The sequence below is a fragment of the Notamacropus eugenii genome, chromosome 1 (genome assembly GCF_028372415.1).
Source record: "Notamacropus eugenii isolate mMacEug1 chromosome 1, mMacEug1.pri_v2, whole genome shotgun sequence".
Taxonomy (NCBI): Eukaryota; Metazoa; Chordata; class Mammalia; order Diprotodontia; family Macropodidae; genus Notamacropus; species Notamacropus eugenii.
This window is the reverse complement of record NC_092872.1, coordinates 515,114,838-515,403,195: the sequence shown is the minus strand read 5'-3', so window position 1 is coordinate 515,403,195 and position 288,358 is coordinate 515,114,838. Positions and strand designations below refer to the sequence as shown.

The 288,358-nt window shown below is 39.6% G+C and overlaps 1 protein-coding gene, 2 long non-coding RNA genes and 1 other non-coding gene across 10 annotated transcripts; 1 reads left to right on the top strand and 3 right to left on the bottom strand.

Moving 5' to 3' along the window:
• Positions 1-34,438: 34,438 nt before the first annotated feature.
• LOC140521749 (U6 spliceosomal RNA) lies at positions 34,439-34,544 on the bottom strand. Its single transcript, XR_011973051.1, has one exon. It is a non-coding gene; the product is annotated as a U6 spliceosomal RNA (small nuclear RNA).
• A 27,647-nt stretch (positions 34,545-62,191) lies between these two features.
• On the bottom strand, positions 62,192-252,432 carry NFATC2 (nuclear factor of activated T cells 2). 7 transcript variants are annotated; one of them, XM_072633543.1, is made up of 11 exons: positions 237,067-238,228; positions 218,608-219,610; positions 216,496-216,667; positions 169,200-169,402; positions 167,988-168,160; positions 152,578-152,718; positions 124,113-124,168; positions 123,407-123,533; positions 121,138-121,833; positions 81,847-81,934; positions 62,192-67,822 (listed from the first exon to the last, which is right to left on the bottom strand). In XM_072633543.1, the coding sequence occupies exons 1-10, from the start codon at positions 237,194-237,196 to the stop codon at positions 81,891-81,893; spliced, it is 2,745 nt and encodes a 914-aa protein (XP_072489644.1). In that variant the 5' UTR covers positions 237,197-238,228; the 3' UTR covers positions 62,192-67,822; positions 81,847-81,890. The 7 variants fall into 7 exon arrangements, with proteins under 7 accessions (XP_072489644.1, XP_072489647.1, XP_072489648.1 ...); XM_072633546.1 differs by lacking the exons at positions 81,847-81,934; positions 237,067-238,228 and adding an exon at positions 252,011-252,432; XM_072633547.1 differs by lacking the exons at positions 81,847-81,934; positions 237,067-238,228 and adding an exon at positions 252,011-252,432 and having other exon boundaries at positions 218,608-219,120.
• LOC140519974 (uncharacterized) lies at positions 158,619-167,014 on the top strand. Its single transcript, XR_011972345.1, has 3 exons — positions 158,619-158,724; positions 159,086-159,173; positions 164,057-167,014. It is a non-coding gene; the product is annotated as an uncharacterized lncRNA (long non-coding RNA).
• Positions 252,433-262,086: 9,654 nt separating the features above from the next.
• On the bottom strand, positions 262,087-277,025 carry LOC140527218 (uncharacterized). The gene is made up of 4 exons (XR_011974722.1): positions 276,940-277,025; positions 264,963-265,036; positions 264,336-264,438; positions 262,087-262,188 (listed from the first exon to the last, which is right to left on the bottom strand). It is a non-coding gene; the product is annotated as an uncharacterized lncRNA (long non-coding RNA).
• Positions 277,026-288,358: the final 11,333 nt, after the last annotated feature.

The following is a 288,358-nucleotide window of genomic DNA, read 5'->3' as shown; positions in this document are numbered from 1 at the left end:
TGGGGAGTCAGGATCTTGGGTTCTAGTCCTGGGATGTATGACCTTAGGCCAGAGGACTTAGACTGGGGGATCTCAGTAGTCCTTCTTCCTCTAACATGGTACTCAAACTTTTTTTTTTTGCTCATAGAACAGCATTTTTGCTGTGAAGAATTGGAGCACATTGAAGGTTGACGTTGGCTACCAGCCAGGTGTCACAAGCACAACCAGTTTCCCTTTAATAAAAGTGATCATTTTTGTTGAGTTCCATGAGTCAAAGGTCTAGTATGTTTAAAACATTAATTAGCTGTATTAGTATATAATGAACAAATTTTGTTTTTTTTTAGGAATATCATGCTTTCCATACTACAAATGCTGCTCAAGTCAAATTTATATTAAACAAAACTATTTGTGAATTTTCTTTTATCTGTCATAACATAACATCCTAAATTTTATAGTTTTATCTTTGGGAGCAACTCTTCTAAGGTCCTTTTTAGCACTAGCATTCTGCATTCTAAGATCTTTTCTAGTGCCACTATTCTGTGTTGTAAGGTAATAGACTTTAAAGTGGAGGGCCAACCATTCAGAGAACGGAAATGTTTCTCACGTTCCCTCCTTCCCTAATAGCTAGTCATGACATCTGTTTCCAGCACAACCACACCTACCCTTCACCTACCCCCTCCACCCCAACCCTCTACAAGCTCCTAATTTTCCCCCTTCTAGGCTAGGCTTCTGTCTCTCAGGACAGTTATAACCTGAATCTAACTCAGTCTTCCACAGCAGCAGCTGAGAAAGTTGAGAAGGGTTGGGGAAACCCACTTCTCTTCCAGCATACTCAACAGGAAAAACAATTCTTAATAGGGATGCCTGATCAAAAAAAAATGGATATTCCTATTCTAAGAGAACTTCCATTTAAATATGTGAATTCCTTGAAGTCCAGGACTGTTTAACTTCAGTGTTTTGTTTTTTTTAATCTCCAGCGCTTAACATAGTGTTTCACACTATAAATACTTAATAAATATTTGTTGAATTGAATTGAGAGGAATCAAATCTGTATGAGTACGATGAGTATTCATCTGTAAAATGAGCGTTGTGTGTGATATATCATGTCTAAAGTGCATTCCAACTCTGTCTGATTCCTTATCTGTAGAATGGAGAGGGGAGGTTTGGACTAGATGATGTCTAAGGATCAAAATCCCTGATTCCTAGCTTCCCTGGCTTCCTTCAATTCTCAGCCAAAATCCCACCTTCTGCAAGAAACTTTTCTTGATCCCCCTAAACGACAATTGCCTTCCCTCTGAGATTCTTCCCAATTTATCCTGCATATATCCTGTTTGTCCAGAGTTGTTTGCATGTTTTCTCCTCCATTAAACTGTGAGTTCTTCAAGAACAGAGACTTTTTTGCCCTTCTTTGTATCTCCGGTGCTTAGCACATAGTAGGTGCTTTATAAATCCTTTTTTTTTTTTTTTTTTTATCGTGACTTGAAAGGGTCCTTCCTATATCTCCGAGATGCTGGGATTCCGTGACCGAGTAGACATCTGGAGGGTGGAGTTCCCCATCTCCAGGGCACAGATTGTGTTCCAGGGTAGGGGTGTCTTCTTCTAGAGACGCTGTCTGGGAGAAATCCTTTTCTCATTATGGCAGTTGATGGAGTGTGGTTAGGTGCCCCACCCCCTCCTGCTGCACTGCCAATCAGCTTTCTCCCTGAGTTTCCTCTCCATTCTGTTTTCTTTGGCTGGGACACTTTCTCCCTCTGGCTGGGAGCAATTAGTGACCAGAGCCTTTCTCTAGATGGGAGCTCCAGTCTTTTGGCCACATGTGTCAGATGGTACCAGCTCTGCAATGATTTTTTAAAATGAGCGTGCCAACAGCAGGCAGCTGCTGCGTGAGCAGAAATTTGTGCTTTTCACATCTGTGCTTAATTTTAAATCAAGATTTCACTGAGGGTGGGGGGAATAGGGAGTCAACCACGCTACAGCACTTTATTTTTCTTCAAAGAACACGTTTGCTTGAGAAACAAGTTGTTACTCCAGTTAGATAAATAACTCTGAGGCCCCCAACTCAGCTTTATAAAACAGTTTGGGAGATGTTGAGGAACTGGTAAATGTATCTCATCTTGCTCAACTTCTCATGAATTATCTTTCACCTGGGCACATCTGGACTGGGAGTATAACTTCTACTCTTCCTGTGAGTGTCCTGACACTTAGGAGGTAGAAGTAGCTCAATGTGGCAGACTTCTGGCTTCCCTCAGCCTGTTGTATGCATGCTATATGAGAAAGAGCACCAGACTGGTATCACAATCATGGACTATTACAGAATAGATTGTATCTAGTCCACCTATTTTGCAAAGAAGGAAACTGAGTCCCAGGATGAAGTGACTTTTTCAGGGCTATGTGGTCAATGGAAGTTGGATATATGTGTTTTGAGACCATGTCCAAGTAGAACAGCTGGGCTATGTCCAATTAGCCTGATCTATATCTGTCCACTGGACCCAGATGGTTGCAGAGGAGAAAGTGAGGTTAGTGACTCTGCACAGCCCTCACTCACTTAAATCCAATTCACTTGCATGTCATGGCATCACCTTCTTGATGTCATGGTCCTCTTTGAGAATGAAGGACAAACCACAACCACAACCAAGTACAGCCTACCACCTCTTGTCAACTGCTATCTGTTCCGGTCCCTATCCTGCCACTAACTTTTTGAGTTTGACCCTAGAGAGTATGTAAGCCGCTTTCTTTTGTATGGTTTTTTCACAAATGGACCAGATACCACCACAAGTCTGGACCAGAAATTGCTTCTCTGACCTTCCTCTTCCTCTCACCTCCAAATCACTTCTAAGTGACTGGGGAGGTGGGCTCTGACTCCCCTCCTACACATACTAGTCACTAGATAGTCTTCAAAGCTCTTTTTACCTCTCCCATTTGGTTGTCTCTTCAGTGCTTCTAATAGTGAGCATTTCTGCACAAGCAAAGTGACATAGTTTAGGAGGCAGAAGGTCTTTGACTGCCCCTGGAAACATTGTTCTTGGGCAGCTGCCTCCTTGGTTTAGATTCTAGACTCGCTCTGGACTTATTGCTCAATTTTGGAGGGAGCATTGCTTATGTGATTGGATCTTATCGGAGTAAGGGCTGGAAAAGGAAGAACAGCTTATAGGCTAAGGTCACAGGGGTGCTGAGAGAATATATTGTTAGAAGTATGGATAGACAGGAGCAGGCAGAATAAAAGAATTTAATTTCTGATTTAGAGGCTTGGGGGATGGAGGAGGAATCCAAAGGATACTGGGAAGTATTACTGAGAAATCACAATAGTGTAACATTCAGTTATGTTCAAATTTCCAAGCTTAAAACTTTTTGTTTTTTACTTCTGAGAAATCCTTCACAACCTTTGGAATTTAGACAGGTACAGGCATGCTCCCTATTGCATAGAGGAGAAGCTGAGGCACAGGGGTGAACTGTCTTTCCCTGAGTCACGTAGCAGATTAACAGCTAACACAAATGACAGAGGGAGAGTGGTCAGTGACTAGTGAAAGTAGGTCAACGCTCAGCACAGTTGTGAGGACAGTGGCATTTTATTCTTAGGATCATAGATTCTGAACTGGAAGTGATCTAAGAGTTTGCCTAATCCAACCCATTCATTTGGAAGATGAGGAAACTGAGACTCAGAGATACCAGGTGACTTCTTCAAGGTTACACAAAGAGGAAGAGGCAGGGCCAGGACTCAAAACTTGGGCCCTCTGACTACATCCCACACCTTCTCTACTACACTGTGTTGCCTCAATGATCTGATTTAATATGGTTTCTCAGTAAATATCCAATAATACTTGGTTTTTCCTTCACTGCTTCTTGAAATGATATTGCATGTAATCTTTCCCGAACATACTTATTCTAAATATGTCATATCTTCCCACTTAGTAAAGATTAAGGTGATCAGTATGTGCAGACTCACTAATGTGGTTTCGGAGCTTTTTTGGTATCCTCATTATGGTGATTGATTTCTATCATTTACACTTTCTTAGAAAAGGGGTGATAGTCTGGGTTGATGTCTGTTCTTTTTTAAATTTCCCTTTTTTGTCATGTCAGTAGCTAGTTTAGACAGAACAGGCTATAATTGTTTAATTGCATGTCATCTCGTTTTTTGTTCTTTTTTCAAATTTGGTATTGATTTTTATCTTTGCTCTGACAAATTGAGGTCCACAGATAGCTGGTTCAGAAATGACTCCCAAATCAGCAATTTGTTACTTTCTGTCTTAAAATATAATCAGTTTCATTTTTTGTAATGTTATTTGACAGTTGTCAAGCTTAGCACTTCCTAATAATTCTCCTTTTGAAAAACATTCATGATATGTTGGCAGAGTTTTCTGTGTAGTTTATAAGCCTTTGACCTCCTTTGTTTCTTGCTATTCAAATGTTTCCTCACATACTTTTTCCCTGTTCTCCTGTATATAGTTGTTTTTGTTCAGTTGCTTCTAACCCACTGTGTCCCCTTTGGGGATTTTCTTGATAGAGATACTGGAGTAGTTTGCTGTTTCCTTCTCCAGCTCATTTTACAATTGAGAAAAGTGAGGCAAACAGGGTTAAGTGATTTATCCAGGGTCATATAGCTAGTAAGTATCTGAGGTTGGATTTGAACTCAGGTTTTCTGACTCCATGCTTAGTGCTCTATCCATTACACCATCTGCCCTTGTCTTCCTCTATTGTCACCTTTAAGTGGAAACCACTCAGTATTAAAGTATGTGCTGACATAATCTGAAAGTTTGTATCAAGTTCTTTTTTTTTTTTTGAAGGCAGTCGAGGTTGAGTGACTTGCCCAGGGTCATTCAGCTAGTTAGTGTCTGAGGCCAAATTTCAAGTCAGGTCCTCCTGATTTCCTCTATTCACTTTGTCACCTAGCTGTCACTGTAGCAAAGTTTTTGTGCAATTCTACACCTCCTCAATCTCTACCACATGGGATGTAACTGTTTTCATGGTAGCCATTAAACATTTATCATAAACTCTTCATATAAGATGATGAACAATCTCATAAAAAGATGTTTCTTGTTGGATGAATGATAAAACCTACTCTATGAACTCCTTTGTTTGTTTCTCCAAAGATGCCCTATAAACCATTAATTCATTTATTTGCAACTTGCTCTTATCTTCTGTTTTCAATTATATTAAGAATGGATATGATGTAATTCTCCCTGTAGCCCATCTACTCACTGATCATGGGATAGCAATCTCACATTTTATGAGGAGTTGTATTTCAGAAAGATTTACATGAACTGATACTGAGTAAAGTGAGCAGAACCAGGAGAACATTATACACCGTAACAGCCACAGTGTACAGCGATCACCTTTGACAGACTTAGCTCTTCTCAGCAATGCAATCCTCTAAGACAATTCTGAAAGACTCAAGATAGGAAATGCCATCCACATCCAGAGAAAGAACTATGGAGTCCGAGTGCAGACCAAAGCAGACTATTTTCACTTTTGTGGTTGTTATTTTTGTGCCTTTTCCCTTTTTTTTTGTTTCTTCTTTCACAACATGACTAATGTGAAAGTATGTTTACATGATTGCACATGTATAACCTAGATCAGACTGCTTACCATCTTGGGGAGGGGTATTTAAGGAGTATGGAAGGGAGGGAATGAGAAAAATTTGAAACTCAAAATCTTATAAAAAAAAGAATGTTGAAAATTATCTATATGTGTAATTAGAAAAAATGAAATACTATTTACAAAAAAAAATTTCACATTTTAGCACTAACAGCTATTGCAAACTCACGGATTTAGAATTGGAAGGAATTTTAGAGGACGTTTAATCTAATCTCTTCATTACACATGAGGCTACTGAGGCACAGGAAAAGTTGGTGACTTGCTCAAGGTCTCATAGCCAGCCCTCTATGCACTATCCCATAATGCATGTCTTAAACACTGGATAGTTTTTAGAACCCTTTGTATCTTGTCTACATCAACCAATCAACAAGCATTTACTGACTAGACATTGTACTAGGCTCTGGGAATATAAAGACAAAAATGAAATATTATCTGCCCTCAAAGAACTTATACTCTATCAGGGGATCTAACACACACACACACACACACACACACACACACACACGTGTGTGTGTCCTCCCTCCCCAAATTGAACTTTATTTTGTATTTGTTAAATATGTAACATATATAACAAATACGAGTAAAATAAATACACTTTGATATATTAACAAATATAATATATAATTTGCCATTATATATTATGTAATATAAGTGCAAAGTAAGTGAATATATATTAATATATGACACATGCAAAATACATACAAATTAATTTGGGGAGGGAGGACCCAAATAGCTGGAGGGACTCAGAAAAGAACTTCACATAAAAGGTTTGACTTCAGTTTGGCTTTAAAGGAGCCAAGGGATTTTAGAAGATGCAGTTTTGTCAAGAGTGCAGTCCCGGCATGGGGGACAGCCATTGCTGAAGCATGGACGTAGGAGGTGGAATGCTATGTGCAAAGAAAATCAAGGAGTTCAGCTTGTCTGGATGATAGAGTGTAGAAATAGAGGTCATGTGTGAGAGGTCTGGAAGGGTCAGTCAGAACCAAGTTGTGAAGGGTTTTAAATTTTATCCCAGAGATGAGAGGGAGTCACTGCAGTTTACTGAGAAGGGAAGTAACATGGTGAGGCTGGAGCTTTAGAAAAATCGCATTGGCAGCTGTGAGAAGGAAGGATTAGAATCATAAGAGATTAAAGCAGGGAGGCCAGTTAGGAGACTTTAGCAATTGTCCAGGCAACAGAATGCTGATGATTGTCTCAATGAGGGCAAAGGCCATGTGGCTAGAGATAAGCGAAGAGATGAAAAAGTTGTTGTGAAGATAGAAACTTTTGGCAACTAAATGGATATGTGGAGTGAAAGAGAATGAGTCATCAAGGAAAAAGCTGAGTTTGACATGACATTATGGTGTGACCAAAGTGGAAGGGGCTGCCCAGGATTAAATGTCATTTTGCATTTCTCTTTGTTCATGGGTTTCCATGGCCAAAGGGTGAACATTCATGTATTTGGAGATACTACAGCTTTGGATCTTAAATTCATATGGGCAATATGCTGGCTTTAAGCAATTTGTTTGATAAATGTGTGGTCCACATTGTACTCCCAAGCTATGCCAGGGAAGTATGAGCTGTGACATGTCCTACAGGGCTAAAAGGGCTTCCAGTATGAGCCAAATGATGGGTGTCTATGTGAGAGGTCTAATCTCTCAGCTTGGGCTGGGGGGGGGGGGGGCGCTCATCACCAAAGGACCATTATACTATATGCTTAGGTTGCCATAGCAACTAAGGATGACTATCTGCTGAGATGTGAAGGTGTGGGGAGTATGCCCACACAAAGGTCCCAAGCTTCTGAATTTTTACTCTTTCTAGTCCCTCCATCATACTCACCCTCAGTCAAAACCTGTTTTCTACAGGGGATCTAATAACAGTCATTTATCATCATTAGTCAGGGGTTAACCATTTGTTGGGAATGCTTTTGGAGAAAGCATCTATGAGGTAAATTGTTTGAAGTGGATAACTAGTTTCAGTCAATTTATCATTAAAATAAGCTTTTACATCAGGAGTTCCTAACATGGGGCCCATGGAACATTTCCTCCTTCCTTCTTTTCTTTTCTTTTTTTCTTTCTTTTCTTTTCTTGAGCATCTATGTCAAGATGTGTCCATGAACTTGGAAGGGGAAAAATCATAACTTTATTTCAATATCATTGGTTTCTTTTATAATCCTATGTATTTTATTTTATGCATTTAAAAACATTATTCTAACAAGTGGCCCATAGGCTTCATCACACTGCCAGAAGGGTCCATGAACCAAAGAAAGATTATGAATCTTTTATGCCTCAGTATTGCATAGATTAGAGAACCAGCTTCAGTCAGGAAGAAGAGGGTTCAGTCCATCTCTGACGTACACTGGCTTTGTGAGCCTGGCAATTCCCTTACCATCTCACTGCTCCTGGCAACTAAAAATTCAAGATACAGGACAATTGCTGATCTATCTGCATTGGTACAGGGGAGTTTTCCCCCACGTGTCCCCCAAGTCAGTGAAGCCACAGGTCAGTTCCTCTCCTTCTTTGAAAGAATGACTTTATGTCATAGTGTTCCCCAAGCACATTTGTGTTTGAGGCCTGATCTCTTATCTTTCCTGTGTGATGAAAGGCTTTTCCAACAATAAATATATTTCATGCTTCTGTGATTGTTGTAGAAGTTATTTGAGGGGAAAGAGCCCTTTTTGAAGGCTATGAATTAGACAGAAGGGTACAGTAGAAGGAATATTGATTCTGGAGTTAGAGGCTCTGGATTCAAATCTCACCTTTGATGATTTTTACCAGTGTGACTTTGGGGCAAGTCACTTAATCTCCTTGGATCTCAGTTTCCTCATCTGTTAAATAAAAAGCTTCTGAGGTCCCTTCTACCTCTAGAGTTACAATTTACTTTCATGTGACCAGAGGAGTTATCTGAGGACAGGTTTTATTGAGAGACACAAGGATAATTTCCCTTTGTGTAGTTGAAATGGGGGAATTGGGTGTAGTATTTGAGGGCCACTGGAAAATGAATTTTGGGATCTTTGGTGGGGGGAGATTTTTTGGAGTAGTTGCTGAAATATTTGAGAACAGGTAAGAGGTATTTCAAAAGTGATTAAAGGTGTATATTTGAAAGGTGGTTGGGGAAGATATTTAAGTGTGGTTTGGGTAAGTAGTTGAGGGTCATTAGGAAAGACTTGAAGGCAGATAGGGTAGTTATTTGGGGATAGTATCAGAAGACATTTTTAGCAGGTAAGATGTATTTTTTAAATCAGTTGACTGAACTATTTGGGGAGCAGTAGGAGAGAGATTTTGAGGGCAGATGAGGGTGGCATTTTGGGAGAGATATTTAGCGGAGAAAAGGGCCTTTCCAGCATCCATGAAATTGCACATCTAGGTAATTTCCTACTTTGCCCAAGCCTAAGTCTGGTCCAGTAGTTGAAGGTAGATTGAACCACAGCTCTGTGCCTTGATCACCCCTTGTAGGTCTAACAGAATCTTCAGCTCTCCTTTGAGTAGCGATGAGACACACGGAAAGGCCAGAGACTTCAGTCATTCCACACCTGCCAGAAATTACTCCTGCTCAACATAGATGGACAGCCTATTCCAGAGAACAGGGGCCTACTCCCTCAAGCCAACATTAGTGCCAGGTAAGCATGGGAATGAAATGGAACAAAGAGAAGTCAACAGGGTCCAGGGGCCTAAGAGGCCATTAGATGGGTGGGAGTGCCAATCCTGGGACTCTTTCCAGTTTCTGGGTTCCCAGATCCTTCTACATTTCATGGAAAAGCCCAGAGCCAGCATAATTTGTTTGCACTCAATTTGGTTAATCAAGGAACTAAGCTCACCCTCTGTAACTTGTGTTTTATCCAAATATTTCCTTTGGATCACAGTTTGGACTCAGAGGTGAATTTGAGTGAAAGAGAGAGGTGGCTTTGAACATTATCCACTCAGTCATTTTGTAGGTATGTGAGTATGAAAAAGCACATATTTTCTGCCCCTTAAAAAAATCAGACCCTCTCCCTTCCTTCCTTTTATTTTTAAATTTTCAATACAGGTTTTAAATGACTGGAGGCCTTTTTACTCAGACTTTCCAGAATGCTCCTGTATGTAACATGAGCATCAGGCTCTCTGCTAATCTTTGGGAGCAATGTTTATTACCTACTGTGAGGCTATGGTGAATTTTGAGTTTTTCCTTAAAAAGTAATTGGAAAACCAGCCTGCAGTCAGTGAGGGAGTCCTTCTAAAAGGCAAGATCCAATCCAGGTGGCACCCACATTCTCTGGTGCTTCCTTTTCTCCCAGGAATTCATTCATATTTCCCCAAGAGACCTATTCTGTAAGGCAGAGGGAATTCTACCATGTTTTCTGAATCTGGTTCAAATGCTTGGCTAGAGAGATGGAGAAGGGCCATAGGGAAATTAGAATGGGGAGGAACAGGAAAGTTCCCCATGTTGGCTAATCATTGTGTAGTAGGAGAAAGTAGTCTTGAATTCAGAAGACCTGGATTCTTGTTCTATAAGCAAATATTTTAACATTTAGAGCTGGGAGAAAAATTGGAACTCATTCCATCCGTATTGTTCCTTTTACATAAGAAAGAAATGAGGTTCATAGAGCAAAGGGATTTATTCAATGTAACAGAGGCAGGTAGTGAGTGACAACTAGGATTTGAGCGCCGGTCCTCTGATTCTACTCTCTTTCTGTTCTGCCATCCTGCCTTCCTAACCTTATTATCCCTTAGTTCATCTGTAAAATGAGAAAAATAAATAGCTTAGTGCAGCTGAAAGGATCTGGATTCAAAGTAAATACAAAGTAATTTGAGGGGGGAGGAGTTATTTGAAAAAAAACTCTTAACAACTTGGACAAGGAAGGGGTCAGGAAAGGCCTTGTGTAGGGATAGCTCCAGAACTAAAAGAATAAATGATTTCAAGTGGCCAAAGTTTGGAGGAAGAACACTTGAGGCATGATAGACATGGGAGACTAAATGTCATATGTAGGTCTATCATTGAGAAATCCATTTCTAGGCCCAAAAGAATGGGGGTTTGTGTCTGTTCCTTTCCTGCAAAGTGACTGTTTTGCTCTGGGCATGTATGCCTGGACACATGTTAGCGTTAGATTTAGTCCTGGGAGAGTCTAGACTCTTGTGGAGTTAGGTTCCTTTCCCTTTCCTTTTCTCCCCCCCAAAACAAAACAAAACCAGCCCAGGATAAATTGTTTAAAACTTAGAGTTTGAGTCTCATGTCTAGGTATTGCGAGCTAGTGGCAAAAATAGGGGAAGTATAAGTTAACTCCCCCACAACACCAGCTGGGACTGTTGGGAAACAAGGAACCAATGGTATGGTCCTGGGGCCCCAGGCAGATAGATCTGGGACCTATCTGTGTGCCATTTGGAAAAGAAAAACATAAAAACAGGTTTTTAGGACATTGGCAAGGAGCTGCTGAAATCCCAGGAAACTTCCTTGCCCACTGCTTTTGTTATCTCTTTGCCAAGAGCAAATACCTTATATCATTCTATACTTTATATTTTAACTGCCTTAAGAACTCCTACCTGGGAATATTGGAGTATATTTTTGGTGAAAGACTATTTATTTGAACCCTTGGGCTCTGAGTACCATGAAGTAACACCATGAAGGGGACATTAGGTCTTCCCAAAGTAAGGAGTGAAAAAGAGACTCAATGCACAATATGAATCAGGTATGGGATAGATATTTTATTCCTATGCACAAATAAAAGGCTAAAATACAAAAGACTCTAACAGGCATTTATTGATTTAAACTAAACTAACTACTAAGTACTATTCTATCTGGTCAGGGGGTTGGTACTTAAAACCAGCTAAACATGAAGCAGTTTGTGGGACTGCTGATGAAGCATTTGATATTCCACCTTGACTCTTCAAAATCCATATCTTCTGGCAAATCAGTCCAGGGGCTTGGGCTCTTCCTCTTGTCAGTGGTTTACTTCTTTGATTTTAAGCTTCCCTCAGTGCTAGTCTACTCCACTCACTGGACCTGGGACCTTGAGCATTTCAAACTCATAAGGAGGTGAACATGGAGAAGAATGTTTAATCTTCTACTCAGGAAAGGAAACACAAAGTGGAAAAGGAAGCTGGGGAATCACTCAAAGTTCACTTAGTTGAGTTCATCCTGTACTTCTGAGGCTCATTTTTCCACAGCTCCCCCCAGACTCCCATTATGGGGAATATAGCTTCCCACACAAGAGCGTTGAAGGAAGAGAGCAAGTCAGAAATTATCTCTTCTTGTAACTGATATCAGCTGTCATGGGGCAGTGAGAGAATGAAGAGGTCACTCAGAACTTGCTGTATTATGCCAAAATGCCAGATCCTTTCAGCATTGGGTTACCACATAGCCAGAAGCAGCCAAGGAGTTCATAATTTCCAGTATACCCAAATGCTGATTCACATGTATGTTCAGTTGGAAGCAGGCATTCTGGGAAGCAGGCAGGTTGCCTTACAACCCATCAGTCAATCAAGGATTTATTGAGCAGCTGCTATTTGACAGGCACTATGCTAATGGTAAGGGTAGAAATACAAAGAGTGTAACGATCCTTATTTGCAAAGAGCTTATATTCTGAGAGAGAGAGAAAGACCAAGAGAGAGACAAAGACAGAGAGATAGAAGCAGAAAGAGACAGAGAGAGACAGAAGAAGGGAGAGAGAGAGAGAGAGAGAGAGAGAGAGAGAGAGAGAGAGAGAGAGAGAGAGAGAGAGAGAGAGAGAGAGAGAGAGACTTTGTAACAGGTAGACTAGAGCTCCAGAACCTTAGACAACCCTACACAAATCTATCTCGCATAATTAAATACAAGGGAGTTTGAGAGGGAAGACAATAGAAGTTGGGAGCAATCAGAAATGATTTCATGTAGATGTTGCATCATAAAGAAAGAAAAGGACTCTAGGAGGTGATGGTAAGGTGGAAGTGCATTCCTAGCATGTGGGATGGACAGTACAGGGCACAGAGACAGAAGATGGAGTGTTGTGTATGGACAAATGGAGACAAGGCCATTTTGACTGAATCACAGAGTATGAGATAGGAAGTAATGTCTAATAAGGATGGAAAGATAGGTTGGGATCAGATTGTGTGGGGCTTTAAAAACTAAATAAAGGAGTTTATATTTTATCCTAGAATCAATAAGAAACCATAAGAGTCGTTAAGGAGGGCAATAACATGGTCAGGTTTGCATTTACGGCAAAGTACTTTGGCACTAGTTATATAGAATGGACTGTAGGCATGAGATATTTGAGACAGAGAGACCAATCAGAAGGCTGCTGTAGTAATCTAGGTGAGTGGTGATGAGCATCTGAACTAAGTCAGTAGCTATGTGACTAGAGAGAAGAGTTTGGAGACAAGGAATGTAATGAATTTATAAATGGCAAGATTTGACAAGTCACTGGATGTGTGAGGTAAGGATAGTGACAAGGTTTTTAACCCTGGGAGACTGGAAGGATACCATTGCCTTCAACAGAAATAGGGAAATTGGAAGAAGGGAATGTTTTAGGGAAAATATAATGAGTTCAGTTTTAGATATGTGAAGTTAAAGATGTCTCTGAGACTTTCAATTTAAAATGTCAAATAAATAGGAAATTAGTGAAACAGGATTGGAACTCAGAGGAGAGGCCAGAAACTGGATATAGAGATATGAAGTCTTCTACATAGTAATTATAGTTAAACCCATGGAATTGATGAGGTTACCAAAAGAGATCCTATAGCAAGGATTCTTTTTCCTTTAGTAGATTATTTTTAACATTCCTTTTTTGAAAATTTTGAGTTCTAAATCATTTCCCTCCCTCCAGTCCTTCCCTCATCAAATATGATATCAATTATACATGTAAAATCATGTAAAACATTTCTATATTAGCCATATCACAAAAAAGCAAGAAAAATAAAGTGAAAAAACGATTACTTCAATTTGCACTTAGAGTTCGTCAGTTCTTTCTTTGGAGGTGGATAGTACTCTTCATCATGAGTCTTTCAGAATTGTCTTGGATCATTGCATTGATCAGAGCAGCCAAGTCTTTCACAGTTGATCATTGTTACAGTATTTCCATTACCATATACAACATAGAGCAAAGTATTCTTAACCAGGGATTTATGGATAAATTTCAGAGTTGGTGAATTTGTATGAAAAAAAAAATCTTCATTTTCACTAACTTTTGGTTTCCTTTGTAATGCTAACTATTTTAATTTATGCAGTTAAAAACATTGTTCTACTGCCAAATAGGGTCCATGACACAAAAAAGATCAAGAACGCTGGATGTAGAGAAAAAGAGAAGTGAGTCTAAGAGGGAACCTCAAGAGTACAATGTGGATGATGAGCCAGACAGTTTGACTGGAATAATCCGTCTGGCAGTGAATGAGGGGGAGTAATAGGAAATCACCCTAGAGGGGCAGGGTACATTCAGACGTTGAAAAACTTTAAATCCCCACCAAAAAAAATAAAAGGATTTTGCTTTTTCATCCTAGAAGCAATAGGGAGCTGCTGAAGCATCTTAAGCAGGGGCGTGAAAGTATAAGAATCATATTTTAAGAATATCAACCTGTATGGAATATGGTAGAGATTGGAAGGGTAGAGATGGTAGAAACTGAGGAGGATGGAGATTGGAATCAGGAAGCCCCACAGGAGGAATGAGGGTGAACTTCTTGGAAGGGGTGACATTTGAATTTACCTTTAAAAGTTGGGTGGATATTTAGCAAGTTGGGAGATAGGAAAGAAGGAGGGCCCTTGACTCAGGCCAGTAGCCATCTTGGAATGCTGCCCAAAGCACAAGGTTAGGCCATTTCACCCTATGCAAGCATGATACAATGGAAAGGCTATGAGACTAGGACTCAGCACTCCTGGACTTGGATCCTGGCTCTGCCACTAACACACAGTGTGACTTGACACAAATCTCTTGTCTCTGGACCCCAGTTTCCTCTTTTGTGGATCAATAAGGGTATAGATCAGTAGAACCTATGGTCAATTTGAGAAATTCTCTTATCAATCTGAGGACATTTACAGAGCATGGGACATTGTTTGGAGACAAATAATAGAAACTAAATGAGTACCAACAGGTTGGCTACCACAGTCTATGTTCCTATGTTCTCTGAGAACCTCTTCTTTGCCTTTTTTTCAAGGGTGCACCAGGAAGAGAGGTTTCTCCTGCCATCACCCCGGCAGTCATGGTGACTCAAAGAGAAGAACATGGCAGTGGTTGTTGTTGTTCAGTCATGTCTGACTCTTCCTGACCCCATTTGGGGCTTTCTTGGCAAAGATACTGGAGTGGTTTGTCATTTCCTTCTCCAGCTCATTTTACAGATGAGGAAACTGAGGTAAACAGGATTAAATGACATGCCCAGGGTCAAACAACTAGTAAGTTTCTGAGGCCAGATGTGAACTCAGGTCTCTCTGACTCCAGACCCCTGTGTTCTATCCACTGAGCCACCTAGCTACCCTAGCAGTTTAGGAGAATTCAAGAATGCTTTTCTTAATGTAACAGGGATGTGAGAACTAAGACACTATTCAGTTCTCAAATCCCTGTTACATTAAACCTCCTAGAGCAATTTTGAATTGCCTAGGGCCTAGGCAGTAGGATCGCTTAATCCAGCCTTCTAGATAGAGAAGGGAACTTTCTTTCTCTTTGCTCATTATCTTCAATTTATCTTGTCTCTAGCTTGTTTATACATAGTTGTGTGTGGGTCTCTCCCTCCCACCCTCAATTAGACAGTGAGCTCCTTGAGAACAGGGACTGTTTTTTACCTTTCTTTACATCTCTAGCACATAACATGGAGCAGGCACACAGTAGGCAGTAATAAATGTTGACTTGTTGACTTTTCCTGAGTACCACTAGCTTTGGGGGTTGCTTTATGCATATCCCCAAGTAAAAAAAATTCCTGACTTTGAGTGTTTAGACGCCAAATCTGCTAGAGAAAGAAGATTTCCTGATACAACTTGCTGCTTGGAGAAAAAAAGAGAACTGTTCAGAAAAAAGAGAACTTGATAACATCCTGCCTCTAGAGATAAAGGGAGAGAGGATTCCAACGTGGGCCTTTTAGCTCTGGGTACGGCATTTTTTTCTATTGCCTCAGTGAGGAAACATCATCGTCTCTAATAACTGAAGAAGACAAAATCAGGGCTAGTCCCACGTACACACTGAATAGGCTATGCCCAATAAGTGCAATGGAAGAAAGCCCCATCCATAGCCTTCTACTCGCCCCTGTACCACTTAAAGAGGCAAAGACTTTGAGATCCTTGGATAGGCAAGTCCAAGGAGCAACAGTTTGCTTGTACAGAGATTGGTAAAGAAAGATCCAGTCAGTGTTGGAAGAAATAGAACATTTGGTTCTCTGAGTACATTTGCTATAGGATTTAGAGCTGGAAGAAAACTTGGAGACCATGTAGTCCCTCTGACTAATTTCACAGATGAGGAAATTGATCCTTTTAGAGGTCAAGTGACCAGTCCAAGGTCAAACAATAAATATCAAAGCGAATCCTGGCCTCCTGATCTAATCCAGGGCTCTTTCCACTACTCTGAGTCAATCTTCACTCTTGGCTTTGATGCCCAGACTGTAGACATAGCAGGATACACCACCCACCCTGGAATCCCCTTCTATTATCCCCTTCTTGGCTTATAGAAAAAGCTCATCTCAAGTCTTAATGGTTTTCATGTGTTCAGACACTCCCCCCCCCCCACCCCCAATCTGACTCACAGGCCACTGTGCAAACATATAACCTGTGATTTTGTTTTTTTTGTTGTGGAATCAGAGACGCCTTTGACATCTATCTGCCAGAGAGGTTAGGTTTTTTGGTTTTTTTTTTTTAAAGAAAAAGAGCAGAGTATCTGTTTACCTCATATTCTGTTGAATAGGGCCTTATGTTTTACTTCCCTTAACACAATGGAACTCTGTTCTCTTAGCTAAGCCTTAGCTAACTTGACTTCTAGACTTCTCCAATGCATCACATTATCATGGGGGAGATGTGGGGGGGAGGATGGGAAGAAGATCCCACTTAGGAACACAATTTCGAATTTGTGGTCATGGTGGGGGCAGGTACAACCAACTGTAAAGCCCAGGAAGAAAATGCAGGCCCTGTGATCCAAATGTGGGGTAAAGATGGCATTCAGTATGGAAGCCCCTGTTTCATAGGCTTGGCCAGTGTTCAGGACCCTTGGTCAGTGGTGGTGTGGACTATGGTAAGAATCACAATGACTGTCAGCATTCAAGAAAAGGACCTCTGGAAAGCATGGAGGTTGGTTTAGCTAACTTGGCAACATCCTGCATCTATCTAGAGATGAGGAGAGAGAAATTCAAACCTAGGTCTTTTAACTCCAAATTAAAACTCCAAGGTTTAACTCCATTTTTTTCCTAGTGTCTCAGTAAGGCAGAATCATCGACCATCATTGTTGACATTAACTAGAGAAGATGAAATCAGAGCTAATCCCATGTACATACTGAATAGGTTATACTCATTCAGTGGGACAGGAGACAGTCCCACATAGAGCCTCCTCACTAGCCTATCATAGTGCCCCAAAGTTCTACCAGTAGGGCTAGTCTCAATAACACAGATTTAACCAATCAAACAATAAAGCATTTATTAAGCATCCACTAAATACCAGGTAACTAGGTGGCACAGTGAATAGAGTGCTGGTCCTGGAGTCAACAACAGCTGAGTTCAAATCAGATACTAGCTATGTGACCCTGGGCAAGTCACTTAACCCTGTTTGCCTCAGTTTCCTCATCTGTAAAATAAGCTGGAGAAGGAAATGAATACTACTCCAGTATCTTTGTCAAGAAAACTTCTAATAGGGTCAGAAAGAGTTGGACACTCTGAAATGACTGGACAACAACAGCAAATGACAAGCACTGAAGATACAATACAAAAAAAAAATTAAACAATGCCTACTCTCAAAGACTTTGCATTTTATCAGGAGAGCAAAAATATAGGTAAGTATTTGCAGAATAAATACAGAACAAACATAAGAGAGGAAGGGTACCAGCAATTGAAGGGGGGGGGGGTCATCAAAAATTGTCATCAAAATCCAGTGACAAGACAAAAGTCAGGATGACTGGTCTAAGTGCTCCACAGCGTCTGCTTCAGCCGCTTTCATGCCCGTTGGAACAAATTGTTCTCATCTGCCCATTCTGCCAGGGGAAGTCTTCACATGCTTAAGCAGACATTGCCCTAACTCTCCAACTGGCTTGTGGCCTGTCAGTTACCCTCAGCCTGGCTTAGCCCCATCTGCTGAGAAGGTTTACCCCAAGGTGTGGCCACTGCACTTGCTACAGCTTCTTGGAGCCACACGTGAGAGCTGGTGACTTGTGTTAAGGTGGATGAACAGCCCTGAAAGGAGCTAAGTAGGCCCTCACACCAGAGATGCTAGTCCTCTCTAACACCCCAGACACCCCTTCTCCATTGTAAGTGTAATGGAAAGATCTCTGGATTTAGAGTTCTAATTCCATCTCTGCTACTTGCCTGTGTGACCTGTGGATAATTGATTAAATTTATGATCTCATAAATGGCCCTAATAGTGGAACTTTGGGGCAATGTTATAAGCTTATGAGGAGGATATTAACAATTTCTCTGGTCCCCAGTTTCCTTATCTGGAAAATGACAGGGTTAAAATAGATGTGTTCTAAGGTTCTTTCCAGCTCTAAATCTATGATACTGCCACTTTTCTAATCTGGGCCTCAGTTTCCACCAAAACAAGATGGTTGTACTGGATTGACTCTGAGCTCCCTTCTAACTCTCAATTAGAGTCTCCAAGAACTTGCCCTAGACAGCTTCCTCTCACATGCATCATCTGGTATTTGCTAAACCCTAGCTTTTTCTTGAAGACACCATAGTGCTCTTAGCTACCTCTCCAAGGCTGCTCCTGCTGTTATATCCCAACACACAGAGCCAGGAGGAAGAATCGGCATGTGCCTTGCTCTCCACTGCCACCTTTAGACCTCCCACTACCATCATCACTCACCAAACTCTTCTCTAAAATTCACACTTGTCTAGACCTTCTTTATCACCTACAAGTTTCCAGGTCTTATTCTCAACAAGACAGTTCAGCACCTGGCTCACACTCTTCTGCCCCAGCTTCTGCCTGCTTCAAACATCCTGTTCCTCCAGTTCCCCAGCCCCCTCACCTCCCACTACCTCTCTCTAATCTGCCTCAACCACATGGAGGATGCTCATATTTTAGAACTCCCTCCTGTACTTCATCCTTCCCCCTCTCCCAACTCTACTGAATTTGCCCTAGATTTCAGAATTCCTAGGTCTTTGAGTGAAAGATTCAACAGTAATGGAGCATTAGGAGGCATTGATTCTGCCTTGAAATTAGCAAAATGTCACCAGAGATGTGGCTGCCATTGAGGGAGCAGGTCCTGGAATATTAAGGGAGGAGAGGAACATGAAATTGGCCTTACTTTTGTATCTACAGAGAGTTTGGGCTATTTGAACACTAAGATTTAGACCCACCCAGTAATCCCTTAAGGTTTTTGAAGAAAGGTGGTGCTGTTAATAACAGAAGAAGGGCCTCTGACACTGATGAGGCTTTGTGTTAGGCAAGGAAATGGTGTATATCTCTGGGTTTTCCCTACCCCAGCCAGTCATTTCACCTCTTGTGGTAGCATTTATACCTCCTCCAGTGCAGGAGGGTGGAGGGGAGTGAGTGTATGTGTCAATTTTCCAGTAAGGACTGAGTCTATGATGACTAAGTTATTCCGAGAAAGCCTAGGACTACATCTCTATTAAGTGTATCACAGAGTATCTTCCCCCTGAGGGTGTTTTAGAGAATCCCTGGCATAACACATCACTCTATTTAGAGATGATGAGACCCTCATTGTAAGTTGTCTCCTTCAAGTCTACCAAAAATTACTGCCAATTGGTGAGGGAAACAGTAATTCTTTTGGATAAGACACAGAGATGTGGACTGGACAAACTGTATTTAGGTACTTAGAAGTGATTGTCTGGACCCAACGTGTATCCATTGATGATATGATGTTATCTTGGGAGAAATCCCCGCTGGTGAGCTCCAGGGACCTATACTTGACCCTGTGTTTGACATTTTTATCCATGATTTGAACAAAGGCACAGATGGCATGCCTAGCAAATTTTCAGATAATTCAAAGCAAAGATATAACACATTAAATGAGAGAATTAGGATTTCTTTTTTAAAAAAAGGTCTTGACAGGCTTGCAAGCTAGGTCAAATCTAATACAATGAAATTTAAAGGGGAAAACTATATAGTTCCTCATGGGTTCACATAAATTCAAGATTTCTTAGCTAGATAGAGGTTCTGAAATTCTGTGAGTTTTCATGGACTACAAGCTTCAGGTGACAACAAAGTGATATGGCAGCCAAAAAACCTAATACAATCTTAGATTGTGTTAAGAAGCATTGAATATTATCTACAGCTGAGGATGCAAGAGTTCTCCTAGACTCTTTCCTATACAGACCACATCCACAATATTGTTCTCCATCCTGGAGACTAAATGTTAGGAAGGATTTTGAAAAGTTGGTGGACATTCAGAGCACAATGACTAGGTGAGTGAGAGGACTGGGAAACGTGCCATAGGTGAAGAAGGGGAAAAAATTTGAGATGTTAAGTCTGAAGAAAACCTTGACCTGACAGCTGCCTTCAACTATCTGAAGGGCTGTTATAGAAGAACCATGTTCTGGTTGACCTCAGAGGACATATCCAGTAGCAATGGATGGAAGTTGCTAAGAAGTAGATTTAGTCTTTATGCAAGAAAACATTTCCTAACAATTAGAGCAGTCCAGAAGTATAATAGGCTATGAGAAGTAGTGAGGTCCTGTTACATGAGGTATTCAGGTATAGGCTGGATGGTTACTGTCACATTCAGATATGGGATGTACTATATGGTTTCCTGATGTCCCTTGTGGTTCTGAGATTTTTTGAGGTAACAATCTGAGAATCAAGTCCTTGTCTGGCCTTTTTCATAGCAGTTGTAGACATTATATCCTTTTACTGCTCTTGCAGGACCCTCTTCTTGTCCTGATATGTCCCATTGTCTGGAAGATGAGGAAGGAAAGGACTCATCCCTCAGTCTCCAGAATCTCTTGCATTGACTGACTGAGCTATCAACAAACCACGGGTTAACCAAGGTTGAAATATCAAATCAATCAGCCAATAGCCACTATGATGAAAATTATTAGATACTTCATATGGCACACCCTTGCTTGATGTGTCCTCTAATAATAATTCTCATTTATTGAACACTTTAGGGTTTACACATATTTTTATTTTTGTGAGAATTCTATGATTTAGATAAGAAAATTATCTTCATGTCACAAAAAAGGAAATGGAGGCTCAAGAGATAAAGTGACCTATCCAAAGTCATAGAGCTAGTGTCAAAGCTGGGATATGAACCTAGGTCCCTTGTGCTCACATCCAGCACTCAGACACCATTGTCCCTTAACATAATTCTTTCCCATAACTCTCTATCACTATGTCTGCTTGCATCTGGGAATTAGGAGGAGGAGGAGGAGGAGGAGGAGGAGGAGGAGGAGGAGGAGGAGGAGGAGGAGGAGGAGGAGGAGAAGAAGAAGGAGAAGAAGAAGAAGAAGAAGAAGAAGAAGAAGAAGAAGAAGAAGAAGAAGAAGAAGAAGAAGAAGAAGAAGAAACCGCCTCCTGGTCTCTGTTCTGCCCATGACATACTGTGTGACTGGACTAGTCCCTTCCTCTCTTTCGGCCTCAGCTTCCCCATCTGTAATATGAAAGGATTGGACTGGATGATTTATACCCCACCTCCAACTTTAATACCTTTGCTTCTATGTGTCTAGATTAGCCACTGAAACCATGAAAAATAGGATCTTTTGGAGATCTTTTTAGAGATCTTTTGGGGATCTTGGAGAGGAAAGTCAAAGAGTTTGTAAATATTAACCAACAAACAGTATACTATGTACTATGGGACCCCCTGGGTGAAGGGGAGGCACTTCTGTTACATAGAGAGAAGTTTCATCTATTTCAAAGTGTTGTCAAGGTCTGGCCTTAGTAGCACATAGGCCAAATTAAATGTTGTCTGTGCCCTTGAGGGTCCTTTCAGAATGCCCCCTCATCCCTCTGGAGGTATCTGAAAAGGAGAATAGGTCTTGTGCACTTGCTTTCTGATGTTCTGGGGCTCAGTGTGAGAGGTAGCATTTCTAGTTATAAGCAACGGTTATTTCTGGGGAAAACTTTAAATGTTCATTGGCCAGGAATCTAGAGATCGTGGAATGTGGGAAAAACGTCTGAGCCGTGTCTTGGGATACAGGTGGCCTCTGACACATCCTGGACTGTTGCTGCTTCCTGAGGACTCTCCTTTCCCTCCTCCTCCCTTCCTTCCCCCACTTCCTCCTCCTTCCCATCTCCCCTCCCTTTTTCCTTTCCCCTGCCCCCACCCTTGGTTGCCTTCCAGCACCTCTATGCAGGCTCAATCAATCAATCAATAAGCAAACATTTATTAAGTGTTTATGGTATGCCAAACATTGCAGATACAAAGACAAAGAATGAAACAATCCCTATTCCTGAAGAACTTACTTCCTAATGGGGAAGAGAATAAAGACACATACTAAATATATTCGGAATAAATATAAAGAAACTAAAAACAAATACAAGGTAGTTTCATGCAAGGTATTTAGGGAGTGAGAGCATTAGCAATTGAGATTAGGAAAGATTTATGGGATTATAGGAGCCAAAATTGGAACAACTTCAGTGTAAGAGAAATTCAAAGGGGAAGGAATCTTAGTCCATCCATCTTGTTGCTTATTGGGAGTTCTGGAGGAAGCAGGTTGAAGTTTGGGGTTCAGATCTTGAGGTTGTTTTGTGTTCTAACTGATACTGAGATTTCAATTATTTGTGATATTTTTTACCCTCATTAGCTTGAAAACGTTACTCAATAAAGTGGGGGTTTATATCACATTAACCTGGTCTCAGATATTTACTAGCTGTGTGAATCTGGGCAAGTTACTTAACCCTCTTTGCCTCAGTTTCCTCATCTGTAAAATGAGCTGGAGAAGGAAATGACAAACCACTAAAGTATCTTTGCCCAGAAAACCCCAAATGGGGTCATGAAGTCAGAAACTCAACAACAACAATCATCTTATTTGTGTGACCTCAGGCAAGTTACATCTCCTTTCTGGGCCTCACCTTTGTCAATTCTATAATGAGGGCATAGGATTAGTTGATCTTTAAGGACCTTTCCAGCTCCCAATGATACTTATTTTCCTATTGGTGAGGACTTTTATATGACACTGGATATACACATAAGTATACTATACTTTCATAGATATAGATATGTATAAGATAGTGCCTCCTCTTGGGGGATCTAACCAGCTAACATACACACTCTCACACACATACACAGAATATTAAGTCCTAGCTATCTGGCATTCTATGCTGTGTCTGTGTAGGGAGTAAAAAGTCCTGCAGGAACTCAGAGCAGAAGACATCCCTATGGACTACAGGGCTCAGGAAGGCCTTTCTGGAGGAGGTGATATTGAAGGATGGTTAGAATAGGAATTGGAATGGCAGAAAGGGGTAGGACATTGTAGATGTGTCTGTGAAGGCAGATTTCAAGGTCATATAGCATGAAGAAGCAAATAAGAGTGGGGTTCTAGAATAGTAAGATTTAGAGCGGAAAGTGACCTTGGAACTCATTGAGTCCAACCCCCTAATTTCAAAGAGGAGGAACCTGAAGATTCAGACATCAAGTGACTTGTTCAAAATCACATAGTTGGAGAGATTGTGGGGGGATTGAGTGAGTGATAGTACACTCCCTACCCCCACTGGAAGCAGAGAACTACCTTGACAAAGAGCTCAAAAGTCAAGTAAATGGCTGAGGACATGAGCAAAAACTGGAAAAAGAATCAGACTATAGAATCTTACTTTAGTGACAAGGAAGACCAAAACATACAAACAGAAGAAAACAAAGTCAAAGTTCCTCCATCCAAAGCCTCCAAGAAAAATATGAATTGGTCTCAGACCATGGAAGGGCTCAAAAAGGATTTTGAAAATCAAGTAAGAGAAGTAGAGCAAAAATTGGGAAGAAAAATGAGAGTGATGCAAGAAAATCATGAAAAATGAATCAACTGCTTGCTCAAGGAGACCCAAAAAAATGCTGAAGAAAACGACACTTTAAAAAACAGACTAACCCAAATGGCAAAAGAGATCCAAAAAGCCAATGAGGAAAAGAATGCTCTAAAAAGTAGAATTGGCCAGATAGAAAAAGAGATCCAAAAACTCACTGAAGAAAATAATTCCTTAAGGAATAGTATGGAGCAGATGAAAGCTAATGACTTTAGGAAAAATCAAGACATTATATAAAAAAACCTAAAGGAACTAAAAAATAGCAGACAACGTGAAATATCTCATTGGAAAAATAACTGATCTGGAAAATAGATCCAGGAGATATAATTTTAAAATTATGGGAGTACCTGAAAGGCATGATTGACATCATCTTTCATGAAATTATCAAGGAAAACTGCCCTGATATTCTAGAACTAGAGGGTAAAAGAAATATTGAAAGAATCCACCAATAACCTCCTGAAAGAGATCCAAAAAGAAAAACTCCTAGGAATATTGTAGCCAAATTCCAGAGTTCCCAGGCCAAGGAGAAAATATTCCATGCCGTCAGGAAAAAAAAACAATTCAAGTATTGTGGAAATACAGTCAGGATAACACAGGATCTAGCAGTTTCTACCTTAAAGGATAGAAGGACTTGGAATATGATATTCCAGAAGTCAAAGGAGCTAGGATTAAAACCAAGAATCACCTACCCAGCAAAACTGAGTATAATACTTCAGGGGGAAAAATGGTCATTCAATGAAATAGAGGACTTTCAAGCATTCTTGATGAAAAGATCAGAGCTGAATAGAAAATTTGACTTTCAAACACAAGAATGAATAAAAGCATGAAAAGGTAAACAGGAAAGAGAATCATAAGGGACTTGCTAAAGTTGAACTTTTTACATTCCTACATGGAAAGGTAATATTTGTAACTCTTGAGACTTTTCTCAGTATTTGGGTAGTTGGAGGGATTATACACACATATAGACAGAGGGCACAGGGCGAGTTGAATAGGAAGGGATAATATCTAAAAAATAATATTAAGCGATGAGAGAGAAATATATTGGGAGGAGAAAGGGAGAAATGGAACAAGCAAATTATCTCTCATAAAAGAGGCAAAAAAAAGATTTTTCAATGGAGGGGAAAAAGGGGGAGGTGAGAGGGAAAAAGTGAAGTTTACTCTCATAACATTTGGCTTAAGGAGGGAATAACAGCACACTCAATTTGGTATGAACATCTATCTTACACTACAGGAAAGTAGAGGAGATGGGGATAAATGGGGTGTGGGAGGGATGATAGAAGGGAGGGCAAGTAGGGGGAGTAAATAAAAATAAACACTTCTGGGGAGGGACAAGGTCAAAAGAGGGAATAGAATGGGGGGGCAAGATAGGATGAAGGGAAATATAGGTAGTCTTGCACAACATGACTATTATGGAAGTCTTTTTCATAACTACATATATATAAAGTGCATTGAATTGCTTGCCTTCTCAGTGGGGATGGGTGGGGAGGGAGGAAGGGAGAAAAGTTGGAACTCAAAGTTTTAAAAATTGTTTTTACATGCAACTGGGAAATAAGAAGCATAGGTAATGGGGTATATAAATCTATCTTGCCTACAAGAAAAGAGAGAAGATGGGGATAAGGGAAGGGAGGAATGTGATAGAAGGGAGGGCAGATTGGGGGAAGGGGTAATCAGAACACACTGTCTTGGGGTGGTGGGAGGGGAGATATAGGGACAAAATTTGGAATTCAAAATCTTGTGGAAATGAATGTTGAAAACTAAAAATAAATAAATAAATAATTTAAAAAAAAATTTCCCTAGTTGCAAGTGAATATTGGACCCAGATTTGTACCTGGGTCTTCTGACTCTGCAACTATTACTCTTTTCGTTGTATTATATTGTGTGCATGTTTGTGTGTGTTTATGTGTATATATATATATATACATATATATGTATGTATATATGTGTGCACATACACACACACACACTCATATATATATATATATATATATATATATATATATATATATATATATGTCAGTGAATAAATCTGTCTTGCTGGAGCTGGGGATTGTCCTGGAAAATTTGGGCACATAAAGTTGGAAAGGTAAGCTGAGGTTAGTTTACAGAGGGCCTTGAATGCCAGGATAAGGAATTTGGATTTATCCTAATGGCAGCAAGTAGCTGTTAGTTTTTTGATAAGTGACCTTACATATTGAAGATCTTCCCCATCTGCTTTTGAGGAGGTGAAGGTGGAGGAGGAGAGAAGATGTACATGACCTTGGCAATGGTGAAAATTCCCCAGTGAGGGGCTTGTATAGATCTAGCTCTTAAAGTCTCCTCTTCCATCTTTCTCTTTCCACCTCTCCACATTTCAGGCTTTCCCTCTCCTTGGTCATATCAGGCCACCAAGAGAAACAAAAGGGGATCTTGTTGGGCCCCAGACCATCTACTCTTCTCCTTCCCAAGCTCCTCCCTAAGGCTTGTGCTGGTTACTAAAACAGATCCTGATCCTCCATTTCATTCATAAATCCCCTTTGCCCTCTGGGTTGAGGAGCCAAACAGTCCAGTTGCTAGGAAGCCAAGCAGCATCCACTGCCTCAGGGTCCCAAGGTTGGTTCCCAGGGGAAGGCACAACTCTTGGCTCTGAGGATGTGTGAGTTCCTGCAGTTTCCTGTGCATTTCTGCTTCATGAGTGTCCCCAGCTGTGGGAGCAGCCGCACAAGTTCTGTGCCAAAGGCCCTGACTCATGCCTATTCCTTGCCCTCCCCAGGACAATGCCACTGCCTGTAAACAACATGCCCCAGTCAGGGGTTGCTAACAGAGTGCTTGACAAAAGAAGGCTCACCAACAGGACAGATTACTCTTCAGGAAGCTCTTTATGACAGATGAAGGTCATTCAGGAAATTAAAAATGGTATCTGTACATAAAATAACTGCTAACATTTTGTTATTATTCAGTATTATTCAGGCTTCATGACTCCATTTGGAGTTTTCTGGGCAAAGATACTGAAGTAGTTTGCCATTTCCTTCTCCAACTCATTTTACAGAGGAGGAAACTGAGGTAAACAGGGGTAATTGACTTGCCCAAGGTCACAGCCTAGTAAAGGTCTGAGGCCAGATTTGAACTCAGGTCTTCCTGGCTCTAGGTACAGCACTCTATCCAGTGTGAAACCTAGCTGCCCTCAAAGCTAGGTTTATTTATAGTGCTTTAAGATTTGTAAAACACTCTGTAGACCTTATGTCATTTGATCCTCACCAGAACCCTTTCACAAGGCCTCTCTAGGCCCCAGTTTCCCCAAATGTAGAAGAGGGAGTTGGACTAGATCTTTTAGTTCCCTTCAGGCCTACCACAACGATCTTGTGCATGATCAGTCAGTTGGTCAAGAAACATTTAAGTGCCTTCTGTGTGCCAGGCACCATATTAAGTTCTAGTCTACAAAGAAAGGCAAAACAAAGCTCAGTCCATGTTCTTAAGGAGCTCATAGTTTAAGGGGAGAAACAATATGCAAACTATGTACAAACACAATATGTACAAGACAAAGTAGAGAAAATCAGCAGAGAGAAGGCCCTCCCTTTATAGGGGATCAAGAACTTGTAGAATATAGGATTTTGGCTGGGACCTGAAGGACATTAGGAAAGCCAGGAAACAGATTTAAGAAGGAAGAGAGTTGCAGGCATAGGGGATAACCAGTGAAAATCCCAAGCTGGGAGGTGGACTATGTAGTTAGAGAAGGAAGGGAACCAGGGTCACTATATCTCAGAAGACACTTTGGGATGGGGTGTAAGAAGACTGGAAATGTAGGAAAGGATCAGGTTATGCAGGACTTTAGAAGCCAAGCAGAGGAAGTTATATTTGATCCTGGAAGTAATAGGGAGCCACTGGAGTTTATTAAGTAGTTGAGTAACATGATTGGAACTGTGCTTTTGGAAAATCATTATTGTGGATGAATGGACAATGGATAGGGATGGAAGGACTTGAGGCAGGCAGACCCACCAGCAGGCAATAGTCCAGGTATGAGGTAATGAGGCTTGTATCATGTTGATGGCAGTATCAGAGGAGAGAAGAAGGCATATATGAGAAATGTTATGAAGGTAAAATAACCAGGCATCGGCAAAAGACTGGATGGGGAGTGGGGAGAATGGGACAGAATGAGTTGAGGATGACACCCCAGCTTGAGGTCACTAGCTGGTGCAGTGGACAGAGAGCTGGACTTGGAGTCAGGAAGTTTTATTATCGTTGATCAGTTGTTTTCAGTGGTGTCCAATACTTTTATGACCCATTTGGGAGGATGCTTTCTTGGCAAAGATACTGGAGTGATTTGCCATTTCCTTCTCTAGTTCATGGTACAGATGAGGAAACTGAAGCAAACATGGTTAAATGAATTGCCCAGGGTCACAGAGCTAATATCTGAGGCCAGATTTAAACTCAGGCCTTCCTGACTTCAATACCAGTGTTCTATCCACTGAAGCACTTAGGAGTGGCAAACAGAGTTAAGTGAATGTTAGATCTGAACTCAGGAAGATAAGTCTTCCTGACCCCAGGGCCAATGCTCTATCCACTGTACCACCTTCAAATTAGGAGATCTGGCTTCATATCCCAGCTGGACTTTTGCAAGTTATGTGACCCTATTTCTGAGCCTCAATTTCCTCCTCAGTAAAATGGGAGTGAGAAACTAAGTGACATTGTTAATAAAGTCATGTTGATCTGGGTTGATGTCTTCTTGTCTCCAAGCAGTGTGACCATGGACAAGCCATTTAACTTCTCGAGCTCTAGGCAACTCTTAAATACTACCAGTTAGAGATCAAGTGCATACTTGAATGAGTGGGAGGAATTTCCACACTGGGAATTCTCAATACCAAGGGTAGCATAAATTTGGACCAGAAAAGGGAAGATGATAGAGTACTACTTATCTCATGAGACTGTTCTGAGGAAAGTGCCCAATCAGATTTTTTAATAAAATTTTATTTTTCCCCGTTACATGTTAAAACATTTTTTTTTACATTTCTTTTTATTTTTAAGTTTTAAGTTCCAAATTCTACCAATCAGCTTTTCAGTGTTATAGAAATATGAGTCATTATTACTCTATGTTTTATTTTAACCTGTATTGTGGTGATCTTATCACTCATTTCATCTCTCCTGCTGCCTACCCCAACTGGGCTTTTCCAGGCAGGGACGATTTCTAGTTTTACCTTTGTATCCTTAGTACGTTACTCATAGTAACCACAAGTCACATTTATATAACATTTTGAGTTTTATAAACCATTTTCTTTGTGATAACTCTCTGAGGTGGCTACTGTAAATACTGTAACCCCTCCCCTCCGTTTTAGAACTGAAGAAATGGAGTCTCTGAATTCAAAAGCAACACAGAAGGTGCTTAATAACCATTTATGAAAATTGTTGACTCTGGGAACATCACACAAAGAAATTCTGAGTTATCCAGGATATTGTCTTCTTTAAACCACTAGAGGGCAGTAGAGCCAGATGATGTAATAATGACCGTTGGGGAGAGACAAATCCAAGCTTTGGGATTTCTCTAACTGTTTGATGGAAAACGCTGTGGTATAATATAGCAAGGAAGCACAGAAAAATAACTCTAAGAGTCACAGAGATTAAAAAAAAAATTTTTGTTTTCCTTTTATACAACCTTTCCATCCCCAAACTGGGGTGGGGGGGAGCAGGGATCAGCTTCTGGGGCAGTGGGAGAGGGGAGCATTTTGGTCCTTGACTTAGCAGCCTCTGAGACCCAACAATAGCAGAAAAATGGAGTCTTTCCATTGTAAAGGGGGCCTCCGTCTCAGGCCAGGAAGACACAGCATGGCTAGGATTCATTGGCATCCTTTATCAAATCTAGAAGCCCACTTCCCCAATCCCCAACACTCATATTGAGGACCACCAGCATTGATCATTTCCAAAGGACAAGGAGGACACATTTCCTTTGACCTGAATATCATCTACCCAAACTTTTAGCCAGAACCAGAATTAGGATTAGGACCATGCTCCAGATTCTAACATCTGGTGGGACAATTCCTCTTCCGGAGGACATACTTCCTGTCTTATCCTGCCCAATGCCACTCAGTCAACTCCCAAGCCTGCTTGCTTGCCTGGCTCTAGATTGCAAGCTCCCAACATCCCATGGTCATGTAGACCCCTTCCTAGGTTATTCTCCCACCAGAGGGAAAGTTAAGAGATTTGAGAAGGGAGGGAGGTTACACTCTTCTTGTATGAGATTCCTTCCCACTATAGGGGAAATGCCTGGAATTAATGTAGCATCATTCTTTCTGCCAACTACCAGTACTTCACCTCTTTCTCCCCAGTAAACTCAGACCTAGTCATCCAGTCACTACACAGTTGTAGCACCTGGCTTCAAATCCTAGTTCCATCCTCTGTTCTGCTAGGTGGCACAGTAAACAGAGCACTGAGTCTGTAGTCAGGAAGACTTTATCTTTCTGAGTTCAAATCTGATCTCAGACACTTACTAGCTGTGTGACCCTGGGAAATTCACTTCAACCTATTTGTCTCAGTTTTCTCAACTGTAAAATGAGCTGGAGAAGGAAATGGCAAGCCACTATGGTATCTTTGTCAAAAAAACCTCAAACGGAGTCACAAAAAGTTGGACACAACCGAAAAACAAATGACCAACCAAATCTTCTGTTTGACCTTAAAATAAGTAGGCATTTGATAAATGATGTTCAACTGATCTATTTGTTGATTTGATCGATGTTGTCATTCTGTTCTTTCTTGTGGAAAATATAGAAATGCGTGCATCAGACCATAATACACTCAGATCATTGCTAGTAGAATGGCTTAGGCTTTCATCTTGGCAAAAAGTCTCCTGTGGAGGGCTGGGAATCTGTGCTTTGCTCTGTATTGTTTACCATTATTATCAGAGGTTCAGATAAAGTCTTTAATGAGATATTAATCAAATTTACAGATGACACAAAGCTAGAAAGAGGTAATAATGCACTAGATGACAGGATGTAAAAATATCTCCTGACAATCCAAAGCATTGAGCTGAATCTAATAAGATAAAATCAACAGATAAACATAAGTAAAGTCCAACACTTAGATTCAAAATAAATCAACTTCATAAATACAGGATGGGAGATGCATGATTAAACAGTTTTCAGAAGAAAAAACTGGTGAGCTGCAAGCTCTGTCTGTCAACAATGTCATGTAGCAGCTCCAAAAGCCAATATAACAATAGCCAAAGTATATGTCACCTACTCTGGGCCAAGGTCTGTGCTAAGCACATTTCCAAATATTAACTCATTTTACCAAGATGCCTCATAACAACTCTGGGAGCTAGATACTGTTATTATTCCTATTTTACAAATAAGGAAACTGAAGCAAACAGAGTTTTGTGTTTTTTTAAGTGACTTGTTCAGGGCCATACAGCTAATAAGTATCTGATGCTAGGTTTCAACTCAGCTCTTCCTTACTCCAGGCCCAGTGCTTTATCCACTATGCCACCTGGCTCATATGCTCATGAGCTAAATTGAAGTTTTTAAGAATAAGAAAGTGTCATCTCTCTGGATTCTGCTCTCCTCAGACCATGTCTAGAATATTGTATTCAGGTCTGGGTACCCCACTTAAGAAGGACATTAGTAAGCTGCAGAATGTTGAGAGCATGGCAAAAAGGATGGGAAATAGGTCTTGAGTTCACGTCATATGAGGAATGGTTGAAGAAATTGATGGGGTGGTGGTAGTGTTTAGGCCAAATATGAGAAAATTGGAGGGAAAGGCATATATATGAACTGCCTTCAAATATCTGAAAGGCGGAACATATGGAATAGGAATGAGGCTTATTCTGGCCCCAGAAGGCAAAATCAAGAATAACAGACAGATTTGGGATTGAGGCAAATTTAGTTTTGAGATCAGGAAAACCCTCCTAGTACTCAGAGTTGTACAAAAGTATGGTGGGTTGTTTTGGGAAGTGGTGGCTTCCCCCTCATTGGCAGCCTTTAAACAGAGGCTGGATGACCACATCACTCAGATTCTGGTAAGGATCATTTTTCAAGTATGAATTGGACTTAATGGTCACTGAAGTGCTTTTTGATCCTAAAATTTTAATTCTGTGATCCTGCAAATACCCAATGGGCCTAAAACAGATATCAGTCTGGGTCCAAAATGGCAGAAGAGATTAGGGCAAGGTGAGTTTCTGTCACATACAGACTTCTTTGTTGTTCTGGATCCCCCTGGCCCATTGGCCCCTAGGAAAATGACCAACCCTGACTAGGAGAAGTAGCAGGATACAATAGAAAGACAATTTGATTACATCAGAAGATCTCAGTTCTAACCTTGGTTCTGCCACAAAATCAGACAAGATACTTCCAAACTGTGGACTTTGATTTCCCTCTGTATAATACAAGAGAGTCAAGGCTAGGTGGTTTTTAAGAGCCCTTCTAGCCCAGACATTCTAAGTTCTGTGTTCTAAGGGTCCTGCTAGCTCCAACATTTTATGTTCTATGGCAGCAATTCTGAAACTTTCACTATTAAGACTCCTATACACTTTTAAAAATTGACTATCTCCCTCCCCAAGAGCTTTAGTTTATGTGGGTTATATCTATCAATATTTACTGTATTAGAAATTATAATATCTTATTATTATTATGAAAATAGTTTTGACCTGACAGACCTACTGTAAAAGGGTCTTGTGGAACTCCAGGCATCCCTGGACCACACATTGAGAACTTCTGTTCTAAAAGTCTTTTTTGCTAAAACTGATATTCTGTGCCTTCCACCCTCAGCACTTCACTTCTCTCAGGCCTATCTGGCAGCACAGGCCACAATCCCCAAACCTCATAGCCAATCCCCAAACCAGTTATTGGACTCTGAAGCCCCTGTCTGGCTCAGCTATATCTCTGTGGCCTTGGTACAGCTTTCCTGATAAATTATGGGGATTATCTGTTGCATTATATTGGCCATCTTGGGGAATAATGGATCCACTTTAATTTCCTTCAGCTGAGTCTCTGCAAGCCTGAAGTCATCATTTCTGGCAGAGGAGAAAAGCAGACAATTTGTTGTGTCTTTGTTTCATTCAAATGATCTGGATGATGATTCACTAACTTTTTTTTTTCTTTCTAAACCGGGGCCACGTCTGGGAGTCATTTTTGATTAGGAATTGACCTCAGAAATATGTTCACATCATTTTGAAAACATCTTTCTAACACCACAGAAATATTTCCAGATCAAGAAATTACATCAATCAGCTCTTTAAATGGAGGAAGGCCTGGGTCCAGCCCCTCTTAATTTTAGTGCCTTCCCTCGGTTAATTATTTCCTCTTTATCCTGTATGTAATTTGCTTTGTGTATAATTGTTTGTATGAGGAAAGGGACTGTGCTTTGCCACTTTTTGTATCCCCAGTGCTTAACACAGTGCCCGACACATAATAAGTGTTTATTAATTAACTGATTGATGCATGCTCTCCCTGATTATTGAAATATGTTTCCCACTTTTCCAAGGCTACATGGGGCCAAGAATTCAACTGTATCAACTCAAGATCCTAAAAATAATTCGAAAGATATTTCATAAGTATCACAGATAGACCATTCTTTTCACATGTGGACTGCACCAAAGTTTAATTTCGGTCTGAAGCACGTTGTGCCTATGGGTTAGCATATACATGAAATCAGAGCTCCTAAGCCCCCCACTAATTAATGTCTAATTTTACTAGCCAAGAAGAGAACACATTAGTTTTAGGAAAGAAGGAAGTAGGCAAAGAAAGCAACAAGCATTTATTAAGCACCTACGATGTGCCAGTTATGGTGCCAAGTGCTTCACCAATACTAGCTCGTTTGATATTCACAAAAACCCTGCAAAGTAAGTGCTATTAGCATTTTCATTTTACAGATGAAGAAATTGAGGCACATAGATAAGTAACTGGCCAAGGATCACATATCAATTAAGTGTGTGAAGCTGGATTTGAACTCAGTTCTTACCACCTAGCTGTTGCTAAAAAAAAAAAAATAAAAAATAATTAAAAGGTTGAACAAGATAAGTACAATACTTCCTACTCCCTCCCCCCACCCCATATAAATGATGGTCCCTTCTCCCACAGGTTACCCTAGCAACCTTGAAGGACAGAACTCACAGCCAAGGCTTGTGTGGAGGGGACACATGATGGAGGCACGATTTTGTCTGCAACAATTCACAGCTCCAGAGCTGGAGAGCTGGCAGTGTCCTCTGGTGATATCATCAGGCAGGATGCTTTCTCCATTGACCCATGTTCTCTGTTGCTGCTGCTGCTGCTGCTGCAGCCGCCACCTTCTGATGAGCTGGGTGCTCTGGGGTGCTCCTGCTGCCCTATTCCTTCATTCCCTGGCCTTTGGCTCTAATTCATTCAACAATCCTTTATTCATGAATCCCTGTATGCCAGGCCCTGTGCTAAGCACTGGGGACAGGAAATTAAACAGTCCCAGACTTCAGGAACTGACGTTCTTCTGGGGAGTAAGGAGGACAGGAGTAACAGGTGAGCATTTTGATAAAGATATAATATATGAGAGACACCACTCAGACTCAGGGGGAGGGATCTGACAGCTCTTCAGTATGATAGCCAGACTGACTTCTGGAGGCCTGCTGAGAGAGCCAAGGCCTTGGGGCATAGAATGTCATGGCACCTGGCAGAGGAATCTTAGCAATCTACTCCAGGGAGCTGAAGTCCACAGACCTCCCTGGGACCTATCAACAGAATTCAGGGCTCCACAGATGGGGGGAAATATTACATCTTTAAGTTTATGTTAACAATAATGTTATTTATTAATTTATGTTAGCAATTATGTTATTGCTTTTCTTCATATTTTTATATTTATAATTTATATTTAAAATATCTTTTTATATTTAAAATATATATATTTATATCAATTTTATTTGTTTTCAAAAATAGGGAACAATTTATGAATTTGCATGTCATCCTTGTGCAGGGGCCAGGTAATCTTCTCTGCATCATTCCAATTTTAGTATATGTGCTGCCAAAGCAAGCGCTAAAATACATAGCACTAAAATATATATTTTATGTATTTCCTTTGTATTTTAATTTATGCATTTAAAATCATTCTAAGAAGAGGATAATAAGTCTTCACTGGACTACCAAAAGGATTTATGGGGGGAAAAAAGAGGGATCTAGTCCAATCCCTCATTTTACAGAGGAGGAAACTGAGGACCAGAGAGTTCAAAGTCACTTCATTACATAGAGTTTAGGGCTGAAAGGGAATTGAATAATCATACAGACATCCCTCACTCCCTTATAGTACAGACCAGGAAACCCAAGCCCAGAGAGGTTAAAGAGCCACTCTCAAGGTTGCAACACATCTTCTGATGCATTACTAGAGAATACTGAAATGGCACTAAAGAGTTAGTTTCAATTAAACATTGATTAAATGCCTACTGTGGGCAAGGCTCTATCCATAGCCTTGGGAACTCAAAGACAAAAAAGAATAATCTTTCATTTTAAGACATTGCCATTTTATTGCAGCTGAGGATGTGGCAGGTACACAGATAAGTGCATATAAAATGGGGGCGGGGGAAGAGAGAGAGAGAGAGAGAGAGAGGCAGACAGAAATAGAGACAAACACACACACACACACACAGACCTCTAACAATTGAAGGGTAGAGGGAATAAGAATTAAAAAAGGTTTCATATAGGAGATAGCATCTGGACCAGTTGAATTTCAGATTCTCCCAGAGTACTATACCTTCTAACAAAGAATAATTAAAAATAAAAGTGGAGGGGAGAATAGTTGAGTAAAACTAACCAATATATGGAGGTAAATGAGCAGTATACAGCATTCCACACCAAGAATACCTAATCTCTTGAAAGATGGCGGAGGGAGGGTGCCTGACTGATTTCCTTTGGGGCCAAGGGGGATCATCATCATTTCACCAAACTGTTTCAACTATTTATTCTTCTTTTTCTTTATTCTTCCATTGTCATTGTCATTAGGTCTATTATCCTTCTCACCCCACTTTGCTTCAGTTCCTATGTCTTCCAATACTTCTCTGTATCTATCATATTCATCTTCTGTATACTAAAGTAATATTCCATCACATTCATGGACTACAACTTGTTTTTCCCACTCCCCAGTTGATGAGCATCTACTTTGTTTCCCATTTTCTAGGAAAAAAAGTGCTGCTAGGAATAAATTGGTGTACATGAGAGTCTTTTTTTTTTAATCATTGACATCTTTGGTGTATGTGACAGGCAGTGGAATCTCTGGCTCAAAGAACAATGAATATTTTTAGGTCTTTAACATAATTCCAGATTTTCCCCAGAATGGATGGGCCAGTTTACAGTTCCACTACCAGTGAAAAAGTGTGCCTGTCTTTTTACAGCTCCAATATTTACTCTTCTCATCTTTGTCATCTTTGCCAGTTGGCTAGGGGTGAAATGAAAACTCGGGAGTCTTTAAATTGTATTTCTTTCATTACTAGTGATTTGAGGCAATGTTTCATATCACTGGTGACCATTTGTAAGTCTTCTTCTAGGAACTGTTTATTCATATTATTTGCTCTTATACACAGATTTTTTTTCTACTACGTTGCACTATTTTTGTTCTAGGTTCCTTCCACTGTACCATACTGCTCTATCCTGATTTTCATGCTGAATTGTGAGCAAGAAGTAGCAAAGGAGAAAGGAAATGAGAACAAATATTTATGAAGCACCTACTATCTGCTTTATTTAGATACCTCTTAGGTATCTGAAAACCCTTGTGAACCATCAGGTTGTTTATTTGCTTAATTTGGGTATACACCCCTTACCATATATTCATATACTAATAACATCTATTCAGTTTAACTGTATGAAAGTGGCCAAGGTCTTCCAGTGTGTCCTGAGTCATCTCCAATCTGGTCACTGGATTCAGATGGCTCTGGAGAAGTGAGGCTGGTGACCTGCACAGCCCTCCCTCACTCAAAACAAAGTCAAGTGCAAGTCACGTCATCATTTCCCTGATGGCAACAAAGGACGAACACAGCAACAACAGCAATGAATGGATAAACAACACAAGAGTAAAAGAGTAAAATGGAAATAAGAAAATACTCTTTACTTGCATTAAAATTTGTTCCTACAGTTAATAATAGCTAACATTTATGTAAGTGCTTACTATGTGTCAGGCACTTTGCTAAATGCTTTACAGATATTGTCTCATTGGATCCTCTGGGAAAGTAGATGCTACTATTATGTGCTAGTCACTGCGCTAAGTACCTTACAAATAGCTTATTTGATCCTCACAACAACCATGTGAAACACAGGCTATAATTATACCCATTTTACAGATGAAGAAACTGAGGTTGGAGGAGCTAAGTGACTTATCTGGAGTCACAGCCAGTAAGTGTCTGAGGCTGGGTTTGAACTCAGGTCTTTCTAACTCCAGGCCCAGAGCTGTGTGCACCATGGCACCACCTAACAGCCTGCAGCCAAATAGATGTCCTTCTTCTTTCCTCCCTCCCTGACACCTTTCTGAGCCCTTCACACATGGGTGATGAACAAATCCTACACATCCGGCTCTGTGAGGGATTTGTTTGTAAATCAGGGTAGATTTTTTTAAAAAATTAATATTATGTTTTAAGCCCAAATCAAACCTTTCCTCATACATAGGCAGACCCTACCTGGCAATTTCTGTGGTTGGGCTTTTTTTTTTAATTGGAAAGCCAATAAATATCAACAATGTACGAAGAAGAAAGGAAAAATTTTCCCTTTATGATACTGTAGTCATTGTATAACTTTTTCTCCTAGTTAGGACCACTTCACTCTTCATCAGTTCATACAAGTCTTCCCAAGTTTCTCTGAATCTGTCCCTTTCATCATTTCTCATTCCACAAAAGGATTCTATTTCATTTATATGCCATATTTTAGTCAGCCATTCCCCAACTGATGAGTGCCTACTTTGTTACTACATCTTTGCTACAACAAAAAGTATTGCTATAAATACTGTACTCATGGACCCTTTCCCTCTACCTTTGATCTCTTTTGGTATATGCCTAGTAGCAATATTTCTGGATCATAGAGAGAGCACAGTTTAATGACTTTGGGAGTATAGTTCCAAACTATGTTATATTCACAGCACCAGTAACAGCACGTTCATGTGCCAGCTTTCCCACAGGCCCTCCAACAATGATCATTTTCCTTTTTTGTCATCTCTGCCAATCTGATGTGTGTGAGGAGGAACTTTAGAATTGTTTAATGTGCTTCTCTCTTATTATTAGTGATGTAGAGTATTTTTTTCCCTTGTGGTTGTTGATAGTTTGCATTTTTTTTTTTTGAGAACTGCAGCTCAGGGTTTTAGTGTAGGAGCCAAGATGAAAAAGTTCATTGTTATATTTCCCTAACACTTTATTGGTGATTACCACATCTGGCAGAAACTCTTCATCTACCCCATTATAAAACTGAAAGGTATTTGGCAAGGTAATCAAAGTAGTCCAGTTTCCAGCATGTGCATTTGTAACACCACTAATAGTCTAGAGGCATAAAATTAAGGGGATGCTTTCTGCATTATTAAAGTCTGATAACAGTGACTGCCACAATTAACATGGCAACAAGATGGTGGAAAGGGCAAAGAAGCTGCTGTTTACTCCCTGTAACCTTGAGCAAATCATATAACCTCTGTGGGCTGCTCTAGGGTGAGATGTACCAGAAAATACTTGGGGAGGGCTTTGAAGTGCAAGGACAAGTCAGATGTTGAAGTAAGGTTTTTGTAGAGACTGCACAAGATTATGGTAGAGAAAAAGCACAATTTGGTGATTATCGAAATGGAAGTTTTTGGAAAAAAAGGTTAGGACCCTATTTTTTTCCTCTGCAATGTCCCTGTAGAAAACATTAAACTTAAGGAATGAATTAGATTTCCTCTAGAATTCCCTTTTGGTTTTGTTTTTCTAGGATTTTGCACTGTCCCTAGAGAAAGGTAGGATGGCTAGAAATAATGAATTCTTCTGGAAAGATGAAGACAAGAACTTGCCCCTTTTAGAAAGTATTGTGACTGATAGAGAACTGTTGAGTCTGTCACACAGGAAGAAACAGTGAAATCCAGGAGGCCATAGTGAGAGGGAAGATGGGGCTGATTTATAATGCAGCCAGCAATGAAAGCAGAGCATGAAAGGAGAAATTAGATCCAGGCATGGAAAACTTAAACTGAGCCAGGATATCACAGAATAGTCGAATGTTCAAGCTGGAAGGGACATTAGAGGTCACCTATTTAAAATGCTAATGTACAGGAAAAAGCCCATTGGCAGAGTAGGCAGCCTATATGGTCTAATTTCAGCGGCCCGGAAAAACCCTTCTTTCCCCTAAATGTATCCTCAGAAAATTCACCAATGCTTAAAATTCTGCCATTTACTGTCTCATTCCTTTGGCCAAACCATTTATACTCTGCTAAAATGAACATTGTTTGGTGAAAGACAGAATATACAATCAATCAATAAGCATTTATCAAATACTTACTATGTGCACTGGCTAGAGATACAAAGATAAAAATGAAATACTCCCTACTACCCTCAAGAAGCTTCCATCCTGGGAGGGTGGAGTGAAACTCTGATATATAGAAGTCTAGGTGCATGCAAAAGCACACAAAACATGTACATGGAAATGGGGTGGGGGCAGAGGGTGAGCAAAGACCTCACACGGAAGGTGATGGCTGGGCTGAGTCTTAAAGGAAACCAGAGATTCCAAGTGGAAAAGTTGAGGAAGGAGGACAGTCCAGGCATTGGGGATAGGTAACACAAAGACACAGAGACAAAAGATGGGAGGAACAATCAGAAAGCCATGGAGACAGGTTGTGAAGAGCTTTAAATGCCAAGCAGAGCAGTTTATATTTGATTGGGGAGGTGACATATGTCAGACCTGAGTTTCCAGAAAATCACTTCGACAACTCTCTGGAGGAAGAAATGAAGTTTGATTTACAGAATCACAGGTTCTCAGTTAGAAGGCCATTCGATCCAACCCATAATGCAGCAAGAATTTCTGTACAACATACCTGACATGACATCCATCCTTTAGCCTCTGCCTGAAGGTCTCTGGGGTAGTCCATTTTACTTTTGGATAGCTATGATTTAGTCAAAAATATTTATTAAGCACCTCCTATGTGTCCAGCACTGTGCCAAGGACTGGGGATGCAAAGGCAAAAGACAATGCCTGTCTCCAAGGAGCTCACTGTCTAGTGAGGAAATTATAACTAACCAATTATATACAAAATAAGGTATATACAGGATAAATGGGGGATTATTGAGAGAGGAAAGGCACAAGCATTAAAGGAGACTGGGAAGGGCTTCCTATAGAAGGGGTTTTTTCTGGAACTTGAAGGAAGCCAGAAAGTAGAGATGAGGCAAGAGAGGGTTCCAGGCATGAGTAAGAAATAATGCACATGAGCAACATGTACTGTTTGGGGTGGAGGGGAACAGGGAAATTGCCTTCTTAAAAAGTATAACCCTTTGGGGGAGAAATCCAGAGGAAAGCCTCTTAAATAAACAAAGATCATGTTGCCATTCAAGAAATTTTTTAAATTTTATTTTAAATACTTTAAGACTTGTTCCCTAACCCAGGATCAAACTGTAGGAGGCCCCCACCTTGATCCTCTATCCCCACCCCAAAATTTATCTGAGTAGATAGTAGCCCCATGAGTGAAGGAGAAGGGGAGGGAATGATTGCCACCACCCTCACTCCTGGGCCATCTCTCCATCAACCTCTTCAAACTTGTCTTCATATAGAAAAGTGAGAAGATCTGACAGGTAACCAACTCTAGGCTATGTACAGGGGCTCTGTGGGGGCCAGCTGCTCTCAGCTACCTTCCCCGCTAGTCCGCCAGGAGGGAAGCAGTGGGAGGAGGGGGCCTTATTCCTCCTTTACTGGAGGGAGGCTCAATGTACAGAACTAACCACCCTCCCCACACAACTTCCTGCCAACCACACCACTGTGCCTGGGGCCAGCTCAGGGCTGTCAGTCTCCTGAACTGGAGGCATCACAGGCCTTTCCTTTAAGATAGGCCCAAATCTTCTTCTTCTGTGTAACTTCCACCCACTACTACTAGTTCTGTCTTCCAAAGCTCTGTGCAAAAATGCTTAATACCTTTTCCAAGTCACAATTCTTTAAATACTTGAAGACAGCTACCATTCTCACCTCCACCCCTTAGAATTGGCTTCCCTGGGCTAAACACTGACTGTCTCTTCATCCAGTGCTCAGACTGCAAGATCTTGAGACCCTGAACTTACCTTTGGAGCTCTCTCCCACTTTTCAAAGCCCTTCCTAAAATATGGTGCCCCAAAGGGGACACAGCCCAGGAAATGTGGTCTGGCTAGGTCAGAGTATTCCCATTCCCTTTGTGCTGAACACTATATTCTTTTCAAAGACCACAGAGGCTCTTTTTGTCATTTCCAGCTGGTGGTTCAGTGGAGAAAGCACTAGACTGGGAGTCAGGAAAACCTGAGTTCAAGTCTAGACTCAGACAAGTACCCTGGGCAAGTCACTTAACCTCTCTCAGTCTTAGTTTCCTCATCTGCAAAATTGGGATAATAATAGTACCTACCTCCCAGGTCATTGTGAGTATGAATGAGATAGTACATGTAAAACATAGCTTTAAAATTATACCAGTCTAGTTTGGCTACCATGCAACCATATCAGTCATTTCTTATCAGTCCAGTAACAAAGGGCTTCTTCACCATTTTTGGGTGTCCTAGCCTCCCTTGACTGTCTGATGAAGCTTTATGGAGCCTTTTCAGAATAATGTTGTCAAACGCATAAAATCAAATGCATAGGATTACAAAGGAAACCAAAGGTTAGTCAAGATAAAGATGTGATTTTTTTCCCCATTCACTGACCTTTCCCCCACAACCACCAAAATCTGGTTTGTGGTCACCAGGTTAAGAACCCCTGCTCCATCAGACTCTCTCTCTAGTTTCCAAACATGTTTGGTAAGTGAAGAGAAAGCACAGTCATTGGGCATCCCAGGGCAGGGCACGAAGTGGGCCATCAGAAAGTTCAGTAATTCTGTGAGAGGTCAGTCATACCAAAGTCTATCTTTCATTATAACTTTTTTGAGGAGAAACATCTGAATCAGGGGAAATTATAGGGGTGATACGGAAAGGTCAATGTGACCTCTGTAAGAGACAGCTCAGACATTGGCTCTCTCTTTATTTTGGAAAAACACAAATTGGGTTCTTTTAAAAATGAAGCTCAGATTCTGCTCTCACGTTAGGGTTCTGCTTTTTTTTTTTTTTTTTTGACCATGCTTTCACCCCAGTGCAGTAACAGCAAGGAAAAGATAGTGCTATGAGATCTCTAAAATTTCTCAGATCACTTCCGCTTTATCTACAAATAACCTAAGGGTCTTTTTCCATTTGCTCAGTCTCTTCCTCTACTTAGCCCAGATTTTATAATCTGCTTTTAGGCTTCTGTAAATAAAGCAGCCTCAGACCCTTAATGACTATGTCGTTGTTCACTCAATCTCTCTCAGCTTCAGATTCCCAATCTGTGAAATGGGGATAATAATAGCACCTACCTCACAGGGCTATTATGAAGAGCAAATCAAATAATATATGTCAAGTGCTTTGAAAACCTTAAAGCACCTTAGAAATGCTAGCTATGATGATCATGAACAGCCTAGAATTTTCCTCCGGTTGTCTTGGTGCTAAGACAGCAATCACTGACTGGTGGAGCCGTGCCAAGGCAAGTCTGGGACCAGGAGAGAGGCTGGTTCTTCCTGACCCCACTCACCAGCCCGGGGAGCAGAGAAGCACCCGCAGCAAAGGGCAGTTCCTCAGGCTCTGTGCCTGCAGAGAGCAGCCTCATTCTACCCAGGCCAGCTGATCTTGAACAACTTTCACGAGGAGGGAGAGGGAAGTAAAGCCTTCATTTCCCCATAAAACACTGAACATATGTGCTGCTCATAGAGACTTCTTTCTAGACATGCTTCACTTTGGGCTCAGGGGTGTTATCTTTCCACTTTAGGAAGCCTGGGTTAGAGTGCCATCTCTCAGGAGGAAATTGCATCTTGTATTCACTCATTAACATTTGGGGGATCCAGAAAAGCACATGTAGAGGCTGCACCCAAATCAGGGTGGGTTTCATTTTCTTCTTCAGTTGCTTGCACACTTCCCCTTTGGGGATGATGCCAAGAGCTTATCTTCTCTAGCTGGGCCAGAAGAGGAGGGCTGATGTGGAGCTGTTGAGAAATTCATACACATAGAAAAACATCTGTTTCAACATTGCCTTGCCAGATGTTTCAGACTCAATGGTGAGGTTTCTCTGGCTTCTCTTCCACTCCCAGCATTCTCGTTGCTCTCTTTCTCAGGGAAGAGTCTGCACTTCTGACTTGGTTTGAATCAAAGTGGAAGACAGTCTCTGTATTTGTCATGGCCTAGGCCCTTACTGGCACCAAAGATCTCTGAGAATTCACAGGCTGAATATCTAGTTTCTATATGATAGCAGTTATACCTCAGAGCTATTTACAGGAATAGAGTACCAATGTGGTCTCAGAACTTGTCTGAGGAAGGCGCAGTAATATGAAGGAGAAGGCTCCTCCCTTCCCCTTGTCCATCAATGCCTCTGATTGGTCAACTTGCCAATCAATATCAGGTCAATCAGGGTACCATTGAAAAATGGCTGACCACTAAGCCAGGACATCTTCCTGCTGTGCCTCTATAAAATCCTAGAGTCTTTTATCCCCTCTGCAAATAGTCTAAGGGTATTCAAGGAGAACCAGCACCTCTGGCGTAAGGGCTTGATGAGTCCTTTGCAGGACCATTCATCCAGCTTTGGTATCTATCTGGCACTCAACACTCACTTGTGAGTCCATGAAGCTGTAGCATGTGAAGTAGCCACACCTTGTAGAATCTTCTATGCAGATAGGCTGAACCCAATTGAGGGGAACTACCTCAAACTCATTGGTGAGTTAGGGGGATGTCTACCCCTAAACATGTGAAGACTTCCCCCAACAGAATGGGCAGATGAAAACTTTGGTGAGATATCATAGACACCAAGATCCCAGGCTATAGCCAGTCATCCAGACTTTTTTCTGGATTTTGATGACCCTGGAAGACAGAGTGAGATTCATGACTGTGCAACTCTGCCTCACTTAAATCCAATTCATGCAGGAGTCAAGACATTACCCCGTGATTTCATTGGTCCTATTTGAAAACAAAGGACAAACAACAACTCTAGCCCCTTAATATGACCCATCACTAGGGCACGGAATTTAATATAAAGCAAGTGTGAGTTGGAATCAACCTAAAAGTTTTATCTCTGGTAACTCCAAGAGTACTGGATTATAAAATGCTTTCATTTTTACCAGTTGCATCATGTAGATCTCAGGAGTAGCCTTATAGTAAGCTATTCCTATAGAGTGCAGCACTCTATGCAGCCTGGCAAATAGCATAAGAAGACTCCTGTCTACCCCTCAGCCTCAAGGAGATGACTCTGGTTGGAGACAGTAGCCTGGTATTATTGTGGTTTCATGATATATCATGGTAGAACCTTCTCAAAGAATTCAAAGTCAGACCACCTCTAATCCAAGTATAGGCATTTGTTGAGATTGATGCCTCTCATGAAGTGGGCTAAGTTCCAAGAAGAACCAACAACTTCAGAGAAAGCAAGATGGACTTTTATAGGGTAAAGATGCAATTATATAACAGAAATTATGAATATTAAAAAGGCAGGAAGGGTTTGTCAAGGGATTAGGTAATAGGGGCAGCATTCCAGCCACAGTGGAGCTGTGCACACGATTATCCACAATGCATACTGAAAAACCCATTGTGGGGGATATGTATGTATGATAGTGATATTATAATAAACCTCTTTATATCATAGGTTCACTCTAGGTCAATTCTTTATTATTACTGCACAGGTGCCTACTTAGGGAAAGTCCCTTCTATTGTTTTGGGGTCCACATACTACTTGGGCATCCTGGTGGTGCTGCTTTCTGATTGGCTGAGTATTGTGGTCCTGTCTGAGACTAGATGAATGTGATTGTGGTTGAGTGCATGGACACACCTTCTGTTTCTATGGGAAATATGAGGAATGGGCCTGGGGGCAGTGGCTAGCTTGAGGCAGTGGCTGAGATCCCATCACATGGACACACCTGTTGTTCTGGTGAGGAAATTAGGATATCGAATGGGGAGCAGTGAGTGGTTAGGTGGGGGCAATTGGCCTGCAGTTCAGCGGGGCCTATAAGAAAGTTAGAATATTGGGGGTGAGAGTAGCTTTATTAGGATTCATCAGTGTGATAGGAAGAAGAGTGAATTTGGAGTTAGTTTATTATGTCATCTTGGACAAGTTACTTCAATAACATAGTTCATAGAGTCATTAAATGTCAGAACTAAAAGGGATCTTAGGGAGCATATAGCTCAACCTTATACACATGATTTAATGGAGGAAACTGAGTCGAGTCAAGTCAAGAGAGGGAAAGTGAGTTGACCAAAGTCCCATCAAAAAATTAGTGATAGTCAGTTACTGCACCCCAGTCAGGGAATCACAGGATAATTTGATCATAGTATTTGAAACTGGAATATATTAGGGGAGGCACTGTGCTAGGTACCCAGGATGCAATGATAAAAATGAATTCTCAGAGAACTTGTAGTCTATCAAGAAAGACACACACATAGAAAAGGATCCTAGACATCATCGGGTCTAGCTCCCTTAGAAATGAGGAAATGGAGACATAAAGAGGCTAAATGGCTCACCTGCAGTCTCCAAGGTAATAAATAGCATAATTAAGATATGAATCCAAATATAACTGCATATCTAGAATTAGAAGGGACTTAGCCCAACCCCCTCATTTTACAGAGGAGGAAAGTAAGGAGCATGCTGTAGATGAGAGAGGAAGGAAGTTTCAGGGAGTAGGACTTGAACCCAAGTGGTCTAACTCCAGAGCCAGAGACTCTTGGCACTGTACTGTGCTGCCTCCTTGACTTTCCACCCAGAGTTCATTGCACTATGCAAAATGCAAAGTGATGACTTTGCTGCGTACTTAGGCAAAACATCAAGCTGTCAGATGTAGCCCAGTCACTGGAGGATCACCATTCAGACATGAGGTTTGGAGGAAAGAGAATGGAGAGGAGTTTCCTAAGGCCCCCATCTGGGGCAGTCAGTGTGGGTATGTGGAATTAACTGCATCTGCATGTGAGCTGAATCCAAAGCATCTAGTGAGTGATTTATCCCTCTTGCCACCTGATCTGCATGTTCTTGCCAATGAGTGGCTACTGGGATAATTAATTGTGAAAGAAAGTAGGGAGAACCTTTGTTTTTCCTTTGGAAATTGGCTTGTAACCTTCAGTAAGTAATTTTTCTTCTTCCTTAACACCTTCTCAATGGAAGCAAGTTGGTAGTTTTCAAGTTAATCATGTTCAGAAAAAGAAAAATATTTGCCCAAATCTAAAAGTCTTCAAGTTGCTATAAAAAGTTTTGAATGATTTTCTGGGCTGTGGAAAATATAATACCTTTTTACTTATACTTAGAAAAAGCATGAGGTCAGGACCCAAGAGAGCTTACATCTAATCCTGGTTCTGCTACTAATAGTCTGCCATGGACAAGTCCCTTCCTCTATCTGGGTCTTGATTTCTTTCTCTGAGAATGAGGGAATTGAACTAAATAGTCTCTAGGGTCTTTTTTAGCTCCAACCACCATAGGTTTTCAGAGCTATCCAGAGCCCTAGAGATGATCTAGTTCAGCTCCCTTATTTTATAGATGAGTAAAGTGAAGCCCAGGAGAGTTTAAGAGACTCACCCAAGGTCACACATTAAGTCAGTGACTGGGTCTGAATTCAAATTTACATCTTATAACCCCAAATTAAGTGTTATTTCCTCTAAATCATGTTATCTCTTTGATTCTATGATTCTTATTAGGTATCCTTCATAGCTACAGACTATAAATGAGGACTGTTGCCAGAATTTCATACCAATAGGAGCCCAGAAATAGTGGAAATGTTTAAAAATAGAGAGAGAAGGCTACTTTTCTGTATCTATGAATGTCCCTGGCTGGCCAAGCTATCTATCAGAATCTAGCTGACCCAAAAACTAGTAAAAAGGATTGCTAGATGGTCCACTGTGTATTAACAGGGTAGCCAGCCAGCAAGAAAGGATCCAGGAATAATAAAGGATGCTTGGTTGCATATTCCCTTCAAGAATCCCCTCCTATTCAACAAAGGAAGGACAGGCATCTGAGGGTGCAAAGTATCACCTGAGGCTTCAGAAATGCCTCATCCAAATGCTTTTTGGATCAGATTGACGGCAGAAATGCAAGAGACAAAAGATACATTTGAACACTTGTTCAGTGCCTGCTAAGGCCCTGGGAACTGTAGGTGACTGTTGCCTTTAAGGAACTTTTGATCCAAGTATAAGAAATAGAAACATTTCAGAACAGCATATAAAAAGTCACAGTTTGACCAATTCAAAATGAAGGCAAGAACGTTCAGGGAATTATCTCTGACTCAGTTTCCTTAATTGTGTTTTTCCCTGTGCCATCAATTCTGGGTGAGTCTATCAAAATTGCACAGATTTGGCAATTGCCAAGGAAAATAGTCAGGTCTAAGAGAGACAGCTTGGAACGGTGAGAAGCATGCTGGATTTGGAGCTCGAGATCTGGGTTCAAATCCTGATTCTGTCCCTTCCTTCCTCTTGGTGTGACTTTGGACAAGCCATTTCATCTCTCAGGGACTTAGTTCCTCATTTGTAATACCAGGGGATTGGACAAGATCTCTAAGGGTCCCTCTCAGTTCAAAATCTGGGATCCTATAAGGTTAGCCCTAAAAAGACAAGAGCACTTGAGCGGAAAAAATTTCAGAAGAAACTGGAGGTCATGACCAACTGTTCAAGCTCTGTATGAGAACATTTGCCCCCACAGTAAGGTGTGAAGGCAAATTTACATAATTATGTTTGCCTACCTGCATTCTGTTGTGCGCCCATTACTGAGTTACTTCAGACTGAATGCACATCTGGTTTCTGCTAGCCTCTTCTTGGCTCCCACGATTCTTGACTGACTCAGCTTCACCTTCACACCTGGCTTCTGGCCATGGTTTCCTTGCCCTTGCAGTTCCATACTTTACCTGTGGTTCCATCCCCTGCCCTCAAGAGAAGGAGGGGTCAGTCAGCACCACAGGCCCTGTTCACTTACAAGCCTGAGGACTTGTAAGGTTAGAGTCTCAACTGGTCTAAGGCCCTGGGAACTGTAGGTGACTGTTGCCTTTAAGGAACTTTTGATCCAAGTATAAGAAATAGAAACATTTCAGAACAGCATATAAGGCCCTGGGAACAACTGGTCTAAGTGCTTTACTGATAGCTCATTTTATCCTCACAACAACCCTGAGAAATAGGTGTTATTATTGTCCCCATTTTAGAATAGAGGAAATAAAGCAGAAGTGGATTAGGTGACTTGCCCACACAGCTGAATTTTAACTTAGGTCTTCCTGGTTCAGATCCAGCCTTACATAGTTTCTGGGTGTACGATCCTGGGCAAGTCACTTAACCCTGTTTGCCTCAGTTTCCCCATCTATAAAATGAGCTGGAGAAGGACAACAAAAGGACACCAGGCCCAGCATTTTCCAGGCTTTTGCTGGCCAAGCACTTAACAAACCTCTGCTTTCTTTCTTAAGAGCATGAAGGAGAAAGAGAGAAAATGATCACTGGTTCATTTTCTTTCTTTCTTAAGAGCATGAAGGAGAAAGAGAGAAAATGATCACTGGTTCATTTTTATTTTTCTGCCAAAGATAGAGAATAAACTCTTTTTCTTTCTTAGAAACAACAGAAACCGCAAATGAGTGACCCTGATGTAATCTCATCATTGTCTACCACTCTTTTTGCCTTGGGCAATAAATGTCAGTCACTAGAGTAAAAATTTATACAAGGGCACATAAGACATACTAAATTATCAGCATATTGGGTTGGTAACGTTCCACAAGCCCAGGGGTCAGCATGAAGGAAAGATTCTGATCATTTTTCCTCTACCCCAACTATTCAATTCCTATGCATCTATCAAGATCTAGCTTAAATGCCTCTCCCTCCATGGTCTTCTTTGATACACTCCCATCCACCCCCCACACACACATGTGGCCTAAATAGAAAATAACGTCTCCCTTTTCTAAACTTCCATAGTCCTTTGCTTCTGACCTTTTCCATAACACTTTACATTTACCTTACATAATATGACATACAGATATAGATATGTTACACATACAGACATACATATATGTATGTGTGTTTATATATGTGTATACATACACACACACACATTTTTTTTCTTTTGCATTTTTGTCTCCCTTCTCCAACTAGGTTGTAAACTCTCTAAAGTCAAGCATGGTGTCATATTCAGCTCCATATCCCCCAAGTAGTGTCTAATTGTTCAGTGATGGTTTGTAGAATAAATGAAGATAGACATTCCATGTCCAGAGGGACCATGGCAGAACTGGTGGAAGGGTACAGAAAATGGGATAGAGACATGCTGAAAACAAACTTGTTTCTACTTCACAATTTCACCCCAGCCCAGCCCTGGCTGTGTTACTGGGCACTGTCTGCCTCCTGAGAAGCCAGCTCTGTGTCTGCCACCAGCCTCAGACTGGTGGTGTGTCACTGAGGTTGCCCACAGAAATGACAGAATGCACTGAGGTTTCGAGAATAAAGCCAAGGTTAGCTCTTTTCGCCAACCACACACTCTTTTGTTCCTTTTCTGTGGACAGGCCTGGTACTCTAGCCCCACTCATTTGGGTGGGAAGGGACTTAGTCATGACAGATGCCATGCTTGTGACCTAGATACTGCTGCTTGGGTGCTGCCCAGGAGCAGCTGGACCAGGCCCCCAGAATGAATCCATGCCATTCCCAAGGCCCTCAGGTACTCACTCCTCTCTGAGACTAGTCTAAAGGGGACAAGTCTAGAAGTCATCACTTTGAAGGTGATAATTGTGGCAATAGCTAGGGGGGGCTGCTGAGTCAAGTAAAGATAAAGTATGATAGAAGGTAGTGTGTGACACAGCAAAAGAGAAATCCCAATAAAGTGCTCTAGGAAAGTTGAGAAAAGTGAGAGAGATCACTTTCACTTGAGTGTCAGAAATATTGGTGAATACATGAGTGAATTCAGAAGTTTGAACCAAATAGCTTTCATCTTCTTAAAGATGGCGGTTATCTCCTGGAGAACTAGGTGGAATGTCTGGAAAAGATAAGACTGACTGGGTGCTGGATAAGAGTAGGTATGGACTCATTCCTTTGTGTATTCTAAGTTCCTGGAGGGTAGGAACCATGCCTTTTATTATTCACCTTTCCCACCTGTCATAACGCAAATGTTGGCTGATATTTCTTCAAATAGGATGAACCTCATGAACTAACTTGGTGCTGTAAGAACAGAGCTCTGACCAACTCTGAAATTCAGGCTTCATTCTTATTAAGGAAAATTAACTGACTCCACTCCCAATAGCAACTATATTCTTGTTTTCTGTCCTGAAATACTTTCTCTGAGCTTGGCAAGGCAGGAAGCGATAACCTCTTGCACAATGAATTGCTATTATTACATTATAATAACAATTGTTAACACTTACATAGTACTTCAAGTTTTGCAAAGCTCCTTACAAATATTATCTAATTTGATCCTCACAACAACCCTGAGAGGAAGGTGCTATTACTGATGTCTCCATTTTATAGAAAAAGAAATTGAGGCTGAGAGAGACATGATTTGCCCAGGGTCACACATCTAGTAAGTGTTTGAGGCCAGATTTGAACTCAGGTTTTCCTGACTCCAAGTCCAACACTCTATCCACTTCATCACTATAAAAGCTGACATTTATATAACGCTTTAGGTTTTCAAAGTACTTTATACATTATACTCATTGGATCCTTGCAACAATGCTATGAATAGTACTATAGGTCTTCTAATCTCCTATTTACAGGTGTGGAAACTGAACCTCAGAAAAGGTTAACTGAACCACTTGTGGTTCATACACAGTTAAGTAAGTGCTGGAGGCAGAATTTGAACCCAGTATTGAGTTAGAAGACAGCAGAGAAGGAGTAACAACACTCTTGTTCTCTCTTTACCTCCAAATCTAATTTCATCTGAATCCAATGGTCACTTTCTGAAAACTGGGAAACTACCTTAATAATCAAGTATCACTACTCTGGCAGTGGCAGACACAGACCCTGCTTTGGTTTGGGGTTCTATGGAGCTCTTTAAACACTGAATATCCCATTGCTTCATTTATTCATCCATTCATCAGGTCAGTTACGTTATAATAGGACACACTCAGGGAAAAACCTTCGGAAGAAATTCTCATGTTAAATACTTGAATTATAAAACGAGAACAAAAGATTGCCAAATATGCATGTATTTCTATGTTTCAAAAATACATACAAATGAATGTCAAGGGGATGGGTTTGACACTGGAAAGAACAAAGGGAAGAATTACTCTCCTGGAAAAACCATCATTATTTTCTCATTTGTCAGATAGAAAGTAACCTAATGACTCCACCACATATTGGAAAACAGAAATATGGTTTTTTTTCTACTTCTGCATTTATTTTTTTTTTTTACCAGACCAGTAAATGTCTAATTAATTATTTATTTGTTATTTATTAATTATTTATTTGTTTATTTTTTTACAGGACCTCAATGTGGAGAGCTCCCAGGAAGGAAACTCAGTTTGCCAATGTAGATTGACAACCTCTCTACAATTTATACTTAGATGGCTACCTATGGCACTGAAAAGTTAAGTGACTTGCCCAAGGTCACACACCCATTATGTGTCAGAGATGGGAATCAAACCTAGATCTTCCTGAATCTACGTCAGGTTCTTTTCCCACTACATCGTATTGTACCTCTACTGTCCCTTATTATGTGCCATGTTGAATTGAAGTTATTTATCAGATCTTTCTTCTAGACCATAACCTCCATGAGTTTAGGGCCTGTGCTTTATTTATTTAACCTTTGCAGTTTTGTCAGGACCCAGCACTGAGCTCTGTACTCATTTTATTGAATGGATCAATGAATGAATATACAAATGCAGCCATTTCTGAACCACCTACCTCTTTACTTGGAAATGCCAAGGGACTAGTCCAGGAGTGGGGAACCTTGGGCTGCACCCAAAGACGTAGAAGGCCACAAGTGGCCTGAGGTCGCAGGTTTGTAATGTTAATTAGAACTTCCCTGCCCATTAATAGGCCTCAAGTTTCTTTTGTTAATTTCTATTGAGGCACTGGGTCAGAGGGTCCTGCCCTCCAGCTCTGAAAAGTATATAAATACTCTGAGGTGAGATTTTACTTTTGGGCTTACTCATTGGAAGTGTTTGGCCAGATGAGACTCTGGGGAGCTACTAAGGAGCCCCCAGGCTTTGAAAACCCAGATGTTGGTGCTTCTCTCTCTAGTAACTATGTACGTATGTAATGGTCAGACAGCTGGATCCATCTGTTGATCTGTGATGTATGTATTACTTACAGTCAGACAGTTGGAAGCCCTGTCTATTGATTATTATTTCTTTGTATTTTCTCTGAAGTTCAGGGTGCTGATTTTTTTCCCTTGAGCTAAGTAAATTATATATGTACTTGATTAAAGTGATTGTTGACCTCTCAAAAGTTGCTTTCCTTTTAGAAAAGCATATATAAGAACCTGTACAGCAGGCCCTCCTGTGTAGGTCAGGGCAGTTGATGTCACAAGATTCCCCATGCCTGGACCATGCCTTAGCTGGGTTATCATAACACCTGATGCAGACAGAGAAATACAAAGCAACACCTCTCTGCCTAGATCAGATGTAGCTGTTTGCTATGTGTTCTTTGGTTTTTAGAACTTGGGGTCTGCTTTGGAATCACAGTCTGAATTGCAGAGCTCTCTACTAGAGAAGACAACCTGGATAAAGGAAGTGAGCTAATTCATCTGCAGCATATGAATGTTAAAGCTAGAACCTGGATTGACAGTAGGCATAGCTGGGGGAGGACCAGATGGAAAGAAGGCAGAGCCAAAATGTAATCATTATGGGTAGAATTATTCTCACACAATATAAGGTAGCTAAGGGCTGTACAGGGGATGACTCTGCTTCTGCACAGACTCCTCAGTTTGCCAAACAGAATGCTGGAGGGAGACATCTGAATCTCTCTTTACAGCTTTTGGCTCATAAAATCGCAGACACTCCCTGTCTACCTGTCTCCAGAGAGCAATACAGTAATTGAAGAGAGTGTTTTATAGGAAAGAGGACCAGGATGGATGCTGAAATGCAAAAAGGCAAATGACAGCCAGGTTTCTTCTAGATTCTTCTGAGAAATGGCCCATGCACTTCCATGGGCCAGCAAAGAAGGGGACCTGGTTCACTAGAAGAGATAGAGACCTTGTATAGAAGCACTGGATTTGAAGTCAGGAAAAAAAACAAAGATCAGTTTTATAGATTAGTCAGTCTTCCTTCTATTATTTCTCCAATAAAGTCTTTCTCTATGGCACTCATCTTTTGTCTCTTTGAAATTTGCAAATATGTGTGTTAGATGATACAATTTAGTCTCATTTTGCTATTTGTTCGACAGATGTTTATTAAGTATCCTACTATGCCTCAGGCATTGTGATGGGTTCTTGGGATACAAAGGCAAAAGTAAATCAACAGTCCCTGACCTCAAGGAGATTCAACATATGCACAGATAAGTATTTGCAAAGTAAATGTGTGTGTGTATGTGTGTGTGTGTGTGTGTGTGTGTGTGTGTGTGTGTGTGTGTGAGAGAGAGAGAGAGAGAGAGAGAGAGAGAGAGAGAGAGAGAGAATGAGAGAGAGAGAGAGAGAATAAGAGAGTGTGAGAGAGAAAGGGGGAGAGAGAGAGAGAGAGAGAGAGAAAGAGAGAGAGAGAGAGAGAGAGAGAGAGAGAAAGAGAGAGAGAGAGGAGAGGATACAAGAATATGAAAGATTTGTGTTGGTGCATAGAGAATAGCTAGTGGGCCAATTTAACTGGGATGAAGAGGACATTGACCATTTATGAAGTATAGAATAGGGACTTCTTTTTTCCTGAATACTATTTACTCCAGTGTGATATATGGTAACATTTAGGATAAGAGTCTTGAACCTTAATCCAGTTCCCTCAGCTTACAGATGAGGACACTGGAGCCCAAAGAGTAGAAGTGACTTGCCTAGGGTCACATGGGAGTTTTTAGCAGAGCTGAACTAGACTAGACTAGAACTAGAACTAGAATTCAGCTTTCCCTCATGGTTCTTACAGAGCACTGCTGCCTTCAAGGTCAGTACAGCCTTCTGTAGTTCTTAGTATTGAGATCTGCCCAGCAGACAAGTTTAATCTAACCATTGGTCTACAGCTTTAAGCACTTGGTCACTGCTGAGAAACTTCTTCATGTATGACTTGTGAAACGCACTCAGTTTATCATATCCTTCTCACGTTACCAACAACAGAATTAGCTTTGAAGTCTGAGATCTTCAAGAACTAAAATTTGAGTACCTGGTCCATGATTTTAGTTTTAACCCTGTGCCCTCCAGCTCCTTAATCCTATGTTGTTCTCCAAGTCCCTATTCTGGTTTCCTTTCAGTCTTGACCTCATGGGCAGCCATTTCAATCATATCCTTAAATCACTTACCTCTCTTGATATTCTTCCATCCTGCCCTGCTAATCTTCAGCTCTATTTAACTCTTGACATCAGGGTTTTCTTTTTCCTTTTCCCTGTTTCAAGCCATTGAACAGTGCTGAACGGAGTCATGCCATTGCTTTAATTGGTCTCTCAATGATATACTGTATATCTTTTGTCCACCTCCCATTTCCAATCACTTCCCCCATGATGATTTTCCTTTTTATTTCTTTCTTTTTAGTTTTCAACATTCATTTTTATAAGATTTTGAGTTCTAAATTTTTCCCCCTTCTTCCTTCCCCTCTCCCGGAGACAGCATGCAATCTGATATAGGCTATGCATATGCAATCATATTGAACATATTTCCACATTAGTCATGTTGTGAAAGAAGAATCAGAACAAAAAGGAAAAGAACACAAGAAAGAAAAAAAAAGAGAAAACAGTATGCTTTGATCTATATTCAGACTCCATGGTTCTTTCTCTGGACCTGAATAGCATTTTCCATCATGAGTCTTTTGGAATTGTCTTAGATCATTGCATTGCTGAGAAGAGCTAAGTCTGTCAAAGTTAGTCATCGCAAAATGTTGCTGTTAGTGTACAATGTTGTCCTGGTTCTGCCCATTTCCCTCAGCATCAGCTCATGGAACTCTTTCCAGATTTTTCTGAAATCCACCTGTTCATCATTTCTTATGGAACAATAGTATTCCATTACATTCATATATTGCAACTTCTTCAGTCATTCCCCAATTGATGGGCATCCCTTTGATTTCCAATTCTTGGACACCACAAAAAGTGAAGTATATGTGGTTATTTCCCCATTTCTATGATCTCTTTAGGATACAGACCTAGAAGTGGTATTGCTGTATCAAAGGGCATGCACAGTTTTACAGCCCTTTGGGCATAGTTCCAAATTGCTCTCCAGAATGATTGGGTCAATTCACAACTCCACCAACAATGCTAGTGTTCCAATTTTCCCACATCTTCTCTAGTATTTGTCATTTTCGTGTTTTGTCATGTAAGTCAATCTGATAGATGTGATGTAGTACCTAAGAGTTGTTTGAATTTGCATTTCTCTAATCAATAGATAGCTTTAATTTCTTCATCTGTAAACTGCCTGTTCATACCCTTGGCCACTTATCAATTGGAGAATGACTTGTATTCTTATAAATTTGACTTAGTTCTCTATATATTTGGAAATGAGGCCTTTATCAGAGACACTGGCTGTAAAAATTATTTCCCAGCTTTCTGCTTCCTTTTTCCCTTGTTTGTACAAAGCTTTTTTAGTTTAATGAAATCAAAATTATACATTTTGCATTTCATAATGTTATCTATCTCTTGTTTGGTCATAAATTCTTTTTATCTTTATAGATCTCACAGGTAAGTTACTCCTTGCTCTCCTAATTTGTTTATAGTATCACCCTTTATGTCTAAATCATGTGCCCATTTTGACTTTACCTTTGTATATGCTGTAAGGTGTTGGTTTGTGTCTAGTTTCTGCCATATTATTTTCTAGTTTTCCCAGCAGTTTTTGTCAAATAATGTGTTCTTATCCCAGAAGCTGGAGTCTTTGGGTTTATAAAAAAGCAGATTACTATAGTCATTGACTGCTGTGTCTTTTGTACCTAACCTATTCCACTGATCCACCATTCCATTTCTTAGCTTTGATGATTCCTGCTTTAGAGTATAGTTTTAGTTCTGGTAAGGCTTGGCCACCTTCCCTTGAATTCCTTTTCATGAATTCCTTTGATATTCTCGACCTTTTGTTCTTCCAGATGAATTTTGTTATTAGTTTTTCTAGTTCTATAAAATAATTTTTGGTAGTTTGATTGGTATGGCACTGAATAAATAAATTTAGGTAGAACTGTCATTTTTATTATATTAGCTCAGCCTACCCATGAGCAACTAACATATTTTTTAATTGTTTAGACGTGGTTATTTTTCAAGTCCTCTCTCTCCTCAGGCCTCTAACTTAACCTTCAGTCCCCATACTTCAACCTATTCCTGCTTTACTGAAGAGACTGACACCAGCCACCACAAACTCCCTCATCTCTCATCTGCATCTCAAAACCTCTTGTTTTCTGTCCCATCTTTTCTTTCATGCTCTTTTTCTTCCTGTCTATCTCAAAAGATGAGTGGAGGAAAGGGCTCTTTTTTTTTTGTCAAAACTTGTCCATATACGTTGACACAGTCTCCTCTCAATTTCTCTGGGGACTTACTCCATCCATTATGTATTCTCCACCCCTGTTTTACTCTTACTGTATTGGCTCCTCTTCTTCCTACAGACATGCTTGGGTCAGGGGAGGAGCCAAGATGGCAGAGTAGAAAGACACACATATGCTAGCTCCAAAACCTACAGCCTATAAAATACCTGTAAAGAAGAACTCCCAACAAATTCTGGAGCAGCAGAAGCCACAGAACAATGGAGTGGAGGAGATTTCTGTTCCAGAGAGCCCTGAAAAACCAATGCAAAAGGTCCATTGAGCACCGGACCAGGAGCAAAGCCCAGCCCTGCCTCAGCCATGTGGCACCAGGAGGAGCAGATCCCAGCAGGCTTCAGGAACAGAATCTCCAGTGGCTGAGCAGGCCCCTCCACCCACAGGTGCTGAAGGTTGGTGAGAGGGTCTCTTTGGCTGGTCGAGAGGGGTTGTGGGGTGTCCCCATAACTCAGGCCCCCTCGGGAGGCAGCAGCAGACGCAGCAGCAGACAAGGGCTCCCAAAGCAGGCAGGAGCTTGGATCCATTATTGAAGGTCTCCACATAAACCCCCTGAGGGAACTGAGCCCCAAGTGGCAGCCCTGACCCAACCTGAGCACCTAAACATAATCTCACACTGAATAGCAGCCCTGCCCCCACCCAAAGCCCTGAGGCTGGGAAGCAGAATTTGAATCTCAGACCCCAAGCGCTGGCTGGGTGGATCTGGAGGCGAGGTGGGGGTGGAGAGGAAACTCAGAAGTCAAGTCATTGTCTGGGAAAATGTTCAGAAAAGGGAAAAAAAATAAGACCATAGAAGCCTACTTTCTTGGTGAACAGATATCTCCTCCCTTCCTTTCTGATGAGGAAGAACAATGCTTACCATCAGGGAAAGACACAGAAGTCAAGGCTTCTGTACCCCAAACATCCAGAATAAATATTCCATGGGCTCAGGCCATGGAAGAGCTCAAAAAGGATTTTGAAAATCAAGTTAGAGAGGTGGAGGAAAAACTGGGAAGAGAAATGAGAGAGATGCAAGAAAAGCATCAAAAGCAGGTCAACACCTTGCTAAAGGAGACACAAAAAAATGCTGAAGAAAATAACACCTTGAAAAATAGGCTAACTCAATTGGCAAAAGAGGGTCAAAAAGCCAATGAGGAGAAGAATGCTTTAAAAAGCAGACATTCTTGGGTCTCCACTAACTTAAAAAACATCTTTCACTTTATCCTGTTTCCCTCTCAAGTTATCATCTTCTATTTCTTCTCTCCTTCACCAGCAAGCTTCTATAATGAATAGGCTGTATCCCTTGCCTCCTTACCAAGTAGTCACATCCCAATCCCCTGTAAGATGATTTGTTCCTACCACTTATTTTGATCCCTAATGGGCTGTAGGTGCTTAATAGGTGCTTATTGAATTGTTGGATCATGAAAGAACTTCGGACAAAGGTAAGGGTATAGATGAGGTGGAGTGGGTTACAGATGACAGACATTGTCTAGAAGTTGTCCATCCTCTTCATTGAACAAATAACATTGGATCAGTTTCTAGATATAGGTAGTGAATTCCATTAAGAAGGAAAAGATGAAGACAGAAGTTCGGCTAAAGGCTTGCTTATGGGGCTCATTCAAGACATCAAATTACATTTTAATTTCACTGTGAAGGACAGTTTTCCACAAAAGGTAATACAGTTAAAGAACAATGCTACAGCAGTTTACTTTTCAATTATCAACTGTATTCAGATGATTTCCAGATCAATATACCTTGCCCTCAACATCTCTCTCCTAAACTCGAAGAACCATCTGCTGGAAACCTTCATTTTATTGTTATTAGTTTTCTTCTAAAACAGCACTCATTCTATTTCCTCTCAAACCCAGACTTCTTCCTAACTTCTCTGTTTCCAGAGAAGACATCACCACCGTTATAGTCAATCCAGAGTCAAAACTTTGGAATCATTCTAGCTTTTTCTTCTCTCTTGCCCCTCCATATCCAATCAATTGTAGTTTCTCCCACCATGATATCATTTTCATCTATGATGCAAGACTAGTATGCAGCAGAAAGACTAGGGCTAAATGCATAGGTCTGGGAATCATCTGTATGGAGAGAATAGTTAAATTGACTTCTATACAAACCTGGATTCCCCCAAAATATTAGTTGACAGGTTGTTAGCAAAAAGTAGGGATGTGTCCTTTAACTGATAAATAGTGCAATACTAATGGTAACGTGTATTTGATCAGAATTTTGTCTTTCATTGCTGACTTTATTTGCACTATAGCATAACTGATGTTATATTGGGTATATTGGATATTTATGGGTATATTGATATTTAGGACCTATTCACTTTTCATTACTTGAAACAAGTCTTTCCATATTCATCTGAATCCTTCATATTTATCTTTTCTTACAAGAACAAAAATATTCCATTACATGAACATATCACAGTTTTCTCATCTGTTTTCCCAGTGTTTTTTATATCTAGAATCACATGATCACAAATAATACTGATCTGAATATTTTTATATCTTTTATATTTTTTCTTATTCTTAACCTCCTGGATATAGTCCCAGTAAATATAATCTCCAGGTTAAAGAAGAAACAATTCCCTGAATTTTCTTGCCTAATTCCAAATTGTTTTCCAGAATGATTGAACCAACCACAGTGAATCCATGTGCCTACCTTGTCCTCATCCCTCTAACAGTGAGTTTTCTCATTTTTCATAATTTGGTGAGTGTAGAGTGATACTCACTTTGTTCTCATTTGCATTTTTCTTTGAGCAGAATAACTTTTAAAAATGTATTATTTTATTTTCCCCCAATTACATGTAAAAACAATTTTAACATGCTTTTTTTTTTTCAAATTCTGAGTTTCAAATTCTCTCCTTCCATCCTCTCCCCTCCTCATCGAGCAGGTAAGCAATCTGACATATTTTCTACATATGTAGTCATGTAAAACATATTTCCATGTAAGCCATGCTGCAAAAGAAAACATAAACCAAAAAAGCCAAGAAAAATAAAGAAAGTAAAGAAAAAGCATATTTCAATCTGCTTTCAGATTCTATCAGTTCTTTCTCTGGAGATGGACAGCACTTTTCATCATAAGTCCTTCAAAACTATCTTGGATCACTGTATTACTGAGAATAGCTAAGCTATTCACAGTTGATCATCATACAATATTGCTCTTACTGAGTGCAATGTTCTCCTGGTTTGAGCAGAATAACTCTTAAGGATGTTAGAACTTTGCAAGATCTAATCAAACTAGCCTGTAGGGGTAAAAGATAATTTTTTAAATGTTGGGATTTGATAATTAATATTAAGATTTGACATGGATACTAGGATTTGGCAAAAGAGAGTTTGATAAATGAACATGTTACACACCTTTTTTCTGGTGAAATAATTCAACTGTTTACACATAAATATTGAAGTATCATGTGATACAGTGGCAAGAGGTCTGAAATTGGCCTCGGAAGTCCTGGGTTTGAGTCTTAGCTCTGCTTCTCTTCTTTCTGGACTCATTTTTTTTCACCTGTGAAGCAGGGATAATACTAATTGCATTTCCTCCCTCATAGGATAAAATCACATAAAGTATTTAAAGTTATTTGTGACTGAAATGTACTATATAGATGTAAACTGTTATAACAGTGACATTATTATTATGGGCTTGATTTCTGAGAAAGCATCACATTTTAAGGATTAAAATTGGCTGCCACCACCTGCTACAAATGACTTTCTTTAAAGGGATTCTCATTGTAATGAGGATTCAGAATGCTCTCCAGTTTCCATCAGTACCTTCAATTGATTTTTGACTCCAAGGAACATGATACCTTGTCTGGGATAAGTTAATCACTTGAAATTTCATCACCGTGTATAGTTTTTGATGCTCAGCATCTTCTCTATTCCCTCAGTTCCCTCTTCTCCCCTGTGGCTGGAAGTCTGGAGTGTGAAGCAGTAAAATCCCTCCCCAAAATCTTTTCCTTTTAGAAGTCTTTGAACTTTTGGAACCTTCCAGGTAACTCCATTTTCCATTAGCAGCTCAGCTTGGTTTCAACTCCATAGAATATCATCCCCTCTCTTCCAACTCCTTTTACCTTTTACCTCACTCCCCCAACCCCTTTCCCTTTTCAGGTTCCTTTTGTGTATTGTTTTACCTCATTAGATTTTAAGCACCATGAGGGCAGGGACTGTCTTCCTTTCATATTTGTATCCTCTGCACTTAACATAGTGTCTAACGTAGTAGGTATCTATGAAATACTTAATGAATTTAATTGAATTTAACAAATGTTTATTAAGTATCTCCTAGGTCTAATGAAAGGCAGTGTTGCCTAACAGATAGAGGACAAGGAAGACCTGAATTCAAGTCCTACCTCCAAGGCATACTAGCTATTTGACTTGACAGGTCACTTAAAGTTTCCTTGACCCAGGCAGCTTCCTAAAATGGATTTCCTCATCTAAACTCTTGGAGGTAGCATCTATTCAGGGAGTTCCCTACTTTGAGGAAATCATAGATCTGAACCAAAATACTAAGTGCAATGCCTAATGGTAAACAGAGGTTACATGTAGACACAGTGTGGCAACAGTTTTGATTGATTTATATCTTTTTATCTTTAAAGATTTTCTCATCTTGTGCCTCTTGTGACCAAAATGGCAGAGATTTGTGATTTTGGATAAATCGCTACCCACTCTAAGCCTTAGTTTCCCCCTCTAACAAGTGGTGGGATTGAGTCACGTCATCTCCGAAGTCCTTTCCAGCTCTATAATTTAATGATTTCTGAAGGGCTGAGGGGTGCTGTGTAGCAATGGAAGACACATTTTCTCCATTCAAAGTTGACTGACCTTTGTGAGTAGGAGTGGGGAGGTTGTGACTCCAAATGATGATCTCAGTTCCATACTTTACAACTTGAGCTAACTAGTCCAAATGTTATAGAAGAAAGTTCAAGGTCAACGACAGATCATCAGATCATAGGATTAGGATAAAGACACTTCAGAAGTCACATTGTCCAACACTCAGATTTTGTAGAGAAGGAAACTGAAGCTAAGCTTAAGAGACTTGACAAAATTCTGAAAGGGAGTGAATAGTAGAGTTGGGATTTGAACCCAGGCTCTACAGCTATAAATCCAATTCACTTTTCACTTTGCCATTCTGCCTTAATGTTGACAGCTGTTTGAAAACAGCAATTCAGTCAGACAAAAAGGATGTCGTGTGGCGTTGGATTTAAGGACTGATGGATGGAGATTAGAGAGGGACACAATACTTGGATACAATAATAAGGAAAAAATACCAAACAGAGCTTTTCAACAATGGAATGTCTACCTTGGAGCTAGGGAAACAGTGGCTGAACCTGGAGTCGGAAAGACCCAAGATCAAATCTGATCTCAGACTCTTACTAGCTGTATGATCCTGGGCAAGTCACTTAAGTGCTTTAGTGCTCTCATCTGTAAAATGGAGATAATAATAGTACATTTCTTTAGTGCTTTGCAAGTCTTAAAGCACTATGTAAGTGTTTATTGTTTATTATTAGTGAGTTCCTGTCACTTCTAGAAATATTCATTCAAGTAGGGGCTAAAAGACTACCTGTATAGGATTCATGTTTTGTACAGGGGTCAGACTAGATGCCTTCTTTAAAATTCTGTTTTAGACTGAAGTCACTCAGTTTCACCGTGACGTTCTGGAGAGGCAGCAGGCAATGTTAACCTAGAGCAGTACAGAAACTCGCAAGAGTTCAATAAAGTTACCCCAAAGATTGAAAAATGTAAACTAAGTCTAGCTTGAGCTAGAATTTGTTCTAACTCTTTACAATAAGACTGCCAAATTTTAGGATAGGGGTAAACATATGAAAACATCATTGGCCACTTCTTTGCCAGTACCAGCCTGATATCAACTCAGAGGTCAATGTCCCCTTCTGAGTCAGGCTGTAGGAGAAAAAGAGAGCAAGAAAAATGCACGGACAACTCACAATTGCAGTTATCTTTTGTTTTATTGCCAAACTATCACAATACAAGCTATATAAAAATATTTTACAGATAGCAAAAATAAACTACATTATATTGGAGGTTTAAAAATGTTTTGCATAGGAATGTGGCAGATTGGAACCCCTTTGAAAAGTTAGCATTTTCCAAACCTTAGCCTTTCTTTGGTACTCCAAAAAGGCACTGCTTTAGAGAACTACTAGAAGATCACTGCTAAATGAATCCACAGAGGCTGTTACTTGGCAGGTCCAAAATGGGAATGTTTTACCCATGAGTAAAGTTGTGGTAGAAGAAGGCTGCTATGTAGACCACAGAGTGAGAACCCCCCCGGACAACAGCTCTGATATTAAAATTCAGATCGGTAGCTTGTGAACGCAGACATATCACTATACCATCCATGGTGGCCAGCCCTGCTATGCAAATAGGATCATTCTGGTTGAGCCCAAACCACTTAAATAGCTGGGTTGGATTTTCCCAGTTGTTGCTGTGTCTGGCCAAGAAAGGAAAGGGGTGGTCAAGCCCTGGGGAAACCTCAGATGTCCTCAGGAGTATCTCAATAGCCTCTTGGACCTGCTTCCACAACCAGCCAGTAGCTTTGTTTTTTCATTTTCTGTAAGGTTGGTTAGGCACAACTGGCTTGGGGCGGGGTGGGGGGGGGAATGGGGAGAGTACACAAGCAAAGTTTATACTGCCACTTAAGTAAAGTCTGATGATTATAGCAAACTTAAGTCTCCCATGATATAGAAGAGAAAAACGGCTTTTGAGATTCACCATTAAAACTGGGGTCATAGAATATCAACAACTTAACTATGTTTTAGACCATTTGCATGTGATAATATTCTGTGAAGTTGACAAATTTGGGTCTGTGGCACATTGAAAGCCTGTAATGGAACCAGAAATGTATGAGTTTGAGTTTCTGTCTTTTTTACTAGCTAAAAATGGCCACAAACAAGAATCTTTTAGTATCAGGGAAGGTTTGTCAATTCAAGGAAGTTACAGGGTACCCCTTAAATTTGAATTGAATAAAGAAATTTTAATGATTCCCTTTCAAAGCACTTATAAAGTGCTTTTCAATTTGAAATAAAGATAAATTCAGCCTCACCCCAGTTCTACAAAGCAGATTAATTATTATTAATGCCAAAACTCAACAGTTCCTGAACTGCCCCATGCTTCAGCCTCGATAAATGCTTTGCAAAATGTAGGTCGCCAAGACCAATATAAATTATCCCGTCCCTTACAGGGGACTAACACAGTTAGTCCTTCTAAGTTACATCTACACCAGGAAGGCTTTGGACATCCCAGTGGTCTCTTTTAATTGTCTGCACCAGCAGCTCAAGTTTAGCCAATCCCTTGTCTCATTCCAGTTAAGTCATTTTTAACTCTTTCTGAAATCCATTACGAAAATGGAAGCATTAAGTCTACACCCTACCCCAGGTCATATTGTTTTGGAAGGGTGTTCCCCCCAAATGTAGACACTTTGTAAATACAGTTTTCTCTACCACCAGAGAAGAGTATAAAAATATTCAGCCTTCAGTTGTGACACAGTCTTCCTGAAACTGGAAGCCAAACTCTGAACAGCTGAGGTCATGATGACATCTTCATCCCAGGCTGAGTTTAGTATCACTTGTAAGAACAAAATAGCTGCTGTCCAATGTATTCTACTTTCTGTGAAAATGCTCTCTTCCAGAAGAGAGAGGGGTGGTGACTGAAAAATCAGGCTTTGAATATTTGGAATATTTATCCAATAATCAAAATTATTTCTCATAGGAAAAAATTCACCAACAACTATGTAGAAAAAATAAGACACTTGATAAATCTCCAACCATTTATAAATATTTCTAACCTAAAAGGGGTGTAATATTGGGGGAAAGGGGTGGATAAAGGCACAGGAACTTTAAAAAAAATACAGATAACAAAATAAAAATTTAATAACATGCTGGCTAATTTTGAGAATTTAGATATATTATCAAGCAGCAGCATTTTTATATAATACAGAATAATAGTGCTATCTTTAGAAATATCCCACATTCAGAAAAATGGTACATTTCTATCAGAAGAATGGAAGTCGTTACATATTTACAAAGTCTGATAAAGCGAGTGCAAACCCTGACTTGACTACATTCTTTCTATCCACATGCAATAGACACCTTCCATTCCTGTTCTTCAGCTCCTATAGTCCTGTCCATTCTGAGAAGTTAAACTGCTTCTTTCTGTACTGAAAATATTTCATAAACAATTATTCCCTTGGCAAACTTTCCTCCTCTCATTTGTATCTGACACAACTTTCCTGATAACTGTCAGCTCCTATTCCACTTTTTTTTCTGCCTGTTTATGTTTTAAGACCAATGGTTTTGTTTCCGGTAGCTAAGTATTTGGTACAATTGTTTATGGAAGCCCACCCTGCAATCTGTGGCTAAGTTTACGTTGGAGAAAAGAAAGAATAATTTTTAAAAAACAAAGAAAGAGAAAGAATGGCAAGAATCTTTGGTTACCCCAAAGCCCTACTTTGTAAGCATGGTACATGATTGATGGAAAATGCATTAGTCTTATTCACCCTGTGGACAATGAAGTTGAGAGATTCTGCTACAATGACAGGAAGGCACTTTGGTAAAACATTCAGATAACTGAGGAAAGAGAGAATTCCCTCCTGTGCAAATGTGGCTGTTGTCCAGATAAAGTGAGAAGAGATTACTCACCAAATGCTATTAACTCTTCCAGGGTGAGCCTCCTATTTCTACAGAGAGATTTCTTTGGGTATTAATGTTATCATGAGAAACACCGAGTGGCAAAAACATGAATCATTTAATCTAACTGGAAGCACTTTAGCATTGCTATATTTCTTAATGCTTTATTTGGTTTAAAAGAAAAAGGAAATTATGCATTCATCTTGGGATCCCCACTGTTGCTGGGGGGAAATATAAATATTGATTGTATGGTTATATATAAGCAAAGCTTTATATTAGGTAAGACTGACTCTAAAGGATTGTGTGAATTAACCCCTCTAGTAAGAGACCTGTATAGAGAAATTATTCATTTATAAAATATGGAAGGGAAATAAGTCCAATCAATGCCTGTTCTCAGAAACTCAGGAGATTAACTTTGGGTTTTACAAATGGAAATATCATGCTTGGAAAAGCAATGGTGAGATTGAGCCTCTGTGATTCTCTGTCATCACTGAGCTCTCCTCTGGGTCTCTGTCATGGCAAACTGGTCTAAGAAACCAGCTTCCAGACTATTTTTGAAGAGTACTGAAGAGTTCTCATACTCGATAATCTCCTTTGGAAGCCCCCTTAGAGGTCATATGGTCCAATCCTGTGCCTGAGGCTTTATTTCCCTCTGCTATTTGGTCTAACATCGGGGCAACGATGTCAATCTTACTTCTGAAAAGAACTGATTGGCTGTGGCAGCGTTACATGAACAATTTTTGCGTCCTTCTTAGAGGCAAGCAGTATTGATGAAAAACAGAGCCTTCCAAGCACTTATTATTGTGGGCTCTGATTCGTTCTTTACAAAAACTGCATGATCTAGGGATGCTATTTACATGGCACCATTGTTACTGCACATTCAGTTGCAATAAACAGTTCTTTTTTTAAAAAAATTGCTTTTCATTACAAAGAAAATTCAAGCCAAAGAATTTTAATTTGACTGAGTTTTCTCCCACAAGAAGACTTCCCAGTTAAGCAGTGAATGCAGCTATTTCTTTACAGCTGATGTTTCTAGCTCAAGAGTATCTTAAAATGAGTTCAGGTCCAAACACCACTAAACTTAATATGAACAGAATTTGGGGTTTTTCTTTAATTGCTCATATTGTTAGAATCATAACCTATTAGTGTGAGATCACTGACTCCAATCCCCTCATGGTACAGATAAGGAAACTGAGGTCCAGAAAGGGGGAGGGACAAAAATCACACAAGTTAGTGGGTAAGTGGGAGCTCAAGGTCAGGCCTCCACCCCCAGCCAGTCTCCCCACAACTGTTCGTGTTGCCTCCACTGACTGACGCTTCTCTGAACCAGGTATTGTCTAAAGTCATTTGTTTCAGGTTCACATGAAAGAATAGTCAGTTTATAGATTGCAAGCTCTCTGAAGCCGAGGCTCTGGCTTTTCCACAGAAGTATACCAGTTCATCTGTTTATTACTAAAGTATCATAATGGAGGGAGACAAACTAACTTGTAGAGTCTATACCATTTGGATTTCTTAGGACTATGAATACACTACCTAACTCCAAAGACCTAAAAGTAAGGGAAAACTGATGTGTGTGGGAAGTGTTTTGGTTTTCTCCTTGAGAACAGACAAGAGTCACCCCTCTCTGGCTCTGAATTTGGAGTCATGTGGCACTATCAGTTCTGCCTTGTAATTTAGAAAGCTTAGCTATTTCATACCTCACAGAAAAAGCTTTTAACCTCTGGACAAAACAAAACAACAAAAAACTAAACCTATAAAAGCACTTAAGAATATGGATTGTCTTATTTAATATCTTAATTAACAAAATACTTTTTTCTTTTCTTTGCCATTGACCCATGTTGTCTTGTCCCATCCACAGGACTCTATATTCATTGCACATGCTTGAGATTTTTACTACTTTGTGGAAAAGCAATCTCACTGATAAAATGAAGAGCAAGCACTTGAAAGTCAATAAGGTGTAAAACTGCAGGTGAGAGAGAAATATTATGCGTAGCCTACTTATTTCAGTTAACATTCTCCTGTATATTAAAACTATATGTTAGCACCAGACTTCATGCATGGGTTACTGATCAGGCAGCCAAGGAAATTCAATCTCTAATTTCTTGTTGGCTTGAGAAGCATAGGAAAAAAAAGTAATGAACATTTACAAACGGCACACCTTGAAACCAAGAATGTCCAATGGAGGCCTTCATGTGGGCCAGCCGGTTTCACTCCAGAATGAGAAAATGAAAAATAAACTTTGGACAGGCCCCAATGACAGCAGGAAATAGAGCAACCCTACAAAAGAAGAGTCAAATTCCGTCTTCTCCATTTTCCCCCAGTGCACTTTGGGTTCTTCAGGCTGTGGTGCTGGAAACTTTAACCATTTTCCTTTGGGTTGGGTGTTCTCAGCACTCCTTTCCTTCAAAAGGCACAGGAGCTCTGTCCTAGAAAAATGAATGGAAGTGCTGAGGTTTAATTTTGCATCAAAGTGCATGCTGTCTCCATTTTCCCTTCTCCTCCTCCCTCCCGCTCTCTGTCCCGGCTAATGTCGCTTGCTTCATTGGAGACTTCCAGTAAGGTGTTTTCAATATTCTTTTCATTCCTTTTTTTTTCAGCAGGCAACACAGTATGTGGTGGATACATGATTAAGGTCAAACAAAATGATCTTTGGGGGTTGGGGGGGAAAGGAAGACTGTCCCTTCTGATGTTTACAGAGAAAGGTGGCGAGCTCCTTAATCAAGAAAGTCAGCTTTATGCCAATACATTGTTCGTCATGTTGAATCCAGGCCTTGAGATGAATAGTAAAGGAAACAGAAGGTGGTAGGTAGGGGCAGTAGAAGGGTCCAAGAGGCCAGTTACGGAAGCATTCAATAAATGTTGTCTTGCTAATCACTTCTTCTACGTCTGATTTTTGGCAGGAAATCCAGAAAATTCCTTCCTGATAATTTCATTAACTACAAAATAAGAGAGAGAGAAAGAGAGAGTAGGGGGGAATGAGAGGATACAGATACAATGGATCAGGTTACTTTCTATAATTTAAAACAGTACTTTGAAGTTTCTGCATTTTTTTAAAAATGTTTTTCCCCATTAAAGTTACACATTTGACATCGTTTCAACATAGAACATCCTCCTGGTACAGTGGCACTTCTTGTCTGATAATGTTAATAAGTGCCTTGATTATGTCATTAGTGCGCTAATGTAAATACTAACAATGATGCCAAATGTTCTTTGCAGAACTTAAGTCACTCTGACCACATGGCATCCTTTAAATAAGCTACAGTTTCCTCTGGTTATATCTCTCCCTCTATCTTTCTCTGAACACATATTTTTACTTTCTCTACAAGACACCAAATTGCCATTCCCACATAAAAATACTAAATAAGGTAGGCAGTCAACGTTTTGTTGTTAAGTCATTTTTACTCATGTCTGACTATTCATAACTCCATTTGGGGTTTTCTTGGCAAAGATACTGGAGTGGTTTGCCATTTCCTTCTTCAGTTCATTTTACAGATGAGTAACCAAGGCAAACAGGGTTAAGTGACTTGCCCAGGGTCACACAGCTATTAAGTATCTGAAGTCAGATCTGAACTCTGGAAGAGGAGTCTTACCAGCTCCAAGCCCAGTGCCCACTTCACCACCTAGCTTCTCCAGTCAACATTTGTTAAGTGCTGTGTTGAGCACAGGGGATATTAAAAAAAGAAAGGCAAAAGACAATCTCTGCCCTCAAGGAGCTCACAATCTAATGGGTAGCCAATTCCAAGATGATTATGGCAGATAATGATAGGACAATTTAGTGAGTTAAAGTAAGTTTTGATTCTATTTTAAAGGGAGGTATTTAAACAGCTCAATGACCCAGGACAGTTCCAAAGGACTCATGATGAAAAATTCTATCCACTCTAGAGAAAGAACAGATGGAGTCTGAATGCAGATTGAAGCATGCTATTTTTCATTTGTGCGTGTGTGCGCGCGCGCGCGTGTTTGTGCTTGGTCTGTGTCTTCTTTTACAACATGACTAATATGGAAATATGTGCTGCATGATTGCACAGGTATAACTTATATCAAATTGTTTTCCATCTGTAGGAGGAAGGTGGGATGGAGAGAATTTGGAAAGCAGTGTAAAAAACAAACATTAAAAATTGTTTTTACATGTAATTGGGAAAAAATAAAATATTACTTAAGAAAACAAATTGTTTGCCATCTCAGGGAGGGGGAAGAGGAGAGAGGGAGAGAATTTGGAACTCAAAATTTTAAAAAACAAATGTTAAAAATTGTTTTTACATGCAATTTGAAAAAAATAAAAGGGAGGTATTTAAACAGCTGGGACAAAATAGAACTCTCACACAGACTGAGACTAAAAGAAAGATCCTTTACAATAAAGATACCATGGCATTCATAACTCAGGCACTCAATATATCTCTTAATGAAGAAGATGAGTGATTTTCTCTGGACAGGATGATATCACAAGCCAAGGTGAGGTGATGCTTTTGAGAGTTAAAAGTTCCCTGAAAGTTTGCCAGGTCCCTGCAGAGGTGAGTACTGTGATTTTAGGATTTCATTTACACCAGATAAGCTACTGATGGATGTCAGGAGCCCTCTATAGAATAACTGTAGCATCCAAGGGTGTAGAAACCAAAGAGACCTCAAGGATCATCAAGCACAATCCCATCTTGTTGAGGAACCTGCTTATCATCACACAGGTAGTAAGTGATCCAGGTAGAACGTGAGGTCAGGTCTTCTGACTTCAAATCAAAATCACTACTACTAGTGATTTTCTACTACTACTTTCTACTATTACTCCACGAAGAATGGGGGCATGGACTAGAAGACAGTCAGACCACTTAGAAAATTCAGCATATAGAAACTCAATGGGAAAGTTTCTTTCAAGCACTACAATATATTTCATTACAAGAGCTGAATGATGTAATGGAAAAACCAGTGGCTTAGGAGTCAGACACCTGCATTCCAGTACCAGCTCCTACCACTTACCAGCTTTAAGATCTCTCTGTGTCTCAACTTCTTCATCTGTAAAATGTGGGTGATAATCCTCAAAGCACCTATGTCATAGACTTCTCAAGAGGGCAATATCTCCATAAGTACAGCACTCCATATAAGTTAGCTATCATGATTATGTTTGCTAGAAGGTGAATCGGACCATATTGGACCATGATATTTTTGTTTAGCCTTTGGTCCATCACAAATTTCCTTGAAATGGATTTTATTATCCCTATACACATATAAATATACTTTAGAATTGATATGTGTGTGTACATATTGGTATGGAAGATACATTCCAAATCAACAGACTAACTCAACGTAGACCCCAAAACAAGAAAATATCCACTTGAGAGAAGAGCATCTTCAATTTGCATAGGGTCATAGATCTAAAGCTGCAAGTGACCTCAGAGGCAATCTACTCTAGCTCTGTCATTTTACAGATGAAGAAACTGAGTTTTGTGGCAATAGTTTTCCTCTAGGACTCGGATCTGAGTATAAAAGTGGAATATGAAGCTGCTGCAATTATTAAATTGGATTGTAAGCTTCTTGAAGGCAGAGACAACACTTTGGTTATCTGTGTATCTCCCCTCAACCTTAGCTGAGGACCCTGCACATCAAATAATCCCTCTAAGAGTTGAAGAGAAGAAACATATTGTTGTTCGGTTGTGTCTGACTCTTTGTGACCCCACTTTGGGGTTTTCTTGGCAGAGATACTGGAGTGGTTTGCCATTTCTTTCCCTAGCTCATTTTACAGATAAGGAACTGAGATAAACAGGGTTAAGTGACTTGCTCAGAGTCACACAGCTAACAAGTATCTGAGTCCAGATTTGAACTCAGGAAGATAAGTCTTCCTGCTTCTAAACTCAGTGCTCTATCTACTGAGCCAGAGCTAACTGACCCTTAGGGAGAAACAAGAGGCAAAATTTTGGAGTTTTGTTTTATGTTGACCCCAGAAGATATTTTTACATTGGTCTGGCACATAAAAAAAATTCCTAGTGTTTTCACACCTATAATTTTAAATTTTCTTAGTGTTTTCACATCTATAATCTCATCTGAGTCTCAGAACAACCTATAGGATAGGTAGTACAAGTGCCTTTGTCCCCATCTAACAGAAGAAGACAGTAAGGCTGAGATTAAGATTTCAAAACTAGTGTGACTTATATAAAGACTTCTCCCTGGAGTGCAGAGATAGGGATGGAACAGTTCTTCATTAAGTGTTTTACAGAAGTGCCTGTCAGGTATGTGATCAAAGACAAAGTCTCCCCTTTGCTACACTTGGCCTCAGCTAGGACAGTAGAGGATGTCTGGTTAGGGCCCTGAAGTCACCATCTAAAGTAGATAAAGGCCAAAGAAGGAAGCATCAGCCCACAGTTCCTTCTTTGTGTGTCTTGCCATCTACTGACAAGCTGGCTAAAATCATTCCAGATCAGAAGGCTGAGGATTTATTATTTTTATTGTTTCTTAAAGGGAGATATAGTGAAAGCAAACTGCCAGGAGTAGGTGAGATTTATCCTGTTCCATGTGAAGTCCTTTTAAGCCAGGATTGTGAAGGGCTTCCTGTTTTCTCAACCCAGGAAATGAGCAGAGTAGATCATTAATGGAAACTTTTCACAGCCTTAAATTTCTAAAAATAGCAGAGGTAAAAAAAAAAGAAGTGGGCATTAATAATGTAGAAAAGGGTCACTTCCATCTGAAAAACAAATGGGCAGTAGCTGTGACAGACAAGATGAGGTGAGGAGTTTAAGTCTTTGGAAAATCTTGCAAAAACACAGTGCCTTCTCCTTTATTTAAGCCCACCTACCTCAAATGAGATGAAAACTGGCCTGCTGTTTGAAAGATATATATTGTATATACACTGGCTCCCGTTAACAAAACTTTTCAAGACCAGAGAGACAGTGCAGTGGAATGAAAAGAACACAGGTTTTGGAATCAGAAGATATAGGCTCAAATGTCAGTTATGCTTCCTAATAAGAGGAAGGGGCAGCTAAGTGGCACAGTGGATAGAGCACTGGGTCTGGAGTCAGGAAAATCTGAGTTCAAATCCGGCCTCAGACACTTACTAGCTATGTGACTCTGGGCAAGTCACTTAACCCTGTTTGCCCAAGTTTCCTCATCTGTAAAATAACAACTGGAGAAGGAAATGGCAAACCACTTCTGTATCTTTTCCAAGAAAACCCCCAGACGGGTCAGGAAGAGTCAGACATGACTGAATAACAACAAAAGCCATTATGTTCTTGGATTATGATCTCTTTCTCTTCTGAGTCTCAGTTTCCTACTTAGAAAAATAATGAAGTTGCAGTAGATAATTTCTAAGGCCCCTTCTCAATCCAGATTCTATGATCACAAGGAGAAACATTTGATTAAAATGTTAAGTTTCTTCAAGTCAGGGGTTGTTTTACTTTTTTTCTATATATCCTCAGTACCTAGAACTGTGTCTGACAGCTAGTAGACATGTAATAAATGCTTACTGATTGAAGGCAGTTTGAGTTCTTTTGGATTTTCTTACTGTTTTCGTTGGTTGGTTGGTTGGCTGGTTCAGGGAAGAGTATGGGAAGCAACCTCTTAATTAATTTTGATATGCCACCCTGAATTCAAATATTTCCAACAACTCTGAGCTGCAATGCAGATGTTTAATATAAATCCAATGGCAAATTCTAATCCATGTGACTTTATTCTGGGAGATTTAGTTTTCGTCAACCCTTGGTCTTTAGTCCCAACCCCTCTTGTTGCCAAGGATGAAGAAAAAATGTTTCTTGAATCATTAGGAGTGAATAAAACTAATTAATCAGGAAATTCATAAAATTTATCATTATAAACAAGTTTATAACTTAGAAAGCATTCACTATCTGCCAGGCTCTAGGCTAGATATAAGGAATGTAAAAAATATTTGTAGTATTTGTAAGTACCAAACTATCAAGCAGACCCAAGGACCCAAATCACTCATTGCTGTCTGAGCAATAAATGACATTTGCGGCAAGGTGCCTATCGACTCCTGCCATGCTGTAGACTGTACGAGGCCAGCTCTGACAAGGTGGCTGCAAGTACAGCCTCTCAGTTGAAGATTGAAGCCCAGAGTATCATAACTTAAGAGGAGACGTTGCCTGCCAGCCCAGATGCTTTACATCAGCAGAGAATTCTATGACTCATGCTCCTGCAGTACTCCATCTGTACAACTACAAGCACTTAGGGCCTAATTTACATTTGGGGTGATGTGTGTCAGTCCCATGTCCTGTACTTAGCTGGGAGTTCCTTGAGGACAGGAACCCTGGCTTAATTATCTTTGTTTTTTCCCCTCAGCCTCTAGCACAGAATTTTATACCTAGAGCTTGCTCCACAACTATTTGTTGAATGAATGGGAGAGATGTGAACTTTTGGAACCCTCTGCTTGGGTCCCTTTCACAAGGGAAATGCTTCAGAATTTAGAGTTGAATGGAACCTCAGAAGTCATCTGATACAATCCCCTCATTTAATAAATGAGGAAATAGACAGAGACCCAGAGAAGAAAAAAGCAACACATTTTGGAAACAACAGATTTAAACCCAGATCCTCTGACCTCACACGTAATGCTCTTGGCTTCTTCATTTTTCCTTTGGCTCCTCTGGATCCTCTCAGCTAAGGATCAATATTTCTACAATAGGTTAGAATTTGTTTTGTTTTGATTATACCAGCTTGTAAGAGGGGGTTTGGTTTTCTTTTTTTCTCAATGGGGCAAGGACAGGAAAAAATGGATTTTCATTTACTAAAAAAAAAATTAATTTGGAAAAGCAAAATATTTTTGCAAAAAAGATTGGGGGCTTCTTGGAGCATTAACAGAGCACTGTATCCATCATTCCCTATGGCCCAAGAAAAGTATCAGCAAATATCTATAACATTTAATATTGCAGCATCCAATTTCTGAAGATCCTCCACAAAGAGGTGAAAAGAATCCCCAAAACCACCTATTCTAATTCCTACCAGAGGAAGAACCCTCTGTTCAGTATTCCTGACACATGGTCATCTAGCCTTTGCTTGTAGTAACAGGGCTGAGGTTTGATACTTTGATTTGAAATGCAAGGCTTTTTGTCATACTTAGCTGTATTGAATTAACATCTATTTTGTGAGTGCCCACTAGGGGCAAAGCTTTCCAAGGTTTGGAAAACTTATGACCTCTGAAGATAGTCTATTCTACTTTGGGTCAGCTCTAATCTAAAAGATTTTATCTAATTTCATATCTATTCCCACCTACAATACACAAAGCAGGCAAAATTCAAGGATTACTAATGCCATATTAGGACATAAGACCTGAAAGTAGAAACTAGTGATTACCAAACTAGTGTTCTTGTTCCTAGGCATCTTGGTCCTTTTCTACAGCACTACTGTGGAGTGCTTGGGGCTCTAGGGTTCATGTAAAAGGTGGAGTTTCAGTAAGGTGACCTTTTGAATACAGTAGCTTTGGGGCTTTAGAAAGAAGACTGGACCCAAGAATCCGAAAAACTGATGTGGCTGTGATATTCCCAAGCTGTGTTACTGTAGACAAGTCACTTAGCCTCTCTCAACTTCCATTTCCTCAGCTGGAAAATAATAATAGCAACTGGCATTTTAAGGTTTGCAAAGCACTTTACATATGTTATCTCATTTGAAACAGAATTAGGGTTCTTATTATAATGGTGATGCTTTCTATGAGGGTTTTGGGGGTTTGCGTTTTATGGGAGTGATTTTGCTGGGAGTCAGAAAGACAAAGAAAAGTGTACATAGCTCTGGATGAGAACCAGGCTTTATTCCTCTAATTTGTGCATGCTGTTTTAAAAAAACTTTTTCTCTCCCAGTTTGAATATAGGTGTATGACCATAATATAAGAAGGTTCATCACAATAATAAATATAGCGAAACTGCTTAAAGTTGTTTTAAAAACTCTTTATGCTATAATTCTAATAACTCCCATTTCTATGTGCTTTAAGGGTTTTAATGCACTTTCCTCACAACTATTTCTCAGTATTATTAGCTCGACTCTATAGATGAAGAAACTGAAATGACTTTACCAGAATTAATAAGTGTCAGAGCCAGGATTTGAACTTAGGTTGGTCTGAGTCTGTCTCTGCTTCTTTCTGCTAAACTGAACTGGCTCCTCTTTAGAGCTTATATTCCCCACTGTGTGCAAAGAAGGATATATGTTTTGTGACAGCCTAGGAAGAATACACATTTTTTTGCTGCAGCAATTTCCTATCTAGCCTCAGTGTAATGGAAGTCTGGAGGTGAATCGATGAAGCCAGGAGGGTTTGCTCAAAGTAGGCACTGAAAATATAAGCGCTTGTTCAGAACCAGGACAATGCTGAACACAGTAACAGCAATGCTGTGAGGATGATCAACTGTGAAAGACCGCACTATTCTGATCAAGACAATGATTCAAGACAATGAAAGATGCTATCCACCTCCAGAGAGAGAACTGATAAACTCTGAGTAACGATTGAATTATACTTTTTTACTTTATTTTTCTTGTCTTTCTTTCATAACATAGCTAACATAGAAATATGTTTTGCATGACTTCACCTATATAATTAATATATTGCTCAACTTCTCAATGACTGGGGAGGGGGAGAGAATTTGGAAGTTAAAACTTTTAAAAATTAATACCATAAGTAGATACATCAATCAATCAATCAAATACTTTTTAAAACAAATAATTGCTCATTGAACTGAGGCTAAGTGTGACTAAGACATTGGACTTAAGTCAAAGGACCCAAATTCAAATCTTGACTCTGTCACTAAGTACTTCTATAGCTTTAGACAAGTTATTTTCCCTCTCCGGGCCTCAGTTTTTTCCCTCTAAAAGGAAGGGTGGGACTAGATGGGGCTAAGTCCTAAATTCTATGATCTTATGATCAGTCTCTTTAAAGAAAAAAAAAGAGGAGGGAAATTTATGAGTTTTTTCTTGCTCATAGTAGATGCTTAATAAATGCTTGTTGCTGGATTGATAAATTTATTTCAAAAATGTCCTGATCCATAATGCTATGTTCTTACCAACTTATACATAACATTTCTCCTCATAAGTCCATAGCCAACCTGTATAAGGGATGAGCTGAAATTATCTCAACCTTGCTCAAGAGAGTCAATTTTTAATTTTCAGTATGAGCATTTACACTTTGAAAATTGGCAAATGCTACAAATCAGGGCTTAATTTATTGCTTTTCTGAGTATTTAGACTTAAGAAAGTGATGGCAAAAGTGTTAATAATGAAGATTACACTTTTAAAAATATATAATATATACATATTTTTTCCAGGGAGCCAATGTTATCCATTTACCAGCACATCCTTCCCAAAGGGCAGGAGAAGGGAAGTTGTGTTCCTCTTTGGAATTCACCCTCCTGGATATCTGCCTCTTACTTCATTTTATTACATTTTTAGTTCTGCTTTTTCAAATTAAGGGGCATGGGAACTTCAGATTTTCATGGCTGAGTCAGAAACTTGGACTTGCTCTGGAGAGCTGTCCATTCTGGGCCCAGCACATGGTATTATTTTCTCAAGCAAATTTTGCAAGCCCCTAAGGATAAACGAATTTTGGAGAGGGATCAAAGAAGATGGGAACCCTTAGTCACAAAGACCAAGGATAAGTACACCCAGTGAAAGGAATAGGTGTATACCCAGAGCTTCCTGGATGTGACACCCTAAGAACATGACCAAAGTTAAGCAGTTTTTCTAAGTTACTTATAAGACTTAATGGTGAAAGTCCTACTGCCTCATTTTACAGATGAAGTAATCAAGGCCTTTCAACTATAATTCTTCCTTGTTAAAGAGCTAATGAACCCACTGTGGAAAGAATGAAATTAGCCTAGTAAGGATAAGAAATTAGTTGACAATGAAGAATACAGAATTCACCCTGGAGTCTAGTTCAATAAATCTGAATTGCACAAACATTTGTTTAGTGCTTACAATGTAGAGAGCACTAGGTTAGATGCCAAAGCCAGTAAAGAGTTATAGAAAAACTAAATCCTGCCCTCATGAAGCTCCTTATCCAGTGGAAAGCTACAACATATACAAAAATAGCTATTACAAAATAATACAGAATAAGCATGCAGTGGTCTGTGTGATGTCTGAGGCAGGAGTAGGGCAGGAGAGGTGGAAAGTCATTATCAACTTGAGTGATCTGAGAAGGCTGCATGGAAGAAATGAATGGGCACTTAATTTGGCCTTTAAAGATTGGGTTCAACAAGTAGTAGTGAATGCGTGGGAAAGACTTTCTAGCAATAAGGAGATAGCGTGAGCAGAGGCCCAAAGATGGAAGATTCAGGGCATGTCAGAGAAGAAAGGAAGGTCCAGGTCTCCTGACTCGCTGGACTTCGACATTCCAGGAAGAGGCTTCCACTCTTACAAGTTCCTCCTCTAATCAGTGTGTCCCTTCTCAGAACCTCCATTTGAGGAATCGTTCAAACCAGTCTTGCCTGCTCCATTTTATGGATTGTCCTTCCCATTAAGATCAAGAAGTATCTTTATTTTTGCTTATATTTGTATTCAAAGTGCTTAGCACATAGTAAATGAGCATTTAAATGAATTTTTCATCTTTCTAAGGTACTAAAGTATAGAAAAAGTACTAGGCACCTCTCTGAAATGTTTGGAACAATAGGGCAATACTAAATTGTTGAGAGCCTTGAATGTCAGGCTAGAAACAACTTTATTTGTTAGACATTCAGGGAACAACCAAAGGGTTTTGGTCAAAGGAGATCTATAAGCAGATCTACACATAAGAAAGATTCTGCCAGTGATAAGAAGGATGCAAGGAAGGAGAGAGTGGCAAGACCTACCAGCACACTTTTAAAATAATCCAGCGAACAACAAATAAGGGCCTGGACTAGGGGAGCAGCCTGCAGAGTTTGGGCCACATTGGCTTTGAGCAGAGGAGATAAGTGAGGCAAAGTGAAAATTTCTCCAGTTAAATTTTGTTCCCTGACCAGGCCCCATTCTGTGACTCATCACTCTTTAAATGTCAGAGACAAGAGTACCACTGAGAGGCAGTAAAGTGGGAGGAGGGAACCTAGTTGAGAAGGGTTGAATAAAAATCTCAAAATAAAGAAATGGGGTTTTGGCTGAGAATGAAGGTATCTGGGGTATTTGTTCCTAGGAAAGCATTACCAAGCCTTTCGGTCACCAAAAGCTGTTCTTCCTGTCATTTTAATCTAGCTTAGATTGAGATCAACACTCTGTAGACAGAACCACCCTCAACCACAGTTAGGGGTACCAGAATCTCTCCTCTGCCCAGCCCCGAAGAATAAAGAAAAGGACAACTCAAGGATAATATGGATCACCTGAGAAGTAGATAACAACTTTAGAAGATTCTTTTATATTTCACATTAAAAAACACTTAAAAATAACAGTCCTAAACCATGATGACCATCTGAAACTGTACTGATCTGAAGAGATGACATTTTTCCCTTATGTCTTATGTAAAACCTAAATGTGGCTGCTAAACTCATGCTCTGAGAACAATTCCTGTAACATTTTCCTACCCAGATCATCCAATCATTCTCTACTCCCCTGACCCCAACATCCCTAACACTGGAGAGGACCCTTACAGAGGGAAAGATGGTGGGAGATTCCCAAGAGTCCCCATGTCCAGCATATGCCACTCCCATCTCAGCAGCGGCACCCAGGAGCTCAGTGAAACTCAATAAAGAAGTGGGAAGGGGAGGGAAACTGATCTAGGTGAAGCCCAGAGAGTTTGTAAGCCTAGCATTTGAGTAAAAGTCTGACTTAGAAGCGGGGTAGAGAAAGGGGATCAGAGGACAAACAGAAGTGACTAGGTCTTATTTACCTCCTCCTCATTTTCCTAGGTATGTTTCCCTACCTTGGATGGTGTCTTACATTTGTTAAAAAAAAAAAAAAAAAAAAAAAAAAAAAAAAGCTTTTTTATTTTCTTTCAGGGGAAAAATATTTCTACCAGATATATCTGCTAAAAAAAATAAATAAATGTGACTATTGTGTGCATTGTTTTTCAGCATATACCATCCTTTTATTTTTCTTTCAAAAAGATTTTATTTCAGGGGTGGAGCCTTCATTCAGGGGTGATCTAGAATTAGATCAATAGTATATATGACAAAAATTTCCAATCAGATGAGATCAAGATACTTGGTAATCAAAAACCACCAGGAAACTTACCATCTACTTGGTAACACTGGTCTTGAGATAGGGGACTGCAGAACTGTTAGATGAAGAAAAACACTATGCCAATGCCACTACCTCTAAAAAACATTATTCAAGGATTATAGCATTAGGACAGGTGTGAGAAGTATTCATGGGGCTAGAGTCAAGCTTCCAGATTTCTGTATATCTACTTTCTCACACAGGGTGGGGAACCTCAGATCTGGAACGGCCTCATAGACTACCTAGTCTCATGAATAGGAAGACTTTTTCTAACATCCCTGACAAGTAGACATCTACCCTCTCTTTGAAGAGCTCTAGGGATGAGGAATTCACTAGCTGTCCCTCACCTCCAGCACCTCCCTGAGGTAAGACTTTCTATTTATCTGTAAGCATTTTCTAGCTCTTAGAAAAACAAAGTCCTGACTAGGCCATTCCCCTGTTTCCTAGGCCTACAGCCCCTTAAGTAAAACTACCTCTGCTTGGCACTGAAGCCCTCCACAATCAGCCTCCAAACTATCTCTCTAGACCAATTACACATGAGTCACCTTTACACACTATCTCCCAGTCAAAGTGGCCTATGTGAAGCTCCCCATGTACCTCATTCTCTCTTCCACCCCAGTCCCTTTGTAAGGGCTTTCTATCCGGTATGGGAATACCTTCCCCTCTTCACCTCTGCTTCTTAGAATCCCCAACTTCTTTCAAGGTTCAACTTAAAGGCAGGCTTCCTGATTCCCTCTGTAGTTACCGTGCATTAATTTTGTATTTAGTTATTTATGCACATGTTCCTTTCCCTCCTTGAGCTCCTTATGGAGAAGGACCATTTCTTTTGTCCAATCCAACTATGCTGGTCTATTTGCTATTTCTCCAACATGACATCTCCCATCTCTGTGCCTTTGCACTGGCTGTTGTTGATGCCTGGAATGCTGTCTTTTCTCTGCCTCTTAGTTTCCTTGATTTCCTTCAAGACTCAGTTCAAATCCCACAGAAGAACGTACCCAGTTCTTCCAGCTGTTATACATATGAAATCTCCATCACTGGATTGTAAACTCCCTAGAGTAAAAGGACTGTTTTTGCCTTTATCTGTATCCCCAATGCTCAGCATAGTGCCAGCACACAGTAAGTATTTAATAAATTCTTTTTTACTTTTTTCTTTAGGAGGCAATCAGAATTAAGTGACTTGCCCAGGGTCACACAGCTGGTAAGTGTCTGAGACTGGATTTGAACTCAGATCCTCCTGGCTGGAGGCCCAATGCTCTATCCACTGTGTCACCAATTCTCCTTATTGACCTGCTCTTTATCTCAGCTAGCACAGTGCCCAATATATAGTAAGGACTTAGTAAATACTGGCTGAATTTAATTGAATTAAATTGAATATGGCTTGCATATCAATTCAGGCCCCAAGGAAGGAAAGGTCAACTCTGAATCACTTTTATACAGGGGTTTCCATTCAACAGGAACTTTCATGTGCACACTGAGGAAAAGCTCTTGTGAAAAACATCCTGGGAAGTTCTGAATAAGAGATATCATCCGAGGATTATGAGATAGAGAGCTCTAAGAAACTTTAGAGATCAGTTGTCCCATTCCATCATTTTACAGATGAAAGAATTGAGGGCCCGAAATGGGAAAGGATTTGCCTCAAGTCACACAAGTAGTAAGAAGTGGAGTGAGATTTGGTACCCAAGTCTTCAGACATCCAATTCAGTTTTCTTTTCACTACAGAAAAGGTAGCTTGAAATATACAGCCAACTTTCAATTATTCATGTTTATGCAAGGCTAATCCTAAAGCCTTTCTTATTTGGCTTTGGGATGCATGATATGATTTTTCCCTGGCAGTCTGAGCCTTCTAATTGTACTTGGCTCAGAATAATACTGAAAGGAAGATGCATTTGCTCAGGGCATGGACCAAGGCTCACAGGAGCCCGGTATGTAGTTGAGATGGGGGAAGAATTGCAGCAAGCCATCCTAGAGTCAAAATTTAGCTCCAAGACAATGGACCAGGTGGAAAACACATAGGAGAAACCATGGATAATTAAGAGTAGCCTTTACATCAAAATAAATAGAAGACAATTTCATTTCAGGGTGAGATTTTACAACCTCCTAAAACTTAGGTTTCACAAGTATGTGTCCAAATAAGAGAGGTGGTATGCCAGCAAATACTATCCCCATCTGGCAAATTAAAAAAAACCACCAGAAACTCCTGAGTGAAGAGCTTTATAAAAGAATACCGTAGAGGAAGCCCTTTTACTGCAAGAAGGTTAGCATGGAGACACCAGTTTTCTGAGTTGAAGGGGGTACATATATGGAAATAAGGCTCTCAACAGATCCCCACAATGAATCATCTAAATAGAGCTATTAGCATCACCTGAACAGAAAAATGGCAAAGATTGTTTAGGGGCAGCCCTGGTTTCAGTGAAGCCCAGTTTCCTTTTCTTACCTGGCCAAGAGACCTACTCATCTGCAGGTTTTTCCCACAGGCAGAAATCCCACTGACAGCCTTGGCACTTCCTTGACTGAACACAGGGGACACTGGTAAAATGCATGCAAATAGAGGCAGGCCCTCAGCCACAAGCTTCCAATGACAAGAAAACGTTTATCTGCATTTGCAAAACAAACATGTGCTTGGGTTCTCTTGTTCCATGACAGTAAATCGGTCATGGTAAATGGCGAGGGGTGCCATTTAAAGAAGCATGCAATTCCAATATCAAATCCCGCCACAGTGTTTGTCTATAAATTATATCCCTGGAGATGAAAGGGAAATAGTAATAATACAATGTCTTTAATCCATGGGAACATATGGCATGAGGGCCTTTTGGAGAAAAAAAAAGGTTAAGAAAACACACAGCTGGAGAAAAAGGCAGAAAATGTTGGTTACCTTTAACTTTGAATTCTCGTATCAAAGATCACAGTCATTCTGTTTCATATTATGTTTTGTATCCAGCTAAGGTGTGTATCTATCAGCTCTGAAAAAGATTTGCAAAACCATTTTTGAGAAAAAAATCACCTTTGATCTCTGTTACTTTTGCAACTCATGCCACATTTTGTAAGTCTAATTGGCATCTCTTTATCCAAGCCATAAAGTTTTGCCCAGGCCTGGAATTTCACTGGCATAGTATCCCAGCACAGTGCCTGGAGTAAGTGCTGAATAACTATTTACAGACTGACTGATTGTAGGAGACTCCTTGGGTTAGAATTAGCCTCTCCTAATGCAGATCAGTGACCATTCTGCAACTTGAGTCTTCCAGAGTTGTACGGGACACTGATATTAAGTGACTAGTCCATACGTAGTATACGTCAGAGGTAGAACTTCAGCTCCACAGCAGCACTCTATCTACTAGGCCATGCTGTCTCTCAGGCTCTTACAGATCACAGACAAAACTGAACCACTGGTCATTTTGAAAGCCCAGACTCAGTACCATGTTTGCCCCCTTCCCCTTTTTTACTAGATACATAGAACATGAAAGCAACAAGTAAGATAAGAGAGTTGCTTTTGAAAACAATTCACAAAAGGTAGACATTTTGGAGTGTTGATATGATCAGGAATATGGCTTTATAGAATCTGGTCAAATAGGGCAGCACTGTCTTTGTAGAACTGTGATTTCATGCAATCCTAAACCTCTAAATATGCAAAGGACTTTTGGCCAAGTCCTCACTTGATAGACTGGGCTTATGGAGGCTCAGAGTAGCACTCAATTTATTCTGTCTCATTCTAAGCTTCCCAGCATCAGTACCTTAAAGATACATTATGATATTTGATTCACATCGATAGAAATATAACATGCATGTGGGGGCCCGCTTACATTTAATTATTCTTGAGAATTCTATGAAGATATTATACATATGGGCCCAGTTTCCTCCTTTATACTGATATAACCACTAAAGTCATGCAAATTCTTAAGACTCGGCATATTTCCTTCCTGTTTTTCACAGATAATATGAACAAGCTCAAAGTTAATATTTTTCAATATCATAGCAATATGAGAGTAAAGAGAAAATTTTTAAAAAGTAATAAAAGGAGTTTCCTGATTTAATATCTTTCAAATTTGTACCTCATTTTTTATTGTAATTTTAGTCATTACAACATATACACATCTTTTCAAAGTTTGGCTCAGAAAGGTGTATTTTAATCATATCTTTGAATATATGGTTTAGAGACACTGTCACAATTTGATTTCTTTGCATATGTGACCCAAATATTGTTTGTACTAATTACTGTTGGTGCAGTCATGTGAATCAGAAATTTATTTCAAGGACAGAAGGAGTACCTAATACACTGGTGCCTGAAACACTGGTACTTGCCTTTAAAAAAATCCTCAAGGGGCATGTTTTGTGTTATAGATGAGACCAACTTAAAATGAGATCTATCTTTCCAATTATTTCTGCAACTGCATCCTTTTGTATGGACTCTCCAATGTGTACTATTTCTTGTGCTAAGGCATGTGTATGGAAAAACTAGTGAGTGCTGCTTATTTATCTCAAAAAAGATGGGGTTGAAGTAGGTGACATCAAAGATCGGTGGTACAATGGAATGAATGCTAGTTTTGGAGTCGAAGGATCTGAGTTTGACTCTAGATGGGCCCATCAGTATAATCTTTGGTAAGTCACTTAATGCCTCCGAATCTCAGTTTTCTCACATGTGAAAAAGAGAAATTCATCTAGATGGCCACTAAGGTTCCTTCCAGTTCAAAGTCAATGATACTATGATGTCTGCCTGCTTTAAACAGAAAAATCAGAACGCAGGCTAAATGACCTCCATGATCCCTCCTAGCTCCATATCTACAACCCTATGATCTCAAAATGAGTAGTGGTACTCTGTCTCCTGTTCGTAGCATACATAAATGCAATACATCTGCAAGACAGTCTTCAGTGTCCTTGTAGCCCATGACCTAGTACAGAACCTTTCATATAATAGGTGTCCAATAAATATTTGTTGACTTGAAAGAATTCATTAAGCAAAAATCCCATTGAACATTTAAGGATGTGGCTTCATTTGATTTATCCCACATAACTATAATCAAATTCTTTAGAAAATTTTACAAGAATGTTAACTACCCATCAGAGGATGTGCCCAGTCACTACAGAGAGGGGAAAACTAGTGAGGGAGCAGTTTAGCTACCCCCAGACCCCAAAGGAAAACCTACTGTTTGTTATCAGACTACTCATGCTTATAATCACCAGAACTACTCTGCTAAGGTAAGGCCTACGGTCAACGGAAAAGAGCTAAAATGGGGAGGGCCCTTCCAGTTCGGATGCTCTAATATTTTAAGTTCTCTGACATTCTATATTCCAAGGTCCCTCTCAAGTCTAACATTCTGTGTTCTTTGACATTCTACATTCTAAGGTCCCTCCCAGCTCAGATATTCTATTTTCTAAGGACACTCAAAACTTAGACATTCCATGTTCTAAGATCTCTCCTAACTCCAACATTCTATGCTCTATCTAAGGCTACTTCATCTCTGACATTCTATGATTCCTAAAGGTCAGGAGAGTGTTTATGGCTCCTCATGAACATTTAGGGGTGCATGGTAAGCCAAAACCCTTGCTTTCTCTTTGCCGTTTTTCAGAAATGCAAAGTCCACGAGTTCAACAAAAATGCTGGGATGGTCCTTTTCCCACAGTGTGATGGAGCAATTTCACTGGCAATAAAGGATGGGTTAAGGGAGATCCCCAGTGCCCACTTCTTTTCTGTCTCATCCTTCTCTTAGGCAATCATGTACAGGATTAAAGACATGTTTGATTCCATATAAATTGTCAAGTGGAAAAAAGTGAAAGGAAATCAATTTATTAAAAGATCTCTTGTCATGCCAAAAGAAACGAGAGCCATTTGATTCTGAAATGACAGCAGTGCATTTCAGAATTCAATTTAATTGAACACTTACAAAGCACTTTCTATATACAGGGCACTGTGCTAGATGTTAGACACGCCAAGACAGAAAATAGTCCCTGTCCTCGAGGAGCTTACATTCTACTGGGATATACGACATGAACAGCAGAGATAAACATAAGGAGATTTGAGAAGAGGGAGGGCATGAACTTCTGAAGGGAGAGGGGGAGACCAGATCAAAGAGACTTCACAGAGGAAAGACTAGAGCAGGCAGGCAGATCTGGAAAGTCTTTCCAAGCTTGATCAATACGGTAGAATGGTTCAGAAAGCAAACATTCAAGGCAATGTATTATTAGCCTGCTTTGAGTAGGTGCAGAAGCATCACTATGGCAGAGGGTGTCTCGCAGACATTTGCTATTCCTTGAATAAGACACAGCCCTTCTGAACTCTGGGCATTTTCTCTGCTAGTTCCTTGTGCCTGGGCCTCTCTCCCTCATTATCTCTGCCTTTCTGCTTCCGTGGCTTCCGTCACGTCTCAGCTAATCTGTCACCTTCTACAGGAAGCCTTCCTGGTCCCCCTTAATTTCAGAACCTTCCCTCTACCTTCTGGAGAACAGCGGCTATCATTTTCCATCTTTGTATCCCCCACACAGCCTTGTTTTGTAGTGAAAACTTAATAAATATTGGCTGAATTGAATTGAATTGAACCAGAAGGGACCTAAGAAGTCCTTAAGTCTAGGTCCTATATTTTAATCTTCTAATCATCATTTCTACCATGGCTGATGTGGTCTGCTGCCATATCAGGAGATGTCTCTCCCCCTCCCCCTTTCAGGAACTTGAGGAAAAAAAGAAAAATTACCATTTGTGCAAAGCGTTGTATTTTTGAGTACAACTTCCTGTTCAGTTATTGGGTTTGGGTACTTTATCATTGATCTCTCATCAGGAGATTCTATGATAGTCACACACACAAACACACACATACACACACACACAAAAAAAAAACAGTGAGCAAAAGGGAGAGCTTAGATCCACTGGCAAATAGCAAAGAGTTCTGTAGTGGGGAAAAAGAGCTTTTGAAAACCGTCTCAGAGAAATACAGGAAAACACAGATGGATGGCTCGCCACTGAAAAGGGATTTCTTTCATTCTAGATTTGCTGTGATACCCAACATGTGATGACATTTGATGTAAGCTAAGAGAAATACTTTGTGGATGTTATTCTTAGTTTCATTTTTTATTATTTTACTTTGACCAAGAAGATACCAAGGATGGTTCTAGACCAACGATCTCAAACCCTCAATTGGACTACAACAAGTCATTCTACCCTCCCACTCCCAAGTATATTAATTGGATATTTCTCCTAAAGAATATATGATCAGCTTGTCAAATCTTCAGCTTGAAGAGAAACAAAGAGAAATTTAGGTAGCAGTAGTACAATGAGATGAGTGCTCTAAACTTAAAACAAATATACAATTTGAATTTGGGACCACTGATCTCTACAAAATTTGGAACCAGACCTATGATTTCATTAGTACAGGAAACTCTGGGATAAGAACACTATCTTCCAGGGATCCTGATCTGCAACTTAAGAGTATTAGGAAGTTGTTGGGGGCACTGAATGACTTGCCCTGGATCATGCAGCCAGTATGTAACACAAAGAGGATTTGAACTCAAATTTTCCTGGCTGTAAGTTTAGTTCTATGGTGCTACTCATAAAAACTCACTCTTAATAAAAATCTATAAAGCACAACTTGCTGTAGCAGAGGAAACTGAATTTATTTCACATAAAATGAAGAGCAATGTTATTTCCCTAAATATTGAAATAAGAAATAAGTACCTATTATCAGACTAAATGGATTTTTTTTAAGAGGAGAGACAGAATTAACTGTGTCTGCCCACTCTGAAATCAATCCCAAAGTAGGTTCAGTAGAAACCAAATGATTAAGAGCTGAAAAAACTGGGATATCAAAACATAATGGAATATCATTTTGCTTTAAGAAATGGCAAAAGGTACAGTTTCAGAGAGACCTAGCAAGACTTTTATGAACTGATGCAGAACGAGGTGAGCAGAAGCAGGAGAAAAAATGCTACAACAACAACACTGTAAAAACGAACAACTTTGAATGACTTAAGAACTTTGATCAAAGCAATGACCAACCCACAATTCAGGAGCAACAATGATGAAATGTGCTCCAATCTCCTGGCAAAGAGGTAGTGGACGCAAGACTCTGAATGAGACATAGATTTGGACTTATACAATGCGGTAACAGGTTTTTCCTAACTATGTGTTTTTATCACAAAGGTTTTGTTGTTGTTTTCTTTCTTTTTCAATTGGAGGAGATGAAAGTGAGAGAAAATAGGCTCTGTTTATAAATGAAAAATTTTTTTTTAAATGATTTACAGTGACATAGCCAAAATGGCAAAGAAAAGGCAGGGACTCACCTGAACTCTCCCCAAAGTCCCTCTGAACACCTTTAAATAATGCCATAAAACCATTCCTGGATCAACAGAACCCACAAAAGGATGCAGTGAAATAGTTTTCAGCCAAAGACAACTTAGAAGGTTGGCAGGAAAAGTCTGTTACATCTGGGTGAAAATGTAACACAGTCCAGCGCAGGCTGCGTCAGAACAAATCGGGCCGCGGCAAACCAGGAGCAGGGTATTGGAGCCAATGAATCAGCAGGAGTGTCTGCTTCCATAGCTCTGAAGATGATAAGGGGGTTGAACAAATTATCAGAAGAATACAGAGGTCACTTTGCTGGCACTTGAGGCAGTAATCTGTTACTTTGGCCATGGGCAGATCTGGGTCTCAGTCCTGGCTCTTTTTCCCAGGGCAAGAAAGAGCACTAGCACACCACAGCTTATGGCATCAGTAAAGCAGGGATCCTCGTCACAATAGAGTGCTTGTGATCACTCACAGACCAGAGCAAAGGTCAGGAGAATAGTAAACACGCCTCTTTTCAGATCACACTACCTTGGAAGAATTGAAAACTTACAGGTCCCCAGATGTATCTCTGAAAACAGCTGCACAAAACTCCTGAAGCTTGGGACAGTGTACCCTCCACCCTGGAAGCACAGCCCCACTTTAACAAAAAGTTAAAAGTCAAGAAATAGACTGGAAAATAAGCAAGCAACAGAAAAAAAATTCTGACATAGAAAGTTACAGGTGACAAGAAAAATTAAAACATACACTCAGAAAAAGCTAACACAGGCAAAACTCCAACATCCAAAGTGTCTAAGAAAAATATGAATTGATTTCAGGTCATGGAAGAGCTCAAAAAGGATTTTAAAAATCAAATAAGAGAGGTAGAAGAAAAATTGGGAAGAAAAATGAGAACGATGCAAGAAAATTATGAAAAGAAGCCAGCAGCTTGGTAAAAGGGGCACAAAATGTACTAATGAAAATAATGCCTTAAAAAACAAAACAAGCCAAATGGTAAAAGAGGAACAAAAAGTCAATGAGGAGAAGAGTACCTTGAAAAATAGAATTAGTCAAATGGGAAAAGAGGTAGAAAAGCTCACTGAAGAAAATTCCTCAAAAATTATAATTGAGTAAGTAGAAACTAATGACTATAAGAAATCAAGAAACAATAAAACAAAGCCAAAAGAATGAAATGTCTCATTGAAAACAACTGACTTGCAAAATAGATCCAGGAGAGATAATTTGAAAGTTATTGGAAAGCCATGATAAAGAAAAAAAGGTGCCTTGATATCATCTTTTAAGAAATTGTCAAGGAAAACTGCCCTGATATTCTAGAACCAGAGGGGAAAACAGAAATTGAAAGAATCCACCAATCACCTCCTGATCCAAAAGTGAAAACTCCCACAAATATTATAGTAAAATTCCAGAGCTACTGGATCAAGGAGAGAATATTGCAAGTAGCCAGAAAGAAACAATGCAATTATCATGAAGCCACATTTAGCAGCTTCTATATTAAAGGATCAGAGGATTTGGAATACAACATTCCAAAGGGCAAAGGAGTTAGGATTATAACCAAGAATCACCTACCCAAAAAAACTGAGTATAATCTGTCAGGGGGAAAAATGGACATCCGATGAAATGGAAGACTTTCAAGCATTCTTGATGAAAAGACCAGAGCTGAATTGAAAAACTGACCTTTAAATACAAGATTCAAGAGAAGCATAAAAAGGTAAACAGGAAAGGGAAGTCATTAGGCACTTAATAAGGTTAAACTATTTACACCTACTTGGGAAGATGATACCTGAAACTAAAAAACTTTCTCATTATTAGGGCAATTAGTAGTATATACAGATAGAGGATGCAGGTGTATTTTGAATATGAAGGGATGATATCTAAAAAAAAAAATTAAGGGTGAGAAAGAGGAATGCACTGGGAGAATGGGAGAGGGAGTAGAATGGAGTAAATTATTTCACATAAAAGAAGCAAGAAAAAGCTTTTATAGTAGAGAGGAAAATGGGGGGGAGGTGTTGAGGGAGAGTGAGTGAACCTAACTCTTCTCAGAATTGGCTCAAAGAGGGAATAATATACACACTAAATTGAGTATAGAAATCTATCTAGCCTACAGGAAAGCAGGAGAGGGGTGATGGAAGGAAAGGAAGACTGGGGGGAGGTGGTAGTCAGAAGCAAAACACTTTTGAGGAGGGACAGAATGAAAGGGGAGAGCAAAGAGAATAAATTACAAGGGAGAAATAGAATGGAGGGAAAATACATTTAGTGATCATAACTATGAAAAAATTTTTGAAGAAAGTTTCTCTGATAAAAGCCTCATTTCTCAAATATCTAGAGAACTGAGTCAAATTTATATAAATAGAAGATATTCCCCAATTGATGAGTGACCAAGAGATATGAACAGTTTTCAGATGAAGTAATCAAAGCTATCAAAACCATATGAAAAAATGCTTTAAATCGCTATTGACTGGAGGAATTCAAACAATACTGAGGTACTACCTCATTCCTATTAGACTAGCTAATAGGACAGAAAAGAAAAATTATAAATGTTGAAGGGGATGTGGGAAAAAATGAGACTTAATGAATTGTTGGTGGAGTACTGAACAGATTCAACCACTCTTTAGACCAGTTTGGAGCTATGAGCAAAGGGCTATACAACTGTACATACCCTTTGATTTAACAACACCACTACTAGGTGTGCATCCAAAAATAGATTATATTTTTCTGAAAGGGAGGCACTTAGAAAAATCAAACTTGACACTGCCTCTGTTCTTACAATTTTTTTCTGAAATAGACACTCCAGAATATGTGCTATAAACTACTGAACCACAAGAGGTCAAGCATAGAAGAGAAAATGGCCCCTGCACAGGACCATCAGGTTCCTAGCGGTTCCTAAAAAGCAGCAGTAAGTGACAGTGTTATTGGCATAGCATCATTTGCCAATGTTTTCTGTCTAAAGAGCAAGAATTCTACTTTGTTTTTAATACTACTCTTATTTCCTACTAGGGTGCTAGATCAGGGATTGGCTTGCTGGTTTGTGTCACATGACAAAGAACTGAGGCAAGTATGCTGAAAGTCTTTAGAGTAACAATTATGAGATCAGTGTATGATTCACTAATAGGTACCAATGTCCTATTACCCCTTACCAAGGGAAAGAGCTAAACAACCACAGTTACTGCAAATATAAAGTGATCACTGTGTGTGACTGCATGTCCCGAATTTCTTGACAAATCTATAGGATAAAGAGCATTATACACAGCTATGCAGGCCCAGACACAGGGAAAAACAGTAGATGGCACTGTGGGAGAATGCACTGGGCTTAGAGTCAAGAAGACCTAGATTGGAATCCTGACTCAGACATTTACTGTGCCTGTTTCCTCATTTGTTAAAAGGGGGTGGAATTAGACTTTATGGTTTTTAAGCTTCCTTCTAGGTCTATATCTATGACTCCTATGTTTCAGAGCATATTGGAGCAGAAAGAGTGCTGGACTTTGAAGTCAAAAGACTGGGACATAAGTCCTGGCTCTGAGGTTTTATAACTTTGTGAGGCTGGGTAGCTACAACCTCTCTGAAACTTAATTTTGTTATCTGTGAAATGGGAAAAATAATACTTGTATTGGGTTAGCATCATAGATTTAGAGTGAGAAAGACCCTGAGAGGTGATCAAATATAGCATCTTCATCTTTCATTTGAGGAACCTGAAGTTCAATGTTGAAGTGACTTGTCCAAGGTCACACAGATAGTATCTGAGACCAAATTTGAACTCAAATCCTCTTTCTTCAAATTCAGTGAAGGAACTAAGTGATATAGAAGGCAGAGCACTGTGCTTAGGGTCAGGAAAACCCAAGTTCAAACCTGACCTCAGACATTTCCTAGTCATGTGACCCTAGGTAAGTTACTTAACCACCGTCTGCCTCTGTTTCCCCAACTGTAAAATGGGACTAATAATAACATCTACTTTCCAGAGTCGTTGTGAGGATCAAAAAATTGAATGAAATAATATTTGTTAAGTGTTCAGCACAGTGGTCTGGTACATAGTAGGTACTTAATAAACACTTCCTTCATTTCTAAAATACAATAACTGTTGCCACCAAGATTTGTTTTGAGGTGAAAGAATGCTTCAAAAAGTACTATCTAAATGTGATTTTTTATTATATTTTAAATTGTTTAATGTTGATACTCATAAAAATTATTATAGAGGACTCAGGAATATGACAGATCAAGTTGCATAGCAGTACTGGACGAAAAAGACTGAGTCCATGTACTTCTGAAGCATCAGGAGAGTTATCATAAAGGCAGCACTTTGTCCTGAGATAAAGGGCTTGGAAAATGACTTAAATCTAATATTTCATACTTTGAGTTATTCCAATTGGGCGCAGTTAGATTCTATGGCAGCTCAGCTCACCCTCTCCTAACTATCACGCAGCGAGCAAGACACTGGAGACCACAAGGTCTCGAAATAGCAGCAGCAGGCAGGAAAGCATTCTAAACAAACCACAGCTCTCTCCTTCATCATTCTACAGCTTCATCACAGCCTGGCTTACACCCCCTGCCAAAAGGCAATGGTAGTCACCAGACAGGAACTGCGCAATAAGTTTTTAACAAAATGGAAATAAAAAACAAAAACAACAAAACAAAATCAACAACATTTGCTACTAGAACAAATCCAGACTTTGGGAAGAGACAGAGTAGTATGATATAATGGTTCAAAATCAGTCCAAGAAATCCATAATCCCTTTTCCACCTTTTCTAAATTCTATAATCAGAATAGGTCACTTAGAATAACCCTTGCAATTTAAACACTTACAAGTGTAATTTAGCTCTTGATTAAACACTTTCTTTTATTGTTCTCTAATTGTTTCATGGGCAGCTAGGTGGTTCAGAGGATAGTGTGTCAGTGCCATCTAGTCCAATCTCCTCATTTTTCAGAGAAGAAAATGGAAGCCCAGAGAGTTTAAGGGACTTGCTCAATCAAGGTCATATAGGTAGTAAGTGGCAGAGGCAGGATTTTTAACCCAACTCCTATGGGTCTAAAGTTAGGACGTTTTCCATATCCCACTGCTGCCCCTGAATAAAAGTTAGGTACTCAATAACTGTCAAAGTAAAGGTACCCAAAGTACCAATACCAACATCATTCAGCAAGAGATCCTGTCTTCCTTTGTTCCCAACATTCCTCTATATATAGTCTTGCAAGTGAGTCTCATGGACCTAGAGGGTCCTCACTTGGAGGCCTTCCTTATCACGGATGACACAGGCCCTATGCAAAAAGTACCCCCTTCGCAGAGTCAGCCTAACTGTACTATGAGAAACATGCACCTGCAGGGTGTATGATTACTCTGTAAGACAGATCCTTCATCTAGAAGCTTGTACTTGAAGGTTCTTAGACAGGTAACAACAAGAGTCTGGCTCTAGCCTGACAGGAATGGGTGGAGATAACAGGAGGACCCAGATCTGTAATGTCAATCCTTCAAAGTCAGAGCAAATGATGTATGCTCTCTTACTAAATTTCTTGAGTTTGTTCCATGGACCCATCCCTTTTACTTTATTTTATTATAGCTCATAGGGGCCCAGGAAGATTTGCCAAAATTGGAAAACAGACAATCCTAAAAGACATAGTGCCTCTAAGCCACTAGATGATGCATCCCCAAAGCCTCCACTCCTAACTACTGCCTTTATAAAACACCACCTTAAGAGCAATCTAGTGCTTTAAAAACTTTTACCCAAGTACTCTCCCTTCAATCACTGCCTTTGATACTCACAACCACCTTTAGAGGTAGGTAAGGTAAACGCGTATCTTTGACAGATGGAGTTGCAGAGAGTAAGTAACTCACCTGGAAAATGAAGAGTTAGAATAGATCTCTAACATGCCCTCTGGTTTTAGCTCCTCTAGCCTCTACCTTTCCAAAATCAGACAAATAAGACAGCCAGAACCATTAACTTCAGGTCTCCTGTCTCCCAGGCCTGGCATCTTTTTCATAAACTCCTTATTGTTCCTTAAACATATCACTGAGGTGTATGGATAAAAATGACTAACACATCATCGAATCCATCCTAAGTTTCTTCCTCATCCCATTGAAAAGATCTTTATGCTGTTTTCAGATTTAAAAGCCTGTCCAGGGATCTGGGTACAAACCAAAAATGAAATTTAATTGAAAACCAAATCTAGTTGATTCAGAGAAAAAAATATTTAGCCACTCAGAAACAGGGGGACGAGGAAAGGTAACAACACACTACCCCTCCCTTTTTGCTGTTACTGATTCTTCTTACAACAACATGCTCATTCCCACCTCCACACCTTGGCTCAGATAGTTTCCTGGGCTAGTAACAACACCACAAAGATGATGCCTTTTATCTAGTGTTTTAAAGTTTGCAAAACACTTTGCATAACATTATCTTATTAGAGCTCAGAATATCTTGAATGGCCCTTCCTATTTTCTTCTTTTAAAAAAAATCCAAAATTAATATATCTTTCAAAGTCCAATATATATGATCATAGACTGAGAGATAAAGGACCATGAAGTCCAATCCCTTCTTTTTGCAGATGAGGAAACTGAGGCAGACACGATCGCTATATTGACCTCTAGTAGTTTAATCTGTTGCTGTTATCGTTTAGTCATGTCCAACTCTTCATGACCCCATTTGGGATTTTCTTGGCAAAGATACTGGAATGGTTTTCCATTTCCTTCTCCAGCTCATTTTACAGATGAGGAAACTGAGGCAAACAAGCGTCCAGGGTCATACAGTTACTAAGTGTTTGAGGCCAGTTTCAAACTCAGGAAAATGAGTCTTTCTACCTACAGGCTCTATCCACTGTACCATCTAGCTGCTCTACACACAACAATTAGCTGTCATTTAATCTATATGGCAACTTGTGATGTCCAACAAGACTGAACTCCTTGTAAAACAACATGACTTAATTCAAATCCAGTCTCAGACACTTACGATCTAGTACCCTGGGCAAGTCACTTATCCCTGTTTGCTGAGAGAGAGAGAGAGACAGAGACAGAGACAGAGACAGAGATCATGTCTTACTCTTCTCAGCCTCTCCCTATCACCCTCCGTTTCATACTTCTTTAACTAAATTACACTATATTAAGAATGAACATCCTGTCCACTTCTTTCAACAAAACACTTTCACTGGTATTTATATCTTTTTAGAATTGATTAGGCAGGGGCTGAGGTTTGTCATGTACAGTTAAAATCAACCTCTCACCTCCTTCTCCACCTCCTCATCAGGGCCCCTTGTAGCTGCTGCATTGATTGAACTCAGGCTCTTGAATCTTAGGACATTTCACTGAAACTCTATGAACAGCTAAAGACCTCAGGAAACCAGCCCAGGGCCTGGGCCTCCACAGAGCTAAGAACTCCCCAGCCCTCTTATCAGCAAGTTGTCTGAGGTTACGAGAAAAATTACGGGGCAACATCACAAACAGTCAACAACTTTCAAAATGAGTAAGCATCACTGGTTCTGAAATTTTGATTTTAAGTAAGAGGCAAAGGTGATAATCAGTTAGAAGAAGAGTTTCTGTAAAACAAAGATAACTACTCACCAAGAATAAAAAAAACCTCAACATGGAGAGATTTCAAAGATGTTCTGTCTCCAAAGGCACCTTCAAAAATAATTTAATTCAATTCCTACAGAGGAACATCATGCTGTTTTTCTCTGATCCTTAAATCTAAGCTCTGTTTTCTTCCTCTCAGGCTGATCCTCTTCTATGAGACTTGATACTGCATTCTGTCACAAACTGCTTTTGCAAGGAAGTTTTGATGTTACAGTGTAGATGGCACTGTTTTAACATTGGTGCAGGACATGGTCATGCTGAGTACTCCTGGCACCAATAAGGGTCATGTCGTTCTTATTGATTTAAATAACTGTTACTAGAATGTGAATGGGAAGCAGTACAGCATAGTTAGTTAATCGAGAGCCAGTCTCAGAGGCAGAGAGACCCGCCTGGCTCAAATGCTAGCTGTGTGATCCTGGGTAAATCACTGAGCCTCCCAGGGTTCTAAGTAACTCTCCAAAGACTAACTTGCAGACAAGGTGCTGCACCACATTCATAGAGGAAGTTCTTCACTAGAAGTTTCCTGCGCTGGTGATATTGCCGGTCCCATATCTAACCCCATTCTATTTAAATAAGATACACCACTTTCCTCATTCGGTGACTTTAACCTAAAGTTCTGACCAATCAAGTAAGACTTTGGACTAAACAAGTACCTTCTCTCCATGAAAGCAGATGGGACATCTCAGGGAATTTGCCCAGGCACAGAAGGAGTCCAGTGCCTTAGTGTGAGCATTTAGTATGAGAACAGGAGGAGGGGACTAGCCCAAGGGAGCTGAGAATGCTTTCGTTTTAGGCTTTTCAGAGTGTTACCGATACAAGCATTATATAGATTAAAATATGGCAGGCAGATTTAAAAGATGGATCGATGGTTGTAACACCTAGACCAGTTCAAATGGGTTTGTTTAGTCTTGTTAGGTTTTGGGAAACAGAGGGTAAGAGCTAAGAAGAATAAGAAAAAGTTGAGGCAATTAGAGGGTCCATATCATATGTCGTTTCAAACCAATGCTAGGAAACATATACTTTGCATCATTATAACACCTAAAACAAAAACAGAGACCCCTCAGCTTTTCTACAAGGCATGGGTTATAGGCACAAACTTTGGGGTTTTCTCAAGGATTTGAGGTTATAGCTGGTATTATTCCCTGTCAGAGGCTTATTGTAGAAAATAATATACAGTTATAATGCATATTAAATGATATATAAACTAACATGCATGTATTATATGTGCATGTATGTAGAATAATATGTGAACATATATTTATTGTTACAACACATATATAATATATTCATATATTATTAATATATGTGTGCATATGCATGTTTACCCATGTGTTTATATGTACATATACACATGTTGTTGCTCAGTCACATCTGACTCTTCATGACCCCATGGACACCAGTACTGCCCATGGGTTTTCTTGGCAACACTACTGGAGTGGTTTGCCATTTCCTTCTCCAGTGGGTTAAGGCAAACAGAGGTTAAGTGACTTATCAGGGATCACATGCCTATTAAGTATCTGAGGGCACATTTGAACTCAGGTCTTCCTGAATGTAGGCCCAGTGGTCTATCCACTGAGCTGCCTAGCTGCATACACACGTATGTATGTATGTATGTATATATGTATAACCCCAGATGACTCAAAATGAGTTGATGTTCACAACAGGCCTTAGGAGCCATAGTTCTCATTTCTAGTGATCTGATTTCAGCTTAGGGAGATTTCCTGACTCCAAGCCCAGCACTCTATCCACTACATCATCTAGCTACCGCTGTGGTGGATGTTACAGAGGTGGACAAGTAAGGGCCAGAGAGATTGTGATTTGTTTACAGTCATACTATTAGTAACCGTTGCAAATGGGTTTTAAACCTGAGTCCTTTCTGACTCTGAGTTCTAAATTTTTCCCATCATTGTTCAGGAGATTGAGTGCTGGATTCAAATGAGCTGAGTTCAAATCCTATGTCTGACACATACTAGCTAGAAGATCTTGAACTAATTACTTAAACTCTCTGAGCCTCAGTTTCCTCATCTGTTAAATGGGAATAATAATAGCTGCAGTACATAAGGTAAGTTGTTGTGAGGTTCAAATGAGATAATGAATCTGAAGCAAATGGCAACCTTTAAAGTGCCATATAAATACCTATTATTATACCATGCTCCCTCTTGACCTGGTAACAACTTAAAAATTGGGTATCCAACAAGCTGTCATAATTCCACACTTGTCTAGCCTAGAAAGCTATTTAAACCTTCATAATCTTAGAAGGTGTTAAGAGAAAGAACTCTCTATTAACCCTGATGGTGGGTGCTGATGGAGGACTAAGAATTTCAAGAAGAGAAAGGCCCTATTATGACTTAATAGTAATATTCTCAAGCTTTGCAAATGGTCCTTTTGTCGCAATCACTTGAGGTAAGTTGTTGGGCAGACAGACTATTGGGAGTTGCTGACTAGTAGCTAAGTAGGTCACAGCCTTAAGGTTGTTGCTACTTCTCAAACAGCAATCTCTCTTCCTTTCATCACTCTCTATTGCAATTCATCCTACATACAGATTTCCAAGTTAAACTTCCTACTACACAAGTTTGATCTTGTCTCTTCCCTGCTAAATAGCATTTGATAACTCTCCACTATCTGCCAAATGAAGGCCAAGCCTTCTTAGCCTGGTATCTCTAGTTCTCCACAGTCTGGTCCATCACTATCCATTAAGGTAGGATGTAAGGTTCTTGAAGAACAACTTTAGTTTCCAACTATTCCTCTCCATAGTCTCCATCCCTAGTAAGTCCTTTGTGGTTTCCCCAATATACTCCATACTTACCCACTACTGTGCCTTGTCTCACACTGTTTTCTGAAAGCCCAGCTCTGCCTGTCGAAATTTTATCCAACCTTTGAGGTTCAACTCAAATGCCATGGCCTCCATGAAACCTTACCTGATTCTCCTAGTCAGATGTAATTTCTCCCATCTCTGAACTCTCTTTACACTTTGGTTTTACCTCTATCCCTCATTTATGTTTACATATTGTATGGGTTTATCTATCAATGTGTCTTATCTTCCCTACTTCCTTTGAATGAAGAGTGATTCATATTTATCTTTGCATCCACCCAGAAACTAGCACCATGCTTGGGTGTTTGTTGAATGAAGAAATAATTTCATCCTTTTGCATGTTCTCAAGGTGGCCAGTGAGATGTGGTTAGACTCTCAGATTTAAAAGGGACCTCAGAGGTCATCTGGCTCAAGTTACTCTGAGGATTGATCATATGGAATGTCTAGGGGCTGATATAGGCATAATAATAACATATTTATAGAGTATATTTATTTCCTACTGAGCATTTTCAGAGGACATGTTGGACAAGATGCTCACTGAGATCCCTTTATGACTCTAAAATTCTTGGGATCATCTCTCTAGAGCAGGAAGGAACCTTTGAGGTCACCTAATCTAACTACATTTTATTTTTATTTTTTGGAGGCAATTGGGGTTACATGAGTTGCCCAGGGTCACGCAGCTAGTGAATGTCAAGTGAATGAGCCAGATTTGAACTCAGGTCCTCCTGACTCCAGAGCTGGCGCTCTATCTGCTGCACCATCTAGCTGCCCCCCAACTACTTCATTTTACAAGGAAGGAAACTAAGGCCCAGAAAGGTTAAGATATTTGCGTGAGGTAAAAAAAATACAGGACCAAGATTTGAACTCAGATTCTGTGACCATAAGCAAAGAACTCAGTGGCCTTCTGGAAATCTGTTTATAAACCACTTACAATAAAAGGGCTCTTTTGAAACAGACTTTAAGTGCCTGGGGTCACACTTTAAATGGTATCAGAACCAGGGTACAGAAGGTCTCTCCTAACTATTAAGTCTAATCTTCTTGGCACTGCATCCTTTCACACTGGAAATTTTCTCCAGCTCTTGTAGGTGCAAGCAGCAGATGCTCTGGTTGTCAAGCCTACTGGAAACCATAGAGATTTCTCCAATCCAAGCTCTGCCAACTCCTACATCTTTTTCTTCCTTTTCTGGCCTGGCCCCTAAACACTCCTCCACAACTTACCATTTATCCCAGATGAGGGCTAGGGAAAGGAGATGGGCAAATAACCAGAAGTGAGGGAATGGTCCCTCATAGTTATGAATCTTGGGGGTTGGGTTTGGTGGCAACAGGGAGTTCCCAATTAAGAAAGATAGCTATTAGAAATCCACCTCTGAATGCTTACTTGATCCTTGGCCACATGTGCTTTACTATATTTCATTTTCTGCAAAGCATATCTTCATAGTCCACAAATAAGAAATCATGAGGGCTGAAGATTGCCATTAATGATGAATATACAGTGCCTGATCAGGAGGGACTTGGCCAGATACAAAGCGGAAGGATCATTTGTCATGGAACCAACACAGATTTAAAGAAGGGAGTCTTTGTATCTAAATAATTATTCTCTTGTATAAGATCATATACTTAGACCTACAAAGGCTCTTAAAGGTCATCTAATCCAAAGTTCCTCATTTTACAGATGAGGGGACGGAGGCCCACAGCATTTAAATGTTGTCCAAGTCACATCGGTAGGGACAGGGGTGAGAATTTAATTGAACTTAAGTCCTCTACTCTTTCCATGACACCACACTTTGCTGTATTCAATAGGTCCAAAAGCAGAAATAAGGAAATTAACAAGAATTTTTTCTCCATTGGGCAAATAGCTCCATTCTGTACTCAAAATACTGATTGACTAGTGCTTTAGGTCCTCTATTGATGGCAGTTCCTAAAAGCACACCTATACAATGGCAATTTCAACTAGTATGTGTCAGTCATGGTAGATCCTTCCCAGAGCCGTATATGAGCTCAGACATGGAAGAGTGGATCTTTGCATGTTTTCAATACCCCTAGCCACCTTTCTGGGTATGGTGAGCTCAATTGCTTCAAAGGGAGTGCTAATGAGATGGCAGGTTCAATTCTCCCAAGAGGCTCAAAGTTTGCTTTGTCCTCCATTCTAGTATGTGGGTGTATGTATGGGTGCTCCAGCAAACACAATGAAGAACTTTTAGTAAATTCATGAATCTGGGCTTCCTCTAGAATTTTACTGTAAAGATAGCTTTAAAAAAAGCTTAAGAAAGCCCTGTGATGCGTGGTCACATTAATTACAGGTGCCAGCATCTAAAACTTTGACTAAACATTACTTTACAATCAGGAAGTGAATAGGTCTGAAATTATGATAAACCTATACAAGATTAATGAAAGGTTAATGCATGTATTTGAAAAGGCAGCTTAATGTTGTGGACATTACACTGGTCTTGGAATCAGGAAGACCTGAGTTTGTATGCCAGATCAGTCAAATGACCTCAAATCATTCATTGTCATTAAAACCCATCTCTTTAAGAACAATATCTTTTCATTAATACTCTATAGCTACGAATCAAGGAATATCACAAGTTCAGAAGAATCATAATCAATGGAAGAACACATGGTGAATCTAAAGAGATTGCAGCCTGATACCAAAGAAAACGCAGAGTGCAAATAATGGAAGCTAAGACTACGAAGGTGTGCTAGTGTGATATTGTGGTGAGTCTTGTCTGCTTGGAATGAAGGTTTCAGAGTTTATTCTGGAGTCGATAAGGATTCATGGAAGGTTTTTGAAAGGGGGGATGGCATAACCAGAGTTAGGCGTTAGGAAGGTTAATCTGGCAGGGAGTTTTAGGGTAGATTGGAAGTGAGTGAAGATTGGAGGCCAGGAAAACAGTATGGAGACAAATAAAATCTTTCAGCTAAGAGGTAATAAGGGCTTTAACTGAGATAGCATTTATGGGAAAAGACTGAACAGAGTGTGGTCATCGCACAAGGGTTGTTAAACTGTTTGAGTGTCATGGACAGTCTGGTGAGGCCTACTAAATAATGTTTTCAAATGCATGAAAACAAAATGTATAGGATTGTAAAGGTAATCAATTGTTTTGAAATAAAGTTGTGATTTTTTTCTCCATCTACATTCAGAGACCCTTTGAAATTTATCTATGGATCCTTGGCTCTAGAATCTAGACAGCATGGCAACTGATTGGATATGGAAGAAGAAGAAGGAATCAGAATTGACTTTAAAGGTTGGAAGAAGAGTGAGATCATTCCCAGAAATAAGCAAGTATGGAGAATGTGACTGCAATGTTTAAGAGGCAATATGGCATATCAGATAGCATATTAGACTTGGAATAATGAAGACTTGGGTTCAGATCCTACCTCAAATGCTACCTCTGTAACTGTGGACAAGTCACTTAATATCTCTGTGCCTCAGTTTCCTCATATGTAAAATAAAGGAGTTGGTCGAAGTTGATGGCCTCTCACTCTAAATCTATGATTCCTCCATTGAAGGAATATATGATTCCTCACACTCCCACATTCCTCTTTAGGCCTGGTCAAGAGTCACCCAAAAATTTAACCTTATTGAGGTTCATCCTATACAGACTTGGTAAAGACTCCTAGTACAGTGGGGCTAGTGAAGCAAGGGGCTTGACATTCAGTGGAAAAAGAGCATGGCCTTAGGTCATTTCCGTGTCGATTAAGGGCAAAGTAAGATGCAAATTGGCACTTACTAATACTGAGTCAATTATCATATAAATTCATAGAGCACAGCTCCTGACAGAACATGAAACCAGTGATTAAGGGGAACTGAGTTCCCCTTTCCCCTAAAAGGAGTAGGAGGGTAGCAAGAGGTAAAGGAGAGGTTCACATGCCAAACTCTTCTGGGCATGAATTTCTTAACACACAAGAAGCTTGAAAAGCAGGGAGTTGGTTTCTGTTTTCCATCCCCAGAAACAGCAAAGCCTGTTACCAAAGCTGAAATCTGGCTGTCCTATGGGTTAGCGGAGAAGGGAAGGAGAGCTGGTTGCAGAGTCCAGAGCCTGAAAACACCACTCTTATTTATAGAGGGAAACCCAGCCTGTCAGGCCAGATGGATTCCTGGGCTAATCCCTTCATGCTTCATGCTTTCCACCAGCCTGGGCCACTGAGAAATGCTATCTTTAGGAGGAGGGGTGTGTTTGGAAGGGAACAGCTGGAAAGAGGAGGACATTTGTGCCAGGTTGGCTATATTGCTAGGATGGAAAAAAGAGGAGGTTGCTCTTGGGTCCCCCTGAAAAATTAGAGTGTCCTGGTCCAAAGCAAGCCTGGGCCAAGCATAGCAAACAACAACAACAATGAAAAAAAGGAGAGAGATGGCTTTTCCCAGCTCCCCGGGCAGTCACATTCAGCTCTGCTCAGCTGTGCTGTGCTGTGCTCTGCTCCACAAATGGATTTCACAATGGTTTCCATAGAACTTGCCTTTGCTATCATAACAAAGTGGATGGAGAGAGTCAAACACAGGGGCAAGCACTGGTTTCTGAAGGCAAGAAAATAAATTTTCTAGTTGATCCACCGGCCAGCACATTTTTGACTGGATGCCATTGATGGGGACTCCCCAAACAATGGGAGCATCTGCCTTTGGATAAATGCTACAGATCTGTAACATCTTCCAAATAAAATCAAGCAAATAATAGTCAAGTGCCTACTGTGAATAAAAAAAAAAGTAGAAGGCATGGTCCCTGCCCTCTGGAAGCTTAGCTGTGAAAAGGAGATACTCAATAAGACAAGGAAGTATATAATGAACACCAAGTCAGTGGTAAAACTAAGTTTAATTGAGATTCAAACTAGGGAGAGGGCAGGCTAGGGTGGTCAGGGAAAGTTTCTTGGGGGAACAGAGATTGGTGGTTGGACTTAGAAAGATAAGATTTTAATACTTGGGCCAAACATTCAGCCTGAGATCATAGCATGGAAAAGATTGCTAAGTCATGCCTGCATTATATATAACATATACATACCTGGCCCTGCAGAAAGTGTTGAAGAATCATAGGACCACAGGTCTAGAGTTGAAAAGGCTCTCAGAGGCCATCTAGTCTAAATTCCTACTTAAAAGATAAGGAAACTGAGACCCAAGGAGGTTAAGGAGGTCAAAATGATAGGGAAAACAAACTTTGGGCAAGAGCCTGGTAAAACAACTGAAGGAGTGCATGTGTGTGTGTGTGTGTGTGTGTGTGTGTGTGTGTGTGTGGGTGTGTGTGGGTGTGTGTGGGTGTGTGTGGGTGTGTGTGTACGTGTGGGTGTGTGTGAAAAATACTCACCAAATGGCTCTCTTCAAAACCCCATCCTATTTACAAGCCACCATCTTGATGATTTGATATGATAATTATACCTAAAAGCTAAAGTTTTTAACCTGGCTTTAGAGTCCTTTCTCTGAATATAGAGAAGGATTTTTAGAGAGTAAAAAAAAAATGCTCTGGAGACTCTGGCAAAAGTAGAGTATAACCAACTCAGCAGGAGTTTAAATTAAAGTAAAAAAATTTAACTCAAGGACTGGAAGCATCGTTCTGACACATGAAAAAAAGAAGAAAACTCTCCAGAGTAGAAAGTGAGACAGGCCAGAATTGCAGTCAGACTGCCTTAAATTTAATTCACATCCAAAAATGTCTGTAGATGTGCAAGACCAGGCTGAAAATTGGTCTGCAACAGGTATTCAACAAAGATCTTTGTTGTTCCTCCGTTCTAGTCAGAATGGACCACTAACCAAACAGACTAGTCCGGGGGGGAAGGGAAAACCTGTGGCCTTCAGGCCACATGTGGCCTCTTGGTCCTCAAATGCAGCCCTTTGACTGAATCCAAACTTCACAGAACAAATCCCCTTAATAAAGGATTTGTTCTGTAAAACTTGGACTCAGTCAAAAGGCTGCACTCAAGGACTTAGAAGGCCACATGTGACCTCGAGGCTGCAGGTTCCCCACCCCTGGAGTCTCTCCCAAAGGTGTGTCACTCCCTTATTTATAACCTAGAACCCATTCTATTGCAAAAAGAAAGTTGGAACAAGGCAGCTTCAGTCCTTTTTAATTTCTATGCACACAGAAATGCACACACATAAGGTACCACTCTGGTTCAGAGTTAAGAGTGGTACCTTAGACCTTGTCTTTACACAGTAAAATCAGTAAGAGCTGGTGGAGATTAAGACATAATCTACACAGTTTGCTCCAAACACAGATTCCTAAAAAGTCAGAAATAAAAGGGATCTAAGAGTTTACTGGTCTAAATTTCATGCTTTACAGAAAAGGAAATTATTCTGGAGAGGAAGAGACTTTTCAAAGGTCACATAGTGAGCTAAGTGGATTAGACCCAAGTCTCAGAAGAGATTCAGTGACTTGTCCAAAGTCATCTATGTAGTGAGTGGCAGAGTCAGGATTTGATCCCAGGTTCTCTGATTCGGGGACCTTCCCATGTTGTCTCTCCTTTTATGGGAAGCCTGGTAAATGGAAGTGATTTGCCATGATTACACAGGTAACCAATAAGTAGCAGCACAGTGGAGATCTGAACCCTGGTCTTCTGACACTGTAACCAAATCTCTGTAATCTGTGGATGAACGGGACTAATTTCACAGAAGTTCATCATTAGAAAGTTGATTACCAGGTGAAAAAACACTTTTGGATCTAACAGTTCTCAAAAATCATTTCCTAAAGCATGAAGAAGTTGACAATGAAATCACAAAAATTTTGAAATATGGAAGAAATGTTATTATGATATGTACTTTGTACACAGTAGGCATTCAGTAAATGTTTGTGAATGAATGAACCAAACATGAAGAATGAATGAATGTGACTGATCTGGTGGCAGAGTGAGTTAATGCATAGACTAGGCAACTGGAACCACCTGGAAAGTTCAGCCATGGGAGACTGAAATGACTGCTTTTGCTCTACTTCTAAACAGGCAGAGAATATCTTCACATTCTCTCTTTCTCTCACTCTCTCTCTCCCCTCCCTGTCTCTGTCTGTCTCCCTCCCTTTCTCTGTCTGCAGGGGAGTTAGACTTCCTCAGCTCTTTCAAACAACATGAGTCACTTGGGGATGCCAGGGCCAAAACACCAGTGACTTTCCTACTCTTTTACTTGCCTGATGTTTGAATCAATTCATTCATGATGAGGAATGGAGTTCTTTTTGATTTCAGAGGACAGGCACAGGGCACCAAGAAGAAAAGTTCTAAGGAGTAATTACAAATCCTTCTCAAGGTTATATTGCTTCCTTCTCTAAAATTCTCTGATTCTCTAAGTTGGAAGGGATCTCATACAGCACCTAGGCCCATCTATATTTGATCAGAATCCCCTCTAGACTATCCCTGACAAGTGGTCATCTATGCAAAGCCCTTTAGTAGTGGCTACCCCTCAATCTCCCAATGCAGACTGCTTCACTTTGGGACAGGGCTAAACTATTATTAGAATGTTTTTTCTTACAAAAAATCAAAGTCTACCTTCCCACAACTTCAAACCATTGCTATGGATTCTGTCCTCTTCGGTCCTCCAAGCAAAATAAACCTAATCTTTCTATGATATGATAGCTCTTCAAATATCTGAAGACACCTGTCATGTTCACCTTTAGATTTCTGTCCTCCAGTCTAAACATTCCCTTCTCCTTTAACCAATTCTTGTAAGTCTACTGGTCCTTCACCATACTAGTCATCTTCCTCTGAATTAGCTCCAATTTCTCAATGTCCTTCTTGAGTTTAGAGCTGAAAGGGGCCTTAGAGGTCATCTACTCCCACTCCTTCATTTTATAGATGAAGAAACTGAGGTCCAGAGAACTGCTGATTTGCCCAAGGTCAAATGGGTAATAGGTTACAGGACTGGGATTTAAATCCAGGTCATCTGATTCTAAATCAGCTGTAGCACCAAGGACTGAACACTCTCTCCTTCTACTTCTAGTAGCTTTAGGCATTGAGAAGTGATGGAGGAGGCTAGAGTCAAGACCATAGGCTAAGAGGTAATATTTTTGCTTTTGCCCCTCTACCACTTCCTCCACAAAAACCTAGAAAACACATCAGACTGATTCATGATTGAGAAAGTCAAGAAAAAGTCACAGTATATCATTTTTCCAGCCCAGTAAAGCCTAAAAAGATTGACATAGCAGTCTGTGAACCTTGAGGTAGGGGATAGCCAGGAGCATAGCACAGTACAGGAGGTTGTGAGACAGCAGCGTCAACAGCCTTTAGGAGTTCTTTAGGGTCCAAGGATGATAAGGACACTGAACACTGGGGCAGGAAGAGATCCCGTGGGGCCCCTGTACTATCCCTGGAAGCAAGAACTGATGCCATCTGACAGCTCTGACTAACAGTCCCAGTTCCAACCAGGTCACAGTTCCAGGGTAAGGAGTAGTCAAAAGGGAGTAAGGACCCTACCTCTGCAAGGAGCAAGGAACAAGTTGCAGAAACATATCTGTGTGGCTCTGAGCTCAAAAGCAGAGGGAAGATTCTAACTAACTGATAGCCCCACACATAAGTCTGCAGTGAAATAAACCAGGGAAGAAGAACAAAACCAAGGAGGAGTCAGAACAGTTAAAGAAATAAAAAAGAACAAAAACGATTTTTAAGTCAAAGTGACAGATGAACAAATTGGGAAAAGAAATGAGAGTTATGCAAGGAAATTATGAAAAGAGAATTAACAGCTAAATTAAGGAAGTGCAAAAAATACTGAACAAAATAACTCCTTAGTTGATTTGAACCAGAAGAACCTTCTCTAGAGACTGAACAGTTACTGGCACTAGGCTATGGAAACTCAACCACATACAAGCCAATGGACTCAAACCTGAGTCAGGAGCTTGCAGAGTACAGACCAGGAGGACAGTAAACAGACCTCTCCCAGGATCACACTACTTTGGAAGCACTGAAAATGTACAGGCCCCCCAGAAAGAGCTGTGAAAACAGCAGGACAAAAAATCCTCTGGCAAACATCCCCCCCCCAAAAAAAGTCAGCCCAGCCTAACACTAACCTAAAGTCCAAAATCAACTAGTAGCCTGGAAAAATAAGCAAACTAAGAAGTAAATCAAATACAAAGCTACTATGGTGACATGAAAGTTCAAGGAAGACACAAACACAGAAGAAAATAACTTGAAAACATCTACATGCAAAGCCTCAAAGAAAAATGCAGACTGGACATGAGCCCAACGAGAGTTCTTGTAAGAGTTAAAGAAATAAAAAAGAATGAAAACAATTTTAAAATCAAATAAAAGTGACCAAGGAAATATTGAGGAAAGAAATGAGAGCTATGCAAGAAAATTACCAAAAGAGAATTAACAGCTAAATTAAAGAAGCACAAAAAATGCTCCTTAACAACTCCTTTAAAATTAGAATTGGCCAAATGGTAAAAGAGGTACAAAACCTCACTGAAGAAAATAACTCCTCAAAAATTAGATTTGACCAAATGGAAGCTAATAACTCCATGGGACTTTGAGAGATGATGGAAGAAGTGGGAGAGGAGCTCCAAGGATACTTTAGCTTAGAGTATTTGTACCTGTACCACTTCTCAGAAACAACATAAACGTACATTATGCTCCAGTATTGGATGCAACTAGCTGATCCCAGAGGTCCCCTTGAGACTTGAGATTTTACTTCTGCAATTCTGTAAATGAGATTACTCATCACTAGATGACCCCTTCCAGTGCCCAAATAGCACCTTTGCTAAAAAATGTTTAAAATTTTAATTTTTTTAAATGACCAGATTCATCTCTGTCTTTTATGGTTCTTTTATTGATCTAATTTTATTTAGTTTTCACTACCCAAGAGGCTTTGAACTTGCATCCCCAAAATGTCTGCTTTTATCTCCTATAAATTGGCAACTAAACACACCTACACACATTCTTACCCTTGATATCCTGTGCCCTGCCCTTTTGGGAGTGCAGGTGTGAGGAAACAAGTCTGACAAGAGGGTGGGGAGGGGGTGCAAAAACAAGGGTGCAAATGGTGAAACAAAGAGTCTCTTCCTGGCTTGCTCTGAGCCAACAAGGGTGCCAACCACACTCTGAGGGAGAGGCCACTTTTCTCTAGCATCAGGAACAACCACAGCTATACTTGATGGTGCATTGCTTTTGCCCTGGTTAAGCAAATGAGTTGTTAGAAGTCTAAATAGACTCAAAGCATTTGTAGAATGAAACTTGATCACTGGTTTTGACAATTCCAGGCTATAAATAATAGACTTGTTTTTAGAGTTTGTGCTCATAGAATGGTAGGCCATCCAAATTGGAAGGGCCTTTCGCATGTAGACCACAGAATGGAAGGGAGTTAAGAAATGAGAATGTCAGAGCTAAACATGGAATGTTTGAGCTGGGAAGTTTCTTAGAATACAGAGTTCCAGAGCTGGAAGAGACCTTAGAACAAACAATGTCAAAGCTGGAGGAGGAGATAAGGAAAGGAAGGAAGGAAGAGGGATGGAAGGAAAAGGAATGGAACAGCCTCTTCTGAGACACATTTTACACATTTATTGTGTACAACACCATAAGGTATCATTTATTATATTGACAAAATTCCTTAATTAACTTCTGCTTCAATCAAGACTAGCATAAGCAGATCCCTTGAGTCACTGGGAGGACAGAAGAGAATCACAGGATGATAGTTCACAGGATTTAGAACTGGGAGGGATGTTAGATCTAGAAACTATCTAGTCCAATCACCTCATTTTCCAGATGGAAAAAACAAGACCCAGAGACTTGCCCACAGTCACAGAGAATACAGAATTCCAGAGCTGGAATGTTTTACGTTAGCAGTTGTTTGCACGTTGTCATCTCCATTAGAATATGAGTTCCTTGAGGGAAGGGACCTCAAATTTACCTTTCTATCTCCAGCCTTGGCACAATGCCTGATACATACAGCACAAAAATATCCTCTCTAAGGTCTGTTTTAGAACTAATCTTAGAATCTCATAACCTATAAGATCAAAAAGGGCACTGGTGAACTTTGAATTAATTGGTTTTAAACACCCATCAAATGAAAGAGTCACTATTCACCTCCAGGTTGTGATGGTAAGCAATTCATTACAAGTAATAAGATACAATGAAAAGAAAAATACATAGATTTAGGAGATTTAAGTTCTAGACCTACTTTTGGCCCTGATTTTAGGAAAGTCACATACTCTGTGGACCTGTTTCCTCATTTACAAAATGAAGGGGCCAGGCTGCACGTTCTCTAAAACCCCTTCCAGCTCTGACGTCCTATGATTTTCTAAGATCTATGAACTAACTGGGGAATAACCTTTGAAAATTATCACCCCCATTGCTAATTTGTGTAATGGAACAGAACATTCGTCCATCCTAAAATTAACAAGCGTGCCCTTTTGACTTTCTCTGGCTGCTGGAAGTAATAGGCTTCAGATGAAACCCATTTTCTGGTCTGCAAACTCCCTAGAACTCCAGTCCAAGTATGCTACAAGAGACAATACTGTCATAAAGTCAACTTCCCAGGCTTCAATTCCTGTCCTAAATGGCCAAGGATAGTGTCATATTGGTTGATCTGTTGAGACTGACTTCATGATGGCTAAAGCAAGCTACAGATGTCACCCAAGTCCTTGAAAGCAACAAGGTTTGCTGCTGGGGACATCATTCCTTATCTTCCAGAAGTTCCATTTACTGACTACTGAGCTTCTTAAAAAGCAGAAGAGACCCAAATCCCTCCACATTTTATTCACATTCTCAACTTCAGCACATCTAGGGTTAATTTTTAAAATGTTGAAGAGATGGCAACAATGCTATGAATAGTAGTAACTGAGGAAACCTTGCTATTTCTTACTAAACTCCATCTCCTGACTTCGTGTTTTTCTGCCCCCCTCGCCTGTAATATTCTCCCTCCCCACCTCTACCTACTGGCTTTCCAGACTTCTGTCTAGACTCAGTTCAAATCCCTCTTTCTTCAGGATGCCTTTCCCAGTCCCTCTGAGGTTACCTTCCATTCACTCCCTAGACAGACAGATAGACAGACAGACAGACAGACAGATAGACAGACAGACAGACAGACAGATAGACAGACAGACAGACAGACAGACAGATAGATAGACAGAGAGACAGACAGATAGACAGATAGACAGACAGATAGAGACAGACATATCTCTATCTTCTGTGTCCACAGTTGTTGGCATGATATCACCCCCACCAGAAGATGAGCTCCTTGAGGGAAGCGGCCTCAGATCTGCCTTTCTTTCTATGCCCAGTCCTTGGGATGACGCCTGACACATAAGAAACACCTGATAAATATTTGTTGCTAATGTGTTGAAATGGTTCCATCATCACCCAAGAAAATTCTAAAAGATTCCCCCCTTCTAACCCCACAAGCAGACGGAAATATAAAATGTACCAGCGGGAAGATGGGCAGAATGGAAGTGAATAGGAGTAAACTACATTAATTTTGAAGACATCAAGATATCAAAAATTCTACTTTTACGGAATGTGGTAGAACAAAAGTTATTCCATAAAAATACATTTCCCAGCAAAACAAAAATTGATCATTTATATTAAGGAGGTTTATTGGGGGGGGTGACAGTGGTCAGGCAGAGAGAGAGTGATTTATATTACGGTAAAAATTTTGGTTAATTAAACCCCTAGCTGACCCTGACTGTGAAATAAGTGGGAATGCCTTCTACAATTTCCCCAAAGGCTAGATTATGAAGGATCTGCCTAAAATAAAACAAAATAAACCATTCAGATGGGCCCCAAGGTCAGGACAGATCCAGTTCAATCTCCATACTTTCTACTCCTACATTTATACAATGATATATTAGATTTAATGATTTCCAAGTTCTTTTCCAGTTCTAATGAACAGGATAATCATAAACCATAAAATAATATATGTGCCGCTAGGTGGCACACTGAATAACGTGCTGAACCAGGAGTCAGGAACCTGAGCTCAAATCCAGCTTCAGACACTTACTAGCTATGTGACCCTGGACAAGTCACTTATATCTGTTTGCCTGAGTTTCCTCATCTGTAAAATGAGTTGGAGAAGGAAATGGCAAGCTATTCCAGCACCTTTACCAAGAAAATTCCAAATGGGGTCATGAAGAGTCAGACATGACTGAAAAACTACTGAATGACAACAAAATATGATAAGAAGTGTGGCACATGACGTAGGGTGCTGGAGTTGTACCCAGGGAGAACTGAGTTCAAATCCCACCTCAGATACTTACCAGCTCTATGATCCTGGGTAAGTCAATTCACTTGTGTGCCTCAGTTTCATCATCTGTTAAATGAGAGGGCTGGACTTGAGGACCTCTAAAGGTTCTTTCCAGCCCTAAATCAATGATCCTATGATATTCGGTACATAGAATTAAAGTAGAGAAATGCAACAAACATCTTTAAGTAGCACTAACAAAATATTAAACCCTAGAATGTTATACATCTGGGGCCCTGGCTTAGGCTGCCTTCCTCACAGCTGGCACTCATCTCTCATGATAACAGGCCATTAAGGCAGAGTTAATTTTTACTATTTATTTAATGGGACATTCACTCCAGAGCTGCAAGCCCATTCTAATTCAGAGACAAAAATTCCCCCCAAAAAGCCAAAGTCAATAAAAAAAGACCCATCTTGGCAAACATCTCTCAGGCCTGAGTCGCTAATGATGTACCCTCTAGCCTTCTGGGTAGGGGCCGTCTGCTCTCCTCATTTCAGACCCTGGCTCTGGAATGTGAAGAGGGTGGCGTCAGTGCTTTGCCAGTCTGGAAGTAGGCTTTGTGGTTGGTTTTGCATGTACAATCCCAAATCACATCAGTACGTTCCTCCAGCAGCAACTGGTTTTCAGAATTTCAGAACTTGTTTGGTTTGTTTTTGTTTTGTTTTGTCAAGAACCATCTGGAAGGTGGCTCCTTAAATACTGGGAAGGGGAAGGGTGAGAAAGCTTACCGACGCAACACCAAATAGCAACACCAGATCATAGATTTAGAACTAAAAAGGACGTTGAGGGACAACAAAATCCAATCTCCTCAATTTGCAGATGATAGAGAAGCTGAATGATTCACCCAGGGTCTTACTGGTAGCATATGAGGGAAGATTTGAACTCAAGTCCAGTATTCTGGGAATTCTAGTCCCTCAAAGCAATGTTTCAGGAAGGGCTTCTTTAGTTTTTGTTCACTATGATTAGACACCTTCTAGAGAAGCCTCATGTCTTGCCCACAGTCACCCAGGTGTAGAGTTAGGTGAGAGATCAGCTTTCCTGGTTCCCAGATCCAAGATCACGGGTGGATGAAGAGGGATATGGTAAAACAGAAATGGAGGAGGGGGTGCAAAGAGAAGGAAATGGAATGTGTCTACCAAGCTTCTCAGAGTTCTTCATGTGCAAAAGCTATATGGATAATTATACTACCTGAGTAAGATAAGATTTTATGGAGCCTTGGAAGTCCTTTCTGACACTCTAAATGTCCCTTGTTTTTTGTGACCTTGGGATGTTAAATAAACAAAACATGAAATTCTTCATAATCATATAAAAGTACTGATAATTTACATTAATAGAGTGTTTTAGGGTTTACAAAAAACTTTTCTTATAACCCCATACTGATTTAACAATTTATTTCTATAGCATTTTACAGCTTACAGGTAGATAGCACAAGTATTATTAGCCCCAATTTCACAGATAAGGAAAATGACCCACAGAGGAGTAGAATGACTTGTCCACAGTCATATGGTCATATACATCATGGAGCTGGCATAGGAACCTAAGTTTTTCGATTATAAGTTCAGTGCTTTTTCCACCAGACTTGAAAGGCAGAGTAGCATAATGGAAAGAAAATTGGACTTGGGGGCAGAATTCTTCACTTTGAGTTCTGATTCTAATCATTGGTAGCTATGTGACTTTGAGGAAGTCACTTTACCTCTCTGGGGGCTGTTTCCCCATCAATAAAATGGGCATATGAATACTTATACTACCTATCCCATGAGGTACTAGGACTACAGTGATCTATGTGGAAATAAAAGCTATTATCATCCATATTATTTTATAGCACTACGTTTCTGAGGATTATTGCAGCTCTCACACTATGATTCTGGGTCCCCAAAGCTTTGCAGGAACTTCTTGAGTGATGGTTCCATCTGAAAATTGCCTCCTCACCCCTCACCTTTCCTGCCCTAGTTCCTCCCCTGCTTGTCCTTCCAACTCAAGAGAGCTCTGACTGAGTGGTCTCCTGGGATGCTTGTGGCAGTCTTGGCCCACGGGCTCCTCTCAGCGGATGGCAAGCTCTCTGTGGACTTCGCATGACTTTCTGAACAGGAAGTGCTTTGTAACAAACTTGCCCATGGGCACTGTACTGACCCAATTAGAGATTCCCAACTTGGCGAACAAAGAGGTGCCAGTGAAATGATGCTTTTTAATAACTGCATTCATTTCCCTCTTTCCTCCACTCAAGAGAGTGGGATCCTCTGTGTATTTTGTCCATTTCAGGATATTCATCATTGGAAGCCCTCTGTCTATTGAACACTTGTGATAGGATCATTTTGATAAATGCCAGCTACCAGGATAACAATGATTGTGTGCAATTAGTTGGTGTGCTTCACCAGGGGAGCACACCCCATCTGACAAATAATAATTATGTCTCAGAACAGTCCTTTGAGTCAGGCGCGGCAGCCCTTCTGCAGATAAACATCCCGAGGCACTCAGGGACTCTGAGAAGGGGACATAGAGATCCATCACAGGATGGCAGAATGGGACTTTGGGCTAGTATCCCATGTCTTTGAGCTCCCATTTCTCCATCTGTAAAATGGTGATAACTATACATGCACCACTTACTTCACAAAAGCTCTTCAATTATTTATTAAGTACCTATTGTATATCAAACTGAGAGAATATAAATAAATATAACATATAAATATATATATACAAATACAAGTAAAAGCACTTACTAAACTATGATACTAAACTAAAATGAGCAAAACTTCCTTAGCTCTTCTACTCTCTCTAAAAGATGCACTGATATGATGGAAGGATGCATGATTTAATGAAAAAGGTTCTGGATTTATCAACAGCAGATTTGAATTTGTGTCCTAACTTTACCATTTGTTAGCAAAGTAACTTTAAGAGAAGTTACTTGGGTTTTTCTGAACTTGATTTTTTTCAGCTGTAAAATTGGTATGATATTTGTGCTGCCAAAATCACAAGGGCATTGTCAGGATCGAATGAGAAAATGGATGTAAAATAATAGACAAATCTCAGCTATAGTTATTATTCTGGAAAATAAATAGAGACTGGGATAAGAGTGTTGTCTCCACAAGAACAGTATAGAAATATGCCCTCTTTTTTTTTTTTTACAGTATTCAAAGTTAATATTTCAATTGCAGGCTACTAATATTCGTGTAATGTTTCATAGTTTAGAAAGTTCTTTCATTTATATCTTCTCACAGTAATTAACCCAAAGCTGCATAGTTAAATATGGAGTTAAGACTCAGACCCAGAGCTTTTTAATCCCTATTTGGGCTCCTATGAGCAGCTAGCAGGTGCAGTGGATAGAGAATCAGCCCCACAGTCAGGAAGACTCATCTTCCTGAGTTCAAATCTGGTCTCAGACACTTCCTAACTGGTTGACCCTAGACAAGTAACTTAACCCTGTTTGTCTCAGTTTCCTCATCTGTAAAATGAGCTAGAGAAGGAAATGGCAAACCCCTCCAGGATCTTTGTCAAGAAAACCCCAAATGGGGTCCTGAAGAGTCAGACATGACTAAAAAAGAAGACTGAACTGAATGGGCTTCTTCTACCTTATTTCTCTCTCTCTACATCATATTTAATACAGTTCCTTACATATTATTGCTAATCAAATATAAGCTAGCGAGAGGTTTAAAATAGAAAATAAACTGGTTTGTTAATAAAAGATTTGCTTCCATTTTCCTCTGGGAACAAGAATACAGAATCCAAACTATTGGTCTCCAATTGATCAGTGAGCCTATGAAAACCAGTTTTAGATATGCCCAGCATATTCCATTTATCTGTGTGCTTTCATGTAACTAAATGTCAGAGCTGGAAGGGAGCTTAGAGTTCATTTGCTGAAAACTGCTCACTTCATATTTCAGGAAACTGAGGGTCAGAGATTTGCCCAAGGTCATATAACTAATGACAGACTTGGAACTACTCCACTCTCTCAGTTCTTAGACTAGTGTTTTTCACCTGCACCATACCTGCTTCCTTTGAAAATACATATTCTTATCAAATGTCATAAAAGAACTACCTTATCAGGCCTGCGAAGGTAGGAACATCCTCTTCTTTGAGTCTTCTGCCTCATCCCACACCTTTTAAGATCATATGTGATAGAAGGTCAGAGCTGGAAAGAACCTCAGAACTGAGACTCAGACCAGGGAAGAAATTTAGAGATCACCTAACCCAACCTGCATTTTTTAGTGACATGCTGTTAAATTAGAGTAAAAAAAAAAAAAAAGACAAATCAGTATCCAGGGAATTCAGGAGAAAGCATTTCAGTAGACCTGAAAAGGTATATGACCTTTCCTAAGCATCTGGAATCACAGACTTATAAGAGAATCTGAGCTGTCAGGGACCTCACAAATCAGCCAGTTCCATGCAGGTGAACAAATGCAATCTGGTGCCATTTACTCATTAAAGGATACAGGGACAAGTCTGTTGGTAAATGAGAGAAGAATCTCATTTTACTCTACATTCAGGGGAATGTAATGGTTTGGATAAATAAGGAATGTTGTTGAAACTCCATGTGTATATATGTGTATGTGTGTGTGTGTGTGTGTGTGTGAGAGAGAGAGAGAGAGAGAGAGAGAAAGAGAGAGAGAGAGTCATAGTGTCTACCCCTCTATGTCTTTACTTCTTAGTTTTACAATCTGAAACAATCTCTTCTTATTGTTATCGCTTAGACTAGAGGATCATAGGGTTGTGGAGCTGGAACTGGAATTGACTTTGAGGAGACCATCTAATTTTACAAACTTTACTAAGACACAGGAGAGTTAAGAGACCTTCCTGAAGTCACACTGATTTTAAGGGTCAAGGCAAGATTGGAACCCAGATCCTGGGGGAGCTCAGTTTTTCCACTTTGGAGGATGTAGGTAGGAGTCAAAGGGTTAGGTAGGGATTGATGCTGCTTACTTGGCAGCTATGAGAATAAGCCACTAGAAACAAAAAAGAAAGACTTTTTAAAAAAAATAGCCTTTTCAAGAGAATGCCCCTCTTTTCAGGAAGGTCTCCAAAGGGATCACAGGCTAAAGCTTTACAGGGATTTGTATGTTCATTATCAAAGTTTGTCTCACTCTGAGGGAACCCAAAGCACATACTTTCATCAAATCTGTTCTAGAGGCTTGTGACTCCATCTTCTATGTATTCTGCATATGGTTTTCATGACTTTAGAGTATGTAGGAAATAAGCCTCAGCATCTCTAAGAGGCAGCATCATGTAGAAGTACTGGATTGGAAGTCAGGGGACCTGGGTTCCCATCCTAGTTCTACCACTTACTATACATGTGGCCTCAGCTTCTCTCATCCTCAATTTTGTCATCTATGTACTTGAGGAGTTGGCTTGGATGATTTTTAAGATTTCTATTAGTTCTAAATCCTATTATCCATGTTGGTGAGAATCAAGAAAATTAGAAATAAGTGATCAAGGAATAGATCTACTAAGATCATGGAATAAAACAGACTTTTAGAACTGCAAAAGCCTTTGAGATCATCTACTCCTACCTATCCCTCCCCATGTTATAGATATGGAAACTGAAGCCCCAGGAGGCTAATGATTTGCCCAGGGTCACACAAAGAGTCTGTAACAGGGTAGGTATTCAAACTCAGGTCTTCTGACTGCCAAATCCTATAGTCTTTACACCATACCAGGATGCCTAATTTGGATACCAGCTAGAGGACTATATTCAGCTGGTGAAGAGAGGAAAATTGGTATTTGTGCTGATGAAGAAACTGATTCTCATCAGTGACGCCGCAATCCACCCCAGCTCAGTAACTACTTCTGGGAATTACTCATGTGTCCCAAGTGTAGTAAAAGCCTTAAGAAGAAAAAAGATACAGGTTAAGATGAGAAAGAAAACAGGGGACCACAAGCATAAAAGACCATGGAACTCTTGCTCTTCAGAAGACTCATTTAATTGGCAAAATGACTAATTTTTGCTTTTGCAAAAATTAAAATTTTGCTTATAGCACAATTGAAATATTTGTTCTATCAGAATTCAGGTAACCTAAATGAAATTCCAAGAATGAGAAGACTACAGAAAGTAGTGAAGACTAAGAGGAGGGTGTTGAAAAGACCCATGATGTAGGATAAGACGCCGTGGCAAGGGAAAAGGCGACCTTGTGGTGGATGTATAAAGGAAGCAGCGTGCTCAATCAAGTAAACAGAAGGATGAGAAGAAGGCAGGTAACTATAAAAATACTCATTACACACAGACTGCAACTTTAAAACTGGCAGGGACCTTGCAGATTAATCTCATTTTGAAGATGATCAGTTTCAGTGATGGCAGGCCACATTTCACAAATTATAGCAATCCTGTGGGGTGGATAGCAGGGATTTTAGAGATAAGAAATTGAGACACAAAGGAGCGAAATGCCTTGCTCAGGGATTACAAAGCTAGTAAATGGTGGAGCCCAAACTTGAACAAAGGACTTCTCCTTCTAATTCCATGGTTCCTTCCATTGTACAATACTGGTATGGAAGGGGGGGAGGAAGGAAGGGAGGAAGGGAGGAAGGAAGGGAGGGAGGAAGGAAGGAAGGAAGGAAGGAAAGGAGGGAGGGAAGGAGGAAGAGAGGGAGGGAGGGAGAAATGAAAGGAGGGAGAGATAGTCATATTTCCAAAGCAGCTCCAAATCCATAGGAACACTTACTGAATGATCCTGGGCCAGTAGGTCAGTTCACTTCTCTGTTCCTCCCACGTTTCCTCCTCTACAAAATGAGGATCCCATTCTTTGAGCTTCCTTACTCACAGAGTTGTGGTGAGGATCCAGTGAGATAGAAGAATATTCTAAGTGCTTTAAAATTTCAAGTGCTACATGAAAGTGAGCTATCATAATTTATATTTTTACAAAAGAGCAGGTGAATCTTCTTCACCAATAACTCTTATTTTCACATGGGAATTATTTCCCCCAGACACACATGTAGAAAGATGAATTAAAAAATACTTAGGGGGAGGCTGGCTGCAAAAATGCTAAGATAAATGAAAAATATACAAGCACTGAATTTTACCACTCCTGTATAAACATGAGGATTATGCAAAAGGAAAAGAGAGTATAAATGGGTTTTTCCAAAGGCAAAATCCCCACTGAATTTTAATGTCAAATGGAAGCAACCCATTTCTGAATTTTAAATTTATATAGAGAGAAAATAGTTCAAAAGACCTGAAGTTTTCCCTCATGTCTCCCAGAAAAGGATTAGAAAAACCCCAATCACTATTTCAATTTTCATGCACAAAAATGAAATAAAAATGAATGTCAAAAAAGAAACTGAACCCACATTAGGTTATGCCAGCCATGCAGATTGTGAACATTTTCCATGGATGTGTAGGATGGAATGCATCTGTTACGATTATCTTAATATCCCACAGACTTAGAGCCAAATTTTCACCCACATCTTCACAGGTGCAAAAGCTGTGGGTGCATTTTTTGGCCCCAGATTTGGAATAACATGCCCACACTTGTCCCTCTCCAAGAAGACTGGCCTTCCATGCTATGTTCAACCCACAAACAGCAGCAGAATAGTTGATTTTTAATGGAGCCACTGGCTTGAAGTTGCTTTCCAGTTCTCTTTCCATCTGGCTCCAGTCTGTACTGTCCCAGTCAGAGCCAAAGCCTAAGGACAACTGTTGGCAGGGCCAATGGGTTCTTACTGTAGAGATCTCAAAAGATCTAGATTCAGAATTAGAAGGAACCTTAGAGATCATCTTCTCTATTTCTCTCACTTTATAGAAAAGCAAACTGAGAGCCAGGAGGATGAAGTGATCTGCCCAGGGTCACCAAATAGATCATAGAGGGGGAATTCAAATCCAGGTTCTCTAATTCCAAATCCAGTGTTCTTTCTACTCCACCATATTTTCCTCTAAGTTAACAGTGTTAACACATTTGACTTTTAAAATTATTTCTTTCTAAATAATCACCTTTTAAAATTAAGATGAATCCATGATTTGTCCAGTTATTCAAGTCTTTTCCCCTTCCCCCCCCCACCAGAAAGATGTCTTTGGTTTTATAGGTCTCTAAGAACGACTCAGCACTTGAGTTCTCACCCTAAAATTTAAAGTTGCATCATTCAGATATCTTCAAGCATTTCTAAAGTTTATAGATATGGTTGAACAGAATGAAAGGATCTGGAGATGGGACAGAAGGGACCCTAGAGATCACATTGTTCAACCCCATCATTTAGGTGATTAACATGTTTGGCTGCTGTGATAGTGATGATCATTTGGAACAAGGGAATGAACCTCTTAGGCACTGTCCAAGGTAACTGTTTGTTTGTTTTAACATGAGATAAGAAAATGGGACTGGCCAATTCAATCCTTACTCTAAAGTCAAATTCAACCTAAAAAGGAGTAGATTTGTTAGAAGCAGGGGTGGGTGAATCTCCCACCAGTTATCCATTAATCTCACAAAATCAAAACAGTGGAAGGGAGTTTAGAAGTCTCTTAGTCCAACCCCTATCTGAGCAAAAATCTCTCTAGCATCTCCAATAAGTGTTCACCGAGTGGATCTTTAAAATCTCTAGTGAGAGGGAACTCTCTACCTTCCTGAGGAAACTCTTTCAATGTTTAGATAGCTTAAAATATTAGAAAGCTTTTCCTTAAATCAAGCCAAAATCTGCCTCTCTGCATCTTCTACCCACTGTTCTTAGTTCTGCCCTTTGAGACAAAGCAAACCAAGTCTATTCTGTCTTCCCTGTGACAGCCTCTCAAATATTTGAAGAAAACTGCCACATCTCCACCCTACAAACAGAGAGATTCAAATGAAAATCTCTTCATTTGTAGGTGGATTTATAAATCATGTCATTTAGAACACAAATCCCTAGATACTTGGAGAGAAATATATATTGTTACTTCAGTGACAAACATCATTTATAAAGTCCCACGGGAAATGAGGTATGCCTCATAAATGACTTTCCTGGAAAACTGACCCTTCAGAGGGTAAAATACATAATTTCCTCTTTGATTTATGATCATTATAGATTTTGAATACTATGCAGTTCTTTACAACAGTGATGCCATCAGGAGTTATTGAGAGTTGATTGATCTGGCACTAAATAAAGCCAGACTGCAGGAATTTTTGAGTTATTGTCTCTGTTGTTTCTTCTTTTAATATAATTGTCTTGTATCTTCCCTTGCTATTAATTGTCACTCCTTGTGACTTTAACATGTCAGGCTATAGAGGGCTTCTCTCTCCCTTTCTAATCTTCTGTCAGCTGATAACCAAGCTTGATAGAACTGTGTGAAAAATCAGTGTAAACAGGCTGTGAATCAGAGCCTAAAATGCTTTCCTATGAATAAGTAGATGAGAATTCTATCTTCTATTTTAGCTTCTTGGAAGTTTTGTTTGCTGCCTTCCTAGTTCTCAGGTGTGTTCCAGAGAGTTAAATTGTAAGAATAATTAATGGCTGATAATGGCAAAAATTTCCTTTCCCAAAATATATTTTCCAGTGAGTAATAAATTATGCCACGTCCTGACCCCCCTTCCCTTCTCTTTCCATCTTTGGGCCTCCCTGTACTCCACTAACTAGAAGCAAATTTTGGATCATATCCGAGCTCTATCCATATCCCCTGGTGCTAGTTATAGGGCAAAGAGTGACATAGCTGTCTCTTCACAAAAATAACCCATTGGCTACTTTGCTAATGAGCCAAGCCACCTACAAATAAGGGGAGAGGATTTCAAATCAAGCTCCCCTGCAGCCTTTCCTTGGGCCCAACAACCATATCTATTGGGTTCCCAACAAAGGAAATCCATTGTTTCTAACTCATCAATGTACTACTGTTCAACCAGGACATCTGCAAAGCTTGGCCTGCAGTACAACCCTCTGCCCCCTCCCCATACACACACACACACACACACACACACACACACACACACACACACACACACACACACACACACACTATGTCCTGATCTATATAAAATGTTCAATGAGCTTTTTTCTTATTTTTCCACCCCTAAGATATCCAAGGGAGTGTTATAAAGTATTATTTTTTCTCCCTACAAGAATAGAAGGGAGTTGGAAAGTCTTCTCTCTTGTTTCTCCACTTTCAACCTCAGCTTGGCAAATAAGAGAGAAAATGCTAGCAATTTAAACCAACCCTGCTCCAAATCACAGGGGTGGGGGTAGGGAGGGAGAAAAGTCACTATTAGGATTTAAGAGGTTGTCTTTTTTTTTTTGAGCTTACAAAACCAGTGGCTGCCCAGCAAATGCATTATTGATAAAGTGGTTTTTACAAATATATATGCATATAGAATCAATGAACCACAGGGCTGGAAGGGGCATCAGAGATCATGTAATTTACAACCCAGAGGGGGACAGGGACTTGTCCAAGGTCATACATTCTTTCTTGCTCTTTTTCTAGAGGATATAGGAGTTTTTGTGAAGGCAATGATAAAAACAAGCATCTTACCATCATCCAAATAGGCCTGGTCCAAGTTCTGTTCCTGCTTAATAGTCACTCCTGCTGGTAATACCTCCTTTTGGTCATTAACTGGCGGTCCATTTTTAGCAGGTCGTTGACTTGTAGCATTCTGTTGTTGAATTACTGTAGGATAGGAGCTTGGACTTATCCTCTGTGCTTGGCTGACTTGGGGTGGATTGGGTCGGGCAGCACTGGACGTAAAATTTTCACAGCACATGATATGTTGGAATTCTTGGTGGGTTCCACACCTCACCTGCTGATTGGTTGGAGAATAGTGAATCACTGGAGAAGACTGCTGATTGGTTGGAGAGTGGTGGAGCAGAGCCGAATTCTGGCCTGGAGAGCCAGCATGCATGAGCACTGATCGGTGTGCATCTGAAATGGAGATGGATGAGGCCATCAAAGTGGGCTGCTGGTAGCCCAGGAGGCTGGGGCTCAAGCTCTTGCTCCTCTGGTATATTACTGCTGTGGAATTCTGTTGTTGGTACCGAGAGTCGGGAGAAGATAAACCTGAGCGGAACTGTTGGCACGATGCCATCGTAGCCACAAGACAGGAAGGGGACTCAGTGACCATTGTGTGCTGTGAATAGTAAGGCTGTGTTACTGTTCCCAAGGCACTGTGCACTGTATTGCAGATTAAAGCAGGATCATATTCATCAATAGGTTCTGTTTTGATGGATGGAACTAGAATAAAGCATGTACAGTACATTATTCTTAATGAGCAGCTGAAAAACAATGGAAGATCTTCCTTGCTCTAATGAGAAACCTAGAATAATTCACTCCTCTTCCATTTCATACCTTTCACCAGGTTAAATGGATCAATGAATAGAATGGACATTTCTTTAAGAAATAGGTATTTAAAATCAAGGACATGCTGAAGACTCAGGAGAGACAAAAACTAAAATAAACTTTGAAAAACTGAATCCGTTTTTTAAAAAAATAGTGAGTCACCTAAAATAAAAAAGTTCAAAATTGACAGCTCCATTTCTTTGCCCACTGTTATACTGGGCTTTGGCCCTGGTCATGATCAGACACTCCAAGGCCAAAGACTATGTTGAAGGATATTTTCACCACAAATTTTATGTTATAAAAGTGCTATAAAATGTAATTGAAAAACCATTCTTTCTGCCTGTGAAGGACAGGATTCAAAATGAGGCTTTCACACGATTCTATGTTGTATTTAAGCTTCAATGATTTAACCACCAACATTTACAGTTTATTACATCAGCTCTAATGCCTCCAGTGTTCTGGAGCAGACACGTTTTAATAAGGGCTGGATCGGCTACATTAGGCAGAATGAGAGCCAGTGCAAACCCACAACCATCACTTAAATAAAACCAAATTGGGGGTAGGGAAGCCAGAGACAGCTCCAAGACTTTCTTTCTTGCTTTCAGGGGCCTATAAGCTCCTGGGTTTGGCTTGGGACAGGAAATTACACATTTTGATGATATTCTCTCATTCTGTTTCCCATCCTGGGAATGTGGCAAAGTCTGGATCACCCTTTGGGAAGATTGTGACCTACTTTCCCAAGTTAAAAAAAAAAAATCACTCTAAGCCTTCTGATTTACCTTGGTCATAAGTAGAATTGGAAGAAGGAGATACACATTGAATAAGTCAATATAAAAAACAATAAGTGCAACAAAACAGTATTGTACAGAGGGAAATGAAATTCAAAGGGTATCCAGGGAAAATTAAGGTTTTTTCTGTTATTATCCTATTATATTTACTATCTTTCTCTTATCAATAAGTAAGCAGGTTTTATTTGGGATTTTAGTCTTAATTTTGTTCATTTGTTTTGTTTTTATTTGTTGAAACTATTATAAAATTTATAATTTTAAAATTATTTTTAAATTTTAAATCTAAATTAAAATGATTTTATATTTAAATTAGAATACTTAAATTATTTTTAAATTTAAATTAAAATTTTTTTATATAAAAGGAAAGAAATTCTACCCTAGTCAGCACCATGGTAACATACTGATTAAAAATAGCTTATGTTGGTCTTTCACCAAGTGTCTTTACACAATCATAACCTGTTCCCAGATTACATACCTCATGAAGTTCTCATTTGTCTAAGCTCATATGTCTGTTCCACACAGATACATGATTTTTAGCTTCCAATGATACCATGGCTCAGACATCAATTGTTCGCTAAGTCAGCAAACTTAGGAACCATCTTTTAAGAGGAATGGACAGATCTAGACATAAAGCATCCCCCTTCCTTCCCTTAATGACTGCTCCCAAGGGGCAGAAATACCTGGATGGTAAGTAAAATGTTGAGGTTGGCTTCTTTTTCTTTTCCCATTGATGACATAGAAGTTCACCTTCACAGGTGTGCGGATATGCTTGTTCCGATACTCAGGTATTTCAACAAAAAGCATACTCTGAAAGAATAAAGCTGCTATTAATTAAGATGAAGCATGAGCTACATTTCCTACCTCAATGTTGCAATCAATCACAAGGAAATCCCTTGTCATTCCATGTAACAGGGGTCTCTTTCTGACAGGTAGTCCAGGGGATGGATACGTTCCAGACAAATCAACAAACATTTATTAACAGCTTACTATCTGCCAGGAATTGTCCTTAGCCCTAATGATACAAAAAAAGGCAAAAATGATCCCAGCCTTCAAGAAGTTCACGTTCTACTGGAGAGAAACAATTTAGAAACTGTGGCCAAACAAGAGATATGCAAGATAAATTGGGTGATCTTAGAAGGAAGACTGAAGACTTCATAGGCAAAAAATCTATTCATAGGCAATTCAGTTTTTCAATATTAACAGTCTCCATTACCAATAGGGCATATTTATCATTAATTATCGGCTACAAGGAAGGGCTTCCAATTAAGAATATCAAATTCTGTTAAAGTAGATATCACCATTTTAAATTCATATACTCTCTGCCCTCACTGGTTAGTTTGATGCAATATCCTATGATCTATAAAATATTGTCATTTGCACACTTACAGGCTGACTCTTATCTTTATCCACTGTGGCTTCCATCTCCCAAATTTGTTGGCCATCTGGAGAAAAAATCAATATTGAAAGGTTTGAAGCCATTATTAGAAAGTTAAGACTTAACATAATAATTTAGTAACACTGTCCTAAAAGCAGTGCTTTCAGGCCATCATGAACAGTAGAAATAACAACTGTAGAAGTTTCTATACCCCAAACAGGATATGATGATTTGATTTTAGCTTCTTTCCACTGCCAGAATATACTGAGAGATCAAGTGAAATGTTTTAAGATCACAACATAAAACCAATGGTTTAAACATTTCCTAAATCTCAGGTTAGGTATTTGTTGTGGGACATGAGACACATCAGAATAGAACCTGAATGGCTTTTCGATTTCAATTAAAAATAGACTCTACACTGACATACGTCTTGTCTCTTGCTCTTCATAACGACTCCATGAATCAGGGAAAACTATATATCTTTTAGAGAGAAGCTACCTGAGGCTCAAAATCCCACAGTCACAGCTGTTTAATGATGAAAGTGAGACTTGGACCCATGTCTTCTCCAGAAGTCAACGGTTTCCACTGAAAACAAACAGTATTTTTTTTCCACTCATGAACAAAATATAAGGACAAATAAGGCATCCGAGTAGCAAACAATGGACTTTCCTTGCCTGATACCTCTAATGTCCACTTAGAAATATAATTTGGTTTTCTTTTGGGTGGAATTTGCTATACAACTGAATACAAGGACGCTTTTCTGCCTGATTTCAAGATGCTTATTGAGTCTCCAGAGTCTGAGAAGGTAAGTGTAGACCAACCCTCAAGGCACAGGAAAAAACAAACCATCCCTAGGTGAACAGGAAATATAAAACAAGTGTTAGCTGTATTCTGCTTTGGGGCCCCATCAGAAACTAAAGCTATTAACATGACAGTAGCAGAAAACAATACTCTTGTATGCGATATGACTGGAGCCCATAGTGTTTGTGGCAATGCTTATATTGGAGGTAAGTAATTAAAGAGCCCCAGGTAAAAGTGGCTTTGAAAGCTTTCTCAGCATTAGAACTGCAAAGATCTGAAGCTCTTCCCTTCTTCTCTTCTACCCCTTTTCCCCTGGTTTATTAAAGAAATATTTAAAATGCAACATGGTATAGTAAATAGAGAGCACACTACAGAGTCAAAATACATGACTTAAGGTCCCATCTCTGACACGTACTGACTGTGTGACCCAGAATAACTCACTTAGCCTATCAGTGTCCCCAGGCAATTCTCTTAAGATTATAAATTACAGAACAGGTGGCAATCCAAACTGGTAGAGGGAGTTTTTTCATCCGGGAGTTCCCTATACTAATGAAATCACATGTGCAATCTCATTAAAGGAATATATGGAAAAGTTCTCCATTAAAGCTATACTACTGATGCTTTATCATGTCGTAGATATTACTCTGAATTCTAAGTTGATAGAACCCAAGCATTGGCAGGTTCTACTAATCTGGAAAAGATTCTGGTATAGCACTGATAGATAATTGGTTGTCTACTGTCTAACGATCAGTTTAAGTACAGAGAAAGTGAATTATTTTTCTTTTTCTCCTAATGGCTATTACAACGTTTAGCTTATAGTGGGAACTAGTACAGTGGATAGAGATCTTTGCCTGGAGTCAGGAAGATTCCTCTTCCTGAGTTCAAATCTGGCCTCAAAGACTTATTAGCTGTGTGACCCTGGGCAAGTCTCTTAACCCTGTGTGCCTCAGATTCCTCATCTGTAAAATGAGCTAGAGAAGGAAATGGCAAACCACTCCTGTATCACTGCCAAGAAAACCCCAAATGGGGTCACAAAGAGTCAAACATTACTGGAAAATGACTAAAAAGAACTTAATAAATATCTGTTGAGTGAATTAATGAATGCTTAAACAAGTGACAGGACAGTCATCTAAAATTTCCTACATGTCCGTCCTCCCTCAATCCCACAACAGAACCCTACTAATTAAACACCTACTTTTGAGTTTGTATGGCATCGTGCTGAGTTTGTACAGAAACAGCCAGGCATGTGAGAAACTTTTCATCTCAGGCCAAACTGTCCTGTTGATATGACATTTCATAAATGGAAACAATTTATGCAGTGAAGAGGAAGAGTACACAGGGACCCTCTATCTATGTCAGGGGCAAATATACTTTAGGAAGTTTCAAACTGACAGTGATGAGAAATGAAGGTCTATTCTGCTGTAAATCCTAAAGTGTATTCTTATTGGCTGACTTTGACCCTTCTTATAGAAGCAATGCAGAATAGTGGCTAGAGGGCCAACCTTCAAGACAGGAAGATCTGCATACAAATCGTACCTCTGATACAAACTAGTTATGTAACCACTTAATCTCTCAGTGCCCCCAGGAAATTCTCTAATACTGTAACTTACAGACAAATTGTCCATCTGCATTAGCGCAGGGAAGAGGAAAGGAAGGAAATAAGCATTTAGTAAGTGCCGATTTGTTCCAGGAGCTGTGTTAAGTATTTTACAAGTATTACCTCATTTAATCCTCACAACAATCCTGAGAGGGAGTTGCTATTATTATCCCCATGTTACAGTTAAGAAAAATGAGGCAAAGTTAAATGGCTTGCGCAGGGACACAGAGTTAATAAGTATCTGAGGTTGGAGTTGGACTCAGGTCTTCCTGACCCCAGACCTTCCAGCACTCCAGAGAGTGCTCTATCTATTCTGCCACCTCGCTGCCTCCAGAGAGAATTTTCACCCTGGGAATTTAGTGCAAAGATGAAATCACAATTAAGGATCAATACCCCTTATACACATATGCACAGAGTCAAACTCACAGTTATCAAAACAGAAAATACTGGCTAAACGAACTGGCAAAATGAACTACTCTACTGGCTAAATGAACATTTTAGTAGCCCAACTATAGGACAGAGTGAGTTCTTTGCCTTTTCTCTCTCTTTTATGAAAAGTTTTGGAAGGTTCTTAGTCTCCAAATGTGTGTGTGTGTGTGTGTGTGTGTGTATGCGTGTGTGTGTGTGTGTGTGTGTGTGTGTGTGTGTGTGTAGTTTTTTAAGTCCTACTCAGATGTCTCATTGTAATATGGCAGTGACCCTGGTCTTACTGGATGGGAAAGTATCAAATATGATTCTCATAATAGTCTACATGTCTGAAGACAGGACAGGCTCATTAGCAGGATGGCCTCCTACTGATGAACTTTTTGGCCACAGCAGTTCATAAAAGCCATCTACTAAGGGGTGTAGCTCATTCTAGGGTTAATGGAGTATCCACAGTAATGAAATTACAGATCTTGTGAAGTAACAAAGTAAGAAAGGAGATGAACCCATCATTTTTGGACTCCTAATATTCTTCCCTAGATATTCTGAATTTAGGTAATATCAGACTCCAAGTGCTATCAAGCACAACAAAACATATTATGGTTATTGCGAAAGCTTGTCACAGGACTTGGGAATATGAATGAATAAGATATACCCTTCATTTGGCTAGGGCAGCTTCTTCAGAGTTGCCATTCCTGTCTTTAAAGGTCCATAAACTTAGCATATGTAAGCTGGGGGTGGCATGTACTTGGATGTGAACATAAGTGACGTTCTGAGGCTGAATCAAATTTCACACTAAATATGAAATTAAGCTATGTATATATGACTGATGAGAGTCATCTTGGGAAACTATCCTTCCTCATCTCCACCCAGTTCTATGGACTAATCTTAACACCTCTGAGGCTCATGGAAAGCTGCCCATTTTCTCCACTTTCATTTCTAAGCTCGCTGTATTTCTCAATCAGTTCTTCCTTAAAGCAAGAGAAAGGTAATTAGGTGTTTTCATTTCAAAGGCTATTACTTCACCTCCTATTAGACTATGGACTACAGCCAAGTAGACAAACAGATAAGAATTGTATAAACAAATAGTCTTATTAAGTCCATTAGATAATAGAATCATAAAAAAATAAATAAAATATTTGAATAGGCAATCATTTTTAAAGAATAAATTAATGGATAAATGTATATCCTATATCTAAGTTGCTAGGTATAGGATAGAAGCCCTGGCTTGGCAGTAATTGATATGAAAAAGAACTGGGAGGATAAGTTGACTATAAGTCCTAAAATGAGTCAACAATGCAACTAAACAGCTTTAAAAGTCACAGACAAAACCTAACTCAGTTCCACGCTGTACTAGAAGTCTAACGTTCAGCTCATGTACCACCTGTGGTACTGTGGCTGCCATGAAGCCTGTGGCCATGATTCCCTTAGTTGTCAATACTTTCTCTGTCTTCAAATTACCTTGCATTTACTGATCAGTTTCCATGATGTATTCCCCTACTGGAATTGTTAAATGTCTTGAGAGCAGAGAGTGGCTTTGAATCTCCCACATTTACCAAAATGCCTCACATATGGGAAGTACTTAATATATACTATTGAACTAAATAGAAAAGAAGTCATGGTTATTTCATCCTCTGCATTGGGTAGATCATAGTTGGAATATTGTGCTCTCTTCTAAGCCATACATTTGACAAGGGACAAAGGCAAAGTAGAGAATTATTCAGGGAATAGTAATATGGTGAAGGAGGTGGAAACCATGTCACATGAAGAAAGACAATTCAGGGAGGGAACTGGTTGCTGCCTTTAAATATTCGTAGGACAATTACATAAAAGATAAAGAAGATTCATTAGCAACATGGGACTCCAAATTGTACTATGACCAATGGGTGGGATGTATTTGGAAGCAATATAAGAAATAGATTTTTAGCAATTAGAAGACCCAACAAAAGAGTGGGCTGCCTGTAATGAGTCTCATCATCCGGGTTTTGTGAGCAAAGATTGGATGACCACCTATTAGGGATTCTATATAAAAGATTGCTGAACTATGTGGGAGGACACACTGTCAAAGGTGTCAGATTCACAGCTTAGGGTCAAAAAAGACCTTCAAAATTCGCAAGAGCGGTCCAAACTAGATTAAAATGTAATTAATTGGGAAATGTTTAGCAAAAATAAATAAAAAAACAATACTACATAGATAGATTTGGGGGTTTGTAGGACAATATGTGGACAGCTGGGATCATTTCTGTTTGAGTTTGATAGCACTAGACTAGATATGCAGAAAGGTCCAATTCAATCCTAAGAACTAGAAAGTCACATTGGCAGGTATTTAATAGAGTTGACAGTTCATGACTGTAGGTGGGTTGAGCCTCATCATCCAAAGCCAAGTCACCTCCTCTCCATGATGTTGTGCCACCAAAAAAAAATCCATTTAACTGGGTTCCCCTCAATGTCAGAACTGCTAGTAACATTCAGCATCACCTTTTTATTTTCACCATTGCTGCCCTGGAATTACCACTTGCCTATGGTTAAGGATATGATTTATTTCCCTTACTCCTTAACAGCATATCTTTTGGTCAAGGGGGTCAATCTTCCCTGATAAATTGACAGAGGATTCAAGTGCCTAGGAAGCAAGAGCAGAAACGGGAGCAGGCAGTGATTAGATTTTGCAATGTTTCTGCTGGATTTACCAGTTAGCCCTAACATCCCAAAGGACCAGTCAGGGTTGTGAATGAACAGAGGGGATTCCAGGACTTTAATAAGGAGCATTTACTTTGGCCCCTTCATTGAGTGGCTGCAGGTTAGACCTAGTCCCCTATAAACACACTCACTTTAAAAGATTCAGTCCTAATGAAAACAGCTTTTCTTCCTTCCAAGTCTCTCATCCTCCCTGCCCCCTCTGAATGGCATTGGGTTCTGGCCAGAGAAAACAAGTGCCTCTAAAGGTTGGAAAGCAGTAGTCACTTCAGGGACCTCTTTGTAGCCAGTCACTGCAGCAAGGAAATCGCAAGCTAACTTTTGCAAGCTGCTCGAGGATAGCCAATAGATTTTGAGAATGTTGAGGGGAAGAGGGTTGGTTAGAAGGAAGGAGAACTGACCCACCCATCCAGTGTGTTAAGGAGAAGTTGCCACTTAGGTCAATATCCTCTGCAGTCTTTATCTACTTTCTGTAGATCTACTTTATCTACTTCTGCTCCCAATCCTGAAATTTCTTCTAAGGCCTAGGCCCTAGGACATCTACATTCTCCATTTGGAAAAAACTTCTGCATCATCCAAGCTATCCTAATACACTCCTTTCTTCTCTATTCCTCTTAACTGCTCTCCCTGCCACAGGCTACTCTGATTAACTTGAAATGAGGAAGAAATGACCTTTCCTCAATGTATGTATGTCAATGTACATACTGACCACCCATTCAGTGAATGGTATCATGTGTTAGCAAATACTAGGAACTGGAAGTCATTACTCTCTCCCCAGTCAAGTCACATACACACACACACACATATACATATATATACACACATATATGTATACATGTATGTATGTATGTATGTATGTATGTATGTATATGGGGGTATATACATACTTGGGGCAGCTAGCTGGATAGAGTGAGACACTTGGAGTCAGGAAGACTTATCTTCCTGAGTTCAAATCCATCCTAACACAACTTACTGTGTGACCCTGAGCAAGCCACTTAATCATATTTGCCTCAGTTTCTTCATCTATAAAATGAGCTGGAGAAGGAAATGGCAAACCACTCCAATATGTTTTCCAAGAAAACCCCCAATTGGGGTCACAGAGAGTCGGACATGACTGAAAAATGACTAAACAAAAACAAAAATATACATACTTGAGTATGTGTGTGTTTATCATATATATGTAATATATATGTAAAACAGCATATATAATATACATATATATGTAAAACATAGCATACCAACCACATGGGGACCACAAAACTCTTGATTACAGTCCAACTCAGATTAAAAATGTAATTTGGGAAATATTTAACAAAATAAATAAAAATACAATTAACTACAATTTTAAAATACAATAAACCAAGATAATGCTGATTTGTGGCTTTCTAAGTCAAGAGGTAGCCCACAGGGATCCTCATGTGTTGCTTAGCAGTCCCTGGTTCTGTCTGGGTTTGATACTTCTATCATAGTAGATAGAAAAATGTTCATATTACAGAGAAGTTGCTGACCTGCTAGGTTTCCTCATCTGGGAATTCCCTCCAACAATGAAATCCCAGGTCCATTTTGTCTCTGTCCCTATAGACTTCTACCCTTTGAGAACTGGGGATATGGTTGATGCAGGTCACATCCCAACCTCTCCATGACTTAAGAGACAGCCTTCACAAATTGCCAAAAAAATAGCTGAAAAAATCATCGCTTGATGGACAATTTAGTGTTGACCAATGTAGTAGTCTTTGGCTGTACTGGCTAGCTGGTCCAGACAGCAGGCTTATCTTTGTCTATCACTGGGTCTACACCTGAAGCCTTTCCAGTTTCATCCTGGGATGCTCCAGTTATGTGAATTCTGTTGTATCATCTTGAAAAACCTAGAATTATTTCTATGCTATGATCAGGTAATGGAAGCAGGACTAGGAGATGATGGCTATGAGTATAAGTTTATTTTGATTCATTATTTAATGATGATGTATAAAATTAAATTATTTTTAAATATATGTATAGATGTAAAGGACTTGTGATTCCATCAGCACAAGTAACTCCTGGTAAAAGAAATCCCTCCATCAAAACAAGTCATAGATCATTTATGACTTAGTAAGCAAGTCTAGGAAGCTTCCTAAAAGACTTTGCATTTAGTTGACTTGCTGAGCACCCCACAGCTATTAAATGTCAGAGCCAATATCTGAACCCAGACCTTCCTCACTCCAAGCCCAGTATTATCTCCACTATGCCAGACTACATCCATAGAAATATGTACATATATATGTATACATATACATATGTATACGTAGTTATTAAGTACTTTGTTATCACTTTTAAACAGATAAGGAAACTGAGGCAGGCAGTAGTAAAGTGACTTATGTAAAGTAATTCAGCTAGTAAATATCTGAGGCTAGATCTGAACTCTGTTCTTCCTGAATCTAGAGCCAGCATTCCATCTACAGTGCCACCTTGCTGCTTTGCATCTCTAAAACTGGGCACGGTGCCTTGGCCTAGGCAGGTCTTTAATAAATGCTTGTTGAATTCTTTCTGTGTGAACCTTGAATTGCTTCTCTACATTGTTGTTAAAATAGCAGTTTAACCTGGACAGAAATTCAAAGATGACAAGGTGCTTGTCCATTACCCATAAAACCCAACAGACAAAGACTCCAAAATGTCACCATGGAGACTCAAGGATCCCATTGTGAGTCACTATGCAAACCTCATGCACAGAGCTATAGCTGACCTGAAATATCAATGTCTGACCTATTCCCAGAAATAATAAATGGACTCAAAGTCAGTCGATAACCATAGACATCACAAAACATCAAACTATGTTTGAAGGCTGGAGACATGGGGCTGTTTGAAAAGGAAAGAAGGAGACTTCCCCGGGTCAAAAAATAAAAGAACTACTCAATAGCTTTTCTGTGGTGGTTGATCCCATGAGTAGCCTGGTGCCTGGAACAAGGCAATATTTTCTTCCAAATACTCATCACCAACCTGACTTCTGATCTTTGAACACCCAAATCCTATTAAATGCAAACACTCTGGAGCTCAGGAAATAACCTTATGCTTAAATACCAGGGAGTGGGCTCCATCAGCTTCAGTCACCACAAGACTTTCTGGGCTGCCAACATCCAATACTAATTTTACTCCATCAGTGTTTACTTGTTTTTAACCCCTAACTATGGATGTCTCAACTGTTCTCCGACAGCTGAGCCAAGAGTAAATGCTATTTAAATTAAAAAAACGGAACAGTGAAAGAAAAAAAAAATCTTTGTGTTTGTGGTGTGTGTGTGTGTGTGTGTGTGTGTGTGTGTGTGTGTGAAGAAGCTAGCTTGTATATAATATCCCAAGAAAATGCCATACAGAAGCCACTTCTGGGCCTTCACCAGAGGCAAGGAGATGAAAGTAATCTGCTCTCTGCCCTTTTCTGTCTTTATTTTGCAGGCTAAAATGTCAGATCTCCCATCACTGCTAATCAGGCCCTTTTCTGGATGGAAATGTAGAGTTTTGGGGTTTTTTTAATCAGCAAAGATGTCAGAATTTTGATCCCTCCCATAAAACTGCACAGGGGGTCCCTTTTTTGTCTCAAAAACGAAAAATCCCAAAAGCTTATTGTAATTAGATATGAATGTATGCTCTTGGGCAGGGAGGCAGCTGTCATACAACGGGAAATGCCCTAGCTTTGGTAGTCAGAAAGCCTGAATTTACAAGATCCTGGTTCCACTGCCATTATAATTGCTGTGTGGCCTTATAGGTAAGTCATTTCCCTCTCTAAGCCACCATTTCCTCAACTGCAAAATAGAAACGATAATGTACCCAACCCAATAAAACCTGCCCTATCTCACAAGTTTATTCTATCGATCCAAATATCTAAGTGAGATATTATGCATAATGCACTTTTAAAAAATTGATGAAAATTGATTAATAAGCACTTATTAAGTGCCTACTATGTGCCAGGCATGGTGCTAGGGATACAGGGACAAAAATTAACCAGTCCCTGCTGTCAAAAGGGAAACATTCTATTGGGGGAAACATACATAAAAATGCCAAGTATTCTTATTACTGATTTACAAGCTGAAAAATCTGGATTAGTATCAGGTCATCTTCCTCTGTCTTTCACAAAACCCGTTTTCACTAAAGGCCACAAAAGTGGCTAATGGTTTTCCCCCGAGAAATGCATGCCATGAAAGAAGATGAGGCTAATTTAAGGTCTGTCCACAGTTACAACTTACTTAATATTCTTTTCGCAAATAAACAAAAGTTGTAACAAAAAATGAAACCAGAAAACAGCTTTCTCAGTTTCAGGCAACATGTGAAGTTGACTAAATGGATAAATAAACTGACTGTGTCTTTCATGGATGGGTCATGAGATCGGTACACATCATGAGAAGCTGATCCTCCCTTCTTGTTATGACGAACATCCAAATCTTGTTTGGATACAGCTGGACTAAATGACCTGTGAGCCATCTAGCTCTGGAGATTCTGTATGATCCATTTCAACCCTTTCCATCCTTCTCATTCTCTTATAGGGCTGATAGCCCTTCTGCATACCCCACGTTGTTCAAAAGTTTTCAAGAGGATTTAATGAAAAGAAAACACAAATCAAGTCTTTGGAATAGAAGTAACCCCAAACATGTCCAACTGTTGAATTCCTAAGAAAGACTGTTGATGAGTAAGCCTTTGGGACAGGGGAGAGGAGAAATTCATTCCCATTAAGCTTACTAAAGGAAAAATAGGAAATTTTCATCATCTGTAAAATTAAGCATTAACACCCCCCACATACACACACATACACACATCACACTGAAACCACCCACATGCACATGTGATTTTCAACACTTCTGGTACTGCCTTAGCCAACAATAATTTACAGCCCCTGCTGCTGACTCAGAGGTGAAAACCCTATACATATGAACGTGGCTGCCTAGTTAGGAAAGATTCAATTCCTAATCCTCTTTAAGCTCTTGAGGTGACCAGGGTTTGGTGGCAATGTCCAGGAAGGTGTTTAAAAAAAAATACTTCCTATGATTATGGCCAGTTTTGAGACTCTTTAACATTTGTACATTAGTCTGGGGCTACTGCCTAGTGATGGGATCTCTCACTGTTCCTACACAGTTTTGGAAAACTGCCCACCAGGCTGCCACTGCAGCTGGACCCATTCCTTTTCTGAATAGACATTCTCAGTATTTTTGGTTTCTTTTAAATTTCTAAAGCTATCTGAAGCCTCTTCTATTCACTGAGGCCACTGCCCTCTCAGCAAACACCAGCATGCACAATCCTAAATTTAAGAGTTTCCTTTCTGCAACTCAAAAGACACCCAAAGAGCACATGACAGTCAGCATATGATGGGATAGTCTCAGAGAAGCACCCCTGTGGCCTCACTCTCACTGCTTCCTGACATGCTACAATGAAGGGTCCAAACTGAGAACACGACTCCAGGAGATGCATTCTGACATTTAAAAGCAAACATTTATTTGAGCTATATGGTACAGAGGATAGAATGCCAGCTCTGGAGTCAGGAAGACTCATCTCCTTAAGTTCAAATCTGACCACAGACCCTTATGAGCTGTGTCACCCTGGGCAAGTCACTTAACTCTATTTGCCTCGGTTTACTCTTCTACAAAAAAGAGATGGCAAAGGAAATGGCAAACCATGCCAGTATCTTTGCCAAGAAAACCTCAAAAGGGGTCACAAAGAGTCAGACATGACTAACTGACTAAACAATAACAAATTTATGAAAACAATTTCAGACTATGGAGCAAATTTCCTTTTCCTCTCCTAATTTCCCCATCAGTGCTCTACCCATGTCCCCTGAAATTTCTTTGCATTTTCTTAGTTTATATTTTATATTTGTTTATTTGTGTACATGTCATTTCCTCCAGTAGACTATAAGCTCCTTGAGGGCAGGTTTGGTTTCACTTTTATTTTGTCATTGTAACATAGCATCTAGTGTTCAGCTAGCCCTTAAATGCTTGCTTAATTGAACCGAATTGAAACCGTGCTTTGGTGAACAAATACACTATTATTTACAATGGATATTAAGAACATCCCTTAGCTAATAATGGGTATTAATGATACCCATTATTTCATGGGAAAATTTATTGCCCAAACTTAGACCTTTACATGAAGGGGAAAGGTAGGGTTAGTATATTAGAGGGTTGTGGGCAGAGGAAAAAGGAATACCTTTACAAAGTTCTTGGCAAAGGGGGACAAAGTTTAAACTTTTGCTCCTAAATTTTTATACCTTCCCAGATGAGAAGAAAAAATCAGATTCATTATTGTCAATAAATCAAAATACTGTTTATGTGTCCAGCACTATACTAGGTACTATAGAGAATATAGGGGAAAAATTTTTTAAAGTCCTGTCTTCTAAGACTCTACTAACTAGTTTCAGAGAAATGATTGGCACATATAGAATTATTTAAGAACGAGACAAGGTAATATAGAATTAAAAGCTAAAGATGCATAGAAATTCCAAGAATGAAGAAATCAGTGTGCTAAGATAGTTTTGGAAAACATTTTGGAGAAAGTGGGACTTGAGGTGGGACTTGAAAGAGAGACAAGTTTTGGAATAATAAAGATAAGTTGAGGAAGCATATTTAGGCAGGGGCATGTGTATGAATAAGGACAATGTAAAAAATAAACAAGGTTTCTGAGATCAAAAACCCCTCCTCCCTGCCCCCTCTCCACAAAAAAAAAAAAACAAAACAGCCTGAAGGGAGGAAAGGTTTGGAATTCACAGTGGGAACTGACCTGGGAGGGTCTAGAATGCCATGCTGAAAAACTTAGACTTGATGTGATATATTAAGGTCATTATTCCATATAGTTACATGGTAAGGTTGAAATTTTGAAAATGAAATTTTCAAATTCAGTTGAAATTTTATCAGCTTCATTGGATAATAAATATAGGATAGGAAAAGATCATAAGAACATAGGGTCATACATACATGACTGTTAGGGACTTTGCTGATCAACCATCTCATTTTATAAATGAGGAAACTGAGGACCAGAGAAATTAAGTTATCTGTTCATGGCCACCTAAGCAATAAATGGCTGAGTCGGGATCTGAACCTAGGTCCTCTAAATGCGGTCCAGTCCTCTTTATACCATACAACAATACTTCCTTGTGAATAAGGGGGAATGGAAGGTGTTCAGTAAACTATCCAATATCACACAACAAAGTACAATCTAAGACTAAACTTGGAACTTCAAGCTGAATTTCAAGCTTTTAAAACCCCACAACCAAGTCAGAACTTTCCTAAAAACAGAGCTCAGTGACTAAGGGAATGCCTGATGGATTCTTATCAGAAAATTCTCTGCCAGAAAGCAGCTATCTAAGGGGAATGGGATTGGGGCTTTGAGACACTGCTTGTAAACACATCTTGATTGATTGTGAACACGACTTATTTTCAAGTGTTGCCTGCTCGTTGAAATAAGCTGGTATTTCTTTATAGGCTACATCCCCCAGACTAATACCATTGATTTGGCATCTCTCCATAAGCCTGCCAAGAACTTAATAGGCCCAATGAGACTGTATGGCATTCTACTGCTCTGGGCTAAGATTAAATAGAGGGCTTTGGTCTCTAGAGCAGATGTTCTGACAGACTTCCCCAGTGCTAACTTAACATGGAAAATTAAGCCAACATGCAAAAAGGCCCTTCCAAGCCTTACTCATAGGAGAAAAGACATGAGCCAAATTCTCTGGGCAAATGGCTTAGTTCTGAAGCAAGTACTCTTTAAGCAATGACCGTAATGCTGAACTTGTCTTAACAGTGTTTAGTTTTAACGTTTTTACTGGCCTAATTCAACAGGATGATCCGTCAGTGGGGAACAGGAAGTGGAAGCTCGAGGGGCTATCAGGCCCGCAAGTTGGTCTGCCACTATCATAAGTTGCCAGTTCAGTTGACTTAATAGTGTCTCCTCACAAGTAACTCTTCACTGCAGAGAGAAGCATGCAGGAAGCACTTTACTCTCTCACTTCAGGGATACAGCGTCAATCAGTAAGCCCTGATGAGAGATCTGATTGTGTCAGCACTTACTGCTGAAAGGAGTAAATTTTCAGAAGAATGAAACCCTATCCCCTCCCTATTCAAGCGGTGATCATACCACCAAACTGGAGGCAGACTTGGAGGAAATCAAAGTGTCATTTTGTATTAGGAAGCCAAGCATGATCTTCTACAGCAACTTGTAAGTACTTTAGAAAAAAATTATCCAAATAAAGGTTTTGTTGAATTAGTTGCTGTCTCTATGTTAATCATGAGCCTGTGCTCATTACATCAAGATTGCTAACTGGCAGAAAAAATTGGCTTTCACAGCTGGCTTAGTTGGAATATTTGGCTTCAGAGGAATCAGATGTGTCTATGTCTGGGGTCCCCTTAGTTTTTTAGATTCTCCAGGGATAGAAATGTCAAGGTTCTCAAAATGATTTACCTGTATCTTGAGAAGTAAGTTTACCGAATTAAAGGAATAGGAAAATTCATGGCTGAAAGACAGCTGCCTTTTCAAATAGACATAAAGTCTGAGATTACTGTGGATTTTCTATGCCACTTTAGCTGAATTATTTTCTCCTTGAAGTTTTATGTGGAAAAGAACAACTACACATGCAAAAGAAGATAACTGAAGTCATTTGGTTCTAGCTCTGTCACCAACTAATTGTGAGACTTTGGACAGTTCCCTGCTCTTCTCTGGTCCATAGTTTCCTCCTATTTAAAGTGAAATCTTGAGCTAAATGACTTCTAAGGTCACTTTCAGCTCTAATGTTCTAAATTGGCTGAGAAGGAAAGCTCAAAGACATGAATGTGAAGCAGGCAAAAGGACTTCATATACACTCCAAAGAGCTAGCTAAACTATCACTGTCCAATTCTCATGAATAAATCTTACATATATTCATGTTTCAAGGATTCATGATTTCCCTGGTATGGGCTATCCCTCTATTGACAATGGCCATACCTCTCTGCCTTATTAGATGGTCCTCATCAATTCTAGTAGTATAAGCAACCTAGAAATGATTGTTGATATGATTTAGCTAAGCTGATCCTCATATGAAAAATACAGTCCTGTCCCTATACAAAATCTTGCCAGTTTTTACTGTCATAACCTTACAGAATTCAAGGTCGCCGCCATCGCCCAGTGAGGCATCAGTTCAAGTAGAAAAAGTAGGAGATTTTTTAATTTCCACAGAACAAGTTTCTATTGTGTCCTTTAAAACACAACATAGGCAACTAAGAGAACCAGCCACACTGTGAATATTCAATAATGGAGGGACATTAAGGGTAAGGAAGAAAAAAAAGGCAGAAGAAGTATATGCGAAATGCATGAACTAAACCTTATTTTAGACAGATTTCAAAGCCTGACCTCCATTCAACCTTTAGATTGATAACTTCATATGCTTAGACTATGTCTAGACCCAGAAATGGTCAAGAAGTAAGAAAGTAGAGAGAAGGATTTAAAAAAATACATGATAACTACCTTAAAGTATTTTTTGGATCATAGATCTAGAGCTGAAAAAGACATTAGAAGCCATCTAATTCATTTTACAGATGAGGGGACTAAGGTCCAATAAAGTTACGGATGGCTTGCCCTGGGTCATAGAGATAATAAGTCTCAATGACAGGATTTGAACCCAAGTCCTATGGTTCTACAACCATTGTTCTTTTCCACTACACCATTAATTTAAAACTTGTTCTATATGGCCCCAGAGAACAGAGCCAAGAGCAGCAGCCAGAAGTTGAAAAGAGGTAAAGTTGGTTTTGATGACCAGAAAAATATCTGAACCATTGAAACTATTCAAAATTGGAATAAGCTGCCTCAGGACATGATGGGTTCCTCCCAAATTGGAGGTCTTCAAGGAGAGGACACACAACCACTTGTTGTATGGAGATTCCTTTTCAGATGAGTTGAACTAGATGTTTGTTGAGGTCTCTTCCACCTCTCCAATTCTATGATTCTCTGATAACCCACTGCCTGATTAGTTAATTTTGTATAACAGAAAAACAACAAAAACATATATATTTGGAAATAAGTTTAAGACTAAGTTATACTCCCATGGAACCAGAAAATCATAGACATTAGAGCTAGTCCAACCTCCTTACTTCATAGATGAGGAAAGTGAGGTTAATTACATGGTCTTAAGTGACACATCAATCTATTGGTTCAGCTTCAAAACAGAATTCAAGTCATTGAGTATAATCAAGATGCCTCTTTGAAAGGCTCTTCTAAAACCTTCAGAGAGGTTAATGTTTAGATGAATTCAGCACAGTCTCCCCCCCAAACTGGGCAATTTTTGACATAAGGATATTGGAATAGAGTCTTGCTTAAAAGACTTGGATCTGAAATATGGGCTCTCTTTTTGATACAGTCTTTTAGTCACTTTCAATCATGCCTGAATGGCAGGCTGGAAGCCAGCACTTTCATTTCACTGAGGACTTGAGTCACCAAGGTCAAAGTTCTTGGAGGTAAAAGGCCAGTAGATTAGTCACACATCCAGCCCAACCCCAAATCTGACATTTTACAAAGGGATGAAACAAATTTATATGATCACATATGGATCCTATTGACAAAGAGGACTCCATCTTGGTTGAAAGGAAACAAACACAGTAGTGGAGTAGTGAAATGGGAGGGAGTGGATTGTTATTCTAACAGAGTTCCAACTTACCCAGCATGCCAACTCATGGAAAAATACTTAATTTAGAAAAGAAAAAAGTATATGTATTTGTGTTTATTAAACAAAGGCTCCACTCAAAATAAAACCTTTGGGAACCTCCAAGTAATAAAATGACTCACATCAGGATGCTATGACTAAGTGGGAGGATAGGGAATTCCACTACCCACGCCAGACTCAGAAATGATCAATTTGCTTTCAGCAGGTGATGGGAGCCTCTGCCTTTTGTTTGTTCCAAGAAAATCTATCTTTTTTTTTTAAATGCTCTTTAAACAATTAAGTTTCAAAGCTGAATAATCAAGAACAGACTAGCTTCCACCATGAGCCCCAAAGTCAGCAGCAAGCCAGTGGGTCTTGGCTGGTGAGGGCTGCCTGTGTTAATGAGGATTTACCAGCTGTAAAATTCCAAAACCTTGTGTCATACGAGGAAACCTTCCAAAACACTGGATTCCACCCTGTCTCAGTGAGTCTTGAAGAGCTATGGCAACTCGGTTTCCGCAACCACATCACTTTTATTTTTGTGTCCCTAGATTTTTTCCTGTTTTGCAATGTTTTGCTGGGATCCCCCAAGTTAGCTTGAGGTTTAAGTGTACCATGTCCAGCCACCAACTAAAGTTCAAGAACACTGTGGACACTACATCTTGAACCCCAGATGAAAATTTGCACATGTAATTTTTTTTGCTTATCTTTTCATTATCTGGTAAGATTAAGTAATTATACCTGTTTGTATCAACCTTCAGCGGTGGAATTTGAACCTAGGCCCCTGGATCTACAGCCAGTGATCTTTTCACTCTACTATTAATTAAACTTACTCTGTTTGGCCCCAGAGGGGCTATTTTGCTTTGGTTCTGTTTTCTTGTAGGAAAAGGATGAGATTTAAAATGCAGAAGTAAAACAGTAAGTAAGATGTCATTCATCTCAGAGAGATCAGAGAGACTGCAGCCTTCTTGAAATTGAAATCACCATCTCACCCAGCTCTTGGTTTCCCCCATTCTCAAACCTGATACTTTGCCTGAATTTGAAGTGCCAGCTCTATTTTAGTTCCCAAGTATAAAAAGGACCCTTCACTTGGTGGTACAGATTACAAAACATGAGGGGATAAGATTAGCTCAAAAGGTTGTCACCTTGACAATGCAAGAACCAGATGGGATTCCCCTCCTAGGAAAACTTGATCAGCTCCACTACACCCCACCCCCACCCCCACTTTTCAGTGGCCAAACTGTCTTTGGATAAGGGGGTGGGAATGAATGCTGGAAAAAAGCAGCAAGGGGGAAATTTGCCCTGCAGAAGATGGATCAAATATAGGATGCTTGTCTCTAAAGCCAAAGGAGCAGACAGCCTATGAAAACTCATTCAAATCCTTCCAGCTTCAGAAGTGATAAGTGACTAGCTACCCCACCCTGGACTGTCCCCATGGTATTATCCAGGTTCAGGAAAATTGGAGAGCCCCTTGGTTTTAGATTGTTATCTACCCAGGAATACAATGAATCATTAGTCCCTAAGTGTTCTCTTTAGATAGATATGTTAGAACATGGAAACCTACCCCAAGAGACCCCTGTGACACACCATGCAGTAAACTTTTCTATGTCATCCAAAGCTCCACTGAAACCCTCTTTCCATATCTCCTCATGACATGAAGGTGATCCTAGATTTTCAAAGGCTGTGCCAGTAGAATGTAAACTCCAGTGAGTCCTTTCCGACAGACAGAGCTCTACATATGAACTTAGTAGGACTAATATATGACCAGTCAGCAAGTGATGAGTTTGTTTTTAACCATTGTGACTCATTTAAGACTGCTTACTAAAGTCCAGAGGAACTCAGAATAACTGTCTTTCTTTTTTTTAAGGATGGAATTAATACCATCAAAAAATAGCTTAGATCTGATAGCAAAGGAAATAGTGGCTTAAAAGCCTCAAAAGGTAAGTGGTCAAAGGATATAAATAAATAGTTGTCAAAAGAAGAATTGTCAACTACAAAGTACCACATGAAAATATGCTTCATAGTCCTAATGTTAAAAGAAACAAAATTAAAACCCTTTTTATACTTAATTGCAGCTTTCACATTGACTAAGATGATAAAAAATAGGAATAGACAATGTTAGAAGAACAATTCACTACTGATGAAATTTTGACAAGGTTCAAACATTCGGAATATAAATTGGGAATTATGAAAGTGACTAAACTATCCAACCTCTTTGGTCAAGTAAGCCTTGTTACCTAGGGCCTCGGGGGAGCCAGGTTAAATATAGAGCACAATATTAATCCTTGCACTTTGTGTGGTAGCAATGAAGGGGCAACAAATTGGGTACCTACTGACTAGGGAATAAAAAAGTATGGCATGTTAATGGAATTGAATATAGTAGAAAATGATGGACATGAGGAATTTAAAAGAACTGGAAAGATTTGTGTGAACTAATGCAGAGCCAAAAAAAAAAAAAGCAAATCTGAAAGAACCATCTTTACTATGATTCCAATGATGCAAATGAAAATAGCATTTTAAAAAAGTTGAAGTCTGAGAAAATGAAGAACCAGTGAAGGGTCCAGAGAATAGATAAGAAAACATCCCTCCCTCCTCTTGGCAGAGAAGCAGGGATTGCCAGGATAAAATGCTGTATGTATTGTCAGATTAAGTCACTGAAATTGATGTTTTCTTAGGGAGGCAAATGTTATTATTCTCCTCATTCTACAGATGGGGAAACTGGACAAACACAAGGTAAATGACTTGCCCAGGGTCACACATCTAGTAAGTGTCTCAGACATTCTATCTACTGCACCAACTAACTTGCATCTGAAAAAAGACAAAAAGGGTTTCAGAACCATGACAATAATTGTTTATACCTATAGTCACTTTAGCGCTTTCGGCACAACAACCTGCGAGGTGAGTAGGACAAGAAGTACTGTTACAGATATTTTAAATATGCAGAAAGTAAGGCTCCATGAGGTAAAAGACTCACCAGCAGACTCACTACATGACTAGTGGTAGGCAAAAAGGGAGAGAGAAGCCAGTTCTCCTGACCAGCACTCTTTCCACTCAGTCTAAAGGCCTTAGGTTTGAGACCCTCCCAGGTTAAAGGATCCTAAACTTGAGCTCAGTAAAGTCTTTCTTCCCTTTCCCTATTCCTTTTCAATGGTTTTTTACTTCAGTGATGCCCATAATACTTAATACCAATGAGACTGATATAAGTAGATATCCATTTCCACTATGCAAAGAAGATCAACGCACTTCATAACATTTTTCATATCAGTGATTTCACAGCATTGAAATACACTGAGTCTGTAAACAGTGTTGGAAGTAGAAACAGAAGTGGAACCATCTTTCTTCATCTCATCTATATTTGTCTTTGAGTCCCACGTATCACATGCCAGACCCATTTCTATGTTGCTGGTATTATTATTGTTGTAGGAAATGATGGAGATGAGGGGGCAGTTAGGTGGCTCAGTGGATAGAGCACAGTCCTGGAATCAGAAAGATCTGAGTTCAAATCCAGCCTCAGACACTTAGTAGCTGTGTGACCTTGGGCCAGTCACTTAACACTCATTGCCTTTAAAAAAAAGAAAAGAAAATTATGATGATGACAGTAGGTGGCACCAAGTAATGGATGGAGATCTGGGCTCGGAGCCAAGAAGATCCATGTTCAAGTCCTTTCTCTAGAACAACTGGCTGCATGACCCCAGAGAAGTCCTTTAATTTCACTGTGCCTCAGTTTCCTCATCTGTAAAATGAGAGGGTTGAACTTTATGGCCTCTAAATCTCTCCTCATATGTGCAAGGGGAATGCTAAAAGCACCTACTTCACAGGGTTACTGGGAGGATCAAATAAGTTAACATGTAAAGGATTTTGCAAACTGTAAATATTATATAAATGTTAATTAGTATTATCTTTACAATGCTATGAAATAGGTTCTATAAATATCTCCATTTTATAGATGAGGAAACTGAGGCTAAGAAAAATTAAATAATGTGCCCAACTTCATATAATTGCTAAATGTTCAAGGTAAGATTCAGGCTCAAGTCTTCATGACCTGAGCAGTAGCTACCACAACTAGGCAAGAGTGGCACAAACCACATTTTACAAAATATTCATGTTCAATGAAAGTAGCCTTATTACAGACTAAGAGATACACCAATTCTTGAAATGGTGGCATTTCAGGAAAAAAACACCCCAGTATATTTTGGCTTGTAAATGAGGCATCATTAATAAGAAAGGCATGCTAGCTTTTGACGTGCACTATCTTGTTTTGTGAATTATGTTCTGAAGATTGTCTTAATGATATGAGTATAGATACACTATGAGTTCCATTTGGTTGCTGTGTTAGCGGTCAGGAAAAGGAAGAACTCAAAGCCACAACCTCACAAGATATCATCACCTTCAAGCAACTGTAGTAATTCTGGCATGAGATGATGAGACCTGCACCATGATGATGGTAGTGAGAAGGGACAGAAGGGCAAACCTAAAAACTAACTGAATCACGGGCTTCCGAGCTGGAAAGAAGCTTGGAGATCATCAGGCTGATTCCTTCATTTTACTGACAAAGATTTCTAGAGAAGACAAGTGACTTGCCCAGATTCACACAGGTAGTAACTGGCAGAGCCAAGACTGGATCTAGGTCTTTTGCTCCAAATCCAGTCCTCTCCCAACTACACCATGCTGACCTTTCAAGTCCCTATCCTTTTCAAATATCTAAAGGGTAGAAAAGGTAGTGGACATTCAGTTTGGGCCAAGAAGGTAGAACTCAGATCAACAACAACAACAAAAACCCCCCAAATACTGGAAGACAAACTTTGGCTTAACGTAAGGGAGAAATTCTTCATCCACCCTACTCCACGCATGCCCCATTCCAGCTCTACCCCACCTTGTCATTTTGACCTCTAAAATTCCAAAATGAATTCCAAAACTTCGCTTCATTCTTGACGAGTTTCTCTTATTCTCATTCTGTCTACTAGCTCTCAACAGAGACTTAGCTTCCCCAGCTGATACTACATCCCTAATAGTTCTCTCCAGCATGGGATGTTCTTTCTCTCACATCCTTCAACACATTAGTCCTAGGCAGGGAGTTGGAATACTCCCTCCAGACTCTCCCTTTGCCTTCACCATTCAACATCCTCTTCTTTGAAGTTCACTTGATGAAAATTTTTTTATTCATACAGATCATAGGGATTGTTCCTCTCTATTCCCAAAGAATTAAGCACTTGTCTCATTTTCTTCCTCTCCTCTCAAATTAGTACCCTTATATCAGAGGATTTCTATATTCATTGCTCTTTCAAGCATCCTAACCTCTTACTGCATCTTCTCCTCAAATCCTACGATTTACTCCTCCACCTCACCTCAGTCATACACAAGGATGGTTACACCCTTGATCTTAATGTTATTCACAAATGTTCCTCTTCTTTCATCAAGAATTCTGACTTTCCATTGTCTGACCTCCTACCATTAATCTCTCTCCATGCTGTGCCCTTCCCAACTGTATTTTTTATTTTCATCCTGATCTCCAATCCCTCAAACCCTTTAGTGTTTTCTCAAGTCATTACCCCTACTCTGACTTCATTTTCCTTCATTCACCTACTTTCAAATTCCTTACTCCCTTTCCCTGTCACTATTCATCCCTTGCCAAGAGCCTGAATTACTTCCACCTTCTACTTACATTCGTATTCACATGCTGCTGAATGAAAATGAAAGATATACTAGTTGGGTAGCCTACAAATGTATGTTATCTCACATCCACTAGACCCTCACTGCATCAAGGCATTTCCTCCCTTGACTCCCTACTGTAACTATTTCAAACCTCTTCTCTCCTTAAGCTTTTCCATGTTCAACTCCCATTTACTCTGTCAACTAAGGACCTCACCTATTACTTTATTAAGAAAATAAAAAGCTCCCTCTTCTACCCTTCTCATCTTACAACCCTTTGATCCATCATCCTTCACTCTCTCCTCACTTCCACCAGCCTCTGATAACGAGATGGTCCTTCTCCTTGCCCTTGATCCTATCTCTCTCTTCTCTGCTAGCTCAATCCATCCCCTTTAAATCTTCAGTTTTTCCCTATCTACTTGTTCCCTCCTTAGCAGCTTTAAACATACTAAAGCCTCCCCCTACTTAAAAGATCTTTACTAGATCCTGCCATCCCCTCAAACTATTATATCATATCTCTTCTTCCTTTCTCAGTCAAACTCCTAGAAAAAAAGTTGTCTCCTCTTGTTGCCTCTGCTTCCTCTCTTCTCACTCCTCAGTCCTTTGCACACTGGGTTCACACCTTATCTGCCAAATGAAATTTCTCTTAGTTGCCAAATCTTATGGTATTTTTTCTGTCCTCAGCCTTCTTAGCCCCTGCTCCATTTGACACGATTGCCTTTTTCCCCATTACTGGCCACTGTCCTCTCTGTGACAGTTGTGATTTTTGTGATAGTTGTATCTCCTTGTTTTCCTCCTGACTTTTCTGACAATTTCTTGGATTCATTTGCTGACTCATCATCCAGATCATGCCTCGTAAATTGAGTGTTGCCCCAAAATTTTGTCCCAATCTTCTTCTCTATATATACTCCAAATCTTAGTAACTTCATCTGTTCCTACAGGTTGAATTATTATTTCAATGAAGATAACTCACAGACATATTTATTAGGTAAGACATGGTCTCTGCCTTCCTGGAAACTTTTATCCTTTAAGGTAATGAGGCATAAATACAGAAGACTATAATACAAGATATTACATGATCAGCAGCAGAGCAGAGTGAAGCAGAACCAAGTGCCATGCTAATTATGAAAGAGAAGATCATTATCAACCTGGGCAATCAGGAAAGATTTCATGAAGGGAGAGCATAAAAATAAATGGGGATTCTATAAACAAAGAGGGCTGGAGAGGACATCCCAGGTAAAGGAAACTGAAGGAGCAAAGGCACAAAGGCCAGAAAGCATCCTCAGAAACCAGAGTAGCCTAGGATGGCTGAAGCATAGAGTGCACAAAGAGGAATAATATGACTTACTGCTAGAACACAGGATGGTACCAGATTATGGAAGGCCTTGAACGCCAGGCAAAGGACCATGAGCTTTACTTGGCAGGCAATAATGAGCCACTAAAAATCTTTGGGAAGAAGGGCAGCATGATTAGATCTACACATAAGGAAGATGATGCTGGCAGCCGCACAAAGGAGGGATTAAAGTTGGGAGGAGAGGAGAGGAAGAGCTGTTTTAGTGACAATTCAATGATTGTAACTGAGTCCTCAGCCCAGTCTCCGAGGTTGGCACTCACTCACTATACTGCCTTTGCCTCTGAAAGTTCCAGCTCACTGCAGTGGGAACATGGAAAGGATTAAGGGTGCTGTTAAACAGAAGAAAATCAATAGAAGCCTCTGGGGTGAGGTTGGCTGCTTATGCTGTTGCTGCCTCTGTACTGACTGCTGCTCCACAGTGGATTTGATATTGTCAGTTTTTAAAGGTTGGAATGCTGCCTTAGTGGAAAGGGGAGTGGCCTAATTCTTTTATGTGGCAGTTGCTCCAACACATACATATTGGTTGTTCATGTTGTGCGTGCTGGCTTTGTTAGGCATGTGTCACTGAGCCAATTCCCTGCATTCCCTTTAGAGCCCAATGGTAACTAGTCTAGATTTCCAGAAATGGCTCGAGCCTCATCCCGGGATATTAGTGTTGCTTGAAGCCCAGAACTAAGGTTTTCAATCTTTCTAGCTGCAATGACATCAGGATTCTGTTTGGAAAGCTATCCCAGAGTCAGTTATTGATTTAATGGTTTTAGAATCAACAAGACAGGTCTTGGGATGGACCCAGGCTCATCTGCAATTGTAGCAGCTGCGAGGGTCATGAGGCACATTGACTGTAACACATTAGCCTCAATACTAACTGTATCAGGTAAAAATTAGAAATATCTTTTAAAGCTAAGAAAAGCAAAGCACAGAAAACCTAATAGATGACTGAGAAAAGATTCCTGAAGTCCTACACCAGATCCCATCCCCTAAATCAGTCAATTAGCCTTTATTAAGCTCTACCATGTGCAGTATGTCTGGTGCTGGGTATATAAAGACCAAAATAACAAAGTGAAAGTCTTGCCTTCAAGAAACTTATATTCAACCAGGAGAGATATGCCCCAATAAAAAAGAATATAGCAAATTAAAAATCTTGCCTTCAAGAAACTTGGTTGGTTAGTTGTTGTCCTTCATTCTCGAAGAGGACCAAAATGATATCATTATGTTAGAGTCAAGTTACAATGTGTGCGACTGTGGCTGATCAGACCAATACGACCTTGGAATGCTCTACCACAGATCGGCACAAATAGACCATGTGAACATTGGGGGTGAATTCTCTAAATTTGCACACCTTGCATTTCTTTTGGGCTGCTTCAATTCTGCTTTGCTCACAGAGCACAGCACCTTCTCTGATGAGGACACGCCGTGCTGTTTGGTCCTGTGCCACTGTCTCCCATGTCATACAATCAATTCTAAAGCTCTTCAGAAAGACCTTAAGTGTGTCCTTATACCAAGAGGCATGCAGGTAGTCAAGAAACTTACATTCTATAAGGAGAGATATTTCCACATGCAAGAAAATATAGTAATTTTGACAGGACTTCCATGAAACTTTCCCTGATCCTCAAATCTCTTCTGAGCTAGAAGTGAGCTTCTCCCTATTATGCAGGACCACCGAATTTTGTTCATACCTCCATCTTACACTTACATTCTGTTTTGTATGATGATATGTTCAGAATTTATGGAGTTCTTTAAGGCTTAAGGTCTGTAAAGCACTTGGTGTGCATTATCTCATTTGAGCCTCACAACACTAGCGAAGTAATCATAGAGGTGTTTTTATTTCCATTCCACAGATGAGGAAGCAGATGTAGAGGTTAAGTGGCTCTCCAGTCACACCTGTAGGCAATCTCACAGCTGTGATTCAGAATCAGGTTTCCCCTGATTCCAAGTACCTCATAATCATTATTTTTGTATACATCTTATCCTTCTGACCAGATTCTGAACTGCTGGCCTGTGATGCAGTGGAAGACCTTGGTATCTTTGATGTCTGACCAAGTTCTAAACGCTGCTTCAGTCATCTTCATCGCCATTGAAACAAATTATTCTCACCTGTCTTTTCCACTAGGGGAAGTCTTCACATGCTTGGGGTATATCCCCTAACTCACCAATGAGTGTGAGAACTGTCAGTTACCCTCAACTTGATTTGGACAGTCTGCTGAGATGATTTTCTGGGGTGCTGCCTCTGTGCATATGACAGCTTCTTGGAACCACAGGTGAAAGTTGGGTGACAGGTGGACACCAAGGGTAAATGAACAGCCCTAAAAAGACCTTTGCTAGTCCTCCTTGAACACCTCATTCACTCCTACATTAATTCCTTTATACCCCTTCAATGCCCTTCTAAAGAGGAGAATATTTGGAAAGAATGGAAAAGAACATTGATGGTACTATTCAATATGGCTGAGAAAATAACAACTACTGGTTTGTTTCTGATTTCTTGATTCTATAAAATATTTATGAAAATGATCTGTGCTCATGTCAAGGACATTCTTGATGAAACTATAAGAAAGAATCAAGCAGTCTTTCATAAACCATTTCCTTCAGGATGCTACATAGTAATAACTAATAAAAATAATAACAGAAATATATCTAGTATTTGTGTTCTTCAAAGTTTGCATAGTGGTGTGCAAATATTGCCTTTTATTTGCTCCCCAAAACAACCTGGTGAGGTATGTGCTATTATCATTCCCATTTTACGGATGAAACTGAGGTAAGCAGAGGTTAAGTGACTTGCCCAGGGTCACACAGTTAGCAAGTGTCAGGGGCCAGATTTAAACTCAGGTCCAGTGTTCTGCCTTCTGTGCCACATCTTTACAGTCACACAACTGAGACATAAAAACTGTACAAGATCCTACTGGAATTACTCTAGTTAATTATCACAGGGGATTTAAATACATGGAATAAAAGGCAGACTTAAAGCTTCTCTCTGAACATGGTGTTTCCCATGAATATATTAAGATTCTACAAGATTCCTCAAGTGAGACAAAAACAGAGTTAACCATGTTCGATGAACCTCTGATTATAAACAGCGAGCAAGGCATAGAACAAGGAGACATATTTGCCAAAAGAGTTTGCCACTATAATGAGGGTTAGCCTATGAAGTGCTCAAATGGAAAAGTGTCTTTATAGGGAACCACTCTTCCATTCTAACCCTTCATAGTATATGTCAGTGGTGTCAAACCATGGACCAAGAGTTTGACATTTCTGGCATAAATGATGAGATTCCCAACGTATTTGTGAATGATGTTATATTGATCATAATAATCCTTTAAATACTACAAGGACTCCTCAAAGAGATTCATAGCCTCTCAAAAGAAAATAGCTTAATGAAGCACATGAGAAAAATCAAGTGGAATAAAGAACATAATATTGCCCAGATCATCGTAGCATTCAGTCCAAAGGACTGGCCATCAATAGTCCATCAATACCTAAGCTGCAAATAGACAATGAGATGAACCCAGAACTGAATAAAAAGGAAGAAAATACATTAGATTTCGGAAATTATGTGTGATTTCCAATTATCACTGAATGCTACATGACCCAAAGTCCCATCATTTCAACACTAATGTTCTCTTCCTAATGCTATATGGTTATAAATCTGAAAAGCTATGACCTCTAAAGAGTCAGAGGTGGAGGTGAGCAAAAGGATACTGGAGTTTGTGGTCAATAAACCACTTCTTTGCACAAAGTCATATAAAAGAGATTATCAAGGATATAGATGATTGGAAAAGGATGTGGACTGGTCATTCATAAGATCAAGGTCAGCAAATAAGTTATGCATTGTTATTTAAGAAATAGCTAAAGGCTTAGAGCTAGGTGGAGTAGTGTGGATAGAGAGCTAGGTCTGGAGTCAGAAAGACACATTTTTCTTAGCTCAGATCTGGCCTCAGACACTGACTAGCTGTGTGACTCTGGGCAAATCGCTCAATCTTGTTTCCCTCAGTTTCTTCATCTGTAAAATGAGCTGGAGAAGGAAATGGCAAACCACGGCAGTATCTTTGCCAAGGAAACCCCCAATGGGGTCACAAAGAGTCAGACACAACTGAAAGGATTAAACAACGAAACAGTCAGAGCGAGAGAAAGATCTCTAACACACTCAATGTATTCTCTTTGTAGGGTTTGTCAAAGAACAATGGACAAAAAGGCTTGGACAGGGTACAATTTAACACAGCCATTGGTTTGTCTGTCCCTTCCCCACAACACCTAACACCATCTTGTGCATATGATAATAAGGCAGCCTAGATAGATATTACTGATTCAAGTTCTGACTCACCACTTACTAGCTGTGTAAAAGTGAAGTTGTTAGTTTCCTCCCATGTAAAATGGGCATAATGAAATCTGTCTCACCGCCCTCGAAAGGTTTTTGTGAGGATCAAATGAGACCATGTATATAAAAAACACCATATAAACTAGAAAACAAGCCAAGCACAGTGGTGCATGTCTGTTGTGCCAGCTGCTGCTTTGCTGGGTAGGCTGACTGAGCTCAGGAATTCTGTACTAAGGTCAGAACTAAAGCCAGTCTCATATTCTCACTCATTCCAGCACTAGTGTGGTCAATCCCTGGGCTCTGGTTAGCTACCACACTGCCTAAGGAGGGACAAAACTAGCCCAGACCAGAAAAATGGAGCTTCCAAAGAAAACTTCTATGCTGATCAATATTCAGATTGGGCCTATGAGTGATCACTGCATTTACTGCTTGGTTAAGGTAGATAGAGGGTCTCAGGAAAAAACAAAATAAAACAAAATACAACTATAAAATTAACTTGTGTTTGAGTCATCAGAGTCTTTCTTAGATCAAAATAAAAATGGAAAATATTTAGTTGGATGTGTACTATAGTTAAAAAGCCATATCTTTTAAACCAAGGAAATTATATTTTGTTTTACCTGGGGGAAAAACACAATCACAAACACATTTTCAAAAATATCTGAAACCACTCACAAAAATCAGCTCACTTAGTGAAGAAACAGCTTCTGACATCTGGAGTTTGTGGTCATAGACTTCCACTAAAAAAAATTCACAGTTTTGGCACGACTTCAGGTCTCATAGCGTCATAGAATATTGATGCTGAAAGGGATCTTAAAATCCATCTAGGCCATCTTCCTCAATTTAAGGAGAATGAAACTGAGGCGCAGGGAAGGAAAGTGAATTACTAGTGGTCACAAAGGGAATTTGTGTCCAGATCATGGACTTTCTCCACTATCCCCCAGTTCCCTCTTTCTGAGATCATGATTCTCTTCCTGTTTCCCAGAACAACGTTCCCTCTAATAACTAGGAAGATCATTTCAAACACTGCTTACCTGTTGTCTTTTCGGTAAACACAACTTTAGATTCTGCTGTAAAATTCTGGCCAGTGAGGATCATCTGTTGTCCCCCATAAACCAGGCAGCTATCGATATCTTGCCTTTCAACCATGGGCAGCTCATGTGCCGATCTCTGGGCTAAGGATAAAAATCAAAGAAATTACATGATTAATAAAGAAAGATAATTCTGTAGCCATTGTAAGAATTCCATTCAACAAGCTTTTACTCTCTCCTAGGAACTGAGGATACAGAGACAAAAATGAAAACCCTCTCTATCCTCTAGGACAGGAGAGGGGAATCTGTGGCCTTCTAGGTCTTCAAGTGCAGCACTTTGAATAAACTCAATGAGCCACATCTGAGGACCTAGAGGGCCACAGGTTCCCCACCCCTGCCTAAGTGCTTACATTCTCATAGAACAATATTCTAATTTTACAACTTAAGTCACCTCTTATTGGAAAAAGCAAGAGTCACAGAAAAGAACGCTAAAAAACAAAACACCAAGACTTAGTGCTGGAAAAGATGTTAAAGATCACCAATTCTAACACAATGCCTTCATTTTTATATGTAAGGAAACTGAGGTTACAGAAGTCAATTATTTCCTAGGATTCCTTCTGGAATGTGGGCAAAAGAAAAGTTGCAGTTGTTTCATTTTTTTCTTTTCCCCAGTGAGCATAACTAAACTCTTCTGATTTCCTCCCAAAGGTCCAAACAGCTGGGCAGAAAGCCAGCTCCTTTTAAGCCAGTATCTTAAAGGTCTACATCAAGATGGCCCCACTTTTCAGCCAGCACAGAAGCTCCGCTGAGGTTTGGAGCCTGATTTCATATGCCAATCCACCTATCCTGTACTCTCTTACTGCCAAAGGATACACAGAAACAGAAAGTTAGAGCTGGAAGGAATGTGAGGTGTAGAATGTTAGAGTCAAAAGTGACCTTAAAACAAAAATGTTACAGCTAGAAGGGATCTAAAAACACAGAATGATAGAAAGCAGAATCCTGAGGCTGGAAGGGACCTTAGAGATCATCTCGTCCAAAGTCCTTATTTGACAGAGGAAGAAACTGAGTCCTAGAGAAGTGAAATGATTTTCTAGTAACTAGGAACAGGTGCAGGCCTGAAACCCAGCTCTCCTGAGACCCAGGCCAGGCCTCTTTTTGTAGCACAGGCAGCTTCTCTGCATGGTGGCTGCTGGGGCCAATTTTAAACAATCTCTTCTCTAGAAACTGAACAGTTGGCAGTGTTGTAAAAGTCCCTTGTGCAGGGCCAGGATGGGCCAAAAGCTTCATCTTAAAAATGCAACTTAGCATTTTTTAGCAATAAACCAATCACAGGCTATTCGTTTGTCGGCTTTTCACTTCCCAAATTCTGCATGCATTCTTATTGTTCACAGAGACTGCACTGCAACAGCTGCTCAGAGTGGCTGCCAATTAAAAGTATATATGAAAATGTCTCTTCACAGAAGCTGCTAATTTCTTCCACATGGGCTAGATGATTAATTCTCCCTTCAAATATTCAAGTTTTTTGACGAGTTCATAATTGAATTGACCACAAAATGAGATTTATTAGCAGTGAAAACATCAACAGCATTCACTGAAAATTAGGGTCTAGTTTAAAAGATTTGCATGCAGTTATACTGTATCCTAATGAAAGGATGGCACTCTCAGTGAAAGAGAGACTTTTATCCAATAACATCAAAGATCAATGCCCTTTTGTGGTGGAGAGGTTCCAAGTACCATTATTCTCATTTTACAGGTGGAAAAACTGAGTCATTGCTATGAAGTAACTTGTCCAAGGGCACACAGAAAGCCAGGAACTAAATCCTGGACAAGATCTACTTGGTCTGTTAATACTGGGTGGGAAACTGTTCTGTTAAGGCCAGAGAATATGGATTACTATATATGTATTCCCAAACAGCATACCTCTATTTTTTATGCCATTTTCCTTTTTTATCTCCTTTTAGGGTCTAGTGGTTTAAAAATCCAAAACTTTATTTTTGGTATATAACTTTGGCACTCTAACTACAGTGACATGGGCTCGTACACTTGGAACTTGATGAACCTTCAAGGCTGTCTAGTCCAACCCCTTTATTTGACAGATAAGCAGCCAAGCAACCAAGGGTAAATGACTTGCTCAGTGTCACACACACACACACACACACACACACACACACACACACACACACACACACACACACACACACACACACACACACACACAGAGTAGAGGCTGGAATCAAGCCTAGCTTTTCTGACTCCATATCTAACATTCCTCCCACTATACAAAATTGCTTCCTGTACATATAGGTACTGCTCTTTCCAGAAGTACAGAACACAATTTTTCTATGCCTTTCACGCACACACACATACACACACACACACACACACACACACACACATTCTGACATCCTTGCTTCTTCCCCACCACTGCCACAACTTCTCACAATTGACTTTATGTATCCATCCTAATTCTTATCCTTTAAAACGAAAAGAAGGAATTCACTCAGATCTCCCCAGACTTTCACTCCGCTCCATTTACTGTCACAGCCCTTCAGGAAATTCCACGAAGGCTATAAAAACAGTTGCATTTTCCAAAGTGTTTTCCTAGTCATTCCTGCACCTGAGTCTCTCAACAACCCTGCAAGGTAGATAGAGTAGACTTTATCTCCATTATATCAGCAACATTTATTAAGTGCCTACTAAGTGCCAACCTCTGCACTAAGTGATAGGGATGCACAGAAAGGCAAAAAAAAAAATTCCTTGCTTTCAATGAGCTCACAGTCTAACAAATGCAAATACCTATATACAAAGAAGATACATATGCAGGATAAATTGGAGATAATCTCAGAGAGAAGGCACCATGATAAAGGAGGACTAAGAAGGTGGGGATGAGGAGGGAGAGAATTCCAGGCCTGGAGGACTGTCAGTACATGCCCAGTGTTGGGAGAGGCAAGCAAAGAGGGCACTGTTATTGGATTGATGCAGAGCATATAGGGCATAAACTATAAAAAGACTGGAAAGGTAGGGAAAGATCAAGTTATGGAAGGAGTAAAAGGCAAATAGAGGCTTTTACGTATGAACCTGGAGGCAATAGGAAGCCACTGAAATTGACTGAATGAGGATAGGAGGGTGACGTGATTAGACCTTCATTTTAAGGAGAACAATTTGACAGCTGAGTGAAAGATGGACTGACGTGGAAAGAGAGACTTAAAGTAGGCTGACCCACCAGAAGACTATCACAACACTCTAGACATGAGGTGATAAGGTAACCAGGGTAAGGGCAGTGTGTGTACAAGAGATGTTACAAAGGTAGAAATAAGCAGATTTGGCAACAGATGGCTATGAGGGATGAGAGAAGAGAGCGAGGACTGGAGGATGACATCTAGATAATAAGCTTTGGTAAGGGGGAACATGGCATTTCCCTCAACAGTCACAGGGAACTTAGGAAGAGGGGAAAGAATGGGAGGAAAGATTAATGTTTAGTTTGAGATGTTCAGTGGGCCAGTAGGAGATGAGATTTGGAGTTAGGAGAGAGGTTAGAGCTGGACAAATGGATCTGAGAATTCTCTGCACTGGGATGAGAGATGAACCCATGGCAACTGATGAGATCACGAAGTGAAACAGCACAGAGAGAAGAGACAGTCTGGTACAGAGCTCTGGGGAACCCCTCACAGTTAGTGGGAATGACGTGGATGAAAATCCAGCAAAGGGAACTGAGACAGTTTGGTCAAATAGAAAGGAAGATAACAAGGAGAGATTTGTGTCACAAATACCTGGAGAGAAGAGAGTATCAAGGAGAAGATGGTGATAAGTCAAGAAAAACAAGCACTGAAAAAAGTCCATTAGATTTGGTAATTAAGAGATCATTGGTAACTTTGGGGAGAGAAGTTTCAGTAGAATATTGAGTTTAGAAGCTGTATGGCAGAGAGAGAAAGAGAGTGAAAGGAAAGAGGTGGAGACATCAATTATATAAATGGCTTACTCAAAGAATTTAGCTATAAAAAGGAGAAGAAATATATGGTGAGAGTGGGGATAGATGGATCAAGTGAGTGTTTTTTAAGGATGGGGGTGGGGGGTAGAGGGAATAAGTATTTAATAAGTACCTACTAAGTACTGTTGGGTACCTAGGTGGTGCAGTGCATAGAGCACCAGTGCAGGAGTCAGGAGGACCTGAGTTCAAATCTCACCTCAGACACCTGATACTTACTAGCTGTGTGACCTTGCGCAAGTCACTTAATCCTAATTGCCTCATCCTGGGTCATCTCCAGTCATCCTGATGAATATCTGGTCACTGGATTCCTATGGCTCTGGAGGAGAAGTGAGGCTGGTGACCTGCACAGCCCTCCCTCACTCAAAACAAAGTCAAGTGCAAGTCATGTCATCATTTCTCTGATGGCATAGTCTACTTCAAAAAACGAAGGATGAGCACATTAAGCACTTCACAGATATTATTATCTGATCCTCACAACAGTCCTGGAAGATAGGTGCTATTATTATCCCTACTTTTTAAGTGAGGAAATTGGGACAGAGGTGAAGTGACTTACCCAGGGTCACACAGCTAGTAAATGGGTCAGGCTAGATTTGAACTCAGTTTTTTCTGATTCCAAGCCAAATGATGTGTCACCTAGCTGGGGGATGACGTGGGTGTGTTTGTAGGTGGTAGGGACATAGCCAGGAGACAGGTTATTTTCTTACTGAAGATCAGTGAGAGAGTAGAGGTGACAGAGGAGGCAATCTGCTAGACAGTGAGGCCCAGTGAAGGGAAGTAGCCTATCAAAGACTGTACAGATGGTTAATGTAAACACCAAAAAGTTGAACCCAGATCTCTGAGCTCCTAGCCCCCATGCTACAAATTTAGAGGAATGAGTTGAACATCAGGCTGTACCTTTCCAGGGAGCACAACAATCTCTTAGGGGGTGAAGAACAAATGAAACCTGTATCCAATTAGAGCCACAGGGAATGGAAAGCTGGGCAAAGGAAAGCATCATCCAATATTGCAATCACTAGGACCCAATTCTTTCTCTAATGCAATCGTAATTACTACTCATTGGAAGTCACTTCATGCCACTGGAGTCACTTCATGGCATTGCCAAGCTGATTTCCCATAATCCACTGACAGATGTCAGCAAATTCAGGCCTTCTCAAAAACTTAGTCTATACAAATTGTCATTGAGCTTCTTGTCCAAACCAATGCTGGATAAGCATCTGATGGTCAAAAGCAGCTGAGCACAGAGAATTACCAGTCCACTTATTCACTTGAGGGTCATCTGTTTCTTCAGGGAAAAAAACTAATGTTTCTCCCTCTCTCTAAAGGTAAAGACACTCAGAGTTAAGCTCCCTTCCAAACTTTCTCCCTGTATCTCTCCTCCCCCAGGGCCTGGCACTTTATAAAGTGACTTACAGCTACTGGTGTTTTATGAGTTTTGAATAAATAAGACATTGTTGATTTAACCAGTTGGGGTGTTTACTTTCAATAGCAACAGTCACTGACATAAGGCAGCACCACAATTGCTAAAGAAAGACTCACACTAATGCCTATTACACTGGGTCAGCCTATTAACAGGGGCAATATTATTTTACTGTCTGTAATTCACCATGTCATGGGCCACTCAGCCAAGAAATACAATATACCCAATAACATCAGAGGAAAATGTGGGAGGAGGGGGCGCAGCATTGGTCCCAGGAAATTCCTCAAAGCAAAGGTGACAACTTTCCTTATCTAAACAGTAGAAGAGACAACTGAGAGACAAAATCTGAATAAGAATAACAAGGAATGGGAAAACAAGGAAAGGGAATAACCCTGTAAATAATATATATGTAAATAATAATTAAAATCTTCTCTGTCATTCTATCTTCTTCTGCCCCTCCTAGCTCCTACAAATTCTTCATTTCCAGACAGGTAGCAGATTCTTCTTGGAAAGCTAGTTCTCCTTTAAGGCCCGAGCACTGTACCAAACCCATGCTAACTGCATCATGCCTCCTTCTTATTGGTTGGAAGCTTATTCAAATACCGGCCAATCTGACCCACATCCAGCAAGGGCTGACTCACAGCACAACTAGAATCAGGAATGAGTAACACCCACTGTTGAGGCCCCTTAGACGAATTCTCTGGGCATTCTCTATTTCCTCACCAGAGCCCAAGGAGATGAGAAGGTGAGACAGAATGATCTAATCTGCATTCTGACAGAAGGTTTGGTTTGGGGTTTTTTTTAGCATTGGGCTAATCTTTGTAAATCTCCTTTCCACTTTAAGTTTCTTCTTCCCTTCCAAACAATTTTACTCTCACACCACCACCGCCCATCCCCATTATGGTACTAATTTATGTTTAGACTTTCTATACCCCCTAAAAATTTTCTTTGACATCTCCCTGCTTCCTTTTTCCATCTCCTAGCAGCCTCTCTGGGGTTAAAAGACCTCTAAGTAAACTATAAAGAATTCTTTAGGGGATCCACACCCCACCTAGGAAGTGCCGGCTTAATCAAAAGTACTAAACATATCTTCCATTTGATTTCAGTGAGGGCTGAAGATCCATTATGGATGAATCCAGGAATAATCCATGGTCTTCCTTTGTTGCCGTGGCTCTTGCTTGCTTTATAGTTCAGGTGGGACATAATGTTTTTAATAAATAGTATTAAGGTATCAGTGCCACTCTAAACACTGGAGTCAAAATCTGCCCCCCTCACCATCCCCATAATATCTGCATGACTAATTTAGCAAGGTGAGTTCTAGTCTCAAAGGCAGAAGAACTAAGAGTTTAGACCAGGGATGGGGAACCTGCAGCCTCCCCACCCCTGACTTAGGCATATCCCTAAGTCAGCCCCTTGGAAATGGAGTCTCCTCCCAGATGGGGTCCCAGACTTAGCAAAAGAATGAAATGTTTTAAGGTATATCTACAAATTTCCACAATTAGCTGGAAGAATACCATCTTCCCACTTCACAGAGTAATAGAAGAGTAGGTCACAGAAACAAGGGGAAATGGAACCATTTCAAAAGTACCAGTGCTTTACAAGTGGGGACAATGAGGCAGACCAGCATGCACATGCCCCATGTTGTTTGCCTAGTATTACTGGATTTGGAGCAGGTAAGCCCCTTAGAGATCATTTAGTTCATTCCTCTCTTCTTACAGATGAAGAAACTGTGGCCTATAGAGTGTAAGCACAAGGTCCTCCAGGTAGCAAGTATCAGAGCCAAGATTAAAACTCAGACTGACTCCAAATCCAGACTCCTTCTCTGAAACTGTCCTATCTCCCATTGGGCTCCCTCAAAAGCTCTCTCTGTTTCAGAAGGGGAAGCAGTGGATAGAATGCTGAGCCTGACATTAGGAGACCTGAATTCAAATCCTCTAGTGTTGTCCTAGTTTGTCCTAGTTTTGTCATTTGTAAAATGGGGGATAACAATTGCACCTATCTCTCAGGGTTGTGGTCAGAATAAACTGAGATTATATTTATAAAGTACTTTGCAAACCTTAAAATGCTATAGGAATGCTAGCTGCTGCTGCTTTACAATTATCATCATCATTTTTTATTATTATCATTGTTCCCAACTTATACCACAGTTACTTTCTTCCTCAGTGCCTCTACTTATACTGTTCCTTCCACCTGACATGCTTTCCCTGCTCCCATCTACTCATGCAGCATCTAGGCAGCTTTCATTCTACCTCATCTCATTTTCTCCAGAAAGTTTTTCTCAATTACGTCATCCATTTTATGATTTCTACTTTTCTCTGAAGAACCCCACTTCCCCACATTTTATTGGCAATAAAACCACGCATTTTAGCCTTCAGATTTTTTTCTAAGAAAGCACATCTCATTCTCTTATTTCACCTATAGGACCTAAGGATGATACTGGATAGGTGGTCAACAAATGCACCTGATTGATGGACAAGTCCTCCCATTTTTGAGACTCCAAGTTTCCATTTGTGATTATTAGAGTAGTTAATGGATCTATAAAAAGACTGACCCCAAAGTCCTAATACCATCAGCATGGCCAGTTAACCAGCTGTACTAGCCAATCATGGTCAGAATCACCTAGACACCTAGGTGTGAGGGAAAGGGATGGATTTGGAGTTGGCATTCTGGCTCTGTCACTTCACTATCTGTGTTACCCTTAGAAAATGATGTCACTTCCTGAGGCCTTAGTTCCTCATCTGCAAAATGAAGGGGTTGGACTGCAGGAACTCTGAGGGCTCTGTCTCTTCTAGCTCTAAATGGGTGATCTGCAACATACAGAAAAATTTATACTTCCAGAGAAGGAAGATCTTTGTAGGTCAACCTGTTATTTCCTAGCAAAAAGAGTAACTGGGATATCCTCCTGTCCTAACATCCTATAACTATAGGCAGTTCAGAAGCAAGAGAATTTAGTATCGGCAATAGTCGTCCTTCGTTGGTCCTTGAAGACCATGACATCAGAGAAATGATGACATGACTTGCACTTAACTTTGTTTTGAGTGAGGGAGGGCTGTCAAGGTCACCAACTTTACTTTCTTCTCCCAAATCATACAGTATTGTCAGAAAAGCTGCCTTTTGAGTCACAAGACCTAAGTTTGAGTCCCTATTGTGACCCAATAGTTGTGTGACCTTGAACAGGTCATTTTAGTTCTCAAAACTCAATCTCCTCATCTATGAAATGGGAATCATTATACTCAAGTTCTTGACATCAAAGGTTTGCTACAATCAATCAATCAATATTGCTTGTGTCAGGGATGACACTTAATGAGTCAGGCACTGTGTTAAACCCTAGGAATACAACAAAAGACAAACGACAGTCCCTACCCTCAAGGAGTTTAGAATCAAATTAGAGTGACAGTATATAAACAAATATAGACAGCATAAGCTATATGCAAAATAAAAAGGAAATAACTGACAGAGGGAAGACACTAGAATTAAGAGAGATTGGGAAACACTTCCTGTGAAAGATGGGATCTTAGTTGAGACTTGTTACAGAAAGCACTTTGTAAACCTTCAAGTCCTATATAAATGTAAGTTATACCACTACTGTGAAAATCACTATTAACTGTCTTAGAGATGTCAAAGCCCTGGTCTCCTAAAATTACCTCAGGCTCTTGGATTTCTTAAAATCACACCACCTTGTTTAATTAATTAACCAACCAGCCAGCTCAATCCGGGTTCTATGTAACCATAGTGACCAGTAGAAAGAGGAAAAACAAAGCTTCTGCGTGTCCTCCTCCGCTGAAACAAAACAACTTTCTTGCAATCGCTCACCTAGCTTACAATGCATGTACAGCCAAGTAAATATCTCACTCCCCATTGTGAGATGAATTTATTGATCTCCGCCGCTCACCTGAAGCACAATGCATGTTTGCTAAACTCCTAAGCCTGCTGCCTCCCTGCCCATGACTGGGCTAATGTTTTCCTTTCTAGTGTGGGCATGGCACTGAGACAGTAGAATAAACAAGAAATAGAGGAGTATCATGTTGACATAGCGATTTCAGGTTTATAAAGCCTTTGATTCTCAACAAACCTGTGAGGTAGATAGTACTTAAATTACTATTATCCTTACATTAAAGCTGAGGAAACTAAGCCTCAGAGGGATAAAGTGGTTAGCTCTGAAGGATCTGGTTGAGCTGAAATTTGAATCCAGGACTCTCCAGCTCCAAGTCCAGAAATTTTTCCACTGCCTTTCAATACAGCCTAGAGCTCAAGAAATCCAGTTTGAGGAAAAGAGATGTAGGAGGATGATTAAGTATAATAGTACATGATATCTAGATTTGTTTTCTTTATACACACACACACACACACACACACACACACACACACACACCTTTGACACTCCTATCCTACCTGGTTGCTTCTGATTTCTCCTATATTAAAGAGACAAAAGTCAAACCATTGTAGATTCAAAGTCCAGATTAAAAGAAAAACAGTCAGTTGAAAGATAACACATTTCAAACAGGCTATTTTTCAAGCATTATTATTACTGTACCACATATCATATTCACTACATCTTTTTTTTTTTTGCAAGGAAATCCACTGTAACATAGAGGAAGTAATAGAAACTGGATGAAACTGATTAAAGGAAAATATGGTATGTCATCCATTTCAAGGTATTGGAAGAGCACAGGAGCAGGAATATATTCAGAAACTCACAGAAGAGAGGAAAAGGCAATAGGGTTAGGGGAAGGGAGGGAGGAGAGAAATAAGAAGAAGAGAAAGGAGAAGAGAGAGAGAGAGAGAGAAAGGAGGGAAAGATAATCTTTCTACAGTTTACAAAGAATCCATTTCATTTAGTTTAGAATAAAACTCATCAGTCATGGAATATGCAAAACACAATTTTAGTAGAAATTGTAAAACAAAATAAAATATCAAAGGGGCTTTCCTATCTCTATTCAGAATCATGGTAAGAACACAAAAAATGAAATCAGAAGACCTGGAATCAAACTCATATGATCCTGGGCAAGTCATTTCACTTCTTTGGAACTAAATTCACCCATTTATATGGTAAAAGGGGGCTGTACTAGATAAGCTCAAAGGTTCTTTCCAGCTCCAACATTCAAGGATTTCAAGAATTCTTAGTCATTTGGATCTATAGCTTCCTCCTCCACTCCTGATTAATTGTCAATTATTTATGATCTCACCAATTATAAGACATTTCTTTTGTGGGGTTTTTTTCTGAAGTTGATATGTCTCTAGCTGTTCAGAGAATTATTATCTTCTCCGCTTTCTTCATCTCTATGTAAAGAAACTGAATGTGGGATTTGGGAAAGATTTTTTTCTATTCTTTCCCAATCCCATAACGGCCCCACCTCATCCCCACTCTACCTCCAATCCACCAAAAGAAAATAGAGAGTAGGCAAATGAGTAACAGATGTTTATGGAATGGCAACATATTTTTGGTCCTTTCTAGAAAGCTTCTTTGGAATGCCAGTGTTGACATTAGCCATGGAAAAAAAAACAACTCCAAGTTAGAAGTTTCACCTGAGGGCTTTCACTGATGTGGAACTCGAGGTGTTTAACTTTAGCTCGTGGTTCTCAGAGCTTTGGCCTCAGACCACTGAGGACCTAGAAGCTAATCTCTTATTTATAACATAATAATGTCTATGGTTTTGTTTCCTACAAAGTATTCATCATGTATGAAATCCCTCAACTATTTCCCATCAAAAGCACCACCACTCTTTCTCCTTCATTCTAGTGGGTTTTCTTTGCAGGAGAAAAGAAGAATGTAAGCAATGAAAACTCCATCAGACATTCTACCCCTAAGTTACTGATCTAAGAAGGGAGGATGATATCGTGAGGAGAACGTAGTAGCTGGAGTCCAGTGATATGAGTTTGAGTCCACAGATACACCTCCTACTAGCTTGCATGCTGACTCACTGACCAGACAAGTCACTTTCCCCCCACCCTTAAGCTTCAGTTTCCTCATCTTTAAAATGGCCAACAATATCTACTTCACAGAGTTGTTGTAAGGCAAGCACTTTGTAAATTGTAGAAGGTTAGTAAATATGAGCTTTTTCCCTTCTTCTTTACAGATACAGAATGTCAGAAGTAGAAGATACTTTGGAAATCTTTGAGTCTTGAATCTCCTCATTTTATAGATAAGAAAAAGAACATCGGTCATTTCCAGTCATTGCAAAGAAAATCCTCAGAATTTCATTTATGTTGACAAAAAAATGAAGCAATGATGAAAATAATAACCAGAAGCCTACCAGAGGTATATAAAGTGGCAAAAATTAAATGCATAAGTTATTTCTGTGTCTTGATAGAGGCAACTGAAAAAAGAAACCAACCTGAGTCAATAGTGTGAAATGGTAACCGAGAAAGCCAATGTAATGTTAAGTACGTGAAGAGAGGCATGGGGTACAGTCCAAGGAAAGTAATTATATCATTTACTTTGCCCTGAACAGCCCTCATGTGGAGTAGTGTGTAAAGTTCAGGGCGCCAAAATTTAGAAAGGACACAAGCCAGAAAGTGCCTAAAAGAAGGCAGCGAGAATAATGAAAGTCTCTGAAAACTGAGGACATTTAACCTGGAGAACACAAGACCCAGGGAGGACTTGAGAACTATCCTAACATAGCAGAAGATTGCGTTATGATTACATTTGTTCTGCTTGGATGATAGGGCAGAACTAGGAACACTGGTTAGATGCTGAAAAGAGGCCAATTCTGCCCTGGGAGACTTCTAAGAAGCCAGAACCATCCAAAAGTAAAATAGACCAGGTGGTGTGAGTGAATAGGTAGGTGAGTGGGTAGGTACAGGGCAAAGAGTTTTCCCTGCACTGTATGTTGTCAAACAAAATACTAGATGACTCCCTGGATATGACCAGGTCTTGTTCAATTATAGGTTTGACTATTAAGCTTCTGAAGAGCCTTCTATTTCCAAGATGGTAGGATTCCATGATTCTCAAAAAAATATATAAAGAATTCTAGTTTTCTAACTTTAAATCAACCAATGCATTAAACCAGCCTTTAGTTGCGGTCTTTCTTATGTGACAGCCAGTATCCTAAATCAGAAAGGGAAGAAGGCAGGGGAAATGAGAAAGTGAGGAAATGAATGAATGATGGGAGAGATAAGTGAGGAAATTCCGATCATCTTATTGATAAGAGTACACTTTCAGAAAAGGTTACAACAAATCAGCATGCCAAAGGGACCAAAAAACAATCTGTCAGAGTATAAAATTGCATTATTTAGTCCTAGGCTTGGAGTTAACCTTGTACATTACTAAATGAAGACAGTTTTATAAGATGAGAATCTCACCTCCTGACCTCCCCTCTGTGTGGTTAGACCTGCTGTGAGTCACAATTAGAAAGGATAGCATTTCCAGGAACTCTGGCAGGAATGGGTATTTTCCCCCATCTTCTTGAGCAGCCCGGGCTGCTGTTGCTGTCACCACTGTCCAGATGAGAAAGTAGTGAGAAGGAAGCTCATCTGGCCAGGTGTGAAAAGTCAGAAGATGGCACATTTTGTGTGAAACACACACCCACTCTGAAACATCTCAAATATGCTTCTGACTATCTTAGAAAGTTTGACTAATTACCATGCTTATAAATTGCATGCTTAGATGGGAACAGAATTTCAGCATCAAAAGCAACTTAATTAATTATCCGTGCAAGTAACTTGTTTGCTTAACTGCTTTCCTTAATCCATTCATCTCCCCCCAGAAGGAGTTAGTGGGAATGAATTAGATTGACATTCTTTTTGCTCACCCAGTGACTCACTGGTCACCATGGGCAGGGCAGCAAGTAAGCGGCTAATTCTCTAGACAGTTTTCCCTCTCTAACCCCTATCTAAAACCCACAGCTTCACCAGGGTGAAAACTTGCTAGAAGGTAGAAATTTGAATCCCCAAAGTAGCTTCAATATCTCAAGACTATTTTCCTTTCAAACTGAAGAGCAAAGCTATGACCACTGTGAAAATCAACGTGGATGATTAAAAGTAAGACCCAGCCACCTTGCAGATAAGGAGACAAGTGTGGGATGAATAGGAGGGAATCGCATATGTGTGTGGAGGGGTGGATTTTGAAATTACAGTACTTACCTTCCCTCCTTATCTGCCCTGCCATCTCTCTCATACCTTCTAGCGACCCCACTATAGTAAACCCCAAAAGAGCAAACTATCAGAAAAAAGGGACTTCAAAATTCTTCCAGAGAATTCATTAGGTTCAATATGATTGAACGTTTTAACTGACTGCAGAAAGTACAAGTCTGGAAGAGAATATGAGATCACTTAGTCCTTTCCTCCATTCCACCTGCTTCTCCACCCTTCCTCCAGCACACACGCACACACACACACACGCACACACACACACACACGCACACACACACACAAACATACACACACCCACCAAAGAATTATAAACTGTACTCCATCTTTCCTCGTCCTTTTGAAAGTGGTCCTGTGACCTCTCACAACACTGTGATTTCGTTAGTTTCTAATTCTAATCCTTCATCAGTGTTTGTTTTATTTTGTTTTTCTGATAAGTCTCTCTCTTTCTCTTTTTCCATTAATTAAGCCCATTCTTCTTATCTTACTACTAATGGGGGGGGGGGGGGGGAGAGAAACAGCCTTTATGGTATGTAAGGAATAGGCTGACACACACAAAGCATGGACTCTTAGAATGCCAGGACTGGGAGGAACTTTAGAAGCCTTCAAATACCTCATTTTACAGATGAGAAATCCAAGGCCCAGAGAAGTGAAAACACTTGCCCAAGTTTACAGAGCTAGTACGGAGAGGAAATTGGAACTAAAATTCAGGTTTCCTGAGTCTCAGTCTAGTATTCTTTTCACTAAACACTAAAGTGAAACCACTGATAATTCTGAGAATGAGTTACATTTTATCAAATCACTTGGACTACTTTCAAATTAATATGTACTTGAACAAACTTAACCAGGTTTTTGTTTGTTTTGTCTTGTACAATATGTCTGTGTAGGTGGACTCAAGTTTTATTTATTATAAAATAAATTTATTTATTAATCAGGTTTTATTTATTTATGGGATAAAATATAAATCTTAATTCAGTTGACTGGGGAAGATGCACCCTGGCTTTAAAAGATTCTTAAAAGAACTAGAGAATGTAAAAAAGGACAAAGAGTTCATTCAAGCCATGACTGCACTATCCAAGAATAGAAAAACTATGTCTTTAAGTGAAAAAATGAGTGATCTGGTAAACACATCATGATGTGTGAACAAAACAATAGGTTACCTATACAAGGTTTTGTGGGATTTTTAAGGGCAGCTGAGGATCTGCTTATTTTCTCTAATGCAAGAAAATGACTCTAATAAAAAATAAACCCAGAGAAAACACTTAAAGGATTCAACCTCTGTCTTTGTTGTCAGGGGAAATTTGATTCTCCCTTGACCTTGGTTTTCTGATTGGCAGTAGAGTATGGTGGGGTCTCTACAAGGATACTCTTATCTGTTTTGTAGATGAGAAAGCTGAGATCTCAGAGAGGCTGAGATGGTCCCAGAGCTAATAGGAATCAGAACCAGAATTTAGATCCAAGTCTCCTGACTTCAAATCTACGTCTATCCTCTCATGATACGCTATACCTCTCACTCCACCCTCAAATGTCACTTATAACATTCATTCTATCTACCTTACTGGTTTGTTGTGAGGATCAAAGGAGATAACGGATAATAGGATCACATAATGCTAGTCCTAAAATTTGACAGGTGAAGAAACTGAGATCTAGGGAAGGATAGTACCTTTTTCAAGGTCCCCTAATACCTAACATCAGAACTAGGATACAAACCAAAGTTTCTTACTACAAAGTATAGAACAAATTCAACCCACAATATATACCCCCTCCTTCCCCATAATGTGTTTAAAGAAACTTATAAACTGCCAAGTACTACCCAAATATTGAGAATTATATCTATGATCCATCAGAATGATCAGAAAAGTGTGTAACATATATGTGTCTAGAAATGAAAGTAACAAACGACCACAGAACCCAGCTTACAGCATTCAATGGGATTGGACGCAGCCTGCAGAGAGACAATCCTCCCACTGGATTCTGGGATGTGCACACGGAAAACTAGGCGCACTCGGGTGTTCTTTCTCCCGATGTCTGTCTCTCCTTTCCGCAACTCAATATCGGCATTCCTCAGCTTCAGGATCCCAGCACAGTCGATGCTGACAAAGACAAACCATGGGGCTTAGAAAACTGTTTGCAACTGCTGCCTGTCTTACTGAAACAATTCTTACAGTTTAATCTAAATTGTTCTGCAAGCACACCACAGAGAGAAATCCCCAGGGATCCGTAACTTACAGTCCTGAATTTACACTGGTATAAAAATCACAAAGTAATTAATATCAACAAAAAATAATGATAGGGAAAGTACTCCTCTAGGAAACTTTTATTCCCAATTTAATCACCCACACCTTGAAATCTAAAATTTACTGATAGAATACTGAAATATTGATACAAGAGTAAATTCTTCACTTACTGGCTTGGAACCTTTAACCAACCTGCTTTGGCTCAATGCAACTGCATATGTTATAAGCACCTCCTCTGTATAGAATGCCATGCAAGCTACAAAGATATAGAGATCTCAGAATCATAGTCTGAGAATTAGAGGGCCTATGAAGTTGGACTATTTCATTCTGAAATTTAAAAGGATTCCTCTCTAGCACATCCTGAATAATGGTCCCACAGCCTCCATCTGAAGACCTCTAGTGACAGGTAGCTCGGCTCCTAAGGCACTCAATTAATTTGGACCCAATCCACTTTAGGAAAGCCCTGATTTTTAGAAAGCTGTTTTTCACTTTATATTGAGACCCAAATCTGGGTCGCTACAATTTTTATTCATTGCTCTTAGTAGTGTCCTGTAGGGCCAAAAAGAACAGAGGACCATAGATCTCAACTGGAAGGGAATGTGGAGGTTATCTAGTCCTGATCCCTTCATTTTACAAATGAGGAAAGTAATTTTCAGTAATACGCCCAAAGTCACATGTCATTAAAGTGTCAGAGATGGAATTTAAACACAGATCCTCTACCTCTAGAGCCAGTAATCTTCCCATTGGCCTTTTCAACCTAATCCCTCATCTACATGACAACCCTTCAAATTCCTGAAACCAGATGCAGCTCCTGCCTTCAAGGAATTTACAATCTAGGAGAGAAAGGGTCAAGCCTCTCTCACATTAGTGTCATTCATTGTTCCTGAGACCTTACGTTGCTTTCATGTTGTTTTTCGGTTCCAGCGGGATTTCCAGTACTTTGGTATTGCCCACAATTTTCTCATAGCTGGTTGTGGTGACTGTTTTTCCTGTGATCCGGTGGACTTGATAGAAAGCATGTGGCTTAAGTATCCTTTCATCTGCAGTCCCAATGAAGATCTGAAGACCCAGAGGTTTGTTCTCCATGTAACCATGAAGCTGTTGAAAAACCAAAACAAACATTATTGCACCATAAAGAAACAAGACATAAGTAATGCCCCCTAAAAGACAGTCAGATTGGAGAGCACGAGGGAGGGGAGAAAGGATATAAAGAAGTATGGGTTCTAAGGCCAAAGCTTTTAGGTTTTATTCCTAGGTCTGCTAGGAGACCAGTTCAATGACTCTGAGCAAGTCATTTCTCCATAAAATAAAGGGGAATGGACTAAATATCTCTTAGGTGTTTTCTAGTTCTGAAATTCTCTAATCCTATAACAATAAGTGGTATTTTATTGAACCAATTTCCCATAAACAAACACAAGCTTGTATGTAATATACATACATGTAAATAGTATTCATAAGCATTCATATTCAGCTCAGTCCTCTGAACATGAACAAACATGGATGTTTACATAATCTGTAGCATAAACATACACTAGAGAAGTGTGTAAAAATTCCTTTGTGGGTCCATCTAAAAAAATCATGAAGAGAGAGACTGGAAATGGATTAAAATCAGAGGATAACTAAAATAGTTTTCAAAATCTACCACTGCCAATACATCCACCACATATGAATAAGTGCCTAATATACAACCAGACAGGTAGTGCGGAATAAAGACAAAAATCTGTCAGACATGCATCTGTCTGACATGCATATTCTATCTGCAGCACATCAATTGAAATGTGCAATCTTTTTATTCTTCTAGTTAGTCAAGTATGGAAAATTTGGAGTTTTTAGTGTTTTTTTAAATTATTATCTAAGAGAAACAAATTTCTTTCTCATCCTAACTCCCGGAATTTTAGATGATGCTGACAGCAATGGAACAAAGTATAAGAAGGATAAATTCTGACGACATGATACCATTTCCTTTTTCTCCCAGTATCAGAAGCTTTGGCTTCTAATATTCAGTAGTATTATGTGCTTAAGGAAGCTGGGGCACAGTGGGGATGGTCTGGGACTTAGTGATCTCTGATCATACTCTTTAAGCTATTTCAGAGATGACCATCTAGTTTTTAGACTTTTTGTGTGTTTTGGGAGGGGCAGTAAAGTTAGAGTGATATGGTTCTACCCAGGATAACAAAGGAAGGATCTGGAAGAGGAAGGTGAATTCCTCAAAGAAAACCGATGAAAAACTGCAAGAATGAGAGCAATCTTTCTATGAATCCCTGTGAGACAGAGTTGCTCCTTCTTGGGAGTGAAATGAATGGCTTCTAAAATTTCAATTTATTCAGTTAAAAAAATTAAGGTACCTATTATGTACAGAATCCTGTACTGGGTTCTCACAATTCAACAGGCAATTATTGAGTGACTCCTATTTGTCATAGGACATGCTAAATACTAGGAATACAAACAAACAAACAAAAAGAAGCTAAACTTGCTCTCAAGAGAGTTGCATTCTATTACAGGATCATAAATTTAAAGCAGGAAGATACTTTAGAAGTCATCAATTACAGTGACCCCCCCCCCCCTCCCATTTCATAGATGGTAAAACTGAAGCCCAGAGAGATTATCTTCCCCAACCCCTAACATAGTGCTATGGACTTCATAAGCAATTGATAAATATTTGTTTAATTAAAACTAGTGCCCAGTAGGAGGTGCTGAGAAGTCAAGGACAAAGATAAAACAATAACTGCTTACAGTTACATTGTACAGTTTCCCATGCAATAACAGTTTCTTCTAGTACCCAGGATATACCAAGGGTGAGGAGGGCCATCTAGCATTGGTGAGATATTTTTGCCCAAAGAATGATTTGATCACCCAAAGATGAGGTCAATAAAAACTGAAATCAGTACTACCAAGTGAATGAGAAAGGTCCAAGATTAAAAAATGAGAAAGATGGGTAGCATAAGGGTGAAGCAGAATCATGTTTAGTAAAGCAGAAATTCTCATTATAGGATGCTGCAAGTGCTCAATAATCATAGAATGCTATACCTGGAAGGGATCTGTAAGACCCTCTCATCTAACCACCCTATTGGATAGATGAGAAAACTGTGACCTGCAAAAAGGAAATGACTACCAAGGTCACACAACCAGTCAATGTCAAACATGAGACTAAAATTCAAGTCTCTTGATTCTCAAACTAGGGCTCTTCCCACTACATCCTTCTGTCTCTCCAAATCTAACTTTCAAAGCCTACCTCTGCTGTATGGAATGACCCACATGCCTACAGTTCAGAGAAAGCCACTTAAAAGTATCTACCAAGCCAGTTCCATCCCTTCAGAGTTCTAAAAAGTCACACAACAGAAACATTCAGGTAAAAAGCCCATTGCCATTTAAGGTACTCTGACTATAATAGTAATAGAGGAAAAGGTTGAATAAAAAGTCCTCACTATATAGCCTAAAGAAATTATTTCTTTACTCACCCCTCAATCTGTTCTTTCCATCAAGGTAGAAAAAAATTTGTTCAAAGCAATGATCAGTGAGCTCATTTATTTTAAAAGAGGTCATAGAACTCTTTAGAACTTAAGGATTCTTAATAAGGTTAGAAATTTATCTGCTTCTCTGAAACTCAAAGAGATACATTAAATCTTCAAAATTGATGCTGGATCCTAGCAAGCAGCCTGGATCTCTTGTTTGCACAGATCACATTAGTCTTGTACCATAGTTACTTGCATATTTGTCCTTTCCTCTAATCCCTTAATCCCATCACTGTTAGGTTGCAAGCCCCTTAAGGGGTTGGCCCTATGGCAATTCTTTGGGTCTAGAAGAGTGAATTGCAAAATAAAAAAAAAGTAGACACTCAGAAAATGTCTGTATTCTGAATGACTGAAGATTCCCCGTCCCTTACTATGGGTCCGAAATACCTCCAGAGAGATGATTATCATGAGATTAAGAAGCCAGGGTCGTCTCCAAGCCTTAATGAAGCGTTAGACGAAGGCTTAAGTGAATATTCTACATGAGAAAAAACACAAAGGAGACAAAAGCAAAGAACTCTAAAAAGCGTGATGGAAGAAAAAGGCAAGTCCATGTAATTAGCTTTTGACAAAGAACCCAGAGATCTAAAAAAAAAACACCAAAAACTAAGTTCCTGAAACCCATTTGAACTTCACCACAATTTCAAAATTCATCTGACTAAAAGCAAAAGAAGATACCTATGGATTGGAGAATAGCTAATCAAGTTGTAGTAAATTAATATAATGGAAGAAATAATGTATGTGATGAATTCAGAGAAACACTGAGAAGACCTAAGAATTGATGCAGAGTGAAGTAAGCAGAACCAGAAAAACAATATATATGATTACTACAATAATGGGAATGGGAATACTACAACAAAACAAAACAATAAATTTTGAAAATTTTAATAATTATGTTACAAATCATAATTTCATATAATTAAGAATTATAATGACCAAGCTTGGCCCCAAAGAAGAGATATGATATAGACATCTCCCTGCCCTTCTTTGTGGGCATGAGTCACTATGAGTGTGAAACACTATATAGAAAATTAGAGTTCTCCTATATATTGGTTATTTTTCTTAATATTTCTATGTTTTCTCCATTGTTATGGAGAATGACTCTCTGGGGATAGATTGGGATGTGTAGGTGATATAAAATAAAAGATCAACAAAATTTTACTTCAAAAAAATACAATGGAAAGCTCATTTGACCATTTGACCAAAGCTCAAGTTCTATTCATCTTTGTGATTTTAAGATAATGAAGTCCAATCAAAGGTTTTTAAAGATTTATAGAATCATAACATTTAGAAGGAACCTTAGAGGTCATCTAATCTAGCTGTTATCTCACCTAAAAATGAATCCTGTCTACAGCATCTCCCCAAAATGGTCACCTCTCTTCTTGAAGACATCCAATAATGGCTTTTACTTTTAATGACTTTTATAAAGGCAGATTTTTTTCATATAGCAGGGAAACATGGATTAAAAGGCAGCTACCACACCAATTTTCAACTAATGCAATTTACTGAGTATCTATGTAATAACAAAGTTTCACAACCCAGGGCAACCTAGACAACAGTGTTAGTACCATCTGGTCTATGTCTGACAGATTTTACCTACAGAACAATAAAGCACAATGTGCCTTATTTTCAGAGGAGACTTTTCCAATTAACTCAATGGTACAAATTTGTAAAATTGTGTTCTCAGTTCCACAGGATTAACTGAGACAATTCATACAAATCAAAGTGTAAAGAGTGATCCTGTAAGATCATCAGAATAAAACTAGGAAAAACCATTAGACTATCCAAACCAACTCCCTTATTTCACATATTAGGAAACCCAAAACCAAAGAGGTTAACTGGATTGCTCAGAGACATGCAGTAAATAAGTATCAGAAACAGAAGCTGGACTTAGATCTTCTTATCCAAAGCTATGAGAATTACTTTTTGGGAGCAGCAGGGATAAGAGGGTAAGAGGGGCTGGTCAGGAAAACAGAGACTAACCTCCTCCTAGTAGTATTGTGTACCCTATACAAAGTCTGAAAATTGTGCTCTTTTGTGTTATGAATGGTCCACTTGAGGTTTCAGTGTAACATGCGATTTAACTTACCAAAAACCAAATTCCTATGTGCTATTAACAGCAGAATTTTCTAGCACTAAAAATGTAAGCACTTGTAAGTCTTCACATCAAGGAAAGAGAGCATAGAGATGTTCAGGAGGAGGCACAGAGAAGCAGGATAGTTTTTGGAACTTCTGTGTTAAACTGGTTATATATATGTTTAAAAAAACAACCAAAGCTTTATGTAAAAGATTCGTGATTTCATATAAAATATTTTTCTTTTGTCCATGGAAAGGATCATGTTTTTCAAGTTTTAATAAGTAAAAGCTTTAACACATAATGAAATAAAAATAATTGTGTCCTTTATTTTTCTCCTTTGTACGTGATGGCCTAGGATGCTATTGCCCTGTCAACCCCCAAAACCAGTTCTGAGCCTAGTGATGATAGCTCATACTTTTTGGTGCTTTACAGTTTAGAAAAACACTTTCTCCACAACACATCTGTGAGGTAGGTGTCATTATTACTGTGATAATGAGACTCATTATCCTCATTTTACAGATGAGGAAGCTCTGAGAACCATGCCCATGGTCACATAACTAATAAGTGTTCGAATTAAGACCCTTGATTTCCCAAATCCATCATTCTTTCCACTACACACTGCCTCTGACTTCTGAAACTAAGTCACCATCAGCTAGTTGTGCTTTGGATCTATCAAAACACAGTCAAACTAGATGGGAAAGCCAGCATATAGTGACAAGTTGCTCGGGTAAGGATTCAGGAAGAACCAAATCTTGCCTCTGCGCCTACTAGCTACCTAACTGGCTATTAACTGGCTATTCACTTCTCACAGCCTCAATTTCCTCATCTATAAAATATGGATAATATTACCTGCAGTACCTGCCTCACAGGGATGCAGCAAGATGCAAATGAAATAGATGGATACCAAACACTTTACAAAATATAAAGTAATACATAAATGTTAGCTGATATTCTTTACAACTCCTTTCAGAAAAGCAGAAATATGGAAGTGCTTATCCTGTGAAAGACTGAAATGCAAAGAGGCAATTTGCTTGAAAAAGTTTTGAATTTTACTAAAATCAAACTGTACATCAGTGGATTTCCTGCCCTTTCCCCCCCAACACACACACACATACACACAATCAAAAATGCTAGAAACTATTTCACATAGCTCAGGATACTAGGAAGTTGATGCATTTCCAACTGTAACACTGCACAGATGCAACAGGACTAGAGATATTTCATGCCAAACTTAGAATTTTTATATAGATACTGAGGAAGGAGGGGTTTTTTTTTGTTGTCTGTTTGGCAAACATGCAGGGTTTCAAAAATTTGCATTTAAGTTTTAGTGTAAAAAATGACATAGAGTTAATTTTAAAACACAAATCAAAAAATATAACAGGAACCACAATGATTCTGCTATCTGTGCTCTAACAAAGACACAGAAGTCAATTAAATAAATATTAATTGGAGAGGCATAGAATTAGAACCCAACACCCACAAAAACCAAATGAGAATTTAACTCTTCTCAAAACAAAAAATGATAACAGCACCTTTCATTGCTTGAATTTTGATAGAAGGTAGTGTCATGTAATGAAAAGAATATGTATTATATTTGGGATTAGAAGACCCAAGTTCAAATTCTGACTTCAATACCTGCCAACTGTGTCATTTTACATCTCTAAGTCTCAGTTTCCCCATCTACAAAATGAGAATACTAACATTTATATTACCTGCCTTTTACAAAATCTATAGTTTATAAAACCAAAGCTTTACAGAAATGTTTTTGAATTAGGATTAAAGGGCTTATGTACATGTATCCATCATTCCCTACAGTCCGCTTGTCTCAGCATGACATATTAATCTCTAAAGATGCTACAACTAAGTTTATGCACCCCACTACTCACTTAAGGTCAAGAACTTAAGTTTTTCAATGACATACCCTGGGAGGATGGGGGTTCTTTCACTGGTTAACCACAAACAGATAACAGAATGTGGACAGCACTCACTCTAATAAAACTAACTATTGTAGGGATGCATCATCATAAGGGCATCTCATCAAAAGGCTGGTAGGAGCTGAATAGGTCCATCTACATTTTGAGATGGCAGCAGCTTGATAAGCTCCTTGAGAGGAAGGATTGTTTCTTTGTCTTTGCAGCACCTAGAATAGTATTTGGCACAGAGAAAGTACTTAACAACTCCTTGCTGACCAATTGACAGCACAAAAAATACCCGCTGAATTTAGAGGCAGAGAACCTAAGGCTCTATCCAGCTCTATTCAGTCTCCCAGCTGTTCAATGTCTGACAAATTCGATGAAACTTTCTAAGCCTCAGTTTCCTCATTTATAAAATAAAGGATGAACTCTAAGGTCCCTCCCAGATCTTAATCCCATGTTCTGTGTGCATCTCAAGGATCCATGCTCCATTGCACGGTATCATTTTGATCGGAAATTGGACTTAGTAATTGTCTAATGAGGCATGTTTTAAAAATAAGTCATCCTATTTTTCAAACAAAGGTATTAAAGATGGAAATCTCACTTTCTCTGAGAGTCTTGAGGACCCTTTCAAAAGGAAAAAAAATAAAAGGCACGCAGATGTACATAAAACGTCTCCACCTATCCTCCTGCAGGAAAGACAAAAATGGAGAAGTCTCAATTACCGCCCACTATATCCTCAACATCAAACATCAAAGGCATGTTGCCATCAACAGATGACTAGACAATCACAAAGCTATCATGCAATGTAGTTCAGGGGTTGATATATGTACCAAAAGAACAAGTATTTCTCCTGTACAGTTCAAAGATATCAAGAGCATGACTTCCTGGGGAGATCGAAACACTACAGTTTGGAGCAGCTGCCATTATTTAGAATCAGTGTCCCTTCTCCATGACAAAAAGCCCCACGACACTTTGGCCCCCTTTCAATTTCGATAATTACACTCTGCCTCCCTGAATTCCCCCTGCAGTTTCAATTGTATAAAGTATCCTCAGACTTCCTGTTCTAAATGGTTGGGTCTCGGGTGGCTGTGCCCTTTTTTACTCAGCTGCCCTGTTCCATGCAGAGGTGACCACATTTCCAAGCTACCCATAAAAAAAAGCACGTTCCCAAATGTTTGCTTGATTAAGCACCTCAGTATCCCACCAGTTGGACAATTCTGCACTTCTGCGTATTTTTGTCATCATGGAGGTACATAAGTCTCATTGATAGAACAATTTTTTGAAGGCACATTGTGAATCACAAAATGGGAACAGAAGCTCAGAACTTAGTCTCTCTCTCTCTCTCTCTCTCTCTCTCTCTCTCTCTCTAATATTCTAAATTAAGAATCAAGTCACTCTATATTTCTCACATCACTGGAAATTAAAAACAGACATATCTACCGCACAGCTAGTGAGCAAGCTGAAGGGAGACTTTATGGCCTGAAACATGCTAAATTTGTTTTCAATTACCATATCCACATTTGAAACCCTAAGGAAGCCATAGAAAACAGCTCAGAGAGATCAGAGAAGAGAACATTAGGGTAATCAAATTCAGGACCAAAGTCAGCATCCCTCCCCCTAACTCCTTTCCTTCATTCATCAGGGGGTATCTTTGTAATGAGAAACTGATTAATTCACCCCCTCAGACAGGGACCTAATGCATTAGCTTTCCTCCACACCCATCCTAAGGGTGAACTGCCCCCCTACCAAGCCAAAAATCTCAAATTTCTGATACACTAGTAAACACTGATATTCATATTCAACAAACAAGCTCTTGGGGCCAAGGAATTAAAAAGTCATATTTTAAATGAATTTAGAGTTACTGACTCTCCTACAGACCACCTTTTGACAAAAGGCCTTGTTAAATGAGAAATGTGTTCTTGGTATCCTCACTTTCACCCATACCTGGTTCACTTTTTAGAAACTGTTTTTAATTATTCTGAGAGCTACAGGAGGCCACAGTCTGATCAGCACTAGTAAGGGCTCCAGACTAGGGAAGGGAAATGTGTTTTCATGAATAATATATCTCTATTTAACTTGTACATTTCGAGGAAAAAAGCAAAAATGCATGTAAAAGGACAAATAAAGCCAAAAATTAATGAAATTTGCATCTAGAAAACCTACACTTTATTGGAGAATCACAATGATCAGTTATGAGAAATCTGTCACTGCAATAAAAGGGATAGTAAAGCTGTGGCTAGATGGCATAACTCACAGACCTTTGGACTTGAAGGTTATAAGATATGAGTTCAAATCTTGCCTCAGACACTTATTAACTGTGTGACCCTGGGTAAACCACTTACCCTCTCTCAAGCTCAATTTCCTTAGCAGTAAAATGGGAATCACAACTACGTATACCTCACAGTGCTGTGGTGAGGATCATATAAGATAATATATAGGAAGTGTTTTGCAAACCTTAAATCACCACTGGCTGTTCTTAGGAGGGAATTCACATGACCAATGACCAGGGCATTTTAGTGGATTAAAAGCATAACAGCCAAAACCACTAAAGCATTTTAGGTTATGTTAGTAAAAAATGAAGACAATGGGAGGGGAGAGGGAGCAGTCTTGCTCTACACTGCCCAAGTCAAATCGCATCTGGAGTATTGGATACCGCATTTTAGGAAGTCCATTGACAAGCTAGAATATGTCCAGAGAAAAGTGACAAGGATGGTGAGAAGACCAGACCATGTGTAAGATCAGTTGAAGAAACTGGGGGTGTTTAGCAGAGGAAAAGAAGGCATAGGGCAGGAGATTAGAATTATCTTAACATATCTAAAAGACTGACAAGTCAAGGGGGGAATTACACTTTTTCTGCTTGGCCACAACAGAAATAACAACTTTTAGCTTGAAATAATAAGAAACTTCCATAAAGTCCAAGCTGCCCCAAAAAAGAACTGCCTTGGGAGGTCATAGTTTCCCCTTTACTAGAGGTGCTAAGGTGGTATTCGTGGTCAGGTAGCAGTGGTACTAGGTGATCTCCAAGGTCCTGTCCAATTGCAAGATTCAATGAGCCTGTAAACTACACCATGATTCCCTAGGCTTTTTTCCCCTTTTAATTTACAGGATAAAACAAGCATTTCTATAACATAGTATGTTATGTGAAACTGAAAATCTATTATGTAAAACTTGCTGTTCCATTTACACATATAATAACTATATCCATAATTTAGATATAATAAATTTCTTTTTTATTTTTTTTCCTCTTTTTTTCATATTCTGAACAAAATCAAGCCTAAGTACCCTGAGAAAAGAGACTATTTGTATCTGGAATGCTACAAACATTGGAACCAAAGTTCATATCTCTAAAGTACGTTGAGGTTTACAAAGCACAGGCTCTCTGAAAAACAGAATGTTCGAATATTAGTATCCCTTACTCTTTTTTTTAAGAGATAAGAAAACTGAGGCACAGAGTGGTACAGTGACTTGCTGTGGCTATACAACAAGCATCAGAGCTGAACGTGAAACCATGTTTCTTGATTCTAAGTCAAGAGGTTTTCCACAATGTCTCCTGGCAACATGATATATACAGTGGGAAAAGGTTTGGATTTGGAATCAGAAGGCATGTATTTGAATCCTGGTTCATCCAGTTATTACTTATGTGACCTTGAGCAAGTGATCTTTAATTTTCTGGGCCTCAGTTCCCTCAACTAGAAAAAGAAGAGGTTGGAACAGACGATCTTTAAACTCCCTTCCAATTCTAAGTCTGATCCTATAAATAAAAGGAAAGACGCCAATTTAGAATTCATGAAGAGTGGCTTAATTTCATAAAAGCAGTAGCCTATATTTAACCTGCATGGAATTTTCAATTTATTCCTTGATAATGGGAGAGTTTTATGGGCTCTTATCTCACTCTAAAAAGTAGATTATAAAATTATAAAGTAGCAGAGATGTAAAAGACAGGGAAATCAAGATATGAAAGGTCAGTTCTTCTATCATGTTTCCTCTCCAGCACTGTTCAAAGGACAGGTGCATAATCATAGCATGTCAGCAAGGGAAAGTGCTTAGAGATTGTCTAATCCAACTTTTTCATTCTTAGAGGTACCAGAAAGGTTAAGTGTCTTGCCCAACTTCACACAGGAAGATAATGGCAAAGCTCAGACTAGAGCTCATGTCTAAGGACTCTTGGACAGTAGTATTTTTGCTATACCAGACTACTGGGAATGATAAGAAAGATTACTTTGTAGTTCTATATAAAAGTAAAGGGGTTATAACTTCCAGGTTATGTGAACAAGATGGAGGACTAGCCATTTTCTCTGATGGAGGACTGACTAGCCATGTTTCTCCAAAACAGAAATGATGCACCAAAGATAAAGCAACTTCAACTGTATCCATGACCTAGGACACTCAGAATCCAGAAGAAGGTTAAAAAAACCCCACAAAAACAAAAAACAAAGATCCATCATCTGATGCTCACTGACCCTTAGCTCATTCAATACCTCTCTCTCACCTTCCACTCTAGAAGCAGCAAGGCTGTACTAGCAGACCCAAGAACCTAATACAGACTTAAAACAAAACCTAACCTCACACCTCAATCCTGCTCCCTCTTCCAAATGCCAATGAGACGCTGCAGAAGTTTGTCCAAGTGATAACAGATAGCCAGTTGTGTCACAGTCCTTCAGGAGCACAAGCTGTCAACAACCACAACATCACAGTACCAGCACTGCAAGACTCTAAACTGCCAATACTGAGGTGGACAACTCTGTAGCAACGGCACTACGAAGTTTGGAATTGCTAGTGCCAGGACAGACAACCCCATAGCAGCAGTACAGTAGCTCTATGAACTTCTGGTACCCAACCAGAGAATTAGGGAACAGAGAGAGCGGGACAGGATGCCAGGACAAGAAAAGTCAGGATACCCTCTGGTGCCCATATGGATATGGGACACTGTACAACAATTCACCAAGGTGGAGGGAAAGAGCATAGCATCCAGCTGAGGCCAGTTCTGACCACTTAAAAGTCACTTTGGTGGGGTTCAGACTCTGGGAGCCTCCTTGAGCTCCCCTTGAATCTTCCCACTTAATCTGGCCTTTCTTACTTGAATCTAATCTTCCCATTTGTTCCAGCAGTCTCAAGAAGCTCATGGACTTTTCGTTATCACTGTGCCCAGGTCTCTGTTGCACTCCCCACCCTTGATCCTATTACCAACCACTCCCATCAGGATTCCCCCTGGGCTTGATCTATCAAGACCATCCCTGGGACCCCAGACTACCTGGGACATCTGCTTCTGGCCCAGGCCCTCCATTGTCTGATATCTCCTGATTGCCTCCAGTTGTTTCCAACCCTTAACCAATCACTCCAGTCCCATTGAGGCCCTCCTTGGACTTCTCTTCAAGACTCTCCCTAAACCCCTCCTCCCATCACCCTAGACTACCAGACCACCCCTAGATCCCTTCTACAGTCATTTCTGTATTTAGGTTCCATCGTGCTTCCATGAAGGTGCTCAGATTCAATCCAGCTCAGACTTTGTCTAGCTGAGATTCTACCTGGCCAGCTTGTGAATACAAGTGTTACAAATGCTTAGGCTCCTTAAGAGCCAACCCAGTAAGGTGAATCTTTAATAAACTTTGTTTTTCTTTGGCTTTAAGAAGGCTTGAGTCGAATTCATTTGAGCAGGAGCCAGAGTGTTGGTATTTTGGGGTCCCCAGCACCCCAAACCTAGACTGGTAAAGTGTGAAGTTCCCAGTGTGAAAGGAGTTTGAGATGCTTTGAGATCAAGCCCCCCAGGAAGTCACCATCAGAAGAAACAGTCAAAAAGTGACTAGGAGAAAATGGGGGGGAGGGGGCAGCAGGGAGACAGACTGAAACAACCAAAGATTTCAGAAGAAAGGTCAAAGATCTTGAACATGAAGAGATAAATCAATAGGGAAAATATTAACAACAAAAAAGAAATATAACCTTCAGATCTAGTAAACAAGTGCAGGCATCTATGAATAAATATTACAAACAGAACAAAGGAAAATGATTCAACACTTAATGAGACAGAGGACCCTATGGAATGTGAGGAGAAGATGGAACCACAACACACTCTTCCTGAGTGATTCAAAAGAGAAATGAGAATTATAGGAGCTCATTTATTGCCTACGCAGCAAAAATAATGAGCAGAATAGAAAACCTGGAATTTTCAATGGCAAGTCTCATCAAAGAAAACAGAACAATTCATCAGGAATGCAAATATACAGAAGTAAAGAACAATGTGGAAGAAGAAAAAAACAAAAACTTTAAAAGAAAATGTGCTCATTATGTGAGCAAAACATACTGCTCTCAAAAACAGGATGCGAAAGGAAACCTAAGGATCTTAGGTCTGGCAGAAGAACATGACAAGGCAAAAAAACTTAACACCATAATGCAGGAAATAATAGAGACCTGCTCAGAACTTCAGAAAATAAAGTTTGAATTGAAAGAATTCAGAGATTGCGTCTAGGAAAAAAACTCAGAGCTGCAAACTTCAAGACACATAGTGATTAAATTTAACAATTCAATGCAGAAACAAGTTCTGCAAATGATTAGAAAGACCTTCAAATGCAAAAGAAAGGAAATTTGAATAACGCAAAACTACTCTGCACCCACCAGAAAATGTAGGAAGAAATGAAATAATGTGTTCTGAAGGGCAGTGGAGAGTAGGATGCCGCCCAGGGATAACCTGCCCTGCAAATGTGAGCTTAACCATACATGAGGGGAGAAAAGGATGTTCAATAACAAAGAGGCATATGAAACATTTTTAGAAAGAAAAGCAAAACTGAAAAGATTATTTGCTTCTCTAACATCCCAAACAAAAAATGCAGGAGAGAAGAAAAACAGCAGCCAAGGACAGCAAAAGCAACGGAGTGACAACAGAGAGATCAGTAAATGTACATAAGGAGTTAGGGGTGAAGGCAGAAGTCTGGATGATGTAAAAGCGAAAAGGCAGGCACGGGCCATTATGCACAAAGTCTGGGGACACCCTGCCTACACGTGAATCAAGGCTTTTTTGTGGACTACATTATAACATGGAAGGATACATAAAGGAGAGGAAGGAAGGAGGAGGAAAGAAAGGAATGTGTTAGAGTTAAATCAGAGACTAACAATGAGGGGAAAGTGATCCCTGTGGTATCAAAAAAAGAAGAGCCTATGGGTAATGGGTGAGGAGGAAGGGGCAGGAAATTTTTAAAAAAGGTGGGGAGGAAGGAGAGGACCTATTGTTGGTGTTTGGAGGGGTTTTCACTTACGAATGCTCTTATGTGAAGAGAGATGTTCTATAAAGAGAAATGGGAACTTTGTGCTGAATGTGACCTGGGAGATTTGATGCTTGAAAAGTCTACTCATCTACTCCTAGCACCTGGGAAAGTGGGAAAGCATGGACCCAAGAAGGAGTTTTTGCTGAATATAGGAGTTGGATTGGGAAAGGTAACCAGGGACAGTATATAGATCAGTGGGGGGCTGCATAGTCTGGGAAGTGGTGAGGGGAGGACTCTACCACTAGTCAGCATTCTCTTTGACACCTACAAGAACTGGAATTTTCTAGGAGTAAGGCACACAGAAAAAAGGGAATCTATGGGAAAGTCTGGCAAGGCAGTGACAGAAAGCACCCAGAGGGGATAACCTAGAATGGATACCTTGGAAATTTTGATTGCATGAAGAATATAGAGAAAAAAGAAAGACTGGATAATTATAGAGATCATGAATCAAAGAATGAGGTTCTAGAATAGACAGAAGGGAAGGATAATGAAGAGAGTGAGAGAAATGATTTTTGGAAAGTAACAATTAAAGTATTTAAAAATTAATGAACAGGACTGGTTGAAGGGGAAGAGAAGAAAGAAGACTCTACTTGACTGACAGAAAAAAAAAAACAAGGAAGAATTATACCACCAGATAGAAGCAGAAGAGAAAAGGGAATTAATAATCAAAACCACAAAAAGAAAGAGGTAACAAGTGAAAGGAGGAAATTAGGGTTGAGGAGGAGAGAGACAGTGGGAATAGAGATGCCTTTAAAAAAGATAAAAATCAACTAAAGAAACATAATACTGTATTTACAACAGAAGAGGGGAAATCATAATTTTGGGGGGGGAACAAATATTAGAGACAGATGGAGGGAAACATAAACCTAATTCTCATAACTTTAAATGTGAATGGATTAAACAATCCAATAAAAAGAAAAGATGTGACAAACTGAATAAAACAAAACCCTACAAGCAGTTTCTTAGAAGAAACACATTCAAAAAACAAAAACATGCACAAAATAAAACTGAGGGGATGGAAAAAAGTTTACTATGCATCAAGTGAATCCCAAAAAACAGCTATCATGCTATCTGACAAAATAAATATAAACTTCCAAAAAAAGGAAAACTGTATAAACAAAGAAATTCTAAGATACTAAAAGGAATCATGAAAAACAAACCAATACCAGCAATAAACTTATATGTTCCAAATACCTTAGCATCCAAATTCATAAAGGAAACATTATCTGAGTTATGAGAAGATATATACAGTAGCACAATAGTGACAGCAGACTTCAATATTCCTCTCTCAGTTTTATATATGTCTAACAGAAAGATAAACAAAATGGAAATTATGGAAATGAACGAATTTCTGGAGAAACTAGAGTTAAAAGTCTTATGGTGCCTTCTAAATGGGACAGCAAAAGAATATCCCTATTTCTCAATACCACATGGAACTTTTACAAAAACTGTTCATGTACAAGAGTAACAAGATATTATACATACACATATACATACATAAAGTATGTATATGTATATGTTTGTGCTTATATAATATATATAGCATGTGTATATATACACCCATACATGTATATACATATATGCAGAAATAATTCACATAATAATTGGTTCATGGACCACAAACAAAAGATATAGACTAGAATTAATAATGAAATGCTAAAAAAACCAAGGCGATCAAAGAACAAATCATAGAAAAAATAATAACTAGGTTAAAGAAAATTATAATGATGAAGCAACATACATAAATTTCTGGGATGTACCTAAAGCCATCCTTGGGGAGAAAAAAACATATCTTAACAGGTATACATTAATGAAATGGAAAAAAAGAATTAGTGAACTGGATATACATTTTTTTAAATTAGAAAACTAACAAAGAAATAAACCTAAAATAACACAAAAGAGGATTTATTAAATGTTAGAGGAGAAATAGATAAATTGGAAATTAAAAAATCTAGAAATTATAAATCTAAAAGTTGGTTCCTTGAAAAGCTTAATAAAAATGATTAACCCTCAGCTAATTTATTAAAAAGAAAAGAGCAGAAAATTCTATCAATAAAATAGCAAATGAACAAGGTGAAATAACAGCAAAACCAGAATAAAAAGAATAATCCAAACATACCACACACAGTTATAAGCTAGCAAAACTGAGAAGAGAAAAGGAATAGAGGAAAACCTTTAGAAATATACTCAAATTACTAGAAGATCAGATAAAGATTTTAAATAACCTAATCTTGGAAAGGGAAATAGAGCTAACAGTAAAAGAACTACCAAAGGAAAATAAAATTCCTACTCCTGAAGAATTCACAGAAAAATTCTAATAAACTTTTAAAGAACAGTTAGTAATTACACTTCAAAAATTAGGAAAGAAAACACACTATCAGAATCCTTATATGAGACAAAGATAGTCCTAATGCCAAACTACAGGCCTATATCATTAATGAGCACTAACTTAAAAATTTTAATAAAATTCTGTCAAATAGACAATGGCAATTTATGCAAATAATTACTCATGATGAAAAGGGATTTATTCTAGGAAAGCAAGGATGGTTTAAGAATAGAAAAACAATCAACAGAAAAACAATATAATTAATTACATTAAAAACCCAAACATCCAAAATGACATGATCATCTCAATAGTTGCAGAAAAAGCCCTTTGACAAAATAAACACTGCGTTATGCCAAAAACCCTACAAATATTGGCATTCTTAGAGGGACCTTTTTTTAAGATCATAAAACGCATGTAAATGAAAAACAATCATATTCAAATAAAAATGCACTAGAACATTTTCCAATAATTATAAGGTGTTAAGCAAAAATTCCCACTCTCCCTATTACTATTTTATATAGTTCTGGAAATGCTAGCAACAGTAATGACAAAAAACAAATCAAAGGCATAAAGATGGTAAAGAGGAGATGAAACTATTCTTGCTTGCTGATGACATGAATTTACTTGGAAAATTCTAGGGAATCTGCAAAGATTGAGGTAATTTATTGCATCAGCAAAGTTGCAGGATACAAAATAAATCCTCAAAAATCAACAGCACTTCAATATAATAATAACAAAATGCAAGAAGCAACAATAGCAGGGGAAATGCCATTCCAAAGAACTACAAAATGAATTAAATGAGGATTTACCTACCAAAGCACACAAAAGTCTTGTATAAATTCAATTATCAAGTGTTCCTTAATGAAAGGAAAAAAAACCTAAGTGGCTAGAGGAATATTTAGTGTTCATGGCTACACCACGCCAATATAATAAAAGTGATCATACTATCAAAAATAATTTTTACACCTAATGCTATACTAATCAAATTATCAAGTAAATACTTTCTAGAACCTGATAAAATACAAGCGAAATTCACGGGAAAAAAAAATATATATGTATATACATACATATATATATATATATATATATATATATATATATATATATATATATATATATATATATATATATACTATGAAGAGAAATGATGAAAAGAAGCAGCAATGAAGGAAAAATAACATTCCTAGACCTCAAACTATATTATAAAGCAACATTCATCAAAAATCATCTAATTTTGGTTGAAATATACATATATATATTTCAATGGAAGATACTAGATAAGAGAAAATGAAAATCAACAGAGTTCAGTAACTCTGTGTTTGATAAAGTGGAAAACACACATTACCTGGGCGGGAAGACTCCTTATTTAATTTTTTTAAGCTGCTGGGATAAGTGGAAAGCAGTGTAGAAGAAATTAGGCTTATACCATATCCTACAATATATTCTAAATGAATATATAATGTTAATATTTAAGATCATAAGATTTAAAAAATTAGAAGAGAAACAGATTGTCTGCCTCTCACAGCTGTGGGTAAACGTATTCTTAACCAAACAAGAGATAGAGGCAAATATAAAGCATAAAATGGATAACTCTGATTGCTTGAAATTGAAAAATTTCTGCACAGACAAAATTATTGCACCTAGAATAAAAGTGAAATGGTCAAATGGGCGGGGGGGGTGCAGGGGCAGGAATCTTTGTATCAAATTCTCTGATATGTGTTTGGTAATAAAGTTATTTTTGTGATAGCTAAGAATTAGAAACAAAGTAAATGACCATCAATCAGGAAATGGCTAAGCAAATTGTGATACATGAATGTAATGGAATATTATTGTCCTATAAAAAAATGATGTGCATGATGAATATAGAGAAACATGGAAAGATCTATGTGAACTGATGTGAAATAAAATAAGTAAAGTCAAAAATATATATACACATAACTATAACTATGTAGGTGGAAAGAATGACACACCAAACAGTCAAAAGTAAATGTAACAAAATTACAAAGATCAAGACTTGAATGGAAAAATATGAGAGGATACCCCTAACTCATCCCTTCATGGAAGGAGGAGGTCCATAGGTGTTACACACTGAATATGTTTTTGAACTTTTTCAATATATTGATCATACGTGCTGATTTTTTCCTATCTAAAAAAGCATTATTTGTTATATGGGGTTGCTCCTGGGGAAGAGGAAGGGAGGAAACACTTGAGATAACTATGATGATGTAAGAAACAGAAGATAACAATCAAAACTTTTTTTAAAAAGTAAAAAATAAACAAAGAAAATGAAACAGGTAAAATGTTCCTGTTGGTTATGTGTTTGCCTATGGCAACAAGAGGAAAGACATGCTAGCTAAGAGAAACTGATTTTCAGTTGAGAAACATACTCCTTATTGTATGCTGTCTATGGTAAAGCTAATCCCCAAGTGAGGCAGAAAAACAAATTAAATCCTGGAGAAGTGAACAAGGGAGAGAATAAGTAGTGGGCACTTAATAAATGGTTGTCCATTGCTCTTCTAAGACTAGTTGCAAATATTTAAATTCAAACTGTGCATTCCACCCTGCTCCCACAGAAAATTTGAAAGAAAATAATTCTGTAGAACTCCAGATAAAGCATACACATCTAAACCAACTTAGATGAGGAGTGAGGGCAAGTCAAGGCAATTAACAGTCATGCAAGGGAAAGAAATTTGTAAGCAGAGTTAGATCTGTTTGTGGGATCATAGATCTAAAGAGGGATTTGCCTCATCTTTACTTTGTCTAAATTTTTTTTAAAAAGATAATACCAGAGAATAGAGAGGGGAGAAAGAAGGATTTATGAAATCTAAGATAGCTAAAAGAGCTATCTAGTGTATTATAAGGTAAACTATTTGCAACTGAATTCCCCAAACTCCATAACTGATCTATCTGGATTAATACCAAGAACTTTGAGTCACTTTTGCCACAAGGGGAAAGAGAAGCCAGACATGATGTGTACCTTTCCATTCCACACTATTTTGGGATTTTAAGATCCTATTTCTTTCATTTGAATGGGTGGGTTTTGGAGGATTTTTTTTTTGCATAATTCTTATAATATGAGAGCAGCCAGACGGGCTTTGGTCTGTGACCTGGGGAAAATGCGAGGTAGTTTGGCAGGTAAACAAATAACATCATTCAGAAAATAAGGAGACTGTTTTTCTTCACTGCCACAGCAGGGAATGGCTTCTATAAACAAAATGGAAATGTGTGGCATGATCAAAATCATTGACTCACCTCTTCACAGACTAAGTTCCTTCATTCATTCATTTATTTTTTCATTCATTCAGCTCAGGGTCTTCCTCAACTATCCTGCATAGTAAGTCTCTCCCTGTGTACACATATAAATGCATCCATCCGTAAAATGTACTGATGCATGTCTTTATATGTCTCTTTCCTCACATTCAATCTCCCTGACATTACAATGACCACATCACTTATTTACAATTTAAAATAAAGGGGAACAACTCCAAGATTTAGGGGAAAAATCTTTTCCCACCAAGAGCCTAGTTTTATGCGTAGTTACTGCCAAAGTGAAGATGTATACATAGATCACTGCTCCATTTTTTTAAATAGAAACTGCATTTTTATAGTGTTTCAAAACATTCTCTTGGAACATATTCCCATCTGTTACCTTCTACCTGCCTGGAGTCAACAGGACAAACATTAACACCTCCATTTTTACAGATGAGTAAATGAAGGCTTGGGTTAATTAAGTGTAAGGAATATTGATTTTTCTGTTGGAGGAAAAAGATTTCTTTCAAAAGAAAAATCAGTGAGGTTTATAGAAGATTTCCTGGCAACTTTGAAGAGGAAAGTGATGATACTTAGCTTCTTCCAAAGTCCTGTCACTTTCACTGAAAAGCAAAAAGTTTAGTAGTCATAGTATAGAAAGGAGTGTATTACAGGCACATGTATCCTTGTAAGTAAATGGTTAACCTAGAGACTGCATGTCTTTTTCTTGTCTATGAAATATCCAAGATTCCTGTGTCACTAGGATAATGGATATGTTTTAGGGGGCAAGGTTTTGGATGACCAGATAGATAATGGGGGCTAGGGTATGAAGAATTTTGAATGCCAAAGTCCTGTCACTGGAGCTATGGCACAGCACCCCTCTTTGAGCTATACAACATGATATAGTCTTGTATGATATGCTTTCAAGTGGCTAAGCTTCACCTGGAGATGGCTGCATTTCCCTGAGATGTGAAAAAGGGCCACAGTTTCCAGCGTTAAGAGGTGACAGCTCTGCTATACCATGCCTTGGGCGAACTACATCTGCAGGGCTGTGTTTAGTTCTAACCACATTTTAGAAAGTAAAGTGAGAGCATCCAAAGGAAGATGAGCACCTTAGAATGCTCCAGAAATGGAAGCTATTGTCACCATTCTGTTGAAAGGTAGAGTGGATATAGAGATCCACTAAGGCTCTTTGGCCTTAAGAAAAAAACCTGCCTCTGACATGAACTACCTACACAATCACCAGCAAGTTACATTTCACCTCTCGCTGCCCCAGCTCTAAGACAATAAGCCAAAGTAAGTTGTCTTGCATTCTTCTGAGATTAAACATTAGTCAGTGGAATAAGTTTCCATAATGGATGAAATTTAAAAAAAATTATCAGCATTATTTTCTCCTAGTCTTTCAGAATTTTTTTTTTCTGTCACAATCTACAGGTAATGTATTTGTGTTTAGATTCTTCTATTTACAAAGCTTTTTTGTTCAGTTGTGTCTCACTCTTCACATCCCCATTTTGGGATTTCCTTGGCAGAGATACTGGAGTGGTTTGCCATTTCCTTCTCCAGTTCATTTTACAGAGGAAGAAACTGAGGCAAATAGGGTTAAGTGACTTGCCCAGGATCACACAACTAGTAAGCATCTGAGACCAGATTTGAACTCAGGAAGATGAGTCTTCCCTCACTCTACTATCTCTATCCGCTATACCACCCATGCTATAAAAAGATCTTGCACTAGAAAAAGCCTCCTATATGGAGAGCTGCAGCTGCTCTGCTGAAGTTTCTTTAACCATCTTACTTGTGGGAGAGAAGAAAATCAATCCCATCAATAGGATATTGGGGAGGTTTTGAGAAAGTAAGAGGTGATAAATATCAACTTGAATACATTTTCTTGGAGTCAAAGTTGGCCTTCATTCAGCCTACTTGTCTTTTACTATTACCCCATTTTTTTAAATTAAGAGACTTCTGAATAACTCAGAAGAGGATATTGTGATCACATCAACTACCAATCCATGAAAAGATACAAATATCTTGCTATAGTCCAGCGATCGTTCATACTGGCACTATTCCATATTGCAACTGCATGTTTTTCCCCACTGGTCTCTGCTGTGGTTCCCCTCCTTGATGTGGTATATTAACCCAGGCTACACCTCATTCAGGACAATAGAAATCACTTCTATGTCAGTGGGTCCCAACAGAGAGCTCTCTGACTTAGGCGGATGGGTCTCCCTCTTTCCCCAGCAGGGGATAAAGCAGCATCTTTAAATTCAATCACACACATCTTCCTGTCTAGACAACTCCAAGTCCCTGCCAGAGGGAAAGTTACACGAGTAAATGGATTCAACGGCTCTCCATGAACTGGCTTTACTGAAACAAGGCATTTCTTACTCAGCAGTATAGAGCCACAGCAGGGGAGACCCCAAAAGGTTAACATAACCAGCCACGGTGGGTGATGAGTTCTTGGTTTGCTATAGCTCTGTGGAGAGTATTTTAACTCCTCATTCAATAGGATGTGTGTGTGTGTGTTGTGTGTGTGTGTGTGTGTGTGTGTGTGTTGTGTGTGTGTGTGTGTGTGTGTGTGTGTGTGTGTGTGTGTGTGTGTGTGTGTGTGGTGATTTATAGAACCATTCATCATTCTTTGGTGAAAAGTGGGAAAACAAGGGCCCGGCTGATTTTATTTAATTAGAACCAAATACAAAGCCACATGAAAAATCGCTTCCTCTCTCTACTTCCCTTTTCCTGCTGAACAACATAAACTTGTGAAGATAAGGAAATGCTTGGAGCCCTCTAGATTTTTCAAAGAGCTGGAGCAAGACAGTCTCACAGTTCCCACTGACAAGCACAAGCTCGAAGAGTGTGTCTTCCCTCCCTCCCTCCCTCCACCTCCTGCCCCACATACAAATGCTTGGTGGGAGCAAGGGCCGAGTGGTGGCAGAATGCCAGGCAGCCTGGAACACTTGACGGCAATGGAGTGCTCAAACAACAGAGAGGAGGAAAGAAAATGCTGACCTGTCAAAAAGTCCTGATATAGTATCTCCTTATCAGGATGTTTCCTTTCAACTGCTTCCAAGTCAATACAGTGGTTATGTCTTTGTCAAGGCTGATCAAGTTTCTTTCATGTTGCTCATTTAGATCTGTTTCCTCTTCATCACTTGTGTGAGATCGTGAATGTGTCTGTAAAGCTCCCTAATACCAAGGCTCCGGTTTCCCTACTACTCACTGGCCTAGTTGTCAAGAGACTTGACTTGAGTACTGGCTCTGTCACACATGAATTGACCAGCTAGGTCACCTTGTGACCACTTCACCTTTAGAACTGTAACCATCCCCCCCACCCCCAAAATATAATGATACGTTTACTCCTCTCTAGTCTTCTTAGAATTCTTAGTTCCCTTCATGACTCAGCTCAAGTGTCATCTTCTTCCTCATTGGTCAGCTGGCCTAAGAGTTGAGGAAATCTAGGTTCGAGTCCCTTCTCTGATGTATGCTGACTGTATGAGCCTGGAAAATCACTCAGTGCTCCATAGGCAGGAAGAGGTTATTAGCCTGGGGTTCATGAACTTTTTTTTTTTTTTTACAAAATGTTTTGATAAGTATTTGTAATATAATTGGTTTCCTTCATAATATTATATATTTTTAAAATTTATTTAAACACTTTAAAATATTATTCTGTAAAAGGGTCTATATCAGGGGTGGGGAACCTTCAGGCTCAAGGCCACATGTGGCCCCCTAGATCCTCAAGTGCTTAATAAAAAGGATTTGTTCTGTAAAACTTGGACTCAGTCAAAAGGCCACATGTGGCCTCGAGTCTGCAGGATCCTCAACCTTGTTTTATATGCTTCCCCAGGCTTCCCTAAAGGTCCATGACACAAAAAGGTTAGGAATCCCTACTTTAAGACTATAAGATTCAGAGAAGGTACCAACCAGCTCCTACCTGAGAGCTCCCTACATTGATGAAATCAATTGTGAGTCCAGTCCTATCCCTACATAGGTATATGTTGTCATCCCCAAAAGAATGGAAGTTCTTCAAAAGCTAAGATTATTTCACCTTGGTATTTGTATCCCTAGAAAATATCACAGTTCCTAACACATAACAGTGTTCAATAAATACTTGTTGATGGATTGATTGATTTATTAATTGATAGACCTTGGTTCCCTTTTAGTTAAAATAATGAGGCTAGAATAGATAGTCTTTGAGGAGGGAGTCTTCCAGTACTTAATATTTATATTCTAAAGTACTGCTTAGCTCTAACATCCTATGTTTTAAAGTAATTCTCAACTCCTAATATCTTAGGATTCTCCAATTCTTGGAGCACAGGCAACAAGTAGGAATGCACAGAACTAGATGGTCTCTGTGGTACCTTCCAACTCTGAGATTTGGTGACCTTGTGAATGAATCTCTCGCTGTTTCTCAAGCTACCTGCGCATACCAATGAAACCCCAAGTATGATTCTTGAAGTGTATTTCACCCAACCTTCATGCATCTTTAATGGAAATTTGAGGCACACATCAATGACTCACACTTGACTCATGAGAAGAGACTGTTTAAAGTCTTAAAACCCTATTTTTAAATAAGATTTCATAAGAACCAGAAAGAAAGTTACGCTAGGCCAAGAGCGATAGTCATTACTTAGTTGGGGAAACTTTCTTACCTACAAAGACCAAAGACCAAAACTGAGAGTGAACGGGAGAGAGCAAGCCCATGGTTTGTCAAGATGACCTTTTTAATAGAAAGTGAAATGTACTTTGGCATAAGAGTGAAAACCTGCTTTAACATTTGATAGGTTAACTAGGCGTGGGTGTCTATCCAAACTGTAATGATGTATTGTTTGTTTGCTGGGAAACAACTATCAAAAAATCACTGCATACTATACTAAAGACTCAAGTCTCCAAAAGTAGATGCAATGGGTGTGTCCTAACTTGTGCAAATCATCCACATTTGCACTTGGAAACTAGTGAAGCATGTGTATGACCCAACTGAGTATTCAGTCACCAGATTGGCATTAAGCACTTGACTATTCATCTGTTTGGCAAAATGGGGAACCACCCCCACCAACAGGCAAGTGTAAACCAACACTAGCCATAAATCCCAATGGGAGGAGGGATATTGACAGTGACCTCAATTCTAACCAAAGAGAGCCAACTTCTCTTAAAAAAGATTTTAAATGAGATTCTTTCTGTTCACATGCATTTGTCCTATGCTGTTGTGTCTCTGAACAGGAATTCATCTTTTAAGGTTGTAAACAGAGATTACTTTTAGTGGCAGGAAGGTGCTATAAACAAATACAACAATGGTGATCACAAGCTGGTGTGAGGGCCAAAGAATAAAGGCTCTCCACCTTTCCCACTAATGGGGGAAGCTCAAAAAATAGCAGGCTCAAAAAATATAGAAAATAAACCATTCCCCCTAAAACAGGAAGAAGACCTTAACTTTTTTCCTGTCATGGACCCCATTGTTAGTCTACTGAAATCTACAGGCCCCATCTCAGAATAATATCTTTAAATGCACAAAATTAAATGCATTGGATTAGAAAGGAAATCAATTATACTGAAATAGTTAAATTGAAATTAAACCAGTTCATGGACTCCTGCCCTATGAGGCAGAGAATTTAAATTACAGAATGATGAAATCCGCTTTCTAAGGAAATTGGTCTCCTTCCTTTTTGATAGAGAAGTAAGGTATTACAGATGCAGAATGCTGTATACACTGTCAGATGTGGTCATTGAGTCAACTGATTTTGTTTAATCATTACAAGGAAAGATTCATGGTATGGTAAGAGTATGTTCAGAAAACAACTGTGATATAAACACAAAGATCATTAGTACAATTTATTATTTAAAAGAAAATTAATTTTAAAAAAATTCTTCCCTTTAATGTTTCACCATTGTCTAAAGGCCTCAAATGTTATTCCAGTAGAATACATTGGCTAGAGTTCTCAAATATCCCAGTACAAGTTCTAGAAGTTGCTACTAAGTTGGAAGGGTGTCCAATTTGCGCTTGGTGAGGGATTATGTGCCTGTGATCCAAATATAAGCCTAGCTAAGTGAGGAGAGGTTCATCAGAAGTCAAACCAACAGGTTAGATATAGCAACTCATGAAAGCCATTTGTTAATGTGAAGGGATTACTATCTACATTCGAAATTTTCAAAGCTCAAAGAGAAAGCCAGCAAAATCAATCCACTCAACTTTGATCTTTTTTGAGAAAAATATTATTTTGCTTAAATGATTCCTCTTCTTCCATTGCCTCATTGGTCTACAAAACATGTCCTACCATAGTCTTGTTATCACTATGATCTGAACAGCTGACATTTCCTTCTGCAAACTAATCGATGCAAACTTCTTTGAACATACACCTTTATTATTCAAGCTATTAAAGCAAAATTGAGATCCAGATCAAGCAAGCATATAAAATATGTGCAATTTGGGTAAAACGCCACTTATATTTAAAGAACATACTTTAATAAACCACTTTTCTGGGGGAAAAACAGAGTGGTCTTTTAAAGCAGTTTTCCCTAATTTTCTACACTTTTACTCTAGAGTATTTATAGAAATGTCCACCTGATCTAAACCTTTCCTTTTATAGCTATGTTAACTGGGGCCTGGAGAAGGTTTGACCCAAGCTCACCCAGGAACAGAACCCAGGTGTCCTGACTCAGTCACACGCTCTCTCTACTATTCCCCAATGCCTACTTTCATTATCTGTTTGTTAAAGATGAAAAGGAACTTAGAGGTCATCCACTCCAGCAGCCTCTTTTTATAAAGGGAGAAAGTGAGGAACAGAAAAGGGAAACAATTTGCTCAAGGTCATATAGCTAGTATATGACAGGACCAGGGCTTCAGTTCTGGACTTCTGACTCATCAGTGTTCTTTCCACTACCCCATAGTGCCTCTTAAGCTAGTGGTTGGATGACAAAAAAATTCCTTGTGTAGAAAAAGACACAAACACTGTGCAGTATACAACCTACTGCTCCCAAGAAGCCTTTGATCAATACAGAATCAGAAATCCTGACAGAGAAGCACCAGGTCAAAATGCCACCATTTTCAAATTGGGGCCTCCAACCTATAGTAGAATTCTCATTAAGCTCTGTCCGGTAAAGGCAACTTCTGGCAACCTGATGCAGCTCCATTCAAGTCTTTCTACAATGATGATTGCTTGTAATAAAATTTGTGTTTAACTTAGAGAGGGGGAGTACTCAAATCCCAGGAAAGGCACTCCACTCACTCCCTATCCTAAAACAGCCTGATTAGGTCTGAAAGGATGTTCATGTAAACTTCTGATGCTGCTAAATGGTGACTTTCTATTATTTCCTCACTCATTTTCTGGAGAATGTTTATTATTTTAAATCAGTTTGGCAATGGTGTTGTTGTAATTCCAGCTGTTGGCCAGACTTTTTATCTCCTGACGACCTGCAGCTGGTCGATTAACTCAAGTTGGGAGTAAGCAGTCTCTGATTGGATCTCTCATAGACTAAAGCACAAGGACATTTTTACAAGCTGGTTTTATGGATTTGCCATGTGAAAAAGATAACTATCATGCCCCAAACACAGTGCTTCTTCTTATCTAGCTCACAAATCTTCCCATTTGTAGCCCAGTAGAGGTAAAGAACCAACACTGGCTATGTGCCCAGACAAACATATTAACCCAGTGCTTTTCTGATGACTGAATAATGCATTCAAAGTCTTTGATGCTGAAGGAAATAAGCAAATAAGTAGAGAGAAGAGGACTCAGAGACTAGTAAGTTGGGAGAACAAGTCTATTGTTTATTTTCATGATTTTCCTAGGTAGCTATTCATTTACCATCAGTAATATTTCTTCCAGAATGCACCAGAAAAGAGGATATAGACCCTAACACACAAAATTCCTTTCCACCTGCCTACTTGGAGTTTGCAAACAAATTTAGGTGTTCTACTGAGAATAAAAATCCTCAAAACTTAAGTTTTATCCAGCATGATGTCCTAGAAAGAGGGCTTGGAGTCAAGAGACGTGAGGAGGAATTCTGATTGTGAGACTCTATGTACAACCAGAGATGAGTATATTAACATCTTTGAACCTCAGTTTTCTCATCTGCAAAATAGAAATAATATAACCTTTTTTACATATTGCTTACCGAGTCCCTATTACAAAAGTATTCAGCATATGTTAAAGCACTATAGAAATTTGAATATTAGTAATAATGATAAATTCATGGCACAATGGATCAAGAACTCTACTGGAAGCAAGAAAAATTAGATTCAACTATTTCTGACACATACTGACAGAGTGACTAGACAAATCACTTTACCTCAGTGTCCTGGGCAAGCGTCTAAGACTGTAAGTTGAAGAGGAGGTACCAACTTTCATTGATAGAGGAAATTTCTTCTGGGAGCTCCCTACTCCAATTAAATCAAAAGCCCAGTCTCTATCCCTTATAAATCCTAAGCCTCAATGATAAGAGAGCTTTTGTCTACAAGCAACAATAGAAAACAAACTTGCAGTCAAAAAGACCTGGGTTTGAATTTCACCTCAGAAACTTAACTAGATGTGTGACTGTGAGCAAGTCACTTGTTGTCTCTTGGTTTCAGTTTCCTCATTTCATCTGTAAAATGACTGAGGATTTGATGACTTTTAAGGGCCTTTCAGCCTTAAACCTATAATCTGTGAACTCATTTCTTTTTTTAACTTCTTTTTTTTAAAAAATTAATGATTAGTTTTCAACATTCATTTCCATAAGATTTTGAGTTTTAGATCTTCTCCCCCTCCCTCTCCTTGCCCCTTCCCAAGATGGCATGCAGTCTGATATAGGTTCTACATATACATTTATATTAAACATATTTTCATATTAGTCATGATGTACAGAAGAATTAGAACCAATGGGAGAAACCACAAGAAAGAAGAAATTAAAAAGAGAGAGACAGTAAATAGTCTGCTTCCATCGGCATTCAAACTCCAAAGTTCTTTCTCTAGATGTGAATGGCATTTTCCATCATGCGTCTCTTGGAATTGTCTTAGATCTTTGCATTGCTGAGAAGAGCTAAGTCTCTCTAAGTCAGTCTTTGCACAATGTGGCTGTTACTGTGTACAGTGTTCTCCTGGTTCTGCTCACTTCACTTGACATCCGTTCATATACGTGTGAACTCATTTCTATAACACTCTGAAATTTACAAAGCAGTTTCTCCACAATGATCCTGCAGCATAATAATGGGAGTATTACTACCCCTGTTTTACAGCTAAGGAAATGAATGCAGAGGGGAGAAGTCATACAGCTGAGCTGGAACTTGAACTCAAGTTCTTTGACTCCAAGTCTAGAGTACTCCCTCAGATACTTACTAGTTATGTGACCCTAGCCAAGTCACTTAACCTCTATATCTCAGTATCCTCAGTTGTAAAACAGAGATCATAATAGTGTCCACCTGTAAGGATCAGATGAGATAATATTTTCAAGATGCTTAGCTCTCTCATAGTAGAGAGTGAGGGAAGGGGACAAGCACATTTTGAGCAACTACAATGTGCCAGTTACTGGACATAATACATGTTCATTCCCTTCTGTTGTTCCACTTTCTTCAACAACACAGTGACCACCACAGTGACATGGTGGAGCTTAGATGACTGTTGAGGTTCCAGATTCCCTTTTGCTGAAATTATACCTCTGCCTAAAATAAAGTTCTTTTACCCCATTTATCAAATGCAATTTGTGTTTAGCAAATGCCCCCATGGAAGAATAATCTAAAATGGGAAGCCAAATGTCTAAGTATATGGAAACACCTAATCACCTCCCAAATTCACCCAGTGCCCATCTTTATTTTCAAAGACCTGCAAAAGACCATTACCAAAGCAGCTGCTGAGTGTCAGTATCAGGGGTATCTACCAAGGAGGATTCACAGAATTACAGAATGCTAGAATTAGCATGGACCTTAGCATTCTAGTCCAAAGCAGCACCTCAATAAAAGTTTGTTAAACTGGATTTAGGGACTCATAGAATTTAGAGTCAGAAGAGACGTTAGCAATCATCTAGTCATATACTTTTATACATACAGAAAGAAAAGTAATAAAATGAAAATATATTTTAATTTTGCAAATGGGGAAACCAAAACCCAGAGTGGATAATTCACCATAGTGATAGTTCAAAAACAACAACAACCACTTTAACTCAGGTCTTCAGGTTCAAGGAAAAAGTACTGGCTTTGGAGTTCAAATCTTGGTTTTGTTCTTTATCTGTGTATTGGGGGAGCATGTGGCTGTCTTAATGAATCTCCCCCAAAACTAGTGAGAATATTGTTTTGCCTCTTTGATCCACTCCATCTTTTTCTTGCTTTCTGGTATAAGTAAGTTTGGGGTGGAGGATGGAGTGGAGAGCGCAAAATCAGATGGTAAACAGGAGTTTTGCTAGGAAAAGGAAGAAGGTAGGATAAAGGCTGGGAGTTGGCCTTGGTAAAGGCCCTTCTGGCATAACAGAAAAACATGCCTCCTTGTTTAGGGTATGTACCCAAAGGCTCCAATCTTATTAACAACCCTAAAAGCATTAGTTGAGAGTTAAAGGTTAGATACATGAAAAATCTGAAGGCCCGAGGAAAACTCAGAGCTAAAAAACAATATCCTCTTTGACTGAAAACCGCAGGGGAACACCCACAGCATACTTCATGATTAGAAAAGGAAAGTGAAAAATAAGGGGTTTTTATTATAAAACTAACTTCTGCATATTCCATCAAAAGCCTGACTGTCACTGCCTCTCTTTTTCCTCAAATTAAAGCAAAGTTCCAACAGTAGAGTGGGGGGATGGGCAGGGAAGGGGGAAAGAGGACTGTGAATGTCCGATTGAACTGAATTAGCCCCTTTTAATTGTTGTCACTTCCTTCCTCCAGTTCTTTCAATACAGGAAAGTCACTGGAGATCAACTTGTGCACATTTATCACTGGCGCTTCTGGGGCACTTTTTCACCCAAGAACTTGAGAACCACCACATGACTGCAGTGCACTGACCCCATGAGGTGGTGAGGCAATGGGGAAAGGGTAGAAGGCCTGGGCACTAAGCCCGACTTCCTGGATAGTTGTATAACCTTAAAATCACTTCCCTCTCTAGAATGTTGACTCTGAATCTATAAAATTAGATTCTTGATTCAGGAGGTTTCAGCCTGTGGTACATGAGCACATTGAATTCCCTTCAATTTTGATAACTGCATTTCAATATAATTGGTTTCCTTTGTAATCCTATATATTTTGTTTTATGTATTTAAGAACATTATTCTGAAAAAGAGTCGATGGGCTTCTCCAAATGACAAAGGGGTCCAACCACAGTGGTTTGCTGGAGCTGACTTGTCTTGGCTGAGGAGAGCCAACTGGTAAATATTCAGAGTGAGTATTTATGCTTTGTACAAATCAGGGCTTGATTCATTATTTTGTTGATTATCTAGACTTAAGAAAATGTTGGTAAAATGTCAGTATCATAAATTAAACCTAAAACTTGTCATAGGTATATGTATATTACAAATACATGTGGTTGATTGGTTGGTTGTTCTGTATTCTCAAAGAGGACCAAAATGACATCACTATGCGGAGGTCAAAGTACATACAGTGTACTATGTACTATGGCTGATCAGAACAATATGAACTTGGAATGTTCTACCACAGGTCAGGTACCAATAGTCCATAGGAGCATTTGGAGTCGAGATGTCTCTAAATTTGTGCATCACATGTTTCTTTTGAGCTCCTACAATTCTGTTTCACTCACAGAACACATCAGAAAAGCACAAAAAAAAAAAAATACACACACACACAAAAAGATAGGTGTTTGGTCATTTTAGTTGTATCTGGCTCTTTGCAACCCCAGTAGGGGTTTTCTTGGAAAAGATACAAGAGTGGTTTCCATTTCCTTCTCCAGCTCATTTTACAGATGGGCACTAAACTAAAGCAAACAGGGTTAAGTGACTTGTCCAGGATCACAAGTGTCTGAAGTCACATTTGAACTCATGTCTTCCTGACTCTAAGCCTGTGCCATCTACAGTCTATTTTATTTTATATTTACATACCTCCATACATACATATACACATATACACACACAGAGACACACATATATTGTATGTATATGATATACACATACATAATATGTGTGTATATGTTATATATATATATATTCACAGAGAGAATTGTCAAATATTTAGCCTACCATGACAGAAAAATGTTAAGAACTCTTGAACAAGATGATCTCTAAGACTTCCTAGGGTCCCTGCAGCTCTAAAGTCCTATTATTTAACCTCTCTGGGTCTCAGTTTCATCTTTAAGAGATAAGGATTGGACTAAATAATCTCCAAGTTCTGTCTAGTACTTACGCCCCATGATATAATTTCTCTGGGTCCCACTTTATTTTTAATATGAAGGATTATGGCTTTCTCATGTGAAAGAATGTCAATGTCATGATGTTTAGTCCAAAGCCCTCATTTTATAGATGAGGAAATGGAGGAATGGGGAGGCTGAAGGATTCACCCAAGGTTATAAGGAAGGTCACGGGGTCATAGATTTGGAGCTGGAAGAAATCTTAAAGACAGACCTTCAATCCCAACCATCTTAAAGGGTTTAAGAGTCAAAACAGACCTTTAAAACCACCTAGTCAAGCCCTCATTGTCTCCAGAGGAATCAAATCTACCTCCAAAGGATAGTCTCTCTCTTGAAATTTGCCCTTGATGACCAAAAAGCTTCTCTTGTAACAAGAGTCCTCTTGCACCAGATTACTATAATCCCACCTCATTTCAAAGAGGAAGAAATCAAAATGCAAGTGCCTTCACTCCATGTTACACAGCTAGTAAATATGTGAGCTGTAGAATTCTATGACCTATGACCTATTCTCTCTGGGTCTCAGCATACTCATTTGTAAAATTAAAGAATCAAATTAAATTATCTTTAAGTTCTCATCTGTGATTCTAAGAGAGGAAGTTTAGTCATTCCTTGAACTAATTTATAGAGCTGGGAAACATGCCATTGACTCTTGCGTGGCCAAAAATGAACCTAGACTTCAAGATAAAAGAGTCAACTAAGAGAAGATGGAATCTTTGCTTCAGAAGAACTAAATTTAGGTGTCCCTGACTAAGTGACACTCACTAATGTGAGTCAAAAAAACCCCAGCAGAGATGCCACAGGAAATGACATGCTAGAGCTGAACAATGAAAGCAATTGCCAATTGCTTGACTACCAGACCTATAGTGTAGCTAGCACTCAGCTTATCTTATTTTAGGAGTGCCCAAGGAACTAGGTCCCTATAAGCACAGCCAGCTCTAGTTCTTAGGTCCAAGGTAACAGTTTTTTTTTCCAAATTAACTCCTTTTTCCTATAAGACTCAAGATTCAATTGCCAACATTCAATTTTAGTTAAAAAGGAATAAACCCCATAAATATACAATTAAAAAGTAGCTCAAGGTGTCATTTAATCCTATCTTCCTCCTGAAAGTCTCCTAAACTTTAAAGTTAACAGAGACCTTAAAAATCACCTCATCATGCTTTCGGTTCCTTCTAAAGGAGTCAAATTCACCTCCAAAGGATATCTTCTCCCCTGAAGTTTGCCCTTGTTGACAAAATAACTTCTCTTGTAACAATCTTGCACTAGATTCCCATATTCCTGCTCCTACAGTCCATCACCCTGCTTTCGAGCTCATCATCTCTTACCTAAACTATTCCAAAGCCTCTAAGTAGTCTCCCTACTTCATCCATCTATCCTGAATGTCCTCAGAGCCATCTTCCTAAAAGTGAACTCTGATCTTGTCATCACAAATTTTCATTGGATCTCCATTATCTACTGTGTTAAATCCAGACTCATTCATTCATTTCCAAATATAGGTAAATACACCTTGTTTCATAGAAATATAAATAAAAGAATTTCAAATTGAATGGGAACATTCAAAGAGCATTGGTTCTAGAATGAGAAACCCTGGATTGAAATCCCACCATTGAGGCTTACTGATTCAAGTCATTTAATCTCAGTTTCTTCATTTGTAAAATGAGGGCTGGGTTGTCTCTAGATCTATATGTATTACACACAATCTATGTGACTTTAGCAAGTAACAATGAACAGATGATGTCATGGTTTAATGCACAAATTCATTTTAAGCAGCAGCAACCCTTAAGGACCTGAAGATTTGTAACAGTCATGCTAATATCTTTAACCTGTTATTATTTCTCTACTGCCAGCAATTATGAAAATAACCAGCTCCAGCTACAACATTCTATTAAATGGCCCATAATGTTGATTTCTTGTATGAGTAGCCTCTAAGGAGGGTACAAGCCATGAATTAAGTAAACAAATCTTTACCTGAGAATAAAATGTTGACCATTCTAGACCTAACCTAACAATTCTTCCACACTGTTCCCTCTCCAAAGGAGACAGGATGTAAGCCAAAGTTTTAGCAGGTGTATTTAAATACATTATAAATATGTCAAATATTATTCTTAATCTTTTTTGCTTGAAAATAAATTTTCACTTAAATATACATATACATATATATATTTAAAACACTTGCTAGGATTTTGGGGGTGTTTTCATCTAATTGACTCTGTGCAGGGCCACTTTTTTTTTTGTCCTGATGTATGAGAGGCAACTAGATGACTCAGTGGATAGAGGGCTTGGCCTGGAGTCAGGAAGACCCAGGGACACACTCATTGGCTGTGTGTCCCTGGGCAAGTCACTTCATTCTGTTTTAATTTACTGGAAAAGGAAATGGCCAACCACTCTAGTATCTCTGCCAAGAAAACTCCATAGTTACAAAGAATATGACACAACTAAGCAACAGCAACAATTTCATCAGTGTAGAAATTGTCCAGTGAAGAAACTCCCTGATCCAACGTAGATCAGCAAATGCTCTGTACTCTAGTCTTAGAGAGTCACCCTAGACACAACTTAACCAAGGTCATACTGTGAGGTTTGGAACTTGAACCCAGGTCCTCAAAACTCCAAGATAAACTCTACATCCACCATATCATACTACTCCTCCTGCTGGGCATATAATAGGTACATAATACTTGCTTATGAGGTATCAGCAATTTTTCTCATAGTTATAAATTTGTGATTGTATAATAGATATTATTGGAGAAAAAAATAGGATTCACTTAGAGATTTGCCTTGGAACAAATTTTGCTTGGTTGCAGTAGACAGAACTTGGACCAATGAGCAGAAGTTATAGAAAAGCAGATTTCAGCTTAATATTAGGGAAAAATTTCTTAACAATTAAAGCTCTCACATAGGAATAAATGGAATTTTCCATAAAATAATAAGCAGTATCTACCTAAAACCTTCAGCAAGCATTATATGCAATGGGGATAAGCTACATGCATTTCCAATAAGATCAGGGGTGAAACAAGAATGTCCATTATCACCACTATTATTCAATATGGTACTAGAAATGTTAGCTGTAGCAATAAGAGAAGAAAAAGAAATTGAAGGAATTAGAATAGGCAAAGAAGAAACTAAATTATCACTCTTTGCAGATGATATGATGACAAAAATTGCTGGGAAAACTGGATAACTGTGTGACAGAAGCTGGGCATAGACCAATGCCTGACATTGTACACAAGAATAAAGGCCAAATGGGTACATGATCTAGGTATAAAGATTGATACTCCAACAAATTAGTGGAGCAAGGAATAGTATATTTATCAGATTTATGGAGAACGGAGAAATTTTTGACTAAACAAGAGATAGAAAACATTATGAAGTACAAAATGGATAATTTTGATTATATTAAATTGAAAAGTTTTTGCACAAACTCAATGCAACCAAGATTAAGAGGGAAGCAGAAAACTGAGAAAGAATTTTTGCAACTAGGGTCTGTGATAAAGAACTCATTTCTAAAATATATAGAGAACTGAGTCAGATGTACAAGAATACAAGTCATTCCCCAATTGATAAATGGTCAAAGGATACGAAGAGACAGTTTTCAGAGGAAGAAATTAAAGCTATCTATAGTCATAGGAAAAAATGCTCTAAATCACTATTGATCAGAGAGATGCAAATCAAAACAACTCTGAGGTACTACATCACACCTATCAAATTGGCTAACATGACAAAACAGGAAGATGATAAATGTTGGAGAAGATGTGGGAGAGTTGGAAGACTAATTCATTATTGGTGGAGCTGTGAGTTGATCCAGTCATTTTGGAGAGCAATCTGGAACTATGCCCAAAGGGCTACAAAAATGTGCATACCCTTTGACCCATCAATACCACTTCTAGGACTGTATCCCCAAGAGATCATAAAAATGGGAAAGGGTCCCACATGTACAAAAATATTTATAGCAACTCTCTTTGTGGTGGCCAAAAGCTAGAAATCAAGGGGATGCCCATCAATTGGGGAATGGCTGAATAAATTGTGGTATATACTATTGTGCTATAAGAAATGATGAACAGGAAGATTTCAGGGAGGACTGGAAAGACTTATATGAACTGATACTGAGTGAAAGGAGCAGAACCAGGAGAACTTTGTACACAGCCACAACCACAGTGTGTGAGGAATTTTTCTGGTAGACTTAGTATTTCATTGCAATGTAAGAACTTAAAAAATTCTCAATTGACTCTTGAGGTAAAATGCCTTCCACATCCTGAGAAAGAATGATGGCATTTGATTGCAGAATGAAACAGACCATTTTCTTTTGTATTATGTTTTGTTTTGTTTTATGATTTTTCCCATTCATTTTAATTCTTCTATGCAACATGACTAAGGTGAAAGTGTATTTAATAGGAATGTATGTGTACACCCTATATAAAATTGTATGCCATCTCAGGGAGGGAGTCAGGAAGGAAGGGAAGGGAGGGGAAAAAAATCTAAGATATATGGAAGTGATTGTAGAACACTGAAAACAAATAAAATACTTTAATTTAAAAAAAAAAAAAACAAAGCTCTCCAAAGATAGAATGAGCTGTCTCTCAAAGCAGTGAGCTTCCCATCACTAGAGTCTCAAAGCTAATGTCAGTTGACAAGTAATTATTGGGAATATTGTAGAGTAGATTCTTGCTCAGCTGTTAGTTGAACTAAATGACATCTAAAGTTGCCTAGAATCTCTTTTATGGAACTTAATTGCAAAAGATCAAGTCTGTTAAATGAGGATTAACTGAACTCCTATCTGGAAGACTGAGTGTAATTAATACCTTGTTCAGCTGGACCCAGAAGTACAAATATAAGAACAAAGTGCTTTACGATCATCCCTCTTATACTGAATATAGTTCTCAGTTTAGTTTATTTGTTCTCAGCTTATTTATTAATTTCTTGGGGAATTTTTTTTTCTCAAAAGGAAGGCTCGCTCATTAACCAGCCTCAGACTTGTTTTGTCCATATTGTGAAAGGGATACTTACTAGGTCTACCCACTTATCTGCCTGCCTATAACTCTGTATGTGACTGAGCAAGTCTACCTATTCGCACTTCAGTATCCTCGATGACAAAATGAGTAACTGAAACTGGACGGTCTCTGAGGCTGCTTCTAGTACCTTAGCTCTGTGGTCTATTGTGTTGCCAAGAAGAAAACTATAGTTTCTGCTCCTTCACTCACTTGGAAATCAGACAGAGCATGCTGACTGCAACTATTGTCCTCCACACACAGCCATTTGTTGGGGTGTTTACCCAGCCTACCAGCAGAGCATGCACAACCCAAAGGACACGAGCAGCCAGGCTCCCCGGGCCACAGGTTGTTAGTCTGTACAAACCAGCTATTGTTCTGCCACCAGGAGAGCACACCCCCAATACAGGCTCTCTTCCAGACCTCACCAAACTCTCCAGGCCAAACACGTGAAGAGGAGGAAGCAGTATCATAATTTTAAACCACAGGATAAAGACACAGGAGGATACGGGAATCAGCTTTGCGTGCAAAGGCCTGGCCTTCAGACAGCAGCTTACTTTCAGAAGCAAGACTTCACACACACACACACACACACACACACACACACACACACACACACACACACACACACACACGCAAAAAAAAAAAATGACCTAAATGAACAGAAATCATGTCTCAGGAAAAGCTGCAACTTTTCCCTGAACTGAGAACTTGGTAAACTCTTTAAATACCAATAGCATTGGAAAAACTGGAATTTATTTCTGAGGGCAAGCTTCAGCTTCCCTGTGCTCTTTTCCGCAGTGCTACTGAAATAACTCAATACAACAGAATAAACACTCCAGGGGGTGAGGGTGAGGGGTGATGGTTTATTTTTGGAGCCTGCCAGAACTTTAAACAGCAACATGGCTTCTTAGATTCTTTACATACGGTAAACCTGGCCCCTGAGTAGGGATACCCAAGCCCCAGCTGGAAGTTTCCCCTCATTCTCTACATTTTTATAAGCCACACAATCATTTTTTAAGTCCTTATTAACACAAAATTCCTGCTGTAATCTGGCCCTGCTGCCAACAGTAAGTCACATATATGAGACCTTGGGAAAATGACTTCTCCTCTTGGGAACTCAGTTTCCTAATATATAAGATGAGAAGGTCAGCAAGGATTCTTAACCTAAGGTGTATGAACTTGTATTTTTCCCCCAATATTTTTGATAGCTATATTTCAATATAATTGGTTCCCTTTAAAAATCCTATGTGTTTTTAGAGGGGATAGGGATAAGAGAAGGGACAGGTGTGATAGAAGGGAGGGCAGATTGGGGAAATCGGGCAATCAGACAGAATGCACACTGTCTTGGGTTGGGCGGAGAATTTGGAACTCAAAATCTTGTGAAAGTGAATGTTGAAAATTAAAACAAATAAATTTTTTAAAATATTTTTTAAAAATAAATAAAATTCTGTGGGTTTTGTATTATGTATTTAAAAACCTCGTTCTGAGAAGGTATCCATAGGCTTCATGAGACTTCCAGGGGGGTCTACAACACAAGATTACAAAGCCCTCCACTACAGGATCTCCAAATTCACTAGCTTTAAAAAGGGCTCTCCCTGCAATTATATTCAGCATAAAACACAAATTCTCCAAAATGAATATGGTATATGCTTACTTCTCTAGGACTTTCTCCTTCCTTTGCCCTGGCATAAGCATACTGAGCTTTCTTGTTCTCATGGGCAGTTAGTAAAAAGCCTGTATTCTCAGCCTAACATCTTTCACTCACTACGATGAATGGCAGTTGCTCTACTAAAGATAAGACAATAAACTTCTAAGTTGGTATCACCTCCCCCTTTTTCCTATGTTGGCTTAAGGCTTGTCCTCCTCTGTTAATAACTTTGTTCTCAATGGAGCACCAGCCTTCCGAGAGGGGATATGAGTCTCATTCAGGGAACAAAATTAGAAAATGATGAATGTTAATAAAGAGGTCATGGCATAAAGAACACATACAGACTCTGAAAGGATAAAAGGCATATGTGTCAACTGCGGATACAGGAGGACTCCTGGAAGCACGCAAGCCAGCATGGCAGGCAGTGGGAGATTTTATACGTGTCTGAATGCAAATGTCTCAAGCTCAAGTTGACTCCACTGATATTTAAGTAAAAGAGTTTGCACAGAAATGCACACACTCTTCCCCAACTCTTCTTAATTCTAGTGCCTTCCTTCTGTTCATTTCCTATTTATCCTGTGCATAGCTTACTTTGTACGTACTTTTTTGTATGTTGACTCCCCTTATTAGGTCATAAGCTCCATAAAGGCAGGGACTGTCTTTTTGTTTCTTTTTATATCCCTAACGCTTAGCATATGATAGTTTATATCTCACAGTGCCTGGCACATAGTAGGTTATTAATAAATATTTATTTGTTTGTTTGTTGATTTGGTGATTCTCATTCTGTCTTTCTGTCTCTCTGCTCTCTCTGTCTTTCTCTCTCTTTTTCTCTCTCCCCACCCCCCCAGAACCCAGAAAACTCCAAAAGTTTCTCACATGATGACAAAGGAAACGAACATACTAAGACCCAAAACAGAATTAGGGTATCCATATTTTAAAACTGTGTCTTCACACTAGAATGTTACAGCTAGAAAGGAACTTCAGATGTCATCTAATCTAACTCCTTCACTTTACAGCTGAGGAACTCAGAAGACCCAGGAAAAGGACGTGTCCAACCCAAGGTCACACAGCTAGTGTCTTCTGACTCCAAGAGCATGCCCCATTTTTCACCTGCTACAACAGGCTTATATAGGACAAGTATGTTTTTTAAATAAATCATTTAATAAATTGTACACCGAAGCACAGTAAAAATACAAAGCACCAAGTCCCATTGTTCACAACTCCCAGATACATGCTCTTCTTACTTGATACGATTTTCTTACTTTAATACTTGAAAAGACCTGTGATTTTATAAGTGTAGAATTCTCTCACCCCTGATGCAGAATACGCAAATCATCCTCACACCAGTAGAGAATTTGTGACTCACTTGTGGCTAGTCCCCTGCTGATGAGATTTTCTGCACCTTCCTCACTTTTATAAGCTGGTTCTTGGACAAAAAATGGCCTAAATCCATCACCTAAATCATACTCAAAGCCTCTGCAGCTCGGTGGGACCTCTCTGAACCTAAACTCCAATTGGAAGAGCTCCTGGTCCTCTTCAAAAGATAAAGCTGCAGGGCACCTTAGCAGAGGAGATATGCCATGAGATGAGGTCTAAGTGGAAGCTCATTTTACTATCACATAGTACATTTCTTACTAGCTAAATAAAATATACACTTACTGTTCCTTTATAAGTAAAGCCAATGGTTTTCTGAAGCCTGTGCTACTTGCATTATAATGGTTCCACCTGATTTCAGAAGAGTAGTAGAAGTGTTTTGTTTAAAAGACATAGATCACAGATCACAAAATCATAGACCAAAGAGTAGAAAGGGAACCCCAAGATTAACTCATTCAACCCTCTCCTCTTCAGCTAAGGAAATTCACCTCCTTCAACATGTAGTTAAAATACTAACATAGCTTCCCAGAGCCTCCAAGACTGTGTATAATGTCTTAAAGCAAAGCAATGGCTCTCAAAATATGTCTTGAAAACCCAGGAGGCCTACTGCCTGGTCAAGTGTCTTATAGCATTTTCAAGTCAGAAGAGCCTCTGGGTCCAGACCTCAGGGTACAGAAGAGGATACTGATCCCTAAAGGGGTTTAGAAGGGAAGAGCTGGACCAGATAACCTCAGAAGCCCCTTCTAGATTTCACATTCTAGAATCTTCGGTAAAATATGCTCACTTAAGTTCACAGAGCCAATCTGACTACATAGCCACTGACTCAAACCAGGTCTCCTGACTTCCAGGACCCCTTAACATTTTCTACTTTATCATAATGTCTCCTTCATCCATAGCTACTAAGTGTGTCACTTAACTCTGATACCTAGCCCAGCAATAAGTACAGTGCCTTGATAAACAGTAGGAACTTTGCTGAATGAATAAATCAATTATAGTTGTTCAATTATTAATGCTTTATTTTCACCCATTGCAGATACTCTTCTGGGATTCTAGAAAAGTCTTTCCACAATAAATCACCAATTTTCCAAGGAAGAAACTCCAAAGTCGAGACCTTCATAAATATATGATAAAATGTTTGTTAGCAACTGCCAGCTAGGGTCACTACAAGATAAGTTATTCAGTAGAATTCTACCTTATACATGGATTACCATAGGGAAGTTGGAAAAGCACTTTCTGAGTAACCAAACCCAGAAGGGGCTTCAAATATGAAGTTGCCTCTAGAACCCCCAGTTAGAGAAAAAGAACCCAGTCCCAGATCAAGGGAAGAGATGAAGGAGCCAGAGACAAATAGATACATGAGTCTGAAGAGTTTGAGTTACCAAATACTAGACCTTCTAACTCATGTGCCTGACACTTCCCAGGGACTTCTGAAGCCTTCTGTTTTCAAGATCTAAAACTGCAGCATGATATGGTTACAGAGAATGCTGTACCTAGTCCAAAAGGCCAGAGTGAAATCCTGACTCAGACACTTTCTAGCTATGTGACTGTGGGCAAGTCAATTAACCTCCCTAAGCTTTGATTTCTTCATTTTTACAGTGAATATAATAATTACATACTTCACAAGTAATGCTGTGAGAAAAGGCATTTTGCATATGATCAAAGCACTACAAAAATGAGTTACTATTCTATTAGCCTGTACATTTCTTGAGGACAAGAGACTGGATTACGTTTTCATCTTTATTACCCAAACACCTAGCGAAGAACCTCACACAAAAGAGATACTTAATAAGTGTTTGTGGAACTTAACTGAGTAGTTTCTAGTCTTTTTTTAGTCTGTGGGCAGTCAAATTCGGAGGGCGCCTCAGGTCCCTGTTTCTAATCACTTGTTACTCTAATCTGAATTGTTCTATGTTCCCTACAAATATCCCACCAATCATCCTGGACTTCAAAGCTATTTCATTGCTCTGATCGTATGTCATCAACTACCTGGGAGACATCTCTGCCTAAATGTCCTAGAGGTACCTCAACACAGGATCACAGATTTAGAGCTGCAAGGGATCTTAATAATCATGTAGTCCAATTCCCCTCATTTTACATGTAACTAGTTATTCAGACAGGCTCCGACTGATTTTATTTCGATGTGTCTGGAACGACTTCCTCTGCCTGGGGGGAAATCAGTCCGAGGCACGTCCAAATAGAAATCAGTCCAAGCCCAATTACATACAGATGAGGAATTGAGACTCATATCTAAAGCAGAATTCACTGTCACAGAATACACACAACTCACTTAACCTCAGACCTAGTCCAGGTTTCTATTTTTCTTTTGAGGGCACCACCATCCATCTAGTCACCCCAGTTCACTGCCTCACAGTCATCCTCAAACTTTTCATTTTCATTCATTTCCTATGACTGAACAATTGCCAAGTCTTGTCAGTGCTACCTCTGCGCACTGATCTGGTCACCATTTAGTTCAGGGCCTTCCTACCTCTTGCATAGAGTATTGTAGCCTCAGAATGGCCCTCCCTCCTTCCAGTCTCAGTCTTCTCATATCTACCCTCCCTAGAGCTACCAAAATCATCTTCCTAAAGCACAGATCTACTCAAGAATCTTGGGTGACTAAAATAAAGTAGGAACTCCTCAGCTTAGCATTTAAATCTCTTTGAAGTCTGGCCTACTTTTTGAGACATTTCACAGTTTTCTTCACATAATCTCTTTTCCAAATAAAGTGACTTGTTTGCTGTTCTCTTCCCATTCCTTGAAATTGTACCTATTCAGTTCCTCCTCCTCTGTTCCTACAATATACAGATTCTGCCTCTTAGCATCCTTAGCTTTCTCCAAGACTCAACTCAGATAATATCCCCTACTAAAAGCATTTCCTGATCTTCTAGCTATCAGTGCAATCTCCCTGATCAAATTATATTGTACTTATTTATCCCTTTAAATGTTATGTTCTTTCCCCCTCCCTCCAGTATAAAATAAGCCCCTTGAGGACAAGAATTGTTTGGTAGGTCTTTTTTTTTTCATTTTGCCTTTGGGAAAATAAAAGTTTACTGAATGAATGGTTCAAACATAAGCTATTGATCACTATAGGTCACACCCCTAAAATGCTATCTTCTTCAAAGATCTAAATTCAGGATGATATGGTATATATAGTTTCTTATTTTTCTAATCAAACTATTTTTTGAAATATACAAATCTCATGGACTTTGAAATTTTTGCTTACTACCTCATTGAGATTTGTGGGAAAGGTTTTACTGATGTTCATAAAATGGCAATGCATTATATATCCTCATAGCATAAGATCACAGATTTGAGATGAGAAGGAACTTTAGAGATCATCTAATCCAATCCCCTTGTTTTAAAGATAAAGAAACAGAGACCCAGAGAAAGCAAATGGCTTGCTCTAGGTCACAGAAGTAGTCAAGATCAGAGTCAAAACTGGAACCCAAATTCTCCGGCTTTAAATCTAGCACTTTTTCCACTCTACTACAATCCTTTCCCTACTCTTTACCTAGAAATGTTGCATTCCTCACCTTCTACCCCCAACAGAAAATAAGCTACTTGAGGGAAGGGATGTTTTTTTTTCTTTTGTCTTTGTATCCTCAGAGCCAAGCATAATTTCTTGGTATATAGTCTGTTCTTAATAAATGTTTTCTAAATGAAATATCTTATTGATTGACAAGTAGGAATGGAAAGCAAGGATTACCCACTGAGAACTTCTGTCCTCGCCAGTGTTGTTTATAGATTGAAAAGGTCAATTTCTGCTTGAAATGGTGACTTCTACTTTATATGAACTTCTCCTGAAACTTGAATAATCAATCAGCTATGCACCTCCTCTACTTTATGCTCCCAGTTTTGCAATGAGGGAGCACCTGGAGAGTGGGACAGAAGAGATGGGAGCTAGAAATTGACCACCAGGTACTATTTGCCCCCAATAAGAACACACATCCAAATGAGCCTCCTATTTTAAATTTTAGAAGTGAAAGAACTTTCTGAACACTAATTTTAACTAGTTAATAAAGGGGGAAGGGATGAAACCTTCTCACAACCAATTACTCAAAGGCTTCTGTTTATTTTCAATATCACAGTATTGCCTAGTAAAACCAGAAAATCCCCTTGTCTGGTTTATTTCTGCCCTGTTTTATACATAATTTGAACTGAGTAGCAGACAGTCCAAAAGCTGAAATTCAGCAAATTGAAATCACTGCCAAATATATATGTGCTTTTTCTTACGAGATGAAAGTAGTTGGTTTTTACTAGTCTCAAACAGATTCTCATGTCATAAACCATGCAGGTGCAGCTCCATGACATAGGGTTTGGCCATGTGAAACCCACAATTCTTACCATGGCTTAAATCTAATTGATATTTTCAACATTTGTAATGAATCCACATAAAGGAGTTGTCCACATTTTCTCCATATGCCTGAACATCTGTTTAAGAGACTAAAATATCAAACCTATGAATGTGAACTCAAAGCAATGTAGGTCAGTAGAAAGACCACCAAACTTAAGCACCATGTCCCCCATTAGAGTCCTACTACCACTAACTGTGTGCCCTTGGTAAACTGCTTCCTCCTTGTGAGCCTCAGCTTCTCTTCTGCAAAACAAGGGTGGCAGTATTTGCATTGTCTAATTCACAAGGATATTATAAGGATTGGATAATATATGTATATAGTATAGTATACAGTAAATGATACATAGGGACAAGGATGGTATCTGTGATTTCATTAGTAGAAAAGTCCCAGGTAAGAAAATCAATGCAAAGCACGTTCCCTCCAACTTAAAGTCTCAAGGGAGTTCTCTAGAGTACCAAAAAGTTAAATAACTTGTCCAAGGTCATACCACCAGTATATGTGAGAAGTAGGACTTGAACCCAGGTCTTCTGGGCTCCTAGACCAAGTGACTATCCATTATACTACAGTGCCTCTCTAGATTTTAAACGGCACCTTAAAAATGTAAGTTATTGTTATTAGGCTTCATATTTATGAATATATTCCAGGATGAAATATAGTTTTCCTGATATTTTCATTTGATAATTCCAAAGATATATAATAATTGTACAGTAATTACAATGCATGGTTATACAATACATGGTAATTACAACTTTCTTAAAAGTCTTTTTATATGAGCAAATAGGAGGGGGAAAAAATCTAGGAGAAGTCCAACTCTGAGGATATTATGTGCAAGTATCTGATAATGACCATAAGCAACCAAGAAAACGAAATGACAATGGACTCATACATAACATTCTTAGTTGTGATATTATTAGAGCCCATAAAATAAAGAACTTAGGAAACATTAAAGCCTGATCTTGCAAAACTCCCTTTGAATAGAATGGCAGTTTTGTCCACATAAGGACTCCAGCATCCTGTTCCAAAAATAGAAAAAGGAAAGATTAGGGACATTATACTAAGTTACTTAAATCTACTCTTTTCTTTTTCATTTCTGCCTCTTACCTACTGACCAATACTAGACTAATAAAAATAATTGCCAGTCACATCCCCAAAGTTGGGACATTGTGTAGTTGAATCTTTTAAGAAAAAAAACTACCCAAATCCAACTGCTAAATGCATTCTCCCCAAATTTCTTCTCCTCTCCTACAGAACATTTTGCTTTCACGGGTTCACTCCAAATGCACTAAAAAGTAGAGTATTGCATCTCATTTTTTAAAAAGAAAATGATCTGCTTCTATCTAGCCTCTTATGATACTGCCAAAGGCTTTTAAAGCCACGTTGCATTTCCACAACCATAAATGTGAACAATACGACCTCTTGGCAGTTTCCTCCCAGGCTGGAAGAAGTTAAACCAAGGGCAAGATGCAACACACAAGTTCCCCAAGTCTGATGTCAACCGGGTATCTCAAACCCAGGGTGCACATCCAATTTAAGCTTGTAGCTTTCCTCGACTTGCTCTGCTAACTGTCTGAATCTTTTTCTTCATTCATCGATGTGATTACATATGGGACCATGTTTATTTTCCTTTATATTTCTATAATCACCTGGCACACTACGCCACACATAGGAGGCACTTAATCAAGGCTTATTGGAGCAGAAGCTCCAGTAAGCCCACCAAAGGCTACATCTTAGAACTTGAAGGGTTGGGAGCAATCAATCAACTAATAACCATATATTAAGCACCTTCTATGTGCCAAGCACTGTTCTAAGCAACGGAGATAACAAAAGAGGCAAAAGACAGTCCTTGCCTTCAAGGACATTACACTCTAATGGAAGGGGGACCTCTATCTATAGATGTGAAGGAAAAGAAGAAACAAGCATTTATTTATCAAGCACCTACTATATACTAGGCACTGTGCTAAGAGCTTTACTTAACTCAGTTTTTTCTCATGACAATCCTATAAAGTAGGTGCTATTGTTATTATTATCCCCATTTTACAGTTGAGGAAACTTGGACAGAGATCAGTTAGGTGATTTGCTCACGTTTACATAGCTAGTAAATGTCTGAGTCAGGATTCAGGGTGTTTTTATTCCAGTGCTCTATCCCCTGAGCCACCAACTGCTTCAAATGAACAACCCACACCCTAGCAGCAGGTTTGAGATCTCCAGACTAGTAGCTTAGATTTAATGTATAGCAGGCATTCTTAACTTTTTTTTTTTTGTATCATGGACCCCTTGGGCAATCTATTGAAACCTAAAGACAGCTTCTCTGAATAATATGTTTAAATGCATCAAATAAAATACTTACGATTACAAAGGAAATCAATTACATTCAAGTAGTTATCAAAGTATTTTTTTAAAAAGGACGCAGATCCCACGTTAAGAATCCTTGATCTCTACTGACATGAAGACACACCCTGGATTGTATGTGGTGATTCCTGGTTACCCAGAATAATCAGATAACCAGAATACTTCAACCCCTAAATATTATGGAGAAACAGGTGCTTACTATATGCATATGTGAACATTTAAAGAAATATCTGTGGTTAGGTGAGTGGAAGTAGAACTAGACAGATTTGGATAAGGAAGAGATGGAACCATACCTTAAAACTTAAAACACATGAAAATGTTGACTAAATGGTTGGCAAAACTTTACAAAACCTCAGCAAACATAATTATCTCTGCAGATTTGTGGCCAGAAAGAGAAATGCCATAAGAAGATCATTTCTAGTGCCATTTCTATTATATACAGTGATCTAAGATTTGCAAAGTACTATATCAATATTATCTCACTTTACCCTCACAACAATCCTGGAAGGTAGAGGCTGAAATTATTCCTCATTTAAAGCAGAGAAAGGTTAAGTTGCTTGTTCAGGGTCATAGAGGTAATAGGCATCTGAGGGTGGATTCAAACTCGGGTCTTCCTGATATCAGGTCCCATGCTCTATCCATTGTACCACCTAGCTCACAAGAGGAATTGTAAGCAGTAGTTCCAAACCCGTTAAGACTTGGTAACCAGATGCTAACCTCCACTGACCTAAAATTCCCTTTCCAGAAGAGTGATTATGATCACATTCTTGTACACAGCTGCTGTGAAGCAAAAGTGGGACATTCAGTATTCAGTCAAAGACACTGGGTAGAAGAAGGATGCAGACTCATACCTGGACCACAGGATGACCTCCTGTGGGAGCTTTAACGGCCCCTCGACTGCCCTCTGTCTCGTAGTGTGCCCGATGGTGGGGCTTTGGCTGCACCTCAATCCGAAGTTCATAAGACCCTGACTGATTGGAAAGGGGCCACTCAAGAGGTGGAAGAGATGCAGTCACCGGGATGCTGAAGGAAATGAAAAACAAGAGTATAAGAAACACACAGAATTCATGTAACTGTGCCCTTCCCTATCTAGATCCCAAATTATCCCATCCAGAACAAATGCATTTTTAAAAATCTGATGCATATGCCATTCACAATCATGGTATGTTTCAGAAGAGTGTAGAGGTATCCCATGTTGGTATTGATTTCAGTAGAATGCAAATTCCTCATCTACGGCAAACATTGCATGGTTTTTGTCTTTACTTCACCAGTGCATTACATGCTTCATAAATATTCGTTAAATTTATCTGAAAAATGAAACAGCTCAGTGCCTGTGTTCAAATGATATTCCATAATTATTGCGTACTTTATTGCTTTCTAAACTTTAAAGTGCTATAAAAATGTCAGTTATTTGCTAATGGAATTATTTGTGGATGCTTTTGATGCTCAGACTTGATTATAAACTCATTGGTGGCAGAGGGCATTTCTCTTCTGTACCCCATGGAGCCTGGCACAGTGGTAGATATTTATTAGCTATTCAATTCACTTAGATTATTGCATTTTACAACTCAAAGAGGACTTAGAGATCATTTCATCATGCAGATTGGAAACAGTCAGAGAAAGGTTAAATAAATCTGCCCAGGGTTGCAGAGGTGAGTTAGTGACAGGCAAAGTTGGATTAAGAATCCATTTCTCCTGAGTGCTATCCCACTATCTTATGAATCAGCAAATGCCAGATATGTCTTCCACTTTCAGATCTCTTACTACATAAGTGACTTTGGGCAAGTCACTTAACCTTCTTTTTTGTAAAATGAAGGACTTTTACTATTTTATCTTTAAAGGTCCCTCCCAGTTCTAAATCCTATGGTCCCATAGCATTTCCGGGGAGTGAATACAAGATAATGCACAACATACAGAATAATATATTCAGAACAGGCTATTTTAATGCTATATAACTATTTAAAATGGAAAACCTCTGACCTAATTATAGCTCCTATTAACTGTAGGGCTTACAGGTTTACAAACCACTTTCCTTATCACTGTGAAGGAAATAGTGCAAGTATTATACCCATTTTAACATGTGAAGAAATAGAGGCAGAAGGAAGTAAAGTCCTCAGTTCTTCTTAATTGTACTCGATAGCACTGTGCCTTGTATGCAGTTCAGAGTTTATTTCTACCTACCTTGTTTACAGTATGCTTCTGATCTCAGGCACCTGATCAAAATAACACTGGGATTGAATGTCCTTTTTTCTTTCTTTCTAGGCCTGCATTTTCCCTCCAAGGTTTTCGTTGCTGTTCATTTTTTAGACAAATGAATCACTTTAAACTGCAGCCCAAGGAAGAATAGATTACAAGGTATGGCCATAGATAACCACACTAGTAAATCAAAGATCTTAAGGGTACAGATCTACTCAGTATCATTTAGTTTGGCTCGGGAGGGAGCCATTTGTTACTAAAACACAACACTGTTAATTGGGTCAGACTGACCTTTCGCTTGAACCCCAGGCATTTGTCATACATAATTCATAATGGCAAAGATCCTCTTAAGATTGTGTTCTCATGACACTTTCCCCTATAGCAATCTACTTGTCTTCCCAGCTTACTAGAAAACCCATTTTAATACCTCATCAAATACCATTACTTCAGCAAATGCAATCCATTAGATAGAAATGTGTCTAATTCATTATATAAAAATCAAAAAGCACTTTGCATCTCCTCTGTGTATTTCATATGTCCTATCTCCTATTACAGCTGTTTGTATGTGCATTGGATCACCATTAGACCATAAATTTTATGAAGGGTAGAGCAGTGTCTTATTTCATTTGATTGTAACTACTGTGCCTAGCACAGTGTTCTACAGGTAGCAGTGCTTAATAAATATTTATCGAACTTGAGTAAGCACTGAAAACTGAAGACTTAAAACTAATCAACATGCAGCGCCATGTTAAAATCACACAACTCACCTGCAGATGGGAATGGCAGGAACCAGTTGCTTTGGCCAAGTTGGGGGCACCAATAAAATCGATTCGGGAGCTGAGTTTCTCCTCTCCTCCTGCTCACAAGGGCCAAGATAATCTACATTCGGATAGATGGTATGCCGTGGCATGCTGGCTTTTTGGGAAGGAACTGGAGATGGGTCAGGGCTGGTTTTCCACATCTTGGAGGGGATGCCACAAGGGGAATCTGTGGTGAGGTTGCTCATGGTGTCCATAAGAATGGTTGAGTCGGGCAACTGGGTGCAAGTGACGGAAAGTCCGTCTTCCCTCAGCGAGACGTTGGGCGAGGCTTGTGGAGAGGGGGTCCTAGACTGGTGTGGAGAGGCCGAGGGGAGCTGAGTAGTGAAGAGCTCAGCACAAGAGTACCTTCGCTTCGCACCGGGTGATGAAGACCTGGAGTTGGGACGGGGCGAGGGTGAGTGTCGTCCCAAGTAGGTTTCCTCTGTGATGCTTGTTCGTGGTGACATTATTGGAGAGGTTCTAGGAGAATAATGAGTATGGATGTTTTGTAATTGCGGACAAAGGTCGTCACTAGGGCCATTATTAGGCGAGACACACGGTGATGTGTAGGGAGAGAAATTGGTCTCTGAAATGAAACTTGCAGACGAGCCGCTACTAGCGGGGCTCAAGCAAGGCGGATCCCGGTAGCCCTCAAAGCCAGGGACCGGCAGAGTAAACCTTGGGCTAGCAGTGGCGGAGGTGGGCAGATGCTCTACCAAAAGATCTGTGTCTCTGACGCGGTAGGACCCACCCGACTGTATCAGTTCATGGGATGGAGTGATCTCGATCCTAGGACTCAAAGCCGAGCCCCCTACAGGCTTTGCAGGGTCTAGGTAGCATTTTGACCCTATGCTATCTGGCTGTCCGTGTTTGCCCATGGGATTTGCAGAGTTAATAGAAGGGGGGGTGTATGGCTTGAGGCCATAATCCAGGACATCATCAGGACATCCAGAGTGTGGAGTCGGTTCTTCTGGAAAAAGAAGGGTCTCTTTTAAGGCTATAAAATAGTACTATTGAAGCTGAGCAATCATGGGTTGTTTTTTTTTTTTTTTAATTTTTAAAAAACAAAACACCAAAGCCCAAACTAAAACCTCAGTTCATGACTTAATGGACAGGTAGAAAGCATGAGGCAAGCAGCTTCACGCCAGATTCAATGAGAACGGAGAGGAGAGTTTAACCCATTTTAGTATGTTCTATATGCGGCTAAATCAATGGAATCTCACAGTCAGCACCTGTCATGTCAGAGCTGGACTGGATGTCAGGGATCTTCTAGTTCACCATATTCGCCTTACAGAAGACGATGCTGAGGCCCAGAGAGGGCAGATGACTTGGTCACTCAGCAGACAGGGAACTAACAGCCATACTTTCTGCAACTCAAACCAGTGTGCCTCCTTCCACGATGTACCACTTTTCCTTAGGTGGGCTTTGAAAGTGAGCAGGAAGAGAGGCATTCCCAGACTAGGGGAACACAGCATGAGCTGAGATGCAGATAGTACAACTGGAACTCACTTTAGGATCCTTGACTGATTTGGTCCCAGTACAACCCCCAGCCCCATCTCAGGGTCTACAAACAATGATAATAACCATATTAATAACTCATATTTCTTAAGAGCACTTTAGAGTTTATAAGCATTTGACTCAAGACAATCCTATGAAGTAGATTGTCTGAGAGAAGACTGTCATCCCAGTTTTTCAGTGGAAGAGAAGAAGGAATCAGAAAGTGTTAAGTTACTTGTAAAGGTTTTACAATGTGTTAGTGGCAGAACAGAAAAGCCCCAGGGCACCAAAATCTCGGTTTATAGCCCCCCCCCCCCCAAGAGGAGAGGTCACTGTAGCATAAATTCTCCCAGGGGCATGACTCTAACACCAGTAAAGGGCTCCTCCACCAGTACTCCTCCTCTCACAGGGTCCTCCAAAAGCATTCAAAGTAGTTTAGTTCCATTGGTTGATGTTGTATGTGTTGTACCTTAGATTCCCTACTAGACTATAAATCCCTGGAAGATTTGGATTGGGTGTCCTTAGTATCCTATCTTCCAGAGATGTACAAGGCTTTGTATATATAGAATACTCAACAAATAACTTCTGAATAGCTGAGCTAGCAAAATTCAAGGACTCATGATGCTGGCGAACCAAAATCTCAGATTCTCCAAGACAGTTCCAATTACAAGAAAAGAAAACTTAAAAAATATATTCACAAATAGGCCACAGAGAGTAGATCTGTGATTTTACTGACATAGGGAACTCCCAGGTAAGGAACCTCCCTCAATCTAGATAAGTCAGCACTTTCTCCACAAGTCATAGTCTTAGAGACTTGCCTAAAACACAGAGTTTAAGAGACTTGAGCCCAAGGTCACCCAGCCCTTGTGTGAGTCGGAGGCAAGACTTGAACCCAGATCGTCCTGGTTTCTAGGCCAGCTCTCCTTTGTGCTACATTGCCTATCTTTAGTAAGACTTTGAAATAAAAAGGAATAATGCATCAAAACCATATTTCCCAATCTGGGGTTTGGAAAACCAGTCACTGTTCATCGTAGTCACTCACTCGGGAGGCTTGCATGTACAACTTGCTTTTAGTACAAAGGTGCATTTGTAATAGACAATCCTTCCTACAGAGGAATCTCTAACCACTTTGGGATCTTTCTTAGGCTATAAAGAGAGCTCTCTCTCTATAGAAGGGCCAAACTATATCCACCCTGGATTAGCCCTGGGGGTACCATTTAGAAGATTCATTCTCAGAAAGTACCTAGCTATTTCTCCAGAGAAAGGCCTGAGTGAAATGACTGGCCCCTTCTCTACTCCCAACTTGGAACAAATCAAAACATATTATTATTATATTAAATCCAGAAGTCAGGGTGCCGTTTATCTGGCTACTGTGTTGAGTTCAAGAACAAGGTTAATTTCAAACTTCTTAAAAAGAAAATAGAAGGCAAGCCTGACTGGCAATTATTAGTTCTAACTTTTGAATCAAGTTAGAAGATCAAAGTCAAATTTAAGTTTACAACATTCTTAGAATGTACTGCCCAGCTAAAACCAATTAAATAATACCCTAGATGTGGGTAATTTGGCCTTATCAAAAAAAATTTGGTCAGCCTTATCATGAACACACCTTCCATGCTAAGAAGCAAAATAACTGAACTACTTTTCATTAGCTATAGCATTACTGCAATCATGAAGTGAGAAAAAAAAGTCCTCATTTACTAAACAAAATTATTCAAATATTGACATTTTTCTCTAATTCAAGAACCACTTTTTGGTTTTTGTTTAAATTTTTGGATGAACCTAGAAGCAGGAGGGAAGATGACATTTTACTTTAAAATCATTTAATTCTTGACCCCTTGAGCATTTGACAGTAAATACCATATGTAAGTAGTGTATTGATGAAATGCTTCCTTAACTAGTGAGAGTTTGGCTCTAATTTCATTTTAACAATAGTTGTGCTCTCCCAGAGACTACATCTACATTCACATCAGATATGTCAGCTGCAGCTTAAAATTACAGTTTCCAAGGCATGCAGGGGAAGGAGATTCAATAATCTTGAAGAATGACAAAAACAGAACTAGAATTTAGATCCAATCAAGTCACAATGCAGCCTCAAGATTCTAATGGCACAAGACTCTCATGATTAGTTATTTTCCTAATGATAATAGTAATTTGTATTTTTATAGCACTTTAAATTTTGCAAAATCCTTTACATGTTATCTCATTTGATCCTCACTACAATCCTGTGATGTAGGTGTTATTATTATACCCATTTTGAGATGAGGAAACTGAGGTTTGAGAGGGTTACATGATTTGTCCAGGGTCACATAGCTAGTAAGTGTCTAAGGAAGGATTTGACTCAGGACTTCCTGACTCCAAGGCCAGAATTCTGTCCACTAATCCCTCCTTCCAATAATGGTGGCAGAGGATGTAAGCACCAAAAATAAAGTGGAAATGAAGGGTCTTTGTCAAAAATAAATTTGGTAAGTGTCCCCCATCATGCTCCTATCATCTTAGAAATACTCATCACCAGCAGCTCTCCAATTTTACGGCAAAAGTCTATATAACAAGTCTACCCATGAATATATACTAAACCTTAGAATCTCAAAATTTCAGCATTAGAAGGGACTTCTGAGGTCAGCTAGCCAATCAGTCCCTATACAAGAATCTCCTCTGCGCAAAAGGTTTTCATTCATCCTTGGCTTAAAGACTTCCACCTCCCAAGGCAGCCCATTTCACTTTGGGACAGCTCTGGAAGGAAGGTTTTGGTTACTTTTTATCTGTAAAATTGGAATAATGACATTAGGGCCTGCCTCACTGGGTGTTATATAATTCTAGTTATTATTAATATTAATTATTATTATATTTTATACGAAGCCTCAATTAGTTTCACTACAACTTTGACTTATTGTTCCTAGTTCTTCTCTCAAGCACCAAAAGCGGGATCTGATCCCTTTTCACAAATCCCCCCCAAAATTAAAGGAAAGTAACCCAGTCCTCATGAAGTTTTCTCTTCTCCAGGCCAAATATCCCTGGCTCCTTTAGTCACTCCTCATATGGTATAAAGGGCTGGGTTTGGAGTCAGGGAGGCTTGACTTCGAATCCTGCTTCACACACTACTTTCTTGTTAGATGTCCATGGGCAAATCATGCACTTTCCCTTGGCTTCAGTTCCTCATCTGGAAAATGTGGGATTTAGCCTGGGTGGACTCTAAGGTGCCTCCTAGCTCTCAATCTATGATGATCACCTCACCAGATCTACGTTCCTCCCATGCAAGAATTATTTCAGTCATTTTATTTCTACTCTAGTGCTTGGCACATTATAGGTATTTATTAAATACATATTAATTGATTAAGAATTAGAGAATTAAGAATTATATCTGATGCATGAATAATCTCTAAAATATCCCTTACAAGTGGAAATTTAGGCTCTCCTTAAATACCTCTGGTGATAGAATAACCATTGCATTTTAAAGCATCACATCCCATTGTGGGGCAGCTCTAATTGTTAAGAAAGTCAAAAAGGTAGGAGAGACAACCAAAATCCACTTCCCCATGATTTTCAAATAGTGATCTTAGTTCTGCCTTCTGGACATGCAATGAATAACTCATCTGTCTTCCCCTATGACTGCTCTTCAGATATTTTAAGATATAGTCTCATCTTTAAGTTCAACTTCCACAATTCCTTCAATGAACCTTCAAATGATGTGGTAGGAAACCCCCTTGCAATGCTAGTTACCCTCTTCTGGACTCTTCAGATTACCTATTTTCCTCCTAAAATGTGATACCCACAGCTGAACACAAGTCTGGTCAGATGAAACCTGAGCACTCTCCCTGGAGATTATCATATCAGGATATGACAAAGTTGCAAATATGACCACCCCTAGGTTGATTCCTAGATTAAAACCTTACTCATTGGTCCTGGCAGATCTATGACTTAGTGCAGTGGGATAGGAAGAAAGAAATTTAAAAGGAAAATTTTATCCTTCCTTGAAATATACCCTATAAGGACATTTCATATACAAGTATCCCCACCCCCCTTCAAAAAAAAAAAAAAAGGAAGAATGCTGACAAAAATAAAATGGCTTGGTCAGCATTTTGGTGCTCTCTTTGTCTTTTTTGAGAGGGTGGACTCTCAGTAAAATTGTTAAGTCAGCAAAGTGGGTCTCTTTCCTCACCTCCTAGCCCCACTTCCAAGACCTATCCATTCAGCTTTGCATTTGTCCTGTTACAGAAAAAAAAAGGGGGGGGGTGGCTCTGATAGATTAATTCACAGTCAAGTATTGCAATTTGCTGCTGGGATATTTGAATTTGGAAAGAATAGGATTAGAAATAGCAGTGCCTTAACCCAAAGGGAGAACTCTGTGATATAGCAGAAAGAGTGCTTGGCTTGGAGCTAGAAGCTTTGGGTTCAAAAATCTGATTCTACCATTTAATAGATGTGGGACCATGGACAAGTCATTTACCATTTCTGAGCTTGTCTCCTCATCAGTAAAATGCAATCATAACACTGTAGCACCTGTTCACCTGGGTGCTTCACAGTCCTTCAAGAGATAGAGACTAGTTATTCTGGTCATTATGGTAGCATTTCAAGGACTGTGGCACCTAGGTCTGAGGGAACCACTAAGATTACATATCCTGCTTACACGCAAGATTGACTCAAATTAATAAAACTGATGTCTTTTTAAAAAAATAAATTAATTCCCCTCCTGCCAACAAAGTTAAAACACTGAAATCTTTTGTCAAAAGTACAGCATGAGGGAATGTAGACTTCCCTGGCACTTTTCTGCTGCCACATGTCTCAGCCTTGTCACTTACTCTCTGCTGACATGCTGCCAAGTCTGAAGTGGAACTTGACGGCTGGTCTGTGCCAACACAGTCACCCAACAGGTCTTTTAGGGCAGGCAGTAAGAGAATAACTTCTCCATCTGTGACTTTGGGGAAGTAGAATGGAGTTCCTGAAATGGAAACCCAGCCAGGGAACCTGTATTAAATGTTCATTTAATCTTTTTTTTCTTTTCTGGTGCCATAAGATGTTTAATGACTTCAGGGTGTGGGGGCTATGCTTTCACTTATGTACCAGTGTGAGGACTCTGCTCCATGTCTGTGCAGAAAGAAGGGTACCACTTGATAAAGAATCAAGCTCCTTCTACATCCTGGATTATGCCCATCCAAGTCCTGAGGTGGTCTGACCCTACTTGCTTGATGAGATCACATCCCAAGGTGTACGGAGTCTCAGGCTCTGGGTTTGAGACATCACAGTCTGTTGCTATGGAAACGATTATGATGCCACAAACGCAGCATTGTAGCTTCAGGGCAGAAAGAAACAGGAGAAGATGGAGGGTGCCTTCGGCACCAATATGTCTCGTAATTTCCTGAGCAAACAGGCTAAGAGGAATCACAAAAAAATTGAGGAAGGCAAATGGATTTTTCATCTGGTCTATTCATTTTCCCCATGTGAAAGGCCCCCTTTTAAAAGACTGCCAGTTGCCTTCAAATAACAAACTTTAAATTCACTGCATCTCCTAAACGTACTCCCACTGAAACTGTAATGGGGTTTTTAATGATCAATGAGGCCTGCCAGATACACACCCAGCCTCTATGGTAGGCTATTGTAATATATCATGTAAATACACAAATACATGGGGGTCGGGGGAAGGTAGTATGATGCAATGGATAGAGAGGTAGTCTCATCAAATGAGATATTTGTAAAGTGCTTAGCACAGCGTCTAGAACATAGTAGGTGCTTAATAAATGTTTGTTCCCTCCCAAAGTCAAAAAGAAATTATTTCAAATCCCATCTCTGAAATACACTGGCTATGTGAGCCTGGCCACATTGCTTACCCTTTCACTGCAACACTCTAATACTATAAATTGCAAAGAAGTTGCCAATTTTCATTGATAAATCAAATCCCTTATGTAAGAATTCTCTTTACTAATAAAATCCTAAGTCCAATCCCAATATCTATCATATTGAGATAAAGATAGACAGACAGAGACAGAAGAGAGAGAAAAAAAGAATCATCCAGATAAAACCAAAACCTAAAGTGAATATTCTATAATTATGCAACTTATTTCTTTAATCTGAAGTTACTATGGAGATATTCTTTAATATCTGCTATCTTTCTCTACCAATTCCCATCCCCCTATTTTAAAAGCTCTATGGAATTTAAAAGATTCAGGTGCAGATAATGAGTGTTATAATTTTTAGGCATTTCTTCAAAAGGCCAAATAACTTGGGCCATGAGAGTGCCTGCAAATAATGCACATGTTGGTTTGTGCTGGAAAGCTGGCATGACTGAAATGGTAGTTTTTAACACACACACACACACACACACACACACACGCTCTGGAGCAACTATTTTTGGAGGAAAGCATTTCGTAGACTCAGCAAACAAAATCAAACTAGTAAAAGACCAAGTTTTATGAACTTGAATAGAAGGAAGCACTGCTTGTTGTTTTTAGTTATACTACAGGGAAGTTGTCATTTTTTAAAAATCTGTCTACATAATAATAGCGAACATTTCTATAGCAGCTCAAAGTTTGTAAAGCACTTTATTATATTCACTCATTTGAGCCTCACAATAACGCTGTGAGCAGGTAAGGTAGATGCCTTTATTACTCCTATTTTAAAGATAAGGAAACAGGCTGGGAGGAGTTAATTGACTTGCCCAGAGTCATACAACTAGCAAGTGTCTGAAACAGGATTTCAAACTCAGGTCTTCCTAATTCAAATCCAGCACATTTTATACTTCAGTGGTGCCAAACTCAAATAGAAACTTATGCTTGCCAGTCACAAACTGACTTACGAAACCATAAATTAACATTATCTTTGTTGTATTTTTATCATTTTTTAAAAACATTTCCCAATTACGTTTTAATCTGATTCAGGCCATAGGAGTTTTGCAGGTGAATTCACTCATTTCAGTCATGTAGGACTCTTTGATATCCCATTTGGAGTTTTCTTGGCAAAGATACTAGAATGGTTTGCCATTTCCTTCTCCAGCTCATTTTACAGATGAGGAAACTGAGGTAAACAGCGATAAGCAACTTGTCTAGAGTCACACAGTAAGTGTCTGAGGCTGGATTTGAACTCAGTCTTCCTGAGTCCAGGCCTGCTGCTCTATCCATTGCACCACCTAGCTAACCATACCTCCTACCTGTCTATTTTGAGTCCAATCTCAAAGAAATTTTTTATTCCTCTTATACACACATCTTCATCTCATTTATGTTATATTTGGGTATATAGCTTCAACTCACTACCACCACTAGACTGTAACCAAATTGTGAAGAGGGACTACATCTTATTTATTTCTGCACTTTCCAAGCACTCAGTATAGGGTCTTACACGTAGTAGATGATTAATAAATGTGTTTTGAATGAATGAATGAAGAAAGGGATTTCTTTTAAGGCTCAGAATATCAGGACAGAGGTTAAACTGCAAGAGAAGACAGCCAAGAACAGTGATATATCTCAACAGAGGACACAGTCTTGGCCTGCTTCAGGCCCACCTCATTTAGCAAGCATAGGAAAAGGCCCTGAGCTTTGGAAATACATCGAAATGCATTTCCAGTGGGAAAAATTGATCAAGCCTCAGTGACAGAGCTTGTCACAACTAAACTCTTCGAGTAAGGGTAAGAAGGCCTAGGAAGTGGAAAGAAAATCCTACTGTGTTGGAAGGCAATCCTTCCAGTGTGCACACCCCACATTCCGACACAGCAGACCCTGGCAGACCAGCAGATCTCCTGTTGCTAAACACTGAGCTGAACAAAAAAAGGGTTGTTCCTTTTCACTATTAAGAAACTTCTCAGCAGAGATCCCTCTGGATCATTCAGAAAGAGCCACTCACTGCCCGATTGACTACTAAACCACTTGGCATACTCTAGGAGTGTGACTTCCCTATTCTATAAAGTCAAGTTAAAATCCAAATTTGGGATTTGCTCTTTTTTTTTCTTAACACTTTCTCCCCATTGCTTTTGTGACAGAACCATGTTCCTGTTGTCTTGGGCACATGTAAGCAGTGGTCACTGCCAACCTGAATTAAAGACATTCCTTTCTTTGCCATAGCAACCAGGATGATCTCATTGGCTACAGATCTCAGACTCAGGCCTGAAGGGCCACTCCTATATGATTAGGCCACACTTATTAAATGGACCACGTGTCCTCTTTAAAACAACTTCTGTAAAAGCTAGACCCTAGAATCGTAGGAACACTGATTTGGATTTAGAATCCATTAAGACCAAGCCCCTAATTTTACAGAAAAAGAAACTGAGTCATGGAAGAAGGGGGCAAGGATTAAAGTGCCTTTCTCAGGGTCACAAATTCTAAGTATCTGAAGTAGGATTCAAACTCAGGTCTTCCCAACTCTGAATAAGCATTCTATCCATCATGCCCCACATTTCTTTCTCACTTAACTCTAGTTCTTTACAGATATACACAGGCTAGTTCAATATAGCATGCTTTTGTAAGGATACTTCTAAATGCTGGATTAAGAAGTTCTCTTTCTTCTGAGGGGAATGTTCAACAGGTGAGAGCATTAAAACACAAACAGAAACAGCTAGCACGTTTTTTAAAAAAATAGGTAGAATGTTGGGTTCCTTCATACACCCTTATACCTCAATTAAGAGCATAGATTTAGAGCTGGTAGTGCTGGTAGGGATCATCCAACAGATCATCCAACAGATCATCTCACTGAACTGAGAACTACTCAGGTTAAGGGATTTGCCCAGGGCCACATAGCTAGTGAGTGTCTGAGAGGCATCACAATAACACACCTCTTATCACAGAATCATCTGAAAAGCAAATGCCATTTTAGACAGAAAATCAGACTTGCAGTCAAAAGGCCTACATTCGAATCCTAACTCCAAGCCATTCTAGTCCTGTAACAGCGAACAAATCACTTTACTTCTGGGAAACTCAGTTTCTTGTTTGCAAAATGGAGTCCATGCCATATTTCTTTGCCCATCTCACTAGATCAATGACAACAACAATGATAATGAGGAGGAGGAGGAGGAGGAGGAGGAGGAGGATACTATGTGCCAGTTCCTGTGCTAACTCTGTTATCACATTTGATCCTCACAATAACCCTGAGAGGTAGATACTATGATTATCTCAATTTTACAGATGAAGAAACTGAGGCAAACAGAGATTAAAGGACTTGTCCAAAATCACAAAGCTAAGAAGTGTCTGGTCTTCTTGACTCCAAGCCCAGCACTCTAACCACTGTACTAACTAGCTAGAAAATGCTTTGTAAAATCAGGAAGGACTATTCTCTAAGACTCCCATCATTAATCATTCGTATTATGTTCAGTAGTTTCCACTTTGCCTTTCTGTCCTTTTTATTTTCAAAAAGACTGAAGGCCGCTCTTTCAATTCTGGTGTTCCCAAAATCATACAGAGCTTCCCAATGAAAATATATACCTGCTGGGACAGCCTGACTCTGACTTGAACAATCAGCAGGAACCAGGAAGATAAGTAACTCTCAGCAGTGAAATATCATGTTCTTCACAGTAAATAAAAGTGGGTTCGAGTTCTGTTCCGAGAGATTGGTGTTGCTATTGTCAGTGGTAGTGGTGGTGATAGTGGATGAGGGTGGGGTATGGGGGAGAGGGGGGGCAGGAGTTTGGTGTGTTTTCCCTTAGCTCAGTCAGTCTACAATCTGGTAGAACTCTAACCTCTAGGTCAGCTTCCCCATAGAAGCCTGAGTTGGCTGCCTAAGTTGTATAGTCATTGAATCTACCCCCTGTGCCAGGGAAGAAGGAAAAGGAGATGGTCTTCCTGTCTGGGAGCCACAGCATCACATGCAGTTTCCAAGGGAGGCTTCATTTGGTCCCAAGGTAAGAGCCACCAGCAGGCCTGAATTCTCACAACGACCATATGCAGAGATGGGACACTGTTGGACAAGAGGATCCAAGCCTTCTCTGATTGGTTAAGTCATCTGAAAATGGGACCCGAGGAGTCACAAGGGAATCCCATTCACATCCTGTAGGGGATGGAAGACTTTCTTTTAGCCTTCTCCCATACCCAACCAAGCAAAGGCCCATAATTCTATGGCAATATTAAGTAGTACATGACCAGAATATAATTTAAAGACAGAATTGCATGTAGAGACTGAACAACTTGGGTTTAGAATCCTATCCAAGGGTTCAAGTCAAGAGCTGGGACCGTCTCCGTGTATAGAGTATTTGCTATTACAAGTGTTTCCAATTTTTCCAAGGGCCTTCTGGTGGCAAAGGGAACTCATTTAAAATACCAAAATCCCAGCCAAAGGTTATACCTTAAGGACTTACCTGCAAATATCTAGTCATCAGTTAACTAAGAATGGATTCAACTCAGAACCACAGAACATTAGAGCAGGACAAGACCTTAGAGCAAAGAATATTAGAGATGGACAAGAACTGAGAACATAAAATACTAAAGTTACAAGGGACCTTAAAGACCATATCTAACCCAACTCTCTTATTTTACAAAAAGGGAAATTAAGAGTCAGCGCGAGGAGTGATTTCTTGTCCTACACCTCAAAGCTAATTAGAGGTATAAGTGGGTTGAGAAGTTATCTGTCCTCAGAATCAGTCCTGTCTTCTTTACACCAACCTGAAGATGGAGGATATCCAAACAGTCTTTCACATCATTAAATATCTCTTTCTTGGCCTCATTTCTTGCTAAGTGAGGATCTGGCCTATTTAGGGTCAGGATGTGTGTAACCCCAATCTGTAGCTTGTTTTCCTTCTTAGTTGTACTGTACAAGAAAGATGTCATAGACTAGTCAAGGTCAAAGGGGTTCAGAGCTCAAGAGTATTTTCTTTCTTATAATTTTTTTATGAAATTTAGAGCTAAATGAGACCTAGGGTATAAAATAGTTCAATCCACTCATTTCATAGACAAAGCTCAGAGAGGTGAAGGAACAAAGGCCACATAACCAGTATATGGCAGAACCAAGATTTGAACCCAAGTTGTTGTTTTTTTTAACTACAATTCCATTATTTTATCTGCTAACACATGATGCCTGTCTCTATACAGAGACCTGATGTTTTGGGTTCAATTTGGCAAAGCGGTTATTGCCATAGATGTGATCAGGGCTTAACTGAGTCACTACTGAAGAATGGAAATTTCATATTTATTGAGGGGAACAAACTTGGGCTACAAGGTCTTTCCCAAATACCTTGGCTACAGTGTCAGTTTGTAGAGGGAAGAATCTGGATTATGTAGCTGGATGATTGTCTCCATGATTCCTCTACCATCATTATCAATGGAGAGGCTGTCACTAACTTCCCAGCCAAAATATAAAGTTCTAATAGTCAGAGGAGGTTCATTCAATATATGGTATTTGGTGGTCATAAGCACCTGATTCTGTTCAATAAAGGATGAATCTTGAATTGATCAAATCATAGGTTTAGAGCTAAAAAGGACATTAGAAATCAACTGCTGTTGAACTCAAAAGGAACCCTCACTGATTGCATATTGATTTAGAAAACAACTAGTTAACATTATCTGTTATATTGTATTTGTATGTGTTTTGTTAAACATTTTCCAAGTACATTTTAATCTGGCTCAGTTCCATTTGGGCATTTCAGGGCAGGTAGTGAGTTTGACAGCTCTGACCTAGTTTGATGACCTCATTTTACAGATGGAAAACTTAAATACAAGAGAGATCAAGTGACTAGCGTAAAGTCATTTAGATAGTGAGCAACTATCAGATTTAGAATCCAAACTCAGGTTTTCTGATTGAAAATCCAGTGCTTTTTTCATGACACCAATTATTTTAACATTGTGTTTTCATAGCTTGAAATGTAAACAGATTAAATTTTCAAAGCACAAACAAATTTTAAAAGTGAAAAACTGTAGAAATTATTGGTGGTAAGCAGCACTTTGGCATCTATAAGTAGAATATGATGAGCTATTATGCTGGCTGAACATTCAAGTATGGATACTTTGAAATTTCAATAATTTCTTCAAAGACACTGTATTGCATGTCTAATTGCAATTACATAACATCAAAATATTTGCAATTTGCACTTTTTTAAAGGATGAAACTGAGATTAATCCATTAGATTCCTATATAAAAAAAATTATTTCCTTCCATTATTTATTTCACCTATGTAGCTACTCCCTTGAGACATTCTTTATCAAACTCAGCCTGTTCTTAATCTAGCATTGATAATAACATTTTAGTATAATACTACAAGTGTTTATCATGCCTGCTAGAAAATAGCTTATCCAGAATGAAACTGTTTTAAGAACCCCTAAAATTTGTAATGGTGAGTTTTCAAATTACAAATTCTGACCAGGACTGTAAACCATTGGGCAGCAAGCCAGACAATGGTTTACTAAAGCATTAAAAGACAGTGCTACTGAAACAGGCATTCAAGTTTTGACCCATGAAATCAGTCTCCAAGAAATAAAAGTGGAATTATAGGTTGAAAGGTTGGGAGGGATCTTAAAGTGAACACACAGCTCCCTCATTTTGCAGATGAGAACTGGAGAGGTGAAGTCATTTGCTAGGGTCAGTCAGTAAATAGTAGAGCTGGGATTTGAATATCCAACTCCAAATCCAGCAGTCTTTCTAGTGTGCCATGCTCCTTCCCCGACTTCATCATATAAATCGCAAAGTCTGATTGACAGTATAGACTCATATTTGAGCTAGAAAAGAGAGCTCACCCACTTCAATGCCTTCATTTTATAGATGAAAAAACTGACCTCAGAAAGAAGAAGCGATTCACCAGGGTTATACACCATTAGTAAACAAAAGAGCTTGGACTATAACCTGGATCTTTTGACTAACATTTTCTATTTATTTACAACACATTGTCCTTTTTTATGTTCAGTCACAATATGCCAGAAGATGAGTGATACAAGAAGATATGGCTTATCTGGAAGTTAACTGCCTAAGCTGAGACAAAAACTAGAAAGATTAACCAACTCTGGGGGATGGGGGTGGAATATGGACCTGTAGTTTCACTGATACAGAGTACCAAGAGATGAGAAAACTTCCTCCTCCAAAGTACACCATCATCTTCTCTACAACCAATGTTCTCAGAGAAACGTCTAGAGCACCAACATGAACCTGAACCTAGATCTCCATGCTGCCTCTTTGTGTGTGTGTGTGTAAAATGTATATTCATATACATATATATCTGATTTATAACACTACATATATAAATAGCTGTATTTAGGATGAAAGAATTAATAAGCTACCTAAAGAACATGCAAATATAAAAGAATTAGAGCTCTAAGCTGTCTTTCAGAATGTTTAAAATTATTCTTCCAAATATAAAGTCATCTAGTGGGTCTTCCATTTCAAATGGGACCACGCTTAGAATACTTGAGAGGCAACATGCCATAGTAAAACACTTAGACTCAAGAAACACATCTCAGACATTGGCTAGTTGTGTGATGATGGGTAAGTTACTCTAAGTCTCATTTTCCCTATTTGTAAAATTAAAATAATAATAATAGCACTTGACTCACAGGGGTTTGCAAATCTTTTAATGCTATTAGATTCATATATATGTGTGTGTACATGCACAAATATATAAATATATGTGTGTACATACACAAATATATACATATATGTGTGCATGCATGCACATATATGCAGTGCTTTGCTCCATAGGGATGTTTAATAAATCTTTGTGGGATTAAACTGAATCCTATAAAGAAGAGACACGACTTCTAGGAAAGCCCACAAGCCTTCTCAGTGAAGAAAAACTTTGGGTCATTTAACATAAAAAGTCATGATGATATAATGGATAAAGAAATGGGTTCAAGTCTTGCTTCTGACAGAAATTGGCTGTGTGACTCTGGGCAAGTCATTTATTTTCTGTATTCTAAGCAACTCTGTAAGATTGTAAATTGCAGGGAAGATACCAATCTGCACTGGTAGAAGGAATTCCCTTTACTAGTAAAATGACAGATCCAGTCCCAATGATAATAATAATAACTAACATTTATATAGTGTTTTAAAGTTTACAAAATGCTTTACATATGTCACCTCACTTGATCCTCACAACAACCCTGTGAAGTAAGAGATTATTATCTATTTTACAGATAAGGAAACTGAAGTTGAGGGAAGTTATGTGACTTAATCAAGGTCACATGGCTAGTATCTGAGGCATGATTTGAATCCAGAGTTTCCTGATTCCAAATCCAGTGATCTATTCACCATGACTACCTGTCTTTCCCTGTCCCTTTCCTATTTAACATAAAACATTCAACAATCAATTAGGTTGACTCAATTTCTGCAATGTTCACATTCCTGGAGTTATGAGTGAGCTATAAATATTTTTTATTAACAACACCATGGTTTGAGATGAAGTCCAAAAGCAAAGGGAAGCAACAACCACATGGAACTGGAGGACCTAAGAAGCTGAGGTGGCCACAGTCCTTCCGGAGAATCAACATGCAAATGGAGAAAAGCTGGCATTACTCTCCGTGCAGCAGTGTTAGAGAAGCTGAACATCTGGAGCAATTTACTCCAGACTCATATTCTATGCACTCTGGGAGTTAGGGTCTCATAGTCTATGACTATAGATACCTGTGATGCTAGCTTGGACCGTTTGCAGACTCTCAATGGTATCTTTTCAAAGCAAAGAACACTCTCCAGATTGCGATTCTAGAATGCTGTTTTCCTTCACATGCTAATTATTTCCATCTTTGGCTAAAACAAAATTAATACTAATTACCATTTCCACACATTCAACTGATGGCAAACATAATAGAGTCAGATACCTCTCAGGGTAGAATGGATGTTGATAATGGAAAGAATAAACTTTCTATAGTCAAACACCAACAAAACTGGACCTCGGTTTCTCCATTTACAAAGTGAAGGTAGGGGACTAGGCCAGTGGTTCTCACACTTTTTGATCTCAGAACCCTTTTACACTCTGAAAAATCATTTAGAACTCCTCCCAAACAGTATTGCTTTGCGTGGGTTGGAAATGTAGATATTTGTTTAGTCAATATCTAAACATTTTAGTATTATTATGAAAATAGTTTTGACCTGTCCAAGTCCCTTAGAGGGTCTCAGGGACACTCAGAGGTTTCCAGACCATACTTGGAGAACGGCTGGACAAGATGATCTCTCAGGCCTTTTTCAGCTTTGCAGTTCTATAGTCTAAAGTTGCTTCCAACTGTAAGGTTTTGAGTATTTTAAGCACCTGCTGTGTTAAGTGTTACAGGGGATAAGGAGACAGAAGACTACCTCTGCTCTCAAGAAGCTCTGTAGCCAGTCTGATTGAGCACTAACTCTACCCACCAGAAGAAAAACAAACAGAAGTATGTGTGAAAGATTTGTTCTCCTACTGAAAGGATTTCCACTGGAATCATTACACACTGCCAGAAAGCATGCTTCAAAACCTGTCACAGTCTTTAAGCTGGTCAATATTGTCAAACATACTAAGCCTCCTCTTCTCAGAGGCCTTGTAAATCAGCCCTTGTCAGGGGAACTTGTTAACTAACAAAACCCAAAGAGGATGCCTCCCCCTCCCTCTGCTGAATACTCTTATGATTGTACAGTGTGACCAATCTGAGCTTAGCACCTCGCAGAGTGGGAAAGTCCCAGTGGCTCTAATTACACACATGCAGGAGCAGACCAATTACCAACCCTGAGGGAGGGCAAATCGCTTTTTTTTGAAGAGCCTTAACACAAGGCTAGCTCCCATCATCAAGGGAGGAAGAATGCACTGCACAAACTATTTAAGAAGTTAGCTCATCACTCTCCACTCACTGATTTGAATGATACACGCAGCCACAGAGCACTGGGAGGAAATGGGCTGGCCTCAAAACAACTAAGGAAAACCACCTTTAGAGCTGCCATCACATTTAACCTCTTCCTTGGGCTCTACAGAAGCATAAACAACCAGGGACTTAAGCCATACTGGCCAGTGTCTAATAGGCTAAATGAGAGGATTGGCAGCTCATTGGAATGGTGTCCATTAAGCTCAATTGGGACTTTTCCTTCTCAATATACTCTTCTCCATCCTTCCTACTATGCCCAGTACTACTTACTAGCCTCCATTTCCTTTTGTATTATATTTTGCATTTGTATTATATTATGCTAAAAAGTTTTAATATTACAATTTCAAAATTTTAATTTTACAACATTTGAATCATAAGATTTTAGAGCTGGAAGGGACTGTAGAGATAAAGGGACTTAAGAGAACTGTGTTCCTATCCTACCACCAATACTTGCTGTGTGACCATGGGGTAAACTTCCCTGTGCCTCAGTTTCCTCATATTTCAAAAGGGATAATAATACCTGTAGTATAAATTTGAAAGTTGTTCAAATAAGATTGCAAAGAATTTTATAAATTTTGAAGTGTGATATAAATGTTCATTATTGTTATCATGGAATTTGAGCGTGGAAGGAACCTTAGAAATCTAGTCCAACTCCCTCATTTTTCAGACCAGAGAAGTGGCTTGCAGAAAGCCATCAAGAATAGAAATAAAGAGCAGACGCAGAATTTGAACACACATCCTCCAATACCAATTGCAGCCAGCGTTACCACCACATCATGCCACCTCAGATACCAACGGGCCATGACTGGCTCTGCGGAAGGTGCTGCTTCACAATTACCTAGCCTGGCCAGAGGGCACCACCGGCCTGAGGCACTCGGGCTCTTCCCAAAGGAAAGGGAGCTTCAGTCCGTCGCCCCAACCCGGGCAGAAGCAGGCGCGCTCCTCTCGTCCTCTAAGGGTTAATGAGAGAATGCGAAGCTCAGTGCCCGCCTTGCCGCCTCCTTCTCACCTTGGTGCGGGAAGGAGAAACAGCCCCGGCCCCCAGGGTCTGCAGAGAGCGGCTGCAGCCCAGGGAAAGGGGACGGGTGCGGCCTGCGTGCCCCGGCCCCCTGCCCTGGCTGCCAGCCCGGAGCGGAGCCCCGCCTGCCGCCTGCTGCCTGCCCCAGTCTGACAGCCCAGCCCTCCCGGCCCCGCGCGGCGCGGGGCCGCCACCCACCTTCCACGGGGTTCATATAATCATATTCGAATAGGATGGAGAAGTCAAACTCGACCTGGGGGCTCTCCGCGGGCTCAGGGCCCGGGTCCCCCCTCTGGTCCAAATCCGGATCCTTCTCTGTGCCACTCATCTCGTGGGGCCGGAGAGGAGAGATCCCAAGCCTGAAGGGCACGGACGAAAGTGGCTGGCGGAGTGAGGGAGAGTGCAAGAAAAAAGTCCCCACCAAGACCTGAGGACTTGGCTCCTGCTCTGCTCGTGCCCCGCCACCCAGTCCGCTCTAGGCGTCGTGGGCTTGAGGGATGAGGAAGCTGCCGGGAAGCCCGGGGAGCCCCTGGCAGGGAGGGCGATGTGGCCGGCCGGGGTCACTCGCTCCGCTGGCTGGTGTCCGGGGTCCCCGCGGCGCACGTGCAGGCGAACAGGGGTCCTCGCTGGCGGAGTCGGGGATCCCCGTGGCGGCGTGTCCTGGCTCCGGGAGCAGCGCTGTGACAAGCCCGGGGTGCGGGGTGCCGGCTGAACAGTAGCTGCTAAGGCAGCTTCCTGCTCTGAGCAGCACCTGCTGCAACAGCCCCGGGGCGGGGACAGGACAGCCCCACCAGCCAGAGGCGGGGCCCGCCCGCCCGGGACCCAAGGGTTCGAGTACCCCGTCAGGAGAGGGGTGTCTTGCCTGCCCCGGCTTAGACCTTTCTTCCTCTAATCCTCTTGCTCTAGCGATTTCCTAGGTTTTACCTAAGCGGCAAACACATGATCACAAGATCTGACAGCTAGAAGGGACCTTAGAGGTCATCTACCCAAGGCTCTCGTTTGACAGAAGAGTGAGCTGGAGCCCAGAGAGCTGAAGCGAGTGCCCAAAGTTACACAGTAGAACTGAAGTCATGAACCAGTTGTTCGACTTCTTTGCCCATCTTCTCTACTCCCCCAAGACTATGTCCCCTACTTCACCCCCGCTAGTTAACACTTGTGGAGTTCTGGAATCTCATGATTGGAAAAGCTTAGGATTGAACTAAATGATCTCTAAAGTGCCTTTAAAAAAAAATCTAGAGATTTTAGTGGATTGCGTATGCCATGTGGCAGAGAAAAAGAAAGAAGGGAAAAGGAGGAATAAGAGAGAGAAGAGAAAGAAAAAAAGCAGAGAAAGAGGGAAAGATGGAAGGAAGGAAAGAAGGAAGGAAGGAGGGAAGGAAGGAAGGAGGGAAGGAAGGAAGGAAGGAAGGAAGGAAGGAAGGAAGGAAGGAAGGAAGGAAGGAAGGAAGGAAGGAAGGAAGGAAGGAAGCTCAATGGAATCTCAAACTGCTGCATTAAAAAAGGCTGTATGCCCAGAATACAGGTGGTTGGTTCTACTGAAACCTGCCCTGTTGTAGTCAGCTTTGATCACCACATTTTAGAAATTTTATGGACAAGCTGAAGGGCATTGAGAGAAGAACAAGAAGACATGGAAGAATTTCAGACTTATGATGAAGATTTGTTAAAGGAAATGAGACTGTTTAATTTGGAGATAAAAAGATGGGGTGGGGAAGGGGGAGCAGATGTGATAGCTACCTTCCAATAGTTGAAGGTCTGTCTCTGGGAAAAGCCATTAAACTTGTTGTTTTGCCCTAGAGCAAAAATGGGATGGATGGGCTGAAGACAGAGAGGCAGGTTTACTGAGTTCTGTGTAAGGAAAAGCTATTTAACAATTAGTTAACCAAATATGGAGTGAACCTCCTTGACTTCACATGACTAAGGTGGAAATATGTCTAATAGGATTGTACAGGTTATAGCCCATATCAGATTGGGGAGGGGGGAAGAGGAGGGAGAAAAAAATTTGGAACTCAAATCTTATAAAAGTGAATGTTGAAAACTATCTTTACATGTAGTTGGAAAAAGTAAAATATTTTTAAGTGGTGGGGGGAAAGAGAAGTCTTGACTTGCTTCTTATTAGAGGTCCTCAAGACAAGGCTGGATGACCACTTTGGGAAAATGTAGAAGGAATTCACAAAAGAGTTGTACTAAGTGGCCTTGGAGGTCTCTGCCAACTCTTGAGAGTCTATGGCTTTGAGGCTCTGCTCTGACTTCCTGTGAGTACTTAGAGTGTCCAGTGTCTGTCTGATACAAGATTATAGGATCATAGAACTAATGCTAGAAGGGACCTCAGAATCCTTCTAGTCCAACCTCCTCATTTTACAGGTGAGGAAACTGAAGTTCAGGGAAGATAAACGACCTGCCTAAGTCACACAAGTGACTTTGATAGTGTCAGAGTTGGAATTTGAATCCAGGTTCCCTCTAACCAGAGCCAGTATCATTCACTATACTATATATCATTCACTATATCTCTGTAGAAATCTCATCTATTTTATCCCTGACAGGTGGTTCCCCCTGCCTCTGCTTAACTACTTTTCTTATTGCTAAGCTGATTTACAGCAGGGCTAAGAATGTCCCTGGAGTTCCTACTATTTTGTTGCAAAGTTGAGGAAAGCTTCTATCTTATTCTAGAATCCAAAAGAACGCAAGATCACATCAGTCCCATTTGAGGATTACAAAGTGGTGGAAGGCTCAGGAGTGATTAGCCACCAACCTTCCAGACACAATATGTTCATACATTATAATAACAATAGCTAATATTTATATATGCTTACTGTGTGCCAGGCTAAGTGCTAAGTCCTTTACAATTATTGTCTCATTTGATTCTCATAAACAACCCTGGTAGGTAGGTGCTATTATCATTCTCATTTTACAGATGAGGAAACTGAGGCAAACAGAGGTTAAATGATTTACTCAGGGTCAAAAATACTGGTCTTCCTGACTCAAGGCCTAGCACTCTGCACCACCTAACTGCTCTCAATCCCTAATATTTTCTCGTCTTTGCAAAGATGACAAAGATTGTAAGGATCCTGAGAAATGTGGGGGCAGGTCTAATATTGGCAAACTTTGTGAAGAATCTTCCTCCCCTAAATCCTTCATCTGATATTTCATCATAGTGTGAAGGTGACCCTGAGCACCTGCCCATGGTATGTGTCAGAGAGCAAGGACTTAAGCCCACGTCTTCTCGGTTCAAAGGCAAGCCCTATACTATATCACACTGACTCTCTTAAGAGCCATTAATATGACAAATATTTAGAAGGCTATGGGGTCTGTTGGCTTCCAGTTTAGGATTAGTCAACACTGTGATGTGGCAGCCATAAATGCAATTCTAATTTTGGGCTGCCTTGTCCAGAATAAGAAAGAGATGAAAGTCCTGCTGTACAATGCCCTGGTCAGACCATATATGGAGAATTGTATTCAGTTCTGGGAGACAAATTTTAAGAGGAACATTAGTACGCTGGAGTGGATCCCAAAGAGAATAATTAAGATGGTGAAATTACTCAAAACAATCATAGAAGGATCAGCTGAAGGAACTGAAAACTATTTAGCCTAGATTAAACTTGTGGAATTGACTCACCATCCTCAGATGTTCTAAGGACTGTGTCCTATGGAAGAATAATCAGAATTGCTCTCCTTGGCCCTGAAAAGCAGAACTACTTTCTGCAGTTGATTGGTTTTTGTCCTTTGTTCTCAAAGAGAACCAAAATGACATCACCATGTTAAACTCAAGTTTCAGTGTGTCTGACTGTGGCTGATCAGACCAATACAAGTTCAGAATGCTCTAGCACAGATTGGGCACATATAGTCCGTGTGAACATTTGGGGTGGATACTCCAAATTTACGCATCCTATGTTTCCTTTGTGTTATCTCAATGCTGCTTTGCTCGTAGAGCACAGCACCTTTTCTAATGTGGGCACACCATGCTGAGTGGTTCTGTTCCAGTGTCTCCCATGTTGCATAATCAAATCCAAAGTTCTTGAGGGAGACCTTGACAGTGTCCTTGCATTGCTTCTTCTGGTCACCATGTGATCATTGCGAGTGTCTGCGGTAGAACTTAGAGAGAGGCAGATTTCAGAAAAGCTTCTTTAGGCTTAGTGCTAACAATGGAATCATCTGCTTCAGGAGTTTGATGACATATTCAAGAGATGATATCTGAGATGGTGAAGAGATTAGTCTTATGTGGGGCAGTAAGAGGACGCAAGAAGAAGAACTAATACGGAAGATAGATTGAGGAGAAGGTTGAGTTGCCAAAGCCAATATGCTCATTCATTAAGATTCCTCCCTACTCTAAAATTCTCAGATTCTCTGCTGTAGTGTTTAACCTTTGCATGATGGAGATAAATTTAGCTTAACCAAGTAAAAAAAAAAACTTTAACCATCTCTAGTGTAGTATGCAATAAGTATTGCTGGCACTGACCAGCCATACAGAGAATGAAAGACAGACACAGACCAAAAATTCCATCTTCAGTAATATATGCCCCAGATATGTACTAAAAGTTTTCAGATCACCTCCTAAAACCCTTTCTCAGTACCTAGACCGGTGCCAGTCAAACTTTTTATTGCTTGCAACACTTAAGGAGGAATCTGGCCACACTGAAAGTTTAGTTTGGCAACACTAGAAGAGAGTACAGAGATTTATGCATGCAGTTTCCCTTCAACAAGAATAACTATTTTGCTGAGTTCTTGTCAAATTCGAGATCTGATTTTTTTAAAGTTAGTACATACATGTGATAGGCAAGTTTTATTTATCTTGAGAATATTATACTTATCACTCTAAATATGCTGGGTAAGTAAAAATTATATTGAAAATTACTTCTGACATTTTTTAATCTGTAATAACATAGGATCCAAGATTTTGTAGTGAATCTAGCAAAATTCATCCCTTGAGAACCATGGATCTAGATACTCCTCTGTTTTACCACTACAGTGGAACAATCTTCCCTACTTTTGACTCTTTGTAGGTAAGAAGAGGTCCATGGACCTCTCCTTCTCCTAATGAACTGTTCCAAGATTCCGGGGAGCCTGAATGTCTTTTCTTGAAATCAGGCTAGGACAACTTACCAAGTGATGAGACCCAAGATCCAAGACTTCAGAGTAATTCAAGATTTGGTTGGGGTTGGGATCCATACAAAAAGTAATGAAAATGGTAAGCATTTATTTCTCCACCAGAGGCTAAGACCTTCTTAGCTTAATAAATTCACTTTTACCAAGAAGATTAGATTAAGACACGGATATGAACAAGAGATAGGTTACATGATTCATTGCACTGGGAGGTCAAACAGAGTGATCTGAGAGATTAAAATTCATCACTTCTAGTTGAGGGGCTCCAGGGATGTAGCACCTGAGATGGGCCTGGCAGAAGGGGAAAGATGCCAATAGAGATTGGGATTCTCAAAATCATGGAATTGGGGAAAAGTGGGATAAGTTTGGACAGCAATGAATAATCTCTTTTGGCTGCAATACATATTTTAAGGGAAGTGCTATGAAATAATGATGGAAAGGTGGGTTGGAGCCAGACTATTAAAAGTCAGGAATACTAGGCTAAAGAGTTTAAAGCTTGTTTTACAAGTAATAGGGAGCCACTAAAGGTTTTTAAGTGTGGGGGTAGTATGGTCTGAATTGTGCATTAGGAAAATTATTTTGTCAGGTACATAAAAGATGGTTTGGATGTAGGAGAAATTAGAGGTTAGAAGTCTATTATTGCTATCTTTGCAACAGATGATTAGAATTTGAACTAAGATTGCAGCAACATGAATGGAAAGAAGGAAATAGATTTTAAAAAAATTGTGAAGGCAGAATTAATAGAACTTTATAACTGGTTTGATGTAGGGAGTGAGAGAAAAGGAAGAGAATGGTTCCAAAGTTTCAAGTTTTGATGCTAGAGAATGATAGGGAAGTTTGGAAGAAAGGACCAGTTTTGCAAGAAACAGATAAAGTTAAATCAAATAGTGCTAGAGCTTTAGGATTCATACGAGCAGAGAGATAACTGAAATTGAGAAAAAGAGAGAGATGAAGGAAGAGGAGGAAGAGGAAAAGGAGGACAAGAAGAGAGAAGGAGAAAAAAGAGAGGGAAGAGTGGGAAAGGAAGAGAAGAGGGGAGGGAAAGGAGGAGAGGGAAGGGAAGGAGAGGGAAGAGGAGGGAAAGAGAGCGAAACAAGGACAGAGTCTTGTGAGAGAGAGGCACCTCTCTCCTAAGTGTACTTAGGAGGTAGAAGAAGGATAAGGAACTAAGGCCCGCAGAGATAAAAGGAGAATCAGGAGAGATCAGTGTTACACAAGCCAAAGAAGTAACAAGGAATATGAAAAGGAAGATGGGATGTAGTCCCACTAAAACCTCAGTCCTGATCAGACCATATCTAGAACACTGTTTTCAGTTCTAAGAGTTACTGAGATATCGAAAATACCTTTGAGTATCTTGATCTACTTGAAATTCTAAAGTAGAGGTTCTTAATCTTTTGTGTTAAGACCCTTTTGTCAATCTGGTGAAGCCTATGGACCCTTTACAGAATAATAGTCTTAAATGTACAACCTAAAATATATGGTGTTAGAAAGGAAATCAAAAGCTAGTGAAAATACAGATATGTTTTTTCTCATCCACTTTCACAGACCACCTGAAATTTGTCCATTGACCTTTTGTGAACCCAGATACCACCTTAAGAATTCCTGCTCTAAAGCATCTTGAACAATGATAACTATCAAAGAAAAAGACCTTAAGTGATGCTACATGAACTAGTGGATAAAGCATTATACCCTCTATCTTGAGCACCCTGTTAAAAAACCTATCCAAAATGCCATTAAAAAATAACTGACTAGCTAAAAGTAGTGCTTGATAACCTTCTGTCTCTCCAAATCTAAGCACTGTAAGCATGCATTTTGGCATCATCCAACCCTATCATCAGGGAGTAACCAGGGAAAGAAAACGCCATGGGCTGTGAGTTCACAGACTGAATTGCCTCCTAACTTGCAAAGCTAATAAATAAATATATAATTATAGATAAACAGATGAGATAGATAGATAGATAGATAGATAGATAGATAGATAGATAGATAGATAGATAGATAGATGGATGGATGGATGGATGGATGGATGGATGGATGGATGGATGGATGGATGGATGGATGGATGGATGGATAGATGGATAGGTGGATAGGTGGATAGGTAGTTAGGTAAGTAGGTAAGTAGGTAGGTAGATAAAAGGAGAGGTCTCTGGCAGGGCACTTCAAGGAATGGGACACTGCCACCTGGTTAGGTCTTCACTCCTGCCTTTTGTAAGCCAGAGTTCTGGCTTCAGCCTTTACTCTATGAGCACAAACTGTTTACCTTGAAACAGAAAACATTTCTCTTGCAGCAACCTGAACCTCTCCTCAAGGTGTCCTAGGGAAATGATGTCATTCCTTCACAGATTCAGACGTCACAGTATCATGGATGATGTTAGGTGAGTCATTTGGCACTAATCTTCTTTATTATTATTGGTATCCAATGGTAGGCAAGTCTACAGATGGGGGCCTAGGAGAGCATCACAGACCCCTGAAGAAGGAGCCAAGATTCCCAACCTCAGTTTCATACCCTATACTCTAAGTAACCACGCTAATCAACTGAATTTCTACCAGTAGGAGTAATTACTAACCATCAATAATTATGTACTTTAAAATCCCCAGTGTAAAATTTTAGTCCTGAAAACTCACATTACAAGAAATCCTCCCCAACCATAAAGCAGGATGTAGAATTGTGTCTAAGCCAGAAATTCAAGTTTTTTATTAGCCATGTTCCAAAAACTTTATCTCCCCACAGTTTAGGTACACCTTGGTATTCATTAACACTCCAGATGTTTATGTCAGATTCTACTGTCTGGGAGACTTAATTCCTAAAGTACATGTGCACACATATGTGTTTGTGTTTTCACATGTACATGCCAGGATACATAAAGCTATTTTCATGAGATGTGACTATCCTAAAAGACAGAGAGTAAAGGATTTCAGGATGTAGATTTCTTTCAGATCACCATTTTCCCACTGAATCATTCATAGGTATCTGTCTATCCATATCCCCTGAAGTGTTATGGTCCTAAAACTGCTTATGTTCTAAATAGATATTACAGCATGAGAAATTCATTTAAATTATTAGACTATGGAGGGGGCATGTCTAATTCTAACCCTGGAACAATACAAGAGTTCAAATAATTATTAAAGAGGTAAGATGATTTATTTGTCTCCTCTCTGTCAGGCCCTAATATTTCACCCCATTTCTGTTCTCCCTTCTGGCTTCCAACCTCCTATTGTTTTCTGATAGGCCCTATGCAACTACCGTTTGAGATTGGGAACTATCCACTATGGATAAACATTCCTTTTTCCTTGACTTGTTTCCTATTGCCCTCCTTCTAACTTCTTCTTTAACCTAAATAAAATCCTTCCATGCAGACACCACATTCGCTGCTTGCCTTTCTTTTAGAGATATCATCATCCATTCTTCCCAACTCAGTAGATGATGTGGAGCAACCTGGTATTCTCCTATGCTATTCCTTGACCATCCCACCACCTCTCTTCACTTCTTATTATTTAGATTCCATATCATTTGTCTATACTATCCTCTCTGTAAATCATTAGTATTTTGGGATACTACCCTACAGGACCCACTTCCACCTTAGTAGATAATATCAGCCCCCAACTTATATTTCTACTCTCTTCCATCCTCCTTGAAGACTTTAGCATCCTTCATGAAGGCAAGCCATCAGACTAATTAAACTCACAGTTCCTCATTCTCATTGACCTCATATATGTGCATCTCCACTCCACAGAAGCATGAACTTGCCATCACAGCATCCAGGAACTCATATTACTAATCACAGCTTCCCCTTTAAGATCTGTAACTCAGTGCCTCTCTTCTCTGACCACAATCTCATCTCCCATTGTTTTCATTCCATTGCCAAACATGTTCTCTGTCCTTACCTGAATCTTTCATAGCCCAACCAATCCCAACCACTTCATTCAGTCCATCAGCTTCTTCCTGGCTACTTAGGACTTCCTCACACTCTAAACTCAATGGTTAACTGTTTCATCATTGTCTTCTCTTGTACCTTGGATTCCCTCAAATGGTTGAGCTTCCTCTGAGTACTCCATATAAACAGTCAATGCTGGATCATCACCACTGCCCACCTTCTCTGATCCCACAACCCTCACATGCTGAGCCCTATCGAAGGAAGATGAAAAACTATTAAGCCTTCTTCTATTGCAGATTTGTGACATCTGATTTCAAAAGCTGGGTCCTTGTTATTCATTACTTATTAATCTTTCCATTCATCCTTCATTCAGAGGTAGCAAAATGCAGTAATACAAAGGGCATCCATGATGAGAATTTCAAATCATTATTTCTCTTTCTATTTTAGTATTCACCCTGCTTTCAACAATGCCAATCTGCTCTCTACCACAGAATTCAATCTTATAAACATCAGTATTCTCTCAGTGATTTTAGATTTCTCTGAGTCATGCAATACCACACTTTTTTTTGAAGAATCTAAATTGTAGGTAGATGTAATAAAAGGACAATGGAAAAAACCATTGTAGATATAAATAGGCAGCAATATGTTACCGGTAATAACCTGGGTGCAAGAAATGGTCAAAGGAAATCATCCAAGGTGAGTCTTACTAGAAAAGATGGAACAGTCATAGAAGGAATAAAGGATGATCAAAATAGCAATTAGTAATGATAATGATAACAGTAGTTAGCTAGCTTTATACAGCACTTCAAGGTTTGCAAAGTTCCATTTTCATTCTCTCATTTGACTCTGACAACTACTTGGAAGATGGGTGCTATTTTTATCCCCATTTTTTATAGACCAGGAAACTGAAGCTAAGGGAAGTTAAATGACTTGCCCAGAGTCACCCAACTGGTTAGTGACTAACAGGCATTTATTGGAATACATAAAATACATTTTTTAGCCCAAGAGAAAGCAGCCTCTGGCACATTAAACAGATTCTGTACACAGAATTTGTGAAAGGACATTAGTAAGAATTCTACAGTGTGAGAAGATGTGATGGGTTGTGGTCTGCACCAATACAGAGATCTATCAAAGATTTGTGTGTATCTATTGTATCTCCATACTAGATTGTAAGGTCCTTGAGAATGGATATCTTCTCTTTTTTTTCTCGTTGTAGCTCTTCCCCTGTCCCTGGTTAAATGTCTAGTACACAATCTTATGTGTGGTAGGTACTTAATTCATTTTTGTTTATTGTTTTTCCTATCCTTTCATTGTAAGCTATGGAACCACTGGTCCTTGTTAACAAACTTTTATATTAAAATTTTGCTTTTCCACCAGAAATTATTTTTATATTTACTTATTTGTGTTCATGTTGCTTGCCTCCTACCCAATCCTGTCTTAGGATGTTTTATTGCTATAAAAGCTAAAGACTAAACTAAGACCTTTGGGACACCCTGTAACATATAAGCTCCTTGAGGGCAGGGACTCTTTAGGATTTTGTTTTGTTTTGTTTTTTCCCAGCACCTAGCATAGCTTCAGGCACATAGTAGGTACTTAATAAATGTTTACTGAACTGAACTGCAAAGTTGAATTGAATTGTTTGGCCCAAAAAGAGCATTCAAAAAAAGAACTGTTGATGGATGGTGAGGTGAAAAGAACTTTAGTTTGGTGCCAGAAGAACTGAGTTTGAATATAGGCTCTAACCCAGGTTTACTGGAAACTTTGGTCAAACTGTTCTTCTCTGAGCCTCAGTTTCCTTATCAATAAAACAGGGACATTCATGCTTGCACCATCTCTCTCTTGCACTGTCTCACAGGGCTGTTGTAAGGACAGTACTTTATCTAAACAAACCTTCAAGCACAATAAAAATATGAGTTATTTCACCCAGTAGAAGGACTGGCCAGTCTGTTATCCAGAATGTGAAAAGCATGCCAGACTCTGATGATATGATATTAATGGGAGGAATAAAGGAGATGGAAACATTTGTACTAAATATCTCACACTAAGTGAATTTTAAGATGACATATGAGTAGTTGTTATCATTACCTGAATTTTAGATTCCTCCTCTGTAAAGTGGGGATAATAATATTGCACTCTCTACTTTACTGAGTTGTTATAAAGAACATGTTTTGTAAGCCTTAAATTACTATAAGAATGGAAGTTATTGTCGAATTAGGTCACCTGTGTAGAATCCAGGGGTCACTTTTATAGCAGTTCTATTGGCAAACCAAAGCAAATGGTGAATTTACCTCCTTCCACTACTGAAAAACAACTATAAGAAGAAAAAAGTGGATTTTACATGTAAAACAGATCAACAATAAGTCATCAGGTATACACAGTCATGCAAATACTCATGCCCAGAAAGAAATAAAACATCTTCTAAAGAAATCCAGATATAGGGAAGGAATGGCAATAGTTTGAATTTGTATACATGGATGTTAGGAAGGACCAGAACTTAATCCTTAAAGTCATGTTGAGCAACTCCCTCAGACTCCCAGGGGCCTGCTGCTCATTATCATTAGAAGTTCTGTTTCTGTGATATTAATCACATGTGCATTAGACAATCAGACATTTTTGGATCCAGACAAAAGGCTGATGATAATGAGAAGAAGCCCAGCTGGAATGAGAAATTCAGGAAGGCCAGGGCAGCTAAGAGTATGAAAAAGAGCTTCTTAATAGCATCAGAGAACGTCAGAACTAGAAAGAAACTTAGAGATCATCAAGTCCAGACCCCACATTTCCAGAAAAGAAAAGAAAATTAAGACCCCCCAAGAGGGGATATGACTTACCCAGTGTTATAATGGCACAAGTGGCAAAGTCTAGGTTATTAATCGGGGTATCCTGACTCCAAAGCCAATGTTCTTTCTCCTTGTTTATATTCCCTCCACTCTTGTTAAATAGCTTTCTTTATAAGGTGCCTGTGTTATTACCTAAAGTTGGCCAGTGCTTTTTGTCTGAGAGTATTCATTGTCTAGTGATGGTGATGAATATAAGCCAAATTTTATAGGCTTACTAAGTGTTTTCATTACAGTACTGTAAGGAAGTGGTAAAAGTATTATTATCCTTACTCTACATATAAGGAAACTGAAGATCAGAGAAGCTGAGTGCTTTGCTCAAGGCCACACAGCTCCTACATGGCAAAATTGGGACCTGCACTTTAGTCCTTTGATTACAAATTCAGAATTCTCTCCTTGAGAGAATTGGCCTTTCTGTTGTACAAATGGAGATAAAGAAATTGGAGTGGTTTAGTGGTTAAGAGGTTAAGAGTGGCTATGGCTTTCTTCATCAACATGGTGGATATTGTGGGGTGGGGCAGCAAGCCTGAATTAAGGCAATGGATAACCTAGTCAAGGCTCCTAACATTGACATATACAATTGACCCCAAAGAAGAGGTTCTGAAAATACTGTCCAAAGATATTTCACCTCTCTGGGCCTCAGATTTCACATTTGTCCAAGGGGAATAAAACATCCCCTACCTATCTCTCAGGCTAATCATAAGGCTTAAAGAGTAACCCATGTGACTGCCTTGAAAATCATGAGGTGCTATCGAGACACAATTAGTGATCTTTAGAGCAAAATCAACTCATGTGAACTCAAGGCATTATCTTTATCCTTTTATGATGAAATAGAGAAACAGTTGATATACTGGATAGAAAGCTAGGAGTAAGGAAGACCTAGGCTCAAGTCAGCCCTCTGACACATACTGGCTGTGTGATCCCAGGTCTGTCATTAATCTCGAAGAGCTCTAGGCAACTCCCTAAGTCTCTATGAAGTTACAGAAAAGGTGTCAACTGGCACTAATGCAAGGAGTCTCCTTCCCTGGAGATTTCCCTAAACCAGCAAAATCAGGAGTCCAAGCCCTTTTCTGATCCCTTTTATGAGAAATTTTTTTTAAAAAAAGTTCATTTCCTAAAATGAGCAAAGTATTTTCTATCTATGTAAACCCCTAATGGTCTCTACATTGTACTTTCAGATAAAAGTGAATAGACATCTTTCATAGTTTCTATTTGTCCCAGAGACTCTCTAATAAGGCTTTGCAGCAACTTAAGTATTTTCTTACTATGCAAATATTTCAATTTTCTATTAATAACCCTCCAGTCTGCGTGCAGGCACACACACACACACACACACACACACACATAGACATGCATACACACATACGCAAACGTAGAATTCAGCAGCCCTCTTAAGATAGCTACCCTGACCTCACATGAAGGTGGCCTGGGCTGCTTCTCAAATGTAGAGGCAGCCACGGATGACGCTGCCCTCTTTAGACATCCCATTCCAGCTCCCTTTGATGTGGAATCCAGCCTGGTATTGTGTTATGTGTGTACATTTGTGCTTGGCATGTGGAGTGTGGTTTGCACAGAACAATGTGGTGCCCTTGTTTCCCACTCACACACGCACACAGATCCTTCTGCACGTGTCCATGAAGTCAAAGGATAGGACATGGACACATCAAAACCTAACCAAAGATCCAGCTTTTAAGTCTAGAGTAAGAGGTTTTTTTCCCCTTCGCTATGTTTTAGCACATACAGAATTTGAAACTCCTATTAGGTCACACAGGATAAAAAGGATGCTCTTTTTTTTTCTCCCAGACTGGGAGCTGGATTTGGCATTTGTCCTGCCCCATCATAACATCAAATGTTAAGACCCAGTACATACGAGAGTAAAGTTACTTCCCCGCCTAAGCAGAGCTGTCACCTCATCTATCTGGAAGCATATAATTGATGCTATATTAAGGACATATTTCTTTGGCCACTGAAAAAGGGAGAACAGGCTTGACTGGTACTGGCAAAAATGCTGATCTTTTGGACATAACCCTGTCCTAAATGGTTCAAGTCAGCTAAAACTGGCATAAAAGCAGGCTTGCCCCACATTCCTACCTCATCTAACAAGGAGGCGTTCACCCTTATCCTGCTTCTGAAAAAGCACCTCAGCTTTATTTACTAAAATTGTCATTTCTTCCCCAAGAACCTTCATCGGCTATGCTGAGCACAAACACTACATTCAACCCAGATTTTATGACATGAAGCAAGCTCCTCCTCCATGGATTTCACTTAACTCTTCCATCTCTTCATCTCGGGAATGCCCCCATGCCGTACATGGAGCTCTTGTCTGAAAAAGAGATCAGATTGCCCTGGTTTCTAGTTTTTAAAGCCCAATTTATGATTGTATTACTAAAACCCCGACAAAATCCAGACCAGATGGAGTATTTTTATCTCACATTCTCACAAACTGGAGCCAGAACAAAGTGCAAACCCAATTAGTCCATCAGCTCCAAATGGTATGGTGTTGGGGCAAATGCTGAAGGCAAAAAACATAGAAATGCAACTGTAATTAATTCTCCAAACAAACTGATGGTACGTTGCACTTTAAAGCAGCAATCATATGCAATATATATGCATATGTATATGTGCATATATATATAGCATACATATGTATACACATACATTTATAAATACACATACATATATACACACTTATGTGCATGTGTATATAAACATATAAGTGTGTGTATATATACATATATATATGCCTGTATATATATGTCTATTAATGCAAAACAATAACCAGAATTCACCTGAGATACTCTGATGCTGAAACTACAAGAGTAGCTAACAACCTTCAAAATAAGTTCTGTGTTAGGATGTCAAGCCTGGTTTGTTTCAGAAAAATACAGAATGAAAAACTTGTGAGCTACCTGTACTTTAAAAAAAAATTAAAAATAGACTTGTAAAAAACCCTTGGTATTGAAATGGTTAAGTGCCCAACAGTTAGTTAGCAAGAGATCCCTCATGATGTTTTGTATAGAAGAAAATCCTTATGGCTGGGCTACTAAGAAAGAGTTGTTATCTATAATTTCATAGCTATAGAACATTGTCTAAATTAAGCCTGTATTTTCCCTCCCATCCTTAGGAAGAGAATGGTTCTCCCTTCTGTCCACCTTACCTCCTCACTTCTACCTGTGCAATGTGAAATAAGGGAAGTAGCACTGGAGCCAAACATGCTCCCAAGAACTTAGAGGAGAGGGTATAGAAGCAATCTTCAGGAGACAAAGGGAAGGTAAAAGGAGGGGTGGGAGAAGGGATGGAAAGGGAAAAAGAAAAAATAGATGGTGAGATTTTTACCTTGATCCATAGACCTCATGATGTGATGGTGATGGAAGTGTACCAATCTATACGCAGTCTCTCTCTGCATTTGGATTCAGGAGGAAAAAAAAATCAGGAGCAAAAGAGAGGGGGGATCAATCTTCTTTTTAAACCATATTCAACCAGTGGCTGCTGATTGAGAGGGAGCCCTGTGCTCTCCTCTTGGGAAGCTGAGGAGGAACCCGGGAGGTTCCGAACTGAGTTGAGCTCCTCAAGCAATGAAGTCAGTTCTGTAGTCTGAGATCTGGGTTACTAGAGAGGGAAAGGCGACTTCCTTCCCAGCGCTGAGTGTTTATAGTCTTTGAATGCTGTAAAATAACGGGATTCCCTCACTGTTTCCTCCTGTTTATCTAGTGCCATGGAAACCATTGGATCCACTCCATCTCCTAAACTAAGGGTTTTCCTGCAAACTTCACACTCAGGAATCCATGACGTCTCCCTGCTCCCAGCCAAGGCAGGCTCTGTGGCTCCCTTAGTCTAGCTGCACAAGCACTTAATTGTTAGGCAGAAAGTTAGAGAGGGAGAAATATGGATGATGTTGAAAGGGAGGGGGAGACAGGGGGGAGTGGGGAGGGGGGGCACCCAATGTGTGTGCGTATGCGCAGTGTACTCTCCAGGCAAACTTGTAGGAGCTATAGGACTTTGAAAGCTGGATAGCTTCTCTTCTTAAGTCTTTCACCAGACACCTTCTTCTCTTAGCCCCTTGCAGGCAGGCTGCTGCTTAGATTAACTCATCGCCCAAATGTAGAATGGCCTTATTTCCCCAGCCCGAGCCTTTCAGAGAAGTCCCCAGTGGTGAACTCTAAAGACCCAGACAGTGCCCACTGTGTGCCCCCTTGCATTGAAAAAGGGTACACTGCTGGTTTCCTTGCTGTCCCGACATTGCCAACAACCTCCCCACACACACTCCCACCCCCGTACTTTACAGGCGTGGTGAGTCCTGGGAAAAGGAGAGAAAATAAATAAATAATGGTGGATTGTGTCATCTCCCCAACATCGAAATTTTTCAAAAAGTATTTTTAGATTCATTTAGAAAATCCAAGGTTTCCAGTGATGCTCAGAGACGCCAGCAATAATGAACTAGCCAAGGAGGCATGGAAACCAAGCAACGCTTGTGTTTACACATGCTCTGTGCAAACAGGAAAAGAATGTCATGAACTTTTCAGGAGGTTCGGACACACAGGTTTCACTGTCCCACCTAAGGCCATTATTCAGACCCCTCATGCATGGAGCTATATAGATCCATATGGAGAAGGATGGGAAGATCTGTTGAAAGGGATACGGGAACAGTTTCAAACCATTTTCTCCCTTGGTCTTTAGATCTGGGAAGTGCTTCACCTGCATGGAAAGGGAGAAATTTCTGGGCACACAGGGAGTACAGCTTTGAAAATGGACATTTTAGACAGTGTTGTCCAGGTCTGATAAAACTGTGGGTAGCAACCAAGGGTGACTCATCTCCCACTTTCTCGCAAAGGCTTGAACTTAAGAGGCATTGAGAGCTGGCTGGCACACACAGGACCTTTCCATTTTCCACTCCTCATCCCACAATAGCCTTGCAGAGCTGTCACAAACTGAATTTTGGCTTCTTGGGTTTGTTGTCCTGCAGGCTAGCAACTGGGATGAGACCTGGAAAAGTCCTTGCACCTGACTTTCCTCTCATCCCTTCTGGGTGCTGTCAAGCCCATGAGGGTGGCCTTTCCAACTTCCGGCAATAGGACTTATATAATTCAATTTAGTCAAAACCCAAGGCACCAGGGGATCAAAGAGAGTGGATTGATCAGCCCAAGGGCCCCTCCTCAAGGAATCCTCCTTTGCCAGAGTCCTTCCTGGGCATCTCTTGGGCTTGGGTCCACTCTGACCCCTCAACCTTTCAATGAGTCCCAGACTCCACCTCTCAGGTGCCCAGAACTCAGGAACTTAGTAAGATCAGCATTAGACATACTTTATAGAATAAATTCTTGGTCACACTTAAGAGTTTTTCCCTTTTAAAGCACATTTATACTACAGGGCTGGACTCTTGGGAGTCACATCTGAGTCACCTAATTTGCCCTTCTGTGATACAGCTTTCAAGCTTCTTAGTTTAGCAAATTTTTGGTTCCTCAGACAATTTCTTTCCTCTCCCAGTGCCAGGCAAGAAATATTTTGTCCTTTTGAACTGAACCACCCACTGTTTTTTACTCTCTCTCTCTTTTTTAGGGATGCTGCAAGCAAAGCGGGGGACTTCCTCCCACTAAATTATCCACAACGACTCTAAAAATAGAGGAGCTCAGCTGGGACAAGAAGGAGCCAATGTATGAATGGGGGGAAAAAGAGAAATGGAATCAAAATAAATAGAAGGAGTCCAGGTGGCAAGAGCAGGAATGGCAAAAAGAAGGCTGCAAAGGATTCTGGGGCTGTGGACTATGTGATTCATTGGAGAACTCTTCTATTAGTATCTCTTTGCTTTAATAAGCCTAATAAATAGTAAACTCAAACAATTCTGGTGAGACTCCTATTAAAGATGCCATCCCAAACAGTTGATTCAATACTACTAATATTTAAAGACTGTAGAAGGTAGGAAAGGAAAGAGAAGATGGTTTATGAAGAAAATCTAGTCTCTTCTGTCATTCTAATAATCATCTTGAGTGTTCCTTCTTTCTTGTCTGATATTTGCTGAGGTGGTTTAAATTAGTTCTGAATTCACAAAAGTCTCAAATTCCAAACATGAACCAGTCATAAGGAAAGCAAAAAAAAAACAACCCATCCTTCAAATTATATTGGTAGATTCATTGCCTTGTGACTCTATCAATCAACCAACTAAGCAACAAATATTTCTTGAGTACCTACTATATGCTTCATACAGTGCTTAGATTTGTGAAGGATATGGAGAAGCTTAAGGCATAGGTACCACGTCTTCTGGGCACACAGGGAGTACAATTTTGAAAATAGATATTTTAGAAGTGTTGTCCAGATCTGATAAAACTCAAGAAGCTCATAGTCTAGCTGGGAAGACAATACTAACACACACAAAAGAGTAGAAAAGGGGAGGGACTAAAATTAAGCCCTAAAGGATGTACTTCAAAGATGGTATAGTATAGGGGGAAAGAACAATGGATATGGTCTTGGAGGACCTAGGTTCAGGTCATTACTCTGTCATTTTAACTAGTCATAGGACCATGGACAGATGTCTTTCCTTCTCTGGGACTCAGTTTCCTCCTCAGTAAAATGAGTACAGTGGACTAAAGGATCTCCAATATCCTGTTCCACTCTGACATTCTATTTTGTATGTTCTAAGGTCCCTTACAGCTCTGACATTATGTGACATGAGATTACAGGGGCCAGAGGTGCTCAGAGGCAGAAAGATGAGTGTCGCTATATTTGGTTAAAGTATCATAGAGTCACAGGATCTTACATTTAAGGGCTCTCTCCCAGGCTATCTAGTACAATCTCCTTATTTTTAAAGTGCAGAAAAGTTAAGTGATTTGCCCAAGATCATACAGGTAGGAAATAGCATAGACAGGATTTGAATCCAAATCTCTGAACATTCTTTCAAATCTAAAATCCAGCATTCTTTCATCTACACCATGTTGCTTATGCATATATGTACATACATGTATTTGTAGCCTTATGCCTCTTCCATCATGATGGCTTTATATACTGTCAAGAATCAATCATATCCCCCCTTAATTCTCTTGACTAAAATACTTCTCCAAATTTCTAGAAGAAATTGCCAATCTAATAAGTGTAAAAGGATATCTCAGGGTTGTTTTATTTGCATCTCTCTCTCCTTTTTTTTTCTTTTGGTGAGGCAATTGAGGTTGTGACTTGCCCAGGATCATACATCTTAAGAAGTGTTAAGTATCTGAGGCTGAATCTGACCTCGGCTCCTCTAGACTCCAGGGCTGGTGCTTTATCTACTGCACCACCTAGCCAACCCATATTTCTCTATTCAATAATGAGTTAGAGCATGTTTTCATATGACTACAGACTGTCTTGCTTTCTTCATTGAAAAACTGCCTAGTCATATATTTTGCCCATTTATCAATTGTTGAATGACTCATATTCTTATCGATTTGAAAAAGTTCTTTATATTTTTGAGATATGAGTCCTTTATCTGAGAATCTATTTGAAATTTTTTCCCAGTCTTCTGTTTTTCTTCTGATCTTGGCTACATAATAGATAAGCAGATTCATATACAATCATCTTTTTTCCAATCTACTATGTTCTAGAAATACTTATTTTATTTCTTAAGTTCAGGATAAAATTAATAAAAAATTTTTAGATTAAAAAAATTACCCCAGAAGCTCAGTTTCCTTTAGGAGATATGTCTCAAAAAGATCTCTGCTACTAGAACAATAAGCATCTCAGTGACTGTTTATCCCACCTACTCACCTTCTTACCCCTGAGTAAGAAATTAGGCCAGGAAATAAAATAGTAGAGCTGACTAAAAGAAGACCATAGGCGGCGGTGGAGGGAACAAAGCAGACATGGGGGCTCCTCTTTCTCCATTATTAATTCCCTCCTAATTCCTACATACATACTTTCCTGTGTGTTATCTGGGAGGCAGCATGATACAAGTCAACAAGTCAAGTAGACAAGTGTTTATTAAGCACTTGCTGTGTGCCAGCTACTGTGCTAAGTACAAATACAAGCAGAAAGAGAAGTAGTTTTGGCTGCCCTCAAGGAGTTTATACACTAATGGAGAAAACCAACATGTAAAAGGGAGCTAAAAAGCGGGGAGTCGTGGAGCAGACAGTTAGGAGTGGAGCCAGGAGGAGAAAGAAGACATGGCTGGCCTGGAGACTTTCCTTAGAATAGAGATTCTGGGAGGAACCAGACAATCAGAGGAAGGGCCTCAGGGTGTGTTAGTGTGGGAAGTCCAGGGGTGGAAGGGACTTCCACTATGAGGAGGCTTCTGTGGCACAGAAAAGAAAGTCCAGAGTCAGGAGTGAAAAACAACAGAGACAATATTGGGCCAAGAGCCAGAAGACCTGGATTCAAGTCTAGACTACTTTTGAGCTATATGAACTTGGGCAAGTCACTATACCTCTTGGTGCCTCCATTTCTGCATCTTTAGAAATGGACATATACTATCTACATATGCCACATAATATAGTGGATAAAATTATTTCTAGACTGAAAAGTACTATAGAAATGTGAATTTTATATTATATTATAATTGCGTACTTTTTATTACAGATTATTTTATAATAGTTTTTAGTTAGGCAGCACTTTAAAACTTATTAAATACTTTCCTTACAGTAACTCTGTGAGGAAGATACTACAGATGTATTTTACAGATGAGGAAACTGAGATTTTGACAAGTTAAATGAGTCACCAGCAGTCAGACAGAGAGAGAGAGGGAGAGATCTTTATATACATCATCAATGGAGAGGGCTTGCCATTGTATGTGGCCTGAAGGACACATGTCTAGTCTCTTCTCCCCTACTCTTCTCCAAGGGAAACTTTCATTTCTGCCAGGAGGGTAAGCAGGAGGTTAGGGCTGGAGGCCTGCACTCTGCTCTCCTTAGAGAGAGGGAGTACCAGACTACAAGTATAACTATCTGCTCCCTTAAATAGTGTTTTTCTAGGAAATATGATTGGGTTTGAGCTGACTTCCATTTGTTTTATCATTCTGTGGGGGAAAGGGACCCCAAGTTCTATATCCAAGGTTTGACATCTTTCCCACAAAATACCAGTTCCACAATAAAAATATATAATGAATAACAAAGAAACCCTTTTGTCCAAATCGTAGCAAAATAGAAATCAGAGAAGGTATATATAGGAGAGAATATGTACTAGACGATGCAGAGGGAAGACGTTCTCCCATTTGGAATGAGATAAATCAACTCAACCAAGAGATTGTCCTAGATCTCACTCAAGGGGGAAAATTTCCCCTAGAATCTCTAGAGTAACAAGGTGGATATGAAGATATGATAGAGACCACCTGCTCTTCTCAAGTCTTCCCAGTCTTTTCCTTCAGCAACCTGAAGTGGGGTTGGCCTCTTTCATCTCTCTCAAAGCTGGAAATCAACTTGACACCAAAAGAAAACTTAAGCTTGACCAGTCCCAAAAGGTGGACCCTGAGAATTAAAGTTCTCTGTCTTTTGCCAACTCTTTCCTGCCCCTTATTTAGGCCCGGGCCTTTATCTCCACCAATAGGAGAGAGGCTCCTGCCAATGGGCTTTGGGATGGGCTTGTAAGATACAGCTCCATACAATCAGAAGTTGGATAGGAACTCCAGCCCCATCCTCTTTCCACTTCCTCACTATGCTTTCTCATTATTAGTAAGCTACTAAAAATGGCACAACCATAAATTGTAGATTTCTACTGTATAGTAGTATATATTATATTGTATTATAATATATAATTATATTATACATTATATTGTATAGTATTAAAGTATCTCACACTGTAAGTCACTTGATCTGTGCTACAATTTGACTAGGGGATGGTGGGAAGTGGATGTAGGGTATGTAAGTATTAATATGCCCATTTTACAGATGAGGAGACTGAGACCAAGCAGGTGCTATTATCACCATTTCACAGATGAAGAAATTAAGACTCAAAAACAGGAAATGATTCAGGAAACCTGAGCTAAACCCCAGCACTAGGTGGTGAAAGGACAAGGGGAAAGAAGGGAAGATCTGGCACCAGTGGGGGGAGTAATTACCAGAGGGTTTCCCTATTTGTCCAGAGAGTGGAAAGCTTTGCCTCATTGTTGCACTGTAGGCAGGGAAGGATGCCCAGTTCAGTGGTTATGGCATAGAGTGACTTAGCCTCGATCATTTCAAAATACATTGTCTTTCCCTTAATAGTCTTACCAATCCATTCTTGGTAGTTCACATGACCAAGTGTTCTGAAAATAATTCTCCAGCACCAGTTTTTCCAACTTGAAAGTGCTGAATCCTGCTCTCCCCCCCTCCCCAGCCATCCCCAAAAGCCTCTGAGGAGGCGGCTTTGGCCAGGGCCCCCTCAGTAATCCCAGCATTCCACAAAGCTGAATGTGACAACACTATGAGGTTTCCAAGGCGTTTGGAGAGTACCACTGTGTTCCCCACTGGAGCAAACTGCCCCGCTGACTTCAACTTTCCGGAGAGAGTTTTCCCTCCTTATGGCCTGAGTGAGTTAGAGTGAAACAAGAGAATGACAGGCAGCCATACAAATTCCTCAGGCCCTCAGAGATGGGGAAGATTTTCCTAGAAACAAGACAGCTGACAAAACGAGAGAAGCTTTTAACTTTCTCTGCCACAACTGGCCAGAACTGATTTCTCCTTCTTTGGGCAGGAGGGAAGGAACTCTGCAGAAGGAAACATTGATTGAATTTTCATCTTTCCAAGACCTTACTTGTATGATTTTGAACAAGTCCCACTTCCTCTGGGTCTTCATCTCCTCATCTGTAGAATGAGAAGACTGGTTAGATGAGACGACCTCTTGGCTTCCTCATATCTCTGATGGGAATGGATCATTTTTATCCATTTTTGTAACCCCAGAACTTAATATGGTGTCTGGCATATAGCAAACATTTAATAAATTCTTGTTGCCCAAGATCTATATTCTTTCAGATCAATATTCTATTTTTAAAGTGAATAAGGCACAAATACCTCTTCTCCCATTGACTCATTCCTATAGTTTCTTTATTTTTTAAATATATAAAACAAATTTTACCATTTTTTTAAGTTTTGAGTTCCAAATTCTTTATTTTCTTTTTTAAAAAAGGAACTGACTTGTTAGGTAGTAAGCTCCCCATCACTAGAAGTATTCTAGGCAGAGGCTGGATGCCTACCTGTTAGGAATACTACAAAGGTGATTCCTGTCTGGGGTGAAATCTTGGGCATTTGAGACTTTCTTGTAACCCTAAGATCCTATGGTTCAATAATATAACAAATAAACATTAAACTACCTGTTCTGTTAAAAACATGATAGACACTAAGTAAATACAAAAAATGATGTTAGTGTTGAAGACAGCATTAATAATAATAACAGCTTCCTTCTACATAGAACTTAAAGGGTTTCAGGGCAACTAGATGGTGCAGTGGATAGAACACTAGCCCTGGACTAACAGAAGATCTGAATTCAAATCCAGCCTCAGACACATACTTGCTGTGTAACTCTTGGGCAAGTCACTTACCCCAATTGCCTCCTAATAAAGAAAAATTAAGAAAAGAAGTTTTTCATTTAACTGCCCTGAGATTTGGCTCATTGTCCTCTGTCTTCTTTCTTCTCTATTCACTCTCCCTTGGTGATTTTATCTATTTCCATGACTTTAACAACAGTTCTATATAAACCAGTTCCATTCACTATCTCCCTAAGGTTCCAGAGCCTCATTTTCAGCTGTTTGCTGGATATCTCCATCTTAATGTTAGCTTTTCATACTCAGCAGGTCAAAAGCTGTACTTCTTTTCCCTTCCCCTAACTTTGTTATTTCTCCTAATACCACTCTGCCCCTAGTCAACAAAGTTGTTATAAGCCTTCTTGGCTTCTTCTCCCTTCTTCCACTCCCTTCTCCACCCCAATTAGCATCCAAGAACCATTATTTCTACCTCCATGATATCTCTCACTTTTGTCCCATTTCTCTTGTCCTACTGAACCTCTCTTGTCCAAGTCTTCATCCCTTCTACCCGCCGCCCATTACATGGGCTCCCAGACTTGGGCCTTCCTTTCTCCAGTTCATCTCTATCACACTGATGCCAGTGCAATATTCCAAATACATAATTCTGATCATACCACTCCCTTACTTCAAAACCATCAGTGACTCTCCATTTCCTGCCAAATAAAGCATCAATTCCTCACATTTAAGACGTCCCCCAATTTGGACCCACCCTACCTTTCTAGCTTTATCTCATATTGTTCCTTTCAGCCCTTGACTTCTGTATCTATGCTCTCAAGAACCTTCCATCTCTGATACTCTATATTGTATGTTCTCAGATTCCTTTCTGCCCTTGGTTTCAGGACTTTTTCAGCTATGACACTCTATGAAATAGAACACATCAAAAAGAAAGTATCAGCTGTGCCATCACACAATGCCCAATGGAAAGACCTGGGCATGTACAAATTCCCATTGTACCCATTAGAATCATTTTTGTAAAACCAATGGCTTTGTTTGTTTAGTCTCTTGTGGTTTGTAGGACTAGCTGTTTATCTTTTGGGAGAAAGAAAGCATTGCACAAGTATCTTAGAAAAGTATTCTTCAAGTAGCAAACTCAGCTCTTAAGAAAGAATGAGTAGTGAGGGCTCCAGCAGAGTGCTAGGATGCCTGGCTCCTTCTGGATGGAGATTCTTAGCCTAATCAGAAGAAAGATTCTCAGTTTTTTGAGCCATGAGATCCTTCTGTTGTTAGGCTTATTTTATAGCATCCCTGAAACAAGTGCCAGATTTGTAGGTAACATTCACAGGCATTTATTAAGTACTCACTAGGTCTGGCAGTAGGATCAACACTTGAGTACCTACCAAGATAAACAAGATGTGGTTCCCATCTGCATAGAGCTTACAGCCTCTTAGGGGGTGATTAGACATGTTTACAGATACATATAATTCAAACCAGAACAGGATAGGTCCATAAGAGGAGAATCTAATACTAGGAAGGAGGTAACATTTCTAGATAAGGAGATTAGGGACTTCTCCACGGAGAAGGTAGCATTTGAGCTGGGCCTTCCAATTATCAACAGACAAAGATTTGGGGTAAGACATCCCAGGCATAGGGAATGGCTTGAACAGCGGTAAAGAGGAAGGAAAGTATTGAACAAGGCAGACCAGGATTTACAATCTAGTTGGAACCTGCTAGGCAGCATAAACCTAGCAGCTACAGAAACAGAAGACTGATTGTACAGAAAAGGATTCTAATATAGGCATACCTTGGAAATATTATGGGGTTCGGTTCCAGACCACTGCAATAAAGTGAATATTGCAATAAAGCAAATCACACGAATTTGTTCGGTTTCCTGGTACATATAAAAGTGATATTTATACTATACTGTAGTCTGTTAAGTGTGCAATAACATTATGTCTAAAAAAATGTATACACATTAATTTAAAAATATTTTATTGCTAAAAGAATGGTAACCATCATCTGAGCCTTCAGCGAGTGACCATTTTTTTGCTGATGAAAGGCCTTGATCCGATGTTGATAGCTGTTGACTAATCAGGGTGGTGGATGCTGAAGGCTGAGGTGGTGATTTCTTAAGATAAGAGAGAGAGAGAGGGAGGGAGAGAGAATGGTGATATCATCTGAACATATGCAATGTTTATCAATTAAGTTCTCCATCTTACATAGGCACAGTTTCTGGTGCCCCAAAACAACTACAGCAGAAACATCAAAGATCACTGATGTCACCGTAACAGATGAATAATAATGAAAAAAATTTGAAAAATTGTAAGAATTACCAAAACATGACACAGAGACACAGTGTGAGCACATGATGTTGGAAAAATGGTGCCAACAGACGTGCTTGACACAGGGTTGCCACAAACTTATAATGTGTAAAAAATGCAATGCCTGTGAAGTGCAATAAAGTGCAAAGAAATGAGGTATACTTGTATAGACAGGCAGTACAGTGGATAGAGTGTTGACTCTGGAGTCAGGAAGAACTGAGTTTGAATTCTGTCTCAGACTAGCTGTGTGACACTGGGTAAGTCACTTAACCCATCAGCCTCAGTTTCTTCATCTGTAAACGGGGGATAATACTTACCTCCTATGATCCTGGTAAGGATAAAATGAATTAATTTATTTGCAAAGTTTTATAAACCTGAAAGATGTATATAAATGCTAGTTATTATTAAGGCAGAGACTCTTCATACACTGCTAGAAATTGAAGGGGCTTTTTTTGGGGGATGGAAATAGTTTATTTTTAATCATCCCCTGCCACATTATATGCACTAGCTCTGATTTAGAAAACAAATTATTGTCGATTTGCCAGTCTGGTTCATCACAAAGTGGTACAGTATATACATACATATATATGCATATATATATGTATGTATGTGTGTATGCATATGTGTGTGTGTATATATATTATATATGTACTTTAAATTATATATTAATTAATTTAATTAATTAGTTTTCAGTTTTCAACAATCACTTCCATTAGTCCCCTCCCTCTCCCCTCTCTCCCCAAGACAGCTTGCAATCTTATATGAGTTCTACATATACATTCTTATTAAACACATTTTCACATTAATCATGTTGCATAGAAGAATCAAAACAAATAGGAGAAACAATGAGAAAAAACAAAACATAACACAAGAGAAAATAATCTGCTTCATTCTGCTTTTCCCATTCCATAGTTCTTTCTCTGGATGTGGATGGCATTTTGCCTCAAGTCCTTTGGGAATGTTTTAGGTCCTTGCACTGCTGTGAAGGGCTTAGTCTATCAGAAACAGTCCTCAAACACTGTGGCTCTTGCTGTGTACAATATTCTCCTGGTTTTGCTCACTTCACTCAGAATCAGTTCATATAAGTCTTTCCAGGTTTTTCTGAAGTCCAACTGTTCATCATTTCTTATAGCACAATAGTATTCCATTACATTCATATGCCACAACTTGTTCAGCCATTACCTAATTGATCGATTTCTAGTTCTTGGCTACCACAAAGAGTGCTGCTATAAAAATTTTTGTACATGTGGGGCCCTTTCCCATTTTTATAATCTCTTTGGGATATAGCCCTCGAAGTGATATTGCTGCATCAAAGGGTATGCACATTTTTGTAGCCCTTTGGGCATAGTTCCAAATTGCTCTCCAGAATGGTTGGATCAGCTCACAGCTCCACCAACAATGAATTAGTGTTCCAACTCTCCCACAACCTCTCCAACATTTATCATTTTCCTGTTTTGTCATGTTAGCCAGTCTAATAGGTGTGATGTGGTACCTCAGAGTTGTTTTGTTTTGCATCTCTCTGATCAATAGTGATTTAGACCATTTTTTCATATGACTATAGATAGCTTTAATTTCTTCCTCTGAAAACTGCCTGTTCATATCCTTTGACCATTTATCAATTGGGAGATGACTTGTATTTTTGTAAATTTGACTCAATTCTCTCTATATTTTTAAAAATGAGGCCTTTATCACAGGCACTAGTTGTAAATTGAATGGACTTTGGAAATACAGATTTTGAAAACATCAGAATATTTTTAAAAAATGAATGAATCTTAGAGATCAATACACTCATTTCTTAGGGAAACTGAGAAGAAACCTAGGGGAAAGCATGATGCAGTGGGAAAAACCCTGGTTCTAGAGACAAAGGACCTGGGTTCAAATTCTGCTCTTGATTCTTTTTACCTGTGTGACCTTAAACAGGTAACTTCACCTACACAGACTTTAGTTTCCTCACCTGTAAAATGAGGGGGTTAGACTTTGGGGTTCCTTCCAGCTCTACATTTATGGTCCAATGATAATTCAAGAAGACGAAGTTCATTCCAAAATCCCAAAGATCCCTGAAAACCAACAAGAAACAGTAGAAAGGAATGCTAAAGGTTAAACCCATTTCTGAGTCTTAGTACAGACAGCAGAGAGTGGAGAGCTGACACAGATTTAATAAGCAGGCAGTCTGGGTAAACCTGAGAATGCTCAGAAGAAACAGAATGATCTCCAATAAGCAGCAAAGCAGATTTACAGCCGCTGATCCCTGACAGGCTAGACAGACAAGGGCTGGCAGCCAGAGTGAGGCAGGGACCCATCCACAGATGCCCACAGCCTGTTGGTGCCTGAGGAACAGATGGAAGCTGGGTCCCTGGAAGGAATCCTGCCAGCTCTAATACTCTCTTCTTTGAAGTACTGTGTGGCACATATTAGTTATGCTTAAAAGTTCAATTGAATTAACTTTTAGTTTGTTTTTAAAAGGTTTCACTAATTCTCTAAGATAAGACACGTAGGATGTTAGATTCCCATAGTGGGGTGCCAGTGAATGCCCATCTTTGATGGCTCTTTTTTTTTTTTGAAGCACACTTATTTTACTCACCTGTGTATCAACCACCACATCTTGTTCCACATAGGCAGTCAATTAACCAAAAAGTATTTATGATGTGCCAGGTACTGGGGAATACAAAACCAAAAAAGGAAACGGTCATTTCCCTCCGGGAAAAATAATATATATACAAGATTATAGTGTGTGTACAAGCATGTATATGTATACACACACATATATAGAAATACACACATATATACACACAAACACACACATATATACTTTTTCAACCTGAAGACAAAGCGTACATACGTAAGTATAAACAAAAATCAACTCAAGGTAATTGTCAAGGGAGATCACTATCCTTAGGAAAGTTCTCAGGTAGATAGAAGGTGTTACTTTAGCTGAGTTTAAAAATGTTCTAAGAGGCAGATGTGATGAGAAAGTGCATTCCAAACATGGAAGATAGCCAGTGTGTGAAGACGGCATGAAGATCTGAGAGAGAGCCTCATGTGTTAAGAACAAGAAGACCACTTTGATTACATGAGGCGTTGTAATTTATAACAATGTTAGAAAGGTAGATTGGAGCCTGCCCAACATGTCACCATGTTCCTAAGCTTCTTTCATCTTGGCATCCTAGGAACCATCTCTTGTGAGTCTTTTCTGGGATGACAGTCCCATACGAATTTCCTGAATTAGAGTTGAGTCTGTGATTCCATACCTAGCCTCCTGAATAAAGGAAGTTGTACTCAGTAAATACTTGTTGAATGAATGAATGAAAAACATTTATTTAAGTGTTTACTATGTACTATGAAGCACTAGGAAGGAAGGAAGGAAGGAAGGAAGGAAGGAAGGAAGGAAGGAAGGAAGGAAGGAAGGTCAATTTGGAACACCTGATCAAAACTCCTCATTCAAAAGATGAGGAAATTGGGGCTAAGAGTCTCCAGAAACTTTCCACCCACTAGTTCTATAGATTTATCTTGGCTTCCTCCTACAAATTATACATCAGGAAATGACGAGAGTAGCTTCATTTGTGAACAATAATCATGTGATAAGTTCACATGATGATTTAAGTTAGGAGTTCATAACCTGGGGTCCACATAACCCCAACGGAGCTCTGATTAAATATCACATCTGTGAACTTAAATAGGAAAAAAAGTTACACCTTTATTTTAATTAACCTGTAATTGAAATTTAGTATTTTCTTCAAGTGTTTAAAAAACAGTCTAAGAAAGGATCCATGGGTTTCACCAGACTGTCAAAGGGGTCTAGAACACAAACAAAGGTAGAAACCCCTCATATAAATGACTAGAAATCATTTTAGTCATTCAAAGAACCCTTGCTGGAACTTCTGAAAGCTGTCCAGAAATAAGGTGGAAGAAGAAGAATGGAGGAGGAGGAGAGAGGATCCAAGGTATCCTTTAAGGCCTCTAGGTCCAAGCTGCTTGGATTTTGCTCACTCTTGTCTTAGTGACAGGATAAAACTCTTTAGTCAAGGCCACAATATCACAGATACCCTTTGGTTTCTAATCAGAAGTGGGAAGTCCCATCTCAGCTTATCTTCCCTTATGGGAAAGAGGTAAACTTCAAGATGACTCATGTCCATTGCATAAAGGGATTTAGGGAGTAATGTAAACATTTCTAATTGCACTTGGAAGGAAATGGGTGTCTGAGGAACACATCTGGACCCAGGTGTAACCCAGTTGCAGGGAGCAACATTTGGCACCCACGGTGGCCACTGCATGGCCTTGCCACTTAGCATTCAGAAACTCAGATCTGAAAAAGGAATCCTGCCAAGGAAACTATCTCTCAGAACACAGAAAAGTAGACAACAGTGGGTCTCCCTGCTGCCCTTTGCAGCACAAATGAAATGCAGGGTTGAAATAGTTCTTTTCCTTAGGTTCCCTAGAAGATAAGGAGTCAAACTTCCTGAGGATGTGCTCTGATCCCACCGCCCTGGCTCCTCTGTGCTTGTAAAAATATTTCTTCATAGATACATCTCTATTTTTCCATTAATAAAAGTATTTTGGGCTCCCAACAACAATGGGTGTATGTTACAAAAGAGTTCAGTCCTTCCAAGATAAATAGAACTCATCTCTAAGCTCTGTCACCTCTGGGCCCAGGGAAGCTGCCTCTGGGTAGAGCTAATGGGATTGTTCTCACCCTCCAAACCTAAGCTTTCTGGGCATTCATTTGGATCAGAGAAGGCATTATGTCAGTTTGCTTAACTAGCTGAGTTTGCAAACTCTATACTGAAGTGGCCTTCGGAAGTCTATCCCAGCCTGGTACACCCACAGAAGTAGAACCAGTCCCATACTTTAATAGGAATCCCCTTTTATGTTGTGTTTGTCCTTCATTCTCAAAAAGGACCATGACATCAAGATGATGACATGACTTGCAGTTGACTTTGATTTGAGTGAGGGAAGGCTGTGCAAGATCACCAACCTCACTTTCTTCTCCTGAGCCATCTGGGTCCAGTGGCCTGATATCCATCAAGATGACTGGAGATGGGCCAGAATCTAATGTGAGACCCTGGCCCTTTCAGGCTAAGGTCTTATCACATTCTCACTTTGAGATACACCCGTTCAATGTATAGGCTTCTTTAAGTAGTTACTCAAGGGATGGCCCCTTTGATAAAAAAAAAAAAATCAAACTGGAAGGGGAAGACCCTCAGGGTTCCCGGGTAAAAGAGAAACAATTACTATTTTTAGCCATTACATTCATTCCCTGCTAGGTGGGTGAGGATTTGTTGTCCAGTCTATTTGTAGCAAACTGGGAAAGAAAGGAGTACTGAGATCAGCAGGAATGTGGACCAGATTAAAGGGTGGGAATGAAGTTTCATTTTTATGCCCTGAACATAGCTTAATATTAGTTTGGGTTCAAGAGTTTTCCATTTTATCCTTTATTTTATATAAGTCTGTCCCTATGTCTCTGTTACCATGTGGTTTATTATCATAGAAAGGGAACTGAGGTAGATACAAAATTTAGTTACAAAACAGTGTCAATTTGGTTCACACAATTCTCACAATTCCCTCGGGTCATGGCACATTGTAAATCTTTAACAGAAACTTTATCTATCTATGTTGGGTTTCTACCTGTATATATCAAGGGACACGATTTGACTTGTGGTATATCCAAATCTCTCAATTACTTTGAGTTATAACAGGATTTTACTGTACTTAATATGGTAAAATGGGGCTCATAATAGCACCTACCTTCCAGGGCAGTTGTGAGGATCATTTGAGATAATATTTGTAGAACACTTAGCACAGAGATGACACATAGTGAACCCCATGTAATTTTTCTGACAAATGAACATCCATCCTCCACCTGGATACTTACAGTGATATCCAAGCACACCTAACAGTTTCCTTAAGTCAATAAGTATTTATTGTTTACTATGTGCCAGTCACTGTGATAGGTGCCAGGGACCCCCAACGCAAGGAAAAAGAAAGACAGTTCCTGTCTTCAGGGAGCTTATGCTCTAGCAAATTGTACATGGTAGATCTGCAGTTTCATGTGCATTCATCTTTTTTTATTGTGCTATGGAAATGTTTGTTTTGTTCCCTGAATTGAAAATAAAATCAGTTTCAAAAGTAAATAAATCAAAGTTTATGCTCTAAGGGGGAAAGACTATACAGAAAAGGCAGCTGAAATGTGGGGAGGAGGGGGAGGGAAGGTGCCCACTAGGGCCCAGTGGCAAAGTCCAGAGACTGATATGTGGAGAGTCTGAGCTGTTCCTTAAAATGGAGATGCCCGAAAGAACTCACCAATAAAAAAAAGGAAGTCACTAGGACAAAGAGTGATAGGAACCAAATTTATAAAATCAGAAGAGCCAAATCTGGCTGATCTGGACCCCTCTTCCAAATGGAGATTCCAGTAGGAATTCATTCGTAGGAAACTTAACTGGGGGTAGATGAGAAAAAGCAAAAGTTCAAGGATGTTTAAAATCCAGTCTTTTTCTGAGTATGATCATAGACTGATTCTCCCTAAAAGTAAAATCCATGCTGATCTCAGGGACTGGTATGAAAAAGGTCCATGGGAAAATAATGATGAGGATGATGACGGCTGATGTTTGTGTAGTCCTTTAAGGTTTGCAAAGTGTTTTACACATATTGTTTCATTTGACCGTTACAATAAGGATCACAACTCTGTGAACCAGATACTATTATTATCCCCATTTTACAGATGAGGAAACTGAAACCGATAGAGGTTAAGGGTCACATAATTAATAAGCATGTAAAAGAGGATTTGAACTCAGGTCTTCTTTACTATAAGTCTATTCTATCTACTTGGCTGCCAAAATGTGATCTCACTGCCTTTAGCTCTTCCCACTTTCCAATCCATTCTTCACAACAATGCCCACATAATCTTCCAAATTTGTGCCCTCATCATGAGATTCTTCTGCTTGGATAGCTTTAGTGGCTCAGTGCTGCCTATGGGGATAAAGAAGGATAAAATTCTTATTCTGGCCTGTAGGGCCCTCCAGCATCCTAGTTCAAAATTACTTTTTCAGGCTTTTCTCTCATTATTCTCTTACACACACACACACATACACATACACACACACACACACACACACACACACACACACACACACACACACATACACATACACCATCTTCACCTGTTGAAACCCTTCTTTTCCTTCAAAGACAAACTTAGGTGCTTTCCTTGATTCTTGCCCAGTACCTTGCACATTTGCAGGGGAGGGGGAAGGAAGAAGGGGAGGACCGAAGGGAGACATTGGCCTGTGATTTTGTTGGTGTATGGAGGAAACATCCTCTATCAATGCAGATCAGCAATTATTATAAAAGTATAATCTTAGAGATTTGTCTGAGGGGCACTTGGATGCTAAGTGATTTTCCATTGGTCACATGGCCAGTATTTGTCAGAGGCAGGACTTGAATCCAGGTTTTGCTGGGTCCAAGTGAGCTCCCTATCCATTATATCTTGCTGCCTCAACACAAAGTAGGTTATTAGTAAATGTCTGAGAATTGAATTGTATCCTCTACTCTCCCCCACAGCTGGAAGCTATCTCTTCCCTCATCAAACATCTGACTCTTTGTTTTGACTGTATCTTGGCCAAGGTCTCCCATTGCATCCTGGGCCATCTCTAGTCATCCTGATGAATATCTGGCACTAGATCCAGATGGCTCAGGAGGAGAAACTGAGGTTGGTCACCTTGCACAGCCCTCCTTCACTCAAAACAAAGTCAAGTGCAAGTCATGTCATCATTTCTCTGACGGCATGGTCTTCTTCAAGAATGAAGGATGAACACGACCATCTTGGTACTTCTCACATTCTACTTTCTACTATAGCTGTCTATCTCATTGGACTATAAGTTACTATAGTAACTATCTTGTTCCATCTTTGTATCATATTTGTGCATGCACATATTCACAGAACATTAAATATAGAGCTTTACACAGAGTAAGGGTGTAATGAATGTCAATTGAATTTAACATTGCCTTCTCTGAACACCAGGTCACAGGATCATAAGGATTTAGAGTTAAATAAAGTGTAGAGCATTATCCAATCTTCCCCATTTCATTTTGCAGACAAGAAACTGAGACCCAGAGAGAAATGATTTGACTTGCCCAATATCACACAGGGAATGAGAAATAGAATCTAGGTTTGAATCCTGGCCCTCTAATACTATTGCCCATCAATTAAAAGGACCCTTAGGAGGAAGGGCTTTGTGCACCTTGATGTGCTCTATAAATCTGAGATTAACTCATCTGGTTCCTCACAACAACTCTGGAAGGTGGATAGGGTAGTGTGATTATGCCCATTTTAGAGATGAGGAAACTGAGACTCAGAGAGGACAAAGTGTCTTATCCAAGGTCATCCAGTTCACAAGTAACAGAGTTGAGACTCAAATCTGGGTCTCCTAACTCTTAACATAATGTTCTTGCTCTGCCACACTTGCCTAGTGCTCCTTCTCCTTCACATGTCCGTAGCAATTATTTGTTGAATTGCTTCAGGTATCATCAGTAGTAACAGGTACCACTGGTAAGGTCTAGGACAAAAGCAAAGAAGAGAAAAAGGGAGAGGGAAAACAGTAAGGAAGGAGAGAGGAGAGAAAGCAACATGAAAGAAAGATTTAAGGTGGGAAGCAATTAAGAAAGATCACTCAGTGATACCCAACATGTATGAGGTTGTTTATGCAGAGGATAACCAGGAAATACTGTGTTTTATAGTTATTTGTGCTTAGGGTGTCATTCCTGTACTAGACAATGAGCTCTTTGAGTGGGACTCTTATATTTAAATTTGGTATCTCCTCCCAAAGAAGTACTATGGGTACAGCAGGAGTTTAATAAATGTTTAATGTTGTTGATGTTGAAGGCATTTTATTTTCCAAACCTACTTGTTAAAACAGAACTCTTTCAATAACAGGACTTTCCAAAGCTCGTTTAGAAGGAATGTTGATGGAATTCCCCAGCTTCCAGTCTAGATGGCACAGTAGATAGAACGTTGGACTTGAAGTCAAGAAGACTTGGATTCAAATCCTACCTGGACCAGCTGTGTGAATCTAGGCTAATCCCTTAACCTCTCCCAGTCTCAGTTGTCTCATCTGTAAAATAGGTGTAATAATAGCAACTGCCTCACCTGGTTGTTGTGAGGATCAAATGGCAAAGGACTTTGTCAACCTCAAAGCACTATGTAAATGCTTGTCACTATTATTAAGTGTCCACAACTGCAGATGCCCGTCTCTTAACTTTCCTTCCATCAGATGGGATGCAAGAACAAATAATGTTACAGTTAGATGTGGCCTTGCAGATAACCCAATCCAACCCAACCATTTCACAGAAAAAGAGATATCTAGGTATCTAATCAACCGGTAGAGATGGAAGAACAAGGCTAGAAAATCTGTCCTGCTAGGGAAATCCCAGTAGCAATGACTTCCAAGGCCTTGGAAGCATATTTCCTCTTTCCTAAGAAGATCATCTCTCCCTCTGTCTTCTCCTGGTTTTCTAGCCCCTGAATGCTCTTTTCAGACCTGCTTGGCTTCAAAAGCCAGTGCCCAAAGCTGAAATTGGCTTCAGAGAGCCAGAGGCAGTGACTGTACTCAGTGAAGGATGTTTACACTCAGGGATTTATGACTTTTATCTAAATTTAAACTTTTTGCAAGGACACTTAAGTCCTCTGCATTGGCTGTGTGGTCCGGATTCTCCCAATGTGATTATTTTTCATGGCTTTAACTCAATTTGTAGCCAGGCGGGCCATATAAAATTGCACTATAATCGGCTTTAGGAGCAAAACTAATTAAAAACTAAAATGGGAGGTATGAAGGAAAGCCTGGATCAGGGCCTTGTTGCCTGCCAAAGGTACTGGACTCAAAGCCTATAAAGCCAGCAAGTGAAACAGTATTGGGAAGAGCAGCTCCAGGAGCTTGGCCAGCCAGCCAGCCCTGGCCATTGTCTCTGGGCACTCCCATGCCTGCTGAGACAATCGGCTCTATCAGAGATGGACAAGGTTTGGGAAACCCATCATGCTACTGTTTATGAGGAAAGACCTGCTGTCAGAACTCAATTTTCTTCCCTCTGTGCCTTTTTCTCTCCACTCTTACCTTCTGTTGATTTTTTTTATCAAAGCAAGTGAGATTAATCTGAAGATAGCCCCACATGCCAGCTGCCCTGTGAGTTGCTTCAGTGGTCACATGCTGGCGAGCATGCCAAGGCAGGCACTGTGGAGTCTAGACTTACTAGCCCCTGGAGAATGTTATTGTCTGTCAACAGATCAATAAATATTCATTAAGAGCCTCCTTTTCTTGAGGCACTTTGCAAAGGATACAAAGAAAAAGAGCAAAGTCCTTAATAGCAAGGAGTTTGTACTATATCTAGTAAAACTATGCAAACGTATATTTTTGTTTTTGTTCAGTCTTTTCAGTCACATCTGACTCTTCATGACTCCATTTGGGGTTTTCTTGGCAAAGATACTGGAGTGGCTTGCTAGTTCCTTCTCCAGCTCATTTTACAGATGAGGAAACTGAGGCAAACAGGGTGAAGTGACTTGCCCAGGGTCACATAGCTAGTAAGTGTCTAATGACAGATTTCAACTCAGGAAGATGAGTCTTCCTGACCCCTGGCCTGCTACTTTATCCACTCTGCCACCAGCTGCCCATATGTACACATAAAAGGAAATATAAAACATATGCCAAGTAAATACAAGATAGTTTGAGAAAGGAGTCACTAGCAGCTGATGGGGACCATGTAAGATAAGGCACTTGAGATAAGCAAGTATGTATGTATATATGCATGTATGGCTTCATATTTGTATGTCTTTGTGGGCTTATTTATATGTAAATATATTTTACACATATCTATACTTACATACACATACACACACGGCCCAGACCTGTGTTTTCATTGGTGTTCTCCTGAGATCTAATCTCCCATCACCAAATGCCTGCTGGACATCTCCTCTTGGATATCTGATTGGTACTTCAAACTTATCTTGTCTAAAATGGGACTCCTAATCTTCACCTCTAAATCCCTCCCTCCTCCACACTCACCTGCTCCTTTTAAGAGCACTACTGTCCTCCTAGTTACCCAAGTATGCAACCTCACTCTTCACCTTTTTTTACCCTCTTCTCCAATTTGTTGCCAAATTGTGTCAATTCTGCCTGTTGTCTGGAACTGAACATAACATCTTTGATAGAGGATCCTCTCTCTGCCCTTACACAGCCACCATCCTCGCTCTGGTCCTCATCATTTCTCCCTGGAGACTACTAAAATGGTCTCTTAACTGAACCACTTGCTTCCATTCTCTCCCCTCTCCAATCCATACTCTCAATAGCTGCCAAAATAATCTTCCTAAAAGCACAGATTTTATTCTGTAGATTCTCTTTTGAATTACTCAGGGGGCAGAGCCAAGATGGCAGAGTAGAAAGATGTACATACTTTAGCTCTTCCCCCACAGCCCATAAAATACCTGTGAAGAAAGACTATCAACAGATTCTGGAGCGGCAGAGGCCATAGAGTGATGGAGTGGAGATTTCCAGCCTAGGGTGACCGGGAGGGCCATCAGGAGGGGTCTGTAGCACCTGACACAGAGTGGAGCACAGCACATCCTGGACCATGCAGTGCCAGGCTGAGCAGGCTTCTGGGGCGGAATCTCCAGCAGCAGAGGTTTACAGGCACCAACCCACAGGCACCAAGGTCAGCTTCAAAGGTCAGTGAGAGGGCTTTTTCACCTCCGTGACAAGGGAGCTGGGTCCTCCCCTAGCCTTGACCCCAGGCAGCTGCAGTGTCCATTGTTCCATAGTTGGAGCACTCAGGGTAAAACCTCTGGGGGAATTGAGCAGCTGATCTCAATCTCAGCCCTGAGTGGCAGCCTTGCCCCCACCTAAAGCCACTGGGGAATTGGGCAGCTGATCTGAATCTCAGTCAGGAGCCCAGCCAGTGAGTAAACTCCTCTCCCTTGACTGTGTCACCTTGGAGGAACTGAGAACTTACAGGTCCCCAGAGTATACCCTACTCTTGGCAAAGAATGCAAAAGCCAAGTAACTGGTTGGGAAAATGCCCAAAAAGGGAAAAAAAATAAGATTATAGAAGATTACTTTCTTAGTGAAACAGGTATTCTTTCCCATCCTTTCCGATGAGGAAGAACAATGTTTACCATCAGGGGAAGACATAATAGTCAAGGCTTCTGCATCTGAAACTTCAAAAATAAATATGTAATGGTCCCAGGCCATGCAAAAGCTCAAAAAGGACTTTGAAAATCAAGTAAACTACACATATATAGCCTATATTGAATTGCTTGCCTTCTCAGTGAGGATGGGTGGGGAGGGAGGAAGGAAGAGAAGTTGGAACTCAAAGTTTTAGGAACAAATGTTGAGAATTGTTTTTGCATACAACTGGGAAATAAGAAATACAGGTAATGGCATATAGAAATTTATCTTGCCCTACAGGAAAAGAGAGAAGATGAGGATAAAGGAAAGGAAGGATATTAGTAGGGAGGGCACATTGGTGAAAGGGGCACTCAAAATTTTGTGGAAATGAATGTTGAAAACTTAAATAAATAAAAATAAGTATTCATACTTAAAATAAAAATTAAAAAAATAGATTCTGTTTCTCAAGAATCTTCCAATGACTTCTTATTGCTCCTAGGATAAAACAAAAATTCTTCTTCTTGTCATATTAAAGTCCCTCACAATCTAGATCTTATCTCCATTTCCAGACTTATTTTGCATTATTCCCTTTTATACACTTTACATTAAAGTCAAAATAATCTATTTGCTATTTTGTGCATTCAATGCAGCCTTTGGATCTAAGATGCAACAAAGTACAGCTCAATTCTCTGCTGCTTGTGCTAATTTTAGCCTGACAAGTAACCCCGGGAAAACACAGGTTCTCCATCAGTCAGCACCACACCATCCGCATGTGAAACCATCAGTTCCAGCAAATGGAGAAATCCTGAATGCAGTGGATAAATTCATTTGCCTTGGCAATATACCTTCTAGGGATGTCCACATTGATAATGAGGTTGACCCATGCATTGCCAGAGTTAGCTCAGTATTTGGGAGGCTCCAAAGAAAAATGTAAGAGAGAAGAGGTGTTAGGCTGCCTACCAGACTAAAGGGTTATAGAGCCACTGTGTTCACCTCATTGTTGTATGCCAGTGAAATCTGGATAGTCTACCAGTACCACGCCAGGAAATTAAATCACTTCCATTTAAATAGTCCTAGGAAGGATCTCAAGATCACCTGCAAGATAAAGTACTGGACACTGAGGTCCTTTCTCAAGCTGAACTGCCAAGTATTCAAACTCTGCTTCAGAGAGTACAACTCTCATGGGCTCACTATGTTGTTCAAATGATAAAAGTGCATTTGCCTAAAAGACTATTTTACAGAGAACTTACACAAAGCAAGTGCTCACATGGAAGTCAGGAGAAGCAATACAAGGACACTCTGAAGGTCTCTCTAAAGAACTTTGGGATCAATTGTGAGACATGACAGACACTGGCACAGGACCATCCAGCATGGTGTGCCCATATCAAAGAAGGTGCAGTACTATATGAGCAAAGCAGAATTGCAGTAGCTCAATAGAAACATGAGATGCACAAATTTTGGAGACATCTCCACTCCAAAAGTTCATATGAACTATTTATTCACACCCAACCTGTGGTAGAGCAGTCCAAGCTTGTATTGATCTGATCAGCCACAGTCAGACACATTGTGCTTTGACCCCAACATAGTGATGTCATTTTGGTCCTCTTCAAGAATGTAGGACAACCAATTTGCTATTCTTCAAACTTAACATTCCATTTCCCATCTCCATGCTTGTGCATTGGCTGTCTAATTGCCTAAGAACTCCCTGTTTTCTTCTGTCTCTTAGAATCCTTAGCTTTCTTCAAGCCTCAATTCAAGTGTGCTCTCCTAGAGCAAAGCTGTCTTGATCCCCTTAGTTACTTACGTTATATTCTTCCTCAATTATGTTGTATCACTGTGTCCCCCAGGAAAATGTAAGCTCAAGGGAAAGGGTCATTTTTCATTCTGGCTTTGTATTTCCAGTACCTAGCACAATGCCTTTTATATAGTAGACACCGAATAAATGCATTGAACTGAATTATTGTCCATTTGAGGACGTAAACTTTCACTTTGACACAGAGGATTTAATTTATCATGAAAAAAATACATGTGCCACAAAGAATGAGACTCTTTGGCATTAAAAACACTCAACTTTTATAAAAGACCCCATTCAAAAATTTGCAGTCTCCATCCATCATGTAAGATACACCCTAAACAGCTGCCAACCTTGCCTGTCCTTAATTTTACAGAAGAAGAAATTGAAGCCCAAAGAGGGAAATTGATTTCCCTAAATTCTAAGTACTATATGGAACACAGAGATATGTAAAATATGGAGCTTTTCTGGAGTTTACAGTCTAGTTAGAGAGATGAACTAAAATATAGGAAAAGTTAAACAAGGGAGAAAGAAAGGTCTGGCAGAATTGACACTGACTGTTTAGTCAAAGGACCTAGGTCCAAATTCTGGCTTCGGTTACTGATTAATCTCATTTTCCTCACCTGTAAAATTAGGCAATAGACCCCTCAGGTGCTGTCCAGCTCAAAAGCCTCTGAAACATGAGTTGAATGTGAATCTAAATCAAGATAAGAGATGTCACAGAATAGTATAAGCCAATGACTTAGACAAAACAAGTATTATGAACTCAGAGGAGAGTGAAGTCATTGGGAGTGAGGAAGTCAAGGAAGGTTTCCTGAGGAAAGTGGGAGTGGAGCTGAGCTGCAAATGATATATGGCATCCTTTGGCTAGACCTAGAAGGGGTGAGGCACATTCCAAAAGGAAGAGGCGGGACTATCATTGTCCAGGGAGGCATGTCCACAGGATGCTGCATAGGCCTGTTTGTTTGGAGCAGAGGCATTTGGAGGGGAGTAAGAAAGAGAAGTTTAGAAAGTGTGAAGAAGCCAAATGGTCCAGTAGGATTCTGGAGAGCCTCTTTCCTGAATAGGGCCATAAGAAGAAAGGATTGGCATTGTTGGCACTTCTGGGAACAAAGATGATAGAGTAAGCAGTAAATTACCATAACTCCCATATTCACCTCCAAACAACCATAAAATTGCACCACCAGACAAATCTTAAAGCAGCAGAACCAGCAAAAAGATGGAGTGAAAAAAACTTTTAGTCCATGAAATTTGGAAGATTGGCAGAAAAGATCTCTCTCTCTTGGGTAAAAGGGGAACACAGTTCAGGGCAGGAAGCAGATAGCAGAGTGGATCAAAACCAGAATCCTACAATATGTTGTTTATAAGAAGCACACTTGAAGCAGAGGGACACAGAGTAAAGGTAAGGGGCTGAATCTATTATGTGTCAGTTGAAGTTAAAAAAAAAAAAAGGCAGGGGTAGCAATCCTGATCTCAGACAAAGCAAAAGCAAAAATAGACCTAATTAAAAGAGATAGGGAAGGAAGCTACATCTTACATCTTGCTAAAAGGTACCATAGACAATGAAGTAATATCAATACTAAATGTACCAAGTAGTACAGCATCCAAATTCTCAAAGGCAAAGTTAAGTAAGTTACAGGTTCATGACCAAACCATTACAAAATGTAAAATAAATAATTTTGATTATATTAAATTTAAAAACTTTTGCACAAACAAAACCAATGCAACCAAGTTTAGAAGGGAAGCAGAAAGCTGGGAGATAATCTTTATAGCAAGTGTCTCTGATAAAAACCACATTTCTCAAATATATAGAGAACTGCATGAAATTTATAAGAATACAAGCCATTCCCCAATTGATAAATGGTCAAAGGGTACAAACAGGCAGTTTTCAGATAAAGAAATCAAAGCCATCTATGATATATGAATAAGTGCTCTAAATCACTTTTGATTAGAGAAATGCAAATTAAAATAACTCTGAAGTGCCACCTCACACCTATCAGATTAGCTAACATGACAAAAAAGGAAAATGATGAATGTTGGAGAGAATGTGGGGAAACTGGGACACTAATGCACTGTTGGTGGAGTTGTGAACGGATTCAACCAACTGTAGGAAAATTTGAAACTATGCCCAAAGGGCAACCAAACTGTGCATACCCTTTCATCCAACAATAACACTACTAGGTCTGTACCCCAAAAAGATCATTAGAAAGGGGAAAGGAACCACATGTGCAAAATTTTCTTGTGGCAAAGTATTGGAAATTGAGGGTATGCCCATTAATTGGGGAATGACTGAACAAGTTGCAGTTTATAAATGTAACGGAATACTGTTATGCAATAAGAAATGATGAACAGGCAGAGTTCAGAAGAAACATGGAAGACTTGTATAAACTGATACAAAATGAAATAAGCAGGACCAGGAAAACATTGTACACAGTATTAGCAACATTGTGTGATGATCGACTATGAATGACTCAGCACTTCTCAGCAATACAACGATCCAAGACTGATGAACTCCGAATGCAGTTCGAAGCATATTTTTTTTCCACTCACTTTATTCTTTTTCATGTTTTTTTCTTTTAATCTGTTTCTTCTTTCACAACTGTGACTAATATGGAAATATGTTTCACATGATAGCACATGTATAACCTGTATCAAATTGCCTACCATTTTCAGAAGAGGGAAGTGGAGGGAGGGAGAAAAATTTGGAACTCAAAATCTTGTAAAAATGAATGCCAAAAATTGTCTTGACATGTAATTGGGGAAAAATAAAATACTATTTAGAAAAAGAGGAGGAAAAGTTTGGAAGGCTGCTTGAATGAAGTCTGATCTCCATATGGAGGCTCTGGGATGTGGCCCAGATGCCCTTCTCTACCCTCCTGGCAAAACAGTAGGAAGCTGGGGAACAGACTCCTTAAAAATTAGAGAATACCAAGTCAAGTAATCTGGGTTGTTCTCTTAGCTCTGCCAATAGGTCTCTGGATGGCCTCAGGTTTGCTCCTTAATAATTCTATCAATTTTATCTAAATCAATAAACACATATTGGGTACCTACAAAGTGAATCACTGGGGATGCAAAAATAAGTGTCATTTTACAGATGATGAAATAGAGGCTCAGAGACACCAAGAGATATGTCCAGGGTCACAGAGCTAATAAGTAGTGGAGCCAGGAAATCACTAAACTTCTCTGTCTGTTTCCTCAACTCTTAATAGAGCTAATTATAGGACTTAGAACTTGAAGCTACCTTAAACATCCTCTGGCCCAGCTATTTTATTCTACAGATAAGGAAATTAAAGCCTAGAAAGGTTAATCAATTTATTCTAGGCCACCTTGGTGGTAGTAAGTGAGAGAACCAGGATTCAAAGCCGTCTGCTGATTATGAATTCACTTCCCTGTTCACTTCACAGAGTTGTTATAAGCACTTGCAATATAAAAGTATTAATCCAATATAATAAATAACAATCATAGCTCACATTTATATTGCATTTGACAATTATAAATTATTTTCCTTAGTAAATGACCATAGTAACCTAATGTTTGATAAACCTAAAGCTCCAAGCTTTGGAGGTAAGAACTTACCATTTGATACAAAATTTGCTGGGAAAACTGGCAAGCAATCTGGCAGAGACTAGCATCTCACAAAATGGGTAAGATTTAGGCATAAAGGATGTTATCTTTACTAAGTTAGAGGAGCATGAAAAAATTTGCCTGTCAGATCTATGGATAAGAGAAGAGTCTATGACCCAAGAAAAGATGGAAAAGACGACAGGGAATAAAATGGATACTTTTGATTTTATATAAAATTAGAAAACCAACAGAGCCAAAATTAGCAGGAAAGCAGGAAAATGGCAGAACATTCTTTACAGAAAGTTTTTCTGATAAAGGTCTCATTTCTCAAATATATAGAAAATTGAACCAAATTTATAAAAAATAAAACTCGTTCTTCATTTGATAACTGGTCAAAAGATATGAGTAGGCAGTTTACAAAAGAAGAAATGAAAGGTATCAAGAGTCACATGAAAAACTGCTGTAAGTCACTATTGACTAGAGAAATGTAAATTAAAACAACCTCATACCTATCATATTGGCTAACGTGACAGAAAAGAAAAATGACAAATGTTTGAGACAATGTAGAAAAACAGGGACACTGATGCAATATTAATGCAGTTATGAACTGGTCCAACCATTCTAGAGAACAATTTAGAACTATGCCCAAAGGGTTATAAAACTGTCTATGCCCTTTGACCCAATAATACCACTACGAGATCAGTATCACAAGGAGATCAAAGAAAAGGAAGAGGAACTGTATGTACCAAAATATTTATTGCAGCTCTTTCTGCAGTAGCAAAGGATTAGAAACTTGGGGGAGGTCCATCATTTGGACAATGGCTGAACAAATTGTGGAATATTATTATGATGGAATAGAGATGCAAAGTGAAAATGAGCAAAATGGAAAGAGCATTGTACAAAGTAACCAAGAGATTGTAATGTTCATCAACTATGAAAACTTTAACTACTCTCCTCAGTATAATGATCTAAGAAGGACCCACGATAAAAAATGCTATCCATCTCCAGAGACAGAAATGATGAACTCTGAGTGCAGAGTAATGCATATTTTTCCACTTTATTTTTTTGTTTTTTTGGGGGTGTTTTTTTGCAATGTGGATAATATGGAAATGTTTTGCATGACTCCACATGTATAATTGATATCATACTGCTTGCCTTCTAAATGGATGGAGGAGGGACTGGAAGGAAGGAGAGAATTTGGAACTCAATTTTTTTTTTTAAAGTGCTAAGAATAAAAATAATTTTTAAAATATTTTTTAAATAAGTAATGAAATAAGTAGTGTAAGCATAATGCCCTCTTGGGGTTTACTCACCCTCTTCTCACTGGTACTATCAGGTAGGGTGCCCAGAGAGGTGATTGCTACTGCTTTCTGGTTAACTTTGTGGATGGCTATTCTTCTATCATTAGCTCATGAGCCCCTACTGATATACATCCCCATTAATAAGACAGGTGACTTGCTTCTTTAACAAAGGCATTTACTCAAATATCACAGCAAGAAGAGCAATTACAAAGCATTTACTCCAACACAACAGCAGTTTACTCTCTACTACACCAGTCACTCTACTGGACCATTTGGTTCAGTGGATTCCCTGGATTCTGGACAGCTGCAGTCTTCCACCTTCAGCCACCGGCTTGGTTGGTGGTACTGAACTTTAGCAGGTTCTTTTCATCTAGAAGTACTGTTGCTCTTTCAACTAAGGTAACAACCCTTATCTTAGGATCAACAGAAAACTACTCTCTTTAAGACCCTCAGAGACTTAGTTCTGAGATATTTTGTGTCCTATAGAAAGAAGATGGGAGAAGTCTTGCCTTTCACATTCTACAATCTTTCCTGGATCAAAACTCCTTCCTTCAATAACCTACTTCATATAGACTTTTGGTGATCAGTTTCAATCCGCATCCTATACTTCTTTGAGAATCTTAGGTATATGAGTAGCTAGTGACAAAGGAATGTCTGTAGTCTCTGCCCTGCAGGTAAGTTCATATGTCTGGTCTCTTCATAAGCCATTGAGATATTTGAACCTCGAACTCTTTTGAGGTTGAAAAATCTTTCTTTATTTCTGAAGGCTTTCCCTTTACATTTCAATGTCTCTGTCTTTTAGCCTCTACAAGCCTTCAGGTTTGACTGAAGCATCACTGGGGCATCCCCTCTTATATAAGTATTATCCCCTTTTTACAGATAAGAAAACTGAGACTTAGAGTCCTAGAGTAGTATGTTTTTGCCCATGGTCATACACAGCTAATAGGCAACACAGGAAAGACTTAAGCTCAGTTCTTCTGACCCCAAATCTAAGGTTCTTTTCTGTAAGATCAGGCAACAGGTAATCCTCCTCTCTGGCCTTCCTGACCTTAATTAACCTGATTCTATTTTGTGATAGTAGCCAAAAGCTTCAGGGTACAACTAATTACATGCTTATGGGAGCCATGAAACATAAGGACAGGAGAGTGTATCATCGTATTAAAGCATTCCATTCAAGGCCATGTCCTAGGTCTGAGTTCCTAAAGCAAGCCTCAGTAATTTATATGGCCTTCAGGTCCTCTGGATCTAAGACATAAGAAGGGTACCTGCCTTCATCTAGTCCAAGTCCTTCCCATCAGAAATAAGTCCCCTGAGACCCAGAAAGGAGATAGTCAGACAATGGGCCAACAAGAAAATGGACCAGAATCCTCAACTCCCAACTCCAAGTTAAGAAATGCTCTTCTCACTGCACTGCAGACACACCCCACCCAGGGGAAGCCATTTATTTGTTCTCTGAAATGAGTTGCTCCTTATAGCTATTGGAGTCCCTGAGACCCCTTCCCCTGAATCAGAGAGGGCCTTCATATCCACGCTGCCCATTTAGTTACCAGGGATCTGGTAATCACCAAAAGCTGGTGACCTTTCCCCAGTCTTTATCCACCTTGAGCTCTGCAGTTTTTTGGGTTTTGTTTTTGCTTTCACCTTGTTGACCATTTCTCTTCCTCTCTCCCGCCTTACTTTATTTAATGCTGCTATTTTTCTCTCCTGGCTCTTTTAACTGTCTGGTTCCTTCTTGTCTCATTTGCAGGTGCATAAAACGAGATAATAATTGTAAAGTGCTTCTTAGCACAGTGCCTGGAACATAACATGTGCTATATGAATGTTAGCTCTTACTGTTACTATCATCAGTCTCCTTCCCCTTACATGTGAGCATCTCCCAAGGCCCTGCCAGGACCTTCTCTCTTCTCTCTTTACTCTCACACCCAAGCTCTTCTCTCCACTCAGCACAGCCACTTTAGATTTCCTGCTTCTAGCCTCTCCCCTCTTCAAACCATCCTTCATACAAATGCAAAAAAAAAAAAAAATCTTCCAGTAACAGGTCTGACCCCGTCACTCTCCTGCTCACAAATCCACAATGATTCCCTATTGATTCAAGAATAAAATACGTCCTTTACTTTGTGGCATTTAAAGCCCCTTCACAGTCTGATTGCAGCCTTCCTTCCCAGACTTAAGACACAACTGCCCCTCACATACTCTGACTTGCTTATTGTTTGCCACATGGGACACTCCATTTTGTAATCCGTGCTTTTTCATCAACTTTCTCTTGCGCTTGGAATGCTCTGCCTACTCGCCTCCACCTCTTGCAATTCCTTGTTCCCTCCTATATGGAGCCATTCCTAAATCCCTAAGTTGTTAGTATTCTCTCCAGCCTCCTCCTTGGTGGTGGTGTTTAGCTGTTTTAGTCATTTCAAACTCTTCAGGACCCCATTTGGTCTTTTCTTGGCAAAGACAATGAAGTGGTTTGCCATTTCTTTCTCCAGTTTATTTTACAGATGAGGAAACTGAGGCAAACAGGGTTAAGGGACTTGCCCAGGGTCACACTGGTAGTATGTGTCTGAGGCTGAATTTGAACTCGTCTTCCTGATTCCAGGGCATGGCGCTCTATCCACTGTTCTACCTGGCTGCCCATCCCCATTCTCCTTAGAATTGCATATTTTATATTTATTGTTCTGATACATATTATAGCCACAGTAGAATTCAAGCACTTTGAGGACAAGGACTATTTCATTTTGCTTTCTGTGTTTTCATGCTTGGCACAGAGCAGATGCTTAAGGGATGCTTGTTGAATTTAATTTCCCACTGCACCAGACTACATGTTAATTCATCACAGATCAGTCTATCAGAAAAGGCTATTGACACTTTGAGCCCCTAGAGATCGAAGCAGAAGATCAGGAAGTTTCCCATAGGTAGAGGGTGAAGAAATTGCATAATAAGAAGAGGGAAGACAAGTGGAGAACCTGGGGATAACAGGAAGCCTGGGATAGGTACCTAGAAGAGGGAGTAGGAAAAAGCTAATCCATAATTCTGTATAGGATGGGGGAGGGGAAGTGAGAGAAAGAAGAGGTGATTGACAGAGAATGAGAAAAGGTTGTTTTTCAGACATAGTCAAAAATGCATATTGGAGTCTTACTAGCTTGATTCTGTCACTATGTGGCATCGGGAGCAAAATAATTGCCCTGGGTCTCAATTTTCTCATCTGAAAAATGGGGGAAGGATGATTTCTGAGTAGATGATTTCTGAGGCCACGGATCTCTGAGATAACCCTCTGACACTAAAATCTTTACACACGCTCAGTGAGGGTGAAAAGGGTGGAGTGGATAAGGAATTTTATTTACTTGGATTTCTTCCCTCCTGGCCCCCAAGAATCCTGTTCCAACTTCCATTTGCATTTCTATTCCTTTCTGGAGTGGCAGGAGAATGTGGAAGAATGCAGTCCACATACCTAATGGTATCTGTTGTTTCTACTGGAGAAAGTTGGCCTGATCACCCCAAGCTTTAGAGAGAGAAAAGTTGGACTCACTGTATTGGGGAAGAAACTACTTTTGTCCTCTCCAAATGGTAAAGTAGAATACTGAGGAATCTTCCCTTCTGGCATTTAAAGAGCTATTGGGATAAGAAGGAGGAGAGATCTATCAAAGAGCAGATTGTGAATTGACTTTAGAAAAGAAGAAATAGTTGCCTACTACCTAAAAAGCTCAATTTTCTATCAAAGTTTTGGTCCTGCTCTGGTCTGTGCTCCCTGGGAACTCACTCCCTTTCTGAGGCTTTGTTGTTGTTACTAACTTTTTAAGAAAAACAAAGCAAACATCTGGAACACTTTGTGGAAACCATCATCTTGTGCTGGAGACCCACCCTCACTGGAGGCAAAGCTTAAATGCTCATGGGCTCCTCTGCTGACTGAAAAACACAACTAAGGGAAAAATTACTCAAAATCCACCTCCAATCCCTGGCTACATTCACTCTGACTCTCTGGCCATCTCCTCTATAGCCTTGCCAACCCCCTTCCCACACTGGAGAAACTTCCACCCCTATGACCTTACTCTCCTGACAGTACTGTCTTCCCTAGGCTGCTCCTTTAGAAAAAGACCCAGCCATACATCACTTCACTTGGATTCTCCAGGCATTTCCACAGCCTTGTCAACTGCTTTCCCTCTTGGATACCCTTCCTTATCCCTGCCTTTCCCCCATCCAGTTGTGGAACCATGAATCATGATCAAATCAACTTTGCCATTGTTCCTGGATGGAGTATATAAATCTTCAATGTGGCCCCACTCACCATCCCAAGTCACCCCGTAACTTTCCAAGTCTAAGTGCCCTTCTCTGGCCACCACTACTCCTTATGTATTTTCTCTCCCTGCCCCCTATCCAATATAGTATAAGTTCTTGAAGGTCAAGAACTCTTTTGGGTTTTCATATTTGTACTCCCAAGTACTTGGCAAATAATAAGTGAATAAAAAAATTTTTTCTCAATCATAAGCATAAGGTCCTTCTATCTTAACTTAAGTGTCCCCCCAGAAGTTGCAAAGGCAAACACTTGCCTTTCTTTCCCCTCATCATTGCTCATTGAGGGGTAAATCTCCAATATGTAGCTGGAGATCTCCACCTCAAGAAAATAAAATGCATTTCACAGAGAGAAGGCTTTCTCTAGAGATTTAAAACTCCCCAAGACAGGACTTAGTAAGCCGATGTGATTTGTCAGTGCCCCAGACCTCTGTAAGGCACATTAGGAGATGCAAGAGACTAAATGTCTTAGATTTTCTCTTCTGAACCTTTGTCATCCTTTCCACCATTTATTTAAACCCTCACCAACCTTCAAGGACTAGTTCAAGTCCTACTGCCTCCAGAAATCCTTCCAAGATCACTCCCAGCTCACAGGTACATATCCTTCCTCTGAATTCCTATAGCACTGATTATCTTTCAATGAAAGTCAGCAGATATTTTTCAAGAACCTCCTATGATCAAGGTCCCATGCCTGGCCTTGGAGATCCCAAGATGAAAACGTGACACAGTTCTGGCCATAGGGAGCTTACAGCTAGACGAGGAATAAACTATGATACAAACAGTATATGATAAGAACATAGAAGTCAAAGACAAGAACAAAAGATGTAGAAACAAGCTTTCTCTAGATGAAGAAATCAGAAATAACTTAATGAAGAAAGTGGCATCCGAACTGGGGTAGAATATCATCTGAGGTAGATGAATAAGCTTGGGTAAAGAACTTCCTTTGTATTATTAGTGATCTTTTTATATGCATTTATTAACTCATGGTTCAAAGGCTCATGGGGACTCTCCATACTGATGAAGATTGATTAGTCAATATTCCACAACTGTGCAAGTGGTAGAGTTGGTGAGAGTTTGGAGAAGAGAGATCCTGGACTTGTTTGCTAATTGACAGGCTAAAGTGCATTGATCTTGAGAGCCCAACCTCAAAGAACTCACAATTGTGCTGGGAACAAATGTAGCACAGAGAAAAGAGTCTACCCATCCCCCTTTTCCTTACCCTCACCCAATTCACAGACTCTCATTGGTAGAAGGGACTCCAGAAGCCATCAAGACGAACCCAAACTTAAACAATTCTTTTCTATAAACAATCCTTTCTATAAAGACAGTATTTATTAAACATTTAATGTGCTATGTACTGTGCTAAACAACGGGGATCCAAATACAGGTAAGTTAGACAGTCTGTACCCTCAATGAGTTTATAATCTCATAGGGCAAGACAACACATATAGAAACAGTGGTGACTTGGGGGGCTGGGAGTGCAGAAGTTATGGTATGGAGCTGGTCAAAAAGTGAAGTGAAAGCCTGGATAAAGCCAGGCATAATAAAGCAAAAGCTTGCCAATCAGAGCCCAGGGGGGTTCTTGGGGAGGAGTCCAAGTTTCTAGTGGAGAGGAAGTAGAAATGATGGTCCAAGTGGAGAACATGTGGCATGGAGACGGGAGTAAGCTAAAAAAAAAAAAAGTGATCCTCCAGCTTTTGCTTACAGATCTTTAGTAATGGGAAACCACTCCTTTTCCGCGTAAATCCATCTGACTTGAGGAGTATACTAGCTATTAGGAAGTTTTTCATGATGTTGCACCTAAATCTGCCCCTTGGCAACTTCTACCCACAGCTTTGAGCTCTTCCCTCTGGGGTCAAGCAAAACCAATCAAAGCCCTCTCTTAAGGACAGCCCTCCAAATACTTGAAGACAGCTATCACGTCACCTCTAAATCTTCTCTTTAGTTCATGCAATCAGTCTTCATGTGGCTTGTAGTCAAGGCCCTTCCCAATCCTTGTTGCCTTTGTTGAGACCCTCTCCAACTTCTCAGCCCAATAGCATTCTGGGGAAAGGGGTCTTGCAAAGGCCTCAGTAAAGACTTTCTTTCTTCTAGAATCATAACAGTGAATTCTGGCCTATTGAACTGGATCTGAAATTCTAACACAATTTGTGATTCATTACTGGGGACCTCAGCCACACCCTGAAGCCCATGTCCAATTTCACACATTTAATGAACTCCATACTTTAAATATGTGGCCTGTAAAATCTGATTTACACTGCTATTAAAATACTTGGTGCCTAAAAAAAGAATGTTGAAAGTATGTATTTGTGCACAGAGAAGGTCGGGAACTTTTTTTTTTTTTTTGAGGCATTAATTCACTCTAAAGCATATAAATGTTCCCTAAAGCATTATTTCTTCTGCAATATTTCTTTCGGCACCTCAAATTTAGTTACCGACTTTTAAGAAAGTGGCTGTGTTGGGTTACACACCAGTGGAAACCGGCCACCATGTAATTGTCAATTCTCTGGAAGGTAAGTTAAGTTGACAACTTAGTCCATGATATTCTGCAGGTTCCCTGATTAGCGCTTACCTATTCCTATAATAAAACCCCCACGTTAAGTCTACACTAACCTGTACCATGATGGACTTCTTGAAACCTGATGAATTGACTTTTCTTTTTCAAAAATTCAAGCTCAATCCTCATTTATTGGATGTTAACACCTGATATTTCCTTAGTCTCAATTTCACTGGATGCCTTACTGCCTGATAGTTACTAGCTCAAGCCCAGTTGGCTACTGACCTACTTGGCACAGCTACAAATTAGAGGTGGTATGACATAGTAGGAAGAGTGTTGGTTTTAGAGGTATATGAAACAGGATCAAGTCTCAGAATAGTCTAAGGCACACCTCAATGT

Bases quoted from the DNA above. Each gene is read 5' to 3' on its own strand.
- NFATC2 (XM_072633542.1), bottom strand. From the start codon at position 237,196: ATGAGTGGCACAGAGAAGGATCCGGATTTGGACCAGAGGGGGGACCCG. The intron at 219,611-237,066 runs GTGGGTGGCGGC...TTCTTTTTCCAG, and splicing joins TTATATGAACCCCGTGGAAG to AAGAACCGACTCCACACTCT. The intron at 169,403-216,495 runs GTATGAGTCTGC...GTTTTTCAACAG, and splicing joins GAGGTCATCCTGTGGTCCAG to CTTCATGGTTACATGGAGAA.